We start from the raw sequence: 227,319 nt of genomic DNA on the forward strand, positions 1-227,319 counted from the left end.
GCACTTCCTGCACTTGGGTGGCTATTGCTTCTCCCAAGTTAGGGAAGTTTTCGACTATAATCTCTTCAAAAATTTTCTCGGGTCCTTTCTCTCTCTCTTCTCCTTCTGGGACCCCTATAATGCGAATGTTGTTGCATTTAATATTGTCCCAGAGGTCTCTTAGGCTGTCTTCTTTTCATTTTTTTTTTCTTTATTCTGTTCTGCAGCAGTGAACTCCACCATTCTGTCTTCCGGGTCACTTATCCGTTCTTCCACCTCAGTTATTCTACAATTGATTCCTTCTAGTGTAGGTTTCATTTCAGTTATTGTATTGTTCATCTCTGTTTGTTTGTTCTTTAATTCTTCTAGGTCTTTGTTAAACATTTCTTGCATCTTCTCGATCTTTGCCTCCATTCTTTTTCCGAGGTCCTGGATCATCTTCACTATCATTATTCTGAATTCTTTTTCTGGAAGGTTGCCTATCTCCACTTCATTTAGTTGTTTTTCTGTGGTTTTATCTTGTTCCTTCATCTGGTATATAGCCCTCTGCCTTTTCATCATGTCTATCTTTCTGTGAATGTGTCATGAAATACTTTTTTTCTCCTGCATCTTTTGAGAGGATCATATGGTTTTTCCCTTTTAGTCTACTGATACGGTGAATTACACTGATTAGTGAACATGAATCAACCCTACAGTCCTGGGATAATCCAACTTAGTTATGATGTTTTATCCTTTTCATATATTTCTGGATTTTATTAGCTAATATTTTGCTGAAGATATTTGCATCCACGTTTATGTGATATATTAGTCTTAAATTGTCTTTTCTTGAAATGTCTTTGATCTGGAATCAGAGTGAATGCTAGTCTCATAAAATGAGTTGGGAAGTATTCCTTTCTCTTCTATTTTCCAAAAACATTTGAGTAATATTGGTATATTTCTTCCTTAAATGTTTGGTAGAATTTACCAGTGAAGCCATTTGAGTGTGGAGTTTTCTTTGTAGGGAGGGTTTTAATTACAAATTCAATTCAATCTAACAATGTCTGCCATCCAGTTGGGATGTTTGAAGCATTTATAGTTAATGTACTTATTTATATGATTGAATTTAAACCTACCACCTTGTTATTTTTTCCTTTTTCTCTAGCAGTGGACTGTCATTGTTTGTTACTTGATGAGTAGTTTATGGTGGGATGTAGAGGCTTCTTATTTCTCCTGCCCATCCTCAGCCTTAGGCAGGCCATGTGTACCCAGGTGCTTAGGTGTAGGCTTTCCCAATTTTTCTGCCCTCCCAGCTCTAGGAATCAAACTCTTGGGAGTCTTGGGCTGGAGAAGGTTTTCTGCCTCTCCTCCAGCAGCATACAGCTCTTCTTCCCAGTACAAGACTCGTGGTTGGGCAGAGGAGTTTCCTGTCCTTCTCACTGTGGCATATGGCTTTTGCTTCTGTCCCTTCCTCTGCAGCACTGTACCTATGCCTGGGCCCTGGGAGTAGAATGGTTTCCTGTCCATCCCCCAGAGGTTTACAGCTTTTACTTTGCATGTGAGAAAAGTCTAGAAAGTGGACAGATTTTCACCAAGAAGCATGCTCTCGGATCTCCTGGCCTGTACCCAAGACTGTACTCACAGTCTTTTTTGTGAACACCAAGTAGAGACCAATGGACAAGAATTGACAAATGAATGACTCAAAAGTTGACAAATACCCTAAACTGTCAGTGTAGCCCCCACTCAGCTTTAAGGTTTTGTTAAAACTTTAACCGTTTTCTTTTTCCTGCTTTTATGACAACAACCTCTTCTGTCTATGCTCTGCAAAAGGTGAAACAGGTTGTCTGTGCCATTTCTCCATGGAGAGACTTGTCACCCTTTAGAATTTATCTGGTTGCCTTGCAACCTCAGTTCTCTGATGGGTTTGATAAGTTATTACCTGGCTTTTTACTCATTGTTAGGATGCAAGCGACCTTTTTTTTTTTTTTTTTTTTGGCTGTGGGAGATGTGCAAGGAGATAGATGAAACAAGACTGGCAAAATGAGTGATGGCAGATGGAGATTAATATTCTTTTTTTTTCTAATTCTGTATATGTTTGAAATTTTCCAGAATAAAAAGGTTTTGAATAATTGCCTGAAGATTGAAACACTTTAGGGATTAGGCTTCGTATTCTAGAAACTGCTTTATAATTAATATTTATTCTAAAATACAAGAGTCTTTGATAAACTGTATTTATAAAGTAAAGGATTTCACCTCTGAAAGCAGAAGGGTGTTAGAAAGAGTGGTGAGGAATTTGCCCTAATAATTAACTCAGAAGCTCTGATTATTGCATTTCCGTCCCATGACCTCTGCAATCTTCTTGTTTGCCAATGTTGCTAACGTCACTCAGTGTAAAGAAGTTAATTTTCTTGTCAACTGAACTTTGAGTCTTTTTATTACCAGCTATTAGAGATACTTGTGTAGATTTCAATCCTGGGAGAAAGGACCCCAATGATGAAGAAATTTTATTAAATACTCCAGCCCTTAATAAAAAGGTTCTATTTCTAATTTTATTTTTTATTGAAGTATAGTTGATTTACGATGTTGTATTAATTTCTGCTATACAGCAAAGTGACTCAGTTATACACATATATACATTCTTTATTTTGTATTTTTTTCCATTATGGTTTATCCCAGGAGATTGGATATAGTTCCCTGTGCTATACAGTAGGACCTTGTTGTTTATCCAGTCTAAATGTAATAGTTTGAATCTACTAACCCCAAACTTCCAGTCCATCCTTCTCCCGCCCCCCTCCCCCTTGGCAACCACAAGGCTGTTCTCTATGCCTGTGAATCTGTTTCTGTTTTGTAGATAGGTTCATTGTTGCCATATTTTAGGTTCCACATATAAGTGATATCATGTTATTTGTCTTTCTCTTTCTGACTTACTTCACTTAGTATGATAATCTCTAGTTGCATCCATGTTGCTGCAAATGGTATTATTTCGTTCTTTTTTATGACTGAGTAGTATTCCATTGTATACTTGTACCACATCTTCTTTCCTCATTCATCTGTTGATGGACATTTAGGTTGTTTCCATGTTTTTGCTATTGTGAATAGTGCTGCTATGAACATAGGGGTGCATGTAACTTTTTGAATTATAGTTTTGGGAGGTATATGCCCAGGAGTGGGATAGCTGGATCATATGGTAAATCTAGTTTTAGTTTTCGGAGGAACCTCCATACTGCTTTCCATTGTTGTCTGTACGAACTTACATTCCCACCAACAGTGTAGGAGGGTTCCCTTTTCTCCACATCCTCTCCAGCATTCGTTATTTGCAGACTTTTTAATGATGGCCATTCTGACCAGTGTGAGGTGGTACCTCACTGTAGTTTTGATTTGCACTTTTCTAATAATTAGTGATGTTGAGCATCTTTTCATGTTCCTACTGGTCATCTGTATGTCTTCTTTGGAGAAATGTCTATTAAGGTCTTCTGCCCATTTTTCAATTGGGTTGTTTGTTTTTTTGTTGTTGACTTGTATAAGCTGTTTGTATATTTTGGAGATTAAGTCCTTGTCAGTTGCATCATTTGCAAATATTTTCTCCCGTTCCATAGGTTGCCTCTTTGTTTTTGTTTTTGTTTTAGTTTTTGTCTTTTTATGGTTTCCTTTGCTGTGCAAACGCCTGTAAGTTTGATTAGGTCCCCTTTGTTTACTTTTGTTTTTATTTATATTGCCTTGGGAGACTGACCTAAGAAAACACTGATACAACCTACTTCCGAGAATGTTTTGCCTATGCTATGCTTCCTTCTAGGAGTTTTATGGTATCATGTCTTATGTTCGTCTTTAAGCCATTTTGAGTTTATTTTTGTGCATGGTGTCAGGGTGTGTTCTAACTTCATTGATTTACATGCAGCTGTCCAACTTTCCCAGTACCATTTGCTGAAGAGACTGCCTTTTACCACTGTATAGTCTTGCCTCCTTTGTTGAAGATTAATTGACTGTAGGTGTGTGGGTTTATTTTTTGACTCTTTATTCTGTTCCATTGATCTGTATGTCTGTTTTTGTACCAATACCACACTGCTTTAATTACTGTAGCTTTGTAGTATTGTCTAATATCTGGGCGAGTTATGCCTCCTGCTTTTTTTTCCTCACGATTGTTTTGGCAATTCTGGGTCTTTTATGGTTCCATATAAATTTTTGGATTATTTGTTCTAGTTCTGTGAAAAATGTCATGGGTAATTTGATAGGGATCACATTAAATCTGTAGATTGCTTCGGGTGGTATTGCCATTTTAACAATATTAATTCTCCCATTCCAAGAGCATAGGATATCTTTCCATTTCTCTGAATCCCCTTTAATTTCCTTTATTAATGTTTTATAATTCTCAGTGTATAAGTCTTCCACCTCCTTGGCCAGGTTTATTCCTAGGGTTTTGTTTTGTTTTGTTGCAATTTTAAAAGGTTTTTTTTTAAATTCCCTTTCTGATATTTCATTATTAGTGTAAAGAAATGCAACTAATTTCTGAATGTTAATCTTGTATCCTGCTACTTTGCTGAAGATTCTCCTATTTCTTAAATCATTCCCTCTAGCTTCTTTTTCTTTGCATAACCCCAATGCTCCTTGACTGCCAGTCCACTCTATAGTACAGACCATATATAAGGTGCATAGTATGTGCCAGGCGCTGTGGCAGATACTTTTATACATATTACCTTCACATCACACAGCCTCTCCTCCATTTCCACAGGTTCTCTTGTTGACCTCATCTGTTGCTCTGCCTCAAATCTCAATTCTAGCATCTCTAGGTCTGCCCTTTGTCCACAGGTCTAGGGCCACATTCCCAACAGATGGACTTCTTCATATTGTCCTCTCTCGTCCCTCAAACTTGATATGTCTGACATAGAAATACTTATGCTATTCCAGCTGCCATTTTATACCATGCCAGAAAATATGTGCTAAAAAATTACCACAGAAAATATTAAAACATATTTCAAGTCACACTAAATATTGAAAAATTCTATATACCTCAAACCCTATAAAATTGTATTTTTTAATGATGTGACATTCCTTATCTATGTTATTGACCATGCTAAAAGGGGAATAACTCTTACCTTTTGGCAAAATAGCTGAAGAATTATCACAAAATATATTAAATACTCACTATAAGGTGAAAATATGAAAATGTAATTCCTAAAAAGGATGAACTCCCAAGAATTTGGTGGAAGAGCTTAATAAAAATCATTCTCTGAGTTAACTTTCACAGTGTTAGAGTGTTCCCCCAAATTAAACTGCTCCTTAATTTTATCAAAGGGAATAAATATAAAGATAACTTTGGGTATTTTTTATTGTTGTCTATAATGGTGTCATGCTATGTAACTGAAGAGTAATGATCATTATAGGGTCTAAAATAAGAGAGCCAAAGAGCAATGTTTGTCAATATTTATCAACTTTATTCATAGCAGAAGGTAACTTGATTGACCAATTCAAGCATTTGAGTCAGATTCACTGTCTTTTTTTTTTTAATTTTTATTTATTTTTGGCTGTGTTGGGTCTTCATATCTATGCGAGGGCCTTCTCTAGTTGCGGCAAGCGGGGGCCACTCTTCATCGCGGTGCATGGGCCTCTCACTATCGTGGCCTCTCTTGTTGCGGAACACAGGCTCCAGACGCACAGGCTCAGTAGTTGTGGCTCGCTCATGGGCCCAGTTGTTCCGTGGCATGTGGGATCTTCCCAGACCAGGTCTCGAACCCGTGTCCCCTGCATTGGCAGGCAGATTCTCATCCACTGCACCACCAGGGAAGCCCTCACTTTGTCTTTATATAATAGTAAGAAGCTCTTCTGGTTTGATGACAACTCTCCACAGGTCCACCCAGCTGCTTTTCCTTTTTGCTGTACCAGATAGTCCTTCTTTTTTTTTCTTTTTTTAAAATATTTATTTATTTATTTATTTATTTATGGCTGTGTTGGGTCTTCATTTCTGTGCAAAGGCTTTCTCTAGTTGTGGCAAGTGGGGGCCACTCTTCACTGCAGTGTGCAGGCCTCTCACTATCACGGCCTCTCTTGTTGCAGAGCACAGGCTCCAGACGCGCAGGCTCAGTAATTGTGGCTCATGGGCCCAGTTGCTCCGCGGCATGTGGGATCTTCCCAGACCAGGGCTCAAACCCGTGTCCCCTGCATTGGCAGGCAGATTCTCAACCACTGCACCACCAGGGAAGCCCAGATGGTCCTTCTTTTTGGGAAGAAATGCAATCAAAAACCAACTCCAAGGTAACTGAAAAATTGAATTCCTGTGCCTTAAAGCTAAGACCTGGGCGGGCCTTCAACCACAGGTGACTGATCCATTTATAACACAGCCCCTCCCTAGGACTGAACAAGCAGGATCTAGTTTCCCCTTTCCCTGCCACATCTTAGTCACCTTCCTTTGTGTAAAATTCTGCTTGGTATGACCTAATGAAGTGTTCCAATTTTTATTACAGGCCTAGAATTCTGCTCTTCATTCAAACAGTAAATACATTTGCATTTGCCTGAAATACTTGAATGGATTTTTTATAAAATTTATTTTAAGAAAAATTATCAATGTCTTGTTAAAATACTTGAATTTGTAAAAGGAGAGAAAAGTCCATAACTTCGTTATTTTAATACAGCTGTTATTTTTTTGTGTTCTGTTCTGGTCAAACTGCTTTGCAAAAGAGTGACAACAGTTGACAACTCAGGAATGTATGTATACAGTGGCAATTTTTTTCAGTAAAAGGCCAGACAGTAAATATTTCAGGCTTTGCAGGCCATACAGTCTGATGGAACTATCTGACTCTGCTATTGTGGTACAAAAGCAACCATAAACAATACAGAAACAAGTGTGGCTCTGTTTTAATAAAACTATGAACATTAAAATCTGAATTTCATATAATTTTCATATGTCACAAAATATTACTCTTTCTTAATTTTCTCTCAGCATTTAAAAATGTAAAATACAGTCTTGACTTGTGGGCCATACAAAAGTGAGTAGCAGGTTGGCTCTCCATGGGTCATAGATGGCCAGCCCTGTTTAAGACCTTATGTCTAGTTGTGAAACATGCCCTGAGCTCCACAGCCACAATTTCAGCTTTTTCCTGAACATCCCATCAGCACCTCAAACCAAAACCATTTCAAACCTAACTCAGAACATATGTCTCATCTAAACTGTTTGCTTGTCTTGAATCTCATATTTCTGTTCATGGAACACTGTCTCCCAGTCATCCAGACCTGAAGTTTAAAAATCATTCACTACCCTTGTCAAGTCCTGTCCTGTCTCAAATATGTCTCCAGTTTGCAATTCCCACACCCAGCAACCAAGTTCAGGCTTTCATTGTTTAGCCTGCATTGTTATTGTAGTACTATAATTGGTTTCCATGCTTCTAGCACTCCAATGTATCTAATATATTGTTGTCAGAATACGCCTCCTAAAGGGCTGCTCTAATTATGTCACTATGGAACACTATCTTAAAACTCTGTGTAACTCTATTGCTTGCCAAATTAAATACAAACTTTTCAACTAGCTTTCAAGACCATCCAAAACATCCCAAATATCTTTCTAGTCTTGCTTCACCCTAAACCTTTGTTCATTCATTCAACAAAAGTGAAGGAGCACCTATTAAGTACCAAGGCACTGTGCTGGATACACAAGGGGATACAATGATGAGCAAAAACCACATGACCTCTGCCTTCATAGAGTTTACAGTATAGTTGTGGAAAAAGACATGAGTCAAATAATCACTTAAAAGGTATAAGAAGAACATGAAGCAATATTTTCAAAGTACTGAAAGAAAAGAACTTCAAATCTAGGGCTTTACATAAAACTAAACTATTATCTAAGTGTGTGGCTGAAATAATGATTCTTTCATGCACATAAGCATCAGAACATTCATCACATAAAGACCACCTCTGAAAACATTTCTAGAAGTGCTCCGGCAATAAAAAAACAAAAACAAAAACCTCTGGAGGCTTTGAGATCTATGGGAAGTAGGTCTACTTTAAACTTTGATAGGCCTGATTGTGGTGATATTTTACAGCTGTATACATATGTCAAAGCTTATAAAATTGTACTTTAAATATGTGCAGTGTATGTATGTCAATTATACCTCAATAAAACTGGCAAATATTTGGTAGGAAAAAAATTTTAATGTTAATGTACAGTTTAAAGTAAAAGAATAAAAGGAAAAAGAGAATAAAAGAAACACCTAGGTTATTTTTTAAATCCATAAATAAATGTAAAATTATGACTGTGTCTATAGAGAGAGCATAGATGCTCCACCCCTTTTCCCATATCTTGCCCTATTCATCTCTTCCATCTTAGGAATGGCTGTTCCTAAGTTATAGCCGTTCATAATGAGCCAGTGATCTAGTAAACAAAATGTTTCTCTGAGTTCTGTGGGCCGCTTTGCAAATTAATCAAACCGAAGGAAGAGTTCATGGGAACCTTCAATATACAGCCGGTTGGTCACAAGCACAGGCAACAACCTGGGCTTGCAGTTGGCATCTGGAGTAGGGAGGGATTAGGGAGTACTGTGGAACTGAGCCCTCGACTTGTGGAATCTGATGCTGTCTCTGGGTAGATAAGGTAGAATTGTAGAATACCCAGCTGGTGTCAGAGCATTGCTTGTTAGAGGTATGGGGACAAAATCTCCACCCCCATAACTTAGAATTGGGTGATCAGAACTAAAAAGACCCCCCATTTTACAAATTAGGAAACTGAGGTACAGAAAAGCTAAGTGTCTTGCCTGAGGTCATACCGCCAGTGAGTAGTAGAACTGGGATTACAAACCAAAGTAATCTGGTTCAAGAGTCCATACTCTTAACTATGAAATTAATAGATGAAGAGGGAAGAGAAAGAATTTCAAGCAGATGAAACAATACATGAAAATACCCCATGTGCTTGGGGAGTATGGGGATTCAACGTAGGCCAGTGTGGCTAGGGCAGAGAGGGGAAAGAAACATGATGTCTCTGAGAGGAAGTAGAGGCCTATTATGCAAAACCTTCTAAACCAGGTTTCAGAATGTTGCCTTTATTTTTAGAACAATGGATACCATTTAAGTCTTGTAAGTAGGAACTAATAGGAATTTTGAAGATATTATTTTGGTTTCAATGTGGAAAAGAGATTAGAGAGGGCTAGAGTGGATGTGAATAAACTCATTATTGCAGTTGTACACATGAGATATGTTGGTAGTTGAACTATGATAAAAGTCAGCTTGAAGAAAGAAAGGCAAGCTGGAATTAAACATCTTACTGCATAACTCAGAAGTCTTTTCCTTTGTAATAATTAGAGGCAGATTGATATTGGGAGGGAATGGATCTGCTCCGAAACTCTCAAGGTGATGGTAGACATAAAACTCAAGTTCTGGTACAGTGAAGCCTGGAGGAGACTGCTAGTGTCCTTGCCCACTCTAAGCAGAATTTTTAAAAATAGGCTGTCTTTGGAGAAGAGCAAACAGCCTTCTCCCACAGAGAAAGTATTAGAAGAACACAGAATATAGCCCCTAGTGAATAACTATTGTTCAATGTGTGCCAAGTGAAATTTTATTATGTACTTGGTTTAAATACTTTCCATAAGAACTCATCTCCAATCTTATAATGGAAGTCAAAGGGAAAATAAATTCCTACAACATTTAACTTGGAAGAGATATTAGATATTATGTAGTCACATTCATTTTACAAATGAGGAGCCTCATCTAAACTGTGATGTTAATAATTTAATAAACAGTAAATTAACTTGAAAAGTACATGGCAGAACATGACACATATTAGGCACTTAATAAGTAATATTTATTAGTATTATGCTTAACATCACTATTTTTGATAAATATTATGTTAACAATAAGAATTCAGTAGATGTTTATTCAGTGAGTTCTATGTGTCAGATGTTGGTCAAGGCTTGGAATATAAAAATAACTAAAACACAATCCTTATTTTGAACTTGAGGTGTTCACATCCTACTGATGATTAAATAAAATACGTAAAAGGCTAGATTACAACATGGGGGAATAACTGCAACATAATAAGTATTAAAGCATTATTTTTAAAGTTTTGTGGGAATTCAAGCCTTATTACTCACAGACCCCGTGTTCTTCCCACTCAACCATTTTGTCTATTCATATAACCCAATACACACACACGTATACATACAAACTCAGAGTCAGGTTAAAAATAATACACTCATGTTCCAAATTAGAGAAACACCGAATTGAAAGTGAAATTGGTTTTATCATAGGGATTGTCACAGCATGGACACTGTGAAAATCAGTATTCGAAGCTTAAAGCTTTTGTGGTTCAAAATTCAACAATATGGCATATACCTCACAGGTTTTCCTTTTATTTTAAGAACAATTTGGATCCCATAGAGAAAATGTAACCAGATAATAATAGGCTATCAACCTAAACTTTATTTGGATTTTTATGTTTGACTGGGAGAATCCATGCTTTTAAGGATTATTTTTGTTTAGATTAAGATCCCAGCAACCTCACACTTAGCATAGTGTTAAATATATTAAACTTGAGAAGGTTTTCTGATACATGTGGTAGAGGGCATTTCTTTTCTGCTCAGCATCCTTTCCTTTGGATTAATATGGAATCTCATCCATTCCATATTAATAGTTTCAGTCCATGCAAATCAGGTAAGACTGTCATGACTCAAACAAAACCTATTAAAATATCTCCAGATCATCAGAGATTTCATATCTGGTAACTAGGAGGGAGGGTAATGTTCTATTTTTCTGGACAAATGACTTTTAAAATGAAGTGGATTTGGAGCAACACTAGGCATCTTTCCATTTTGATATTCTCTTTCTGAGAATGAGGTCAGGCAAAGATGGATAATCTGAGTGATGGAAAGAAATAAAGAGTCCTAAGGATATCATTTCAACCCTTGTATCTAGCTGTGCCTTAAAGCTCTAGCTCCTCCCACTGAAATTTCCACATATGTGAACCAAAAGAATATGTTTTCCACTTAAGCTTGCATGAGTTGAGTTTCTGTTGTTTGCAACCAAATGGTCCTGATGCCTACATGCTGGTAGTACATAACATTTATTGCTATTATTATTTCACAATTATTCAGCACCAGCAATACCTCATACAAAGTACTGTACAATATAACAGGTTTAGCATCACAATTCCTATCATCTAGGAACTTATTTAAATTCGGTCATGACATATATATACAATGGAATATTACACAGCCATAAAAAGAAACGAAACTGAGTTATTTGTAGTGAGGTGGATGGACCTAGAGTCTGTCATACAGAGTGAAGTAAGTCAGAAAGAGAAAAACAAATATCGTATATTAACGCATGTATGTGGAACCTAGAAAAATGGTACAGATGAACCGGTTTGCAGGTCAGAAGTTGAGACACAGATGTAGAGAACAAATGTATGGACACCAAGCGGGGGAAGCCCCGGGGTGGGGTGGGGATGGTGGTGTGATGAATTGGGCGATTGGGACTGACATGTATACGCTGATGTGTATAAAACTGATGACTAGTAAGAACCTGCTGTATAAAAAAATAAAATTTAAAAATTAAAAAAAAAACTAATACTAAATTTTCTTTGGGTTATTTGTATGGAAATATGTTAATATAAATGTTTCAGACATTACATGAAATTCCTAGAAATCTTATATGTTCTGGTATAATGTTATAAGTCATAATTCCAGTTATTACTTTAAAATGTATATCTCAGAAACAACTAAATTTCCTTGTCAATTGCATTATTATGAACTTTCATCAAATCTTTAACCATGGTCATTTTTAAGTCTTTTGTCATTTACAGACAGTTCTGGGTGTACTCTGATGCTTTTGCAAAAATGTTCCCATAAAAGGGTTTCATCTTCAAGGAATTCATGCAAAAGACTCTGACAAGTACAGGTTTCTGGTAACTGACTATACTGTTGAACTGAATGAATAAGTATTTAGAACTCTAATGGAAAACTGAGGAATTCATAAAGGTGCTAACCAAAGATCAAGATAAAAAAAAATTAATTACATGGGGCTGTGTGAACTGATCAGGATGATTATAATTTTTGTGACTTTCTGTTTAAATAAAAAAAAATGTGATGTAAATTTATGTAAAAAGAACTTAATGTAAAACAATGCCACTCTTCTCACATATTTTCTCTTGTTTTGGAAAATATATATGTTTTCTGTTAAAAACGTGATTTATGCTGACACATAATAGGTTGATTATTGTTATTATAAATGAATTAATAAATATTTTTAAGTTTAAAAAAAAAAGACGCAGACGTAGAGAATGGACTTGAGGACAGGGGGAGGGGGGAGGGGAAGCTGGGACGAACTGAGAGAGTAACAGTGACATATATACAATACCAAATATAAAATAGATAGTTAGTGGGAAGCAGCCACATAGCACAGGGAGATCAGCTCAGTGCTTTGTGACCACCTAGAGGGGTGGGATAGGGAGGGTGGGAGGGAGACGCAAGAGGGAGGGGATATGGGGGTATATGTATACATATAGCTGATTCGCTTTGTTATAAAGCAGAAACTAACACACCATTGTAAAGCAATTATACTCCAATAAAGATGTAAAAACGATTTAAATAAATAAATAAATAAGGCCATGAAAATGAGAAGGATACAGGAAAGAAGGTGAGGTAAATAGAAAGAAAGATTGTGATACTACACTGATTTCTCTGATGTGCTTTTCCTTAAACGTTGCCCTTACCCATTCAGAGGACAATCTGCAGTCATTTTACTAGATTAAAGCAAGTATGAGAAGGTAGAATAATAACCAACAAGAGGATAACTCAATTGCCATATACTCATAAAACTAGAATACAACAGCAGTAAAATAAATGCACCACAGCTCCACACATCACATTGATGAATCTCAAACACAATGTAGAGTGACAAAGCAACTTCAGAATACTATAAAAACATAAACACTTAATGTACCACTAGAAATATATAAACATAGAGTAAAACTATAATGAAAATTGAGGAAATGATCAAATTAATATTCAGAATAGTAGTTACCCTTGGTAAGAAAGGAGAGGGATGTGACTGGAGAGGAGCAGACAGAGGCTCTCAAAGGCATGGTTAACGTTCTATTGCTTAATCTGCGGTGAGAGCACATAGGTGTACTGGTTCCTATTGTTGCTGTAACAAATTATTGCAAACTTAGTAGCTTAAAACATTAAAATTTATTATCTTTCAGTTTTGAAGTTTAGAAGTCTGAAATGGGTCTTATGGGGCATAAATCAAAGTGTTGGCAGAGCTGAGAGCTTTCTGGAGGATCTAGAAGAGAATACATTTTGGGGCTCTTCCAGTGTTTAGAGGCTGCTACATTTCTTGATTTCTGGCCATACTGCTCCAACCCCTGCTTCTGTCATCACATGTCCTTCTCTGATTCTGACCTTCCTACCTCCCTATAATAAGGATCCTTGTGATTACACTGAGCCCACACAGATAATCCAGGATAATCTCCCCATCTCAAAATCTTTAACATAATCACATCTGCAAAGTCCCTTTTTCCATGTAAGGTATAATATTCATATGCTCCAGGGATTAGTACATGGACATCTTGTGTATATGGTGAGGAGGAGGGCAGGGATTATTCTTTCCAACACAATGAGTGTTTGTTTTATTTCTTATGTCTTATTCATATTTTACATATATTCATAGTGGATGCTGTAGTGTACCACTCAAAATTCTGTTCAGGCCTAAAGCACTCATGCCTTCTGGGGAAATTGGCAGCTGACAGTGCCCTCTCTAGAAACTGCCCTTAACCAAAGAGAGGCACTTCACCCGATGTTTTCACCTTCTCCAGAAGCAGCAGATATAGGCAGATATAGGAGTATAAAGGCCTGGCCTCCAGAGCTGCCCAACAACTCTCTCTGCCCAATCTTACTTCTTTTCCTCCCCTTATAGGCACTGATCTCAAGAACATGTCACAGTAGACTCCCTGAGCATAAATCTCCCTCTCAGAGTGTGTTTCCTGATCTACAATAATATAATTTTGTAAAGATAAAATATTTCATGATCATTTAAAAAAAATTAAGGACTACTTAAGGCACTAGTAGGGAGTAAATAAATTCAGAAACAAAAACAAGATGAATTGGAGTAAAAAGAAACTAGAAGCACTAAGTCCAATTTAAAATCCTATGGAAAAATAAAAAATAAAAAATAAAATCCTATGGAAAAGGACACATGTACCCCAATGTTCATTGCAGCACTATTCACAATAGCCAGGACATGGAAACAACCTAAATGTCCAACGATAGATGAACAGATAAAGAAAATGTGGTACATATATACAATGGAATATTACTCAGCCATAAAAAGGAACAAAATTGGGTCATTTGTAGAGATGTGGATGGACCTAGAGTCTGTCATACAGAGTAAAGTAAGGCAGAAAGAGAAAAACAAATATCGCATATTAACACATATATGTGGAATCTAGAAAAATGGTACAGATGAACCTATTTGTAGGGCAGGAATAGAGATGTAGATGTAGAGAATGGACATGTGGACACAGTGGGGGAAGGGGAGGGTGGGACGAATTGGGAGATTAGGTTTGACATAAATACACTACCATGTGTAAAATAGATAGCTAGTGGGAACCTGCTGTATAGCACAGGGAGCTCAGCTCGGTGCTCTGTGATGACCTAGATGGGGGTGAAGGGGGGGAGGGAAGTCCAAGAAGGAGGCTATATAGGTATATGTATAGTTAATTCACTTCATTGTACAACAGAAACTAACACAACATTGTAAAGCAATTTTACTCCAATTAAAAATAAATTTAAAAAATAAAATAAAATCCTATAGATATCTAGATACCTAGTAAATGCTTTGATTGAGGAATTAGCAGTAGATTTCAAAAGAATTAGATAAATCCAACATTTCAAAATAACTTTCAATATGAATTAGCAACTGAACTATTCAGGGAGGTCAGGGTTAACACTCTTAATTTGGACTTTTGGATTTAGTCCCAACTCTGCTTCTTAACTTCTGTGAGCTGTGGTTTTCTTACTAAGAAATGAGATAATTGGCTGCTAATCTCTAGTCTAAATAGTTCTAAAAATCTTTTAATCCAATCACAAAAATAGTATTTATACCAATTAAAAGATCTGAAAAATGAGAACAGATATAAACCAAACAATTTGCCTTTGAAAAAAATGCTGAATCTTTTGTTCTGCTAGCTATTAGGTGCTCAGCATGGTTCCTGTACTCTAAAAGTATGGAAAAGTCCAACCTCTCACAGAGGGTCAGTGATAATTCAAAATCTACATTTGGAAAATATTTTCCTCCCTACTGACAAAAGTCTGAATAGGTCCTGACTTTCATATTTTACATTGTGTAAATTTCAAATACAACATAACTGAAGAAGATTAACTCAGTTTATCTCCTTATCTACTACTTCACTTGGAATATTAATATTGAATGTGTATATTCATGCCATGACCTGTTTTAGAATAATACCTTTCATGCCTATTATGTCATTAGGAATAGTATATAAAATATTCTATATTGTATATAGCTATAATCTATCCACACACGTGACAATTTATATGGCTAGGGAAGATACATTATATGAACTGGTAAGCATAGACAGATGTTCCCTGCAATTACTGAGCATTTGGTTTGGAGCAAGCCCTAGTAGCATAGATCTAAACCACCATGGGCTCACAGATTGGAGAAAAGTCCATTGTAGAGTAAACACTCATTTATCAGCAAGTGTGTATAGTGCAGGATATGTGACAGACATTTCATCTGGAAACCTAGCCTTGGCCTAAAGCCCCAACACAATTTTAGAACTCACTAGGTACTCTGAACTGAAAATAACAAATCCAAAGCCTAAGAACCAATTAAAAGACAAACCAACCAACCTACCTCCTAAGATTAGGAAAAGTACTGCTTTAGACTTGCTCTTTATTTTTCCAGGTCTAATTTGATATTAGCCTCCTAGAACCACAAAGAAAAAAATGGTTTTGAAATCATATTTGGGCCTAAATCATAACTTTGCCACATTTTGGTTTTTTGAATTTGGATGATACCTAATTATTTTAGCTTCAGCTTTCTCATTTGTAAATCTAACTTCCTCATTGAGAAAGAAAAATGAAATAATTAAACTACTTTAGGATTCTAAAAGGCTATGCAACTGTGTTTCTGTTCTTGATGAAGTTGGTTTTGATGGTGAGGGGTTGACAGTGTTACCACCTTATTCATAATCAATAGAATCAAGACATTAGAAGAAAAGGAAAATGCTACAACAGCAGCATGAAAGAGGAGGCTGGTGGGGCAGGGTTTTTTTTCCATTCAATAAATGACTAACAAAGGCAATTACATTAGAAATAATATTAATATGGGATTTGTATACTAAATCAATCCACCTTCTAGGCAGCCATCCTAGTTAACCAGTGAACCTAGCCCTTCTTCCCAGATGTGTAATTCATAAAACATGTCAATCCCATAGGAAACAGTTAACCAAACCATGTGCCCATTCTTGTATATGTCAAACAACAAAAAACACAAAATCACTAAATTGATGGTCTCAAGATTATGTTTCTAATAACTGCAGAAAAATGCTAGCACAAGTTCAGCTCTTGTCAAGTCATTGGTTTAAAGGCATAACAGATTATAGAGAAGGAGGAGAAAAGAGGCTAACAGAATATTATAAATGACACTAGACTAGCTGTCAGTAACCAGAATTCAAATGCTAGCTCTTCCATGAATGAACTGTTTTACTTCGTATAAGCCACTTTGCTTGGCTGGGCTTCTGCAGTTACAAATGCATTCTTTGGCTTATTTATTCAACAAATATTTCTTGATCACACACTAAGTACCAAGCACTGCTTTAGTTGCTAGTGATTCAATAGTGAGCAAATACAGATATAGTTCCTACCCTCATGGAGTTACTAAAACTTGTTTCACTTTGTAAATCAACTATGCCTCAATTAAAACAAAAACAAAAACCTGTTTCACTGGATTGTTGTGAGAATGAAACAAGTTAATATACTTAAAATATTTTGTTGTAATGTACTACAGGTAAAATCTAAATGCCTCAGTGCCCACCACTCTTTAATTTATTTAGGTTTTGAAGCATTTAGAAAAGTATAGAGAATAACATAAACCTGTATGTACCTATCCTCCAGCTCTAGTCAATCTTGCCATTTTTGCCTCGTTTTGTTTCTTTGTTTGCTTTAGCTCTCCTCTCCCTCTACTTTTTCCCAATCTTATTTCCCTTCCTTCTTCCCTACATGTAGCTACTACCCTGAATGTTGTGTTTAACATTTCTATGTAGTGTTTAAAAAATAGTTACTACATAAATTAGTACCTTACGGTAGCATTGTGTATTTTGGAATTCCATTTAAATTCACCAGTTTGCTTTTTTTCATTAAAAATTTTATTGGAGATTTTAAAAAATACTATCATAGTACTAGTTCATTCATTTTCAGTGCTATAGAGAAAGGACTGGCAAACTTTTTCCATAAAGGGCCAGACAGAAAATATTTTAGGCTTTTTGGGCCATATTGGCTTTGCAGCAACTACTCTGTGTTTTGACACAAAAGTAGACATACATGACACATAATAAATGAGGATGGCCATGTTCCAATAAAACTTTATCTACCAAAATAGGCAGCTGTGGATGGTAGTTTGCCAACCTCAGCTGCTGAGCAGTAGTTCTCAACCTTGACAGTACATTAGTGTTACCTGGAGAGCCTTTTAAAAATACCCATGCTAGGTACTGAGACTAGATTGGTTAAATCAAATCTCTGAAGGTGGCCCCTGGCACTACTGGCTCCCCCGTCCCTTTTTCTCAAGAACTTCCAAGGTGCTATTAAAAATTTTTACAACTGATATGATAATCTAAATTACTATAGAAATCAATATATAGATTCAAATATTAAAAATGTATTTCACTTTTGTCCTCTATACTACAGAATTATGTAAAACTGCTTGTTAGTAATATAAATTATAATGTGTATCATTCATCAAATCATTCTAATTATTTCCAAATCATTTACTGAATTTTACAAATTGCCATTACAATCTTTTATTTTACATAGGTGTCCCTTGCTGAATGATACCCCTCTCTTAGCCATGACTTGACATAGGAAACTATATCAAACTGTTTCAATAAACTCTGCACTAAATTGAGAGTAATCAGGCAACTTTCACTCTCAGTACATAAAGAAGTTCTCTTACTATTGCCACCAAGCAAGGGCTCGCTGCCAGACACGCATAGAAGTCAATACTATTGCATCGGCCTTTGAGAAAAGAAAGAGCTTTACTGCAAGGTCGACCGGCAAGACAGGAGGCAGGGCTCAACTTTTTTGAATTATGGAGGACAGGCTGGTATGCACAACTGCTGGTGGGGCAGGTTTCCATTGGAGAGCTTTACACTTGGCCATAGATGGTAAGGTATGTAATGGTGGGTTTCAGCATCGGATCTTCCTGGACAATGGACCCCTTGTTTCTGAAAGGGTTCCAGTGTTCAGGTTCCAAGGGGAGGAAATGTAGGTTCTGAGTGTTATTTGAGGGGGGCTTTCCTTCTCTGCACATGCCCAGGTTGCATGACTTGCAGTTTTGGCTCTGCTGTATCTGCAGGATAACTAAACATCCTTTTTATCAACAGAGAAGGGCTAGTTGGAGCTGGCCCTGTGGTTATAATATTAATAATTTTAATTGTTAAAATATTGACCTATATTATTTTTTTTTCCAATTCTCATATTACTAAGATTTTTACATAGTTATTAACTCTATTATCTCTTACAGGATTATCATACTTAATTCGGTTAAAACTAATCCTACAATCCAGAAGAAACACAACATTGCAATGATTATGACTGGCTCTGTGTCTAGGCTTCCAGGGTTCAAATACCAACTTTACAACTTAAGTTTTGAATATCTTGTTTATGTTTTAGTATTGCCATTTGTAAAGTGAGAGTGATAGTGATAATTCTATGACCCAAATGTGATTCTATGACCCAAATGTGTTAATATATGTTTATAGTGATGCCTGACACAGAGCAAGCAGTATATAACTTAGTTCTCATTTTTACTATAAAAACAAATGTTGTGTGCCTGTGATGGAGGGTGTAAAAACGGTTTTAACAAAGTTATCCTATTAAATAGAACTGAAAATAAATAGGATAATAAAAAGGGCATCCTCTGGCTCCAAACCACCCATGTAGGTCTGCTTATCCTCTGTGGCCTTGTGTCTGTCATGGAATGTCTCCTAGGCTGGAAGAACTTGCAGCACCTGAGCAGAGACAAAGGTGGCCTCCATTACTGCTATTAACTGATTTCTCTGTTTCTTCATAGCTTTCTCAAAGTCCTAAGGAGGTTACAATTCCCACAAGTGACCATTCAAAGGTGAATCCAAAGGCGAGTCAGCCTGCAGCAGGTGGCCACAGCATTGGGGAGGGAGTCAGACTGGTGCTGAGCATTTGTCCCCAAGAATACAAGGGCTGCTCCAGTGGGACAGAAGCCCATTTTGGCCTGGAGAACATTGTATATTGGGTGCTAGCACATGGGAGCCACAGCAACCTGGCTTATAAACCTGTAGGCTGGCAGGTACCTGCACATACTTCCAGTGGTACCCACGTTGACCTCCACCACAACAAGGACCAGGTGATAGGCTCAAGCAAAGAACAGGCCAGTCCTTTGGGGGTTCTCTGGGACATCCAACGGCAGTGCCTGGGAAGCAGGATTTGGCAGGTGGGCAGGACCCGACTAATCAAAATAGACACCAACCACAGGGCTGGAACAAGGTCCTGGAAGCCTCTCTCTGTGCCAGGAATTAACATTTTAGTTGTTAGATTCTATAGAGATGGGAGGGAGGGTCTCTAAGTCTACTTTTATTGACTATTTTTCTTAATTATAGTCCCACTTTTCTGCTTATTTTCACACCCATTAAAAAAATTTACAGATATTTATGTAAAACAGCAATGAAAACAAAAATGTAATTTGTTTCATTTTGATTATTCCCAGAGAGTGTAAGCCCTTTCCTCAGTTAGGGTGAGGGTGATTATTCAGATTATTCCAAAAGTTATGTTGAACAGAGTCAAGCCACACTTTTTTTTTTTAGCTTTAATTCACCCATAATTAGCCCAACTCCCAACACATTAACTCTATGTCTTTTTTTTTTTAAGTATTTGAGTTGGGAGGAGGTTGGGTACTTTCAGATAATTTTGGCTCATTTTTAGATTCAACTCTGATAAGGCCCAGAACACCAAACATTGTGAGGATGTAGAGGAGTATATTTTTTATATCTATTTTCCAGGCTTTACTCCTTATTGCTGCTTTCTTGGCAACATTTGGGTGTAAGTGGTATGTGGAGAGGGGAGAATTGTCAAGGTGGGTAATTTATTTTCAAATTTGGCACTTATTCCAGTTATCTATTGCTCCATCACACATTACCCCAAATTTCACAGTTTAAACATTTGAAACAAAGACATTTGAACGAAAATAAAACAATAAAATTTGAAATAAGATCATTTTATTATGTTCAGGGACATGTGAATCAGGCTGGAAGTAACCTGCCTCCAGGGAGTAGGAATCTTCTAGAGGTGGCTCCAATCACACACACACTTGCGGGTTGATCCCAACTGTTGGCTGCGAACTCAGCTTGGGATGATCCAGAACACCTCCACATGACCTTTCCTCATACCAGAGCAGCTTTAGACTCCTTACATTGCAGTTGGGGTTGCAAAGTCATGCATCCCGAGAGGTCCAGCTAGAAGCTATAACACCTTCTATGACTTAGCCTCAGAATTCACATATCATTATTTTCACCATTGTCACAAACTTGACCAGATTCAAGGCAGGGACCATGAACACTACCACTCCGTGGAAGGAATGTCATTGTCACATTGTAGGAAAGTTTCTGTAGGATGGAAGATACTGTTGAGGACATTTTTGGAAAACTCAATCTACTATAGTCTTCTTCCAAATTCCTGTGCATCCCACAAGCCCACATTACTGTCAAAATCTTGGTTGGTTTCTTCTCATCTCCATCTTTGACAAGCTAATTCTCCATCTGTCTGTATTTAGACCAGGTGCCTACTCCCAAGTGGGAAACTGCTGAGGCTTTCTGTTCATTTATGAATGCCTCATTTCTCTTTGAAAAGCAGTTCCTCAGGGTTTTCTTTCATTCTTCATTCCTCACTGACCTCTTTGAAAAATATGATTTTAACTTTGTTGAGGTTTTTGTTGTTGTTACCATTTGTCTTTCATGTACTTCTACATCTTAACTGAAAGCAGAAATCTCTCCTTACTGTTTGATTTTAATATCTTCATTTTTCATTTCTATTAGTTGTTTTAATTAACTATTCTCTTGTATTTCCTTGCTTTCTTTTTTATGACATTAACTATTTTAAACATACTTATTTTAGAGTATCTGCTTGCTTTATTACATTTATTCTATAAAATGCATGGGATTTTTTTTCCCTCTGCTATCCCTGTGTCATGCCTATGTCATGGTAGTTTGTAATATGTGATCGCAGGTTCATTTTCAGTGTGGTTTTATATCCACAGGAGTCCTGTGCAACCTAGATGGAAGTTATATCCCTCCCTCAGACCAAATATGTTTTTGCTTTGCAAGAAATCTCAAGGGCATCACTGCATCAAAACCACTTCTATGTTAATTTCTTGGCCTGGCATTTCAAAACTCTGAGGTTACTGTAAATTCCAACTCCTTAAGTAGAAAGAAGACAGACCTTGCGCTTTTTTTTTCCTAACCCAGATCACATCAATATTAAAAAGCTTCCTTTATATCTCCCACCTTTCTTTGCCCTGTTTTTTGATGCTACAACTCAATTGTGCAGACTACCTTTCTCCTTTGCTGGCAGGCTCTATGCTGGGATCTTCCAATAAGGGTGCTAGAGGGACACTGCAAGGCTGGAAGAAGCAATTCGCTCTTTTTCTGCTGTTCTGTTCTCCATATGGTGGCAAGCAGATCAGCAGGAAGGAATCCTGGCAGTGATTACCACAGTGGCCACAGCCCTCTGCTTCAGTGGTGAATGCCCCCTAGCCTACAGAAGTGGGTTCACCGGCAGACAGCTTTCCATCTAGCTTCTCAGTTACCACCATGATAGGCAGCATATTTCTATGGCATCCACACTGTCTTCTCAGAGGTCTGAATGTCTAGTATGTAGGGCCTTCCTCTAAATGTCTAAATTTCTTCCCTCTTTACTTTTCCTCAGTCCCGGGCTGGTGGCAGCTCCCAGCAGTAGCTACATCTGCTAGACCTTCAAGTTTCCTTCTAGCATTAACCACTACTTAACTACCTAAGGATTCCTTGTGTTAAATTTTCCCTGCTCAAATTACTAGTACACAGTTTCTGAACAGGCAAGAGACATCTGGGACAAACTCTACCCAGAGGAAGCACTTCATATTAATCACATAACTGTTCTTATTAATCCCTCTCTTTGTGAAATGTAAATGTTGAATGAGCAAAGAAGGAAGGAAATCACTCAGTGGTACTGACCAACTAATGAAGCTCATCACACACCCAAAAGTCAGAATAAACAGAATAAGATAATGCAAAGGCTGTCTGCATTGTAGTTGTTTCACTTCGACTTTTTTTTTTTTTGCGGAACGCGGGCCTCTCACTCTTGTGGCCTCTCCTGTTGCGGAGCACAGGCTCCGGACGCACAGGCGCAACGGACATGGCTCACAGGCCCAGCCGTTCCGCGGCATGTGGGATCTTCCCGGACCGGGGCACGAACGCGTATCCCCTGCATTGGCAGGCGGACTCTCAACCACTGTGCCACCAGGGAAGCCCTCACTTGGACTTTATTTTTGGAGAAATGTTTGTTTTTTAAGTATGAACTTAAGCTGTGACATGCCTGCAAAATGTAGGACTTATTTTTATGGAAATATGCTCTTTTCAAGCTACTGTTGAGCATTCAGAAGCTGAAACTAGGTTTAGTGCACCTAAATTTTCACATATTTAATGAAGGTAAATATGTACAAAAGAACTAGGCAACGCTGGGTTAAGTTAAACCTGGATTGGACTATTGGTCTTTTACACAGTTAAGAATTAACAAGACTTTAGGAATCATAATGATACTGGATTATTGTGTTATGGTGAGACTGTGGGCTCCGAAGACAAACACTCCTAGCTGGTAGGGGATGAGGTCTCCCTGTAAGTCAGTGGATATTCTAACTTTCAATCATCCTGGAAAGAGGCAGATCATGGGACAGATAAGGTCTGAGAGTTTGAGAACTCATTCCCACGCAGGCCACACTTGCTTAGAGCCTGATCTCAAGTAGTAATGTGGGGTATGCCTGAATGCATGCCTAAGAAGTGCAATTTTGAAAAAGCTAACTTTTTTCATGGGATGCCAAGGATGTAGCTACAAAAGAATAACTTGTTGATGAAAATCTCCTTTGGTCTGTGGATAATAATAACAGCTAATACTTATATTACATTTATGGTATTACAGATAATTACAGCATAATATACAGAGTACACGATTGGAATTATATGTGTAATTATACTATTGTAAGCACTTACTTTTATATTACTAAGCATTTGATTAAATGCTTAATCATTTATACTGACAACTATCCCATAAGGTAAATTTCATTATTATCTCCATGTTGTAGTGGTCATATCTAGTATCCTGTGTAAATTTCGTAATTCAAACAATGCTCCAATGAATTAAAAGGATGCATTTACATCGATAAACTCGGTGGACGAGTGTGGGAATGAGGAGCACAGAATTCTTCCCCAGCAGGGAACCCTTAACCCCCAAAACAGCACGATGGTAGCAACCAATCTCAAAAGAACAAAAAATGATTAATAGTCAATACAGAGGGAGTTCTGAGCAAAGAGAGATTCCAATTTGGAACCACATAATCCAAAAGACAGTTCAAGGTACAGACTGCATCCTGATGGACTGCAGAGCATCTATAAGAAAAACTCTTGCTTTGACTTCAGGATAAACTACGAGAGAGAAAGGAACTTTGAAAGGGATGGGAAAGACGGAGAAAGGTCCTATTGCCTGGAAGGTGGGCACATGGGGTCTCTCTAGAAGGCTGACATTAAGTGCCCATCACTGTAAATAATCTATTTGTGTCTCTTACTGGTTAACTGAATATTCTGCCTGGGCAACAGCCATATAAATGAATTCTTTAGCTGTCATACACTTGTCTATTGTCTTTACTGATTTCATACCCATGCCCAAATGTAGGGTTGAGAAAGTGATACTGTCTCCATTCAGTATAATTTCCTGCAGATTCATTTAAGGTGTGTGTATCAATAATATGTTCCTTTTTGTTGCTGACTAGTATTCCATAGAATGGAAATTCCATTGGAATTGAAATTCCAACTGGAATAGAAACTCCAGTTGCTTTAAACATGTAGAGTTAAATTTTAAAGACTATTTCACAAATATATTTCCTTGATTTCGGGGGCTGAAACGGGAAAAGAAAATACAGTCACTATTCAGGAAGTCATTCAGTCATTCTGCCAACATTCACTGGTGGCAGACTATTGGGCCAAATATATCCCTATACACTTGATTACGAAAAAAGACTAAGACCAAAATAAAATCAAAATTAGTGAAGTAGCAGGGCTAAGGTTGAAACCCATGTCGGAATAGAATTCAGGAAGCAAGAAAATGAGTAGGTCAAAGAATATGTTATCATTAATAACAATTTTCTAAAATGTAAAAATATTCCTAAAAATTGGCATGTCTGGTTAGTTAGTAATTAAAACATCCTATCCCTAGACCAGGCGTTTACTAAGCCATGACTTACACCCGATTTTAAGGCCAACCACAGAAAAAAACCTAGTTTTAAAGGAGCACTTGAGGAGGGTGCCGCAAACCAAGTCGCATCAGAGTAGCTGTCTCTTCCCACCTACTACTGTTCTGGGAAGCACGCTTGGACTGGCAAGGCTGGTGTCCTTGAAAAACCTTAGCCCTCTAACGTATTTCCTATGGACCCCAACTGCTCCTCCGAAATTATTTGACGGTTTGATTCTAAACAGAACAAATAAGGCCAGTAGGGCACTGTTTATAAACTTCCCTACAATGTTGACAGTATGGAGACTGAAACGCAAACTAGAGACCAGAGAGAAAAAATTCTTAGTGCTTCAAAACAACCACAGTCAGTTCCCTGACTCTATTTGCCACTTATGGTGTAATATAAACAAAACCTAAGCACACACCTCACAGAGAAGTGCCCCCTTCACACCTGATGACTCCTGGCCCGGGGCTCTAGGTAAGCCGCTCACAAGGCTTTGGTACAAAGTTCGAAAACTGAGCCTTGATAGTGTGACACCGGAGACGCTCGAGACCCAGAAGCGGGAAACTGCAAGGAAAAAAGATTTCCTAGTCAGGTCAAGGTCCAACAAAACCAACAAAACAAACACCCACACCCACGAATTGAGATGCGTACCCCAGAGCTGGCGGAAGTGACGTAAGGCCAGTCGCCAGAGGAGGCGGGGCAGCCGAGGGAACGGCCTATTGGGGCCCGGGAAAGCCCGGGGGTGTGGCAGAGACGGTGGCCAGGCGCCGGCCTGGGCGCGTCGGCGGGCGGGGCTTGGGCGCGTCGGCGGGCGGGGCCTGGGCGCGCGACTCGCGGGGACTGGCCTCTTTCGGCGCCAGGAGGCGGTTACTGGGTCTGAGCTTGGGGATCTGAGGCGAACAAGGGGCCATGAGGACAACGAGGGAGTCTAGAGCCCGCTGCCCGGCCCTCCTCCCTCGCACAGCGGCGACTCGGCGGCCGCTGGAGTAACCGCTGCCTTTGTTCCGAGCGCCTGTCCCTCCCGTCGCCCTAGCCTCTCACTCCGCCGCGCTCCGGCCGGCCCGCCCTCGGTCCCCAACCCCCATTCGGCTCGTGCCGCGCGGATGCGGCTGACGGGCCTGGGTTTGGGCTTTGAGCTGGAGGAGGAGGAGGAGCGGCGGCACCTGGGCGGCATGCAATGGGGAACTGCTGCTGGACGCAGTGCTTCGGACTCCTCCGCAAGGAAGCTGGGCGGCTGCAGCGAGTAGGCGGAGGCGGAGGGTAAGCCCCCGGGGGGAGGGGCCCGGCGCCCGCTGGCTCCTCCTATTCGGCCCCTGGCGGGGAACCCCTTTCACTTCCCCAATGGCTTAGAGGAGGCTGGGAGCCCTGGTACCCTCACGGCTGAACAGGCGTCGAGCGGGTTGTCGTAGTGGAGGCCCTGGGAAAGAGGTAGAGAAGGGGGCGGGGTGTCGCTCTTGCCGCTTCCGAGCGAGATTCTCGCTGGGCGCGCTATCACGCGGGGAAAGAGTGACGGGAGGCATCATCTCTAGGAAGCACGGGGCACCCTCACACGAATGGTTAGTAGAACAGAATCCACGGCGACCCGAGCACTCCCTGCGTTGAGCTTGGTTTATTGCTAAAGCTGGTAGTAACTATGTGTTTGATTCTCTCTTTGGCTCTGACAGAGCAGGTCGAGAATCTCTTCCAAAAAGTTGATGTCTCTGAAAGATTTTTTAGTAGAAGTCATTTGGATGCTGGAGTGAAATAAGGTTTCAGACATTGAGCAGTTCTTTGATACTTGCGAATTGCTGGGTTTCCACTGGGCATTCGGATTCTTAATGTTAATAACAAGAGGAGCAGTGTGTAGCTTTTTCATATTAATTTTTGGGAATTTCGAGGGGAATGCCATACCCTGATTGCTACCCACAAGCTCTGTAACACTAGGGAAATCACAGTCCTTCTGAAGTTCTCTTGATTAAATCTGGAATATGCCTAGGTTTTTCTACACACACCATCCATAGGATAATAGAATTTTGTAATTATTCCATTTTTGTGTTTTTTATTTCATAAGGTAGTGAAAAACTTAAATTCCTTGGAAATTGGCTTTGTTGTTGTTGTTAAATATGTCCCAGGAATTCAAACTTAGAATTGAAAATCTGAACCACACCACTCTATGTAAGGAATAAGACATTAATTTTGCGCTTTCTGGAACAGATTCCTAAGTTTTCACGATCTGTCCCATTTAACCAACATCATTAGGTAATAAGATGTTCAACATACACATACTGAAAACAAATGATTTATCATTTGTATCTTTTGGCGATGTAGATCTTATATGAGTCACTCATTCGTTCATCAGGCATTGTGTGACCTCTCTGATGCAGAGTAGTTAGGGTTTTACACTAAGTGTCCCTTGAATGGAAAAGTAAGGACTTGAAGACTTTGTGCCTAATTTTAGTATTTTGGTTTTCCTGAATTAAGTGTTATTACTGTTACAGGGGAACATGGCAGCTCTTTTATCTTGTCAGCAAAAGTCATCCAAGTTACTTCTAATTTTTATTCGTGGATACTCATAATAGTCAAGCTGCTTAAATAGGCTTGCCTAAGGACTAGGTGCCCCAGAATCTTTGGCTTTGTTAATATTTTTATTTGTTCATTTGTAGTTGTGTTGTAGGATAACTAAAAATAGGATCTTATACTCAAATTAGGTAAGCAAAAGTCATTTATATTTCACTTTGGAGTACATTGTTTGGTGTCTGGGATTTTGGGGTTTTGTTCTTTCATGGTGATTTTACAAACTGAAAATGCTTTCCTTAGAGTATAGCATTAAAATTACAGGTTTTAGGGCTTCCCTGGTGGCGCAGTGGTTGAGAGTCCGCCTGCCGATGCAGGGGGTGCGGGTTCGTGCCCCGGTCCGGGAGGATCCCACATGCCGTGGAGCGGCTGGGCCCGTGAGCCATGGACGCTGAGCCTGCGCGTCCGGAGCCTGTGCTCCTCCGCAGCGGGAAAGGCCGCAACAGTGAGAGTCCCGCGTAACGCAAAAAAAAAATTACAGGTTTTACTCCCTGAGCACATGAACTTGACAGCATAGGGAAGGGTGAGGGGAAAATCAGTGAATCATTGTGAGTGTTAATTGTCTGTAGATGTGTCATAAAATCATAATAGTTGGATCTGTACTCTTCTGGCTGTGGGCAGAACTTGAACAAACAAGTTCTATTGCGGCAGTGAGAGTCTGTGGGTTGTGGACACTGTCATCTAAAACAATCTAATAATGATATCCATCCTTTTGTTTTAATCCATAAATGTAGGTTTGGAAAGTCTGTTAGTTGAATCTTCTGATTAACTTATTGTTTTATATTCATTTCAACATTTTAGGAGCTTCTAATAAACATGCAGAGGAAGGTGGTTATAGTTAATTGTTGTTTACAGAATAAGGTTAAACTTTACCTCTCATGTTAGTAGTTGCTTTTTTTAAAATCACCTGGTAGTTCTGATTTTCTTTCAGTTATAGGTCTAGGTACTTAACTAGTAGTTCATCTAAGGGCAAAAAAGTTGAGGAGCAATCTCAAAAACTTGATTTATATTTTGTCAATGTAGTAACCATAGGTGGAAAAATCCTGGGCTTTCTTAGGCTGCTTTAAGCTGGGCCTCACAGAGGTACGTTATAATCCAGGGCCTGATTTTTAAATTTATAACATATTAGAGAATTTTGGTATTTTATATTCTAGAATATGTCGACTAGTCAGAATATCAATATCAGTGTTAAGGTATGTCAGAAACCTTGCTACTAATAAAGCTATTTGATGGTTAAAGCAGAGGGAGCTAGATATCTTCAAGGAATAACATTTAGACATCCTAATGAGTCATCCTTTTTCACTCCAGGGAGTTTTGCCTACCACACATTCTAGAGGGCTCCATCTGCTGGTCAGCTCTCCTTTTTTTGGGTAGTACGAGAAATCTTTTGTATAGACACTTATCGTGTTCTTAATTTTTTCTTTCTCAAACTGAAGGTCCAATTAAGTTTTGTTGTGTTGTATTTTAATTCCTATTTTTATCTTACCATATAATTGCACATAGTGGTTCCAGTTAAGATGTACTGTAGTTTTATATGAAAGTATGCTCATGTTTTATATCTCTCTTGATATTTAACATTTGTTGGCCTTTTTGGCTCCAGCAACAAAGTTGCTTTCAGACGATAATTTACAATGATTTGCTGTTTTCTTTACTGGTAAAAATGAGTTTAATAATAGCTGCCAACATATGATTACTTCCTGTGTTCCAGGCACTGTTCTTAAGTATTTTACATTATCTCATTTATTCCTCACCACAATTCTGTGAGGAAGGTGAGTACTATTATATACACTGTAGGTTGAAAATTGAAGCTTAGAAAGTTTAACTTGCCTAAGATAGCAGAGCTGGGATTTTAGCCCAGATCCCTCTGAATTGAGAGCCTTTACCCTTAACCACTAATGTCTCATGGTTTTGTATTAAACATTATAAACATTTTATTAAACAAATATTATAAACATTTAGTTGCTCTGTCTCTCAGTGCATTATCTGGTACTTTGTCACTGGGAGATCTTATGCATATATGTCCAAACTTGGCTCTTTATTCTTTGTGATAAGCTGTCTTCCTTTTCTTGAAACTATGCACTTGACCTCTGCAACATTGCTTTTATGTTTTTATTTTCCTGTTCCTGTCCTGGCTGTATTTACTCTATCTGCCCATTAAATATGGAATTTTTCTCTGTCTTTTCTCTTTATTTAGTTCCCTTAATTTCATCCACTCCTATGGTTTCAACCACCACCACTTCCAAATCTCATGTCTTCTGAACAGACTTCTTTTCAGAGGTTCAGCACTGTATTTTCAGTTGCCTATTGAAGAGATATACTTAGATGTACCAAAGCTCCTCAAATCAACTTATCTAAAGTATCTAATATTTAATATTTGTGTCCCATTAAATATCTGAAATAGTGCATTTCCTTTTCCCCTAGATTTTTTCTTCCTCTGCTTCATGTATTCCCTAATCAGGGATTATGGACTCCCTTAACAGGTCTGTTCACAGTCCCTATACTACGAACTTTATAGTCCTCACTAATTAGCTATTCAATCTTTCCTTAATACATACTGAACCTGTTTCCTTCCTCTGTGCTTCTTCCTTAAACTTTGTCTTTCAAATTGCTCTCCCTGTTGTATCGCTACACTTCATGCCATCGCCCCTTCCTATCAGTAGAGTTAAGCTTTCTAAAAACCACACTGGATCATGCCATTCCCTTGCCTAACAACTTCCATCTGCCAACTATTTCCTACAGCTAAGTTGCTCAACCTTTTTTTCCTTCTGTGACAGATGATGAGTGCATGGCATTCAAACATGCAACATAATGTCCATCTGAATACTCAGGATTATATGCAGTTCTGCATTTGGGTAAAAAGTATGATCTTACTCTTTGTTCTCTCATTCAGAAAATCATGTCAGAATACAAATCAGAATAACATTAAAAGGAAAACAATGACTCTATTCTAATTTCAAAAAACTTAACTCATTCATAAACCTTATAGTATTTTAACTTTTTTGATAAATGATAACCTTCCAATTCAGAGTAGTATGAAGTTCAGACTCCTGACAAGATAACTTAACCTTAATCTATTTTACCAGGCTAATTGCATTTTCTAATTATATTTTCCTTAGAGCATAGCATTAAAATTGTAGATTTTACTCCTTGTGCACATAGTGTGGCAGCACAGGCAGGGGGAATTAGTGAAAGGATTCTCTGCCATTCTTTCACTTGGTACATCCCCAATGGCCTGTATACCAGTTGGACTATACCTGTTTCTGTTTTCCTAACATACAGTGTTCTCTCATCTTGTGCCTTTGTATGTGATATTTTTCTTCTTTTCCTGTTCTTGGTGAACTTTTACTTATCCTTAAATATTACCTTCCCTGCAAAACCTGCTCTAACCCCCCTGAAACAATATTATCTCCCTGAGGCAGTAATATTTTCTACAGGCCTAAATCTGCTGTGTATTAGGGATTGAAAACTTTTTCTGTAAAGGTTTTTAAAAATATTTTTAAAAACCTCTGTAAAGGTTTTTAAAAATATTTACAGAATATTTTTTATTCTGTAAAAAATAATACATATTTTAGGTTTGCAGGCCATAAGGTGTCTGTTGCAGCTATTCACCGTTGCCATTTTAGCACAAAAGCAGCCATAGATAATATGTAAACAAATGAATGTGACTGTGTTCCAATAAAACTTTATTTACAGAAACAGGCATTGGGCCAGATTTGGCCTGTGGACCATAGTCTGCTGCCTCCTGGTATATACCATGGTATGGGTTGAGAGCTTCTCAAGGTCGGAGACTATGTTTTATCTTTATCTTTCTTCATTTTTAGTATCTCATGTTTATTGAATGAATGAGTATTATTTAAGAACTTGTAAAATCTAGGGAACAGTATTTTCTCCTTTTTTTTTTCCTCAGGATAATTCCCTAACTTTGACATCACTCACATAGTTAAATATATATCCTACCAGTTTTATGTTGACTTACTTTTTAAAGAGACCATATAGAGAATGAGAATTTTAAATATTTTATCATAATGTATATTGCCAAAATATACTAATCAATAGTCATTATTGAATGATTCAGTTTGGTTTTCTGCATGTTTGTCAGCTTTGAGAAATATACAAGCATAAGATATTTCTCTTGAAATTTCAGAAGTTAGGAAGGAAAACAGTAGCAGACTTAAATGGATATGAATTTCCTGAACATTCTGTGTTGTACCTTGAAGACTCCCCAGGGCTGTGTTCTTAATCTCACTCTGTTCTTCCTTAATATATTTTCCTTCCTTAATGTACATTCCCTGGGTGATGGCAGGAAAACACATGACCTTACCTACTACCTGCGTACTAATGAGCTCAGTCATCTCAGTCTGAGCCCTGAATATCTTAATTGCCTACTGAGTATTTCCCCTTGGGTATCAAACATAACCTCAAATTCGGTTTGTAAAGTTGAGCTCATCTTTCTTTCCTGCTCACAGTTCTTTACTCCTTTTCTTCAATTTTTTATAGCCCCTACCATTTTTACTACTTTGTGTCCTACTTTGTGAGTAGTAAAATAATATACGGTTACCAAAGCCATGAACCTGCAAATCATAATAAACTTCTCCCTTTCACTCATCCTCCAAATCCACATTGTCAAGTTCTGAATGTCCCCTACCATTTTCTTCAGTGGTTTACCATACTTCTAGGATAAAGACTGAAATCTTTAATGTAGCTTTCAAGACCTCACATTATCTATTCCTTGTCTTTTTTTTTTTTTTTTTTTTGCCTCATTTGTGCCACACTCTTCCTTGAATCAGTTTCTTCCCTTTTTAGTTAGATAACTCCTACTCATCTTTTAGATGCCAGCTCAAGGATTATTTCCCACAGAAGTCTTCCCAATCTGTTTCCTACCCTCAGGGGATGAGTTCTCACACCTTGATAGAACCATCTTCCTTATCCTCTCAGCACTTCCTCAGGTTATAATTATACCTGAAATAGTGTGATTATTTGGTTAATGTCTGTCTTCCGCTCTCAGTGTAAAGGAACAAGTTCATGCCTATTTTGCTTACCATTGAATACACAGCTCCAAGTTATGTGCATAGTATGTAGTAGATGTTTAGTAAATACTTGTTGACAGAATTAATGTATGCAACCTTGATCTTTTCATTCCCCTTTGCCTTTGGTAGCTGCTGCTCCCTGAAACATTCCTTTCCACTACTTGGGGGCCTGACTAATTCCTTCTCCTTCAGCTGATTTTTGATGCTCTTCATCTGAACATACCCCTTTCAGAGCATGGTAGTTGTTAATTTACCTGTGTGTCTACCCCATTAGACTGTAAACCTCCTGGGTACGTGGGTCAATTTTTACTCACTTCTGTACTTTAAATATAAATACATAGCTATGTCTGTCATTCAGTTATCCAGGGAATTAAGAAAAATTAGAACGTTCAAAATCATAGACACATAAGTGGCAACAGTTTCTGAAAGAAGAAGGTGGTCAACAATTGCAGATGCTGCTCACAGACTGCAGATGAACGAGAAAGAACTAAAAGACCTCTAAGATCCCTTCTAGTTGTTGGGCTCCTCTAAATCAGACTCCTCTTAAAGGACAGTGACTCTTTTTTTTGACGTTTTCCATCTTCAACATGTTTAACAGGAAAATTTGTCTCTTCCAAGGAACACAATAAATTTTTTGAACATCCAGTCTTCCTAAATTTGCCTTCATTAGGGAGGGGCTTATTTAACAGTAAATATTATTACTTTATTATTACCACCTATGTTGATGCTGTTCTACCTGGAAAATCTGTTGATAGCTCATTCCTTGAGATTTGAATGCTTAAATCTTCACTAAAGTATTTGATACTAATTGAAAAACAATGTGTCCATCATCTTCAATGTAATAGTTTTTGCCAGGCTTCTATTTGTAACCTTTCCAATTTTTGTCCAGAAAAGAAGAGTCTTGGGAAGCTTTTAATTTTTAATAGACTGTGGAACAGTTTACCATGGTTCTTCATTATTTTTTTATAATGTCAAACAGAAGATATAAGGAAAGACTATTATTTTAACAGATACTATACAGGAGAATATGAAGAAAAGGAACAATAACAATGTAGGATTTATGAGAATTTTTTAGTTATCTTTTACTTAAGTCACTTTGATATGAGTATTTGCCTGCTTTCCATAATAACATGTAGAAGCATAAAAAACTGCATTTTCATTCTATTCTTGATGAGACTGGTTTTATCCTTAATAAAAGATTGTTTTGATATCTGCCTTCACAACATTGACAAATAAATATATATGCAAGAATTGCCACTTTTGTACCTCTTTACTTTCAAGCTTTTCCAAATTCCTTTACATGCCACGATCATTCGGAGTATGATAGCCTATCTTTTCTACCTTTTTAATATCCTTTACATATTTGAGTCTACTTTCACAACATCAGCAATAGTAGAATGGTTATATAGAAACTTACATTACTTAGAGACAGCTCTCAGGGGCATAAGGATTGTGTATAAAGGAATGTCCATGGATGGCTTTGGAGAGCTCTAGACTGTTTTTAAAAAGAGGGAAAATAGATTTCTGTTTTCTTTAAATTATTGTTTTTGGAACCTGTTTCAGCAGCTCAACTTTCACCATAATTAATACACCTGCAAATATATACAGCAGAAACTAACATACAGCAGAAACTAACACACCATTGTAAAGCAATTATACTCCAATAAAGATGTTAAAAAAATTTTAAAAAAGAAAACACAAAATATCAGGACAGTTGTTTGTTTGTTTTTTTTACAGTGGTGTGTTAGTTTCTGCTTTATAACAAAGTGAAGCAGCTATACATATACATATATCCCCATATATTGTCTCTCTTGTGTCTCCCTCCCACACTCCCTATCCCACCCTCTAGGTGGTCACAAAGCACCGAGCTGATCTCCCTGTGCTATGCGGCTGCTTCCCACTAGCTATCAGTTTTACATTTGGTAGTATATGTAAGTCCATGCCACTCTCTCACTTCTTCCCAGCTTCCCCTTCCCCTTCCACGTGTCCTCAAGTCCATTCTCTACATCTGCATCTTTATTCCTGTCAGGACAGTTTATAATGGGAAATACTGAAAAAGTCACATTAGAAATGTGTTAGGCTTTTAAGAATCCAATAATACAGAAAGATTTTAGTTTCAGTTTCTTTCATTTACTGCTTAAGTAATGGAGAGCACTCTGAAATCTGAAAGGATACTTTCAAAAACTGGCTTTCTAATTACTTTTAAAATATGTATCACAACCGCAAAAAAAAATATGTATCACAAAGTTTCTCATCTTCTTTTCAGATAAATTCCAGGATAAAGCTCTTCTAATAAAAATGTTACCCCTGAGTTTGCCAAATTGCGATTACTTTAATCTATCAATATAATCTTAGCATTTATGGTAGTAGGAGTCAGTGTGTGCCCTTTGTGAGTAATAAGGTCTGAATCTAATCTGTCCTAAAAGGAAAGCTTGAGTTTTCTTCCAAACTTATTTTGCTTTTTTGTTTTCTTTCCATTAAAATTTTTTTTGCTACTTTTTAAATTTGCTCTTTTGTCATTCTATCTCTTAGACTCTTGTTTACTTATTAGACAGGACTTTGGTTATGGGGACAGAAACCCAAATCAAACTATCATAGGCAAAAGGTAGAATTTCTTATAAGGATACTAGGTTTGTCAAGTACTAAGGAAACTGGGCAGGGCAGGGATGCAACTGGTCCTTAGGAATGTCTTCAACACTGTCAGAACGCTCTTTCAATTGATTTCATTCCTCTTTGCAGGTTGTCAGAAGTATAACCCCTAGCAGCTCCCTAGAGCTCTCAGGAGGGTATATGTCTGCTCAGTTTCTGCATAACCCTGAACCAATCAAATGAAGTCTGGGGGATGGCTATGATCTAGGTTGGTCAGATAATCAGGGAGTCAGAGTCATGCAAGAGCATGATTGTCCTCACCATAGTTAGATGTGGAGAGAGGGGACAGAAAAGATAGACATTTACAACAGCCAACACCTTGGGCTTCTGCTGAAGTTAGCTATATATCTGTGTAAAATTGGGACAGAACACATCAGTACTCTGCCATCTAATGTAAGTGTAGTGCAACAGTTACTTCCCTTGGTTTGTATTGAGAGAGTCTTAGCTTCAGGCTTTGCTTCAGCAGTGAAGTCACACTGATGGCTTATACTGGGATGCTTGGTATTACTAAACTTTATTTTACTATTCAGTTATATCATTCAGTAAGCCTGGAAGAGGAAATAGATTAATCAGAGACAAACTCTTCATTCAGGGAAGAGAGTGATGGTTGCTGAGGGAGAGCGTATAGCACTTTATGCATGAATCCTAATGCCAGAACACAGTGCTACTGGAAGCCTCAACTCATTTCTGTTTTTATTTGAGAAATAGGGAAAATAAAAGAATGCCTAGAGAATTGGGGTATTTTATTTATATTGGATATGTTCCATGAATTATTAGGTCTATGGGATGACAATACCAAATGTTCCGTTTTTACCAATGATCTCTTAATGGTCAATAAAACTGCTTTGTATCTGTTAGCAAATAAAGATTGTACAGGAAAAATTGCTTTTTTTATTCTTTATGGTAATAAAAACTTAGTCATGATAATATACCATTCTCTTTTACTAAGCCCATCCGCCACCTCTGCACACATACACACATAATACAAAGCATTCTGACCTGTCCTAACCCTAGGATTCTTCCCATCTCTCAAAGGGGTGCTTTTTGTTCAAGAGTCCTGACACATTAGGAATCCACAGTGTGATTTTGGATCCCCATGGGAGGATGAGGGGTCTTCTATGCCATCAATTTAGGCAGCAATAACAGGATCCACGTTATAAGTGAAAGTCTTAAAATTTCCTGGTACTTCCAGTAGTAAAGGAGCTAGAGGGGCTCTGTCCTGTACCAGCTTTCATACTATAATAGTTAGAGGACGTATAGTTAATAGAATGTGATATCTTTGGAGCAGATATAACAAAGGAGATGCTTATTTGACTACGTGTAAGTTTCACTAGTAGGAGCAGAAGATAATAACTAGAATTTTTAAATTTCAGCTTTATTGAGGTATAACTGACAAAATTGTAAGACATTTAAAGTATACATTGTGGTGATTTGATATATGTATACATTGTGAGGAGAAATTAAATTAAAGTCAATATTTCACCCTAGTTGGAAAAATTAATGTAATGGATTATTTGGTGGATGTATATGTGATGTATATTGTTTTTCATTTTCTTTCTTTTATTTATGCAGGCATGGGATGAGAATAAAAAGCACCTAAGCTTTATATAAACATACATGGTCCCACCATCTAGAGATAACTACTCTTAGCATATTGGCATGTATCTTTTTTAGATTTTTGTTGTTTTGCAAATGTTTAACAAAATTGGGAACATGCTCTTATACATTATTTAACACAGCAGTACTTTAACAAGATATTTCTCTTGATACAGTAAAAATAATGAGATAAAATTTTAAATTTAATTGTATTCTGTTCTATGTAGTAAATATAGTAAATTAACTTATTATTACAGGTATAGTAAATATTAGGACCAATAGAAAAATATTGGTTGACTAAACACTTCTAAACCCACAACTAAGTTTAAAAATCTGGAGTGTTTATATTCTTATGTAAGTTTAGTGGTTCCTTTTTGTAAATATAAGATACTCTACATTGGAGAATTTAAAGTTGCTTTTGAGGAAATGTTTTTATGCCACTATATTAACTCAGTTTTAGGATTGATTGTAATTTTTAAAGTTGTTTTCCTGTTTTTCTTCCCAGATCCAAGTATTTTAGAACATGCTCAAGAGGTGAGCACTTAACTATAGAGGTAAGTAGAGTCGTAAATCTGATTGAATAAAACTACCTTCGGAAGGGCAGGAGAGACGCTTTTTTTTAAGTACGGGGAAGGCTCTGTACCTAAATTTAGTATGGACTCTTTATATTTTAATATTACTGATAACTAGTGAATAGGGAGAGAATTGGAGTGGTGGGGGAAGCATGAATAGGGAGAACAAGTTTGCAAAAGATTAAGATCCCATTCTTCTAGTAGAATTGTTATTTCTACTTAAGAAGTGGTGGGGGGACTTCCCTGGTGGCGCAGTGGTTGAGAGTCCGCCTGCCAATGCAGGGGACACGGGTTCGTGCCCCGGTCTGGGAAGATCCCACATGCCACGGAGCGGCTGGGCCCGTGAGCCATGGCCGCTGAGCCTGCGCGTCCAGAGCCTGCGCTCCGCAACGGGAGACGCCACAACAGTGAGAGGCCTGCGTACTGCAAAAAAAAAAAAAAAAAGTGGTGGGGTTTTTTGTTTGTTTTTGTCTTTTTTCTGCCCTACACAACTGAGCGAGAGGGTACACTTCTATCAATTATAGTGGCTTATAGTAGCCAGTGATTCTAGAGACAGATCATTGGTCTCCCCTAGTAGAGGTGTGGCAGAATCAAAACAGCAAGTTGATTTTGAGCAACTCCACCGTATAATTTTTTATGAGATATGCACCTTAGACAAATATTCATCCTAACACTCACTTTCTTGTTGTTTCAGTTTGAGAATCTTGTAGAAAGTGATGAAGTAAGTATTTTCACAGCAGTATAAAATCCATATTTGTTCTCATTAGTTATCTCATAAGTTCTGACAATTATTTTTTTAATTTTTATTATATTATCTCTTATTTTAGAATTTTTACTTCTTAGTTGTTATTTTTACTTTTTAGTCCCTTATCGTTTCCTTCTTTTACTAATTTATATTAACAAATTATTCAGAATTTTCTATTATTTAACATATGTAATACTATATATACTATATATATATTATATATAGTTTCATACATCATTTATATATTATATGTGTGTGTGTATATATATACATATATATAAAACAGGTTTTTAAAGTATTCTGTAGAACTTGAGAAACTTTAAAAAAAGATATTTCTAACATCTTGCCATCTTACCTAAGGTAAAATTCCTCAACAATCCAGAGTAGACCCATTGTTTGACCATAGATTTTATAGATTTCTGAGGGTAGAATTTATACATGTTTGTTCTGCAATCACTTTCTGACTTTAGCCATTATCTTTTTAATAAGTTATTCTTTTTGTTGATTTTTGTATTTCACCTCATCTAAAAATCAATTTTAAGATGCATCCCAAGTACAGAAATGTTAAAATGGGGGAAAAAAAGTACATTTTAGAATTAGTGAAATATGGTATATATTTCTTATGCACTGGTATAGTTAGAAGAGTTTTAGTTTGTGTGTTAATTTCCAACTTTGCTAAACTAATTATATGAGTTTGTGTAAATTATTTAACCTGCCTTGGGCCTACTTTCCACATCTCTAAAGTGAATTTGACTAGAAGAGCATTACAGGTCTTTTTTTTCTTCATAATTTTTGTTTTCTAAGGAAAGAGCAAAATGTATTAAACCAAATTTAAATTATTCTTTAGCCCAGCATTTCCCAGAGTGTGTATAGAATACTAGTCTCAGAGTGTAAATTGGCATATTAAAGGTTCTGGGAAGAACTATTAGAGAAATTGTTAAAGAACTGTTAAAGAAAATTATTTAAACTTGTCCAATTTAGCATTTCCCAAATTAATTTGGGTATAAATCAATTTTTAAAATAGTAATACATATTTATTATTATCTGGTAGAATATATTTGAGGACCTGTCTTAGCCTTTTGTTTCCCAGTAAAATTTCTCCCAAATATTTCAGTGTTTCATAGAATCTCATTTCTTTCCCTTTTCAGAAGTAACATTAATTTTGTGTATTTTTTTAAACAAACACTTAACATGATATTTTTTAAAGTTTCTGACAAGTACTAAATGTAAGATTTCTGTTAACCTTCAATATAGTTCATCCCCCCATCATACAGCTTTTTAAAAGAATGTGTGATTCCAAGTGTTTTTCTAAGGTGCGTTTTGTTTGATTTGAGTTTGTTTGTTTGTTTGTTTTGCTAACCAGTCTTTTCCTCTCTCATGTCATAGTTAGTGTTTGGTTTAGTTGAATGTCACATCCTGCTTTGTAGTGCTTTTTCCTAAGTTAATTTGGACCATTTGAAATTTTATTTCTGCTGTTACTTAGTCATATATTTTAATTGTGAGATGTGAATAGCACAAATATGTAAGAAATGCATAAATCCAAATCAGTCTTGAAAGTAGTTACAGTTTGCTTTGGAGGAAAAAACTATAGGTAATTTCAGAATCCCAGGAAAGAGAACAAAAGCAGTCTCGTTACCTGTGGTAGTTACATTCTATGAAGTTGCCGTGAATACTGAATTAGTGGATACTGGAACATTACTCCTAGGAGAAATACAGAATTAGCTTCCTACAGGCTTCTGATCACAACATTTTCATCAATTGATCAATATATAACCTTGTTTTATGTTTCTGTTTGACACCTTATTTAATGTATATTATTGATTCATTAACTTTGAACTCACTACCAACAGCACTAATAATTCATGCCTGAATGAAGCTTATCTAACACATGTATGTGTAGGCACATGTAGGCATGTCACACCTTCTTATGATTAGGAACAGTAGACAGCACTTCAGCACTACACATGAGGATCATTTTAAACAGCAAAATCAGGAACTAAAAAGCACAAAAATGCAAAAAGTGACACTGCATAGGCTGCAAAGAGGGCACAGTAAGAGTGCTGAAACAGGAAGGCAGAGCATCACCTTCTACTTCAACTGGGAATGTGTATGTCAGGCAACCAGATTTTTTGCTGCTCTGTGCATGCCTGCCCATGAATGACCATAAGAGTGAGGGGAGCATTGGTTTTGATGTTGCAAATAAATTTTAACTCATTGGTGAATTTTCAAATCCGGAATCTGCGAATAATGAAGATCAATTGTAAATGATGAGAACATAGAGAATATGTTGTCTAGTACCATCTTGAACCCAGAAGGTCATTTGGTGTAGAGTAAATATTTGTTATAAAAAATTAGGAAATGTCCAACAGTTGGTTGCTATATAATTAAGATAGATATTAAACTAAATTTTGCCTTTGAGAAATAGTAATATGTTAAAGCTTTTTGTTTAAAACACTTTTAATAATGAAATTTATTACCAAGGTAAAATAGATAAGTAGAAAATATTTTGATTAAAAAAAATTTATTGGCTTGCCTTAAATAGAATTCAGCTAGTGAAATTTGTATAATTGTTTAATTAATTCTTGCACAGGGGGAAAGCCCAGGAAGCAATCATAGGTAAGGCTTTTTTTTTTTTTTTTAATAAAACAAATGACTTCTATGTGAACTATAAGAAGCTCTCTAAAAATCCAGGCTCTGTCATTTACTTGCTTTGAGGCATTGAACAGTTTACATTTCAGGACCTTGGTTTTCTCTTTCTATAGATTGAGGCAAATAATAACATATCTCAAAAGGTTGTTTTGAACATTAAAGAATTTAATCTACATAAGTGCCTAAGTGCTTTCCTACTGAACCTAAGTTGTTATGTATATTTTAGTTTTAAAAAACTATTTAATATATTAATATTGATAAGTACATTTCTTTGAATTTATAAAACTTTATCCCCCTTTTGCTTCCTTATGACATTCTAGAACTTGTTTTACTAATCATGTTTTTTACTTTATATAAGTAATACCTCAAAAAACAAACAAACAAAAAGCCCTAGGCAGAAATTAGGGCTAAAGGAACAAAAGTAGGAGGAGACATTACCTTATACGTGGCTGGTTATAAGCATGATAATTATCAAGACCTGAAGTTGGGGAAGGGGGAGGGAGTGGGGTGATTGGAGCATGGAGGGAGAGCAGTTGGTCTGAAGACTGAATAGGCAGACACTAGAAGAGGATTCAGAAGATAGCCAAGAAGCAGTGGGCAAAAAGAACCAGGAGAGCTTAGAAAGCCAAGGGAGGAGGTAGAGACAGACTGACAGATGGAATGGAGGGAATGGTCAGCATTGCCACATGAAACTGAAGAAATATTATAAGGACTTAAACTGTCTCATATTTGGCAACATAGAGGCCATTGATTACCTTTGTTAGAGCTAGTAGAGCGATGAAAGCAGAGGCAGACTGTCGTGAGTTGATGAGAGAATGGGAAGTAAGGACATAGAAGGGAAGAGAAACAGTTGTTAGGAGCAAGGAGCTAGACTACTTGGGTTCAGATTCTAGCTTTGCCACACACTATATGACTTACTTGGACATAATCTGTCTTCATCTCATTTCCCTCACATGTATGATCTCTGTATCTACCTTACAGGGTTGTTTTGAGAATTAAAATCAGTCAATATATGTAAAGTGCATAGAAAAGAACCTGACACATAGTAAGTGCTAGATGTGCTATCAATAAACTTTTAATTTCAGACATTTTGGCTGAAATGGGAAGGAGAGAGGGAGCAGTAGTTAGAGATAGGTATAGGTCAAATGAAAGTTTTTCCTTCTTCCTTTCTTTCCTTCCTTTCTTCCAATCTTCACAAGGAAGAGAAGTGAAAACAGACAAAAAGAGTAGACTAAAGAAAAGAGGTACTAATTGATGGAGCAATGTCCCACAGAATTCTCTGGAGTGAAGGTGGTGTGGGGTAGCATCCGTGATGAATGAATCAAGTATAAGTGTGACAGGTGACCTTGAACAAATTAAGGAATACCACCTCTTTAGAGGAAGGAGGGAAGAGTAGGGAGAATAGACTTAGGTAAGAGGAGGACTGGCAAGAAATTGAGGGATTTGATGGTTGGAGACATGCTCGTCATGTCTCAGAGTGGGGTGAAATTGACCTCTAAGAGAAAAGAGTTTGAATGAAGAACTTAAGGAGTGTGTGAAGATTTTGAAGTAGTTAGCATAGGATGTGAGAGAGAGTTGGCTATGTATAAGTAAAGGGTTATTGCTAGGGGCAGAGGGCCAAACAGATGTTGGATTTTCTCTCACAGCTCTCAGCAGAAAGAGCTAATCATGGAAATGATCCAAGGTCAGAGAATGAGTAATCTGGGTGAATAAGGCATAATGACAGGTGTGCAGGAAGGCGAGTTATGTGGGTAAAAAAGTACTTCAGATTTGCCACAGAGTCCACACTGGTTGTAAGTGAAGTAAAGCCAGGAGATGATCAGGATCGATAAACTGAGAGAAAAGGGAGGATCAAGGGCCTGGAGTGGTTAGAGGGATTGAGCAGGATAAATAGGGCAGTGGGTATGAGAGTTACGAGTTCCAAAATGATATGAGGGCTGAGATCAGAGTATAGTATACTGAAGTTTGTATTTTATGATGAACATTTTGGGATATAGTCAGATGGCTGAAGAGCCAAAGTAAAGGGAGTCCATATTTCTTTAAAGTTGATTATAGGGCTAAAAAAAGGTATTCTGGGGCTTCCCTTGTGGCGCGGTGGTTGAGAGTCCGCCTGCCGATGCAGGGGACATGGGTTCGTGCCCTGGTCCGGGAAGATCCCACATGCCGCGGAGCGGCTAGGCCCGTGAGCCATGGCCACTGAGCCTGTGCGTCCGGAGCCTGTGCTCCGCAAAGGGAGAGGCCACAACAGTGAGAGGCCCACATACTGCAAAAAAAAAAAAAAAAAAAGTACTCTGATAGTATATCATCTTATTTCAACTTATATACCAAATTATAACAAGTATTAGAATGTATGATTTTTTACTCTAACAATTGAAATCATAGCATCAAATTGCTTTAATACATTTTTGACAGTAAAATTTCATAATTTCACTGATTTTATGAGTATTTTATTTAACTTGGACTCATCAGCACTTTTTTTTTCCTTTCTTTTTCTGCCCTATTTTTCTCTGTAGGCCTCTTACTGAGGAAGAAATTGTTGACCTAAGAGAGAAGCATTATGATTCTATTGTTGAAAAACAGAAAGATCTTGATATGAAAATCCAAAAAGAGGTAAATAGTCTTATGTTGCTTAAGTATATATTATCATAAAGTCTCTGTTTATATGGGAAAGGTGTCATTAAATAATATATTGCATGTGAATGGTCATTGGACCTAAATTTAGATATATAGAGGTGAAAATGATTTAAAAGTTAAAAAATTATTCCAGCCTATAATAATTTGGTTTAGTTTGGTTCAGTTTATCAGAAATCATATGCTACCAATGAGTGAAGAGAATACATTCTTCTGAATATAATTTCTGAATTCACAAGTAGGGACTCTGGCAAGATACATGCACCTTTGTGTTTAAAACTAACTTTAAAAATTACTCTGTTTCACAATAAGTGGTTTATTTTTTTTAATCTTTTTTTTTGTCGTGGCTTTATTTATTCTCAGTAAATGAGCCAAGTACTTCTAACAATCATAAATGTTATATTTACTTTAATATATTTACAGAGGTGGCCTGTAATTACAGTTTTACATTCACCAAACTAAATGGAATTAGTCATATTCCATTATACATTTAAAAATAGTCTGTTTAGTACCAATTAGTGATTTCAACAGCATTAACTTAAGCTACACAATAGATGCTAATATTAGGCTAAAAAAAAATATTGTGTTGAAATTTGATTTTTAAATTTGATTTGACTTGTAGTAGATTATCATTAAAGCAGTTCGTATGCTATTATGAGTGGCAGGAACTTAAATTTGGAAGTAATTTTTTAATAACTTGATGGTAATAAAATACAGGATATGTGTATCAATGCACCATGAACTTTGTGAAAGCTTACTTCGCTTTGGTAGACAGTGATATGATTCACCTTAGTTTTAAAGACCTTGGACTAAGGAGGGCCCAAACCATGAAACTAATCAGGGTGATCGGCATTGGAACGATTGTTGAGAATGAAGATCACTGCATATTCTAAGGAAAGAAACAGTTTTGTATTTATGCAAACTAGATGCTCTACTTTATAATTCAACTTCTAAAGAATTCTGTAACATGTTTGATATCATTTGAATTATTTTGTAAAAAGAGAAATTGAGAAATCACAGCAATTTAATTCTGTTATGCTTTGTAGAGCTCAGTTATTTTTTTAATAATTTATTTTTTATTTTATAAATAGAAACATTTTATTTTTAGAGCAGTTAGACAGGTTCTGATTTTTGTTAATCCTTATTGTTTTGTTCATGTACAGTTAGCCTTACAAGAAGAGAAGTTAAGACTAGAAGAAGAAGCTTTATACGCTGCACAGCGTGAAGCAGCCAGGGCAGCAAAGCAGCGAAAGCTCTTGGAGGTGAGGGGAAAAGACCCCGACATATATTAGGGCTGCTTTTCTCCTGATTTTCTTTGACAAATCTTAGTTGGGACTTTTTCCCCCTAGAATCAAGGGCTTCTTGTTTAACAACAAATGTATTTATTCCTATACTCTTAGGAATTTTAAAGGCAAATTAGTTGGTCTTTAACAGCTAGAAATAACATCAAATTATATGCTTGTTGCTGAATGCTGTTTAGCTTTAAATTACCAGAAGCTAATTTTTGTTTATCCCAAAAATGACCTTTATACTTTTCCAAAATTCAGCATTCTTTTGGAAAAATAAATATACTCTTAGATGAAACATTGCAAAACTAACCTTTAAATATCATTTCTGCAGCATTTTTTAGTTTATTTTTGTGAGTTGTTTTTTTTTTAACAATTTCTTGAACTGCTAGACTTTCTTATACTTCCTAAAATTGGGTAAGCTGAGCGATTTTGCCCCATAGGAATACTCTGTATTTCTCGTCTTTATACTTGTGTCTTTGGGAGATTGGGAGTTTGGGTCTTGGGAAATCTTTGATGTATTATCAGAAAAAGCAACAGATTTATCGTATCTTACCATGCTGTATTCAAACATGGCATTGTCATAATGCCAGACAGCTATTAATAATAGACATTTATGGAGCCCTGGCTAAGTGTCAGTAACTGTTCTGATTAGTTTACATGTTTTACCTTGTTTAATCGTCACAACAATCCTAGGAGAAAGGTAGTGTTTTTAATCCCCATTTTATAAGTGATGAAACCAAGGGACAGAGATGTTAAGTAACTTAAGATCCTACAGCTAATAAATGGCAGAGCCAGAATTCAAGCACTGCTTAGCCACTTTTCTATTTAGTATCTTCCTCCATCTTTTGCCTGTGTGAACTCTACTGCAGTGTTAACTGAAGTGTAGTACAAGGATTATGTCACATAATAATTGTTGTAACTTAGATGAACTAAAAAATCATGTATCATGTTTCTGTGTGATTTCTATGGGACCCGTGCTCTTCATCTCTCTCTCTTTTTTTTTTTTTTTTTTGGTGTTTCAACAGATTAATTAGATTATGTGAGGGAGTATCTTCTTTATTTTTATTTTTATTTTTTAGTAAGTTCTAAGTAATGGGAAAGTTTAAAAATTAACTCACCTTCCACTAAGAAGGGAAAGTATTTTTCTGGTTATAGTTTAGACATCTTTTTTTGCTATAATAAATTCTCTGCTGCTCACCTTTCAAAGACTAAAATGATTCCATATGCAAAATCTGAGTTCCTGAGTTTTTTCTTCCTTGAATAAATATTGATATGGGAACACACAGCAGTCTGTACACATATGCTGACACAAAGATTCACAGATACATGCAAATTCATTTGATTTTAACAGTAGCCCTATGAATTTGCTAGGACAGTATTATAGCCATCTGTAATTTACAGATGAAGAAACAGAAAATAAAGGACATGCCAGGGACATACAGTAATAACTGTCAGAGCCATAACTCTGATAGGTTTTCTGAATCCTCTGTTTTTATTATTTCTGAGTCAAGCCAGCCAGGTCTTTTAGATCTTTTGTTTAATTGCTACTTATTTCACCCAGACTAGAACTTCATATACTGTTTCAACTATTACTTTCTTACCCCTCATCTTTCCATTTATTAGAAGCTCTTAGGTGTAATAAGGAAGTCAGATATACCAATATATATTTTTAAAGTTATTTTTTAATAACAGTATGAATATTCTGACCACTTAAAAATTGAGAGAAATTCTACCCATGAATAAGAGGATATAGAAGTGAACAGTGATTAATTTAAGGGGAAAAAAACTTCAATGGAATAACTTTTAAAGTGTTTTTTCCCCGAAACTAGAAAATAACACGTCTTGGCATTGCATGATTAGTGTTAAAAAACATGATTTTACAACAGTGATTTTGTGTTGCATTATGTTTCCAAAGCAAGAAAGACAGAGAGTTTTGCAGCAATACCATCCTTCAAACAATGGAGAATATCAAAGGTAAATAGTGAAATATACTTCTTCCCTTTGTGGTAGAAAATATTATTTCCAAAGAGAACACAGTACACCTCTGGATGCTTATATACATATTCATGTGTATATGTTGCATAAAAAATGATTGCTTCTTGAAGACACTTGTAAGAATACTGAGAACATTTGCTTTCTTTATGTTGGAAAATGATCATTTATTTTAAATTGACTTTATTGCATTCTTAAGAGTGGTCACATCTTTCATACAGAATATGATGCAATAGCACACTGAATGCCTTTGGATAAATTGTTTATGCCTTGGTTGTTTGTGTTTTCCTTAGCTCCTCTCTTTTCTTATAATAAAGTTTATGTGTGATTTTTTTTTTTTTTTTTGGCTGTGCCATGGGGCATGCAGGACCTTAGTTCCCCAATCAGGGATCAAACCTGTGCCCCCTGCATTGGGAGCAAGGAGTCTTAATCACTGAACCGCCAGGGAGGTCCCTGTGTGATCATTTTTTAGAAGATACATTTCAATGTCACATTTCCAGGAGTATTTCCTACTCACTCAAAGAAAATTGTTCATGCTTCATTATTGTAAATTACAAGTTAGACTTATGGCTAAGCTTTGGATTTTGACTACAAGACTAACCAAAATCTTATTATTTTTCAGTTTATTACTAGCATTAGGAAAAGTAAGACCTGTTTTGACTAGGTTATTCTAATTGTACAGCAATTATGAATTTGTGTGGGATAGATCTTTTCAAACCAAAATGCCATCATTTAACTTAAGCATGAATTATGTTGTATCTACTATGAATATATAAAAAAAATTATTTCACTTTTATTACAGTTCAGAACCAGAAGATGACTTTGAATCTTGTTTGAGAAATATAAAGTCACAGTATGAAGTTTTTCGAAGTAGTAGTAAGTCTTTTAAAATATCTGCGTTCATTTTAAGGTTACTTTATGCCACATTAAACAGATAATTGAAGATCCTGGCTCTGTTTTTCTAGAATAACTTTCTGCCCTTCAATTTGTGTTGCCCAAATAAGTCAATTAACTAGTTCTTAATTATACAATTTTATCTTTCCTTTTTAAAAAGGAGTTGGAGAAACAGGAACAGACTCAGATACAGAGAATAGACTTATGGTTGCCGGTGGAGGAGGGAAGGAGAAGGGATTGATTGGGAGTTTGGGGTTAGCAGATGCAAACTATTATATATAGAATGCATAAACAACAAGGGCCTACTGTATAGCACAGGGAACTATATTCGATGTCTCATAATAAACCATAATGGAAAAGAATATGAAAAAGAATATATATGTATTAACTAAATCACTTTGCTGTACAGCAGAAATTAACACAACATTGTAAATCAACTATACTTCAATAATATAAATTTTAAAAATAAATAAATAAAAGGAGTTGGAGCAAAGAAAAACCTCAGGCTATTTCTGTAGATATGTATAGGGAATCAGGAATTCTTTTTTCCATTTCCACTCTGTTCTCACCTCTCCTCCTCCCAGAAAAGGGAAGTAGGTACACAAAAGTGTATTTATTTTACTTACTACAAATTAATTTACAAGATTAAACTTCTCTCCAAGTTTCAAAAGTCAGAACCTATGCTCCCCAGATATGGAAGCATAGTAGTGGTTCCTTTTGAAAATATAGGCTGCTTTTCATTTATCATTTTTATTTTTTCATTTGTTTTGCCCCCTTTTGTAATTGACTATTAAAAATACTGCCTAGAGTTCATCATATTTGAAAAATTTATAATTCATTTAAATTTGCATGTGTAGTCTGCTATATGGCAAAAAAAAGTAAAAAGAAAGCAGGAAAAGCCCTTTATACTATTTCTAACGGAAACTAACCAATGTAATGATTTCAATAATTGTTTTTTATGATGTTATGATTTGAAGCGAGGTAATTACTGCAAAATAAATGGTTGTAGTAAAAGAGTATAGCTCACCACATCTAATTGTATTTGGTGTATATTATAGGACTCTCATCAGATGCCACAGTTTTGACACCAAATACAGAAAGCAGTTGTGATTTATTGACCAAAACTAAATCAACTAGTGGAAATGATGACAGCACATCTTTAGATCTAGAATGGGAAGATGAAGAAGGTATTTTATATTTACAATTTTACCTGAATATTTTATTTAATTTGTGTTAATTTATAGAAATCTACTTTGTATTTTACTTTATTTAAACTGAAATGAATGCAAGGCCTTGAAAAATCAGTGTAAAAATTTCTTAGACTCTTATATTTTATCATTTGTTGTAAATTGTTTAGAAAGTTTCTGAATTTATTTTTATTTTTATTTTTGGCTGCATTGGTCTTTGTCGCTGCGCATGGGTTTTTCTCTAGTTGCGGCGAGCGGGGGCTACTCTTTGTTGCGGTGCATGGGCTTCTTACTGCGATGGCTTCTCATTGCGGAGTGCGGGCTTCAGTAGCTGTGGCACACGGGCTCTAGAGCACAGGCTCAGTAGTTGTGGTTCACAGGCTTACCTCCTCGGCGGCATGTGGATCTTCCCAGACCAGGGATCAAACCCGTGTCCCCTGTATTGACAGGCAGATTCTCAACCACTGTGCCACCAGGGAAGTCTGAAAGTTGCTTAGTTCTTAGTGTTTCTGGAGATTTAGAAAATAAATGTTGTTTCTCATTTTAAGGTTTTTGTAATCCAGCCCATTTTACTCTGTAGGAATTAACTGCCCGCTTGTGATCAACCTAAAGCCAAAATTTAATTAACTTTTGGTTCATAATAAATAAGCAATTTGTTAGTTCTGTTGGTAGTACAAAAGCCATAATACAGACATGAGTTTGAATTTTACCTGGTATATCTTCCCAGCTATAGTACTTTAGATAGGTTTCTTAATCTCTCTAAACTGCAGTTAGTTCATCATAAAAAGGGCATTATAAACCTACTTTGAAGAATGATAATTCACTCTTATATACTGATGGTCTAAAAAAGCTTGGCACATAATAGACAGTCAATAAATATTTGAACAAATTAAATCATGAATGTTAGGAGGAGTAAATAAAATTTATATAAAACACCCGGTACATAGTGTAGCACATAGCAGGTACTCAAAATTATAGCTAAATGTGGACATTTTTTTTTAATTTTTTTTTTAATATTCAGCTATTTCATTGAATAAGGCCCAAGTCTTTATTTTCATTTTAAGAAATAGGTAATCCCAAAAGGAAGAATCAGTTACAGAATATGGAACTTTAATTTTTTTAATATTCAGTATTAAATATTTCATAGAATTTTGAGATGGAATAGACCTTAGATATCCTCTAGTTGAGCCATTTGTTTTATCAATAAAGAAACTGAATAACTTCAGCAAAGATTGCGTTAATTTACTTAAGTCTTCTCAGCTAAACACTGTTTCCCCAACCCTATACTTTTGTTATTGTGTATTTATATCCCAATCTAGATTTTAAATTTATTTTTATTTTAGCATCTTGTTCAATTTGATCTAAAGCCTTTCAGGTGTTTTAACTCCTGATTTGTCATCCTCGCTGTATGCTAATCAAATTTTTAGATAACATGACTTTCAAGTTTGTTATTCAAATTATTATAACAGAATTATTAGACTAGGTAGAGGACAGAACCCTCTAGAAACCTGATGATGTCTAATCCAGCTTCCTTTAGACATATTATTCTATTAAATACAAATCCACAAACTTATATTAGTCTCCAGCTCATATTTTTATTGTGTCTATAAGGATGATTTAGTTTGCTAGGTTGAGTGTGTGATTTTAGGGGAGTGACAGACAATAGTGATAGATTTATTTATTTATTTTAAATGTATTTATTTGGCTGCACCAGGTCTTAGTTGTGGTATGTGGGATCTTTAGTTGCAACATGTGAGATCTAGTTCCCTGACCAGGGATCAAACTCCAGCCCCCTGCATTGAGAGCGTGGAGTCTTAACCACTGGACCACCAGGGAAGTCCCTAGATTTAAATGTTCTTTTATTATTGTAGGATCTGATTCTTTAAGCTCAGAAAACAAAATTATTGGGTGTGTCTAGAGATATTCTCTTATAATCCCTTTTCCCAGATTTTAATTCTATTAGCAGTGTTGATTCTGCACTCGCAAATTCAAATTTATTTTCTGTCCTCCTTCTCTTCCTTCTGCCAAAATGATGTTTTTCTCTTTGAAGATTTTTGACACTCACTTTACTGATTAGTTTCTTTCTGTTCAGAATTAGATCTAGAACAGTTTCCCCTAGAAATGTCTCTACTTTGTTATACTAGAGTCAGACTAGCAAAAGAGCACAGACTTTGAAGCCGAACTGCATGGAATCTGTTTCTTGCCCCACCACTTCTATTGCTATGTGACCTTGGGCAAATCACTTTCCTCTTTCTGCCCTAGTTTCCTCAACTGCAGAATGGGGGATAATAATAGTACTGTAGGTAACTTCATAGAGTTGTTGAGGATCAAATCAGTTAATATATGTCAAGTGCAAACAACGTTAACTGGAACCTAGTAAGTGCTGGAAATATGTATATTGTTATCATTAGAGTTATTATTATCTCTGAGAAATTGTCATCTAGGTAGGAAAGAAGTTTTGCAGACACACTAATTTGGCCATATAAGACTAATAGCAATTGAAATCCTCCATGCATTCTGCTTTACTTATGGCTCTTCAGAAATTTCATCTTACTAGATTACCAGGGTTGCATCAAAACTGTCCTTTGTTGAGTATTAATGTTCACTGTAGGATTATACCCTAACATTTCCCTTAAGAAAGCCTTCCATATGACTGACTTTTTAAGTTAATTCACAAATCAAGTCTGATAGTTTAAGTCTTTTAATATAGCTCTTTAAATCTTTACTGAGATTTCTAATAACCCTGCCCATATAATAGGAATGAATCGAATGCTTCCAATGAGAGAACGTTCCAAAACAGAGGAAGACATTCTCCAGGCAGCACTTAAGTATAGCAACAAGAAGACTGGAAGTAATCCTACATCTGCCTCTGATGATTCCAACGGGCTGGAGTGGGAGAATGATTTTGTTAGTGCCGAAGTGGATGATAATGGCAATTCTGAGTATTCTGGATTTGTAAATCCTGTGTTAGAACTGTCTGATTCTGGCCTAAAGCAATATGATGTGGATCAACAAAAACGGTAGGGAAAAATTGTGTGATCTTGTTTATCAGTTATGACCAAATGTTTAAAGCCAACTAGAATGTATAAATGGTTGTGCTGAGCCTTTTTGTAAGAGGGGAAGTAAGAAACATGTTATAAATGCTTATTAGAAAGGAATAGGAATGATAGGTTATATCTGAATTGCTTCAGAATTAAGTGCAATTTCATCATCTGCCTTCTGCTTTTCAAAAACAATTTAATGGTTCTGTCATGTTATTAATTAAATTTCTTTAACTCTTTTCTTCATAGCAATCCTGTTTACTGTTTGTAGATTTTCAGCTTCTAAAATAGTTTTATTAATTTCACCTTGAATGCTTTCTTAACTCTGTTTCAGTAGCTAACTGCGAAAGTATTAAGGCATTTTGTGTTAATGCTCAGCAGATGTGAAGGGAGCATGAGGAGGGACTGCCAGATTCAGATTCAGAATAGTGTTCCGTTTTCCAGCATTATTTGTTCCTATGACTTACTTAAATTTTATTATGTGATAGTAAGCACAATTAATTTGAGTAGATGACCCGAAAGAAAGGCCAAAGTATCAGTTTCTTTCTACACTTGTTGCATATCCTACTATAATAATGTTGACTCAATCTGAACAAAGTATGTGATATGTTAAAATAATCTTTCAGAGTTTGGACACTTAAAGTGAGTAATCAAAAGATATTTAAGAAATATATATACTTAGGTTTTTTTGTTTGTTTGTTTGTTTTTTGCGGTACACGGGCCTCTCACTGTTGTGGCCTCTCCGGTTGTGGAGCGAAGGCTCAGCGGCCATGGCTCACGGGCCCAGCCACTCCACGGCATGTGGGATCTTCCCGGACCGGGGCACAAACCCGCGTCCCCTGCATCGGCAGGCGGACTCTCAACCACCGCGCCACCAAGGAAGCCCTATACTTAGGTTTTTCACTTCCTTTTCTGTGCCACTATAAATGAATATTGACTTTAATTGATATAGTAAATTTCTAGCTGTCATTTTTAAAAATTCTGTATTTCCAATGAATGGTCTTGAAAGATTTTACACAGAACATATTCTCTGTGCATGATATATTAAGAAAGGAAAACCTGAAAAAGGTAATACGGGTATTTCAAAGTAAATAAAATCCTTTCTGGTATGAAAGAATCCATTGATTTTATTAAGCTTTCCTTTGCCTTGTAATACAACGTGCTTTAATGGGGTGGAACTAAGTAAATCAATATATATAACTGAATTTTACAATATACAGTTAACTTTTCTTTTCTCTAAAGTTTACATATCAATTTAAAAGGCCAAGGATATAAGACACTCCCTGATTGCTTGTCTTGATTTTGCTGAGGATTGAATGTGACTTTAGTAAGCAAACTGTTTTTTCAATTTTTCCGTAGTGTTTTTTTTTTCTTTTTCTTGCAACAATGACAGTGCATGTTCTCGAAAATATAGGAAGGTCCAGATATAAATAGTAACTTAAAGTTCTTGCTATACTTTAAAAATATCATGTGGCCCTTTCAATATTTGAACTGCTGGGCAATGACATCTATAGTTTTGTCACCTTTTTTTATCTCATAGAAATAAATATGACACTTTAAATATGTAAATATATTAGGTAATGCTGTTATTTATGTCTCAACATAATTTAAGTTGTAGCTATGTCATTGGAAATATTTTAAAGATAATCTATATTCACGTTGCCTGTGTTATGCTTTTTAAAGTTTGTATACATCAGATGTATATTTTTGGTTTGGCATAAGCTACTATTGTAATTTTTCTTGGCATTTTGTTCATAAAGAATTTTTTGAAGGAATGGTAACTTCTCAAAGATTGTGAATAAACACATTTTTACATTTAAGAATAATAAATTATTTGATTATTACTAGTTTTACTCCATAAACATGCAACAGTTTTGACTCCCGGCTTGTAATTATTTTATTAAATCTGCTATGAAGACAAAAAGGAATGAATTGGTAAAGCAGGATGGAACTAAACTTGAAAATGTATTTAAACTGCTAAGAAAAGGATATCAATTTTCTTGCTTTGTATGTTTATGAAAAACACTAGAAATAACATTTATTCAGCAAATATTAGAGAATCTACTGTATCTGGTAGGGTGTTAGGGAGAGTGAATTTTATTTGATGTAGAATAGGAAGCCACTGACTTTTTGTAAGCCAGAGTGTAGTGATCAGATCTGCATTTTTGAAAAATTCCTCTAGCTGCTATGTAGAGAATATGCTGTAGGAGGGCACAAGTGGATATATGTATACTACTCCCAGAGGGACATGGTGTGGCTTGGATTGATAATTGCTATAGGAATGCAGAACAGATTACCTTTAGAGGTAGACCAAAAAGATTTTTTTTCAGTTTTATTGAGATATAACTGACACAGAGCACTGTATAAATTTAAGGTGTACAGCATAATGATTTGACTTACATACATTGTGAAATGATTATCACAATAAATTTAGTAAACATCTATCATCTCATAGATACAAAATTAAAGAAACAGGAAAAAATTTGTTTTTCTTGTGGTGAGAACTCTTGGGATTTATTGTCTTAACTTTCATATATAACATACAGCAGTATTAATTATATTTATCATGTTGTACATTACATCCCTAGTACTTATTTATCTTATAACTGAAAGTTTGTACCTTTTGACTGCCTTCCTCCAAATTCCCTCTCCCCCTACCCTCCACCTCTGGTAACTACACATCTGATCTCTTTTTCTATTTGTTTGTTTGTTTGTCTGTTTTTGAAGTACAATTGACCTACGACACTATGTTCCTGTTACACAACATAGTGATTTGGTATTTCTACACATTTCAAAATGATCACCACGATAAATCTAGTTACCATCTGTCACCATACAAAGATATTATTACATAGTTATTGACTATATTCCCCACACTGTACATTTCATACCCATTACTCATTTATTTTGCAACTGGAAGTTTTTACCACTTAATCTCTCTCACCTATTTCTTTCCTCCCCTTACCCACCTCCCCTTTGGGAACCACTTGTTCTCTGTCTTTAACTCTGTTTCTTTTTTGTTATGTTTGATCATTTGTTTTTTAGATTCCACATATAAGTGAAATCATACAGTGTTTGTCTTTCTCTAACTTATTTCATTTAGCATTATACCCTGTAGGTCCACCCGTGTTGTCACAAATGGCAAGATTTCATTTTTTTTTATGGCTGAGTAATAGTCACACACACACACACACACACACACACACACACACGTTTTCTTTATCCACTTATCTATTGATGGGCACTTTGGGTGCTTTCATATCTCTGCTATTGTAAGTAATGCTGCAATGAGCATTGGGGTGTATATATCTTTTCTAATTAGTGTTTTTGTTTTCTTCAGATAAATATCCAGGAGTGGAATTGCTGAATCATATGGTAGTTGATTTCTAATTTTTTGAGGAATCTCCATACTGTTTTCCATAGTGGCTGCACCAATTTACATTTCTACCAACAGTACACAAGGGTTCCCTTTTCTATACATCTTTGCCAACACTTGTTATTTGTTGTCTTTTCGATAATAGCCATCCTGACAGATGTGAGGTGATACCTCATTGTGGTTTTGATTTGCATTTCCCTAATGATTAATGTTGAGCATCCTTTTATGGCCTGTTAGCCATCTGTATGTCTTCCTTGGAAAAACGTCTTCAGATCCTCTGCCCATTAACTGTAGGGTAATGCATTCAGCATGGTGCCCTGGCGACCTTGCTCACTTTGCATATATGCATAGCCAACACTCAACCATAGCCTGACCCAAGTCTTGACAGAAACCCCTACGATCCTTCCTGGAACATGGCAAGACAGGCAGTCTTAGAGGAGCCACCACAATTCCATTTATCATCTGCCTCCCTGGCTTGCAGAAGGCTGCCGTGAGGCAGTTTCTCATCCTACTCCCTGGTTCCAGCGAGGCAAGGGATGTCAGCCTCACCCGCATTCAGGTACAGATGTAGGCTAACAAGACTGCTTGGTTGGAGTTTAGAGTTAGCTCCTCAGTAACAGAGCTACCCTCCACTGAAGGCATCTGTCATCTGGCCCCCCCGGTTCAGTGTTAGCTCCGGACATCCCTAGCGACCAGGGATGCGGGACACTGACTCACTGGTCCTGCTTTTGCTGTCTGTGTAAGTAATAAGGAGTTCATTGCCTTTCTGTTGGCCAAATCTATGGAAGTATGACAGCCAAACTAGCAGCTACAGCTACTCTTGACGATAACTTCTTGGTTTCTGACTTAATAAATGTAGTGGGAGGAACAGGTTTGGGAAGTTGGAGGAAATTAAGAGCTCTGTTTTGTAAAGTTAAATTTGAGGTACTTATAAAAAAAAAAACCTGAATGAAGATGTCTGCCAAGTAGGTGATGGGATATATGTCTACAGCTCAGAGAAGAATAGGTACAAGTTTAGGAGTCAGTAGTAGGTAAATAGTAATTTAAGTAATTATTCCAGCTGAGGTCCCCCTGAGGAAGCAGACAGGCAGAGAAGCCCAATTAAGTGTTGCCCTTCAGAAGTCGGGGGTAGAGAACAGGCCAAAAGAAGCAGATAGGGGAGGAATTCGAGGAACCAAAGAATGTGGTGTCACCAGAGCCAGAAAGAGAGGAGTCAATGATATCAAATGCTGCTTGGGCACTGAGAGAAAGGGCAGGTGCATCAGCTGGGCTTGGGAACAGGAATATTGCATGTTCCATTTTTTCAAATGAAGGGATGGAAACTGAGAAGTATCTTGTAAGGGGTGAAGAATAAAGAATGGCCAGTGTAGACAATTATTTGAAAAGTTGCGGTCAGAGCAGAGAAATGGGGTAACTGGAGGGTATATGGAGTTGTGTGAGGGTTTTAGGATGCTAGAACTTTTAAAATGGTATAACCAGGAATTATGCCTGCTTTTATTTTTTTTTCCAGTAATTGGAGCACTGTGCGACTTGTGGGGATCTTTGTTCCCAGACCAGGGATTGAACCTGCACCCTTCGGTAGTGGACGCGCGGAGTCCTAACCACGGGACCGCCAGGGAATTCCTATGTTACACCTTATTTTGACTGTCTAACCTCAGAAGTTTCCTGTTTTAAAATATTACTACCTTGATATGGGTTTTTGAGAAATGATTCCACTAACAGTATTAAGAAAGCCGTTGTGTTCCCCTGCATCTCACGATGATCTCTTCTACGAAGATGCTAGTAAGCAATGCCAAACTGGCTCATCTCTAGTCCCTCAGTGGCCTTCCACCAGCAACAAAATGTTGAAACCAGCATCAGCGCTAAAACCGCTGCTTTCCTATTTTTTTTTTTACCAGTGTCCCTGCCCTAAATGCATCGCTTAGAGAGATACCTGGCCAAATAAATATTTTCATGTAGGTTGGATAGTAGAATGATGAGTGATTGGACTTGGGTACAGCTCATACCAACTAGAAGCCCAGTAAATTCTAATCACAATTTTCCAAGTGCTCATCCTCCGTCATCACCTGAAATGGAAGATCCAATTGTTTCAATCAGGCTCCAAAAAGTAAAATAGTAACCTTACCTGTTACTTTAACAGATGATAACAATTACTGTAAGGAATTAAACAAGTGTTAGAGAACTGAAAATGTTAAAAGGGCCATGAGATAACATGGAATCAGCTACCAAATATATACACATGAAATGTGAACAGTTATCTCCTGGTAGTAAAGATTATAGCTAATTTTTCCACAAGGCATATTAAAACTAATACTACACTCATGTTAGAGCCTAATAGTAATGCTTCTTCAAGTCAGTCAATGCAGTAGGTAGTAGAGACAGAATCTTCTAGAATATGGTTATATAATCACATAGCATATGTGATTTCACCATTGGAAAGCACCCCCTTGTCATAAAGTTGCAGGTTCAAGAAGAGACTGCCTATGACTGTAACACTGGCACCAATTAATACACCCCTTTACTTAAAGAGCCCAAGAAAAATCAGTTTCCTGGGACAAGTGAGTCCTTAAGAGGTGAACAGCGAGTCTCACAACTTAGCTGCAGTACCTAGTATCAAACACCAACATTTTTGTTTGCCCTCACCCACACCCCACTGTGGCCATTGTTTGAGAAAATGCTTTTCTTATCCACATGGTCACTGACGAGCAGCCATTATTTATTTATTTATTTATTTATTTTTGCGGTACGCGGGCCTCTCACTGTTGCGGCCTCTCCCACTGCGGAGCACAGGCTCCGGACGCGCAGGCTCAGCAGCCATGGCTCATGGGCTCAGCCACTCTTTAGCATGTGGGATCCTCCCAGACTGGGGCACGAACCCACGTCCCCTGCATCGGCAGGCAGACTCTCAACCACTGCGCCACCAGGGAAGCCCTGGAGCAGCCATTATTTAACGTGACCTGAGGCAAGTTGATTGGTAGATGGGTGGGCACCTGACCCAAGCTGACCCTTCTCTTGGACTGGAATTGGGAGATAAGGTTCTCTTTGGGTGGGTGATCGGTAACATAGAACTTGGGAGCTACTGGTGGCCATGTGCCTCCATGCGGGGTGAGGAACAAATAATGGAGCCAATATGCATTGAGGGGCACAGCTGGATGTGTCTGAATCCCCAGCCACAGCCTCTGCCTGCGGCCTACTGCAGTCCTCCCTTAAGAGCAGTCTAAAAACAGTTCCTCCCTTTCTTCAGAAAGAGTTTCAAAGAAAATGGTTAGAAAATTAAACTTTGACTTTATTATGTACACGGATGCTGTTAAAATTTTGAATTCATGGAATTTAAAACTGTAGTACATAAAAAGCTATTTAAAATTTGGTAAGAAAAATGAAAAATTGGGAATCCCTGGCAGTCCAGTGGTTAGGATCGGCGCTTCCACTGCCATGGGCCAGTGTTCAATCCCTGGTCGGGGAACTAAGATCCCACAAGCCATGTGGTGCAGCCAAAAAAAGGGAAAAAGAATTCTAAACTTAACACAGTGGTTTGTTAAAATGTTTAAAATATTGGTTTTAGATACTGAATACAGACAAGGAAAACGGTATTCTTGGGAATAAACAGTGTAAGTCTATAGAGAAAAAAAAACTGAAAATCAAGGTATTATTGCTCAAATAAGTCTTCCCATATTAAAACCACAATGACACACTAAAAAACATTATGCTCTGTTCCAATACTCTGGTACTACAAGTACCAACAGGATACAACACCCATAATAACTTGTTTGTAGCCCTGACCTTGAAAATAAATGACTACTATGAAATAATATGACCAAACCAAAACTTACAAACCAAAATGAAACAATATAAAACATAGGACCAAAATCAGGCATAAAAAGACAGTAACATAACCATATTTTGAGAACACTATTCCTTCATCACAAAGGATACTATTTGTACATTAATGCTCACAGATATACACTTAACAGTAATTCTTCACATATCCAGCAATGCAACAGGTGACTAAATCAATGACTAACACAAGTTACAGACTTCAAATGATAACACCAGATCTCAAATTTGACAAAGTAATAGATGACAATAATATACTACACTAAGAAACTCTAAATAAGTGGAATGTCTGTGAAGTGTCTACAGAGTTCTTCATCCCTCATGATTCCCTTAGCCCGGTGCATTTACCATTCATTTTCACCCATTTCTACAGGAGAATTGTTTTGGGTGGAACAGGATGAATAACTGCCACACTCACGTATGGGCTTCTGTGGTAGCCAGTTGTTTTCTTGCAAGAGTGGTCTTGTTGACAAAGAAAACTGAATCTCAAAAAATTCTAATGACTCTCCATCTTCCTTCTCCATCAGGAACTGATAGTCCCCAAACCTAACTAGGCATTTGTGTGGCAGGTCCATTTTATTTAGGTAGCCCAGCTCCTTGTTTTCCACAATCAGATTGGTCTTCTTACTCATATTTTTAATTTCAAAAGAGAGAACTGAGCTATCAAACTTTTTAAATAGCTGCAAAGAAAACTGAACTCGGGAAACCTGTTTGTCCCGAAAGGTATAATGACAGGTGTTGGAATTTCGGCCAAATTTCACCACTTCGCTGGAGGGGAGTTTTTCTCGGTTAACAAACCTTATTGATTGGAATATTCCATTTTGCTGGTGGCCAGGATGGTAAACAGTCATCTGGAGACAAGTTACTGTCTCTTCTGTGTCAGCATCTTCGAAACTGGACATGACGTACACCAGAATCTGACCCGCCTGCAACAATCAAGTCAGCACATTAGTTCACTCCCATACATCAGGCATTGAGATCTTTGATTCTAATATTTTGATGAAAATCTTCTGATTTATTTAGACTTTAAGAAAACAATACATAGGCAGGATACTTTCAGTTAATGAGTAGATATGTGAAATCTTATACCAAACCCCATACGAACTGGTGCATTACTCTTTCCTCTCTATTTTTCATTTCTAGTTTGACAGTAAGACCATACATATTAATCTAGATGATAACAAGGAATGACTATTGATAAAGCAATTTGGGGGGAGCATAAAGAAACTTCCGTTCCTTTTTCATTTAAATAGAGTGACTTGGTCCCAGACCAAACATGACAGCTGTACTTTAAACAGAAAATCAGGAATAAAGAAACGAGGATATACACATGAAGAAAACCTACAGTTTATTAACTGAATTAAAACTTAATGTATTAGGAATTTTGTACTGTTTTGGGTGGAACAAGATGAATAACTACCACACTCAGGTATGGGCTTCTGTGACTTTTGAGGTATTATGTATTATCCTGATTAAAGACATGTAAAAGTTATATACAAATAACTGCAACATTTGTCCTTTATATCCTTAGATTTCTAGTAGGTAAAGGGTTAAAAATAGTAAATGCTTTAAAAGTTTACTTTATTCTATAATTTTTTAATTTAGACATTACACACTTTTTATTTTAAAAAAAAAATCTCCATGAGGTAGTTCTAAATATCATAGTCTGTACTTGTACTGGAATTATTTATTTTTGTCAATGGTTCCTAATGACTGGACAAACTGTCATTAGCCACAAGCAGCTCAATCTAACTGCTGTTAACCCATCCCTCTAGAGTGCACGGCCCCGTGGTGCCCTCCACCTCCAACTCACTATATGTACCTTCAATAATCAGTGGAGTAGTTTAAGTAGTAAAACAGACAGAAGAATTAATTATTAAAATCTATGAGAGGTTATTTTGACCCAAAACTGCCATTTTAAAACCAATTCATTTTAAAAGAATTACACGCACATGATTTAAAAATTCAAACACTTAGAAAAGGATTTTTTTAAAGTATCTTCCCTCCACCCTAATCCTTTTTTTATTCTTCTAGAGTCAACCACTATAAATGTTGCTTTTATCCTTACAGAAGTCTTCTTTACACCCCAAGCAAAACTGTGTGCACTCAAAGACACATAACACATTTCTACACAGAGAAAAAAATTTCTTACACAAATAGGAACATACTGTATTTAGTTCTAGACCTTGTATTTTTCAATTAGTAACACAAATGGGTGATTTTTTCCATATCTATACATATAAATATACCTCAATCTTAAACAGCTGCACAGAATTCCTTTAATCTAGTGTGGTAGTAAATTATACCAGTAGGTAGAGTGAAGCTGAGTGCTCCCTGCATTTCTTAAATACTATACAGTATTTACAGTGGGATTTGGGGAGCAATAGCCTTAAGCGAAGTTGATTTGTAGTTTTATTGGTTTTTGTTTGCCATCTATATTAGATACTGGTATCAAAATTATGCTGGTTAAAAAGAAAAAAACAGTTTTCCTTTTCTTTCCATGCTTGCTGCTATTTACTTTTTTTTTTTTTTGGTGTGTGGTATGCGGGCCTCTCACTGTTGTGGCCTCTCCCGTTGCGGAGCACAGGCTCCGGACGCGCAGGCCCAGTGGCCATGGCTCACGGGCCCAGCCGCTCCGCGGCATATGGGATCCTCCCAGACCAGGGCACGAACCCGTATCCCCTGCATCGGCAGGCGGACTCCCAACCACTGCGCCACCAGGGAGGCCCTGCTATTTACTTTTAAAATACAATCTTCTGTTTTGCAAAGTTGTGTTGCAAAAAATCAAACTCAATTTATTCAATTACTTAACAAATAACTAGGCAAAATTTCTTTTTTATTGATTTAGAAACATATTTTAAAATTTACTTTCATAATAGGTTCTTTTTGGACATTATTTTACCGTATTGCCTTACCCAAGCAACAAATGTCCAGCTATAAGCAGAAAAAGAGAAAGGAATGCTCAGAGTCTTGGAGCAAGGGTGATAAAAATTACTATGAAACCAAAGGCAGCAAGAATTAACACACAGTGGGTAGAACTGGTTAATCACCATGATTTGAAAATAATTACAATAATAAAGTCGTTATTCAAGAAACAGACGGCTTAAAAGAATAAATACAATAAATCATGAGATGATGCAATTAGTGGTTGACAAGAAAACAATTAGCTGATAACAAGTAAAGAGCCTAAAAAGAAAGAGCAAGAATCTGTCATGATTTCCACCTTGTCTTGGATACACTGCCATCACTCTAATTCATTCTTGGACTTTGGACAATAACAGTTCCAAAAGGAGACCTGGATTTTAAAACATGGTATATTCTGGATACAGTCTTTTGGTAACACCCAAATTTGTGTTTTTGTGTTTTTTATATAACCTAGTAGCTTAGAATTAATTCAGTCTTTTGACAAAATCCACCATCAAGAAAATTTTGCTCCATACAGGCTCTTATGCCTAGTACCCAGGGGAGATATATTAAAGGAAAAATTTGGCATTCTGGCTTATAAATCAGTGGCTATAAGTGTCCTGGGGTGACTCAATTCTCAGCTTTTGATGAACTTCTGGGTTCACAACTGTAACCCGTGTTACTATCAAGTATTTGCTGCCCCTCACTACCAGGCCTATCTCTACTGGTTCTGCCCCTTTAGAAAGATGATACTTCCCACTCCAGTGATAACCATATCAATGAAATGTGAATGGAAGTAACATGAAGCTTATTTCCAAGCACAGGTTTTAAAAACCACCGTGTAGATAGACCTGCCTCTTCTCTTTCCGTATACCACATCGGTGGTCCACAAAAGTAGCAGTTCAGCGTGGGGTCCCAGACAGAGCCATAGAGACTCATAAGCAAAAGTTAACCCTTCTTGTAAGGTGTTACTGAGCCATAAGGTACCCTGACACATGCACTCACCTATCTTATGAATGTATGAAACGATAACAAAGCCTGACAGTAACAAAGGCTGCTACTTACTGTATGCCTTTCATGTGCCAGGCACAGGGCTAGCCCTTTATACGTACTGTCTTACTTAATTTTCAAAATAACGCTATGAATCACCGCTTCACAGATGAGGGAGCTAAGTCTCAGAGGGTTTATCTAAGTAGCCCAGGTCACAAAGACAGTGTCAAAGGCAGGATTCACACAACGGAAATGCACCCTCTCTCTTGCCCACTACAAACGTTACTCCCAAATACCAGTTACTTCACAAACTATAGCAGCTACCCAGTAGAGAAGAGGGCCACGGAGGTGTCTGTCAGAACGAGCAGGACACCAACCTAAAATCTAATGCTGGGGAGGCAAACACACTGTTACTGGCTCCTCATAAGAGGAAGAGGCTGTGAAGCACCAGGTTACTTCGATTATCAGTTAACCTTAAGCCTGGGTGTATGGATGTTGGCAGGTCACTAATAATTATGGCGGGTTGTTAGGGAGCTCCAAAGTTGAGAAAACCATGGTATCTGACCTCAAGGAACTCAGAAACTAACTTATTCATTAGTTTGCAGAGTTGCAAGTTCCCTCTACAAAGTGACCTGAATCTCTGACATTTCAGAGTGGTCAGTAGAAAAACAGAAAAGACAGAAACTAACAAAAAAACCTAAAATAATAAAATTGTTGGATTTTTTATTTTAAAAGTCACTAGCGTGCAGGTGCTCAAAAGCAGCTTTTTCAAATCTGTTTGGCCTAAGTTATCAAAGAAACATAGTAACAATGAGCTTATATAGTGGTATTATCAGTGGTTACCTCTGGAGAGGGAAACTGGGATTGACGGTGGAAAGGAGACTTGTCACTGCACACACTGTACTTTCGGAATTTTATACCATGTGCATCTAATATCTATTCAAACATTTAACAAATATTTTCTTTACAAAGTCACAAACCATCTGATTTTTATGGAACTAAATGGAGTTGGAGATTATCATCAAAGTGGGTTTAAACCATGATCTCTGACATCAAAAAGCTGTAAAACAGTGTAATGATGTCTAACATACAGTAATATTTGTATTAACAAATTAACTACAATAACTTTGCTGGCACTGAGCTAACAGAAAGGGAAGAGAAACTTGGAAGCACAGCAAAAGACAACTATCCTGACCCCCCTCACTAGGTCATCACCCTGTAGTGTGGCTTTGAAGACATCCGTGAACGCTATTGTTCAGCAGAATCAATACTTACTTAAGCAACAGGTCTTGCTAAAGGAGTCGTGAAAACCAAAATCAACAGGAGGAAAACCTTAGTAAAGCTCAGTTTTTTCCAGAGACGATGTCTTCTTTCTCCCACTGTGCCTGATTGGCCTGTAGCCAGCCAACATTGCAGAGTCCGGTTCTCCGTGGCTGCGGACTTCCGCTGCGAGGCTCAGGGTGTATTCTCGCTCCAGAAAATTTGGGAAATTCCTCCTTTCAATCTGAAAGCTGGAGAAAGTCCCAGGAAACAACGGATTACGTTATTTTCCTAACCAAATAGGCTGAAGCAAGGCAGGTCTACATGCAACCGCTCGGTGAGCTACACTTCATAAATGGAATTCCTTTTTGTTTACTGATTGGGGGGGGAGAACTTTGCAAAGCACAGGAAAGTACAAGGAAAACCCATCTCCAATATTTCCTTTCAGTGCTCCCTCGCTCCATTTATAAATACTCCTATAGTTTGTAAAGCTGGGATCACGCCGTAAATAATCGCTCGAGCGTCTGCCCGCAGCCGCGTCCGCGGGAGGAGCAGATGACTCTACGCAACGCCCCGGAAGACCTCTCGACAAAGCTTCCCTCTCCGGGCGATAAACAGAAAAGACGCAGTCCCCACTTTACACCCCAGACCGCCCCTAGACAGGTACCTTGGGGTCCCAGAGTCCGTGAACTTCCCTTTGCTTTCCGGGCTCGGCACGAGGTTAATGGACGCGACCTGGCGGAGGCCCTGGATCGAGGGGTGGTCACCGCCCGCCGGCCGCGCCGCCGCCACTGCGGTCTGGGGTGCGAGGACGGGGAGCCGGTGTGAGCCGAAGCGGAGGGACAGGGCCGAGCGGGGAGAGAGGGACGCAGACGCAACCCAGCCGGGGCCGCGGGGGGCTGCGGCTTTCAGACGCGGCGGCGCGCACGGCGACTCCTTCAATCGGCCGGCCGAGTGCGCCCCCTCCGCTGAGCCCTTAAAAACGAAAGCGCGGAGGTTCCCAGACTCCGCCCGGGCCTTGCCAGCCCCACCCCGCCCCCTGCCTTCTCCGTGTCCGACACTGCCCTGTCAGACCAGAAAGCCCAGCCTCCAGGTCGGGTGGGATGCGAGGTAAGACGGCGAGGACCCCCACCTCCCAAACGAGGGCCCCTCCGAAGAGGGTGTGGCTTGCGAGCCGGAATTTGAAAAGGGGACTGAATCACTTCAACATTAAGGGCGACTTCCCCCCACACACTGCGAGTGTTGGCCTGGGACCGGCGTGGGGAGAGGCGAGGAGTTGAATTAACCATCAAGCAAGACAGTTGCGGGGCGCACGTTATTCTTATGCAGTCCTCACAGTAGGGAGAGTAGGTCCACTTTACAGATGAGTCAACTGAGGCCCAGAGAGTGATTAAGTTTCTGAGCGAGGAAGAGGCAGAACTTGCTCCAGAGCTCGTGATCAGCCTCCTGGTACCCATGGTGCCCTCACCTTACACCCGAGTGTTCCGGCGCTCCCTCTCTCCCCATCTACCTGAAGGCAGTCCTCAGTCAACACCCAGGGTCTCGGGTTCCAAAAGTAAGGGCTAGTACCTGGTGCAACAGGAAACACTCAACCTCCCAGGAGTCCTTTATAGCTTAGAGTAAATAAGATGATACTATTTTCCTGCCTCAGGGAGAAGATCTGGGATGAACTAAAGGTGGAGAGAGCCTAAAGACAATAGGTGTCTAGAGGGAGACAGGAGACTGTATGAAGAGAAAAAGGGCTGAGAAGAGCAGTGGGGGGACAAAGCTTCTGGTGACCGAGGTCATACTGGCTTACTTACTTCAAGGCTTGGGAAACCACCCACCAACTCTGGTAAATGTCTGATGGAAGCCGCTCATTTGTCTGGGTTCCGTCCTTGACTTCAGGAGAGGGCTTGTTTATGGGTCCGTTTCACTGGCAATAACAATGATGCTTGCTGCTTCACCACTTGATAAAGAGGTTCTGAGGAGGGGTTAAGTATTGAACTCTCAAAGTTACATGTAATCAAGAACCATAAGCATGAGAAAGGACCGGTGCATATACAAGTGAGGCAGATTCCTGTAAGGTTGCAATTTTGTTCGTTAATCATCAACACTTACTATTCCTCCCCTGAAAGATAGTCACAGTATCTTTTTCCAGTCAAAGAACATTAGAGCAGGTGGAAGATAAGACATGCAATTTGACTACACCAATAAACTCACACAATGAAATAGTATTACTGGAATTGGAGTTTCTGATCTCTAACCTTTAAAATTAAATGAGATGTGAAAATGCTTTATAAACTGCAAAGGACTATTTAAGTAGGTGTTATCGATAACACTAATCGAGAAAACGCAACAACTGTTAAAATTCATGATGCTGAACATTATTCCATTTTTCTCTTTCCTTTAAGATGACTTATTTAATTTACTAAATGACCCAAAATGAAATTTGAATAAGCCTTCAATTCCAGATCAGTATCTAATCTCAGTAATGGTTTTCACCCTCTGACAACTGGTTAAAAACAATGGGCCTTGAACCGAAAATGGCTTGTGCAAGTTGAGAAACAGCCAAGAGTGCACATATGAAAAGTTTCTGTTCCTTAAAAGTTTGAAGGGACAGTTAGTGGTGGCTACCTGCTCCTGGTTTCAAACTACATATACTATACTACAAAGCTTTATAATCAAAACCGTATGGTACTGGCACAAAAACAGACACAGATCAATGGAACAGAATAGAGTCCAGAAATAAACCCATGCACCTATGGTCAATTAATCTAGACAAAGGAGGCAAGAATATACAATGGGGGAAAGACAGTTTCTTCAATAAATTGTGTTGGGAAAACTGGATAGCTACATGCAAAAGAATAGAACTAGACCACTTTCTTACACCATAGACAAAAATAAACTCAGGATGGATTAAAGACTTAAATGTAAGACCTGAAACCTAGAAGAAAACATAGGCAGTGTACTCTTTGACATTGGTCTTAGCAATATCTTGGGGGTGTCTGTCTCCTCAGGCAAGGGCAACTATAGCAAAAATAAACAAATGAAGGAAGGTACATCAAACTAAAAAGCTTTCGCTCAGTGAAGGAAACCATCACAAAACAAAAAGGCAACATACTCAATGGGAGAAGATATTTGCAAATGATATATCTGATAAGGAGTTTGTATTCAAAATATACAAAGAACTCATACAACTAACATCAAAAAAACTAACATTAAGGAAAGGGTAGAAGACCTAAATAGACATTCTTCCAAAGAAGACAATACAGATGGCCAACAGGCACGTGAAAAGATGCTCAGCATCACTAATCATCAGGGAAATGCAAATCAAAACTACAATGAGATATCACCTCACATCTGTCAGGATGGCTATTATCAAAAAGACAACAAATAAATATGGGCAAGAATTTGGAGAAAAGGAAACCCTCCTGCACTGTTGGTAGGAATGTAAATTGGTGCAGCCACTATGGAAAACAGTATGGAGAGTCCACAAAAAATTAAAAATAAAACTACCATATGATTTAACAATTCCATTCTGGGGTACTGATCCAAAGGAAACGAAAACACGAATTTGAAATTGTATATGCACCCCAATGTTCACTGCAGCATTATTACAATAACCAAGATATAGAAACAACCTAAGTGTCCACCGATAGATGAATGGATAAAGAAGATATGGTAAATATATACAATGTTATATTAGCCATAAAAAGAATGAAATCTTGCCGTTTATGACAACGGCATGAATGGATTTAGAAGACATTATGCTACGTGGAATAAGTCAGACAAAGATCAATACTGTATGATTTCATTTATATGTGGAATCTAAAAAAAAAGTGAACAAACAAAACAAAACAAACATTCATAGATACAGAAACCATACTGGTAGTTGTCAGGGGGGAGGGGTATGGGAAGGTGGACAAAATAGGGAAAGGGGATAAAGATGTACAAACTTGCAGTTATAAAATAAAGAAGTCACAGAGATATAACATACAAGATAGGGAATACCATCAACAATATTGTAATAACTTTGGTGAGAAATGGTAACTGGACTTATCATGGTGATCATTTCATAAAATATAACAATATCGAATCACTATGTTGTATACCTGAAACTCATATACTAAGTCAACTGTACTTCAATTTAAAAAGATTTTAGGGCTTCCCTGGTGGCGCAGTGGTTGAGAGTCTGCCTGCCGATGCAGGGGACACGGGTTCGTGCCCCAGTCCGGGAAGATCCCACATGCCGCAAAGCGGCTGGGCCCGTGAGCCATGGCCACTGAGCCTGCGTGTCCGGAGCCTGTGCTCCACAACGGGAGAGGCCACAAGAGTGGGAGGCCCGTGTACCACAAAAAAAAATAATAATAAAATAAATAAATAAAAAGATTTTAAATCACTAACATGTAAATTAGTCAAAGTACTCTGTAATAATTGCTTTATTTTGTTACTGTTTCTGTTTGTGTAAAACCACTAGAAACATTTTTAATAGAAGAGATTATTTTACAGTTCTACTACAGATTTTACTTTTTTTTACTGTTATTCAAGATCAAAGTTTAAATAGAGTAACAATAGCATTTACAGAGAAACATGAACATCGTTCTTTGATAATGAAGATGTCTTTGCTGTTAAAGGAACACAATAGGACTTTATGGGATGAAAGCTTACTAGATATTACAGGAAGAGGTTTATAAAATATCCTCATCTCAGCCTGTGATTTCTCTGAAAGCAAGAGAATTACTAAAAGCCCGTGTGAAAATACTTCAGCCAAAGTAACATCAGTCTGAAGAAATGTAAGGATTCCAGCATGTGGTACCATCACACATGTGCTGATGAGAACATACCTACTGAAAAGCACTTTTTAGGGCCTCTTATTTGCAGATTTCCATTTTGGAAAGGAGCAAAACAATTTTTCTTTTGGTTTCGATGCGGTTGTGTCATTTTGACAAACCCATTCTTTGATTTTGAAGTTTCAAGAACTTTCTCTTGCACTCAGAACTGCTCATAAGTTTTCAACATCTTTTAAGTTACACGGAATGTGGATAGACTCCTTTCCTGTGAGTTTAATGAAGGAAGGCTTTGGATGGCTTTAAAGCTTGGTTAACTTCACTTGACACAGCCAAATGCTGTGAGTGTTGCTGGGGATATATGGAGTAAGCTAAATGCCTTCTGGAGGGTTTAAGTATTCCTAAGCTACTAATTAGAGAGATTAAAAGGAACCCTTCAGAGAAACGGTACCTCAAAAGTCAGACCAGAATTGTTTATCAAAGCAAAACAGAAGAAACACTAGGCATCTATATTGTTGATACAAAAAAAAGAGAGGGATTTACTATCTGAATTAGTGATGAATCATTTAATCTGGAAATAACATAAAATGCCTACAATCCAATAAATTTCTATCTAGCTTTGAACAATTTGAAATTTCCAAATTGTATTAATGTTAAACAATAAAGTAAAATTTTGTCTCAGCTCTCATATTCAATTGATGATGTCCCCTTCAGTAACTGTTTCCCCTTCTGTCACTACCACTCACCTCCATGATATGGATTGCAACATAATTTCTAATTCAGTTACTTCCATGTTTGGAATTACAAAAATATTTGTCCATGGAAACAATCTAAAAAACTGTTTTTAGATACTTTCACTAGCCCATAACTAAGCTGATATACCTGAAAGTCTACTATATTTCACTTAAAAATCAAAAATAGAAGAAGCTAATTTGTGGTAATACAATTGCACACTATAGAAAAAAATTAGAAAGTGTTGCTTTTTTGTGTTGCCTGGTGGCAACTGGGTTATATGATACTCGCCTTGTGCTCAGTGCACTCTAAGCACCTTGGATACAGACTCATCTAACTCTCCCCGGCCCAGCTAAGATGTTCAGATTCAGAGTGATTAAGTTCAGGAGTGCCCCATCTCAGGGCTGAAGCTCTCTGCCAACCTGTGAAAACATTCAGAATCAACTGAGATAACTCACTTAGCTCTTTTCCCATTATCCGCTAAATGGGAGACAGGAGTAGGCCCAAAGTATTGAGAATGAAGAAAAACTAGTCTAGACTTCACTTTCTCCCTATTTTGGGGTCAAGCATCTGCAGTTAAAACAACTTAGATCTATGTGGAAAGATCTGATGGATGCATCACTAAAGCAAAAAACCAAAGTGCAGAACAAAAATGCTGTATTTGTGGGGAGGAAATGTCTGTAAATGCATGAACTATCTACAAAGAGATCCAAGAAATGGAACTGTAATACCGGTTAGTCTGAGAAAAAGAATTTGGGAGAGAGAGGGCAGAATGTGGAGGTGGGAGAGATTTTTCATTGTGTACTTTTTCAAACTGTTTGGATTTTGGTCTCATTTGCAAGCAATATGGTTCCATGCACACACAAAAAAGCTTTTTTAAGAAGAACCAAATGAAAGAAGTCTCCTGAGAGAAAGGTCTCAATGCTTTGATGCTCAATATTTTTCACATGAGGAGAACTGCAATAAAATTCAGGCTCTCAAGAGAGTGAGCAGATGGTGAGGAGAAAATTGGAGCCCCCAGAGGTAGGACACCTGGAGGGTGGACGGAGAGAAGGAGTCATGCTGTCTCAGGCCATTTGTCCGGCCCCTCCTTGGGCAGTTATGGGGAAGTTGTGTGGTAGGCAGAATTCTAAGACGGCCCCGAAGATTCCCACCCCCTGGTATACACAGTTTGTAAAATGTCCTCGCCTTGAGTGTGGGCAGAATCCGTGAATATGATAGGATATCTTCCTGTGACCAGGTTTCTAATCAGTTGTCTTTGAATCCAAAGGGAGATTATCCGGTTGGGCCAGACCTAAACATGTGAATCCTTAAAAGGGCTCAGCCCTTCAGGAAGTCAGGGACACGTGCCCCTGCTGGCCTGGACGCAAACATCCATGTCAGGAACTGTCTACAGAGACCACACAGCAAGGAACTGTGGTTGACATCTAGGAGCTGAGAGTGTTCCCCAGCCAACAGCTACCAAGAAAATTGGCAACCTTGGTCCTATATATGGAATTCTGCCAACAACCTGAATGGGCTTTGAAGGAGTCCCCCCAGGCCTCACACGAGAACTGCAGTGTTCTCAGCTGTAATGTGCCCAGATTTCTGACTGACAAGACCTTGAAATAATAAATAGGTACTGGGTTTTTTTGTTTTTGTATACCAAAGGACCTTTATTACTTTTCCTCTAAATTCTTAAATACTTACAAAATGTCCATGCTCTAGTTATAATATCATTTTATAGACATTTAAAATGCATCTTCATTTATAAATATTTTACATTTAGTTCATCGAACAGATCATTTAATGTGTACTGTTTTTTTTTTTTTTTTTTTTTTTTTTTTTTTTTTTGCGGTACGCGGGCCTCTCACTGTTGTGGCCTCTCCCGTTGCGGAGCACAGGCTCCGGACGCGCAGGCTCAGCGGCCATGGCTCACGGGCCCAGCCGCTCCGCAGCATGTGGGATCTTCCCAGACCGGGGCACGAACCCGTGTCCCCTGCATCGGCAGGCAGACTCTCAACCACTGCGCCACCAGGGAAGCCCAATGTGTACTGTTTTAAGCTGCTACATTTGTGGTAATTTTTAGACAACAATAAAACACTAATAAGGTATTTTGATTAGAGGAGCCCAGTGGATTATGAGAGTCTCCAGTGGATCCTGATCCTGGAATCCCCAGTCACTTATTATGAGAGCTATGTAAGCAGGAAAAGAAGGGCCAGTTTTGGGGGGAGGGACGCATTATTTCTACCTGTCACATATCCTCCAAACCAAGTAACTTAATTTTGCCTTGTTAAATCTAAACTTTGTCATATAGTACTCCTTATTAGTGTAATTTTTAGTAAGAAAGAAAATAAAAACCCAAAACCTCCTCCTCTTTAATATTATATTTAAATATTTACATTTCATTTGTTAGTGCTTTTCCATTAATTTTTTTTTTTTTTGGTTGCACTGGGTGTTAGTTGTGGCAGGCGGGCTCCTTAGTTGCGGCCTGCAAACTCTTAGTTATGGAATGCACATGGGATCAAACCCACGCCCCCTGCATTGAGAGCACAGAGTCTTATCCACTGCGCCACCAGGGAAGTCCCAGTGCTTTTTTTTTTTTTTTTTTTTTTTTTTGCGATAGGCGGGCCTCTCACTGTTGTGGCCTCTCCCCTTGCGGAGCACAGGCTCCGGACGCGCAGGCTCAGCAGCCATGGCTCACGGGCCTAGCCGCTCTGCGGCATGTGGGATCTTCCCAGACCGGGGCACGAACCCGTGTCCCCTGCATCGGCAGGCGGACTCTCAACCACTGCGCCACCAGGGAAGCCCAGTCCCAGTGCTTTTCCATTAATTTTTAAAATCTAATGAATTACTAGCATCCTAACAAATAACAACTTTATACTACTAATGAGGGATTAGACAATATACATTATTTAACTTATAATACAATAATTTCATTTTCTCATAAAATAAAACAGAAAGTCTTTCCCCAGAAAAATGCCATACCTGGAATAAGTTCTCTTTTTATTCTCCATCTCTGGTTCTTTCTTTATGCTTATCATCATTGTGCTGACAACTAATTCTGAGAAGAAAGTTCCAGAATGACATTCTGACCATTATGCCCATAGAAATATCACTATTCCCTGCTGTTTGTGGCCTTCATGTTCATTATGTAATTAGTTATACAATAAAAGGGTTAAGTTGGTCTTGAGATCATATTGCTCCATCACTGAAGACCTTTGCAAAGAATGTAACCCCCTCCAAAAATAGGCTCCACCTGGATATTTTATTTAATGTAGGCTTAGATGGAAAGATTCTCTTTCTACTCTATATATCTTACTACGATTTTAAAAATATTTCGTCTCCTTTCTACCACTACTCCACTGAATTTGTTCTTGTTAAAACTATCCTTGACCTACTTGCCAAGCCAATGGACACTTTTCTATCCTCATCCTTCTCACTTCTCTGCATCATTTGGTACTGTTGACCACTCCCACTTTATTGAGATATGACCCAACCGCTCCCACCTACCTGGCTTTTAGGAAGGGCTGGCTTCATGGGGGTGTGACCTGAGCGGTGGCACAGGGCCCCATACTCAGGGCCTCATGCTTGGCTCTGCTGTCACCATCTTGAAATTCTTAATAATTTTTGGACAAGAGATCCCACAGATTATACAGCCAATCCTGTTTTTAGAGCATAATTTTGTTGTGCTTTCTCTGCTGTGATCTATACATTCTTTCCCCATCTCATTTGTGGCCCCTCTCTTCTGGCATGAATACTGATATTACCACACTTGCTCTTTGTGACTTTTCACATCCTCCCTTGGTAATCTCTAACTACAGTTATTGTTTTTGGACAGCCTCTAAGTCATTTACCCATACTTCTATGTTTCTCACACAGGCCTGTGAACCTATCTCTTAAATATTTCTTTCTACTTTTAAAAAAAATTTTATTTACTTTGTTTATTTTGGGCTGTGTTGGGTCTTCATTACTGTGCACGGGCTTTCTCTAGTTGTGGCGAGCAGGGGCTACTCTTCATTGCAGTGCACGGGCTTCTCATTGCGGTGGCTTCTCTTGTTGCAGAGCACAGGCTCTAGGCACGTGGGCTTCAGTAGTTGTGGCACGCAGGTTTCAGTAGTTGTGTCTTGCAGGCTCTAGAGCAGAGGCTCAGTAGTTGTGGCACACGGGCTTAGTTGCTCCGCGGCATGTGGGATCTTCCTGGACCAGGGCTCAAACCTGTGTCCCCGGTGTTGGCAGGCGGATTCTTAACCATTGCCCCACCAGGGAAGCCGGTATTTCTTTCTGCTTTTTATTTCTACTGTTATTCTTATTAATTAAGCCCAGTCATCACCAAGGTATAGACCAGTGCAGCAGTCTTCTAACTCAATTTCCTAACTCCAGTCTTGTCCTCTAATCCATCCACTACCATGATTTTCCCCTAAAATAAACCTTGTCCCATAATCCAACCTTCCTACTACAATGAGCATTCTTTCTAAAATAGTTATATGATTTACTATATTCCTTAAATTTTTCTATGATTCCCCAGTGTTTTCAAGATAAAAGTTCAAACTCCTTAGAATTAAACACAAAGCTCTCATATTATGAGCTAACTCCTATCTTTCCAGGTAATTTTTAGCCATATATCCACCAATCCATCTGTCGCTGTGATTGCATTAAGGGTATTTCTTACGTGGTCAGTCTGAATCCATGGCACCAATGTAACACTAGGCACAATATAAATGCTCTAAACATGTTATTTGAATGAATGATATCAGCTTGTTTTAGCGATTTATAGTCAGGATTAGAAAATAGTCAAACCTAGAAAATAAAAATGAATATGATGGTGCAACCAGTTTTTCAAAGTGTATCATAATGTACTTCTTTTATGAGTGTACATCTCACAATAGTTGAGGCTTGCATTATTAGTTTTCCATCTCAAAGAATTTTTATCTTTGAAATCTTTCTAAAGCTCAACATTGTGATCATAAATGAGACATTCTATCTTTGTGTTTCCATGGCTCCGGAAATTCTACCAGAAATCGCTATTGGAGACAGATTCAACTGTTGTCCAGATAGTAGGGAAGATAAATGCCTCATTGCATCCCTCAAATAAGGATGATAAAAGTATCAGCACCCTTTTCTCTCTTTCCATTCCCAAGTATCCAATGCCCTCTTTTAGGCTCTAGAATACTGAATTTCTAACATTTTTGCTCATTTACTCTCAAACAGAATTTTACAAAAACAACCCTCTCACACATTTTTAAGTTGATATCCATCTTTTATCATCACTTTAAATAGTTGCAAGGGATCTAATTCAGATGTTTAATAACTCTTTTAGATGTACCCAATGGAAATTATATATGCTAGTAATTTGCTGACCCCATCATCCATTTAAAAACACAGGTACAAGTTCTTGTACATGTACAAGTTTAACAACTGGAAAGTTTATATTATTCATCTCCTTTAACTTTTATTTCCATTCCACTTTCTCCATAGAATTTTCTCCTAATATTAGTAGTTTATATGCTTGAAAGTTATTTTAATCATATTTCTTGGGAATTCCCTGGCGGTCCAGTGGTTAGGACTCCGCACTTTCACTGCTGAGGGCCTGGATGGGGGAACTAAGATCCTGCAAGCCAAGCAGCCAAAAAAAAAAAAAAAAAAAATCATATTTCTTTACAATAAAAACGTGCATATTAAAATTAAACATTTTTAAATTTCATTTTTATTTCCTCTGACCATAGACTTTAAGTGTTAATTTTTTAAATACAGAGTTATACATTACAAGGATTATGAATTCATAATAGATTAGAAAGACAAAAATAAATGATATATTCTGGTGAATAACTATTAAACAGAATAAGATTTTATGGAAAATGCATTTCTCAGTGAGATTTATAAGGTTTTTAAAAATTAGTTCATTGGTTATTTGAACTTCTTCTAAGGTCATATATTAAGAATTATATAGTGATCTATCATAAAAAATTTTTTTAAGTTGTCTAAATACTGAGTAGTACTTAAAATACTTAGTAGCTGAATACTTAAGTAGTTTCTTTTTCTGTTTTGTTGAGAAGCAGAGTTGGAAACCATCCAGCTTGCTGAAGGATTTGTCACCCACTTATTCGTCATTCAGTTTCTGAATTTTGGGGAACTATATCAAAAGGCTTTACCAAGACTTATCAAATTACTACTAATGAAATCTCTTACTTCTTCACTGGAGAGGACACTTCTTTAATCCAGCAGGCTCAGAAAGGACTGAGGAAATTAAAATATTGTTGACATCAACAACTTTTCCAATAAAATGTTGTTAAACATTTAAAAATCTTTTCATGTACTTTTGATATTTTTTGTCAAAATTTGGAGCTGCAGATTTAGGTTGAAGGACGATATCCACTATATAACACTAGTTGACAGTCCTCACTGTTAAGCCAATCAGCCCAATGAGATTTTCTATGAGATAAATTCCAACTTCATTTTTTTTTATTTTTAAATTTTATTTAATTTATTTTTTATACAGCACGTTCTTATTAGTCATCAATTTTATACACATCAGTGTATACATGTCAATCCCAATTTCATTTTTCAATTCAAAAAAGTTGGTAATGTAGGTGTCCTTGTGACAATAAGCTCAATTCTGCACACTAATTCTAAAATAGATGGAGCGCCGAATGGTGCTGTAACGTGAATTTCTTTTGATAATAGATCAAAAACAATGTCATGTTCATTGTTTCTTACTAACAGTCTCTTTCCTCGGCTCTCAAGGGGACTGGCTCTCCATTCTGACTTAGTCCAAATAAGGAGTTTTCTTGCACTTTCTTTAGAAGAAGGAACTTTTCTGTAGTAATACAACTCCCAGAATACCTTTCACTAAAGCAATTCCTAAAGGGGCGTGTCTTATGGTGCAGAACTGCTGAAAGTCCCGGAATTGAATTACACAATCAAACTCTGAGACAATACCAGGATATGTTTTCTTTCAAATTCCTACTTCCTGAAACGGAGGCCGTTTATGAGAAACAGTATATTTCAGGGAGGTTGTTCTATAATTAACTTTTTTCAGAGTTAGATTTGCTAGTTTTATAGTGTATTTCCTCTTCTTCGAGATAAACGTGAGTATCACCCTTTTAATGACAAAAACGCAGTAGATGTGGGTATAAAAGATGACATAGTTTTTAAGGAAGTATTTTCGTAAATTGTGGATCCACCTGGTGGCATAACTTTGGAGCTCTAAGAACATTTGCACTTCTGAAAACTGCCCAGAAAGGGAGGGGGAGGGCAGAAGGACCACCTACAGCAGTAAAGTTAGGTTATTAGGAAGAGGAGAAAAGAAACCAGTTTCTTTTTTTTTTTTTTTGAATTTTTAATTTATTTTTCGATGCGTTGAGTCTTCGTTGCTGTGCGCGGGCCTTCTCTAGTTGCGGTGAGCGAGGGCTACTCTTCGTTGCGGTGCTCCGGCTTCTCATTGCAGTGGTTTCTCTTGTTGCAGCGCACAGGCTCTAGGCGCACGGGCTTAGTAGTTGTGGCACGCGGGCTCTAGAATGCAGGCTCAGTAGTTGTGGAGCACGGGTTTAATTGTCCCACGGCACGTGGGATCTTCCCGGATCAAGGCTCAAACCCGTGTCCCCTGCATTGGCAGGTGGATTCTTAATCACTATGCCACCAGGGAAGTCCCAAAAGCAGTTTCTTTTAAAGGCTTAAATAATGGGGACTTCCCTGGTGGTCCAGTGGTTAAGACTCCGGGCTTCCACTGCAGGGGCGCAGGTTCCATCCCTGGTCAGGGAACTAAGATCCCCCACACCCCGCTGGGCTGCCAAAAAAGAAAAAAAAAAAAAAGGTTTCAATAATAAAGTCCTCAAGTCATGAGACTTGCTAGAGCTGCTGCTAGTGAACATCTGGCTTTATTTATCACTGAATTATGATGTTTGATTACAGGAATTGGGATTACTTATTTGAAAAATTAACCTTGGGACGTTTGCCTGGAGTACATAGGTAGTGATAACAGAAACTGTCACTTTTATCATGGCCTCCACTTTTATCATGGCCTCAATAGTTTTGCCAGGAAACAGATAAGGCTGAAAAATTGCTCTTCTCATTTGGGATGAACCCCGAGGGGAATTCAGGATGTGGAGAAGCATTATGTAGAGAGAAAGTATGAAAAATTAAAATCCTTCGTATTTCTTTTCAAAAGAGTCTTTTCATTAACCAATTTTAGCATTTAAAATTAGGGGTCCAGATGACTTTTTAAAGCCACAGATTAAAACCTTTAGAATTGTTTGGAATTTGCAGGTGGGTGAGGGTGCAAAGAGAGAGGCAGGATCAGAAGGGAGGGGACTTTATGTCACAACATAATGGCATCTGTTTGCTTCTATCTCCCTCTGCCTTTTCTTTTTACCTAGTGCAGCTAGTACTCTTATGAGAAACAATATTCGGTTTTGGTTGGCTGATACCTCATTGTTAAGAACATTTTTAATTCTTCACATGTAATCACTGTTGCTGTACAAGTCTATACATGATGCTTCATCATAGTCTCAAGATTCTGTTCTTTCTCCTCTTTCCTCCTTGACCTTGAATTCAAGTGAACCAAAAAGAGTATTAGTAATTGTATCACAGAAGCTGTGCACCCCTAAGTCTGAGTGGTGTGTCAGCAGATTACATGACTGTACGGTGTGCATTATTTTGGGTAAGGGTGGGTGTAGGTTAATTTACCACTTGGATAACACAACAGTTGTAAACAAAAGCCAAGTCAAGTCTTTATATTCCACTGACCAAAATAATTTACTTCTGTCTTCCCACCTCCTTTGTCCAAATCCTGTCAACCTGCAGCCTCAAAAGAAACAAAACACTTTAAATTATTCTAGCAATAATTTACTCTCCACTTCAAATGTCTTTTTGAGTCTGAGATGAATTCTTCAAGTTCTTTCCCCAACAAGACTCCATAATTTTATAGCATCCACTTGCATGAGTAGGGAGACAATAACTACTTTAAACTCTAAAAAAATTATTTTTTGAAGTTATAAAAAGCTATATGTAAATTATGATGGATATTATAAAATCTCACATAAAATAATACTGTGTAATGAGCACTCCTGATTTGTTAAGCTGTAACAATCCCCCCTTAAGTGCTATGTGATCTAAGTTTGGGTTTAGAACCTGGAATTTTCCTTAAGAATAAGTGTGTGCATTTCAAAATATTTCTGAAATTCCATGGCTTCTCCCATTCCAAAATTTCACTGACCGCTTTCCCAGAACACAGCACATGTACTATTTTCTTGTCCCTTAATCTTTTGCAGAGAATGACAGCTTTTCAAAATAAAGTGTTCATTGTAAATGCTTTTATTTCCTAATATTTTAAGTTCTATGGGTTGAAGAATTTTAACAGGAATGGACATTCAAACTTTTGTTGTAAACTCATTCCATATTTATGTGTATTGTATTTGTTGCCTCTCTATATGGGGGACTCTGTTTCTTGTTATTGACAGTGACATCTATTTTTTCAGGATGTTGTGATTTGCTCTGTTTATAGAGTTCAGTGGAGTAGACGAATTTAAAAGTAAGAATATTATCTGATGCTATCATTCTTCTATGTCTGAAGAACAGAAAGAGATGATCATAGCTTAAATATCAGTTACATACTAATATCATTTGCCCAAAGTATGGTATACAAACTACTGATTTTAGGTGTCACATATCCAAACTGAAAATTTGAGTTGTGCTTAGTTTAATGTGCATTAAAAATATAATTAGCTTTTAAAATGTATGATTTCATGGATATTATTGCCCAGAAAGATGTTAAGTAAAAAGAAAGTGAGCCACTTTACCATTGATTTTAAGGAAATGATTAAATCACTACTATTACAGATAATATGCAGATATGGTCAAGACTGTGAAGGTGGCATGTAAATGGCTAAAATTTTGGAAATACTGCTGTAATGTGTTTGAGAAGTGGATATTTTCCGAAACAATGCAATAGCTTTGAACTTCACTTGTCCTTGGTGACAGAGCTCAACTGATAATACAATCTGTTGAAATTCCTAATTATAGATGTACAAAATATAGATAGATAAAGAAATGCTTTATCAAACTTTTATCAGACCTGTGGTCCTCATGAATTGTCATAAAATTGAAGAGATGCAGCATGTAGCTAATATTTTTTGAAATAAGAATCATAGAGAGGGTGAATTATCCCAGAGTAAGCATTATAGCTCCATTTTGCTGGTTTCATTGAGACACCATTATCTCTGAAGTGGGGTTCAGGTTGGGGCTGGAGGGTGGGAGTTGGGGAGAGCATCATCTAGGTCCAGGGCCATTAACATAACATGGTATGTGCCAGTGACCATTAAAATGGTCATATTGGCAGTTTCTTTTTGGGAATTCATTCTAGGGAGAAACTAATTCTAAATTAAATCCCGTGGAGACCATGTAGCTCCTATGCTAGCAGACCAGGCGGACACTGATCTTCAGTTACTTGCTGCTGAATTTTGAGAGGTGGAAATAGCATTACAGAATCGTAGAGTTGGAAAGGACTTTAGAGACCTTAGCAACCCCCCCTAATTTTATTAAATTTTTTTTTCTTTTCTTAGCATTAAAAAAAATTTATTTTGTATTGGAGTATAGTTGATTTACAATATTTTGTTAGTTTCAGGTGTACAGCAAAGTGATTTAGTTATACATATACTTATATCTATTCTTTTTCAGATTCTTTTCCCATGTAGGATATTACAGAGTATTGAGTAGAGTTCCCTGTGCTATATAGTAGGTCCCTGTTGATTATCTATTTTATATATAGTAGTATATATATGTTAATCCCAAACTCCTCATTTATCCCTCCCCCCACCTTTCCCCTTTGGTAATCATAAGTTTGTTTTCTAAGTCTGTGAGTCTGTTTCTGTTTTATAAAAAGTTCATTTGTATAATTTTTTAGATTCCACATATAAGTGATATCATATGATATTTATCTTTCTCTGTCTGACTTACTTCACTTAGTATGATAATCTCTAAAACCCCCCTAATTTTAGAGGTGAGTAAATTGAGGTCTAGCAGGGAAAGGTGACTTGCCTAAATTCATACAACTGGTTTGTGACAGAGCCAGAATTAGAACCCAGGTATCCTAATGTGTGATGAATAGAAAGAGCCTGGGAACAAGAGACTTACTGTGTGGTTGGGATCCAACATGAAGTGAACGGATCACAGAGTTCAGGGAATTCATGAACAGGCAGTATCTAAAAGTCTAAGAAGCCATGGAAGCAGGTCTCTCTCCTACTCACCATAAATGACAATCTGTTCACCAATGCTAAATAAAGATAGTTAATAATAAGTATCCATTATTCGTTAATGCATATTTATTGAGCATATTATGTACAGTAGTCCCCCTTTATCTATGATTTTGCTTTCCATGGTTTTAGTTACTCTCCATCCGTAAATATTAAATGAAAAATTTCAGAGGTAAACAATTCCTAAATTTTAAATTGCCCACCCTTCTGAGTAGCGTGATGAAATCTCGCGCTGTCTGGCTGGGGCGTGAATAGCGTGGATCGTCTGTTTGTGGAGTGTAGCCGCCCATTAGTCACCTAGCGGCCATCTTGGTTATCAGACGGACGGTGGCGATATATGATAGGCAGGCGCTGCCTTCAAGTCACCATGATTTTACTGAACAGTGGCCCTAAAGAGCCAGAGTAGTGATACTGGCAATTCGGATATGCCAAAGAGAAGCTGTAAAGTGCTTCCTCTAAGTGAAAAGGTGAAAGTTCTCGACTTAGTAAGGAAAGGAAAAAAAATCGTACGCTGAATTTGCTAAGATCTACGGTAAGGACGAATCTTCTGTTCGTGAAATTGTAAAGAAAGAAAATGACATTTGTGCTAGTTTTGCTGTCACACCTCAAACTGCAACAATTTTGGCCCTAGTGCATGATTAGTGCGTAGTTAAAAGAGAAAGTCATTAAATTTGTACAGTAAGATATTTTGAGAAAGAGACAGGGAGACCACATTCACATAACTTCTTTTACAGTATATTATTACAGTTCTATTTTATTATTAGTTATTGTTAATCTTTAACTGTGCCTAATTTATAAGTTAAACTTTGTCATAGATAATGTATGTAGGGTATATATAAGGTTTGGTACTGTCAACGAAAATTCACTTACCAAGTTAAGAAGAAAACGTTAGTGTCGAAGAAAGGGGAAAAAAAATGGACGTTTGCGGTTGAGCAGGCATTCCCACCTTTGAGGAGGTCTGGTTAATGTATAATGCAGATGAACACGGCACACTAAAGGGGGAGGGAGGAGGCCCAAACGGACAGAGAGAGAGAGAATTTTATGCTTAAATTTTCTTGTCCTGCTTTAAAATAAAAATTTTAGGGGCTTCCCTGGTGGCACAGTGGTTGAGAGTCCGCCTGCTGATGCAGGGGACACGGGTTCGTGCCCCGGTCCGGGAAGATCCCACATGCCGCAGAGCGGCTGAGCCCGTGAGCCATGGCCACTGAGCCTGCACGTCCGGAGCCTGTGCTCCGCAACGGGAGAGGCCACAGCAGTGAGAGGCCCACATATCACAAAAAAAAAAAAATTTTATTTCATCAGTACTATTCATGGTTTCAGGCATCCACTGGGGTGTCTTAGAACCGATCCCCTGTGGATAAGGGGGGACTACTGTATGTCAGTCTTATTGCTACAAGGCTTATATACATTATCTTACTTAATATGCACTACAGTTTTGAGTCAGGTACTATTATTTGTCGTATTTGTTTAATAAATGGTAATAATTATTTTTTTATTTTTATTTTTTTTACATCTTTATTGGACTATAATTGCTTTACAATGGTGTGTTAGTTTCTGCTTTATAACAAAGTGAATCAGTTATACATATACATGTGTTCCCATATCTCTTCCCTCTTGCGTCTCCCTCCCTCCCACCCTCCCTATCCCACCCCTCTAGGTGGTCACAAAGCACCGAACTGATCTCCCTGTGCTATGTGGCTGCTTCCCACTAGCTATCTATTTTACGTTTGGTAGTGTATATATGTCCATGCCACTCTCTCACTTTGTCACAGCTTACCCTTCCCCCTCCCCGTGTCCTCAAGTCCATTCTCTAGTATGTCTGTGTCTTTATTCCTGCCTTACTCCTAGGTTCTTCATGACATTTTTTTTTCTTAAATTCCATATATATGTGTTAGCATACGGTATTTGTCTTTCTCTTTCTGACTTACTTCACTCTGTATGACAGACTCTGGGTCCATCCACCTCATTACAAATAGCTCAATTTTGTTTCTTTTTATGGCTGAGTAATATTCCATTGTATATATGTGCCACATCTTCTTTATCCATTCATCTGTCAATGGACACTTAGGTTGTTTCCATTTCCGGGCTATTGTAAATAGGGCTGCAGTGAACATTTTGGTACATGACTCTTTTTGAATTATGGTTTTCTCAGGGTATATGCCCAGTAGTGGGATTGCTGGGTCATATGGTAGTTCTATTTGTAGTTTTTTAAAGAACCTCCATACTCTTCTCCATAGTGGCTGTACCAATTCACATTCCCACCAGCAGTGCAAGAGTGTTCCCTTTTCTCCATACCCTCTCCAGCATTTATTGTTTCTAGATTTTTTGATGATGGCCATTCTGACTGGTGTGAGATGATATCTCATTGTAGTTTTGATTTGCATTTCTCTAATGATTAATGATGTTGAGCATTCTTTCATGTGTTTGTTGACAGTCTGTATATCTTCTTTGGAGAAATGTCTATTTAGGTCTTCTGCCCATTTTTGGATTGGGTTGTTTGTTTTTTTGTTATTGAGCTGCATGAGCTGCTTGTAAATTTTGGAGATTAATCCTTTGTCAGTTGCTTCATGTGCAAATATTTTCTCCCATTCTGAGGGTTGTCTTTTGGTCTTGTTTATGGTTTCCTTTGCTGTGCAAAAGCTTTGAAGTTTCATTAGGTCCCATTTGTTTATTTTTGTTTTTATTTCCACCTCTCTAGGAGGTGGGGCAAAAAGGATCTTGCTGTGATTGATGTTATAGAGTGTTCTGCCTATGTTTTCCTCTAAGAGTTTGATAGTTTCTGGCCTTACATTTAGGTCTTTAATCCATTTTGAGCTTATTTTTGTGTATGGTGTTAGGGAGTGATCTAATCTCATACTTTTACATATACCTGTCCAGTTTTCCCAGCACCACTTATTTAAATGGTAACAATTATTATTTCCACCTCTTTGCTGTGCTGTTAGCGTGACTCCATTACTCTACCTCATGCAATACACTTCCTCCACCTCTAATTGCAACCGTTTGCTTTGCTAGAACTCTGCCAGTGTCTCTTCACATGGCTTGCAAGTGAGATGACATACCTGCCAGACCAGACTTTCCCCAGTACCTGCAGCTGTGTTTGTCCTTCAGGTGCCTTCCTGACTTGAACAGATAACTCCAAAGGAGGTTCTGGCCTTACTCCAGGCGCCTGCATCCTGCTATTAAGGGCACTATGCCTGCCCTATACACGATAGGAGAGATCTTTTCTTAGGAAAACTTTGATAAAGGTTAACACTCACTGATGAGGATTGGGATTAGTCATCTGTGATAGGTGGGATGTAGGGGACAGGCAGAGTGGTAAGGATGTCTAGTTGCAAAGTAAGGCTGAAAGAAAAACAGAAGATAACACATGCAGTAACCATCCCTAAGTTAACCATAGGACATAGTAAAAGGAAGTGCCACCAAAATATGTACAGTGTCACCATGTTTTGTTAAATCACTTCTGAATATATGTAGGCAACGTAATTGAGAGGGAAAAATCAGACTGCCTAATTATAGTCAAAGAATACTCAAATTTTGAAAACTTACACTTTTTAAAACTTCATTATAAGTATTATAACCATGCACAGAAACAATGATATCAAAATATTTATAGCGCTTATTTATTAGTGAGACCATAGGTAATTCTTATTTTCATTTTTACCATATTTTTTTCTCCAGATTTTCTACAATAACACTTTTTGCTCTCATAATAATAAACTGTTTCAAAAATCTAAATTCTTAAATAATATATCAGAGATTACTGTGGCACAACCTTCAAGACTTTTATAATTTAAATACTTCTTGATCAAGGCTACTGGGAAGCATCCAGTAGGCTGGTAATACCTCTCACCTGCAAGCTAGTAGCCACTGTGTGTGAAAAAGGAAGTCAGAGTGGAAGAAGAGAAAAGCATTACTTACTATGCAACAGATTTCAGAAGTTCCACAGCATCTCAACACCGTAATTCCCCCAAGTCACAGTTGTCAGAGGAGAAGCTTTTTAGATTGAAAGCTGCACACATACAAAGTGAAAGGCTGAGTGAACATGAGGGAACCAAGGAGTTCCCCTGGCCAAATTTTTCCGAAAATATGTATCCCTTCCAGTCACCCCATCTGCTCCCACTCAGCGTCTTCTGAATGCACAGCTCTTCTAAGAGCTGATCTTTCATTTCACTCTCCTGGAAGGGTGTAGGCATTAGCTGAGGCAGATCAGGAGTTCAATGTGGACATCTTGAAAGTGTGATGCTTATTGGATATCCAAGTGCACATATCAAATAAACAGTTGAAAATATGTTTCTGAAAAGTTCAAGAGAGAAGTTTGAACTGGAGATAGAAATCAGATGACTGTCAACCAATACGTGGTATTTAAAACCATGAACTGAATGAAATCACCAAGGAGTGGATTTAGATTGAGAAAGGAGGAGGGCCACAGACTGAGCCTTTGCACATTCCAATATGATGGGGTCTAGGAGAGGAGAGGGAACCAACTGAAGAGTCTGAGGAGTGATCAGTGAGGTAGGAAAACCAAGAGAGTGTGGTATCCCGGAGGGCAGTAGAGGAGGAAGGGACTGTGTCACATGCTGTTGGTAGGTCAACTAAGATGAGGAGTGAGAACTGACCATTGGATTTAGGTATGTGGAGTTTATCAGTGACTTTGACCAGGGCAGCTTCAGTGGAGTGATGGAACAATAGTCTGATTGGAGCACATTTAAAAGAGAATGGGAAAAGACAGGTTGAAAGCTCAAGTAGGAACAATTCTTTCAAGGAATTTTTGCTGCAAAGAGCAATAGTTACTGATGAAAGTGAAGTCAGGAGACTTTTCTCCTAAGGTGAAAGAAATAATGGCTTGTTTGTAAATTGATAAGAATGAGCCAGTGGAGAGCAAAAACTTGGTGATGTAAGAGGCAGAGAAAGGAGAGGGAAAACGTGCATCAATGTGCTTGAGTAGAGAGAGGGATAGAATTATTGTGTGAATGGAATGATTGGTTTCAGATAAGAGAATGGATTATGGTTTTCTCTGGGTACATGCCCAGTAGTGGGATTGCTGGGTCGTATGGTAGTTCTATTTTTAGTTTTTTAAGGAACCTCCATACTGTTCTCCATAGTGGCTGTATCAATTTACATTCCCACCAACAGTGCAAGAGGGTTCCCTTTTCTCCACACCCTCTCCAGCATTTGTTGTTTGTAGATTTTCTGATGATGCCCATTCTAACTGGTGTGAGGTGATACCTCATTGTAGTTTTGATTTGCATTTCTCTAATAATTAGTGATGTTGAGCAGCTTTTCATGTGCCTCTTGGCCATCTGTATGTCTTCTTTGGAAAGACATCTATTGAGGTGTTCTGCCCATTTTTGGATTGGGTTGTTTGTTTTTTTAATATTGAGCTGCCTGAGCTGTTTATATATTTTGGAGATTAATCCTTTGTCCGTTGATTCATTTGCAAATATTTTCTCCCATTCTGAGGGTTGTCTTTTCATCTTGTTTATGGTTTCCTTTGCTGTGCAAAAGCTTTTAAGTTTCATTAGGTCCCATTTGTTTGGTTTTTTAATTATTATTTCCATTACTCTAGGAGGTGGGTCAAAAAAGATCTTGCTCTGATTTATGTCAGAGTGTTCTTCCTATGTTTTCCTCTAAGAGTTTTATAGTGTCCAGTCTTACATTTAGGTCTTTAATTAATTTTGAGTTTATTTTTGTGTATGATGTTAGGGAGTTTTCTAATTTCATTCTTTTATATGTAGCTGTCTGCTTTTCCCAGCACCACTTATTGAAGAGACTGTCTTTTCTCCACTATATATCCTTGCCTCCTTTGTCATAGATTAGTTGACCATAGATGTGTGGCTTTATCTCTGGGCTTTCTATCCTGTTCCATTGATCTATATTTCTCTTTTTGTGCCAGTACCATATTGTCTTGATTACTGTAGCTTTGTAGTCTGAAGTCAGGGAGTCTGATTCCTTCAGCTCCCTCAAGATTGCTTTGGCTATTCGGGGTCTTTTGTATCTCCATACAGATTTTAAGATTTTTTTGTTCTAGTTCTGTAAAAAATGCCATTGGTAATTTGATAGGGATTGCATTGAATCTGTAGATGGCTTTGGGTAGTATAGTCAATTTCACAATATTGATTCTTCCCCAATGTTCACTGCAGCACTATTTACAATAGCCAGGTCATGGAAGCAACCTAAATGCCCATCGACAGGTAAATGGATAAGGAAGATGTGGTACATATATACAATGGAATATTACTCAGCCATAAAAAGGAATGAAATTGGGTCATCTGTAGAGACGTGGATGGACCTAGAGACTGTCATATAGAGTGAAGTAAGTCAGAAAGAGAAAAACAAGTATCGTATATTAATGCATATATGTGGAATCTAGAAAAATGGTACAGATGAACCAGTTTGCAAGGCAGAAATAGAGACACAGATGTAGAGAACAAGCATATGGACACCAAGGGGGGAAAGTGGCTGCAGGGGTGGTGGTGGGATGAACTGGGATATATGAACTGACATATATATCACTAATATATATAAAATAGATAACTAATAAGAACTTGCTGTATAAAAAATAAATAAAATAAAGTTTAAAAAATAAAATAAAACAGATAACCAACAATGACCTACTGTTAAAAAAAATTAATTAAAAAGAGTTGTTACAATGTACACTCTCACAAAGCAGTATAGGCAAGTGATTTTAGCCCTGTTTCATCCAGTGTGCTTTGTAATTTTGCAATTATCTGTTTTTATTAGTTTCACGTTTCTCAGATTTATCTACCTCCATGTGAATCAGATGGTCCAAACATGTTAGTGAGACCAACACTATCCATTTAATTGCTTCAGGAGGTAAGAGTTTTTTAATCACTAGTTAAGTAAACAAATCAAAGGGAATGTCCTACTGATAGTAAATCAAGACCATCATTTCCGTACACAAAAGACAGCATATTAAAGTTAATATTTTTACTGACATAAACAATTCCGTGATTTTTATCTCAAGCATTTAAAAATCTATTTTGTACTTTATGACATCTCAATAAACATTTGTTGATTTTCTTTTAAACACACACACAAAGAAAAAAAAAGAGAATGGGTGATTCATCTCTGACAGCAGATGGGAAGGCAGGGTGTGGGGTGCAGCTGCTGTTAGATTGGTAGAGGGGGGTGGGAGACTGTGGAAATCCTCTTCTGATTGCTGAGAATGAGGGTAGAGGAGGGAGAGAAAGTGTGAAATAGGCAACTAAGAGATTGGAAGGTGAATGGACCCAAGAAGTGCAGTGTGATTGCAACATGAGTTGCTGAAGTTCTGTTTTGCTGAAAGCCTGCTTTCGGTTTTAAGGTTCCTTGGATTCACTGGCAAAATAACCACTTGTTTCACATAAATAGCTTTAATCAATTCTTTAATGAAAGGTGATTCAACTCAATTTCAATATACAATCATTAGAAGGAAAGAAACAAGAATATTAGGGAAATGTAACAGGGTATACATCACCGAATTGGGCTGACACCTACTTCCATATCCAAATAGCAGCTGCGAAGTCTCAAGTGACAGCAATCTGGATCCCCAATTGGGAAAGGTCCCGGGCCATGCATCCACCCTACAGGTGAGACTTCAGATTGGAGTTCTGGGGGCTTCCACTTATAATTCCAGGCCGCAAATTGATATCATCAGTTTGCGTGCAAAAATGCAGCTCTGGATTCACTTTTTAAAATGCTGTTGATTTCACCATGTGAGTCACAGGATTTTCCAGACCCTGGGGGACTGGCCAGGTCCCCAGGGCTCAAGAAATTCCAAGACCCCCTCCCTTTCTTATGATAAGCACCACTTGACTTGCTAGCAGCAGTTGTTAGGTGTGCAAGCAAGGGCAGCGCAGTCCAGGCAGGGTCACAGGTCTGGCAGAGGCCTGCTTCTGCCTCTGAAGCCTGAATAAGACTACTTCATTAGTTTTCCCAACAGGTTCAGAGTCAGAAATTTAAAGTGAGAACAGGTGGCACAGTTATTTTTTTTCCATCATTGCTCAGCTGTGTAAAAGTTGGATTTAACTAAAGTTGTGATTTTGACATGCAAATGTTAAAAACAAGGGAGTCAAAGGTGTATGTGGATGGTGATTATCATGATTGACCATGGAAATTAAGCTGGTTAAAAAGAAGAGACAGGACCTCAAAGGGGGTGAGGGTCCATGGAAAGGTGATAGGATCAGTGGGTTAGAAGTCCCAGTGGAATGTTAGGATTGTTGGACTTGGGAGTCTCAAAAGGGACAAGATGTGTGGTAGTGGACAGAGAGTGGAATACTCTCTGAAGGTATGGAAGAATAAATTTGGTCATAACAAAGTGTAGGCTGTATGACCTTGGGAACGAATACCTAAAGTTGGGTTAAGGACAAGATCTTTGAAGAAACGATTTCAAGGAACTGAGAACCCCTCATCACTATATAGTTGAATTCTCCAAGAGTAGGGGTGGTTTGGAGAGAATAGTAATGATCCAGGAATTAAATGCCCTGGGAGTTGGCAGTTGACAGCAACAATGAGGGGCAGTGGGTGATGACATGAAATTCAAAGCTGTGGGAAGGAGGGCTGCGCAGCTTAAACAAGGAAGGAAAAAGCAAGGTCCAAAGTGGCAATAAAGCACAGGAGGCTGCTTATCCAGAACTGGTGGTTCTGGGGCGCTAGGTACCTAAGCTGCCCCTTGAGAGATTTTTCAAGGTGACTGAAAAATGTAAAGCGTTATGAAATGTAATGTATTGCCTTTCCCCCCGCCCCCCGCCGCTCTGCTCAGCAGGCATGTGGGATCTTAGCTCCCCAACCAGGGATCTAACCCTTGCCCCCTTCAGTGGAAGTGCAGAGTCTTAACCACTAGACCACCAGGGAAGTCCTGTGTTGCCATTGTTAACATATGAAAAAGTAGTGATTATTATTGCAAACCCTTTTAGCAAAATTTTTGTATAAATAACCAGGGGAATTCCCTCTCTCTGGCAAGCCCCAAAAGTAATAAATAGATTTTTTTTTTAAGTCAGTGAATGAAAGTTAAGAACTTCAGGAGACAGGATATCCAGTAGGGTTTTTTCTGCAAAGGCTCTCTATTTCCTGCATAACAAAATTATCAGATAGTACCACCCCTGACAGTTTAGACCTGCAATAGTGAGGTTTCTCTCCTTTATGGTTGAACTGCTTCAAAAGTCTAAGGAGAGATTTGAAACCTCCTCCTCTATTTAAGGGGATGGGGTAAGGGGGAGACCAAAAGAGATTTGTACCCTGTCAAGCACTCTGGACAGGATCTGGTCTTCCTTGATGTGATATTCCTCCTCCTTGTGTATCTAAAGTGAGGAACAGCGATGACCAGCTGTAACTTCTCCACTCTCGCTGGGGACACAGGAACATGAGTTTCCTTTGTTATCTTACCCAGATGTTTCAGACAGCAAGCATGCAACAATGCCTATGACATAATGCAGGAAATAAAGAGTAGAGATTATTTCCTACTGTGTTTACACTTTTATTATAAGAGAGGCCTCTGAGTTTAACTTTTTTTTTCTTAACTAGGAAGTTCTAAATCAGAAGTGGATTGAAATCTAATAAACACAGATTTTGGGTAAGTTTTCATGTGAAACTTTTGAATTAAATTCTTTTTTCCTAATGATATAGCTCTATGTAGTCATAGAAAATACGAAAAGAAGAGGAAAATAATCAAAAAATATTACTTAGAGGCAAAGACTCAATATTCTGGTGTATTTCCTTCTGATTATTTTAAAATTATTTTCTTAAATTGTGGTAAAATGCACATAAAGTTTAATTTTGTAACTATTTTTACGTGTACACATTTAGTGGTATTAACTTACATTCACGTTGTTGCGCTACCATCACTCCCATCCATCCACAGAATTATTTGCATCTTGCAAAGCTGAAACGCTGTACCATTAAACAAACACTTTTCATTCTCCCCTCTACCCGCCCCTGGCAACCGCCATTCTACTCTCTGTCTCTGAATTTGACAACTCTAGCGACCTCATGTGAGTAGAATCATGCAATATTTGTCCTTTTGTGACTTGCTTATTTCACTTAGTACAATGTCCTCAAAGTTCATCCATGTTTAAGCAGTTGTCAGAATTTCCCTTTTAAGGCTGAATAACATTCCATTGTACGTATATACCACATTCTGCTTATCCATTTATCTGTTAATGGACACGTAGGTTGCTTCCATCTTTTTTTGGCTATTGTGAATAGTGCTGTTATGAATATGCTGTACAGATACCTCTTCAAGCCCCTGCTTTCAATTATTTTGAGTATGTACTCGGAAGTGGAATTGCTGGATCATATGATTATTCTATTTTTAATTTTTTTTTTTTTTTCGGTACGCGGGCCTCTCACTGCTGTGGCCTCTCCCGTTGCGGAGCACAGGCTCTGGATGCGCAGGCTCAGCGGCCATGGCTCACGGGCCCAGCCGCTCCATGGCATGTGGGATCTTCCCGGACCGGGGCACGAACCCGTGGCCCCTGCATCGGCAGGCGGACTCTCAACCACTGCGCCACCAGGGAAGCCCTCTATTTTTAATTTTTTGAGGAACCACCATACTGTTTTCCATAGCAGCTACACCATTTTATATTCCCACCAACAGTGTGCTGGGGTTCCAACTTCTCCACATCATGGCCAAAACTTTTCCTGTTCCTATTTTTTTTTGCATAGTAGCCATCCTAGTGGGTGTAAGGTGGTATCTCACTGTGATTTTGTCATTTCCTTAATGGTTAGTAATGTTGAGCTTCTTTTCATATGCTTATTGGCCATTTGTATATCTTCTTTGGAGAAACGTTCAAGTCCTTTGACTGCTTTTTAGTTGGGTTTTTTGTGTTTTTGTTGTTTGGTGGTAGGAATTCTTTATATATTCTGGATATTAACTCCTTATCAGCTATATGATTTGCAAATATTTTCCCCATTCCATGGGTTTCCTTTTTACTTTCTTCATTATGTCCTTTGATGCACAGAAGTTTTTTAAATTTTGATGTAGTCCAATTTATCTAAAAGTGGGATACCTCCAACTTTATTCTTCTTTTTAAAGATTGTTTTGGTTATTTAGGGTCCCTTGAGATTTTATATGAATTTTAGGGTGGATTTTTGTTGTTTCTGGAAAAAACATCATTGGTCCTCAGTGACTTTTTAAAATATAATTGCTATCATACTGCATGAACTATTTTATATTCTGCTTTTTCTTAACATTATAATATAGTTATCCCATTAAAAAATAAACATTAGTTCTTTTTATTGAAACACTTCATGAACATACTGTACAGTGACTACATAAAGGAGAATATAAAATGGAAGTATAACTGAAAGATTAGAAAACATTTATACCTCAAATTATGTGACATCTGTATACTTTTCAATACTGTAATCATAAAAGTGAGAAAAAATTTGATTTGAGACATGTTCAGAGTATTAGGATGCAATATTTATACTGTGAGTAGGAAGGAATGACAACCAATTGTATTAGTTTAAAAGACTGTTAAAATAGATACTTATATTACTTTTGACCAAATACAACTCTGGAATTCATTTATTTACTCAGCAAACATTACTGAATCTCTGTAGTTTTTGAAGCCCTGGAAACCTAGATATGCATTAGATATGGTCTTCACCCTCAGGGAAAGGCAATAAATACTAAAATTTCCTGAAAGTCTAGTATGTGTCATGAGCCATGTGAGATCTTAGTTCCCCACCCAGGGATGGAACCTGTGCCCCCTGCAGTGAAAGCATGGAGCCTTAACCACTGGACTGCCAGGGAATTCCCTCACTTTCTTTTTTAATCTTTGCATTAAACCTATGGGGAAGCAGTGTTAGCCCCATTTAGAGATGAGGAAAATAATGTTCATTTCATAAAAGCTGACCAAAAAAATAAAATAATTTGGGAATTGCCTGACGGTCCAGTGGTTAGGACTCCATGCTTTCACTGCTGAGGGTGTGGGTTTGATCCCTGGTCAGGGGATAAGATCCCCCACAAGCTGCACGGTGGGGCCAAAAAAAAATAAAATAATTTAACAGCAAGGTCCTACTATATAGCACAGGGAACTAACTGTATTCAATATCCTGTGATAAACCATAACAAAAAGAATATTAAAAAAAGAATGTCTGTATGTGTATAACTGAGTCACTTTGCTGTACAGCAGAGATTGGTACAACATTGTAAATCAACTGTACTACTTCAATAAAAAAAATTAAACATTAAAAAAAAAAAAGAAAAGCTGAGCTACCTGTTGAAGGTGACACAGAGAATGAGTGGCAGAACTAGAATACAAGCTCAGGGCTGTCTGTGTCCACAGCTCATGCCCTTTTCACTCTCCCAGGTTGCCTTTCAGCGATTATGACCTAGCACAGGAGACAGGAGTATATACAGCTAACTGCAACATGAACAAAAAACTGGGATAGCAATTAATTCCGCTAGATAAGAGTCAAGAAAGGCTTTAGAGGGATGGCATTATAATCTAAGACTCGAAAACGGAGGATTTCATTAAAGATGGGGAGAGCAGCATTCATTCATTCATTCATTCATTCATTCACTTATCTGTTCATAAACCTGCACTGAGCTTCTCCTGTGTGTTAGTTACACAGCTAGCTCCAGTTGTGTGCTGGAGATTCAAAAGAGAACCAGTGAGACACTGGCCAGTCTCAGGAGCCACAGTCTTTTGGGAGACAGTTAAGTAACTGATGTATGACAGAGCCTCGGACCAAGCTCTGCCACAGAGTCAAAAACAAAGTGCTGGGGGCTGTTCTTCCAGGATACTAAGGGCAGGTGCTCAATGGCAGAAGCTATGCTGCACTGTATGTATTGCTGAGCATGGCAGATTGGACTCTCCATGCCAAGATCAGAGGCTTGGACTTCATCCTATAGGCAACAACAAGCCAACAGACATTTTTAAGTAGAGAAGTGACACAGTTCTGTTGTTAAGAAGCTGTCTGGCAGTCCGTGAAGAGTAGAATGTGGAAATGGGGGAAGAGACAGGTAGCAGGAAAACCAGTATAGAGGCTAACGGTCTGAACTGGAGAGGACCCAGTACAGGGAGCAACCGGAGAGACAGAGAGCGTGGAGACCACATTTATGAGAAGTTGGCAGACCTCATCGACTGTAGGATGTGTAGTGAGAATAAGGTAGGAGTCAAGAGAATAGTGTGAACAGAGGATTCAGGTGATATGTATGTTCAGAACCACTGCATTATTTGAAAGTGAAGGACCTATGGAGTATTTCATAAATAGATAATACTCTTTTGAATTATCAGTATTTCTTTCATATATTTAGTCATTCTAAAATATTGTTTAATAGATTTTTTTCTCTCAAGCAGTTTAAACATGCCCTGCAGTGCTATTTACACTGTTAATTTGGTTAGAAAACTCTTTCTCCATAGTACAAGTGTAATTTTTATTGTTGTTATATTAAAACATCATAGAGATAAAACAATGAATTAATTTTTTTTCTATAATGAAATTCAAAAAGATTAATGGATTTTTACTGAAATGGAGTTAAAAGAAGATCATTGGTTAGGTAAATATGTCACTATTTTAATGTTTCAAAAAAGTTTTCCATTTTCTCACATCATTACTTAGTCTTGTAATTTATTAGTATCTTTTTTGTTCTGTGGAGTGCCATTATTTGTTTTTATTAAGTAAAAATATGCATCTAGTTAAAAGTTCTCTCATGTGCCTGTGCTGTTATGTGCCACCAGAAGAGGGCGGCAGTGAGGCGTTAGAAAGAATAAATTTACAGGCTCTTCAATTGCTGAAAGACAGTTAAGATCATGATGTGAATGACGAAAACATTTGTTCGGGCAGACATCCTAATTAACTAACTCATTTTCTGAGCTAGAGACTATGACATAACATTGTCACAGAATTTTCAGAAAATCTGATGATGATCTTATAATGCAATACGGTAATAAATTTGTGGAAATTTCTGTTAAGATTGGTGAGGATCGACACTAAGATACTCTGAAAATTTTACATCAGTTTGCAAGGAGGAGATTGGAGGGTGAATTAAAAGTAAGCATGTTGTTTCTTGTCATTTCAACAGTGTAGGCAGAGAATGTAATAGTTTATAGAGACAATAAAAGGCATTATCTTCTTTGAACATTATAGATATTCCTGAAATAAAAAGAAACATTTCGAACTTATCAAACATGCAGTAAGCGATGCATACGACAAATTGACTAAGAGAGGTTGCCCAGACTTATCCGGTATCTTCTTTTATAAATATTTAACAACCACAAATTTTTTTTATTGAAGTATAGTTGACTTACAATGTGTAAATGTTGTGTTCCGATGTACAGCAAAGTGATTCAGTTATACATATATATACCTTCTTCTTTTAATATATTCTTTTCCATTATGGTTTATCACAGGATATTGAATATAGTTCCCTGTGCTATACAGTAGGGCCTTGTTTTCTTTTTTTCTTTGATTGTTCATCTTTTATTATTATATAGCTTAGTAGTGGAAGAAATGATTGTGGTCAGTACATGTATGAAAATTATGAAGGTCATGGTTTAGATAGTAGGACCTTCTTTTCTATCTATTCTATACATAATAGGTTGCATCTGCTAACCCACAAACTCCCACTCCATCCCTCCCCCTTGGCAACCACATGTCAACAACAAATATTTCTGAATACCTCTTATGTGCTAGGAATTATTCCAGGTGTTGAATATTCCAGGATATCGAACAGAACAAAACAGGCACGTTCCCTGCCCAGTTGGAATGTATATTATAGTGGGGAGGATAGACTTTACACAAAGCCTCACAATTAATTCATTAGTTACAGTTGAGAGAAAAAATGGAAAACAGTCTACCACAGGGCCCTAAATAAATTAGTTTAGGCTCAACCCCCAAACTGGAAATTCAGTGAAGTTTTAAAAAGGATTCAAGAACAACCTGTCTGAAGTTCTTAATACCCATTTATATTATTTATGTCTTTCACAATACATTAAATGGATCAGGTAAAATTTACAGATTTGTGAAAATAACATTGTAAAAGAGTATTTGGGTAGTTGATATGCAGCAATAAAACACTTTGCCAATTTGAAGTGTTGTAAAATGCCCTGTGCTTCCTTAGACTTCTGTTTTGTTTCTTTGACCTCCATTGTATGCACTTCCCTGGGTTGGCTCAGCTCTCTAAGCTAGAGCTGAGACGGTTCCCCAGCTGACTCTGATGAGATCCATTAAGGTGAACCATAGCTGGGTTCTCAAAGATGCTTATCGATTCTTTTATTCATCCTTAATTGATTATCTTTCCAATTCTCCACAGCACCTGTTTCAATCCAGGATCTCTCTTTTCAAGCTGAACTCACTCCTGCCAGATTTCCATCTATTTGACTTAGGTTACCGGGTTATCCATGGTGAACTCTCAGATTTTCTCTAAATCATTAGCCATTCATTTCTCCTTCCATTCTGCCTCAGAAAAACAATGTTCTGCCTTGTATCCAAACCTACTCCTTCTATCTTCTTTTTTTTTTTTTTTTTTTTTTGCGGTACGCGGGCCTCTCACTGTTGTGGCTTCTCCCGCTGCGGAGCACAGGCTCCGGATGCGCAGGCTCAGCGGCCATGGCTCACGGGCCCAGCTGCTCCGCGGCACGTGGGATCCTCCCACACCGGGGCACGAACCCATGTCCCCTGCATCGGCAGGCAGACCCCCAACCACTGCGCCACCAGGGAAGCCCTCCTTCTATCTTCTTAAACCAACATCTTTTTACCTATTTTGTGATTTTTCTCATTATTCATAGTCCCTTTCTTTCATCTCTTTAAAAAATTTTGCCTTCTGACATCTTCTCCTTAGCCTATGCACATGTTCAAATCTAATAATTCTTATGAAATATTCATTTCCCTTGAGACTATATTCTTTTTCCTTCCCTTAACAGCAGTGCTTCTCAGAATAGTTCTGTTAAACTTCCTTGTTTAACACTCATCCATCAACTCTTCTGGTCTGTCCTCTTCTGAAATGTCTATTTACAAGATCAATGAGAACATTCCAGGCACCCAATCTAGTTGCCTCTTCCTAGTTGTTATCCTGGGGCTGCCTGTAGAATTTGTTGCACAGTATCATGTCTCTACACTCTCCTGGTTCTCACATTTCCAGCTGCTTCTCTGCAGGCCACTGTTTCACTATTTGACTCCTGGATAGAGGCATTCTCTAGAAGTCCATGTCTTCTTCATATCCAACCTTTGCCTCCTTTAATCTCATGTAATGGCTTCAATTATTGCCCCTGTGTGAATGATTCCCAGATTCATCTCCTGTTCTAATCTCTCTCCTCAGTTTAACTAACATTTCCCACCTCTTGTAGAGAGCGCCATTTCTCTACAAGGTTTCAGGGGCACTTCAAGCAGAAATGGCCTGAACTCATCATCTCTCAGGGTGTCCAGGCACCCTGGACTACCTGCTGGTTCCTGTTATGATCTGCAAGATCCTTCTGCATCTTTGCTCTTGCTGTGTCCCCATCTCATGCCATCTGTCTGCAATGCATCTCTTCACACCATTTCCCTTGTTTCCTATACCCTGCCTCTCGCCCATTTTTCCCACTTGTTGGTGTCTCCGTCCTTCAGAGTTTGGCTCATGTTTGGACTTCTGAATAAACAATAACTGAACTAAATCTCCTCTCCCCCATCCTTTACCCATTCTTTGCTTAGAATTCAACTATATCTGATCACACTCAGTCTTGTATTTGAGATACACATTTGTGTTTGCTGCCTCTATTAAACCCTGAGTCCTAAAAGTACTGGGACTATGTCTCATTCATCCTTATATCCCCTGCAGACCCTGGCACATAACAGAAACCATGGAAATTTTGCTTAGTTTGCATTGTTGGAAGAAAAGTACCACAGATCTTAATTTTTAAGAATTGTTACTTTTGAAAAGCATGGAATTTGTAATATGCAGGCTACAAATTTGGAAGAATGTAGAAAGTATAAAAACAAATTTGTAATGAATAAAGTTGACATTTTTACCTTTGTCCTATTTTAGACAGACTTTTAGGGAATTGTACTCTGCAAGAGGCGTGTTTAAGGGTGATGAAGTTCTTGGAAATTAAGATTGTTTCAGGGTCTGGGATTTTATTTTACTCTCCTTAGAGTTAATAAGTTAGCCTGTTACTGTTCATGGATGCTGGCAGAAGACATGAGACTCTTGGGTCAAAGGCAAAGGACTTTACTACTCAGAGCACAGCAAGCAGCATAAGCATCATGTTGCCATCAGTTCTTCATGTCCTCTTAGTCCAAAGGAGTGACACTGAGCCATCCAGGTGGATGTTAATGGGTTTCTGTTGCAGCCAAGGAACATTGAGCTTGGGGAATCCACTGCTTTAATAGCAAGGCTACTCTTGGCCCAGAGTAAGACATGACCTCATCCCTCAAGGTTGAGGCAAATACAAACCTGATAGATAGCCCAGGCAAGGAGAGATTGGTCTGGCATTCTTAACATCCAGCAAGCACTTGCAGACATGCCCACAGCCCAGGATGGATTGCCCCTCCCCAAATCGTGTGGTGAGAATAAGGATTGTGGTTATCCTGGCACATCAGAGGGGCTCAATAAATACTTGTTGAATCAAATTAACTAATTAATGAGAAGAAGGGGAACCAATAAGGAACTGAAAAAAGGCAAAGAGTCCCCTGTTTAGGATGACCATCCCCTGAGAAAACAGTTCTAGATTTCAGATCTGATTAGGAGAAAAAAAATCAGAGGGCTAATGAGAATAAGATATTGTAGGCTGCCTGGTTTCATAACAAATAAAATTTCTAAACACCTTACCTCATGGCAAGTGAGTCTATGGCTCATATACAAAATAACTGCTAAGTCCAAACAACCTAAGGCAATGTCTGTAACTCGCTAAGTTAGTATTACAATAACTATAGTTCTTTACATCTGCAGCCTTTTGCCATATACTGAATTTCATTGCAAGTTTTAAAGAACTTTAGACACTATACTCATTTGGGAACTTTTACCATACATGATTTTTACTTTCTCAAAATGGTAAATTGAACTACAAATCCAAGTAGAGTCTGCTAGTAAATCTGATCAGAATTAAACACTTCTTTAGAAATTTGCAGTTGAACAAATGACATATCTTACCTTCTCAAGATTCTCTTGAAGGAAAGGAGTTAACCTGAAATATCTTGTCAGTGTATAGAAGTGAGGTACCTGAGACATTCAAGTTGGCAGTCCAGACTTCGGAGGAGAGTTTATTTTTACATTGATAATTATAATTCCTATTTCCAGAGACCACATTAGCCCTAATGCCTGAAAAACTTAGGCAACCATCACAAAAATTTTGTTATTGCATATTTCACCTTTTAGCCACTCCACTCCCCATTTTTTGGGATGCTTTCCAGTCTTCATAAGCTATTGCTGCAGTGTCCCTGTTCTCCATCTGCTGCTCTTAAAATTGGAGATTGACTGCCTCCAGGGTTTACAAATGTTTCTTCTTACCTTAGATAATTTGAACTTCTAAGCAGCCACAAGTTTTTTTCAGACTTTAAAGGAAGGCCTTGTTTTTAAGATCTGTAATTCCCCTGCTCTCTCCTCTCCGCTCGCAAGGAAAGTCACCCAGGTTCCACTTATGCAGGGTTAGAGGGCTTTTGAGTAACCCGTTCTTCATTCAGAGCCTTCCACTCAGACTCAAACTTGTGTCCCCACATAGGCCATATGTCTGGGAACCCTTCCATACCTCATGGTGAGTTTTCAGCCCTTTTGAGGCGCTTTCCTTTTCTCTTCTCAAGTTATGGAAACTTTCATCATTCTTTTATCTTTGAAAATCTTTGCAGTAGAGATGAGATGATCATCATTTCCTTCACGGGTCATATCCTCCTTACCGATATCCCGTTTCCACACAGTTTGCTCTCTTCTTCCTTGACTGCTGAGACTGTCCCATGCGACTCCCCCTCCCTCCCTACCAGAGTCATTGTTGCTGTACCTGATTGGACCAGGGGTGGATAGCTGATACCAGAGGTAACAAGCTGTGTGTTATGCCAAGATTTTGTCTTTGAACTGAGGATGCTGAGACTGAGTCAGTTTCTGTTGAGGGCTTGAATCAGGAGGGCATGTAAAACCAGGGTAAGTGGATCAGATAAGGATGGTCTACAGAGAGGAATAAAGCTGACCTTGTCTGTTCAGTTCACTCTGCGCTCTTACCACCTAGCATGGTGCCTGACATAGTAGGCTTTCATTAAGTCTTGGTGGAATGAATGAAGCAGACTGTGGAGTGAGAGAGACAGAGAGAGATTATTTTTGCCTCCAACAAATTTCTGTGTCCTGATTGTAATCCCTCATGAAGACTATCTTCATTTTCTGTCCTTACATCCATGAGATATCCCTGTGTCCACCCAATAATTTCCCCTTTATGTTAAAGCTAGTTTGGGTATGTTCTGTTCCTTGCAGCTAAATTAACCGAAGAATCTCCTAATTCAGTCTTTAAAGTCTTCTTGTCCCCAGGGAACTATGGTTTCTCACACAAACTAGTTATTTTGGTGGCCTATCCAAGAATTCCTGGATTCCAGAAGTGGGCATGCCTCCACTTTGCCCAAGTGAACCTCACCTTTGGGGACAGAAAAGAATAGAAACTCAAATCCAACTGAAAATAAAGAAAATACTTCCCCAAATAAATCTTCCTGATATTCTAAAAAGGCAAACTCTGAAGAAAACTATGACAGAAACTGCAAATTGAGGATCCCTTAGGAGAGAGGGTTGGACCTTAGGCATTGTTGATTGAACACGACTTTAAATTTAAAGTCAGTGGAGAGGGTCAGATATGATCAGGACACACTTGCCAACCTAAGCTCCAGGAAGAGGGAGAAGAAGAGTGGGTCACAGCTTTACCCCGGACTTCTGGAATGCTTCTGGAATACTACTGGACTAACTTGGTGATGAAAGAGACTGCTTCGCAGTTTCTGGTTGTACTCTTGGCTGTTGTACAGCACATTGAGGAAAAAGGTTGTTCTTTCCTGCTCCCTGCCTGGGAGGACACATATTATATTTATATGTTTACCTCAAAGGCAGGAGAGTCGTTGAAAAATACATAGGCAGTCGTCGTAGGCTTGAAACAGAAAAATGAAATGCTTGGGGGCAGTATGGTGGGTTTTTCAAGAGCATAGAGTTGAAGTGAGATAGATCTCCAACTCACTAACTAGCTCTATGTCCTTGGCTAAGCTGCGTAACCTCTTAGAACCTCAGATTTCTCATCTACAAAATGAGAATAAAAGTACTTCATAAATGTGCTGTAAGTATTAAATTAGATAATGTTTATAAGTTCTTAGGCCAATGGTACCAAGCTAAGGGCTCAGTAAATGGTAGGGATGATTAGGATTATTAGTGCTTTGTAATACAAGCATTAATGAAAGTGTGTTATTTTTATGTTACCCACAAGGAAGGTTGCGTTTTTTTTTTTTTTTTGCGGTAGGCGGGCCTCTCACTGTTGTGGCCTCTCCCCTTGCAGAGCACAGGCTCCGGACGCGCAGGCTCAGCAGCCATGGCTCACGGGCCTAGCCGCTCTGCGGCATGTGGGATCTTCCCAGACCGGGGCACGAACCCGTGTCCCCTGCATCGGCAGGCGGACTCTCAACCACTGCGCCACCAGGGAAGCCCCAAGGTTGCGTTTTTTTAAGTTAAGAAACATGACACTAAAACATATATTTCATAGCTCCTCTTCACTGTTACCTTTTTAACGTAAATCCCTGCGTGTAGACAAATGTAAAAGAAGAGTCCAGGAAATATCTAACAAGACAGTAGTTATGCAGTAAATAGCCATCAGTTGTGGTATCAATCAACAGCAGTATAAACTCCCCCAAAAGGAGGCACATGTGAATCCTCCCATGCAATCTTCTCAAAAGCAATTGTAAATTGTATGACCTGCAGATGGCGAACTTGGATCGGGTGACTATTAAGCAATGACTACCTAGAAAAGAAAGCAGTGGTTTTTGTTTTGTTGAATGGAGGGCCAAGTAAAGTGGATACATTAATAAAGGCTGTACAAGCCAAAAGCATCCTTTGCCGGCACACTGGGTTCCTTCTTCCAAGAGGACCATTAATCTGTCTGTCAAAGTGAGTCCACCCTCAATCATATGTGCTGTGAGAGACAAGTCTGCATTTGCTTCTAGTAGAAATGTTTTATTGAGTATTTATGCTGGTTGCTAGTCACTGATACAAAGAAAAGGAGTATCAAGTAGGGAAGATCAATAGATTTCTTGTAAGTCTCTTGAGGGGTACAGAAATGTTACCTTCTCAGAATATCCATATGTAACACTATTTAATTATCTGAACCCATTGTACATGTCCAAAGAGTCCACATGTTTGGATGTGTATAAGTAATTATATCCTCCCTTGCTTGATTATGCCACTGTTGAGTATTTGTTCTGTACCCTCCCCAAGGCAATCCTTTAGGGACCAATTATCATCCTTTAGTGACATCATTTCACTGGCTGGAGGAAATTTCTAGAGTACCACACTGGGCATTCAGGACTCCTAAGGGAGCTCTGTAGTACTTTGTATAATCTATGTGCCCTACCTTCTGGAGAAACATATTTTTTTTTCCTCAAAATTCTACTTTGGAGTACAGGTTTTACTATCCCAGATCACAACTACATGAGTTTGTGGGAAAATTAGTGTGACTTTCCAAAACCGCGTGTTCCTGCAGTGGCCTGAGATGTTGGTTCTTTCAGTTGTGAAAAAGCTCAGCAACTCACCCAACATGATGGATTGATGACTTTTTGCTGCATTATAAAGCAGGGTCACTGTCCCCAAAGAGCCTCTCAGCTTGTGGGTCAGGTGAAGGGACATCTCTAGGCCTCTATAGTGCCTCTGCCTTGTCACTTATCATGAGGCTGTAATTATTGTCTACATATCAGCCTCCCCACAACTACGTACTTCTAGAGCCCAGAAACAGTACCATATTCATCTCTTTATCCTTAAACATTTTGTGTCTGGCACATAGTAGGTACTTAGAAGAATGTTGAATGAATTAAAGAATAAATATATGTGCTTGGGTAGAACAAGCAGCCAGGAAGGAGGAAAGGTCAATTTAGGGGGAAAAAAAGAGGAAGATAGTCCACCTACCCATGAGGGATTGTACCTATATTAGACAAGTATTATTCCTAAAGAATAGAAAAAGAGGAAAGAGCAGTGGATTGTGTGCAGCCTAATCCTTTTATTTTTACTAACCAAACTCTCAAGAGACTGACTTATACACCAACATCCTGCTTGACTATTGCCAGTGGAGAACACATCTCTCCAGAGGTTGCATTGTGTCCCAATTCCATGTATTTCACATCTTCATTCATTTCACAATGCAGACTACTAACCACTATACGGTCATGGCATCTTCATTCATTTCAAAAGGAAGAAAGTCCCTAGCTCTCAGGATGAGGCAATTCTGGTTTTCAGGTAACTTCTAGAAGCTTCTAAAACGTTGTAGTTAATCTAAGCCATGGTAAATAGAGAAGTTATCAGAAAATTCAGAAATTATAAGATCTTATCTAAGAGTGGATTTGGGTCTAAAGGCACTCACTGGTGAAAGACAGAACCTAGAGGATGGGACTGTCAGAAACAGACTCTGAAAGACAGTCCAAATAAGAGGAGCCACACATCACATAAGTGTTACCCATGGAATTGACAATGGGCATCTGACATGAAATAATAGGGATAGTCGAGGATATGAGGACCGTGCACAGTGATGAGGAGTAGCACTGTTGCATCTGCACATGGTAAGCACTCAACAAATCCTGGTTGAATGCACAGGTCGTTCTGTGGCTCAGCTGCTGCTAAGGGAAGTCATGAACTGCTTTGCTAAAAGGCAGGGTTTATTTATAAATAGGAACCAAAGTGACATGCACCGTTAAAAGTGGGTATAAACCAGTGCAGGAAAAGTTAAAGTGAAAAGCACTGATCAGAAACCATTTAGAAAAAAGGAAGGAAGCAGTGTCTGGAAACCTGAAGTGAATGAATCATTACAATGGAGTTTATAGGAATCTCTGAGCTTCCAGACAACCAGTTTAAAAGAGAAACATGCTAGATTGTACTGTTCTCATGAGTCAGTGAAGTGTGTAAATTCATCTGGAAATGCAGACTCATTCTTAGAACTTAATTCTAGAAAGAATTTATTGTGTAGACAGTTAAATAAGAGAAAGAAGAGGACATTTGATCAGTTTTGTGAAAGCTACATATATATTATTCATGGACTAAACTATGAAGATCATCACCACCGACACAGCCTAGGTAAAATGATAGGTGAAAAGAGATGGGGAAAAAACAAATAGGTTACTGTATGAACATATACACTACCATGAAAGCAAGAAAATATAAATATTGACCACAGCCCCTCTTTTTGCAACTATTATGAGGCTAGATTTATAGCTTCCTTAATGCACTCTCAGTAAGGGGAGGAAGCGTAGTATGAGAAGTTCTACTCCCACTTCTTCCCTATGATCCCTGGATCCATGTGATCTGTCCTTGGGTGAAACACACCATATATTGGTTATTGATTCGGAGCATACACCATTTTCTCTACGCCAGTACCCCAACTTCATAAGATGTCCTCCAGCTGGCTCTGTGAGTCTTTGTAACAGTCTATTGCACTTCTCTACAAGGCCAGCTCCTCCTGGGTTATGGTAAAACCAATGAATCCTGTGGGAATCCCATAGCACTCTTGGCCAGAAATAATAGCATATGGATTACTGTGGGCTGAATAAGCTTTCAGTAAGTTCACAGAAAGTTTTGCTCATAGAAGCATAACAGGGAAGTAAAATCTATATGCATAACATATTCTAGTGAGAAAAATTGCTACCAAGTCCACAGTGAAAGAGCTTCAGTATCATCAGTCAGCAGGAGGCTAGCCACGCCACCCTGTTCCCCACACTTGGAGCCGTATGGAGGGCTCAGCATGGGTTTCTGCTGCTGGCATTTTAAGCGTTCAATTGAGGTGGTAGCTGGATCTGCCTTGGTAACAAGTTCTCGTGGTTGAGCCCATGGATAACCTCCATCTCTGTCACCACAGCCACTTTGCTTTTGAACCTACTGAGGAATAGTCGTGTTTCTGGGGAAAAAGGATAGCTGACATTTGCAGTACTGAGCTTCCTGCCCATCTGATTATTGAGTCTCCTCTGTAGTGAGAGTCCTTTGCTGAGCACTCACATGAGGCACAATATTCTCACAGCATGAACCTATTTTGAGAGGTGTATACATGTACCTCTACCCTAAACCTCCTTGTCATCCAGTCTTGTTCCTTCCAACTTGCTCATCATTGAAACAAACCTTTAGGCTCTATGTATAAATCTTCATTATGATGATCTTTCTTTCTAGGTAAAATATACAATTAGATGTACTTCTCAAAGTTCTGCTTATTGTGAAGATTTATCTTCCTACTTGTCCTTCATGGCCAACAGTGTGGAAAACTCTAATGCTGCATCAATTTATTTATGGCCATTGCCAGTATATTATGCATAACCATTAGTAAATCAGTCTTGAACTGTTCCGTCCCTGTCCATAAGGTAGTCCCCTATATGTGTGGGTCCAGGAAGAGGTGGCATTACAGCAAGATTAGGGGCCACGAGAGTTGGAGCCATTTGCTCATGAAAGTTTCTTGTGCTTCTAGAACGTGGTTGAGGGTGACCTTGTATGTGCCATTTCATCTTGATGATGGAGAGCTGCTCTGCCCATCCAAATTTAACAATAGTTCCGTCAGACAGCATCTAATTTGGGAGAGACAGCACAAGTCTCATTATCAGTTCATTTCCCATGACCAGATATTCAGTCTTTGCCAGAACCCAACAGAAAAAAAACAGGAGAAGTTTCTTGAGGACATTAGTTATTTGTCAAAGAGGTATGGCTTTGCTGTCAATTCTAGGGGCTGTACTATTATTGTGTTATTTGGGAATTCCATGGGCTCAATGATCTGCTACAGAATGTTGTACACATTAGATTTCCTGGGTCACAAGAGCTAAGTGGCAAGAGTGGCTTTTTCTTTAAACTGAACTGGCTGAAGAATATTCATTTGCTTTGAGCCTTCCTTAAATATAGAAGCCTCATGGCTTATTCAATAAGTAGGAAGGAGCAACACCAATGTAATATTATTTTGCCTCTCTTATACTAGAATTCCACCAAATGTGTGTGCCTCTTTCTTTGTGGAACTGGATACAAGGTGCAGCAAATTGTCTTTTAGTTTGGAGGGGATACCTCAGTGTACCCCAAATCTCTAGACTCCCAGAAACATCAGTGAATTAATAGATCTCTGAACTCTCATGGAATTTATCTCTTATCCTCAGTTACATGTATGTCTTACCAAGGCGTCTTACGTATTTTCTACTTTCTAACCAAATTGTGATAACCAATCCCACCTAATGAACAGCACAGTGAATCTAGAATCTCTGGTAAATGTACCCATGTTAATCATTTGTACCCAAGGGAGCTATGATCCCTTTTCCTTCCTTAGTCTAGCATTTTAGAATTTATTTTCACACACATTCCCCTAGTTTCTGTTGATATCAATATAAGTCAGAAAAAAATCATGCAATTTTTTTTTTGGTGTGTAAGCCCACTCCTCCAGGTGTAACTTGGTCAGACTCTTTTTCTGCTATTTAGATACCTCAGTTTTAAAACGTAAGACATTACAGCTTCATGATTTTTTTCCTTTCCCTTTCTTCCTCTCTCTTGCTCTCTCTTTCTTTTTCTGGAAACCAGAATAAATTGGCTTTATTTTTATTTATTTTATTGTTTAACTTAACGTACAGTAAAATTGACCTTTAGTTTGGTCTTTATTTTATAATTTTAACACATATATAGATTTGTGTAACCAACATACAGTGGGGATAGATAGGGAAGTACCCTGCATAATGGAAAGTAGGTTCACTAATAGAGTGGGTAAAATGAGATTCAGATAGATGTCTTTAAGCATTCGATCAGGGGAGGACAGCAGACAGAAATTACAGTTTGAGGTATGAATTCTGATGTGTAAAACAAAAAGCTTTAACAGCAAGCAAGTTACTTAATTTCCTCGAGCCTCATTTGCCTCTTTTGTAAATAGGGATAACCAAAAATTAATGAATGAAACTTATTAGCTAAACACAATTTTTAACATCTTTATTAAGATATAATTTACATACCATAAAAGTTACTCATTTAACAGTACAATTAAATTCTTCTTAGCAAATTTACCGACTTATGCAAATATCACCAAAATCCAGTTTTAGAACATTTTAATCACCCAAATAAGATCCCTCATGCTCATTTACATTTAATCCTTGTTCCTATCCCCAGCCCTTGTTCTACTCCATTAATACTCTTTCTATATCTCTTGACTTGCCTTTTCTTAAAATTTCTTATAAATGGAATCACAAAATATGTGGTCTTTTGTGTCTGGCTTCTTTTACTTAGCATGTTTCTGAGGTTCGTTTATGTTGTAGCAAGTTCCTTTTTACTGCTGAATACTATTCTGTTGTATGGGTATGCTACACTTTGTTGTTTCATCAGCTGATGGACATTGGGGTTGTTTATTAAAAGTATAGATGATTTAGGAGAGGATGACATCTTTAAAATATTAAGGCTTTGAATCCATAAATATTATTTGGTTGGTTGTTCTTTTGTTCACCTCAGTAAAGCTTTCTTTCCTCTTATGGCTCAGATTCACCTCTTATTAAATTTACTTTCGGCAGTTTATATTTTGGAGATATGAGTGGGCAACAACTGTGTCTACTATAGTTATCTTTAGTTATCTTTTTTTTCATTGTCTTGGTCGGATATTAATAGTAGTGTTATGTCAGCCTCATAAAATGAACTGGAAATGTCTTTTACACTTTTCTGTCTTCTGTAATAATCTAAATATCCTGGAAATCACATAAATCTGAAAGATTTGGTGGAAATTGACTCTGATACCATCTGAACCTGACACCTTTCTTGAAAGTAAGAGACTTTTTTCACTTATTATTCATCTTAATTATATTCTAGATTTTTTTTCAGTTTTGATAGTAAATCAAAATTATCCTAGAAAATATACACTTTATGCAAATGTTCACATTTTTAGGTGGATTTTTACGTATAGTCTCTTATACTTCTAACGTTTGTACCACGTTTCTCAATCTGAAAATATTCTCTATTCTTTTCTTCCATTAGATTTTCCTGAAAACCAACTTATTGGCCTTTTCAAATAAATACCATTTTGATTTATTTACTACTTTATAAATAATTATTTTAAAACATTTTATGTTTATTCATCCCTCCTGTTTCCCTAAGACTGTTTGTTGCTCCCTTTCTTTAAGATGGAAGCACAGTTTGTACTTCACTTTTATTATAAAAGATTATCAAGCTATGTATTTTCTTTTGAGTATAGTTTTGGTTGCATCCCTGAAGTTTAAAAATGTATCGGAAAATAAGAGTGAGATGACTTGTGAGTGCTGTTGAAATTTCCAAGTGAGCCAATTATAAATTTAAATGTTTTGTTAATAATTTAGAGCTTTTATGAATTTTGGTCAAATATTTTTTCCTTTTGCTGATTTATGAAGTTTCTTTGGGGCCTACTATATTATCCATTTTTATAAATGTTTAGCAGTAACACACATTTAAATATATATATTTGAATAACAGCTGAAGGGTTTGCATTCTTTAAATCATTTTGATTAACAAATGATTTTATGTCATTTTTTATTAAGTACATTCATACTTAGTGCTTTTTCCTAAGACAACAGTTTTTGAGTAAAATATCATGAACAATTTTAAATATACCCAGTTCTCTACTTCTTTTCCTCCTTTGTTTAAATTAGAAGTGTGGGGAAAAGTGACGCTAAACAGACACTCAGGAAGAAGTGTAAGAGAGAATAGGAAAATCACCCAGAAAGAGGTGCCTTAACAGCTTTAAAGTGGTACAGACACAGAAGGAGGCACGCTACCTAGGAAAGGTATTTGCTAATGTCTGGATGACTGTAATAAAATCTTTCAGAGTATGTTTTACCTTGGAAATTACTGGAATATAAGAATAAGCAGAGAATTATACTAATTATAAATGAGGCTTTAGTCTGAATTTAGGTATTGCCAGGATTAAAGCAAGGGGTACAGCAAGAAAACGTACAGCAAAGTTTTCTTTGGTGTCTGGAAGTGCCAGAGTTGCCTACAGCAACAGAAATAATTGGTTGCCTGCCTCACGGCTCAGTCACCTCAGAAGAGCAGGCAAATAATTCCTGCCACATAGTAGGTGTACAGCAAATCCAGGCCTATTTTACTCCAAGCGCTGAGTTCTTTCCATTGTTCCAAAAAGACTTTCTGGCATATGCTTGTGAAGAAAATGGCGAAAGGAAATAAGGAACACTATTGTGAATTGTATTTTAACTTGCACACACGTTCAAAAATATTTGAAATTACCTATAAAGAGACACATTCGTATGTCTAGAACTACTAAGCCAATGGTAAAGAATGTGGACCAAGTAACAAAGGGTCTGGGTTAGATGGTTTGTACAAGATTATCTAAGTGAAGGACAGCATGGAACTGATCACAAAATCTGAGTTTCCTGGGAGTGAAGGCGAAAAGGGACAATATGATGAGGTTTAGATTCTCATAGTCTCATAGAAAGAAATATTTCCATTTGGTATGAAAATCAAAGTGTCTCCTGTTTTAATCATAGGAGGATTTACCATGTGGCACTTTAAGTAAAATAACATTAAACAGTATAATGGACATCTTCAATAACAATTTTTACCGAATAATTATTTTCAAAATTACAATTTATAAACCATTTTTACAATTTAATTATAATCAAATAAGAAGAAACAAGATCAATTTTATTTATAGTACAATCTAAGCGTTAGTAAGGGAATATCATCAGAAGGATGTACTCACTTTTCTTTGTTTTTAACTAAAAAATTACATTTTCTGCAATGTTGTACAACTTTTAGTTTGTCATATTTTGTTGAAATTGGATACTGGATTATCTGTCTGCTGCATAGATAATGCTAGCTAAGTCATCTTTGTCTTCGGAGAAGTGAGCTACTACAAATTACTACATCTAAATGTTTAATGTTATCCTATAAAAATAGGGTAAAGAAAAGAAGACCTGTGGCATCACTGAGTCTCTTTCCTCTGATTATCCAGGATCAGATTCCCTAGATGAAGGATGTGGTTAGCACTTGATGCTAATCAAAGGACCCCAAATACTTGGATATAGTTCATTTTAATCTTAGTTGAAAACACTGTGCATAGACACTTAGGAAAAAGTGAAATCAGCATAACATCTCTTCAAGTACAATCCAGCTTTCAGAGTGGTAACGTGGATTTCGGCCTCCTCGTAATTCTCCTTGATGAAAACAGAAGGATTTCACAGCACAGAAAGCAGTGGTTTATGAGTCTGGGTACAGGGGACGCACAAGAGAACTCTGTTCATCGTCTTCAAAGTGATGCAACGATGGCACGGCTGCTGCTGTGGCTACATGTAATATAGCCTGTAGCTCTTTAAAGAGGATTAGCTTTAGTGCGCTGGGAGCATTCAATGCTGGATTTCACGTAGAGTAGAATATGCTAATGAAATGTAAATATCTATGGCAAACATGGCATAATATCGAAAACCCTCAAAACTGAGCTTTGTCTCTTGCACAGTGGGAAACCAAACTTTATCATATCAGAAGAAAAACTGAAAGAGAAACAACCTTTAACTCTTCTGCCTATGCATCTGCTGCTATGAAAAGTGAATTTAAATATATACTCATATTTGAACTAAATTAAATTGCCATGTCAGTAGAGAAACCAAAGTTCAGTCATTCAAAAACATCCTACTAGATCTGTGTCCAGAGATGAATGTGAAATAATTCATCTTTGTAGAAAAGGATATACATATAATATGAATTTTAAAAAGCATTTTAACACTATTTTTTAAACACTACTTTAGGATTACAGAGGGCTTGCAGAGTGGGTCTTTTCCCCATTTCACCTTAAAATTTCTCGCTTGCAGTTTTTACTTTTTGCCTGCACAATGTCTTTCTGCTCAATATTGGACAAATGTATCTTTATCATAATTTTCCATATAGTGTTTTTACTACTTTCATAGGAAGCCAATGTGAGATTTGATCGGTTTCTTAAAGCTGCACGTATACTTAGTTAATATGAAAATTGTTTTCACATATTTAGAATTTCAGACCATATCTGGAATTGGGAAGGTGAATTCATTATAAGGTGTGTGCTTTGCAAACCATGTAACTGTGTGTAGCCTCTTGGAATCTATAGACCTGATTCCCAAAGATTGAAAGCCCCCTAAAGATTTCATCTCAATTGCTGGGAAATAAAGATCCTGCAAACACATGGAACCAGGTGCCTGTGGCTCGATTTCCAATGCGTGATCTTTCATTAGTTACTAGCATTTCCCTACACTCAACCGAGTAGCTTAGGTTCTCTTGGTTTTTGTTGGTCGGTGGTGTGTGTGTGTGTGTGTGTGTGTGTGTGTTTTATATCTCCGTTTTGAAGGGTTTGTCTCTGTAGGCTTCGAGGGATGGTAATACATATTCATGAAAGAGCACTCTTTCCAGTCCTTGCCACCACTGACAAAGCCTTAGCTATTTCACACAGCAAGCTGGCTGGGATTGTGTGTGGGGCTGCATGGCCAGATTAGTGCAAACAGCAAGCCCACTCCTCTGCTTGTTAGGCCTTGCCTTCCTGACAGTTTCCCCAATTGTCGTTTGTGACAAGGCTGTCATTAGGTGATGGCTTCTTTTGGCCATTTTCAGATAAAGATAATTCATTAACTTCCATTTTATTTGACAACAAGCCGTTTGGGAGAGAAAGGAAGTGCTTCAGTAGTTTATGGATTAGGGTTTTGTCACTTCAAAGGCATCTTTGATCTAAAAATATGTGCTGTACCAAATTCATTATGTCTTTCCTTAAAGAGCTTTTAAATTTATTGATCTTCTCCTCAATTATTCTCCTTTTACGTCCAGTAATGATGTGTGAGATGGTAGTGTTGGGAAAAGCCCAAGGAGGAGGGTGGGGAAAATGCAGCCAACTGGTCACTTCTGAGGCCATTACGAGAATGAAACAACAGGTGCTTTTGTTTAGTGTCAATTCTCTTCTGAATCTCTATGCAGACAAAGGCCCCTCTGCTGTCTGAAGATCAACATGAAGATATCATACCAATAGGATAAGAGAAAATTATGTTTGGCATTACAGCCTAATGAAGATTTTGAAAACTTCACAATTTGTATAAAAATTGTGCCCACAATTGTCTTCATCCTCACTATTGAGTCCATGGGTTTTGAAAGCCAGCAAATAAGTAATGGAGAAAGAGCAAGCACTTCTTTGTGGACCAATAATTTGGCTTCCCCTAGAAGCAATCCTACATTTTGCTGAGGCTCAGCTTGCTCCAGTTTTTATAACTGGATCATTAGTCATACAGAGCAGAAAATAAGAGACTAAGAGTACATAAGTGAAAATTTACTTTAAAAACACAGGAAGAGGAGCATGTACAGCTAGTGGCTCTCTTGTTTAGAAGGTCTAATTACCCTTTTTGCCCTCCTTTTGTTTTTGTTGTTGTTCTAAACAATTGCTGTGTGGAATTAGTGTTTTAAACAATGCCATGGACAAAGAGATAAATAGTTTATATCCAAACTATCACAGTTAACTATTGTCTTCTAAAACTTCACATATAATAACCTCAATTTACGACAGCACAAGCTACTCACTTCCATTTCTACAACTAGGAAAAGGGGGTTAGAACAAATGGCTTAAATTTGGGGGGGTCTAAATATTTTATTAGCCTCTTGACAGACTATTTTATATTTTAGAGATATTCAGATGCTATTGATAAGTTTATTTTAGCAAATCATAATTTCAAAATCTTACACATTAAAGGAAATATGTGAAGTATGACCTTAAGTTCCTAAAAGCAATACAAATTGTTTCTTTTGAAAATCAGTTTTGTGAATTTCTAAAAACTAGTAGAACATAATGCCTTTCATTTTGAAAAATTAATTTAGAGGTTTGGGCCTCTAAACCAAGCCTAAGGAGGAGGGTGGGGAAAATGGGCCCTCAATGCTCCTCTTCATAAAGTCAGGATAGAAATAGCCCTCAAATAATGTCAGAAACATTTTCCATGTATTAGGTTATTTTATCCTTATTAAGAGGTAGATACGATTATTAGCTTGATTTTACAGATAAGGAAAGTGAGGCACGAAGAAGTTCAGTAACTTGCCCACTGTGTCATATCCAGGAAGTGGTGGAGCCAGATTTGGGTACCTTGGGTCCAAAGCCTCTGTTCTTAATGCTTGGGCCTGGGAGACATGGGACCTAAAATATCTAAATAGTCATCTCCTAATTCCTTCTGGTGCTGAACAAATAAATGTTAGTTCTCATCTCCCCTGCCATGTCTTTAGCTCCCCAATCCTGGTCGTTTGCTCTGTGCAATCCAAAGAAATGAGATGAGAGAGTGCAAGGGGAATCTTATTCTCTGCTTATGTTCATCCAGTTTTCCTTCTGCCTGCACGTTAAACACAGGGGGATTGGCATGCCAGAATCTGATAAATTCAGACAGTAGGGTTCATGGTTCATTTTGCTGTCTTTTCAAGGAATCCTCCATCACTTCATTGAAGTTCTGTGATGTAATCTCTCTTGACTGTTTTAACCAGAAACCCTTGATTTTGACTTCCTTGTGAAATCAGTAAAAGCTACTTTGGAGGAGGAAAGAAATAGATTTTGAGGAAGGTTTTGGGGAGAGATCTCTGTTTTGTCTTAGAGTTCACCTGCTTTGTGACACGTGAACGCACCACATAAACTGGCAGACAGCAGCGCCATCAGCCTGCCTCAGAAGAGACAAAAGTAAACACCCATCTCAAAGAGATTGCGCTGAAATATGATATCAGCTGCAAGAGAAGGCCCTCTCCTCCGGTCAAATGAGAAAAATCATATTATCCTCACTGTGGTATACAAATAGCTTGTAAGCCACATTCTCCGTTTGAAAGATAACAATAAAGTGCTAACCTCGCTGCTTCGGGCCAGCCTGATCCCATCTCCAAACACAAACACTCTGCCTCAGTTTTGGCTGCGGGCTGTGCAGTGGCCTCCCAACCCCACCCTTTCTTTCCCCCTGTTAATTGGCTGAGACCACCAGAATTTGGAGGACACAGATGTCACTGATAGTTTTCCTAGGGAGCACATTCATGCCCATCTGTTGCAGCCTAGAAGGCTGTTCATATATCCACAAGGCCTTCATTTAATTCTTGTCAGAAAGTAATGTAAATCCAGTTTACCTCAGAGGTCGCAGCAGAGATTTATGCCAATGAGCCCCCTGCAATTTACACACACTGTAGTTGTATAGGATGAAAAGAAAGCCTTTCATGTTGGTGCATATTAACAAGAAAGCCTGCCTTCCGAGAGGGGCTTTTTGATTGAGGTTTTTCCTGATTTTAATACAGCCGATGCCAGTTGGTATACTCAGCTTTAGAAAAAGAAAAAAAATCTAATCTTTAAACTGAAGTTTCTTCTTTTATAAGAGGTAAAAGAGAAAGAGAGAAATCCTAGCAAGTGACACTGCCATGTCTTTAATTATCTTTATGAGACAAAACTCCCCCGAACCTGGAGAAGATAGAGTGTGACAGGAGAGCGTGTTCTGGCCTGAGTTATTGCTGCTTGAAGTTTAGAGAGAATTCAGTTGTAAGCAATTGTCTTTCCAATGTGAAAATAGTAGGAGTGACCAGCTGAATTAGTCTCTGACTTTTCAGCTGTCTCTCTCTAGTGTATTTAGAGGAAATTGTGGAATTTGATTAACTTTCTTTGGACCCGGCTGGGTAGAAGTTGATTCATTGGTAAAATGGAAGCATACATATGTGATACACACATATGTATTTATAGAATTATTTTATTGGAAGTCTAATAAGAGTACCTAGAAGGGCTTCTGTTAATCCTATCTTTCTGTATAGTAATGCATTCTGAAATGTTCAGGACTGTCAGTAAGCTGGAAGGCAAATGATTTTAAAAACACCCATGGGGTCAAAATCTTCTGGAAAGTTTGAATATGCCCCTTATTCAGTATGTGACCTTAAGGCAAATTACTTAACATCCATGACCCTCAACTTTCTTATCTCTAAAGTGGGAATAATAAAGCCTACATCATAAGGGATTATGTCTGAGGTACACATTACCTTAAGTATAGAAAGTATTCAACCAATGAAAAATGCCCTCTCCACGCTGCCTTTTGGTGACAGCAAACTATGGATTAAAAATATTAGTTAACTTAGTTCAAATACCCTAAACATTCAAATCATCAGACTACTTTTTCATATTTAAAAAATGTTTAAAGACAGATGAAGTTGGAGATTTTCCTTCCATAGTTTGGAATTTTCATTTTGTTTAACTTTTTAGTTCTGTGAAAAGTAGAAAAATAGGAGGATGTCACATAGTCTTGGTAAAAGCAGCCATGGCCTCTCTACTCATTCACAGTCATAGCCTCTGATTTCCCAAGACAGTGTTAATAGCGGGTGTGCTTCTTGTGTTTTTATAGAGAGAACTCATTTACCCGTGCTAATGGCTTTGAAGTATTTGGTATGATTATTTTTGCACCACATTTAACTTTTTGTTTGTATTTTGCTTAAGATAATATTAAAATTCGGGTGTAATTTCGAAACACAAACTAACAGGGAAATGCAACAGAGTACGCTAGAAATGTTATATGATGGGCGTGTAGGTAGAATGGGGCCATGATAAAAAACACAGCGTGTTGTTGGTAACTCATTAGGCAGACACTCCAAATGTACATCATCACAGTCTGGGCTTAATTATAGAATTGGATGAAGCCATAGCCTCACTTTATAGAGCCTTACTTCACATTAGGGAACTAAAGCCCAATTTTGTTGACTATCGAAAGCAGGGACTAGGCAGAATTAAAATAATTTCAGAAGTGTCTTTTGCTGCTTCTCAGAGTTAATCAAAGCCATTCCTTTTTGCTTACAGTCCTCAAAATAGAGTCTTTTAAATTTTTTTATTATGAAAGGTTTCAAATATGTGCAGAAGTGGTGGGGGCAATACAAGAAATCTGATGTAATTTGATTCAGCCTCAACATTTAACGACCTATAGCCAATCTTGCCTTATTTACATTCTCACTTTCTCCCTGCTTCCATGCCCTACATCTCAGACTTCATCTGTAAATATTTCAGAGTGTTTCCTTAAAAGATATGAACTCCTATTTAACGTAACCACAGTACTATTATCTCACCTTGAAAATTAACACTGATTCCTTAATATTATTTATTGTGACTTAATATTATCAGTCAGAAAATGTCATTTCCCCCCTCCCGCCCCGCTTTTTAAAGGAACTTGATTACTTGGCTCTCATGTTCCAAATTAGTTGTTTTGCTTCCATGACACAATCGTTTCATGAATACTCTTTCATAATGACTTTCATTGTGGATGTATGTAGTTGGTATGTTTTGTGATATGTTGTAGTATCTTCCTAGAATGAAAATTTATCACCTAATTGAAAAATAAAAATTGTATCATTATTCTAGTCCTACCCCACCTTCATTGATTCGTTTGGATAACTGTTCTCCAAACTTATTAGCTTCAAATGAAATTACATGGGAAAGGCCACTGTAGAACATGGATAAAAATGAAACTGCTCTGGGGCTAAGCTGCTGACCACTCATTCAGCTCATTCTTTCCCTGTGTGGGTTCTTGCAGGTTTTGGTATGTGAGTGCTTTTTTAATAAATGTGTACCATTTTCCCATTTTGATTTCAGGGCAGACGAATTGCTGTGCAAAGCAATGTAAAGAATAAGAGAGGATTGCATGCATAGCCAATATGACAAAAAAAGACAGTACAGTGCTTAATTTTTAAGTTTACTACCACTGAAAAGAATATTTCACTTAAAGTAATTAAAAAGTTTATTGTAATCAGAAAAATCCACTGTGCTCATAATGACCCCACTTCTCAGTTGGCTATATTGGGGCCTCCTGGGAGGAGATGTTATTTGTTCCCTGTCAAGATTAATCTGTAAATGCAGTCACCAGTTAGACCTCATCAGTTCTTTCCTTCCTCTTCATTGGTCCCCCTGGAAATATATTACTGCTTGAATAAGGTCAAATTAGTATACTTTTTCCCAAGAAAATACATAGCAGTTGTTATTTCAGTGCTTTAAAATTTGAGAATCAAGCCTGTTTTTTTAAACAGACTGTGTTATACACTTCTGTCACAGAATCAAAAAACTACCAAAATAATACATACTTTTCTTCAGTGTGTGTATTGGTTTCTTCCCCCACAAAAGCCAGGACACAGTGGTCTCATGTAAAACCACAGTGGATTGGATATTTAATAGCTTGTGTCTAACTCCTGCAGATAATCCCAATGAATTGCCACTGAACTTGGACAGATCACTAAACTTCTGACTTTACTTTCAAATTGACACCATATTACTTGCTACCTTCCTCACTGTAATGTTATAAAAGTAAAACTATCAATCCAGTTCTTCTATTTCCTTTTGTCAAGGTGTAATATGAAATGCCTTTTCTTCTATAATAGTTGGAAGTATAGAATAAGTTCTCCAACTTGTCTAAATTTTGGAATTTTTTGTAAGTTGAATTATATACTCATTTTACTTCCCCAATAAGTTTGTCTTTGAGGGTTGGAAATGTTTATTCTGTTTCTTGGTAACCTTTAAAAGTTTGAAGTACAGTATATAATGGATACTCAATAAAGGCTTAACTACCATTAAACAGTTTGCAAATACAGTCAGTATGTATTATTTTATATTTTAAACCTCTAAGTTAGCTATTAAAGCCAAGCATTAAGGAAACACTAGGAAACAAAACTTTTTTGCCAGTAATAGATTGTGTAAAAAGCTAGTGTGTTTCACTTGCCTTTTTTGATTTTCTCATTTTTTAAAAATTTTCTGTATCACTGTTAATTCTGTACTGGCAAATATTCCTTCATTAGCTAAAAGTAAAGAATAGAATTAACACCAAGTCTCAGATCTCTATCCTCTTTATTAAAGAAAAGAGAAAATGAGAGTTCTTCCACTTGAGGAACTACCAAAGAAAGTGAGTGGAGTGGCTCAAAAACAATCAAGTTATCCCCCAAATCAGGTGATTTAACACACTGAGAGCATTTGCTCCGTGACTGAGCGGCATTTTACTGAGTAGCAGAACTTTTATAGAAAGCATAGAATCCTGAAATTCTAAAACTGTACTCATTTTCCAAGTCAGCCTGATGAAGTGAGGGCCTTGGGGTTCTCCGCAGGTACAGAGAGAACAGAGTAGGTCTGATTTTCTACTTGAGCCTTTTTGGCTAAGATGAGCCACGTTGAGGACTCTGTGTGTTTGCATATGCGGTGGGATGCCTACCTCAAGAGATAAATACCCCCCAAATTAAATGTGCTATCTTTCCTTTTTAGACACTTCTTTTTCCTTTACCATCATACAGAATTAGTAAAATTCTGCTGTAAACTCTTTGTCCTACAGAGCCCCTTGCCTCCAGGCTCTACTTGGTTGTCACCATGTTGAAGTAGTTTGGTGTGTAGATGTTTGCCCCACTGAACGATATTTTTGCCTCTGGGCCCTCATACTGTGTGGATATCTGAGTGGTTCTCCATCACAGTCACTTGTCACTGGAGGAAACACAAGTACGTACTTGTTCCCAGGCCAGAAGGAGGCTCCCTGCCAAGACCCATCGGTTGCTGGTGACATGCACACGCTGTGTGAATCACACGGCCCCATGGTGGACTTTTATTATGTCTGCCCAGGAGTGTGGTCTGCCAATCCCCGGTCCAGAGGCCCACCCCCAGGCGCCTTTGACATTTCAAGTATAAAATAAATAAAGAGCTTTGCATGTGTCTCAGAGCAAAGAAGAAGATGAGGGGCTGGGGGTGTTTCTGTCTGATCTGTAATCCAGTGGATGCTTGTTCCCTTAGCCACTTCAGGACTCACTTTTCTGACACTTCAGACAGCTGATTAAACCAAGTTGGCTGGGTTTAAGAGGTTTTTTTTAAAGCAAATAAAACTCACATCTTTCCTCCTGAAGATGTCTGACTGGTCATAATATTTCAATTCTCTAACAGCATGTCTATTCATTAATTGAATGTGGACCTGGAGAATTATTTAGGTGATAATCCCATTTATTACATGGCTTTATACTGGGAAAAATATCAAGAACCTGAAGACTTTGCATAGCCAAGCAATTTTCTTTCTCCAACCCATAAATGCTAATGAAGCCAACAAGGAAACCAAATCCGAAAAAAAAAAAAAAAGGTAAACTAAGGAGAAACTGGGTGACCCTTTAAAAATAAAACTTTATTTCTTGAAAACTTTATTTATAACAGTAACTGATACCTACAAAGCACTTATTACATGCTAGATAATGTTCTTCATATTTTACAAATATTTACTCAATTGATCCTTTTAACACTCTGGGAGATTGGTCCTATTACTACCCCTTTTTTAGAGATGAGGAAACTGAGACATGATTTGCCTAAGTCTGCTCAGCTAGCAAGTAGCAGAACTGAAATTGCAACCCAAGAACTCTGACTGCAAAGAACAAGTGCTTCACTTGGCTGCCTATTGAAGACCTACACAGTGAAACTGCAGTTCTTCATTTCAATACCTTCATTTTTCTGCTGCAACAGTTTCAGAGCCCCCTCATCCCTTTTCTCCAATACAGACTGCTCCTTTGTGGGCTATCTCTAACTTCAAAATCTACATGGTTATTTGCAAAATAACTCTCTTGGCGGTGGGAATTATAGATAACAGATTTGAACATATTTTGTTGCAGAATTAACCTTAATCCTCGCATTTGCTGGCCTCATCAAAAGTATATAATGCTTCATAGCCCTGGCAATTTTATATCACGGTATGCTTCATGCCATTTCCGTATACATACCACACCATCACCTGGACTTTCCTCCTATTCCGTCCCCGGAGACTTCCAGCAGCTTTGCCATTCTGACTCTGTAGGAATAAACAGAGCATTTCAGTTGCTTCATCCCCCACAGCACAGACTACTCCATTTCTTCTTTTAAAGAAATTTCTCTTTTAAAAGAAAACTGTTTCTCTTCTAGCAAATTACACTTGCTGAGTTTATCTCCAGAACTCTAATGTCTGTTTAAAAGGGAGCAGGTGTGTTTTGAGGACAAGTCAGAACCCTGAATTCTTACCTGATCTCTGCTTGGGGCTTTGGGCAATTACTCGACCTCCTTCTGCCTCTTCACCCCCTCTTCATGACTCAAATTCTTTACCTAGAGTTTGGGTAGACAATATCTGCTTCCCAGAGGATATGCCTCAGATTGAAGGCCCTCCAAAGTTTATAAAAATCACTTTTCCGGGACATCCCTGGTGGTGCAGTGGTTAAGAATCCGCCTGCCAGCGTAGGGGACATGGCTTCAAGCCCTGGTCCGGGAAGATCCCACATGCCGGGGAGCAGCTAAGCCCGTGCACCACAACTACTGAGCCTGCGCTCTAGAGCCCGCAAACCACAACTACATAGCCCGCGTGCCACAGCTACTGAAGCCTGCACACCTAGAGCCCCTGCTCCGCAACAAGAGAAGCCACCGCGACGAGAGGCCCACGCACCACAATGAAGAGTAGCCCCTGCTCGCAGCAACTAGAGAAAGCCCGCATGCAGCATTGAAGACACAATGCAGTCAAAAATAAAAATAAATGAATTAGTTAATTAAAAAAATTTTTTCCTACTCTGCAAATGGCTCCCAGTATCATGGCAGCTCTGGATTTGGGGACATGATGGAGTCAGTATATGGGAGTGCTCTTCTCTTCTTTGGGGTGCAGAAATACAAAGAAAACTCTCCTAGCAGGACCATTTGGTAGTCATAAGCACAGGAGCCCTGAGCAGGACCAGATGGCAGGCCTGACTCACCTTGACCTGAGATGTCGCTCTTCTAGCCATGGGGGCTAGGCTAATAGTTCATCAGATGTCACCATGGCTGATGAAGTAGGTAACTGTAGCCGGAGAGTATGAGCAACAGACCCTGCAACTGTGGCTTTTTCTTTTTCCTCTTCTTTCTTCCTGGGGCCGGCAGGTAACCCGTTTGTGACCCGGAACACTCTCATTGCACTTTCCTGTGCAGTCAAGTTTGATAAACACATTCAGCTGCAGGGAACTGGAGAGGGTGGGGCACATTAGCAAGAGAGAAAGAGGGAAGAGGCAGTTTTGGCCTCCAGTCTCCCATTTTAACAAGGTGTGGCCCTCAGGCTGGAAATCTTGATATAAAAAAGCCATAGCAAAGAACTTCATTTTCACTTATAGAATTTTCTAAAATCTATTTCACTTTTTTTTTTTTTAAATCACAGCACACTCCATTTTCTTTATAAATGGAGTGAAAGATAAATTGAATTTCTGGGCAATCTAGTGTTTGTTAAACTAATGGTTCAAGCTGCCTGTCTCATCAGTTACTTCAGTAGCCTATGCATACTCATGACTTCCCAACACAAGAGGAGGATCTCTTCCTTGAAGTCTCTGCTCACTTCATTCCCCAACTAGATTTCTTTCCTTATCTTCTCTTCAACTATTCCAAATCCTACCCTTGAAAAATCCCTGTGCAAGTGCCCCTCCCTGCTCTGAAATCCTATGTCTTTTACTGTCTTTCAGTGGAATCACTGGCTCCATCCCTGTGGGTGGGAACTGACTTATGACCTATGCAATATTCCTAGACTTGGGTTTCCATTTTATTATTTTTAATTTTTTCATTAAATGTCAAATAGATATCAAAAAATTGTAAAATAGGTGTAATATACACAGAACACAGTGAATACCCAGAGATCAAACAACCAATTTAAGTAAAAGAACCTATCACTTTCTTTGAAATCTCCTGTGTCCGTATACCTACCTCCCATCTTCTTCACTCTTCCCTCAGTAAATCCACTATTCTTTTTTTTTTTAAGTCCTTGTTGAATTTGTTACAATATTGCTTCTGTTGTATGTTTTGGTTTTTTGGCCGCGAGATCTTGTGGGATCTTAGCTCCCCGACCAGGGATTGAACCTGTACCCCCACTGGCATTAGAAGGCGAAGTCTCAACCACTGGACCGCCAGGGAAGTCCCCACTATTCTTAATTTTTAGTTTATTGTTCCCTTTTGTTTGTAATTTTACCTTATATATTTGTATCCTATGTATGTTGTTTAGCTGTGAATGTTTATAAATTTTATGCATGTATTCATCTGTGACTTCCTTTTTTATTTCTAAGATTCATCCATGTTGTATGTAACTATAATTCGTTCATTTGCTTATTCTATTCCAGTGTATAACTGTACTTCAGTTTTCTAATTCATTCTCCGATATTGATGGACATTCAGATTGTTTCCTTTGGTTTGTTTACTATTACAAGCTGTCACTGTGGATATTCTTACACATGTCCTCTTGACACAGGTCCAGGAGCTTCCCTAGAGTATATGCCTAAGAGTGACACTGGGTCATAGTGTGTGTGCATCTTTGATTTTACTGGATAATACCAAACAGTCGTGGATGGGAGTAACTAATACTGACTGTTCTTGACAACTGTTATCCAAGTTACAATTTTTTTCCAATCAAGAAGTTGTGAATGTTTTCTCATTGTGGTTTGAATATATATTTCCAAATTACTAATGAGGTTGGACACTTTTCATAAGTTGATTGGCCATTCATGTTTACTTGTGTGAAGTTTCATTCAATTATTTTGCTCATTCTTTTTCTACTATGTAGTTAGTCCTTTTCTCACTGGTTTATAGGAATTCTTTACACATTCTGGATAGAAATCTTTTGTCAGTTACATATTTTACAAATACTTTCTCCCAGTTTGTGACTTCACTTTTCACTTTCTTTTTTGATGACTTTTTACTAATCAGAAACTCATCTTTCCAGTTAATTAAATATATGTCTTTTCCTTTATAATTTGCATTTTTTTGCAAGTGTTTAAGAAATTCTTTCCTAACAAAAACTCATAAAGATACTCTCTTTTAGGTATTCTCTTTTAGAAGTTGCATGGTTTTGTCTTTCACTTTTTGGTCTGTGAATTGTATTGATTTTATTTTATTTTTTCAAAATATTTATTTATTTATTTTTGGCTATGTTGGGTCTTAGTTGCTGCGTGCAGGCTTTCTCTAGTTGCGGTGAGCGGGGGCTACTCTTCGTTGCGGTGCACGGGCCTCTCAGTGCAGTGGCTTCTCTTGCGGCGGAGCACGGGCTCTAAGAATGTGGGCTTCAGTAGTTGTGGTACGCGGGCTCTAGAGCACAGGCTCAGTAGTTGTGATGCACGGGCTTAGTTGCTCTGCGGCATGTGAGATCTTCTTGGACCAGAGCTCGAACCCGTGTCCCCTGCATTGGCAGGCGGATTCTTAACAACTGTGCCACCAGGGAAGTCCCTATATTGATTTTAAAAATAACAATTAGCTCAGTGTCACGTATTGAGCTCTGTAATAAATCAAGTTTTCATATGTACGTGGGCCCTTTGCTGGACTCCTGATGTAATTTAGAAGATCCATTTGGTCTATCCTAGTGCCAGTAATTTTTGTATCATTTAATGTCATTTTGTATTAATTACTGACATCTGGTGTGACACCCCCTCTCCTCCCTTGTTATTTTTCACTAGGAGTATCTTGATTATTCTTGAACTTTGTTCTCCCACATAAATTTTAGAACCATTTTGTGAGGATGCACACAAAGACAAGCACACACAGAGCTGTTTGTTTTGCTTGGAATTGCATTAATAATTTAGATTAACTTGGTGAAATTGATGTCTTGATAATATTGAGTTTTCCATGGCACTAACATGGGGTATCTCCTCACGTATTTAGATTTTCATTAATATCTTTCAATGAAGTAAGTTTTATAATTTCTCTCTAAATGTCTTGCATATTTATTGTTAGAATTATTCTTAGGTACTTTATATATACACATATATTGTTTTTATTATAACTTACATATTTTATGCCATTGTAAATGGTAAATTTTATTAAATTGTGTTTTCTAGCCATTTGTTGCTGATTTTAAAAATATTTTGCATAAGATTGGATTTATTTGCCCAATCAAGTTTACTGGTAATTTGTCAATTTCATTGGTCTTTTGAAAGAATTTTATTTTCTTGATCTTCCTATTGTTTTTTTATTTCATTAATTTCTGCTCTTTATTTTCTTTCCTCTACTTTCTTTTAGTTTACTTTTTCTATTCATTTCCTTAGTTTTGATTATATAAGCTTAACTCATTAATTTTTCATAATTCTTTCTTTCTCTGTTATAAGCATTTGGGCTATAAATGTCCTTCAACATTGCACTTTGACCGAATTCTACACTTTTTGATATGTAGTGCTTATCATTCCATTTTAATATTTTCTAATTTTCATAATGATAACTTCTTTGAACTATGAGTTATTTAGAAGCATATTTCTTAATTTTCATCTATATAAGGGTTTTTATCTAGTCATCTTTTCATTATTGATTACCAACTTAATAGAATTTTGGCCATACACTGTCATCTGTATGATTTTTTTTTCTTAATTTTTTTTTTTTTTTTTTTTTTTTTTTGCAGTACACAGGCCTCTCACTGCTGTGGCCTCTCCCGTTGCGGAGCACAGGCTCCAAACGCTCAGGCTCAGCGGCCATAGCTCACGGGCCTAGCCACTCCGCGGCATGTGGGATTTTCACAGACCGGGGCACCAACCCATGTACCCTGCATTGGCAGGCGGACTCTCAACCACTGCGCCACCAGGGAAGCCCTTTTTTTCTTAATTTTTAAATTTTATTTATTTTTTTATACAGCAGCTTCTTATTAGTCATCAGTTTTATACACATCAGTGTATACATGTCAATCCCAATTGCCGAATTCATCACACCACCACCACCACCACCACCACCACCACCGCCGCCGCGGCTTTCCCCCCTTGGTGTCCATATGTTTGTTCTGTACATCTGCGTCTCAATTCCTGCCCTGCAAACCGGTTCATCTGTACCATTTTTCTAGGTTCCACATATACACGTCAATATACGATATTTGTTTTTCTCTTTCTGACTAACTTCACTCTGTACGGCAGTCTCTAGATCCATCCACATCTCAACAAATGACCCAATTTCGTTCCTTTTTATGGCTGAGTAATATACCATAGTATATATTAACTACATCTTCTTTATCCATTCGTCTGTCGATGGGCATTTAGGTTGCTTCCATTACCTGGCTATTGTAAATAGTGCTGCAATGAACATTGGGGTGCATGTGTCTTTTTGAATTATGGTTTTCTCTGGGTATATGCCCAGTAGTGGGATTGCTGGATCATATGGTAATTCTATTTTTGGTTTTTTAAGGAACCTCCATACTGTTCTCCATAGTGGCTGTATCAATTTACATTCCCACCAGCAGTGCAAGAGGGTTCCCTTTCCTCCACACCCTCTCCAGCATTTGTTGTTTGTAGATTTTCCAATGATGCCCATTCTAACTGGTGTTAGAATGGTGTTAGAATGGTCTAACTGGTGTTAACTGGTTAACTACTCATTGTAGTTTTGATTTGCATTTCTCTAATAATTAGTGATGCTGAGCAGCTTTTCATGTGCCTCTTGGCCATCTGTATATCTTCTTTGGAGAAATGTCTATTTAGGTCTTCTGCCCATTTTTGGACTGGGTGGTTTTTTCTTTTGATATTGAGCTGCATGAGCTGTTTATATATTTTGAAGATTAATCCTTTGTCTGTTGATTCCTTTGCAAATATTTTCTCCCACTCTGAGAGTTGTCTTTTAGTGTTGTTTATGGTTTCCTTTGCTGTTCAAAAGCTTTGAAGTTTCATTAGGTCCCATTTGTTTATTTTTGTATTTATTTCCATTACTCTAGGAGGTGGATCAAAAAAGATCTTGCTGTGATTTATATCGAACAGTGTTCTTCCTATATTTTCCTCTAAGAGTTTTATAGTGTCTGGTCTTACATTTAGGTCTCTTATCCATTTTGAGTTTATTTTTGTGTGTGGTGTTAGGGCGTGTTCTAATTTCATTCTTTTACGTGTAGCTGTCCAGTTTTCCCAGCACCACTTATTGAAGAGACTGTCTTTTCTCCATTGTCTAGCCTTGCCTCCTTTGTTGTAGATTAGTTGACCATAGGTGCGTGGGTTTATCTCTGGGCTTTCTATCTTGTTCCATTGACCTGTGCTTCTGTTTCTCTGCCAGGACCATATTGTCTTGATTACTGTAGCTTTGTAGTATAGTCTGAAATCAGGGGGTCTGATTCCTCCAGCTCCGTTTTACACCTCAAGACTGCTGTGGCTATTCAGGGTCTTTTGTGTCTCCATACAAATTTTAAGATTTTTTTGTTCTAGTTCCATAAAAAATGCCATTGGTAATTTGGTAGGGATTGCATTGAATCTGTAGATTGTTTTGTGTAGTATAGTCATTTTGAAAATATTCATTCTTCCAATCCAGGAACATGGTATATCTCTCCATCTGTTGGTGTCATCTTTAATTTCTTTCATCAGTGTCTTACAGTTTTCTGCCTACAGGTCTTTTGTCTCCCTAGGTAGGTTTATTCCTAGGTATTTAATTCTTTTTGTTGCAGTGGTAAATGGGAGTGTTTCCTTAATTTCTCTTTCTGATCTTTCATTGTTAGTGTATAGGAATGCAAGAGATTTCTGTGCATTAAGTTTGTATCCTGCAACTTTACCAAATTCATTGATTAGCTCTAGTCGTTTTTTGGTGGCATCTTTAGGATTCTCTATGTAGAGTATCATGTCATCTGCAAAGAGTGACAGTTTTACTTCTTCTTTTCCAATGTGTATTCCTTTACTTTCTTTTTCTTCTCTGATTGCCATGGCTAGGACTTCCAAAACTATGTTGAATAATAGGGGTGACAGTGGACATCCTTGTCTTGTTCCTGATCTTAGAGGAAATGCTTTCAGTTTTTCACCAATGAGAATGATGCTTGCTGTGGGTTTGTCTTATATGGCCTTTATTATGTTGAGGTAGTTTCCCTCTATGCCCACTTTCTGGAGAGTTTTTGTCATAAATGGGTATTGAATTTTGTCAAAAGCTTTTTCTGCATCTATTGAGATGGTCATATGGTTTATATTCTTCAATTTGTTAATATGGTGTATCACATTGATTGATTTGCGTATATTGAAGAATCCTTGCATCCCTGGGATAAATCCCACTTGATCATGGTGTATGATCCTTTTAACGTATTGTTGGATTCTGTTTGCTAGTATTTTGTTGAGGATTTTTGCATCTATATTCATCAGTGATATTGGTCTGTCATTTTCTTGTTTTGTAGTATCTTTGTCTGGTTTTGGTATCAGGGTGATGGTGGCCTCGTAGAATGAGTTTGGGAATGTTTCTTCCTCTGCAATTTTTTGGAAGAGTATGAGAAGGATGGGTGTTAGCTCTTCTCTAAATGTTTGATAGAATTGCCCTGTGAAGCTATCTGTTCCTGGACTTTTGTTTGTTGGAAGATTTTTAATCACAGTTTCTATTTCATTCCTTGTGATTGGTCTATTCATATTTTCTATTTCTTCCTGGTTCAGTCTTGGAAGGTTATACCTTTCTAAGAATTTCTCCATTTCTTCCAGGTTGTCCATTTTATTGGCATAGAGCTGCTTGTAGTAGTCTCTTAGGATGCTTTGTATTTCTGCAGTGTCTGTTGTAACTTCTCCTTTTTCATTTCTAATTTTATTGATTTGAGTCCTCCTTCTCTTCTTCTTGATGAGTCTGGCTAATGGTTTATCAATTTTGTTTATCTTCTCAAAGAGCCAGCTTTTAGTTTTATTGATCTTTGCTCTTGTTTTCTTCGTTTCTATTTCATTTATTTCTGCTCTGATCTTTATGATTTCTTTCCTTCTGCTAACTTTGGGTTTTGTTTGTTTTCTTTCTCTAGTTCCTTTAGGTGTAAGATTAGATTGTTTCCTTGAGATTTTTCTTGTTTCTTGAGGTGGGCTTGTATAGCTATAAACTTCCCTCTTAGAACTGCTTTTGCTGCATCCCATAGGTTTTTTGATCGTTGTGTTTTTTTGTTTTTGTTTTTTTTTGCGGTGCACGGGCCTCTCACTGTTGTGGCCTCTCGCGTTGCGGAGCACAGGCTCTGTACGCGCAGGCTCAGCAGCCATGGCTCACAGGCCCAGCTGCTCCGCGGCATGTGGGATCTTCCCGTACCGGGGCACGAACCCGCGTCCCCTGAATCGGCAGGCGGACTCTCAACCACTGCGCCACCAGGGAAGCCCGGATCGTTGTGTTTTCATTGTCATTTGTCTCTAGGTATTTTTTGATTTCCTCTTTGGTTCCTTCAGTGATCTCTTGGTTATTTAGTAACGTATTGTTTAGCCTCCTTGTGTTTGTGTTTTTTACGGTTTTTTTTTTTTGTAATTCATTTCTAATCTCATCGTGTTGTGGTCAGAAAAGATGCTTGATATGATTTCAATTTTCTTAAATCTACTGAGGCTTGATTTGTGACCCAAGATGTGATCTATCCTGGAGAATGTTCTGTGCGCCCTTGAGAAGAAAGTGTAATCTGCTGGTTTTGGATGGAATGTCCTATAAATATCAATTCAATCTACCTGGTCTATTGTGTCATTTAAAGCTTGTGTTTCCTTATTAATTTTCTGTTTGGATGGTCTGTCCACTGGCGTAAGTGAGGTGTTAAAGTCCCCCACTATTACTGTGTTACTGTCGATTTCCTCTTTTATAGCTGTTAGCAGTTTCCTTATGTATTGAGGTGCTCCTATGTTGGGTGCATATGTATTTATAATTGTTATATCTTCTTCTTGGATTGATCCCTTGATCATTATTTAGTGTCCTTCCTTGTCTCTTTTAACATTCTTTATTTTAAAGTCCATTTTTTCTGATATGAGTATTGCCACTCCAGCTTTCTTTTGATTTCCATTTGCATGGAATATCTTTTTCCATCCCCTCAGTTTCAGTCTGTATGTGTCCCTAGGTCTGAAGTGGGCCTCTTGTAGACAGCACATAGATGGGTCTTGTTTTTGTATCCATTCAGCAAGCCTGTGTCTTTTGGTTGGAGCATTTAATCCATTCACGTTTAAGGTAATTATCGATATGTATGTTCCTATGACCATTTTCTTAATTGTTTTGGGTTTGTTTTTGTAGGTCCTTTTCTTCTCTTGTGTTTCCCACTTAGAGAAGTTCCTTTAGCATGTGTTGTAGAGCTGGTTTGGTGGTGCTGAATTCCGTTAGCTTTTGCTTGTCTGTAAAGCTTTTGATTTCTCCATCGAATCTGAATGAAATCCTTGCCAAGTAGAGTAATCTTGGTTGTAGGTTCTTCCCTTTCATCACTTTAAGTGTATCATGCCACTCCCTTCTGTCTTGTAGAGTTTCTCCTGAGAAATCAGCTGTTAACCTTATGGGAGTTCCCTTGTATGTTATTTGTCCTTTTTCCCTTGCTGCTTTCAAGAATTTTTCTTTGTCTTTAATTTTTGCCAGTTTGATTTCTGTGTGTTTCAGTGTGTTTCTCCTTAGGTTTATCCTGTATGGGACTCACTGCACTTCCTGGACTTGGGTGGCTATTTCCTTTCCCAAGTTAGGGGAAGTTTTCAATTATAATCTCTTTCTTTTTTAATTAGTTTCTGCTTTATAACAAAGTGAGTCAGTCATACATATACATCTGTTCCCACATCCCTTCCCTCTTGCATCTCCCTCCCTCCCACCCTCCCTATCCCACCCCTCCAGGCGGTCACAAAGCACTGAGCTGATCTCCCTGTGCTATGCAGCTGCTTCCCACTATCTATCTACCTTACGTCTGGTACTGTATATATGTCCATGCCTCTCTTTCGCTTTGTCACAGCTTACCCTTCCCCCTTCCCATATCCTCAAGTCCATTCTCAAGTAGGCCTGTGTCTTTATTCCTGTTTTACCCCTAGGTTCTTCATGACATTTTTTTTTCTTAAATTCCATATATATGTGTTAGCATATGGTATTTGTCTTTCTCTTTCTGACTTACTTCACTCTGTATGACAGAGTTTTCAATTATAATCTCTTAAAATATTTTCTCGGGTCCTTTCTCTCTCTCTTCTCCTTCTGCGACCCCTGTAATGTGAATATTATTGCATTTAATGTTGTCCCAGAGGTCTCTTAGGCTGTCTTCATTTCTTTTCATTCTTTTTTCTTCTGTTCTGCAGCAGTGAATTCCACCATTCTGTCTTCCAGGTCACTTATCCATTCTTCTGCCTCAGTTATTCTGCTATTGATACCTTCTAGTGTAGTTTTCATTTCAGTTATCGTATTGTGCATCTCTGTTTGTTTGTTCTTTAATTCTTCTAGGTCTTTGTTAAACATTTCTGGCATCTTCTCGATCTTTGCCTCCATTCATTTTCCGAGGTCCTGGATCATCTTCACTATCATTATTCTGAATTCTTTTTCTGGAAGGTTGCCTATCTCCACTTCATTTAGTTGTTTTTCTTGGGTTTTATCTTGTTCGTTCGTCTGGTACATAGCTCTCTGCCTTTTCATCTTGTCCATCTTTCTGTGAATGTGGTTTTTGTTCCACAGGCTGCAGGATTGTAGTTCTTGCTTCTGCTGTTTGCCCTCTGGTGGATGAGGGTAACTAAGAGGCTTGTGCAAGTTTCCGGATGGGAGGCATTGGTGGTGGGTAGAGCTGACTGTCACTCTGGTGGGCAGAGCTCAGTAAAACTTTAATCTGCTTGACTGCTGATGGCTGGAGCTGGGTTCCCTCCCTGTTGGTTGTTTGGCCTGAGGCAACCCAACCCTGGAGCCTATCCGGGCTCTTTGTTGGGGCTAATGGCGGACTCTGGGAGGGCTCACACCAAGGAGTACTTCCCAGAACTTCTGCTGCCAGTGTCCTTGTCCCCACGGTGAGCCACAGCCACTGCCTGCCTCTGCAGGAGACCCTCCAACACTAGCAGGTTGGTCTGGTTCAGTCTCCCCTGGGGTCACTGCTCCTTCCCCTGGGTCCCAATGTACACACTACTTTGTGTGTGCCCTCCAAGATTGGAGTCTCTGTTTCCCCCAGTCCTGTCAAAGTCCTGCAATCAAATCCCACTAGCCTTCAAAGTCTGATTCTCTAGGAATTCCTCCTCCCGTTGCTGGACTCCCAGTTTCGGAAGCCTGACGTGGGGCTCAGAACCTTCACTCCAGTGAGTGGACTTCTGTGGTATAAGTGTTCTCCAGTCTGTGAGTCACCCACCCAGCAGTTATGGGGTTTGATTTTGCTGTGATTGCACCCCTCCTACTGTCTCACTGTGGCTTCTCCTTTGTCTTTGGATGTGGGGTATCTTTTTTGGTGAGTTCCAGTGTCATCCTGTCGTGATTGTCCAGCAGCTAGTTGTGATCCTGGTGTTCTCACAAGAGGGATCCAGAGCACGTCCTTCTACTCCGCCATCTTGGTTCAGGGCCCTCCTCTCTTTTGTTATTTAGTTCATGTCATCTGTTTGATATTAATCCTTTGAAATTTGTTGAGATTTCTTTTATGTCACAGCAGGTGTTAAATTCTTGTAAATGTTTCAGGTATGCTTCAAAATAATATGTATTCTGCTACTGTTGAATGTGCTGTTTCATAAATATCTATTAGATCTGTTTGTTAATTCTGTTGATCAAATCAATTATATCATTTCTGACTTTCATTTGCTTAATATGTTAGTTTCTAAGAGAGGTGTGTTAAATTTTCCCGCTATTATTATGTATTTGCTTATTTTTCTGTATGATTCTTTCAATTTTTGTTTCATATATATTGAAGTTATGCTACTAGATATATGCAAAGTTATCATTGCTATACCTTTCTGGTGAGCTGAACTATGTATCATTGTGAAGTGACCTTTTCATCGGTTCTAATGCTTTTTGTGTTAAAGTCTGTTTTATCTGATATTAATACAGCTACATCAGCTTCCTTTTAGTTAGTATTTTTCTATATCTTTTTTCATCTACTACTTTTAACCTTTCCATATTCTTATGCTTACCTAAATCCATGTAGCTATTTTTTAATCTAGTGTATCATTATCATTTTATTGTAGTATTTAACCCATGTGTATTTATTGGAAGCATTGATATGTTTATGTTCCACTTTGACTGAATTCCATTTCTATATGTAGTATTTATCATTCCATTATAATATTTTCTAATTTCCATAATAGTGACTTCTTTGACCTGTGCCTCATTTAGAAGTATATTTCTTGATTTTCTTTTTTTCTTGCCTTCTTTTAGATTGATTTTTTTCATTTTTTTTCCTTTTACTAGTTTCAAAGTTATATGTTTTATTTTAATTTTTTATGGATTATCTTAGACATTTTATCATAGTCTAAAGTTAATGTCTCCACTCCTCCTGACCAACTCAAGGATCTTAGAAAACTTTAATGTCAGTCACTTTCCTCCTGACATATATGCTGTTGGTGTTTGTATGTGTATTGTTCTATTTTTTTCATCCACAAGACAGACATTGTTTTTGTAGCGTTATACAATCAATGTTTGTTTATACTTAGCCAGTAACTTACCACTTTTATGATTATTACTTCTCCTTGAATCTCAAGCCTTTCATCTGTGACCACTTTCCTTTTATCTAAAGTACATACTATAGAGGTATGTTTGGAACTGTTGATGTTTATTTTTAAATACTTTTATTTTGCATGGCTTCCCCTTCTACCATATTAAAGCTATCTTTTCACTGTCTTCTAGTTTCCACTCTTGCTTTTAGGTAGCTATCTATAAATTCATTGTTATTCCTTTGAAGGTAATCTGTCTTTTCTCTCTGGCCATTTTAAAGATCTTCTCTATGTCTTTTGTGCTACCTAGTTTCACTGTAATATTTCTAGGTATGAATTTTTATTAATTTATCCTGCTTGAGTATTATGGGAATTTTGGTTATTGTCTTTCTCCTGGTCTAAAAGTTGTTAGTCATTATCTCTCCAAATTTCTTCTGCTTCCTCAGCTTCTTTCCATCTAGGACTCTGAATATATGTTAGAGCTTTTCCATCAGTCCTCTGTGTTTCTTAATCTCTCTTGTATTTTTCATGCCTTTGTCTTTTTCTGTTGCATTCTAGGTGATGTGTTCTGATGTATTTTTCATTTCAAAAATTGTCTTTTAGCCAGAGCTAATATTTTATCAAATATATCTAATGCCCTGAATTTAAAATTTTTATTATGTTTTTTGTTTGTAGAAATTGTATTTGATTCTTTTTCAATACGCTTGTCCCTTTTTATAGTTTCTTGCTCTTTACTCATACACTCAACATTACTCTTTCAGTTCTTTAAACATGTATATTTTGTAGTATATATCTGATAATTCCATTATCTATAGTCTTTTGTAGGTCTAATTTTACTATCTATTGTTTCTTCTTTTATTCATTGTTTCTTTTTATCATAGGCATTTTGTGAGCTTTGACCAGGAGCTCATATTTCTTGGTATTTAATAGGTGACAGTCTTTGAAACTTGGATTGGAATCAGATTCCTTTATAGAAGATTATGTTTCATTCCACCAGTTGCCTGAGAAAACCACCAACCTGGGCTCATTTGTAAATAGTTTATTTAAAAATAATTATCAGCTAGATGGGGCTTCCCTGGTGGCACAGTGGTTAAGAATCCGGCTGCCAATGCAGGGGACACGGGTTCACGCCCTGGTCCAGGATGATCCCACATGCTGCAGAGCAACTAAGCCCGTGCACCACAACTACTGAGCCTGCGCTCTAGAGCCCACAAGCCACAACTACTGAGCCCACGTGCCACAACTACTGAAGCCCATGAGCCTAGAGCCCATGCTCCACAGCAAGAGTGGAGAAGACACCACAATGAGAAGCCCGTGCACCACAACAAAGAGTAGCCCCCACTTGCTGCAACTAGAGAAAGCTCACGTGCGGCAATGAACACCCAACACAGCCATAAATAAATAAATAAACAAATAAATAAATAAGCAAATAAAATCTATTAAAAAATAATTATTATCAGACAGAGGTTTTGCAGACCTGTGCCTTCAAATTTGCAAGGGAAAAAATTTTGTTCTCCTCCTTGAAGCAGCATGTTTTGCCACAGAAAATTTTCCTGGCAGGTAGGGGAAGAAGATGAGAATATATTTTTAGCTCACCCCTGCACTAAAAATGCAACCTTTTAGGATCTCAGTTTTATGCAGGGGGGAGTCTCCTCTTTTACTTCCCTCCTGGGTAGGCCTTTGGTTTTATTTCCTATCCTCCCATATTCCAAAATAGTGAAAACCAGTTTCAACTCACAATGTTTGGCAAATACACTCAAGGCAAACGCTAGCCTCTGTGTTAACTTTCTGGGTTCCAGCTTTTACTTGCTTTTTGTCTTCTGAGTAGTCCTTCCTTTTTTGCCATTTCATTGATATATTTGAGATATTTTAACACGCTTTTCCAGCATTTTTAGTTGTTTTCAGAAGGAATGTTGGTCAGAGCATATAGTCTTCCATACTGCTAGAAAGAGAAGTCTACCCTTTAGGTTTTTGGTGGCTTAGAAGTTGCCTTCTTCTTCTCCCTTTTCATGCAGTTTTAAAATGCTAACAAATGGCTGTCACCCAAACGTATCTAACCAAGCTGCACAGTTGTATTACTCTCCAATCAGATTTCTTTTTCTCCTTTTATTTACCCATTTCGACCACCAATCAGTTCAAGAGGTAGTATGGTCAGAGTTGATGTGTGGTGTTGCTCAGAAGAGGGTGAAATGGTGGGAAAGGCTGGATTGTCATTGCTGGGGCCTGATTAGAGAAACTTATTTTTGTTGTTCTCTGTGGGAGACCAGAATATATTTTCTCCTAAAAACAATATGATACATAATTTTGAATGTAGATGAAAAAGTACTTTCAGTATAATTATTCATGTGCATATGAATTAAATGAGCTCTGTAAACTTGCTTATAAGTTTAACCAACCATTAATTAAGTTCCAACAAAGATAATTTAAATAGAGCATTTAGAATACAATCATGTGTGATATGCTTTGAATAGTTCATTTTTAATATATTTATGTCTGATTCCTCTAATTACATTGTAAACTTCTTGACAGTAGGAGTCATCTCTTTTACCTCTTTATGCTTCCCCACATCTTCAAGCCTAAGGATTCTCACTAGTTGGCTGGTCATTTATTACAAAGGTGACAGCCAGTAGACCATGGAATACCTTTGGAGTTCTTTTATTTTCCCTAATTTACCCGCTAATAAGTATACTGATTGTCCAGAGAAAAAAACTTAAACACAAATGCCAAAAGAAACGGGGCTTTGAATAATCCACTGATATGCTTCTTTCTAATGATGGCTGACTTGCCAGTTATTCTATAAATCAGCTACTCAGCTAAATTCTTAGTCATCAATAGAACTAAAGTATTCATATGCCAAAATCAAACACAGAGTGTATGAACAAATAACCATTTGGCTATGTGTGTGCATGTGTGCCTTAGAGTATATGATTCTAACTTATTCTAGAGTTATCTGTTTGCATGTTTGTTTGCTTTTTCTGGTCTCTTTCTATTTGATTTTTAAAGAAAAAATATATGGGGGACGTTAAAATAGAAAACAATAATTCATAAATTATAAAAAATATTGGGAAACATCCATTTTCCAATTTAGAAATAATGTGTAGCTCACAGAGCATCACAGTTCAGGGGGGCAAAAATCAATATGTGTTAAAATTGAAAATGATTCTTTCATAAATGAAGCTGACCAAAATTTCCAGCGGGACTGTTGCCTGAAGGAAAATTTCCTGGGCTCCAGCCTCTGTTATGCCTAACAATGAACCATACAAGTCTAGACAGATGGTTGGATTCCATAGTGTTTCTCATGTTACAATATTTTCTTCCTATTGTCTCTCCTGAATTCTACAGGGAAAGGGGGAAATGCTATAACTTTCAAAAAGTATAAAGAATATCTTTGGTATAGTTTGGGAAGTCACAAGTAATAAACATTCATTGTCTTGGAAATCTCTTCTTCCGTTTTAGACATGCTTTCTTGGTTAAAATTTGATTGCTTATGTTGAACAGTATGATTTAGCTTCCTTACTATCTTTATTGCTAGAAACAGAAGGTGTATTTATGTCTTTTCTCGCCTATGTTCCCTGTCTCAAAGTATGCTAACATCATCTATTCACTTTTGAGCTATGGTGAGTTAGAAATTGGGGACTCATCCTTAAGACCATTCACAGCCATCCAACACCAATAGTGCATATACTCCCTAAACAGTTCTCAAATCTGTCCAATTTTCTATATCTCTGATATCATCACACTGGTCCAAAGTCCTTGTATCTCTCACCTGGATTATTGCAATAAGTACCTAACCGATCTCCCTGCAGTCACCCTCTTCCTCCTGCCCCCTTATACACAAACTACGTTCAAAGCAGAATGATCATTCCCAAATGTAAATCTGGTTGTGTTCCTACTACCAGTAGTTTTCTGTGACTCTTAGGGTAAACACAAAATTCCTTACCTGGCACGCAAGGCACTCCACAGTCCCTGCTTACCTCTCCAGCATCACTTCATGTCAGCTTTCTCCTTTTATGTCTAGTTCAGCCAACCTGACCTTCTTTCATTCCCTCTATATTTCCTTCCACGTTAGGACTGTTCCCTACCATTTTAACTTCATTAAGCCCTGTTCTTCTTTCAGAGGTTAATTCAGGCATCACATCCTCAGAGAAGCCCCCCCTTGACCTGCCCTATCCTTACCCAAATGCTTAGGTCAAGTCCTGTTGTTTGCCCTCACAAAACCATGTATCTTATCTCTCTTTCACAGCACTTAGACAAAAGGAAGAGATTTATGATCCTGTGCATCAGGAATCAGGGTTTCAAGTGAGGAAACAAAAGCAAAGAAGAATATTTTGTAGTCAGCCTCTAAGATTCAAGCCCATACTTCTAACCCACAGAAAAAAGTATGCATAAAAATATTACACTTAAGGGTTCTGAAAAGAGCCAGGAATTTTTCAGTAAATAAATATCAGATATTCTTTAGTCTATCTAGCCTTTAGATAGACAACCTGGTCTATCTAAACTGCTGCTGAGTATGTAATTTAAGACCTGGAAACATTTTAACAATTGTTCCCAACCAATCCCCTCAAAATATAGATGAGAAAAGTGAATCTCAAAAGTGAAACTCAGCAGTCTCACAAATAGTTAATAGTAGAGAATGAAGTGGAATTAGTCGTTGAGCACTATTATGTATATTAGTTTTCCTATTTCTAGGTCTTCTTTTCTTTACTACATACTCTCTCTGCTTAAAATATTAACAGAAACAAAGCAGTTAAAATTTATAATGGAAGACTATTGTCTACCCTAAGAGGATGGTACAGCACTAATAAAACATTAAGCCTTTAGACAAAGGGGTGGTGTGCTATTAAAATTATATTATAGTGCAGTTTTATTTCTTTGTGCATGAGCTCTTCATATTTTCTTTTTATGCCTCTCTTTCTATATGAAGTCCTATAAAAAGGATCCTGGGAAAGTGAACTCCCTTCTTGATTTAATTTAGGACTTGAAGAAAAGTGAGAGTCCTACTCACCCGTAACTCATTCCAAGCAAAGTTTGTTCTTAACTTTCTCATCCACCAACTGCATTTCCCAGTTTCCATAGTAACCTTCCATTATAGCCACCATCTTCCTTTTTCAGGGAATGGTGGGAATGGGCTATCATTGCTTCATGGCCTCTTGCTCACTCTAGTCTACTGATTAACTCTCTGACCAGCCCTTACTGTTTAGTTCTTTTCATAGAAAGGCAAGCTAATGGTCATCTTGTACCACAAAACATTGACATAAACACTTGAGCTAAAAGGGACACTGAAAACCATTTAGTCCAACAACCCAATCCATGCAGGAGTACTCTATGAAACATCTTAAACAGAAAAGAGATTAAATTTATATTTATGTTTAAATGCTTCCAGTAACTAATTTCATGACTTCACTTATGTAAATGCTCTTTCAAGTAACAAGACTGTTGTATGAAAACTCTGCTTGTGTTCTTCATCAACGAGTACATGATTGTCTTCATGAAACAAGTCTGTTGCATCCTAAAACTTTGCTTTGGCACTTTCACCTGTGTGTGTGTGTGTGTGTGTGTGTGTGTGTGTGTGTGTGAATGAAAACCTAAAGCACAGCGAGGATAAAATTTACGTTAGAATGAAAATTACAGAGTTTAGATTTCACAGCTCATCCTTCATTTTCTGTTCCTGTTAAGTCATGGAATAGAAAAAAGATAGAAAAATGCTTTCTTGCTATTTCAGATTCAAAACCAGCTTCTTAAAGTGAGGCCATTGTGTAGCAGAGCACATTTTCCCCAACACCAACACAATAATTCACTGGTTTAATAGTTTTAATGATTACTAAAACAGTAAAATATTGTGTTGCATGGGTCTGCTGGATTACAGAGGGAGTAGATCATCCATATATCTATTGTACTTTCTTCCTTTTCAGATTCTCTTGCTTTGATAATAAGATTCTACATGCCATACAAGAGTGTCGCAACCAGACAGCAGCTCCACTGTCTATTCTGGCAAATTCAGAAAGAGAATAACTTCCTTTGTTTTGTTTACAATGTACATTCTTTAGTAAAAGGAAAACAAACAAAATGATTTGTTAAACCACTACATAGAAAATAGATAGACAACAAGGATCTACTGTATAGCACAGGGAACTTATACCCAATATTTTGTAATAACCTATAAGGGAAAAGAATCTGAACAAGAACATATATTTATGTGTGTGTGTGTGTGTGTGTGTGTGTGTGTATATATATATGTATATATATATATGAAATTGAATCACTTTGCTGTATACCAGAAACTAACACAACATTGTAAATCAACTATACTTCAATTAAAAAAGAGATTTGTTAATCAAGAGACTTTTCAGTATTTGTCAGGCATTTTTGTACAGTCAGTGGGTTATTTTGTTCCTGAAATTACTTTGACTGCAATAGCTCATTACAGTATACTCATATTTATATAAGAAGTCTCTCAGCTGTATATGTGTTAAATGGGATGGATATAAGTAGATCTATCCGTATGATAGATCTAGGTAATTGGGTTTTCTGGGATTACATTTCTTTATTTTATTTGGCAATGTGCCTGGCAGTGAAGAGCTTTAAATTTGGCATCTGTCATTGCCTACTTTGGTCCAAATTATATAATGCTAAATACCATAAAGAATACTGCACAGGGGAAATCAGCAGTGGGTTATGAGAGTGGTAAACTTCTTATTACCATGTGCTTGTGTCTGAATATTAGAACTGTTAGCCAGATGCTTCCTGTGGACTTCCAGAGAGGCAAGAAAGTGTGGTGCCACTGGGATCCAGAGGCACTGATAGGAGGTATTCAGAAGATACATGAATCATAGGGTATATTCATTTCATTTGGCTCCATGTGATTCCACTGACTTCACTGTGGGTAACCAGGTCTGCACCAGGACCCTTTCCCTTCTGCTCTCTGACGACTTCGAGGTGCTGCCCATCTAGACCAGGCCCTGCAGTAATTTCACACACTCCCCTAAGAAAGTCCTCAGGGGCTGTCATGTATTTTCATGTGTTTGCTCTATTATCCCTCCCTGCTTGAGTCTTACAGATAATTGATGATGCTTCAGTTAATCATCTTTCCCCCTCTTTTGTTCACCAGGTACCTCAGGCTTGAAGGGGCTCTTTTATTGAGAATCGATGTCTTCTCCTAGGTAATTGATCACCGTAGACCCAGGGACACTCGACTCATCATCGAGGGAGGGTAATCATCATGAATAATCAAAAAGCTGTAGCTGTGCTACTGCAAGAGTGCAAGCAAGTGCTGGACCAGCTCTTGTTGGAGGCGTCAGATGTGTTAGAGGAGGACAAGAGGGAGGACCAGCGGTGCAGAGGTGAGGTTCTGATGGGAGGTGCTGGGGGGAGTGGGGAGCAGCAGGTTTGCTCTCCTTTCCCCTGTCTGAACAACACATTCTCATCTCTGCCCTATTTTTCTTCTCTTGGCAGATGACCACAGAGAGATGAGTGGATTTCTAGGGCATGAATGGGACATGGGCTGTGGGTGGACGGGCAGGGGAGGAGGCCCACTTTGTTGCAGTGAATTGCTGTCAGTTCTAATTTTAAGCTTCAGTAAACATGAAGCCACAAGAAACAGTTTAGTTCAAGGAGAACAAAGGGTCCAAGTGGGCTGGTGCACGTAAATTTCAATTATTAAAAAATTGAAGCAACTTCTGAATGGTGGCACATACTTTTTTTTCAAACTAGGCTTTTGTGCCTCATCAGTTTCCATAGACTTCTACAGTTTCCACAAATATGTCATCTCATCAGTCCCATCTCTCTTTTTTGATCATCAGTACATTTTCTCATCTTGTATTTACATGCCATTTGTAAAATAAATCCACTCATACTGATAAATACTTATTGCATCATTATCAGGGTTTAAGAATTTGGCTTTTTTGCTCATTCATAGTTTGTGCCATTCATAGTTTTAGATGAGTCATTGTTTGGGAAGTTTCAATCACAAAGTCTAGAAAGTTAAAGCAATTCTGATTTCTTCTTTAGCCAGTTTTGAAGAGGCAGGCTTCTTAGATTCTTTTTAGCATTCAGATAAATTTCCCTTCATTTCTATCAGTGTGTCCCTTTTATGTGCTTTTAATATTTTTCTTTGTATTTTTAGTCATTTGCTATTCCTTACAGAAATAAGATCCCCATATAAAATGCACACTCCCCATCTCTTTTGTTGTTGTTGATTATGTAATGGGAAAATGTTCTAGGAGAGTCTTTTTCCCACATTCTTGTATATAGGCACATATATTTTTATAAGAGAACTTTTAGGTGCCTTTAGAAGTCTAATTTTTTGTAACCTGTCATCCATGCTCTTTTCAAGATAACATGCCCCATGTCCAGTTGTTTCACAGCCTTAGTGTTTCCTTTCTTTACTAGCCAGATACATCAGTGTCTAACTTTGCTTGCTCCAGTGCTGGTCCTAGTTCTCCCCAGGGGCAGTGTGTTGTGTTCTGTTATTTCTCCTGAAGTTTTTCTCTTCTCCTTTTACTACATCATGTCCTTTGTCTCTTCAGCCCAAATTCCTTTAAGCTTTGTGTTCTCCTTAGTGAAGACTCTGAGCCTCCAATCGGGAAGGATTTTCATCTTCTTTTTCTTCTCAAGTGCCACAGAATAGGAGAAATAATCAGTTTAGTTCCAGATAAGGCAAATCACGACTGCAAAATCACTCAATTAGCCATGGCCCTTCAGGTAAGCTGCTTGGGGAAGTAAGTGACCAGAGAGGCAGAGGAGGCTACTGCTGGGTCAGGGGCGGACTGCTGGGGTTTGCTGAATCCAGTAAATCAATGGGGGAGGAACCCTGTGCTGAGCCATTGACAAACTCAGCATTTGCCCGTCGCCACTGCATGTTGCATGGTCCACCCGAGCGCCATCAGTGCAGTTGGACACAGTCTGAACACGGAGCCTGTCCCTCGGCAGGTGGTTTCTGAACAGCTCTAGCTCACGGGTCGGGCTGCCACCGCCACTGATGTCATCACCCGCATGTGCTCCCAGAGAAAGGCATTAGTACAGGGTCACTTAAGGCGACAGGGCCAGCCGGTGGACTCGAACATGAACACTATGGGTTTTATTCTTTTCCCTCTTCCTCTCAACCCCATCCTTTTTCTTCAGAAATTGTCATAGTCAGCATGGGTGACTAGTCCTAGCAACTCTAACCCCCTGAGATAGAGAAGGAACTGAAATCCAAAAAGAGATATATTTTTAAAACATACTTCAGAGGCATCTTTTATTTCAGTATTCCCCAGTGGACTATCCATTTTCTGGCACGATCTGTACGGAAAGGGTGGTATGATGAGGAAAAAAGGATTTGTAACAAATATATCATCATGAAGAAATTTTGAAAATATTTAAAGTTATTCATTGCCAAAATACAGTGAAATTCTGTGAATCCAGAAATCACATTTCTGTTGTCATTTAACTAATCCTTTGACCCCTGAGCTTGACACTCATGGACAGAGTATCCAAATAATTTATCAGAATTGAAGTACTTTTGAGAGTGAAAAAGCACTATTAATAAGTACACTATGATTACATAGGACTGTCCTAAGCAAATAGAACTGAATAGTCATCCTATTCATGACTATTTAGAAATATCATTTAAGAAATTTTCTCTATATGTATATTGGAAACATTTTCAGAGATTAAAATTATGTCAGTGGTGGTAAGAGGAGATTGTGACCACATAGGCTTCCAACCTCGTGGTTTTGCTTTCACTGGGGGAGTGCCATTGCACAGAGGGTGCTCAGTAGTTCTGGGTTACTGAATGGGGCAGGGGGTGGGGGGACAATGGTTTCAGTGTGACACTTGTAAGTTATCCTTAGTAGTCAGTCCAGATCAATCATTCATTGGCATAGCCCATGCATTATCCCCTCAATGCCAAGCAGTCCTTCCCCTCAGGAGAATTCCTTACATTTGCCCAGCTGGTGGCAAGGACTCAAGAAGACATCATGAACCAAGGCAGAGTTAGCTTTTCTTCCTTCTCTTCTTTTTTTTTCACTCTCTTTGTCATATCTCTTTTGTCTTATTTAGCATGTCTCATGTAAACATGAGACTAATCTTTCTTTTAACCATCATGGTGTGATTTACAAAAGTGATAAGATGTGATGCCAGTTTTCAGGGAGCTGACAATCCACAGTTCAATGAAAGGATAGATGTGGCTAGAGAACAGTGGGATGAATGCTGAAAGGAGCATGCACCTGTGGGTTTGGGAGCCCTCATGAGGGACATCTCAATTCCACTGGGAGATCATGGCAGGGCTGATGAGAAGTGGCAGTGTTTGCACTGAATGCTGAATGAAGTCAGTGGGCCTGAGCCTGGTCATGAGGCAATTGAGGGAGGGCAATGCAAACAGTGGGGACAGGATGTGCAAAAGCATCGGAGAATTTTGTGCAGAGCAATGGCCTGGTCCATCTTGTTTTTAGCAAAATGGGAAGCAACAGTCTGGGAGATGAAATGGATGGGAGGAGATAGAAAACAATGACTCAGGCAAAAATTACTGATAATTAAAAGGAAGAAATCGATTTTAGGATCCACAGAATTTGATAACCAATTAGATTCAGGGAGGAAGAGAGAACAAAAAGTCTAGACCAACTTCTGGGTTTCAGGCTTGGGCGAGTCAGTGAATGATAGTAACATTCATCAAAATAGAAAACAGAGAGGGAAATACAATATTTAGAAAAAAGGTGATGAGTTCAGTTTTAGATATGTTGAGTCTGAAATGTCTGCAAGACAAGCACCTGGAGATTTATAGCTGGCAGTCATATACAAGTCCATGATACCTTATTCACAGCCCTGGGGGGAGGTCACATGTGCTGCAGAATTCAGAATTTTTTCAAATGTTAGAAAGGGAAGTATGGTGTATATACCGTCTGTTATACTAACACTCCAGTAGAAACTGGGGCAGCATCTACAGTCAAACATTAAAATTTTCAGAACAAAATGTTGACTAATCTCACTATAACAAGATTATAAATAGCCTTTAGTCAATTCAAGTCTGGTTCGGGTGCCAAACTTAAAAAAAAACCTTCTAGTTTGCAGAGCTTTTCGGGTTTCCCAAGTTTGGATAGGAGATTGTTGACTTATATAATTAACTAGGTTTGATGTCTATTAAGAGATTAACTATATCTCCTAATGTGAAACAAGGCCATTTCATAATAAATTGATATGGGTTTTTTGCATTCATTGTCTATATTCAAATGTAGTCCACAGGGAAAGTCTGAGGTGAGGTGAGGTCTTAGAGGAGAAAAAAGAAGTTGTACAGATTGATTCTCTGCATTACCCAGCTGCCACAAGCCCCAGATGCCATTCCATTCTCAGTCCTGTTCTCATTTTACAGGAAAAATAATATTTCCTTCGTTCCTTTCTCTGATTCTTCATGCAGAGATAGTCACTGAAGTGCTTTACTTCCTGCTAAAACCTTTTTTAATGCCTGACTACCCCAATTTACCCGTAGGGCAAAGTAGACCAGGGCCACCCCTGACAGATAGCTTTTTGCTATTATTCTTTGAGTCAGAACTACCAGGTTAGGCCAGACAGCAAGAGGTAGGAAAAAAATTTTTTTGCCACTGAGGTGCTTCATCATAACATTGGTAACTCAACAGCCTTTTCTTTGACTGCAATTTCCTTACCTGAACTCTGACCTTTTCAGCTTCACTCCCCAGCGAGTTAAGAACCCTGATCCAGGAGGCAAAGGAAATGAAGTGGCCCTTCGTGCCTGAAAAGTGGCAGTACAAACAAGCTGTGAGCCCAGAGGACAAAACAAACCTGCAGGATGTGATTGGCGCTGGGTTGGAGCAGTTACTGGTAGGAAGAGCCACACCACCTGTTCCTCTGACACCCCCAAGTGAGGCATTTAGCCTCTAAGTGGTCTAATAGATTACATTTCTTTGAAGCATAAAACAGCCCCTACCCTTATGGTCATCTCTGCCAGATTGACTAATGTGTGTGGGGGGAAGCTTTTTAAGAGGGTTTGCTTGCCCATAAGACCTTCTGTTGGAAAGGCAAATCAAGTACAAGTGAAGAAGGGTGGTCAGTGGGCCCAATGAGAACCTGTCATGCTGAAATATTTACATGACTTAAAAAAATATATATATTCTTTTCTTTTAAGTCTTTATTGAATTTGTTGCAATATTGCTTCTGTTTTTTATGTTTTGGTTTTTTGGCTGTGAGGCATGTGGGATCTTAGCTCCCTGACCAGGGATTGAATCCTCACCCCCTGCATTGGAAGGCGAAGTCTTAACCACTGGACTGCCAGGGAAGTCCCTATTTGCATATTCTTGGTGGGCCAGAAGCAGTAGTTTTGATTCCGCCATGCCTCATAGCATTTTTATTTTGAAATACTACTTTCTAAAAGTTGGGTAGGTTAAAAAAAATAAATTCACCACTATTTCATCCATGTGACTTGCTGTCTAAGCTACTGAAGTCTGGCATGTCCCTTCCCTGAGCCCTGCCTGGAATCCTGTTCACTCCCTTATCTCCTCATGATGATTCACACTGTTCAGGAAGTATCATGTCAAAGTCATTGGCATGCTTATTCCTCAACTCATTTATTGGAAACTAATCAAATGGGTACCTCTACCCCAGATAGGAGAGAGCCTCAAGAATAACACATGAACTCAGATTTGAGCTCAGGTTTCAGGCTTAGGTTCTGGGGATGCTACTAGGAGTGCCATTTTCCTTTCTGATAGTGTTTTTTTTTTCCTACATTCTCTTAGATGATTATCAAAGAAGAGACTCTATTACCTTTTTTTTTTTTCTCACATAAATATAGATGTTTGTCTGGAGACCAGGCATTACAAGCAATGATAATATTCCCAAAATTTTATTTTATTGGTTTACATGGGAATGTGTTTTGGGGTCATCCCAAAATAAATGTATAGATATAGACATTGTTTTTACCTATTAAAACAAAAATCCAGGGAAGATCCCCTAATCTATGTACACATAACAGCATTGTTGGAGACAATGACTCCAACGGTCATTACTGTTGTCCAGTCATTACTGTTACTGGAGGAACAGTAACTGCCTCCCCCAAAACTTTCCAGCCCTCCAAAAAACAAACACCCGAGGTTAAGCAGGCTGAGGACCGTAGGCAAAGGAAAGTGAATACTTGGAACAAATTCAGTGGTGAACCAGGGGTTTTAAATAAGTGTGCTTGTTGTTAGTGGAGAAGTGGAATGGAACAAAAACTGTAGTGTGTGTATCACTGTAGAGTTTACAAAATGCACATGCATCATCTCATTTAATTCTCAAAGTAGCCCTCCAGTGATTATTACCATTATCAAGCCCATTTTGAAGATGAGGAAATTAAGGTGCAGGGAGATTAACTTGCCTAGGGGAACAGACCAGTGAGTGGCGGAGCTGTGACTTAGCCCCTTCCTCCGTCCTGCTCCAGTTCTCCCTCTGGAAGCCTCAAGGAATGAACTTGAGAGCACAGGTAGAAGTCCTGAAGCTTGTTTACTCTAATGCAAGCTGTAGAGTGGAACTTTCTGCAATGTTGGAAATGTTCTATATCTCTGTTGCCCAATACATTTAGCCCCTGGCCACATGTGGCTCTTGAGCACCTGAAATGTGGCTAGAATGACTGAAGAACTGAATTTTTAGTTTTTTTTTTTTTTTTTTTTTTTTTTTTTTTTTTTTTTTTTGCGGTACGCGGGCCTCTCACTGTTGTGGCCTCTCCCGTTGCGGAGTACAGGCTCCGGATGCGCAGGCTCAGCGGCCATGGCTCACGGGCCCAGCCGCTCCGCGGCACGTGGGATCCTCCCGGACCGGGGCACGAACCCGTATCCCCTGCATCGGCAGGCGGACTCTCAACCACTGCGCCACCAGGGAGGCCCTGAATTTTTAGTTTTATTTAATTTTTAAAATGAACTTCTATGATAGCCACATGTGGCTAGGGCTACTGTTTAATTGGATAGTGCAGCTCTAAAGCAATGGTGCTTTAATTTAGACCTCCCAACAACAGCACTATCATCACGCAGATACTGAGTCAGATTCCTGGGCCCTGCACTAGTCTTACCAAATCAAAAACTTTGGGTGTGAGGGTCTAGCAGTCAACATTAGACAAGCCCTTCAGATGATTCTGTTGCATGTTAGAGTTTAAGAATGACTGTTGCAAAAAATAGGGTGGCGATTAATTGGGCAGCTCTAAGAATCAGTCCATTAGGCTGCTCTAGCCCGTAATGTGTTTAACCTGGGAGCTCTTTGAACTCTGAGCATCATTTTCTTTAGATTACCCAGCAAGCTATAAATTAAAGGCAGAGAGCCTGAACAGGAATGTGAGTGGAGAAGGGCTTGGAAAGCCCTGTGTGATTCGGCTGGTGGCATATAAGAACTTTCTACGGCTTCCCGGAAGGTAAGAGCAGGATAGCTTCACAGAGGGAGTGACCCCTGCTTTGACCTTTGGGGCTTAGAAAGTTCCTCTGAATTTCCAGCATAGGCTGAGAAACTGAGATTCAGCACATCACTATAACCAGGGTTTTATTCCCTTAATTCCATGCATGCTTACCAGATCCCCCTCGCTGTATTCAAACCTGGTGGTGACGTTGGCTGAAAAACTGAAAATGGTGTTTTAAAAACGTCCAGGTCTCACTGCATTTGGGGTTAATGTGAGTTGAGAGACAAACAGCTCATAGTTGTTAGACTATTTCAGGAATCCATTCATTATTCCTTCTACTTTCCCTCTATATATTGCACGGATGTCACAACTGGGGGGAAGTAAAGGCATAGAGAATTTAAGAGGTTTGTGCCCCGCTCACAAGATCACTCAGGCGCAGCTCTAAGAATCAGTCCATTAGGCTACTTTAGCCCGTAATGTGTTTAACCTGGGAGCTTTTTGAACTCTGAGCATCATTTTCTTTCGCTTACCCAGCAAGCTATAAATTAAGCAACCACACCTCCTAAAGACTCTCAGGATGCTTTCTTACTGTGTCAGACCCGAAGTGCACAATTGCTAAACCACTCTGTTTTGTAAATATGAAGAACTATAGCACCCCGTGAACTAGGGCTACTTTTAATATCTTAGTTTGTCAAAAGTATCTCGAGGAAATTCCATGATCCATGATTTGTTTTTGTCCCGTTATCCACTGGTTTCAATATTACACTTTACTGAACTGGACGACCATGTTATAATATAATTGTGAGATTCAGTTCTTACATAAAAAATAGTTAAAGGCTGCTGAGTTTGTCTTTTCAGTTATCTCTTCTTACTGTTTTTTTATAAATCTAAATTTCAGTGATTTTTTTTTACCTTGAAATGAATCCTTCCCATAAAAAGTTTCCCTTCCATTTTAAAAATTAGCACTACACTTGGAGTGTAAACGCTGTCTTTAAGTTAATTCCACGAATAACAGGGCAAAGTTAAGCATAGAATTGTGCTGAGCGCCTGAGTTAGTAAAATTAAGGGTCATCTCTAATGTTCCTCTCTTAGGCTTAACTTAATCAAGAAAAATCGTATGTGTTTTGTGCTCTCCTTTCTGTTCTCCACAGCCTCTCCTGTTTCCTCCCTCTCCTACTTCCCCATCCCCCCAGTCTTTTCTCCTTTGGTGTGTGGCCACAGACAGAAATTTATGGCAGGGGCCAACCTCCTTTACACTCCACACAAAGCTTGCTGACTTGAGAGAGTTTGTCTGCTCTCTCTCAGAAAAAACACCTGCAGCATGCTCCCCAAGAAACCTGGAGAGATGGGAGATTAATGTGGCTGTAATAGCTGGGCAGTGTTTTTGGTATTATGCCCTCTCCCCAGGTAGATGGGTCTTTTCCGAGATGATACCAATTATTTATTGCTGAAACATCTGTTGATAACTGCAGCTGCCCTTGCGAAACAAAGCATATCACGGGGTCACAGGCTATAGGGACCTAAAATCCTACCTCATGCTAGTTTTAGACTATTCAGCAACACCCTCAAGTCCATGGGTTACCGTCATCTTCAGTGTCTTATCGTGCCATAGAAAATACTTTGTAAACACTGCCCTGCCCTGCCCTACAAGCTTTGAAGTATTATTTCATCTTCATCGGTAATTTATATTCCAGTGCCATTGTACTGTGGGAAAAAGAGGGGGAACCTTTTTTGTTTTCCATTTAATTGTATATCGCCTGACACTTTGACCTGTATTATTAGTATTAGTCAGAAAAAGGATTTTCTCCCTCTCTTATTTAAAAATAAAATTTCAAGGGAAAGTAAGCGCTCCTTCAGCTCCTTTCACTCAAAACAATGTTTACACTCTGAGAGGGAAAGATGAAAAGCACAAGCAATTTTTTTCAACTGTCAGAGAAGGGCATTTCAGTTTTTGAAAGAGAACAGTGAGGCCCTTATAAATATCATTCAGCAAAACCTTTGATGGATTTTTCAAAAAGTATTGAAGGCTTTTAGCATTAGCTTCAGTTTAGCTTGGTTTCGGGAGGACACAGCAGAGTTCTAACTAGTAAAACTGTCCTTGCTTGTGAGATGCCGGGACACGAAGGCACTGGCCTCAATGTGATTGCCAACTTTCGTGATTTCTTCAGTGACTTTCACACTCCTGAAAAGGACAATTTCTACATGATTAAGAGAAAATATGAAAAGAAAACTTTTGAAAGGGAGATAAAGGGCCTGTTTAGATTTGTGTGTCAGTGGCGGTTGGGAGCAGACAGGGCTGCAGAGCCAAGAATTGTTTCATAGACCAGGGTTTTGAGCATTCCCTGCAGATTTGGGGGTCCTGATGCAGGGACTGGCCTCTTCCCAACCCTGCTTCAGTGGGGTAGGGAACCTGGATTTAGTGTGGTAGCTCTGTAAAGAGACACACCGTAATCTTTATAGGTTGGCTAACTACATACAGTACAAGGAGATGAAGCAGGCTCACAGTGAGGATATTTTTTCCATTTCCTTTTCAACTTCACAACCATGAGGATGGACAATCTGATAACCGTTACTCAACAGACTTTTAGGAAAATATCTGTGCTACCTTGCAGGGATTTGAAGAGAGACCAAAAAATGTTTTCTTATGCTCATATGGTTGAAAAACATTTGTGAATGAATAGAGTTTGATAAATTTAGCTTTCAGAATATTGTTTCTAATATGTCTCTTTAGATAATCTAGGTGCCTTTAAATTGTTGATATTTGTAATTTTGAACTACTTAAAATAGTAAAGCATCAAGAATTAAAACATAAATAAATATGAATAAATGTAAGAATCACTCATTACAAGACGGCAGGGAAATATTTTTAAATGTCTAGTGTGAGTAACGTGGAAGCAGAGAGGTAAGAAAGAAGGGCCTTTAGCAAAAGATAACTAAAGTATGAATTTATTAGAAAATGAAATGTGAGGTTGAAGAAAGATACGGGTAGGAGGACAAAGTAAGGGGGTGAGATGCTCTCCATGGGAACAATAAAATTTCCTCCATGAATAAGCTCTGGGTTAAAAGATGTTCTTAAAACTAATTTTAAGACCATTTATTTCAGGCACCAGTTTTCATATTAATAATAGAGAACTCAGAACAGTAATAGGTGCTTTTGGGGTTATGATTTGTTCAGCAACTTATTTTCTCAAATGACGTTTTCATCTTTAACTATGTCCTTTGGGGCTTTAATAACTGAAATCTTTTTCATCAGGATGCTAAAAGCAAAGTGAATATGAACTGTATATTTATTCATTCATTCAGGAAAACTTTGAGTATTAACATGTGCCAGGCATTTGATTTAGAGCACTGAGAGCAATGCAAGAGAAATAGAAGACCTAATTCATATTCCAGAAAAACTACCGGAGTGAAGAGATAGGGCAACCCTTTGTCAAAGGCCTGCTTGTTGGAATGGTTCCTCCCATTTATTAACCACCAAATGTGTGGCGGGTAGTCAATACATGTTCTTCTAATTCCTACAGACTTAGCCATATGACCTGTCCTACCAGTGAAAGGTGATTAGAAGTGACAGAAGCTTTATAAGCCATTGTGTAGTTCAGCAACTGGAAGCTTTCCTTTGCCTCATGAGAAAGAGAAGGGCTGCTCCCTCAGCCTGGATCCTGGAAAGGGCAAGATACATGGAGCAGAGTCTCCGAGTTGGAGCCAGACTGCACCCAATGTGAAATATGAACAAACACCAAAAACTTTGTTGTTAAAGGCACTGAAATTTGGGGGTTATCACAGTTTTACCAAGTGTTATGAGTTGATTTGTTCCCCATCAAAATACCCTGATGTCCTAACTCTCAGTGCCTCAGAATGTGACTTTATTTGAAAATACGGCCATTGCAGATGGAATCAGTTAAGATGAGGTCATAGTGGAGTAGGGTGAGCCCTTAATCCAATCTGACTGGTGTCCTTATAGGAAGACAGCCATGTGAAAACACAGAGACACAGAGAGAATGCCGTGTGACGATGGAGGCAGAGGTTGGAGTTATGCAGCTACAGGTCAAGGAATGCCACGGATTTCTGGCAACACCAGAAGCTAAGAGAAAGGCAAGGAACCTTAGAGAGAGCATGACCCTACTGACACTTTGATTTCAGACTTGTGGCCTCCAGAACTTTGAAACAACACATCTTTATGTTTTAAGCCACCTCGTTTGTGGTACTTTGTTATGTCAGCCACAGGAAACTAGCACACCAAGTGAAAGCTGGCTTATGCACATGTAGAATATAATGAAACAAGAAAGCTCTCAAATGACTTCAAGATTCTTAGCATGTGGTCCTCTGCCCCCATAGGGAGGAAGGCAAAATAAACCACAGGCCAGTCAAGAACAGAATTTGTTCCAGAGAACATTTCAACAAAAGTAGTGTCTACAAGGGAAAAAAAGTAGGTTCTAGTATAGTAGGTTATAGTATCTGTATTATTTCATCCCTAAACATGACTGGAGAAAGTAGACTGGAGAAAACATATCACTCTTCCTACTTCATGCCGATTTGAGTTGTAATACAGCAGCCCACTAAACATCTCCATTTGGATGTCCCAGATGGCTCAAGTCCAATAGGTCGAAACCTGAACTCCTCATCTCCCAGCTTCTTCTCCCTCCGCCAACCACGTTTTATCCTCCTCCAGTGGTCACGTACCATTAAATGGTACAATGAACCACCCAGTCACCCCAGTCAAGCCCTAGGAATCTCCTGTAACTCTATCTCCCCCCCCAACCCTCATTTCTTATTGGTTATCAAATCCTAATTTTCCTCTAAATATCTCCCAAATGCATCTTCTTCAACCCTAGTGCAGCTATACTAGTTCAGCCCCTATTATCTCTTTAGACCATATCCAGCCCTCTCCCTATCTCTAGTCATGTCCCATGTGTCATAAGGATAGTAATGTTATACTGCAGGAAAAAACCCAAACAACTCCAAAATCTTAGGGGTTTAAAGCAATAAAGATTTGTTCCTTCCTCTTGCTACATGTCCATCTGAGGGAATGTTGGTGGGAGTTCAGCCTTATGTCACTCCCCTTCAGAGACAGCTTGATGGGATACCTGTCATTTAGAATATTGCTGGTTGCCATGGCAGGGGGAAGGGGAAATTGTGACTTGCACAGTGGCTCTTAAATACTTCCATACAGAAGTGACCATTGGTCAAGATAAGCCACATAGTCACACCTCATTTCAAGGAGCCAGGGAAGCACAATTCTACCATGTGCTCAGAAGGAGGAGACCCAGAAATACATGGGCAGATAGTAACCTTTATTGCCATGGCTCCCCAGCTTTTCTCCACACTGTAACCAAAGCCATCTTTCTAAAAGAGCAATCTGACATTTTTTCTTCCTTAAATTTTTTAGGGTGAGGGTGGGGGAATCTCAGTTAATTTAGAAATAATAAATAAATAACATGTATATTTTACAAAAGCATCTAATACTAATCCTGAACAATAAAATCGAAAAAACTTTGAATGAACATTTTTATTGAAGTGGTGGGATTACAAGTTACTTTTATTCTTTATATTTCTTTGATTCCATAATAGACATCTCTTACCGTTATAAACAAAAAAATGGAAGGGGATTGAGAGAAAGAGAAGAGCATCTGTTGTTCAGTTGCCCTTAAATCTAAATAGGATCAAATGTTCAAAAACCTAAGTGAGGATAGTAAAGTTATGCTGCATCCCTTCTCTAAGAGCATATAAAGTCAAATACTGAACTGCTCAGATTCTAATGGAGAAGCTAACGTCATTAATTAAATGACATCGACCATGCATCTTTTCACTGATAAAGTGAAGATTCAAAATGCAGTGCTCTTGTTTCTGATTCTTTTCTTTTCCCATTTGATGGCCTGCTGTAAGCTAAGTATCATTATTCTCCTGTTAAGTTTTTGGAGACCATTTTAGCACACATGTGTGAACACACATACACATACTTATGTAATATACACATTATTATATATATCTACATAATTGATACATGAATACAAGTTATTTCTTTATCAAATGATAGAATACCAAAACTGGAGGGTAATTTGGAGGTCATCTATTTCAAGCCCATCATTTGATACATGAGCAAACTGAAACCCAGAGAGAGTAAGAAGTGGCTTGCCATAAGTTGCACAGCCCATCAGTGGGAGCAGCAGGACCACAGCACCCAGGTTTCCTAGCCTGAGCCTGGCGTGTCCTCCCTCAGCTTACACAATTCCATCCTTCACACAGGGCTGTTGCACTGCTGGGGCAGCCTGTCCCTGCTGCATTCCTGTCGTCTCTGCTGCCCTGTAACCTGCCCTCTGCCTTCTCTGTTAATGCGATTTGACTTCTTTACCGAGAGCAGAATTAATTGAGACAAATTTTATAATTTCCAATTATCAACATTTAAAACTTTAGTTTCCTCTGCTGAACATTATAGTTCTTCTTTTGAAAAGAAGCCAGACAAAAGGTTCAGATCCATCAAAAATGAATTTCATTTAATAAGTAAAAATCAGGCACCAAGAGAATGGAGCCTTCGGAGGATAAATACTAGCCCCAAGGCCTCTGTGTGTTCAGACTTCGAGATAGAGTATGATTAAAATCACCAAGTATTTAAAGCCTGCTCTACAACTGTGCCAAAAAACTGCCCCTTTTTATACGGTACTTTCAAGCTTCAATGGAAGATAAATGAAAATGGTGACTTGTCCTTAAAATTCAACCAGTGAAACTTTGGTTGCCACAGAATCAGGCATGCGAGTTATCCCTTTGATGAGGACTAACCCTATGGCATGGATTTCATGTATCTCCATAATGAGGCCCAAAAGTTGAGCCAAGTCTTGGAGGAGTTGATCAAACTAAGACAAGTGGGCAGAGCAACCCAGCTCAAAATGCAGAAAATGAACAGACTGAAGTGTTGGGCAGAAAAAAGAAAGTGATAACCTCCAGAAAATGATCAGTCCTAGGGATGTGCTTATTCAGTCCTGTCAGCAAGTAAGAATAACATCACCTCCATAACATATCTGTTTATATTAATTGAACCACAGTGTTGTATTGTATGTCAACAAACACCAAATACTGGCAATTTCATGTGATTCGATATGATACTCTCTTCACAACATATAATATTGATAAAACCCTGCAAAATATTTAGAATTGATTATGTCCATTTTGCAGATGAGATGATTAGCTCAGAGAGCTTGAGAGATGTTCCCCATCCATACTACGAAGTGTGGTGGAGCTGGGATATGACTTCAGACCTCCCCTCTGTGCCACCCCCATCTGCTTGCCACCATCCTTTGATGATATAGAATCACCTGCCCTGCTTATTAAACCAACTTTCTTCAGAGGGCAGAAGCCAAAAATGTTCAAGCTCAACAAATTCATAGATAAGTGGAATTACTTCTTTCTTTTTTCGGATGTGTTTGTATGGAACAAAAGAGGCTATCCCATTGATTAATTCGTTCTGAATTAATTTCACTATCCCATTGATTAATTCGTTCTGAATCTGTTGTTTTTAGGTTTTTTTTTTTTTTTTTTTTGCTCATCAGTAAAAACTTTTGAGAAGGCACTCTGATACACATTTATTTATTTGTTTAATAAATTATATGCATGTGCTATGCATACTATGTTATACATATTTCTTTAGGATAGAAATTTAAGAAGAATGAAACAAAGATTAAATGAATATTTTAAAATAATTTTTTAAACTGCATTATTGGCACAAGAACCATTTTCTTTGTGTTAAAATTGTAATTGAGTATGCTTAATTATTTTTTAAATTCGGCTTAGCACTTTCTTTTGAAGATATGGCTAGTACAGTTTATTTCAATACTTAGTTCTGACTGTAATAGTTGAAAAATTGTCTCAAAGATATGTAGATCCAAATAAAAGAGAAAGGCTGTGATTGCTAATCCATGCTGCTCATATCTCAATCCATCCACCAATTACGAAAAATCATTTGATAAAATTCAGCTGGCAAATTTCCACTCTCTTCAGTGTCAGTTGTGTGTTTCTGCAAGGTAATCAGAAGACATGTTTTAACAAACGATGTCAAAACTCATTCAGATTCTTCATTTGGGAGATTTTTAAACAGGTGGAAAGTTTCCCATTTGTGTGAGTGTTTTTTATATGTGACACTTTCTTTTTAGTATGAAAATCACAATGATGAAAACACTTCCAGCCTCATTATCTGAAAAATATTTTCAGAATACCTGTTGGATAACATACTCTTGTCAGCTACTTGTCATCACAGAAAAGGTTGGCAAATTTGGAGTGCTTGTCTGTTTCAATTAGCAATAATCGCACCTCGGATAAAATTTATTGGCTATGATACTGCCAAAGCACAAAGCTAGCACTTGTCTTCCTTTTATAGAAAGACTTCCAAACTCTTTACATTTGACTATTCTTTAAAGTACTTTGCCTTGAGATTTTTTGCAGTCTTTCTCCCTCTCATTATGAATTAACGTATCTATGATTTGTGATAATATAACCTGTAAATCTACTTAACCAGGTATAAATAAACTGCAATACAATAAGCTGAAAACAGTCCAGTGGGTGAGTCCTCATCATCAGCCCCTCCAAGATGAGGAATTCCTTGTGTACCATCTGTGATGAGTCACCATCTGACATACAGGCAAAGTAAGGGGCTGGGGTCTACCCAGTTTTTAAAATGTTAGTAAAGCTTACTTACTTTCTCATTGGTAAACTTTGGAGGAAACTTTTTGTATTTTCTTTATATTTTGAGATCTCAGTTACTGATTCCACAGATCTACCCTCAACCCACTCAAAATAATGTTATTATTTATGGAGACTCTACTAAGTGCAAGGCACTTTACATATATATTTTTTTAATTTTCTCAGTAATCTCTGTGGTATTATTATCTTTTTTTATAAAGTATCTCCCTCTAGTAACTGATTTGACTTGCTTCCTCCTGAGATTAGTCTCAAACAAATTGATTTCTTTTCCATACATATGTATAATCTGTCACATTTTGAAAGTATTACCAACTCAATTCTGGAACTTTTTATATTTCTTCACCATGTAAAGACTGGAAGCAAAATATGTTTCTTTCATGGTTACTGAAAACCTTCTATCACGTTAGGCGTGAATTATTCCCACTGGCATTGTATACGAAGTTAAAAATCTCTGGGCCTCTGGAGTCATTGTCAGGTAGAGTGTTAAAGGGGCATTAGGGGTTGGACTCCTAACATTCTCTCAGTAACTCACATTTTATTACTTTGAACACAAGACTATGACAGCTTCTCTTCACTGTTTGTGTAAGGCCAAATCTTTGCCTAATATGCTTAAAATGCACATGATTTAGACTTACTTATGACTTTAATGATTTATGGTTGAGTTCTAAATGCTGCTCAAGGGGGTGACTGAATCAAGATTACCTGGTGTCTGTGTGCTTGTGTGTCTCTGTGCGTGTCTGTGTGTGCACGTGCATTAGTTGGGGAGGGAGAGGAAGAATGGGGAAAAGTATGGCTTTTTAAAATATATATATTCCCAAGTCCTACTACCCAGAGATTCTGATTTAGTGAATAATCATTCCTTAAGTTGACACTTCCTAGTTTAGTAGTCTGAGATTTTTTTAATGAGGTTTTATTAAAGCAAAGCTAACCCTTACTGTTAAAACATTGATTTCTGCTTTGCTTATGTAAATGTGATTCTCTTGGATAATAAGATTCTAAAGTGACAGATCAGTCTGTTTCTCTAATCATGCGTAGCTCCTAAAACTGCAAAAGGCACAATAAAGTTCTCAGTCCTTTCAGTGATAATTATTACTTTAAGAACAAGTGAAAAGCCCTAGGGACAATGAAGTTCAAACAGTTCTCTTTGTACTATATATCTGCCACTATTCTAGTATATGGTTTTGGTAACAATGACAATGACAGTCTTGATAAAATTAAGGTCATATAGGCAGAGATTAAGGACGCTAACTTGGGAGCTAGACTGCCTGAGTTTGAATCCAAGTGCTGCCCCTTATTAGCTTTGTCATCTTGGGTACCTTACCTAAACAGTTGGTTTCCATTTTTCTACCTCTACGATGGTAGTAATAACAGTCCCTACTTCATAGATTGTTTGGAGTATTAAGTGAGTGGATAACATAGAATGCTTAGAACAGTGCCTGGCACTCAGTGAATGATAGCCCTTATTATTGTATAAGCTAATTGACAAAAGGACATGGCTTAGGACCAGGTGGGATTATTATAGTTATGAGGCAAGACAGATAAGATCTGTCTAAGATCAAATAGCATAATCAAGCCTCTAACTCAGTTTTGCTATCAGGACATCAAAAAGTGACTGTGATATATTTTCAGAATAATCCATTAACATGTATAGGCAACCTTTCAAACAATGCAAACAACTTAACATTCCAAATAGTATATTAGTGAATCTGACAGTTTGAACTTCTCCATAAGAGTCCCTCCCCAAATACCACCAGATACGCACTGCCACTATTTTTTTTTTTTTTAAAGGAGGGAAGAGGTGATCAATAATGAAGTTGTGGGAGGACCTAGACAGCAAGACTCAGGTTGTCATGCTAGCCACTTCCTCTTCAACTTCATTATTGATCACCTCTTCACTGAGTAAAGATAGAAGCTTCTTCTATCTCAGTGACAGCCACTGAGATAGAAGAAGCTTCAGGTCGTGGTGACTCGGTATTATGGATTGCTCCCTGCAGTGCCTTTGGGGCAAAGCCTGAGACTTGTTAGCCTTAACCCTCGATGGAACACACTGGTCGTTAAAAGGGGTAATATCCACATGGGGTAGACTTAGTTCCCAGGAAACAAAGGAACACCCCACCATAAGTTCCAAGGGTCTTCCAAATCCATATCAGTTAAAAAAAGACTTTTACCTTTGACCTGACTTCGTACTCTTCGGGGAGGAGGGGCATGTTCCCATAAGCCCGAATGGTTGGGATATGGGAGAAGAATGCATCCTCTTCTTCATCAGATAACTCTTCCTCTCAGGACCCTTTTTTGGGGGACTTGCAGTTAATGCATTGACTCAAATTAGAATCCTAATTTGCAGTTTAAATATTAAGTTTTAATCTCCAACTCTGATACTCATCTGTGCTATAGTTTCTATAAGCCCCCCCACCCAACCCATTTAGGTGGGAATTTTCATCTTCAGAATGTTTACAGATCAGATAACACCAGGTCTGTCTTTCACTGTTGTCTTTCCAGTGAATATCAGATGCATCTAGGAGATGCTTAATAAATATTTTGTTGAATAAATGAATAAATTGCCACTAAACCGTGTGCCAAGAATCGTCTGCTACATTATAAAGCTTCAGGTGCAAAATTTTCCCTTATTAATGTAGTGTATTACAATGATGAGTTCCCTCTCATTTTTTGAGATTAAGCTCATGGGCCCCAAATCTATTAGTTCTGTCCACAGCAAAGTGTTATTTTGATTTTCATTTTTATTTTATGGTTATTTCTAGTGGAAAGGTCCTTTAAGAGAATATGGTTTTACTGTGGTTTTATAGGCATTTTCATAGTTAGAAAAGAAAAAGGATCCCAATTTCTCAGGCTTCTCCAACATTTCTTTGTCACTGCACATAATCATGACATCGGTTTCACTAATAAATGTTTTCATAAAAATATGGACTTTTTACCCAATGATAAAAGTCTATATTTTTAAAGCACACTAGCTTGGAAACTAAAATCCCTCTGTAATCCTTTTGTCTGCTTTGATCTTCTTTAATTATTTGGTGTTTTACTCCCTGAAAAAACTTTGATCTATCAATATTTTCACTTATGCCTCATATAACAAATAATCATGATCTAAAATCTGAAGTAGCACTAAGGCAGCTATGCATGCATATGTGAAAACAAATGAATCGGGGAAACAATTAGAGAGCCATGAACTAATTCATTTATTCAACAACTACTTATTGAGCCACTTTTCAAGGCACTGAGGCTACAGCAGTAAACAAAACAAAGTGCCTGGGCACTGACATTCAGTGTAAACGAAAAGCTTATATTTTGGTGGGAAGAAAGGAAATAAACAGGTAAACATTAAAAAATATACAGTTTAATGTTGGAGGTTAACTGCTATGAAGACAAATAAAGCAGAGTCAAGGAAAGGATAGCAAGTGGATACAGATACTATAATTTTAGAGAAATGCTCAGAGAAGGCTTCTTTGAAAGGGTAACTGGGGCCCAGATCTGAATGGGGGAGCCTTGCAGATAGCTGAGGGAAGAGCATTCCAGACAGAGGGAACAGTAAGTGTAAAGGCCCAAAGCACAAACTTGACTTGGAGGGTGAGCAGGAAGGCTGCAGAACAGTGAGAAATAATGAGAATGAGAGGAAATAGTGAAGTAGTCAGAGGCACAATCATATAGGGCCTTGTTGGCCAAGACAACAGATTTAAATTTTATTTTAATTGTGATGGGAAGTCGTGTTGAAGTTGAGAGCAGAGAATCAACGTTATCATTTGATTTACATTTTAAAGGGATCACTTCGGTTGCTGTGTGAGAAATATGGGGAGAAGGGGGAGAGGACTTAGGTGGCAAAGGGAGGGATTCAAGTTAGAAAGCTGTTGCTTGTATCCAAGAAAGTTTATAATAATGGCTTGAACTAAAGTGGTTGCTCTAGAGGAGGTGAAAAGTGGTCAGATCTTGTGCATGTTTTTTTTTCAACATCTCTATTGAAGTATAATTGCTTAACAATGGTGTGTTAATTTCTGCTTTATAACAAAGTGAGTCAGTTATACATATTACATATGTCCCCATATGTCTTCCCTCTTGCATCTCCCTCCCTCCCACCCTCCCTATCCCACCCCTCTACGTGGTCACAAAGCACCGAGGTGATCTCCCTGTGCTATGCGGCTGCTTCCCACTAGCTATCTGTTTTACATTTGGTAGTGTATATATGTCCATGCCACTCTCTCACTTTGTCCCAGCTTACCCTTCCCCCTCCCCATATCCTCAAGTCCATTCTCTAGTAGGTCTGCATCTTTATTCCCATCTTACCCCTAGGCTCTTCATGACCATTTTTTTTTTTTTTAGATTCCATATATATGTGTTAGCATACAGTATTTGTTTTTTTCTTTCTGACTTACTTCATGCTGAATGACAGTCCCTAGGTCCATCCACCTCATTACAAATAACTCAGTTTTGTTCTTTTTTATGGCTGAGTGATATTCCATTGTATATATGTGCCACATCTTCTTTATCCACTCATCTGTTGATGGACACTTAGGTTGCTTCCCTGTCCTGGCTATTGTAAATAGAGCTGCAATGAACATTTTGGTACATGACTCTTTTTGAATTATGGTTTTCTCAGGGTATATGCCCAGTAGTGGGATTGCTGGGTCATATGGTAGTTCTATTTGTAGTTTTTTAAGGAACCTCCATACTGTTCTCTATAGTGGCTCTATCAACTTACATTCCCACTAACAGTGCAAGAGGGATCCCTTTTCTCCACACCCTCTCCAACATTTATTGTTTGTAGATTTTTTGATGATGGCCATTCTGACCGGTGTGAGATGATAACTCATTGTAGTTTTGATTTGCATTTCTCTAATGATTAATGATATTGAGCATTTTGATGTTTGAGCATGTGTTTGTTGGCAATCTGTATATCTTCTTTGGAGAAATGTCTATTTAGGTCTTCTGCCCATTTTTGGAGTGGGTTTTTTTTTTTTTTTGATATTGAGCTGCATGAGCTGCTTGTAAATTTTGGAGATTAATCCTTTGTCAGTTGCTTCATGTGCAAATATTTTTTCCCATCCTGAGGGTTGTCTTTTCGTCTCCTTTATGGTTTCCTTTGCTGTGCAAAAGCTTTGAAGTTTCATTAGGTCCCATTTTTTATTTTTGTTTTTATTTCCATTTCTCTAGGAGGTGGGTCAAAAAGGATCTTGCTGTGATTTATGTCATAGAGTGTTCTGCCTATGTTTTCCTCTAAGAGTTTTATGGTGTCTGGCCTTACATTTAGGTCTTTAATCTATTTGAGTTTATTTTTGTGTATGGTGTTGGGGAGCGTTCTAATTTCATTCTTTTACATGTAGCTGTCCAGTTTTCCGAGCACCACTTACTGAAGAAGCTGTCTTTTCTCCACTGTATATTTTTGCCTCCTTTATCAAAGATAAGGTGACCGTATGTGCATGGGTTTATCTCTGGGCTTTCTATCTTCTTCCATTGATCTATATTTCCGTTTCTGTGCCAGTACCATACTGTCTTGATTACTGTAGCTTTGTAGCCTGATTCCTCCAGCTCCATTTTTCTTTTTCAAGATTGCTTTGGCTATTCGGGGTCTTTTGTGTTTCCATACAAATTGTGAAATTTTTTGCTCTAGTTCTGTGAAAAATGCCAGTGGTAGTTTGATAGGGATTGCATTGAATCTGTAGATTGCTTTGGGTAGTAGAGTCATTTTCACAATGTTGATTCTTCCAATCCAAGAACATGATATATCTCTCCATCTATTTATATCATCTTTAATTTCTTTCATCAGTGTCTTATAATTTTCTGCATACAGGTCTTTTGTCTGCTTAGGTAGGTTTATTCCTAGATATTTTATTCTTTCTGTTGCAATGGTAAATGGGAGTGTTTTCTTAAATTCACTTTCAGATTTTTCATCATTAGTGTATAGGAATGCAAGAGATTTCTGTGCATTAATTTTGTATCCTGCTACTTTACCAAATTCATGGATTAGCTCTAGTAGTTTTCTGGTGGCATCTTTAGGATTCTCTACATATAGTATCACGTAATCTTCAGTGACGTGACAGTTTTACTTCTTCTTTTCCAATTTGTATTACTTTTATTTCTTTTTCTTCTCTGATTGCTGTGGCTAAAACTTCCAAAACTATGTTGAATAATAGTGGTGAGAGTGGGCAACCTTGTCTTCTTGCTGTTCTTTGTGGAAATGATTTCAGTTTTTCACCATTGAGAATGATGTTGGCTGTGGGTTTGTCTTATATGGCCTTTATTATGTTGAGGAAAGTTCCCTCTATGCCTACTTTCTGCAGGGTTTTTATCATAAATCGGTGTTGAGTTTTGTCAAAAGCTTTCTCTGCATAGATTGAGATGATCATATGGTTTTTCTCCTTCAGTTTGTTAATATGGTGTATCACAGTGATTGATTTGCATATATTGAAGAATCTTTGCATTCCTGGAATAAACCCCACTTGATCATGGTGTATGATCCTTTTAATGTGCTGTTGGATTCTGTTTGCTAGTATTTTGTGGAGGAATTTTATATCTATGTTCATCAGTGATATTGGCCTGTAGTTTTCTTTCTTTGTGACATCCTTGCCTGGTTTTGGTATCAGGGTGATGATGGCATCGTAGAATGAGTTTGGGAGTGTTCCTCCCTCTGCTATATTTTGGAAGAGTTTGAGAAGGATAGGTGTTAGCTCTTCTCTAAATGTTTGATAGAATTTGTCTGTGAAGCCATCTGGTCCTGGGCTTTTGTTTGTAGGAAGATTTTTAATCACAGTTTGAATTTCAGTGCTTGTTATTGGTCTATTCATATTTTCTATTTCTTCCTGGTTCAGTCTTGGCAGGTTGTGCATTTCTAAGAATTTGTCCATTTCTTCCAGGTTGTTCATTTTATTGGCATAGAGTTGCTTGTAGTAATCTCTCATAATCCTTTGTATTTCTGCAGTGTCAGTTGTTACTTCTCCTTTTTCATTTCTAATTATATTGATTTGAGTCTTCTCCCTTTTTTTCTTGATGAGTCTGGCTAATGGTTTATCAATTTTGTTTATCTTCTCAAAGAACCAGCTTTTAGTTTTATTGTTGTTTGCTATCATTTCCTTCATTTCTTTTTCATTTATTTCTGATCTGATCTTTATGATTTCTTTCCTTCTGCTAACTTTGGGGTTTGTTTGTTCTTCTTTCTCTAATTGCTTTAGGTGCAAGGTTAGGTTGTTTGAGATGTTTCTTGTTTCTTAAGGTAGGATTGTATTGCTATAAACTTCCCTCTTAAAACTGCTTTTGCTTCATCCCATAGGTTTTGAGTCGTCGTGTTTTCATTGTCATTTGTTTCTAGGTATTTTTTGATTTCCTCTTTGATTTCTTCAGTGATCTCTTGGTCATTAAGTAGTGTGTTGTTTAGCCTCCATGTGTTTGTATTTCTTACAGATTTTTTCCTGTAATTGATATCTAGTCTCATAGCATTGTGGTCAGAAAAGATACTTGATACGATTTCAGTTTTCTTAAATTTACCAAGGCTTGATCTGTGACCCAAGATGTGATCTATCCTGGAGAATATTCCATGAGCACTTGAGAAGAATGTGTATTCTGTTGTTTTGGGATAGAATATCCTATAAATATCAATTAAGTCCATCTTGTTTAATGTATCATTTAAAGCTTGTGTTTCCTTATTTATTTTCATTTTGGATGATCTATCCATTGGTGAAAGTGGGGTGTTAAAGTCCCCTACTATGATTGTGTTACTGTTGATTTCACCTTTTATGGCTGTTAGTATTTGCCTTATGTATTGAGGTGCTCCTGTGTTGGGTGCATAAATATTTACAATTGTTATATATCTTCTTCTTGGATTGATCCCTTGATCATTATGTAGTGTCCTTCTTTGTCTCTTCTAATAGTCTTTGTTTTAAAGTCTATTTTGTCTGATATGAGAATTGCTACTCCAGCTTTCTTTTGATTTCCATTTGCATGGAATATCTTTTTCCATCCCCTCACTTTCAGTCTGTATGTATCCGTAGGTCTGAAGTGGGTCTCTTGTAGACAGCATATATATGGGTCTTGTTTTTGTATCCATTCAGCCAGTCTATGTCTTTTGGATGCAGCGTTTAATCCATTTACATTTAAGGTAACTATCAATATGTATGTTCCTATTACCATTTTCTTAATTGTTTTGGGTTTATTATTGTAGGTCTTTTCCTTCTCTTGTGTTTCCTGTCCAGAGAAGTTCCTTTAGCATTTGTTGTAAAGCTGGTTTGGTGGTGCTGAATTCTCTTAGCTTTTGCTTGTCTGTAAAGGTTTTAATTTCTCCATCAAATCTGAATGAGATCCTTGCTGAGTAATCTTGGTTGTAGGTTTTTCTCCTTCATCACTTTAAATATGTCCTGCCACTCCCTTCTGGCTTCCAGAGTTTCTGCTGAAACATCAGCTGTTAACCTTATGGGGATTCCCTTATGTGTTATTTGTTGTTTTTCCCTTGCTGCTTTTAATATTTGTTCTTTGTATTTAATTTTTGATAGTTTGATTAATATGTGTCTTGGTTTGTTTCTCCTTGGATTTATCCTGTATGGGACTCTGTGCTTCCTGGACTTGATTAAGTATTTCCTTTCCCATATTAGGGAAGTTTTCAACTATAATCTCTTCAAATATTTTCTCAGTCCCTTTCTTTTTCTCTTCTTCTTCTGGGACCCCTATAATTCAAATGTTGGTGTGTTTAATGTTGTCCCAGAGGTCTTTGAGACTGTCCTCAATTCTTTTCATTCTTTTTTCTTTATTCTGCTCTGTGGTAGTTATTTCCACTATTTTATCTTCCAGGTCACTTATCCATTCTTCTGCCTCTGTTATTCTGCTATTGATCCCTTTTAGAAAATTTTTTATTTCATTTATTGTGTTGTTCATCACTGTTTGTTTGCTCTTTAGTTCTTCTAGGTCCTTGTTAAACATTTCTTGTATTTTCTCCATTCTATTTCCAACATCTTGGATCATCTTTACTATCATTATTCTGAATTCTTTTTCAGGTAGACTGCCTATTTCCTCTTCATTTGTTAGGTCTGGTGGGTTTTTGCCTTGCTCCTTCATCTGCTGTGTGTTTCTCTGTCTTCTCATTTTGCTTAACTTACTGTGTTTGGGGTCTCCTTTTCGCAGGCTGCAGGTTCGTAGTTTCCGTTGTTTTTGGTGTCTGTCCCCAGTGGCTAAGGTTGGTTCAGTGGGTTGTGTAGGCTTCCTGGTGGAGGGAACTAGTGCCTGTGTTCTGGTGGATGAGGCTGGATCTTGTATTTCTGGTGGGCAGGTCCACATCTGGTGGTGTGTTTTGGGGTGTCTATGACCTTAATATGATTTTAGGCAGCCTCTGTGCTAATGGATGGGGTTGTGTTCCTGTCTTGCTAGTTGTTTGGCATAGGGTGTCCTGCACTGTAGCTTGCTGGTCGTTGAGTGGAGCTGGGTCTTGGCACTGAGATGGAGATCTCTGGGAGATTTTCACCGTTTGATATTACGTGGAGCTGGGAGGTCTCTTGTGGACCAGTGTCCTGAAGTTGGTTCTCCCACCTCAGTGGCACAGCCCTGACGCCTGGCTGGAGCACCAAGAGCCTGTCCTCCAAACGGCTCAGAATAAAAGGGAGGAAAAAAAAGAAAGAAGAAGATAAAATAAAATAAAGTAAAATAAAATAAAGTTATTAAAAAATAAGTATTAAGAAAAAAATTTTTAAATAAAAAAAACAAAAACAAAATGGACAGTCAGAACCCTAGGACAAATGGTAAAAGCAAAGGTATACAGACAAAATCACACACAGAAGCATACACATACACACTCACAAAAAGAGAAAAAGGTAAAAATATGTGTATATTGTTGCTCCCAAAGCCCACCTCCTCAATTTGGGATGATTCGTTGTCTATTCAGGTATTCCACAGATGCAGGGTACATCAAGTTGATTGTGGAGATTTAATCCGCTGCTACTGAGGTTGCTGGGAGAGATTTCCTTTCTCTTTGTTCACACAGCTCCCGGGGTTCAGCTTTGGATTTGCCCCCGCCTCTGCCTGTAGGTCGCCTGAGGGCGTCTGTTCTTCTCTCAGACAGGACGGGGTTAAAGGAGCAGCTGATTCGGGGGCTCTGGCTCACTCAGGCCTCGGGGAGGGAGGGGTACGGAGTGCGGGGCGAGCCTGCGGCTGCAGAGGCCAGCGTGACGTTGCTCCAGCCTGAGGCGCGCCGTGCGTTCTCCCGGGGAAGTAGTCCCTGTATCACGGGACCCTGGCAGTGGCGGGCTGCACAGGCTCCCAGGAGGGGAGGTGTGGATAGTGACTTGTGCTCGTACACAGGCTTCTTGGTGGTGGCAGCAGCAGCCTTAGCGTCTCATGCCCGTCTCTGGGGTCCGCACTGATAGTCGCGGCTCACGCCCGTCTCTGAAGCTCCTTTAAGCGGCACTCTTAATCCCCTCTCCTCGCGCACCAGGAAACAAAGAGGGAAGAAAAAGTCTCTTGCCTCTTCGGCAGTTCCACACCTTTTCCCGGACTCCCTCCCGGCTAGCTGTGGCGCACTAGCCCCCTTCAGGCTGTGTTCACGCAGCCAACCCCAGTCTTCTCTCTGGGATCCGACCTCCAAAACCCGAGCCTCAGCCCGCAGCCCCGCCCGCCCCGGCGGGTGAGCAGACAAACCTCTCGGCTGGTGAGTGCTGGTCAGCGCCGATCCCCTGGGCAGGAATCTCTCCGTACCCCCGTTGCTGCACTCTCCTCCGTGGCGCCGAAGCACCCCCCTCCGCCACCCGCAGTCTCCGCCCGCGAAGGGGCTTCTAGTGTGTGGAAACTTTTCCTCCTTCACAACTCCCTCCCACTGGTGCAGGTCCCGTCCCTATTCTTTTGTCTCTGTTTTTTCTTGTTTCTTTTGCCCTACCCAGGTACGTGGGGAGTTTCTTGCCTTTTGGGAGGTCTGAGGTCTTCTGTCAGCGTTCAGTAGGTGTTCTGTAGGAGTTGTTCCACATATAGATGTATTTCTGATGTATTTGTGGGGAGGAAGGTGATCTCCGCGTCTTACTCTTCCGCCATCTTGAAGCTCCTCCAGATATTGTGCATGTTTTAAAGGTAGAGCCAATAGCATTTTCTGATGGATTATATGTAGAGTATGAGAGAAGGAGAAGAGCCACAAACTTAGAATGGAACCTCTGAAGTTTTGTCCCTCAGCAAATGAATGGATGAGTTGTCATTACTGTGATGGAAAAGCAAGTATGGAAGAAAAAATAAAGAGTTTTGTTTTAAACATGTTAAGTTTGAGATACCTAACTGACATCCACATCGGGCTATTTATTGTCTAGGCAATTTCATACACTAGGCAGCGTTGCAGGAAAGAGACTCAGGATGGTATTTAAATTTGGGATTGTCAACAGAAGTGATATTTGAGGCCATGGGACAGTCTAAGTGAGTGTAGCTAGAGAAGGGGAGCAGTCTTAGGACTGAATCCTAGGGCTTTAACATTCAGAGGCTGGAAAAGAAGGACGCTCCAGCAAAGTAGAGTGAGCAGCCAATGAGGTAGGAAGAAAAGCAGGAGAGTATGAAATGCCAGAAGTCACATGAATAAAAAAAGAGGGATTGATTGTCACAGCCAGATGGTTCTAGGAGTTTGAATAAGATGAGGATTAATAAATGGTCATTGGGGGCTTCCCTGGTGGCGCAGTGGTTGAGAGTCCGCCTGCTGATGCAGGGGACACGGGTTCGTGCCCCGGTCCGGGAAGATACCACATGCCGCGGAGCGGCTGGGCCCGTGAGCCATGGCTGCTGAGCCTGTGCGTCCGGAGCCTGTGCTCCGCAACGGGAGAGGCCACAACAGTGAGAGGCCCGCGTAACGCAAAAAAAAAAGGAAAAAAAAAATGGTCATTGGGTTTGGAGGTTGTTGACAACCTAGAAAAGAATGGGTTCAGTGGAGTGCTGAGGATGAAAGCTATAGACTTAAGAAAGAGTGGGAGGTGAGGAAGCAAAGACTGAGTTTAGACAACTCTTGAGATTGGCTGTAAAGAGGGACAGAGAAATGGGACAGGTGCTGGAGGCAGAATGCTGTGGACTGAATATTTGTATCCTTACCTCCCAAATTCATAGGTTGAAATTCTAACCCTCAAGGTGATGGTTTTGGAGGAGGTGCTTTGGGAGATGATTAGGCCTTGAGGACAGAGCCCTCATGAATGGGATTAGTACCCTTATAAAAGAGGTCCCAGAGAGACATGGAAAAAAGATGCCATCTGTGAACCAGGAAGCAGGCCCTCACCAGGCATGGAGTCTGCCAGTTCCTTGATCTTGGACTTCCCAATCCCCAGAACTGTGAGAAATAAATTTCTGTTGTTTATAAACCACTCAGTTTATGGCATTTTTGTTATGGCAGCCTGAAAGGACTAAGACAGAGATATATGGTTATGGGAGGACTTTTTAAGATGGAAGATATTGTAATGTTCGTATGCTGATGAGAATGATCCAGTAGAGATGAGGCAATTAGTGATGCAGAAGTGAAAGAAAGTATTTACAAGCATAATGTCGTAGAGTAAAGAAGGCAGGATAGAATTGAGTATTTAAGTGGGGGGTTGGCCATAAACATGCCAATAGGAAAGTAGGGAGGACACATGGGTTACAGTACAAGAGGGATGGCAGATTTGGGTAAGAGGATAAGGAAGATGTCATCTCACTGACTATTTCCTTAGTGAGATAAGAAGCCAGGTCATCAGCTGAGTGTGAGGAGGTTAAAGGGGCTGTGGCAGCTGGAGAGGAGAGCGAAAGTATAATAGTAGCTGGGTTGTTAGGCCATGCTAAGGGCCAGCCTCAGGTCATGGTCATAAATTTAAAGTGTTATGGTTGTATTTTTCTCCAGCCACATTCACTTGCTTGGGTAGAAGCTCAGATTAGGCAGAGAATTACATATAATTTGAAAATATTAAGTGACAATAAATAATATTCATCTTCCCCTCCTGTGTTCAGAACCAACTGAAAGATAGATGCAAAAGAGCAACCTTTATTATTCTAAAACAGATAGGAGAATGTAGCTTTAGGTTTTCAGACAAATGGGTTGGAAAATTCTTCACTCCAGACACATCTTGTTGCTGGCAGGCCCCTTCCCTTACTGTAGAACAGGGAGGAAGACTTGAGGAGAGGAAAGAGGAAGGTCTGAGCCAGGTATGCTACTCCCATCAGATAACTCACTCCACCCCCAGTAGGGAGGAGGAGTGAGGGGTGGGCTAAGAGGCTAAAGGTCAGGCTAGCTCCCCGGTTCTCAACTCTAGAATCATGGGAATCACCTGGGGATCATCGGTATCACCTGGGCATCGTTTAGAGAAACATGCCTGGGTACACTTCCAGAGATTCTGATTTAACAGGCCTGGGGTGCCATCTGGGCATCTGGATTTTTAAAAGCTTACCTAGGGGATTCTAATATGAGGCCAACATTTTCCCTTAACAATAAACATGGTCAGAATTGCCAGACAAATATGATAGAAGTTGAAAGCAGCAAAGGAGCGAAGAATGCTTATTAAAAAGTTGCTATGTTGATGCACCATGGAATTTAAAGAGGCAAGTGAGGACATGAGGGATTGATGGCGTAGCACACACACACACACACACAAAACCCCAGTAGGGTCAGCAGGTAGTGTGGATGTCCCCAAAGTGTTGCAGGATTACTGGAGTTGGGCTATCCAGGAAGGGAGTTGGGAGAATAAGAGATAAAGATTAAAGAATCAAATGCTGGAATTGAGATTCTGATTGTGATGCCACCAAAGTAGCAAGTTCTAAAGTGACTGACGGTGAGAGTGACTAAGCTTAAGTGTAGAACAAGATCCTTGGAGATAAGGAGGCCATGGCAAGAGAGACCAGTGTGCTGGGTGAGTCATCAGTGTGGATGCTGAAATCACCATGGTGGCTGTAGCAACCTGGAGTCCAGAAGAAAGGTAAGACACACAGGTCCACAGTACCGGGGGCTGTGAGGCTCGCCATGATCCTGGGTAGGTGGTCTCTGTTTTGATGTTGCTTTCTTATTCTTTTAACAGACAGCCCAACTCCATTCACAGTAGATTTGAGAGGGGGAGGGTCAGAAAGCAGGGATAGGTGATCCAAAATATTATCTTTACGTACTGAGATTGAGAAAAAGGTTATAACTATTTCTGGGAAGTGCTTTAATCTGCATGCCCCACTGGTAAAATGAAGGAAAGATTGGTGAAATGTTAACAGGCCCTGAACATAAACTGTAAGAAAGTTCAGGGTTTTTCCTCTCCTCCTCCTCACGTTTCGGTGGGTGGACAAACGTGGTGCATGCTGTGCTTGGTCTTCCCTTGACCTTGAGTAGTCCAGTTTGATCAGTTGACTCTTACTATGCTTTATTGTTGGTATATAACTATGCAGGCATCAGTCACTTTTCATTTGTTTATTCTGCTAATTCCTCACCTCAGGACACTTCCCCCCTCCCTTTCCCCTGCCTTTTTCCTATCTCCCAATTTGCTATGCAGCAATAATTTCCCCTTACACTGCGCCTGCCAATTGCAATGCCAGATGGCTTCTGTTTTGAGTCCCCTCACCCAGCCCCCCTTGAGAACAGCTGCCATTGTCATTGCTGTGAACACATCGTGGCTTTGAACCCATAGCTGGGACCCAAACTTGATGCTCAGCGTTGGGAGGGGCTAGCACTAATGCCAGGAGCCCTGAAAACAGCACACACTTTTCCTGCTGCTGTTCAGTAAAAGCCCTTAGAAAAGGCTCTTTCGCATTTTTTCAATCATCTGCGTATTGAAATCTCATTGTGGAGTTTAATTCCTTTACCACCTGACTCAGCTTCCTCGCCATGAAGTTCCCTTTGTGCCATAAACTCAATTAGGACCCCATCCTAAAAACAGATGTGAAAAAACTGTGGTGTGTGTGTGTGCACATTTGTGAGTCTGTCTCTTTAGAGCTCCAGCATACACACTCCCTTATCTGTATCCATATATTTTTATTTAAACAGGTTCATTCAGGAAGAAAAGCCACAATTTAGTGGCTATTGGGACAGGCTTCCTAAGTCAGCCTCTGAGGAAAGATAATAAAATAGAATTCCTTTTTTTTTTAATTTTTATCTTGAGTTATCCTATGTTGGTTCCATCACTAAAATTCTGTTCCTGTGACACCATCTTAAAAGATTATATTTTTGAGCCCTCTGTGATGGCAGGTCAGTCGTGGGTCTAAAAACCCAAACAAAAAGAATCCTGAATCAAATACCATGTAGACCAATATGCATTTCAAAGGCACTGCCACGTAGTCAGTGGGTTAGGGTTTTTGTGTTGTTTTCTTTCTTTTGGGGGGAGTGGGGGAGGGAAAGGGACTCTCTTTCATGTTAATCTAATTGTGCATAACCCAGGCACATTTTACCAAGTAGAGAAACGTCCTCTTTAGCGTCCTTCCCTACCACACACTCGGGCCTCCTTTCATTCCTCCCTTTCTGAAGTCAGAGTGCTCCCCCGGTGTACATTTGGGGGAGATTCCCAGGATGGTGATGTATTCTGCTTTGCTGCTGAGGAATTTACTATCCCCCCACTTGGCAACAAATGAAAGTGGGTATTAATTTCTCAGAGTGCTGGTAGAAACACGAGAGAGGGGCTGCACGAATGATACCCACCTAAATCTGTATGTAGTGCACAGCAGGCCACCGTTTCAAAAGAGGGAGAGAAAAGACAATGACAAGAAAGAAAAGATTCCCCTGAGTTGACTTCTCTGCATTTTGCGTCGTTAGGTTTTGGAGAGAGATGCGAGAGGTTCAGGCCCTGAACAGAGTCAAATTATGCAGCTGCGGGGATGCCAGGTCCTCCAGAATAGGATGCTTCGTTTAGATTTTCCACAATGCTATTGAAGTGCTTATTTTCCTCCTGAAGAGACACAAACAGATGCAAACTTCTGTAAACACTTTAGAAATGAATTCAGTGAGTTTGGCCTCTCAGCAGTGCTCAATAGCTGACAGAAAAATGTCTAATTAGTGCAAGTGGAAATAATAGGGCCACTTGGATTCCTTCCATCCTCCTCCAACTCTACTTTTCCAAGGAACTCAAAGGGCCTTTGTCTGGCAGGTCACCCTCTCTCAGGCTTTGTGCTCCAAACTATTAAGAGTAGAAGGGGGAAAAATAGATGGGGGAATGTTCTCTGCTCAAATATATGGCGTGTTCACGCAGGATGCAGAATGGGGTGTTTGTGGCATCCTTTACAGGTGCTCGGGAGGTATTCCTCCATTGGCAACAGCCAAAAGCAACTCACACGTGCATGCTAAGAAGCCTCCCTTTCAAGAACCAGCTTTCCTTCACCAATTGCCATAGAGCCTGCTCCTTTTCCTTTTTTTTTTTTTTTCTCAGCTTCCAGTAACATCAGTCCTTAGACTTAGTGAAGTGAAGAAATTAAATGAGAGGTTTCACCATTTTCTGAGATAAACCTTAGAGATGTTATATGCATGATCTGTTATTTCCTTTTTACTCTGTTGAAAATTCCACTGACATTTCTTTTAGGAACCTGTCTTTGCTTGTTGTTATTTTGTCATACAGGAGAATGGGAGCACGTGAACCGAATTATTTTTTCCTATTTTTTTTCGTAGTGTTCCTCTTCATTTATTAAGCACCCACAATGTGCCAGGCTCTGTGCTGAACACTTGACCCACATTTCCTCTAATCCTAAAACAGCACTGAAAATAGGTACCATCTACATTTCACAGATGAGGAAATTGAGACTAGGAGAGATTTAGTAACTGGCCATGGCAAGCAAATGAGGACCTTGGACACAATCCAGATACCTGTGGTTTCATCTCAGACATTATTTTATCTCTAGAAGTTTGACTTGGATCATTTTTTATATCTCCCATGTCCCTAATCCCACCTAATTTTTTACCCTACCTTCTTGAACTTATAAAATACAGTTAAAACTGTCATTTGGGGTTCAATTTCTATTGATTCCTTTTTCTTTTTAGTGTAGGCTTCTTTCATGCCTGGTAATTTTTAACTGGATGCCAAACATTATAAATTTTACCTTATAATATGGCAGATAATTTGGGTGTCTATAAATATTCTTGAACCTTTTTCTGGAATTCAGTCAAGTTAGGAAATAGTTTGATCCATGCCGTGCTTGCTTCTAAACTTTCAGAGTGGGCCAAGAGCCATCTTCCTCTAAGGTTAATTTTGTCTCACTACTGAAGCAATACCCTTCTGAATATTCTACCCCCTGCCCTGTGAATGACATGATTTCCTACTATGGCTGGTAGAAACACAAACTACATGAGGCTTGGGGATTGTTTCCTCTGCTCCTTTCAGGTGGTTCTTTCCCCAGCCTTGGGTGGTGTCTTTTCATACATGAGCTGATTAGTAGTGTTCTGCTGGAGACTCAGAGGGGACCCTCTGCAGATCTCTGGACTTCTTGCTTTGTGCAGCTCTCTCCTTCTGGTTCTCTGCTCTGTGAACTCTGGCCACCTTAGCCTCTACAGACTCCTAGAAGGTCCATCTCCTCAACTTGGGAAGACCACCTCACTAGACTTGTAAAGCGTCCTTTCAGCTCTGTGTAAGAAATTCCCAGTTGGAGTAATCCCCAGCTAATCACCAAATTACCATTTGGTCTTCTGGTACCAACTTTCACTAGAGAATTTCAAAATGCTGAAATTAAAGGCCATCTCCTGGAAGGTTTTCTTTTCTTTCTCTTATTTTTAAACACATAACAAGAACACTCTTTTCAATTGGGATTTGTTTTTATTTGTCCCCCCTTTTTTTTTTTCTTAGAATTTTTTTTTATCATAACAAGGGATACAGGTTCCTTAGAACCACTGTTTGGACTCAGTGAGTGGTGAGTTCAGCCCTAGCTACAAAGACCCAGATTCCTGTGCCCAGATTAGGCCCTGCTCAAAATCACCTTCATCAGACACAGGTGGAAAGCAGAAGAAAAACTGACCCTTGAGAGACTTGGGTTCCTCAAGTATTAGCTGAGGATGTAAAGAAATTGAAACTCTGTACACTATTGGTGGTATTGTAAAATGGTGTAAACTCTATGGAAAACAGTATGGTTGTTCCTCAAAAAATTAAAAATATAACTACCATTTAATCCAGCAATCCTATTTCTAGGTATATATCTCAAAGAATTGAAAGCATGGCCTCAAAGAGATATTTGCACACCCATGTTCATAGCAGCACTATTCACAATAGCTAAGCGGTGGAAGCAACCCAAATGTCCATTGACAGATGAATGGGTATAGATTCATCCATACAAAAATTGGTATATACATACAATGGAATATTATTCATCATTTAAAAGGAAGGAAATTTTGTCACATGCTACAACACAGGTGAACCTTAAGGACTTTATACTAAGTCAAGTAAGCCAGTCACAGAAAGACAAAAACTATATGATTCCACTTATATGAGGTACCTAGAATAGTCAAATTCATAGAAACAGAAAGTAAAATTGTGGTTACCAGGAGCTAGGGAGAAAGGAGAAAGGGTTGTTGTATCAAGTTTCATACTTGCAAAATAAAAAAGTTCTGAAGATCTAATTCACAATAATGTGACTATACCTAACACTACTGAACGCCATTCTTAAAAAAAGCTGAGATGGCAAATTTTACGTTCTGTGCTTTTTACCACAATAGAAAAGAAAAAAAAAAAAAAAAAAGAGACGAGTTCCTTCCTGCCTCACCCTGACCCTTTTGACTTTGTAACTTTGGAAAGTCAACTTCTCAGCCACGGTTTCCTTATCTTACTTAGATTTTGTAGTTACTATAGATTTAAATGAGTTCATTTGTGTGAACGTTTTTCATAAACTAGATGGTACTACGAAGATGGAAACCATTATTATCAGGGAGGAAAGGGTGAAGAATTAGCCCTAGAGAATAGTCCAGCCTCTAAACATTGCATCCCTTGTAGGTACTCAGTTACCCCAAAACTGAAGTGAGGCACCTGTGAGAATGGAGAGCAGAACTGAACATGAAGCATGCACCTCAAAGAGAGGGGACTCACTGTGGCTTGCTGAGTACCCTCCACAGGGTACATAGTCATGAGCAGGGTGACAGGGATAGAGATGCTGTTTCAAAGAAAGGTTTAAGGGAGCCTGGCAGTGGCAGAAGCTGCAAGTTCTACAGATGGCAGCTGAGGTTGCAAACCAAAGGGCTATATTTATGTGTAGCTAGCATAGAAAGGACTCTTGATCAGAGACTGTCCTTATTAAACAGAGCTGGGCATACATAAAATCATCAATTTCCTATTCCATCTTTAAGTTTACATTTCATGAATGTCAAATGACTGACATGTTCTCATTTTAAAACTTGTGTTTTTTCAGATTGATAGTTTATTTGACAAACCTCAATTGCAGTTTTGAGCATTTCAGTTTTAGTTAGGCTTTTTTTGGTTGGGTGAAACAGAGGCTCACACAAGCAAACTCATAAAATGAGTGTACATTGTTATGAAGATCCACATGGAGCAATAAAGGAAACCTGTAACTCTAAGAACAGCGCTTGCGAAAAGGTGGCTTTGGAGTCACATTCTTGGATCTTCACTCTGGTGTCAAACGTAGCTTAGCTACACTCTACTCTCTGCTTCTTCCCATCCTGCAACAACTGGAAAATTCTTTCTATCCTTCTTAGTTCAGATCAAGAAGTTCATTTTTCAAGCCAGGCCACAGAGTCATGGGCAAAGAGTCAGGTGGGTACTCTTAGGTTAGCCTTGAGCTGGTGGTAAGATGGGTAGAGGGAATCAAGGTCAAGTAGCAAAATACATTGCCGCTTCAAAGGCAGTGGCTGTGGGCAGAGCAGGTTCCCTTAGAAAGGGTTATGTTGTGTCAGGCAGTGATTAATGTTGGGGAAACTAACACCTCTCTTCCCCTCCTGGAACAAACTAAGATATAAAACAAAAGAGGCAGACAAGAGATTGAATATTACCTTTAATTCTGACCAAGGCTAAATTGAAAGATATAGCTTGGTATTAGAACAAGGGGGTCTGCTAGATGAACCCCAGAATTATGTTGACTTCCCCATTCAGTCACAGAAATTACTGGGCCAAGCAGAACACCCCATATAGTGTGGCTTTCTGATATAGAAGAGCAGAGAAGAATCCCTGTTTCCTTTAGATAACTCATTCCCAAAAGAAAAAAGAGAGGAGCTAAGCCATGCATGCCCAGTTTCTTCTTCCCAAATTTTCTTTTTTTTTTTTTTTTTTTTGCGGTACGCGGGCCTCTCACTGTTGTGGCCTCTCCCGTTGTGGAGCACAGGCTCCAGATGCACAGGCTCAGCAGCCATGGCTCACGGGCCTAGCCGCTCAGCAGCATGTGGGATCTTCCCGGACCGGGGCATGAACCCGTGTCCCCTGCATCGGCAGGCGGACTGTCAACCACTGCGCCACCAGGGAAGCCTTTCCCAAGTTTTCTTATCAGTGTAGTCCACCTCTCCTGGGACAGAGTGGGTAAAGGAGTAGAGAGAGGCCAGGAGTGCTACAGTACTTGAGCTCCCTTCATGTGGAAGGAAACATCAAAAGGAGAGAAGAGGTATTCCCCTAACAATTGGCATCACTATCACAGTTTCAGTAGTGATCAACTAAGAACAAAAGGATAAATACAAGAGCACATTATCACTTTTCAAACTTAAAAAACACAGCGATAGGTTAAAACCCTTAACAAGTTAAGAAAGCATCAGTTTGAAAAGAGAAGGATTATTGTGCTGATTCTCGGTAGGCAAGGTATAAATGAAAAGAAATAGGATTCTAGGAGTAAGAATGGGAGGAGTGATTCAATTGGATGATTAAAATATTGGCTTTGACCTTTAAATAAATAGAACCTGCCTCTTAGGATTGTTGTGAGGATCGAATAAACTAATACATATAAAGCTCTTAGCACTGTGCCTGGCACCTGGTTTTGCCCAATAAGTGTTAGTTCTTATGTGGTGAAGAAAGCAATGCTTGTATTATAACATTGTGGTAGGAGAATGGGCAATGCTTACAATGCTTTTCTAGGCTTCATACGTGAGCTAACATGCCCAGAAAAAAAATCTGCTTGATATAGTTTAGCAAATGGAGAAAGTACTAGTGGGTGGTAAACTCATTTATGCTAACAGCTGCATGACTTTCAATGTCTTTTGTATAATACCTTAAGAGGCCAAAAGATTATTTTTTCCATAAAAGTTTGCCTCATTTATCTCTACTTCTCACTCTTTATGTTATACTTTCATTTCATGTCTGTTTCTTTTCTTATTTTATTCATTAACTAAACATAGTCATATAAAATAAATATAAAATATTGCTTAGAAGTCTATATTTCTTCTTAATTAAAATAGAGGCAATAAATGAAGCAGAATATTATGAACTGACATGGAAACTTCTAGATGTTATGATGACCAAAAAAATCAAGTAGCAAAACAATATGTCTAGTGTAATGTCATTTAGGAAGGGAGGGAGGGAAGGAGGGAGGAAGGAAGGAAAGAAGGGAGGAAGGGAGGGAGGGAGGAAAGAAAGGAAAAGAAAGAGAAAAAAGAAAAGAAAAATAGAGGGAGAAAATTAGAAAGGAGAGAGAGAGAAGGCCAGGTAGGACAAAGAATCAATTAATGTCTAAATAAACAGAAGAGGGTAGAGGAAGTTCTGGAAGGATCTCTGGGAAACCATTAACAGGAAGAATGAGAATGAAATTTGTGGGAGGAAGGGAAAAATAAGGTAAGGAGTCAGAAAAAAACAAAGGGGCACTTTTAATTTTTACTTGGTGTTTGAATTTTTTCATAACAAGAAATATGCATTTATTACGTGTATAATATTAGAAATGTAATAGGGAAATGGAATGAAAGAAATATTATTTTATCCCACAAATGAATTGGGCTTTTCATTATCATTATTATTATCATTATTATTATCTTTTTGTTCAGTAGCACACTGTTTCCTCTCCTAGCTCTAGGTTTTGTTGTTGTTTTGATAATAATACCTAGAAGACTACTGGTCCCAAGACTGCCTTCTTTTCTTCCCGACTTTATTTCTTTTCATTCAGGCGTCCCTGAAAGCCTCCATCCTCGCCCGGGAGTGTGCCACCGCCGCTGCCATTGTGTTCCTGAGCGACCGGTTCCTGTATGGGCTCGACGTCTCGGGCGAACTCCTGCAGGTCGCCCAAGGGCTGCACAAGCTGCAGCCAGCAACGCCGATTGCCCCGCAGGTGGTTATTCGCCAAGCCCGAATCTCGATGCACTCAGGTAGGCTCCCTCCTGCTGGCCCTCCTCGTCCCGGAGTCGTCCCGTCTGGGGCTCACCTTCCTCCGGGCTCCTTGACTTCCGCGGGGACGGCGGGCACCGGGGCCCTCGGGCCTTCTTTTGTAGCCGCTGGCGCTCCCGCCAGCCTGCCGCCTTGCCCTTCCCCCTGCCTCTAGCCAGCACAAAGGCCCTGGCATAAAGGATTTCAGAGCCAAAAGCAATAGAGAAAATTGTGAAAGGGGGTGGAAAATACTAATTGGAGCTTTTGTCGTCTAACAAATCTGTCCTGCTGCTTTCAAACAGGGGTATCTGAATTGCTATACTTCTGACCAGCAGCCTTTAAAAATCAGATTAGAATTCTACTATTTTCTCTTAGCTCTCCAGTCTCCTTTCTGTAGGGCCACTTGACTATGCTAACAATAGACCTGACAAACCCACTGAAGTAATTTGAGATATTTTTCCATCACACGGAACACCGGTACAGTACCTGATTAGGCCTTAAAGTATCTTTTTTTTTCCTTCTGTCACTTTGAATAAAATGAAAAATGAGGCTGACATTCTAACTTAGGCTGTAATGTAGAGGGGGACTGGAGGAGAGAGGGGCCTGCTATGTGTTACAGCAAAGTTCACTTTCATAGAATTCCTGAATTATTTAAATTACTGATAACCATGAGGTTTAGAAACCTGTAGCCTGCTGTTCTCTTTTCCAAGAGTGAAAGGATAAAGGATGAAAATTGAATGCAAGTTGCCTCTCCCAGAAACAGGACTGGCTCATTTTTTAAATTAGGTTTAGCTATTGCTATTGTTTTAATAACTCTGGCCTTGAAGAAGTTAAAATACCTTTTAACCACTTCATTTCCTTTGAAAAGGAACTGTACTGACTATACTGAATGGGACAGTTGCTGAGTACAGAGAGGGACAGAGATAAAAGGACGTGAGAGACATGGGCTTGTGGAGGTTAACTTTTCACAAGCCCAAGTTCATTCACTCTCAAGTTCTTGCAGCTGGGCATAAATTGTACCCATATCTTATTATTTACTTTTCTAAAGTACTTGCATCAACAGAGTTGAACTTAGGAAAAAATTCTTACTTCAAATGTCCATGATTTGGGGGGCTTCCCTGGTGGCGCAGTGGTTGAGAGTCCGCCTGCCGATGCAGGGGACACGGGTTCGTGCCCCGATCCCGGAAGATCCCACATGCCGCGGAGCGGCTGGGCCCGCGAGCCATGGCCGCGGAGCCTGTGCATCCCAAGCCTGTGCTCCGCAACGGGAGAGGCCACAGCAGTGAGAGGCCCGCGTACAGCAAAAAAAAAAAAAAAAAAAAAAAAATGTCCATGATTTGGGACATTTTATAATGTTTGGGGTTTATCATGTTGAGGGTATGAGAAAAACCTAACCACTAATATGCCTTCTGATGGCATCAGATGGAATAATGTGTGAGCAGAGCATTCTTTAGGGGAACCGAAAGTTGACGGCCGGGCGTGCATGGGCAAACTAATGTTGGTTCTCATCAAATAGAACTTGGAACAGTTACTGAGGCATGTTTCATGATACACAGATTTACAGATTTGCTATAGTGTGACATGGAAATCAAGGTCAAGTGGTAAGTAGTCATGTTGATAGCTTTGCTTTACACAACCAAATAATCTTTTCACTTACTTGTTTGGTTGATTGTTCCTCTCATGCCTCTAACTAAGGTGGTATAGACTTTTTCTTGTGATGACAATTAAGCCTTGATACCATCATGAGCAGCACGCTCCTCTGCCCACACATCACATGTCTAAGGTAAAAGTCCTAGATCTTATTCTGCAACAGTTGGGGTTTTCTTTTCCTCAAAGATACTACCAGAAATGCCACAAGAAAACAGACACAGCCTCAGAGTTAAAGTGCTTATCTGTAAACTTCTGCCCCCAAACATCTCTTGAGGCTCTACCTACACTGGGTTCCTCAGACAGAAAGGGGGGACTTAAGGCAGGGGTGGTGTCCTGGAAAGAGAACAAGGTACAGTGAAAAGGGGTCTCAGTCCCCAGCATTTGGGAGTCCTGGGATAGAGAAAGGAGAGGTGTGTACGATGTTATAAGGGGTAAGGAAGAGGAATAAAGATAATATGAAGGGACAACACAGTCTTCCCGTTTTCCCCTTTGACCAAGCCCATCCTGCTATCCACTCAAAACCCATTCCAAAGGTCTAAGCATTCAATGTTGTGGGATTTCAGAGGCAAGAGAGGATGCCCTGGGCCTGCCCAGCTCACTCCTGCCTGAAATTAGGAGACAAAACCTTTCAAGCCACAGTTAAAAGCAAAGAGTCAGACTTGAGTTCCATCAACGTGGAGGATTGAGCAAGTACAGAATCTTCTCCCATTACATAAATATCGTGAATTAAATACTTTTTAAGTGCCTGAAACATAGAAGACATTCAAAATCAAAATAGTGGACTACTGCTCCTGACACTATAGCCAAAGAGATTTACACTTGGATGTAGTCCTTGGGGAAGGGATTGCCACTTTAATTCCTGTGCAGGAACAAGAGACAGGGCCTTGGGCCTACGTGGAGTGAAATATTTGCCTAAAGCTGGAAACCTTAAAGGTTTGCACAGCTATGAAATGGGACTGGACTGCTATACCAGCCCACCCAGAGAGGTGATGAGGAAGCTTATTCTCTGCCCAAGCTCTGAGGTGGAGGCCAAAAAATATGTCTAAAGAAATAAAAACCCCAAGTCTGTGCCAAATGTCTGTGTGGAGTCTGAATTTACCCACAAGAAAGGGAATCACCCACCAAGTAATTAAGAAAAAACTAATTCAGGACTGAAATTTCTGGGACCTAGCAGATCAAGTACAAAATTATGCTGTAGAGAAACATCCACACTCCAGAGGCATCTCTTAATGTCCCGACCAGAAAGGTACACAGTGTCACTTCTGCCACATCGATTGGTTACAACAGGTCACAGGGCCAGTTCAGGCTCAGGGAGAAGGAAAATAGATTCCACTTCTTGGAGGAATGGCAAGGTCACGTTGCAGAAGAGCATGTGGGATAGAAGATATTGTTGTGACCTCCTTTGGATCACAATCTACCACAGTCAGGTATATGTCTGTATCTGCACTTTGAAATAGGGTGGTCAGGGAAGGCCTTATGAGACAGTGAAGTGACATTTGAGCAAAGACCTGAAGGAGAAGGGAGCAAGCCTTGGAGATACCTGGAATAAACGCATTCTAGACTAAAATAAGTACAAAAACCCTGACATGGGAACAAGCCTGTCAGATTCAAGGAGCAGTCAGGAGGCCACTGTAACCAAAGTAGAAGGAGTGAGGATGAGGGAAAGAATACTAAGAGAAGAGGTCAAAGAAGTCCCAGGGGCCAGGTCATATGGGGCTTAGAGGCACCTGGGAGCAGAAATGGATAAAAGGATGAATGATTGAGTTTCCTCCTTACAGAAAAACAGCCATCCATAGTGTAGGCCCCTCCTACGTGGTGTTAATGAAATAAATGAAAAGTTTACAAAGAAACTCTCTACCCACCCCCTAAAAAAATTCCTTCCTGATAATTCTGTAAATAGACCTATTCACGGGCAACTCTCCTCCACTTCTGGAGGCATAGTTTTCACAAAAAGGAGACACAGCCTTTGACAAAGGTTTGCCTTTACTTCTCAAGCCTTACTCTATATGAATGGATTATTCATTCATATGAATGAATATGTGTGTGTATATGTATGTACATGTATATGAATCTAATTGCAATTTCAGATACTGTACAACTTCCCACCTTACCAGTTCCTGAAAACTTGATCTTCTTTTTCACTTTTGTGTATGATGTAGTTACTGATTTTAAATTTTAAAATAGAATGTTACCCCGTTATAATGTGTTAACCTTAGAGTATGAACAGCAGTATTTAAAGCACGTGTTCAGAACTAATTATGTGTTGCTTCTTTTCAGGGAAACTTTTAAAAGCAGAGTATATCCTGAGCAGTCTAATAAGCAACAATGGAGCAACAGGTAAGGTGCTCTCATATCTTCACAATGACCTTCACCCTCCATCCCTACCAGAGTTCCAGTTTAAAAACAACTAATGGGGACTTCCCTGGTGGTCCAGTGGTTATGACTCCACACTCCCAACGCAGTGGGCCAGGGTTCGATCCTTGGTCAGGGGACTAAGATCCCACATACTGCAACTGAGCCTGCACACCGCAACTAGAGAAACCCGCACATCGCAACTAGAGAAGCCCGTGCGCCTCCATGAAGACCCAGCACAGCCTAAATAAATTTTTTTAAATAAATAAATAAATAAATAAAACGTAATGACCTGGTAGTTACTATAGACGTTCCCAGAACTACCTAGGACTGGCTCTGCTACTGAAGAATGAAATGGCTTTGGTCAAGCATGTTACTTCTCTATGTTTCCATTTTCTCTATTTAAAAACAAAAACAAAACAAAACAACCCAACTAAGTCTTATAATATCGCCCTACTTTATTGTGGAGTGTGTTATCTAATCAACATTTGCTGTGAAGGTAGGTAACTCCCTGGACCTCAGAAAGGGCTCAGCTACAGCTTTGAAAAGAATTGTGAATGGAAATTGAGCCTGTAAATTCAGGAGAGTACACTTACAGTTTTATGTATTTAAAGGGTCTGGAAAATAAATTTTATTTTGCTACAGAGGAGGTATAATAAAAACTTACTTTGAAATAGATTTCTTTTGATATTTAATCATACATGAAAGGAAGCAAGTCCTAATAGTTGGGTAACAATTTAAGCCTCAAGTACCTTGTCTGAATTTCTGGGCACTTAAGTCAACAAGTTTCCCATTACGTTGAACACAATTCCTAGTCGACTTTTAAGCTCAATATGCTTGGATATAAGGTCCTGAGCTCCTTGAAACTTGTAGACATTTCCAGTGGGGAGGCAGTTTGAAATACAGATATTGACCACATACCCCCATTTGTGGCCACCATCACTAACCTACAATATGCATACTTCCCATCTTCTACACCACACATACACACACACACGCACGTACGCACACACACAGATTAAAAGCTAGGGAGAAAATGAGGGTGATGTGACACAGAATAATAAAAGCATGTAATAATGAGTCTGACTTTATTTTTGATGTTTGGCAACTGGCAGCTGTCAGGCCCCAGCTTCTTCCCTCTTTGCCCCACATCTGGACAGGCTGATTTTTTTAAAGCTCATTTATCAGTAAACCCTGGCCTAGCTGTGGGAACCTTTACCCCAGACCCACACCCTAATCACAATAAAAACAAAAGCCACTCACCACTCCCTTCACTTAAGTCAAACGGGCCAGCTTGGGTGCTTCCCTGCTCTCCTCAGAAAGGCTCATTATGTGAGCACTAAATCTTTTCATATACTCTTAGTGTGTGTGTAGAGTCATCAGTTTCAACATTCAAACCAATTTTGGGTGGATGGGATGGATCCCGCCCTCCATGAGGCAACCACAAGACAGTGGGGGTGACACTGTAGTTAGTTAACCTGGGGAAGCCTCGGAGGCAATAGCATTGTGGATGAGCCCTGAAGTAGGAGCTAGAGGGGGCGGAATCCCTCCCTCTAGGTAGAGGGAATGGCAAGTACAGATACCATGAAGCAGGAGACGGCTGCTATTATAAGGAACACAGTGAAGCTGCATGGCAGAGCCCAGTTGGTAACGGGGAGAGGTGGAGACCAGGCAGGATTCAGTTCCTGTGAAGCCTCATAGGTTGCAGCAAGAAGTATGGACCTTATTCTAAATACAAAGAAGAGATTGTCTCCCGAATTTATATCACGTGTTCATTAAGGCTTCTATGAAAATCATTTTATTTCACCAGGCTATTTCTTTAATAATTCAAGGCCAGGGACTTCCCTGGAGGTCCAGTGATTAAGACTCCATGCTCCCACTGCAGGGGGCACAGGTTCGATCCCTGGTCAGGGAACTAAGATCCCACATGCTTAGCGGTGTAGCCAAAATAAGTAAATAAATAAACATTAATTTTTTTTAAATCTAAAAAAATAATTCAAGGCCAAAAATGCTTTTGTTTTTTTCCTCTTTATTGTAGGTACCTGGCTGTATAGAAATGAAAACGACAAGGTCCTGGTGCAGTCGGTCTGCATACAGATCAGAGGGCAAATTCTGCAAAAGTTAGGTACAGTCATCCTCTCAAAGCTCATTTACCAAGTCTGGCTACAAGATTTTACTATGGACTTTTCTCATTGTATCTGGTTGATACAGTTCATCCCCACTTCCCTTAGTTTCCTTATGGAAAAGAGAATGACACTTAAGATGCCAGGAATGTTATGAACATTAACAAAAGAAAATATTTTTCTGTTGAGTTTTGTTAAAGAAATTTACAGTTGTATATTATGACTGTTAACCACAGGATTCTCGGTATTATTTCTGGCATCTGGCTCTCAGCTCATTAGGACTCCGTTTGATATAGTGACACCTTATTCTAAACTCACCCTGACAGCTTACCCATTCGTTCCTGGGACGGTATTCCGGAGTTTTACAACCAAAGTTTATAGGACCCTAATTATACTTTAAAATGCAAACTAATGTATTTGAAGTTTAACAGAGGATGGTAACTGTTATCTTGTAAATAATGGAGAAAATTATTTCTATATTAATATATCTTATAGGTACACATGTAATATATAATATTTCTTACTGTTTCTCTGTGAAAGGGAAAAATTATCTGTATTAAACCAACTGGAAAAACAGATTGCTGTTTTTCCAGCAGATTGCTATCTGCTGATTGCTGTCAATCTAATCTAGTCATATATTTTCTTAACAAAATCCAATGAATCTTCTTTCTGTATTAGTTTTTAAAGGTATTTTCTGACACAAGAGCACAGATACTCACAGATACTAGCAGTTTGTCTCATCTCCTCCTTTTTTGCAGGGATGTGGTACGAAGCAGCAGAGTTAATATGGGCCTCAATCATAGGATATCTGACACTTCCTCAGCCAGATAAAAAGGTTGTTTGTCTAGTGCTTATTTTCTCGTTTCCTGTACTTGTCTTTGAAAGATTAGCTCCTTATGGCACAATTCAGTTTATCATTTATCAATTTTATTGGTCCTATTTTTATTGATTCTACACAGGCATTGGACCAGGAACATTTGGTAACTTCCTTCTAGTGTCTTGCTCGTCCTCATTCACAGCTAGACGCCTGGCATATATTTAGTATTTCTATATATATTTGTAACTATTTATGCATTTATTTCTACCAATCCATTTATTTTTATTGATAACTATTTTATTATATATTTAGCCTTTACCTAATTCCATTAGCAAAGTTGAGGTGGTCAAGTTGCTTATATGTAAAATCATTTTTCTTGAGTTGAGTGGGAAAAGACTTTCATTAACTGTTTACGCAGCATCTTTATTCAAGAAACTGAGAAGCAACATTTGCTTTCCTACTTGATGTTTTCATTCTCTGTGACTCTGTGAGAATATTCTCCTTGTTAATTGAAGCTTTGGGTTATACATCTTCCCAAGCTGTGTCAGCAGCACTGCTGCCTACAGTCCTTTTAACAGCACAAGTGGAATGGGGTGTGGGGACTCTTGCTTGGGCCAATTCATTATGCCTAGCAGTATGGACAAGTTAGTGTTGACAATCCAGTGAAGCCCAACTAAGAAATAGCTGAGTTAGCATTACTCCCATGTCCTCAGGATGTGATGATCTTTCAAGCCTGGTGACATCCATTTGAGAAGTATCCGCAATGTCATAATAACAATAGCAATAATAATAAGCAATGGTTTATTTAGAAGGCTAATCATTGACTTTAGGCCTTGGGATGAGAACAACAATTGACTGTGAATTCCTAATCTGTGTTTTGTTTGTATTTCCTTACAGGGCATTTCCACATCACTAGGTATACTGGCAGATATCTTTGTTTCCATGAGCAGGAAAGACTATGAAAAGTTTAAAAGCAATCCTGAAATTAACTTGGTAACTATCACTTGTCAAAACCACAGTGCAGAGTGGCATCACCTGCAAAACCGTCAACATTGTTCTTGGCGCTTGGTTAGTTCTCTCTCCAGGAGTCAGGGGGCACGGTGTCTCCCCTCTTCAAGTAATGTGAGCAGTCCTGGAGACAGTTCCTGTGGTGTCCTGTTTGGCTTTATTATCCCAGCACCTAGCACAGTACCAGACCTACAGAGGGTGCTGGGGAAAAAAAGGCTGATGGATGAATGAATGAATGAAATCAAAGTGATAAATGCTTTGAACCCCATGATTTCCTTTCAAATTATTACAAAATTCAGTTTCCACACTTGGGCTATCTCAATGACAAAGTAAAGGGGTAATAACTTTAAGACTTTAATTACCATCTGTTCAAATCAGAGCATCAGTCACTTGCTCAGACTCTTATCTGTGATAATAATGATTACAAATATTTGTATATTGCTTTATAATTCAAAAAGTGTGTGTATATATGTATATGTTCCACATACACCACATCTACCTATGAGGTAGGTAGAGCAAAATGTGTCAGTCCCATTTTAGAGAAAAATAAACTAAGGTCCAGAGAAACTAAGTGACCTCTGAAACTTGTACAATCAGTAAGAAAGAGAACTGGGAGCAGAAGCCAGGTCTCTAACCAGTTGGGAGCATCGCACAGACATTGACTTCTCTCCTGCACTGCACTGAAATTGAGATTTTTAACGGTATCATCAATTATTGCCTTTTTAAAAATACCAAAGCGGGACTTCCCTGGTGGCCAGTAGTTAAGAATCTGCCTGCCAGTGCAGGGGACACGGGTTCGAGCCCTGGTCCGGGAAGATCCCACATGCCGCGGAGCAACTAAGCCTGTGAGCCACAACTACTGAGCCTGCACTCTAGACCCCACGAGCCACAACTACTGAAGCCCATGTGCCTAGAGCCCGCGCACCGCAACGAAGAGTAGCCCCTGCTCACCGCAGCTAGAGAAAGCCTGCGCGCAGCAACGAAGACCCAACGCAGCCAAAAATAAATAAAATAAATACATTTATTAAAAAAATACCAAAGCAGCAACAGTAACTGTACTCAGTACTAATTAGTGTAGCATAAGAACACATACAGCTTGCTGCTAGCAATCTGAATCTTAGCAAAATGTTGCTTTTGCTGTCAGACAGACCAAAACACAGGAAAAGGGTTATGCCCCTTGTTCAGTGAAGTTGTCTCTGAGGACTGTTTAACATTGCAAACTGCCCTTCTGCCTTGGACCTCCTCGACCTCTTCTCACTTTATTTTCATTTGGAACACTTGCTGCCATCTCAAATACTATGCATTTTACTTTTTTTGTGTATTGACTGATCTCCTCCCCTTAACAGGAAATAAGCTTATTGCAGGCTCACTGTCTGCTCTGTCCTTCATGGCTAGAACAGTGCCTGGCACATGGAGGTACTCAATACATATTTCTGGAATAAATGATTCAATCTTAATTGCTGTGAAATCGTACATTAAAGGGCTCTTTGCCAAGAACAATGCAGAAATCATCAGTGAATCTGACTGCAAAATGTGCAGAGTTCTGTGAACAAAGAGCTACACGATCCTCCAAAGAAACTTGTCTGAATTACTTTGCACAGGCAGGCAGTGTGAATGTTTGCGCACGTGAGGCCTTCTCTGTGGTACGAGTTGGGGATGGATGATGTATGGGTGTGGGTGAAAGGACAGTCCTGTCCTGGGGTCTTTTGACCCACTTACTCTTTCTTGGCCCTGTTCTGAAATGGTTGTGATGAGGCGCAGGGCATGCCTCAGAATCTTGAAAGAAAAGCAAAGGAATTTTATAGCCTGTCTTTTGCTAATGGATCAATAATTGTCAACAGTACACTCGGCCTCCTGTTTTCTCACAGGGCTTGCTGAAAGAGTTTGACCACCATTTGCTGTCAGCCGCTGAAGCCTGCAAGCTGGCAGCTGCCTTCAGTCCCTACACGCCTCTCTTCGTGCTCACGGCTATGGTAAACAGTGCAGCCCTCACTGCTCCTCTCTCCAGTGACACATGTAACTGGTGGGAGAGAAGGGTCTAACCTTAAAATAGGCTTTGTGTGTATCATTAGGTAATTGTGATCAGACCTCACATATGTAAAGCTTTTATCAGTCAGAGTAGTGACATCCTCGTGGGAGCTAAGTTAATACAGCTGGAGGATTGGATGTTATCTGCTCTAGAACAATGGTTCCCAAGCATGTCAGAATCACCTAAAAGCCCTTTCAAAATACATATTCTTGGGCTCTACCCTAAATCCACTAAATGTAAATCCCTGGGGTTTGTACCCAGAAACCTTTCCTTATGAAATACTGCCCGGGTGATTCAAATGCACTGAGGGGTTTGGAAGCCACTAATCTATTGTTTCGACTATTATTAAACAAATGATGTGTTTGTGTATAGCAAAATTATTATGTCCACATTCCACGTATAGACTCTGTTTGCTAAAACTAACAATAGCAACAATAACAAATTTATCGTCTTTGATCAAGAAGTATCAGGGCTACAGTAGGATGGTACCTGGTAGTTTCTGTATTTTTCCATGGCACATGTTTATTTTTTTATAATATTTCTAATGACTGTGCTCCAGGGATGAAAAGTTTTCCTTGATTCACCTCCACTTTCCAATTCAGTGTCTGATTTTGTATTTGGTATTCTCCTCAGAATATTCGCGGCACATGCCTGTTGTCATATAGTAGTTCCAGTGACTGTCCTCCAGGAATGAAAAGTTCATATCTGTGTGAAGCCAAAGAGGCCTTTGAAATTGGCCTCCTTACCAAGAAATGTGATGAACCAGTTACTGGAAAACAGGAGCTCCATAGTTTTCTCAAAGCTGCTTTCAGTCTCACCACGGTGCACCAGAGGCTCTATGGGGAGATGGACACGGTCCACACAGCAAGTCAGCTCTGTAGTGAAGCTATGGGAAAGCTGTATACTTTCAGTACTTCCTCCAGAAGTCAGGAGAGAGAAGCTGTCTCTCAGGAAATCATGTCTTGTATCACCAGGGTGAAGGAACAGTTACAAGTTCAAAGCTTCTCAAATTTAGATGACAAGTCTTATGTTCCAGAGGGTTTCAAGTGTGGGTTGGAGAAACCCATCTTGCATGGGCAAGTGGATTTCCAAAAAATTCTTGAAACCTATTCACAGCACCACACTTCAGTGTGTGAAATATTTGAAAGCACTTGTGGAAACAACAAAAATAAACAGAAAGGTACAAAAACAGGAGTCTGTATCACTGATCTAAAAACAGAAACAAAAAACATAGATACTGTGAGTACTACTGAGGACAAGCCACGTTTTGAAAAAGGCATGGTAATATCTTCCTGCCAAATGGCTAAGAATGGTTGGGAGAAACTCAGGAGGGTTGGAAGGAGAAACTGGGCCAGTTCTGATGCATTTCGAGTCTCCGTGGATGAAGATGTGGAGACTGAGGCTGAGTCAACAGACCATGGCAGTGGTGGGGGAGCTGTTTTGAACAAGTCTCTGAGCGACAGCCAGAGCTCCAGTTCTTGGAGCAAGTTATCAGGGTGTAGTTCTTCTACAAGCTGGGAGGAAGTGAATTACCATGTTGGTGATATGTCAGCCAGAAGAGAGCCTAGCAAGGAAGAACATCATGTGGACACTCAGTGTTCCACTGCCCTTGCAGAAGAACTGGAGATGGATGTGGGAAGCAGAGCTGTACATCCACTGTCTTCAGAGCTTCATGGTCTCTCTCTCCAGGTGTCCAGGGATGACAGTTTAGAGTCTTCTCAAAGTCAACTACACAAGCCCATGCCCTTGACAACTTTTCCTGCTTATAACACAACAGGCACTTTGTTGGCCTCAGGTGCAGGACTGTTAAAAGGAGCTCCAGAAGGTATGTGGGAAGCCGGAAATGTGGGGTCCAGAAATACTTCTGCTCATTCCAGACCCTCATTTGGTTCTGCTTCTTGGCCTTCTGATTCTAGTTGGCCCAAGAACATGGCCACATATCCTTCGATCCAAGAAGAAGAAACCTTTGAAATAATTGATAAGTTTCCAGAAATCAACTGTAACGCCAAAGACAGGCATGAAGAAGAGAAGAGAGAAGAAATCAAAGGAGACACAGGTCCCACATTTAAAGATAGCCCCTGCTGGGTTGACCCAGAAGAAGAAACAGCAGAGAGAGCAGAAGATATGCCCGTAGACTTCCACAGAGTTGTGGATGAGCCTCTGGGCAAAAGTTCCATGATAGCATGTAGCACTTTCACTCCTCATTGGCTTGTTCAAAATCCTGACTCAGGGAAAAGTGGTGGCTCAGTCAAAGAGCAGGGTGTTGACCCTGATGCCTCCACAGTGGATGAGGAGAGCCAGCTGCTGGACAGCACAGATGTTCACGCCACAAGCACACATGGCTCTCACAGACCATGTGCTCTGAGGCAACTGCGTGGTCAGAGAGCCCAGATCCCCAATTCCTCAGTAAGTGGTAACACTTCCATCCCTGTCCTCAGCGAGGACTGCACTACCACAGAGGAAGCAAATGAACCTGGAAACCTGCTAAACTGCAGCCAGAGCTCCAGCTCGTCCTTGGCATGGTGGTTGGAATCACCCACAATTTCCAGTGGTTCTTCTGAGGGAGAAAACCCATGGTCCTTTCTGAATTCCAGTGGAAGTTCTTTTGTTTCATTGCCAGGAATGACAACGCAAAAGATCCTTAAGGCTCGCACCCTGCAGCCTGATGACTTTGAAAAACTCTTGGCAGGGGTGAGGCATGATTGGCTGTTCCAGAGACTGGAGAATACAGGAGTTTTTAAGTCCAGGCAACTCCATGGAGCACATAGTAAGTACAGCCTTTCAGGAAGCATCTCTGCATGTTCAGGGCCCTCTGGAGCTCTTGTTATGTAGATCACTTAAAGCTCATGAAAGATATCGGCCCCTGTTATGCTTTGTGAATACATAGAAACATGTGTAGTTCAGGGACCACCTTCCCTGCTATAAAGACACACAAGGCAGTAAGGGAGAATCTTACAGGACTCGGGAGCAGTCATCAGTCAGGGCTTAAAACAGCTCTGGATGCCATATACACTCTGCATTTGTCTCCACTGATTCTCATTACCAACCAGCTGATTTTTCTCTATTTTTCCCATTCAAATCCTAGGGAGATGGGGTTTGACCTAGTTACACATCATCCTTCTAGTGGGCAGAGATTTTCACACCTGTCCTAAGTGGTTTCTTGCCAGTCAATGGATTGATCAGGTACAATTAGCAACTGCTTCCTGCTTAAGGAACAGCGCAAGTTCTCTTCCCCTAGCAGGAAACCTCGGCTGGGGCCACCCAGCCATCAGCATGTCCAAAACAGCTTAGAAGTGGTAGAGAAGCTGGGACGAAGACAAAAGAAGGTTCTTCTCTTAGCCCAGAGGATCACATTGTAATGCCCTTCAAGGTACTGAAGAATTATTTGAATGAGAAAAAAAAAAAAAAACTATTGTAAAATGCATTTCAGAGGAAACAAACTACGTAGATTTCTGAGCACTGGATACTAAAGTAGTAGTTCTCAACACTGGTATGCAGGAGAATCTCCCAAGAGGCTTTTTTTTTTTTTTTTTTTTTAAGGCTGCCTTGGGTCTTCATTGCTGCACGCGGGCTTTCTCTAGTTGCGGCGAGCGAGGGCTACTCTTCATTGTGGTGCACAGGCTTCTCATTGTGGTGGCTTCTCTTGTTGTGGAGCACGGGCTGTAGAGGTGCAGACTTCAGTAGTTGTCGTGGGCTTAGTTGCTCTGCAGCATGTGGGATCTTCCCAGACCACGGCTCGAACCCGTGTCCCCTGCATTGGCAGCCGGATTCTTAACCACTGTGCCACCAGGGAAGTCCTGAGAATCTCCCAAGAGGCTTTTTAGCTTTTTTAAACTTCCAGTGCCTCACCCCAAAGATTCCAGTCTAATGGGTCTGTGACATGATCCAGGCATCCTTATTTTTTAAGAGCTCCCAGTGACTTTGTGTAAAGCCAATGTAAAGAACTTCTGTTTCAAAGTATTTCAGTGTTTTGCCTGCCACCTTGAAGTCAGACTAAAAGATCAGGTGGTTGCCAAAAGAAGCAAAATTTTCTAATAATAGGGTTTCCCTGCTTACTGTGAGATTCTGCAATTTCAGAATCACATTTCTGAGAGTTAGGTAGCTGCCTGCCTTATTGTTTTGTCTGCGTGCCAATTTATGGGTGAAAAAACACATTGGAGGACGCAAGGCCCAAAGTTGAAGAAACGGAACAAGTTATGCATTCTCTCCTTGCTTCTTCCCTCAGTTCACTGCCCTTTCTATGTGTGTGTGCAAGCAGCTCACCTTCCATTTCCTTCCCCAGCTTCTCTGATTGAGTCACCCAACCGCGATCACCATCTCCCCCAATCCTGTCATCTCCCTTCCCGATCCCAGACCTGTGAGTTTATCTCACTTTAAGTATTTTCTCTCCCGAGTCTCCTGATCATTTACCCTTTATCACAACCTAGACACTGGAAGTCTTTGTTCACTTCACTTTAACTTGGATCCCAAAATGTTGCATTTCTTCCTTAGGGTTCATGTTGGTCTTCCCCCTTAAAGAGATGTTTTCTTGCTAGCATTGGTCTTCCTTCCTTTAAGGTGGAAACAACCCTTACTTTTTCCTCTTATCTTTTCCTTTTTCAGTTGAGTTTGCATCTTTGTACAGTAGCTATATTTTCTCAGTAGTGCCTGGACTTTCCCAACTTAAACAAAATATGTAAGAGAAAACTAGCATGCACTTTCATATGCAATCTAGGATTCCTGGAGTTGCCAGGAGCCTTTGGGGTAGAATTATTCAATTTATTTCTATCTGCATGATCTGGCATAGGTAGCAGCTTCTATTATTTGAGGTCCCCAGATAATTAGAAGAAGATGCACACACGTATCACTTGTTCCAAGATGGTCTCTGGGATTTTGCTGTTTAAAAAGCCCTTTTGGGCGTCCCTGGTGGTGCAGTGGTTGAGGGTCCACCTGCCAATGCAGGGGACGCGGGTTCGTGCCCTGGTCCGGGAGGATCCCACATGCCACTGAGCGGCTGGGCCCGTGAGCCATGGCCGCTGGGCCTGCGCATCCGGAGCCTGTGCTCCGCAACAGGAGAGGCCACAACAGTGAGAGGCCTGCGTACCGCAAAAAAAAAAAAAAAAGCCCTTTTATTTTCCATTACTTTCATACAGAAGCTTTGACCTTAATATGTTGCTATCACAAACAAGATTTTGTGAACCAAAGGCTATTCTTCATTGTAATTTCTCAGGCTTTACCTTTTTATCGTACTTCACTAACTTTTTAGTAATAGTCATAGAAGAGGATAAAGTTTGAGAAAATATATTAAAAAGTTGGATATTTCAAATGAGCTGAACTGGGACCTGTGTTACCTCAATTTTATCCATGAATTGTAAGATCTTTTTGAAAAATATTCATCTTTTTTTCAAGGTGCTCTTTTGTTAAAATATTCCAAGAAATCTGAACTGTGGACAGCCCAGGAAACTGTTGTGTATTTGGGGGACTACCTGAATGTGAAGAAGAAAGGCAGACAAAGGAATGCATTTTGGGTACATCATCTTCATCAAGAAGAAACTCTGGGGAGGTATTGCTTAAAAGCACCTATATCATTAATGTAAAAAGAGCCAATTTTTCCCTTCTGTTAAGTAATTGTTTATGAGACTTTGAAAGGGCTGAAAAACTGGCTAAAATGTATGTTTTCAGAATTCAACTCCTTTTTCCTCCTCCTCATTAGTTAGCTAATAACAGTTATCATATATGGAGGACCCACATTATGTCAGCCATTGGGCTGGATGTTTTATATACATGATTTCAAACACATTAGGGAACATTAAACCCCATTGTACAGATAAGAAAAATAGTGTTCCTGGCTATATGACAGGCCACAGAGTCTTAAACACTGTCACTAAAAATGCTGGCAAGAAAGGCTAAACTATGCAAGCCATACTTCTAAGTAAATGGGTGAGCCTGCAAAAAAAGTCAGAAAAATCCTCTAAGACCAGGGTTGAAGCATATCCAGGGATATAAGTGAATACTGAATCCTTAAGACACCCTCCACAGAAGTTTTGGGCAGGGGAGGGATGAGAGAGCAGCTAGTGACAGAAGTTACACATGGAAGGGGATGAGTTTAGAGGCCACGGATATATATATATATATATATATATATATATATATATATATATATATATATATTCCCCCCCCGCAGTTGGAGTATAGTTCCTTTACAATATTGTGTTAGTTTCTACTGTACAGCAAAGTGAATCAGCTATACGTATACATATATCCCCTCTTTTTTGGATTTCCTTCTCACTTAGGTCACTACAGGGCACTGAGTAGAGTTCCCTATGCTGTACTGTAGGTTCTCATTAGTTGTCTATTTTATACATAGTATCAATAGTGTATATATGTCAATCCCAATCTCCCAATTCATCCCACCACCCCCCCTTGCTATCCGTTTGTTTGTTCGCTGCATCTGTGTCTCTATTTCTGCTTTGTAAATAAGATCGTCTATACCAATTTTTTCAGATTCCGCATATATGCATTAATATACGATATTTGTTTTTCTCTTTCTGACTTCCTTCATTCCGTATGACAGTCTCTAGGTCCATCCATAGAGACCACCGATATAAAGCAGGGACGCAGGAATGGCTACATGCTCAAAAATAGGTTATTTAAAGAAATGCTACCCCCACTGAGGCAAATAACCTGGAAAGTTTTTTGTTTGGCCTTAGTTCTTGATGACAACTTTAAGCAAAAACTCACCTGAAAATTAGTGATGACAGGTGGTACTCATTGGGTTTAAGGCCTAATTTTATACCATGTGTGTATTTTAAAGGACCTATAGGCAAGACTTTTAATTTAATGTAGACCTTGATCTTTAGCCAAATCCAAAAAATGTAAGAAATAAATAGGAAGAGAAAAAAAGAGAGAAATTGGGTGACTCTTAAATAGTAGAAATACATTTCTTGAAAAGGTTGTTGATGATAGTGATAATAATAGTAAACATGTACATTTCTTACTACTTCCCAAGCCCTGTTTTAAGTCATTGATATACTAATTTAATTAATCTTCAAAAAACCCTATTATTATCCCCATCTTACAGATGAGGGAACTGAGACACAGAGATGTTAAGAAACCTGCACCAATTCACACGTCAAAGTGATGAAGCCAGGTGTTACGGGTATAATTGTGTCCCTCCAACCCCAGATTCAAGTTGACGTTATAACCCCAAGTACCTCAGACTGTGATCTTATTTGGAAATGGAGTCATTGCAGATGTAATTAGTTAAGATGAGTTCATACTGGAGTAGGATAGGCCCATCATCCACTATGACTGGTATCCTTATAAAAAGAGGAAATTTGGAGATAGACACACACAGGGAGAATGCATGTGAAAATTGTAGTTACACTGCCACCAAGCAGGAACTATCAGAAGCCAGGAGAGAGGCCTGGAAAAGATCCTTCCCTAATGCCTTCAGAGGGAGCATGGCTCTGTTGACACCTTGATCTTAGACTTACAGACTCTAGAACTGTGAGAAAAATCAGTTTCTGTTGTTTAAGCCACCCACGTTGTGGCACTTTGTTACAGCAGTCCTAAGCAACTAATATACCAGGATACATGATAGGAGGATCTGAGATGGGAAATAAAAGAGAGAAGAAGAGACAGGGAAGATGGAGTGAAAGGGTCTAACATACATCTGACCAGAAAAAGATAACAGAGCAAATAGAAAAGAATTACTATTTTAATAGATGATTTCTGACAATTTTCCAGAACTGCCAAAATATACTAACCTTCAAATACAGCAATCACAATGAATCCCAAGTAGGATAAAAAGTGTTGTGCACATAATGGAAAACAAGTATTTGTACAGATGAAGTAATTATAAAAGGAAAGGGTAGAGGAAATCTTCAGATTGATTAGTTGACCTAATATAAGGTCATGCTGCAGGGAGTGAAAGATCTGCTTCCAGAGTCCATGCACTTTCCAGTACCCATGCTGGCTCCCTTGACTTACCAAAGAAGTCTGGTGAACTGCTACACTAAGTGGACACTTTCTCTTTAAAATCAGTATCATCTGGGGTCAATGTATTAGGATTCTCCAGAAACACAAAACCAGTGAGGTATATGAGTGTGCATGTGTGTGTGTGTGTGTGTGTGTATACATATATATATATATATATATATATATATACACACACATATATATACATATATATATACATATATATATAAAGATTTATTTTTAGGAATTGACTCCCATAATTATGGAGGCTAGCAAGTCTCAGCATCTATAATTGGCAAGCTGGAGATCCAAGAGAGCTGATGATATTTAGTTCCAGTCCAAAGGCCAGCAGGCTTGAGACCCAAGAGGAGATGATGTTTCAGTTCAAGTCCCAGAGCAGGAAAAGATCAGTGTCCCAGCTCAGAAGCAGTCAGGCAAGAATTCTCTCTGTTACTTGAAAGAAGGTCAGCCTTTTGTTCCATTTGTCCCTTCAACTGGATGAGGCCCACTCACATTAGGGAGGGCAACCTACTTTACTCAGTCTATTGATTTAAATGTTAAACTCATCCAAAAACACCCTCACAGAAACACCCAGAATAATGTTTGACCAAATATTTGGGCACCCTGTGGACAAATCAAGTTGACACATAGACTTAACCATCAGTCAGCTAGTATGAATTATGTTCCACTGTTCAGGTGGCTCTTACAAAATTATTTGAGTCATGAGATAAGATAACATTAACAATCTAAGGTGGAGAAAGAGTAACATCTTTCAAGCATTTTTGAATATCTCTCTTGATCTCTTCTTTCTTACTGTATAGTAGGATCACTTTGCATTTCTTTGTGTGGTTTTTTCCATTCACAGATATGTTGGGAAAGAATATAAGGAGCAGAAGGGGCTCTGGCACCACTTCATTGATGTGGAGAGGCAGATGACTGCACAGCACTATGTGACAGAATTTAACAAGAGACTTTATGAACAAAATATCCATACACAGATATTCTACATACCATCCTCAATATTACTGGTAAGATTAAAGAAATCAAGAGTTTGATTAAGCAGGACTGTAAATATATATTAGTTTAGATTTCTGTTGCCAACCTACCATTCATCTACCACCACGATCGTTCTGGTAAAATTCAATAAACTCAGTTACCAGCTTCCTTCATCTATTTCATCTGCTTCAACTACTTGTAAGATATGTAAGAAATATGACCCTCTGTACCCTGATGCATCATTTGGATCCTTCAAGTCACATTTGAAGATCTGTTGATCCTGGTACCTGGTCCCTCATGGTCGAGTTAGCATTTTTAGTATACTTTTCCTTTGTGTTGTCTTTGTACTTTTAGAGAGAGAGAGGGGACCCTAAAGATCATATCTAATACAAATTATTCCCTCAACATGATGCATAAATCCTGTTCATATTCATTGACCCCCACCCCTTGCAATCAAGTGATAACTAAGCCATAGCTTAAACACCTTCAGTAAGAAAAAAATAATTATTGTTTTTTTTACTTTAAATAATTCCAGTTGTTAGGAAGTTGGCCCAGATCTGTCATCTTCTAATTTCTACCAGGATTGTAGCTCTTCCCTCTGGGACCATTGAGACCAATCCCTCTTCACTATGATATCTGTTTAAACATGCAAAGGCACCCATCCCCACTGACATTTCTCTTCTTTGGATTAAGAATACCCTGCTTCCCCAAAGATGCTGGATCTTAGCACATTTACACCCTAAAGAATTTTTTTTTTTACTTTGGCCAGAGATATTTTTAGACCCATATTTTATTACTTATTTAATAATAGCTATTATCTATTTTGCAATTTCTTTATGTGAAGCACTATGCTGGGCATTTAACAAACATTAACCTTTGAAACAAAATAGATCTACAGTCTACAAAATAGATCACATTGCACAAAAATGTTTGAGCTGATATTCCAACCCAGAGTCACAGTGCATGATCTAGCTACATGCCCTGGCAAGCCAGCCCCCTAGGATAGGTCACTTCATGGACTAATTTTTACTTGCACTTTTTAATAAAAGAATAATAAAAATTCTGGGTTCCATTATATGCCACATACATGTTAAGCACTTTACATGCATGGTCTCATATAATCCTTTTAATGGACTTATAGCTATTATTACACCCACTTTACAAATAAGGAAACCAAAATCTAGAGAAGTAATAGTGCTCCTAAGTGGCAAAGCCTGGGTTCAAATTGAGATCTGACCTCAAAGACCATGGCCTTCACCATTGTTATACTGTCTCCCATTTCTACTTTTCAGATTTTAGAGGGCAAGACAATAAAAGGATGTGTCAGTGTGGAACCTTACATACTGGGAGAATTTGTAAAATTGTCAAATAACACGAAAGTGGTGAAAACAGAATACAAAGCCACAGAATATGGCTTGGCTTACGGCCACTTTTCTTATGAGTTTTCCAATCATAGAGATGTTGTGGTCGATTTACAAGGTATGTGAAACTGGGAATTATTTTTTTATTTTTAGTATTATTTATATGTAAATGTGAGGTTTTGTAACTAGCTCTACTAATCATTATTTAATAAATAGATTGTTCAGTGCATAGGCTACTCTTTGGAATTAAATTAATCAATTTTGCTGTATATAGCAAATGATGCCTAGAAAAAATGTTTAAAGCTTTCTACAAGTGTCTAAGGTGTCAAATAATCAGTGAGAAGATCTGGCTCACATTCTCTTGGGCTTCATTGTAAAGCAAATCCGTAACAGCTTTTTAAAAAATTTCACTCAAGTGGATTTGAGTGAGGTAGGTTTCTTATGACTGCATGTTTTAATGTGTCAAAGTCTTTCCACACTTTCTTTCCTCTAGCTCTTTACCTTTATTACAGGTGTGATACTGGGTTTCATAATTGGAATCATTATGGAACAGAAAGCTGTGTGTACTTGAATCTAACTTCCTTTAAAATCCACATTAACATTTAAATTTTGTTTCAGTTTGGTATTTTATTTATCAGAATTATTAGCCATTATTCTATACTTCATTTAAATGATAAATGAGTTTTATTATAATTATTTCTAGTAAAGATTCTATGACCATCCTTCAAGATCTTTTCTATCCCCCTTCCATAGCATTTATCATCACTCAGTTATATTACATATTTTACTTATATTGTTTATTAATCTGTCCCCCTTCACAAGAATGTTACACAAATGAGTACAGAGATTTTTTACTAACTTGTTCACTGTTGTATCTCCGGCACCCAAAACAGAGTTTTATACAGTGTGTACACTCAATAAATATTTGTTAAATGAACAGAGGAATGTATAAATTAATGAGTGAAGCATTAAAGAAACTTCTGAATCATGAAAATATTGTGATTTAATAATTATACTAAGTGCATGTTATTGCTCTCTAATTCCTGGGTCTGGTATGTCATATTTGACAAATTTAATTACCCAATATTTAATTATTCTTCTTAAAGCAATAATTGGAATATGTAACACCAAATCCCTTAACAGAAATTTATTTGTCATAAACCAGAGGATGACCAGGTTTTTAAAGTGTCTTGTATATATTATACATATATATTTTTTTCAGAAACACTTTACTGACATTTACAGAGGATTTAATTCTCAGACATATGTATTTCTCTTTTAGGTTGGGTGACTGGTAATGGAAAAGGGCTCATCTACCTCACAGACCCCCAGATTCACTCTGTTGATCAGAAAGATGTCACTACCAATTTTGGAAAGAGAGGAATTTTTTACTTCTTTAATAACCAGCATGTGGAATGTAATGAAATATGCCATCGTCTTTCTTTGACAAGACCTTCAATTGAGAAACCAAATAACTCATAGACTATCTAGAGTGATAATGACTGCTTAGTGCTGCTCACCAATGCCAGGCTCTCCCCTCCTTCCAGGGACACCAATTATGGCACAGCCTGGTCCCTTGGGTTTAGGTGGGAACATGGGACTGGTTCCAGCCAATGATTTGTGAGAGGAGTTGATGAGTATCACTTTCAGGCCCATATTAAATTGCCAGGGCAACACCAGGGCAGAGTCTCTTTCCCTCTGCGCAATTACCAAGAGTACACCAGGAGATAGCTGCTCATCAGCATAAGTCCTGCAATGAGGAAATCACAGGAAAAAGCCCCACTGACCCACGATGGACAGAAAACACATATGAGAAATAAACTTTTCTGGCTTAAGCCATGGAAATTTTGGAGCTTTTGTCACTGTCCATCAAGACTGATACTATTGGTGTTTTTCTTATTGATTTTGGAGTTCTTTATTTATATATTAAAGAATTCAGGCCTTTGTGATATGCGTTCCAATTTTTTTGTTTGTCTTTTGACTTTGTATGAACCTTTTTTCCATGCAGAATTTGTTTTATACACTTGAATTCATCAGTCTTTTATCTTACGGCTTCTAGGTTATATGTCTTCCGTAGATCTTCCCTACTCTGGGTTTTGTTATTTTTAACCCTCCCATATTTTCTTCTAGTGCATTTACACTTGTGAGAGGTCTGAGGGAAGACGGTGCGTTTTGATGGCCACCACAGTCTGCCCTTGCACCACACAGATCTGGTGCTTCACACAGGTTTGGGGATCAGCGCCTCCATGATCTCACCGAAAGAAGTTTACAGAAAGAAGATTGGTGAGCTATTCCCTTACTGCAGTTAGTCTTTGGGGCTGCAACTGGTACACACTCCCTCCTCCACTATTCACTCTATAAATTTCCCTTAACTATTACCTCAGCAAATCTGAGTGCCTTACCTAGTGATGTGACTCAGGCCTACATACGTGCAGATTCTGAATTCTAAATAGTTACACCTTTCTCAGTTTGAGTTTATTGCACACATCTTTTCATAATTGCAAATGGAGCAGGTGAGAACCATTCAGATCTCCTGATATGGGGAGTATAGTTGACTGACACCCCCAGCTTGCACCCATCTCGATCCACCACTGTGTTCCCAGTTGAAGTCATGCTCCCCCAGTGTACTCTCAGCCAGTGACTAAGTAAAGCAAGGATGCCAGGCTCAAAATACTTCTAACGGGTGACTATGCACAAGATCTTCCCATTGGCCTGACCAGAACCTTCTTAGAACTCTGCTGTGGTCTCTGTTGAGACTTTTCCTGCCCAGTCCTCCTCTGTTTGCCCTCTCCTTTCACAGTGCCAGACCTCCATCATGGTCTCCCTGCATACTCCTGTTCCCTCCCATCGATCCTTTACAGTCATTTTTCCCAATCAATACCTTATATGTCTAATCCCTTCTTGGCATTGGCTTCTTGAAAAACCCAAACTAACAAAAGTTTATTAAAGAAAACTTTTTAATTTATCTTATGAACAAAATAAAGGAGGAAAATCATAATCTCGAAGATGCAGACAAATCAGTTTGTGGTTAAAAAAAGCTCTTTGCAAACTAGGCATAAAGGAAAAGGTTCTGAATCAGATAAAGGGTATTTTAACTTTTTTTTAAAGGAATATCATAATTAATAGTGAAGCACTTAAAGTTTTCCATTTGAGAAAGGGAATATGCAAATTAGCTCACTATACCAACCCTATCCACCATTTGGAAAAATCAGAAGACATATATATTGTCTCTGTCCCTGGTTCCTGGCACAGAGCTCCTAAATCCCTTGGAATTTCCTGGTGATAGAAGTGTCTCGTTATAATGAGGTGACTCTACACCTCAATCAATCAACACTGAAAGTGGGACAGTAAATCAATAATAAAATAACATTTTGGGGACAATTAGGGATTTTTAATGTGTATTGAGTGTTAGATAAAATTAATGTAGTGACGTCTTTTAAAAATACTAAAGCCAAAAAAAAAAAGTGAAAGATGCTTGGCTTTTTCTTGATAGTCTTGAAGCAAGGAGAAGGGTACATAAGAATTCATTACACTAGTCTTTCTCCTTTTGTATATATTTTTAAATCTCCAAAAATGTTCTTTAAATGTAAGATCGTATAAAGGAAAAAATACCAAGAAAACTCCAAAGGACTGGATAGATAGAGATGATGAAAACCAATATTTACATCAAACAAACTAATCAGAAATGAATATAAGGAGTGTTCGACAATGTAAAATCCTGCAGAAAAATCTAGAAGAAATAGAATTATGTATTGGGTGAGAGACTGAGGACAGTGAAAAGAGATTGCTAGCAGCAAAAAGAAGCCATTAACTGACAGAGTGACCTTCTGGATGTTGTAGAACAGGGATCAGCAAACTGGCCCATGGGTCAAATCCTGCCGCCGTCTGTTTTTGTAAATAAAGTTTTACTGCAGCACAGTCACACTCATCCAGTTATGTATTGTCTCCGGCTGATTCTGTGTTACAGTGGCAGAGTGGAACAGTTGTGTCAGAGACTATTAGTCCTGCAAAGTCAAAAATATTTACTGTCTGGCCCTTTACCAAAAAACTTTGTCAACCCTTGTTGTAGAAGATGAAAGCAGAAAAAAAAAAGGTCGGGATGTTTACACACTTTGTTACACATGGTTTGTTGGTAACATATTACAGAGAAATATTGATATCTCTACTAACAAAAGATAAAGGGGTAATAATGGGTGGAGAAACTGGAAATTGAAGGTAATAGAGAAAGAAGTTATTAGAAAGCATATGTCAGAACACATTTTTCTTTGTGAAGTGAAAAAGATAGGATACCTGCTAAGTGAGATGAGACTAGCAAAGTCAGGAATTTGAAAGGAATAAAGATTTTGAAACAATACATATCTCTCTATTTCAAAAGGCAGAAATAGAACTGTTGAGAGGAATTTGCAGAAAATTACATTTTTAAAATCTCTTTAAATTGTTATTTATTTACACCAACACCCATATATCTGGCTTAAGAAATAAATGTAATACTACTGTTGAATCCTTGAGTAGATCCATCCCTGATCTCTACCTCCTCCTCCCCACAAGAAGCAATTGCTGCCCAGAAACTGTTGATTCTCATTCCCCTTAATGTTGTTACTCATTTATTTAATGTGATACACTTATATTTTGTATAAAAGTAACAATAAATATCCAGTATTAGTTTTCTGAAATACTTTTAAGCTTTGTATAAAAACAGGAAAAGACCAGCTGGGTTTAAAATAGCCACAGACTTTCTCAAAAGTGAAAAATACAGTCACTGATATTTATAATTTAATAGAAAGGTTAAATAGCTGACTAGGCATAGTTCAAGTAAGCATTATTAAAATGGAAGGGAAATGTGAAGAAATTAACCAAAGTGCAGCAGAAAGATAAAGGGATAGAAAATATAAAAGAGAGACTAAGAGATTTGGAGGAAAGAAGGAGAAGGCCTAACATCACTAGCTGGAGTTCTAAAAGGAGAAAAAGAGAATGAGGGAGAGGAAATCTTCTCAATCAGGTGAAGAAAATGAATCAAGGAGGGCATGATCAATAGTGTCAGATGCTGCTAATAGGTAAGATGAGGATTATGAACTACATTGTTGAAGTTAGTGATGTGGAGTTCCCTGCTGACCTTGATATGGGCAGTATAGTTTCATACTGGGGTTGAAAACTTGCCTGGAAAGGTGTGTTAGTTTTCTATTGCTGCCTAATTAATTACCACACACTTAGCAGCTCAAAGCAACACTCATTTATCATGTCACAGTCACCATGGGTCAGAAGTCTGGGCACAGCTTAGCTGGTCCTCTGCTCGGTGTCTCCCTGGGCTGCGATCAAGGTGTCGGCCAACTGTGTTCTCATCTGGAGGCTTAACAAGGGGAGAATGCACTGCCAAGCTCACCAGGTTGTTGCAGAATCATCTCCTCACAGTTGCAGGGCTGAGGCCCACATTTCTTTGTAGGCTGTTGGCAGAGGGCCACGCTCACCTCCCAGTGGCCACCTGCAGCTTCCTGCCAAGGGGCCCTTTCACAGTGCCTCTCACCATCTAAGCTTCTTCAAGACCAGCAGGAGAGCATCTCTTTCCTTTCCAGTAGGTTAAGAGGGAGTTTTATGTAACATAACCTAATTAAGAGTCTCTTCTGATGGATAGAAGCCACTCACAACTTACACCCACATTCAAGGGGAAGGAGTTATACAAGGGTGTGATTCGCTGGGGTTTACCTTAGAGTGTATCCACACAAAAGGGTTTAAGAGAGAAGAGAGGAAAAGAATTGGAGGAAGAACAAATAGAACCCTCTGTGTGTTTTGCTGTGATAGGGAACAAAGGAATGGTGTGGTAGGTAGTGGGGAAAGTGGAATCAGGAGAGATACAGATTCTTTTTTGTAAATGGGAGAAATTACAGCATATGGATGGGAGAGTTACAGAAAAGATTGAAGAAATGATACAGGAGAAACAGAATAAAGAATTGTTGGTGCAGTGCCATTGAGTAGGTGAGAGGGATGGAATCATTATACAAATGGAGGGAATGGCTTTAGACCAAAGCATGCATAGTTTACCCATGGTGACAGGTGAGAAGGCAGAGCCCTGAGTGCAATGCACACGGGCGTGAATAGGGATGTAGGTAATAATGTGAGGAAACTCTCTGTGAGTCCTTCTCTAGCTCTTCTTGAATTCATTTCTTTCTCTGTCCCTATGACCAGAACCTTAATTGAGGTCTGCGTGATCTGTGACTCCAGTTTTGCCCCACATTATCCTCCGAGACACTGGCGATCTCTCTTAAATACAAACCTTATCATGTCATTAACTTGCTTTAAATTCTATCATAAAACACTAACAAACAGGGAGGAAAAAATAGACAAAGAGTATAAATAGTGAATTCACAAAAAAAGGAAACACTATTTTCAGTCATCAAATCGCAAATGTGTTAAAAGGTAATAATTCTGGAAAGGTTGGAAGAAACTCTCTTATAACTGATGAAGGGAATGTAAACTATGACAGCCTTTACGGAAAGAACTTTGACAATCTATAATGTCCATTCTTTTTTTTTTTTTTTTTTTCGGTACACGGGCCTCTCACTGTTGTGGCCTCTCCCATTGCGGAGCACAGGCTCCTGACGTGCAGGCTCAGTGGCCATGGCTCACGGGCCCAGCCGCTCCACGGCATGTGGGATCTTCCCGGACCGGGGCACGAACCCGTGTCCCCTGCATCGGCAGGCAGACTCTCAACCACTGCGCCACCAGGGAAGCCCTATAATGTCCATTCCTGGACCCAATCATTGTACTTCTACAAATCTCTAATGAGGAAATAATCAGAAATGTGAACAAATGTTTATATACAAGCATGTCTGTTATAACTTTACTTATAATAGTAAAAAAATAATTTTTCAAGAGCAGGGAAATAGTTATAATTTATCCATATGCCTAAATATTATTCATCCATTGAAATTGTATATTTCCAGAAATACTTAATGATATACAAACTTCAAAGTAAAAAAAAGTTATCTCTGAACTAGCATTTATAGTATTGATCACAATCTCAGTATATATATGTAAATAGAAAAAATAATATATAGACAATATATGGAAATGTGCATTGTGTTTTTCCCTGGCTAGTGTATTGGTGGTAGGGAATTTTATTTTCTTCTTTATTATCTATATTTTCCAAGTTTTCTGCAATAAGCATGTATTACTTATACCAAAAAGTAGTATTTAATAAGAAATTCAAACGGTTCTCTTTTTCAGTAGAAATTCCACATTATTGGACGATCATATAGTGCTTTCTCCTTTAGCCCATTGCTACTCCCAGTCTTGTAATATACTCTCTAGGAACACCGAACTGCTTATGGTGTCAGTTTGTAGTCCACCCTGCCTCCTTCCACCCCGGTACAAAGATGCTTTGTCACTTGGTGAGTGTTTTCATGCTTATACCTACAGGGATAATTACCCCCTATATCTTCTCATCCTTGAAGACTCACTTCAACCAACACCACCTTCAGAAAATCCTCCCTGATACCCTTCGTTCTCATTCCCTCCCTTCCCACAACCTAGGTAAGTTACCCCTCCTTTGATCTCCCTAAATAACTATGCAACGATCACTGCACAATTATCATGGAAGCTAATATACCCTTGTGTCGTATTATTTACACTATAGGTGAATTATAATTACCTGTCGTATTATTTATGTATTGCTTCATGACAAATTACCCCAAAATTTTAGAGGCTGAGAATAACAATTATCTACCATCTCAAAGTTACTACAGATCAGTAATTGGGGATTGGCTTTGCTGTGTAGTGCTGACTCAGAATCTCTCTTAAGGTTGCTGTCAAAATGTCAGTGGGACTGCAGTCATCTGAAAGCTTGACTGGGACTAAAGGTTCTGCTTCCAAGCTTTCTCATGTGACTGTTGGCAGGAGGCATCTTCCTTGATGACTGTTGGTCAGAGGCCTCACTTCTTCACCACGTGGGCCTGTCCATATGACAACATGGCTGCTGGCCTCAACCAGAGCAAAAAATCTAAGGGCAAGAGAGACAGAAGTCACGTCTTTTATAACCTAGCTTCAGAAGTGACATACCATCACTTTTATATTCTGTTAGCCGCACAGACCAACCCTGGTACCGTGTGGGAGGAGATCAAAAGGGCATGAATAGCAAGAGGCAGGGATCACTCGGAGGCCAACTCGAAGGTGACTGTCTATCTCACTAGCCTAAACTGAGCCTTGGGCCCCTTTGTATCCTCCATCCCACACTTGCATTTTTTTTTTTTTTTTTTTTTTTTTTTTTTGCTGTATGCGGGCCTCTCACTGTTGTGGCCTCTCCCGTTGCGGAGCACAGGCTCCGGACGCGCAGGCCCAACGGCCATGGCTCGCGGGCCCAGCCGCTCCGCGGCATGTGGGATCTTCCCGGACCGGGGCACGAACCCGTGTCCCCTGCATCGGCAGGCGGACTCTCAACCACTGCGCCACCAGGGAAGCCCACACACTTGCATTTTATAGTGTCTGCTTAACAGTTGGTAATTCGTTCATTTTTGTTTAAGTAAGTGAGTAAATGAATGACACATCAGTGGTAATTCTATGTATTTTATATGCTCAGTAAGTGCTTATTAGCTAACTACCTCTTGCTACAATAAGGCAAGAGGCAATGACAATTTATGTCTTAATTATAGAAGTAGAGAATGTCTGAGCTCTCCAGCCTTCAGAAAACCATTCTGCAATAAGGTGGGTTGTGGGTAGATAAGTGGATGGACAGAAGGATGGAGAAAGTTGGAAGGAAAGAAAAGCAAAATTCCCCTCAGCCCCACCTCTGTTTTCATAAGGAAAACTATTTTACTTCATTGTGTTTACTTTTTTCTAACTTCTTCCCCCTATTCTTTAATTTCTCATAGCAAAATTGATATTAGGAAATTTTCAAGTAATTTTTAGAAAAATTCCATTATCATTTTTCTAAACTGAACTGAATAATTAATTTATATTATAATCTTTTGTGTGTAGAGTTGTGAAATGACAATATTTTAAAAGCTAAGTTTGAGGAGTTGAGTTCAACGTAAGGAGACAATTTCTGTCCCTTCAAACATCAAAAATGTCAGGCTTTTGTTACTGTCTTTCAGCACTGCTATTGTTTTGAGGATGATGCTTGTTCTGTGCAGTTTGGTTATACAGATGTCCTCTGCCTGAACAGTTCAGTAGAAACTAGGTGTAAAGTGTAAGAAGCAAGAGAGAGTGAGAGAAAAAAAAATAAATCTCTTTATTATGGTGCATAAACCTTCAGTGTGAGGGAGCTTTGCAGCTGCACAAGGAGAAAAATGCATTCAAAACTATAATGCCAGTGTGAATAATCCTTTCTCAAATGCTGCTTGCAGACTGCTCCAGCTTTGTCAGGTGAACTTGAACCGGGCCATCAGATTGGCCCCCATTCCCATTGCACACTCTGTCTATCACCCCAGGGCATTCACCATCTTGACTGTTGTTTAAAGGGAACAAGCAATCCATCATTGAACCAGGGAGTCACTTTTTCATAGAAAAGTAAAATCAGCATGTGACACTACTCAGCCCTAGTGTTTTGCAGATTAAAATGATACATGGCGACTCACGTGTTACTAGGAAGATTAAGTCAGTTATCTTGTTCTGCTGCCCAGACAAAAGAATTCCCCTCAAGCAGTAAGTGGGAGCTTTACAGAAACTGAAAAAGTTGGACTCAACTATACGGTGGTAAATCAGAGAATTTAACAAGAAGGCAGAAAAAGAATGTTACTTTACATCTAGGCACCTTCCCTGAAAAAATGGTACAAAGAAGAATCCATCCCGAAAGGAGGAGCTATTAAATCTTTGTACAAGCCTCTGCTGTTTGAGATGCCAGTTTTATTACCAGAGATGGGCACGCAATTTATTGTCTGACTGCCTTAGCAATTGATTTAAATATGGTGAAATAAATGAGCAGCCGCTGGCCCTGGGGCAGTTAGCTTCATGAGAGTAGGTTGCAAATCCTGCAGCTACAGTATCTAGTTATTAACCCTGTTATTCCATTGTGTGATCTACACAGTCATAAAATTTTTAATGAATCTCATACAGAAATGAGTTCACAATGGAAGGCTGGGATTACAGCCTTTAGTTTAGCAAGCTGAGGTAAACATTTATCATATTACAGAAAATAGTATCTTTAAATAATTGAATCTGTAACTGTTATATTTGTTTTCAAAAGTAATTTTCAAAAGGAAGAAGACCCAAGTAAGTATCAAACTGTTTAAGATTAAATAAGTGCATAATTAAAGTTAACATGAGAAAAATTCATTTCTCTCTAATTAAATTTTTTAACTTAAAATGATATTCAAGTTCAATTTGTGTTTTGCCATTTAAGCCATACACTGAAAATGACACAGGTTAAAGAGAAGGAATTCTGTTTTCTTTTAGGTTCTCATGAATTTTAGGCAACACTGTTGTTAGAAATGTCTTCACTATGTACATTTTGCCCATACTTTGCCAAGCCAAATTCTTCCTTAAAATACAGACCATTTTTCTAGTCAATGGGGTTTCAAATCAAAGAATGCCCTATTTTGTTACTTTTAACTAAATTTTCAAACATTGCTTATCTGTATCCACCTATATATTCTATACATGTTCTATAAGAATAAATGATAGTGCTGGAATATGTAAGTTTTCTCTGCCAAGGACAGACACCAGATTTAACCCTCTTTTCCTACACAAATCATGAAAAGGGAGAGGGACTATTTAAACACTTTTGTTAGACATTTGACATGGTCTTTTCCAAATAACAGAAGGACCCACAGAGACTGGCTTTGAAGGGCCGTGTTCCCAACGTGGTTTCAATAGGGAACATTCTCTCTGGGCTGAGCACCTGGATCGTGTGCAGCGTTCCCTTGGGCTGGACAGCAGTCACTGAGCCACCTGCATCGGAGAGGATGGTATATGAGGGACGGGAGCCTCTGGCCAGCTGTATCCTTCCCCAGCCTCCGGGGCATGTTAGTGCAGGAACCAGGCCAGGCCCGACCAGCACACAGGCATCATCTGAGTGGCTGGCCTCTTTGCCCTACCATGGACATGTTAGCAAGGTCCTTCAGTGGGTGTAGATAAAGGTTAAGTGCAGTGGAGCCTGGGGCCGTTGAAACATGCCTTGTGCAAAGACTCAAAGCCATAAATTGTACTGACAAAGGCAATTTAAAATATCGAAGTCCTAGGTCTTTCAGATGAGCACCAAGGAAGACGATGTGAGATTGAGCTGGATGTTAGTGAGAGCTCTGCAATTCAGCGTGACCTCGACAACTACTGCAAAGAGACCCGAGCTCATCCCCTCCCGCCTGCTCTCCTCACTCCATCCTGGCAGCACGGCCCCTGCCCTGTCTGAGCTGAGCAAGGACACAGTCAACAAACAAAAAATTATTCCTAAGCATCTTGAGACAACATGATCACATATAAAGGCTAATTAAACTTGGCATCTCTAAAACTCTGCATTGCTAAGTATCAGCTTTTATTACATTTCACTCTTGGTTACCAGAGGGAAGGGAAAAAATGCAAACAATCAAAAAGAAGCCTTTTGTTTAAGATCCGTTCTACATAGGCCAGTAACACATTGTTGTTGTTCAGTGGCTAACACAGTAGCTGATGATTGGGAGATAGAAAGCTCCAAATTGCCCTGGATGTGAAGAGATGCCAGATTTTGTCAGTAACTTAAAAATTAAAAGACAGATCAAGATGAATTAAGTGCTTTGGTCACTTGGTATATGTCAACTATTTTAGTTCCTTGGTGATTTTTGAAGATGTGCCCAAAATGCCTTGCTCAGAACATTTACCAACCAGAGTGTATCTCAGATGCTAAAATGGTGAATTGAAAAAGGTGAATTGAAAAAGAAAAGTCAGTATTTTATAAATTTTAAAAATCAGTCCAGTCATCAAGAAAATACTGTTTTCAGGAAGCATTTTATAGTTCAGTACAGCTAGCTCATGCAATTGCTAGAAGAGAGAAGAGACCCTGCCAAGTGATTTGTTTATTTATTGTCGTGTTTCCACTGGAAAGACTAAATATATATTCCACCCTGCTGACAATCGCTTCCCTTTTGCCCCTGCAAAATAACCCTAGAGTTATTTTCTCTTTCAAACACTAACAACATCATGTTTCTTGTGAAAATAACTAAGACTCAGAGAGCCACAGTCACCTAAGTCTAAATTCAGAAGTATGACTTTTCAGGAAATACACCCACTTTTTTTTTTTTTTTTTTTTTGGAGAAAACTGTTTAAAAATCCAGACTGAATAGCTGCTTCTCGGTTGGAAAGGTCACTTTAAGTGCACTGTCCACAACATTAACTAGAAATGACCCTTGTCATCACTCTCAGCATGTGGGACAGAAGAAACAAGTGAAAAGGCACACCCAAAAGATGGTTTCTAGAATAGGCCACTTGGATAATAAATGAGACGCTGTGCTCGTGGACCACATGGGCTCCTGAGGCATTGTTCCCACTGTGAGAGCATGCTGGGTGGCTTCAAGATTACAAGGCTGCAGAGAACTGCAGCATCTCCACTGGACCATCATCCCAAAGTGATGAAAACACTGTCTAAAGTTTCCCAGCTGAGAGCACTCCTTCAGTAATGTATTTCAGATTGTGATGTTGTATTTTGGTGATTGTATATTCCTTCCTATGCACATTTTTAGGAGAATAAATCAAGGAAAATGTTTTAATTATATGATGTGCACACAGTTTTTTCCCCCTGGTATTTAGCTGTTGTCGGGAAGGACTTCGCTAAGCAGAATGTTCTTTGTCCTTGCTACAGTAAACAGTTAAATTATAGAGCCAGCTGGTTGCTTGCCAGGGAGGTTGGAGAGGAAAGAGCATCCTGTCTTCACTTTTCTTCCCATGTTACCAAACTGCTTCTTATAAACCCTCATCCTCATCTCTTGCACCCTCTTCTCTTTCTCCCTCCCTACCTCTCTAAAGCCAAAAACATTAAAATTAAAAATCGAGAACTTCTGGCACTGAACTGATGAGTGGTGCTACACCCATTTTCTGGTCTTTCCTCTTCTGGGAAATAACTTTTAAACAGCAGCAGGTGGTGAGGTCACTTCTAGTTCTACCTGCAGTCACTCTCATTAGGCCTCCTTGAAGGGAAGAGTCTGGTGAAATCACAGGTATGTGCCCTGGCTCTGCCACTTATTAGAAGAGTGGTACCTAGCCTCTCAGAGCCTTAGAGTTCTCATATGTAAAATGGGTGTAAAAAGATGCACCTTGTGATGTTGTGAGGATGGAGATAATGCATGTGAAGGACCTAGCTCAGTGGCTGGCACATTTTGGTGTTCAGTAAATGATAGAAGTTTTATTATTATCTAAACTCTTTCTTCTTTGCAGTCCTGCTGAATTCATTTACCCAGCCCCACTCTCACTAACTTCAGTGGACAAGGCCACTTAACTGCAGGTAACCTCATACTCTCCCCCCAGATGCAGGGAATAGTCTTGCTTTTAAGAAGTCATATCTTTTTTTTGAAAATTTTTATTGAAGTATAGTTGATTTACGATGTTGTGTTAGTTTCTGGTGTACAGCAAAGTGATTCAGTTTATATATATATATATATATATGTATATACATTCTTTTTCATATTCTTTTCCATTATGGTTTATTACAGGCTATTGAATATAGTTCCCTGTTCTGTATAGTAGGACCTTGTTGTTTATCTAGTTTATGTATAGTAGTGCCTATCTGTTAATCCCAAACTCCTAATTTATCCTCCCCCGACCCTTTCCCCTTTGGTAACCTTAAGTTTGTTTTCTATGTCTGTGAGTCTGTTTCCGTTTTGTTTTGTATATAAGTTCATTTGTATCTTCTTTTTAGATTCCACATATAAATGATATCATATGATATTGGTCTTTCTCTTTCTGACTTAGTTCATTTAGTATGATAATCTCTAGGTCCATCCATGTTGCTACAAATGGCATTATTTCATTCTTTTTTATGGCTGAGTAATATTCCATTGTATATATGTACCACATCTTCTTTATCCATTCATCTGTCAATGGACATTTAGGTTGCTTCCATGTCTTGGCTATTGTAAATAATGTTGCTCTGAACATTGGGGTGCATGTATCTTTTCAAATTAGAGTTTTCTCTGGATAAATGCCTAGGAGTGATATTGCTGGATCATATGGTAATTCTATTTTTAGTTTTTTAAGGAACCTCCATACTGTTCTCCATAGTGGTTGTACCAATTTACATTCCCACCAACAGTGTAGGAGGGTTCCATTTTCTCCATACCCTCTCCAGCATTTGTTATTTGTAGACTTTTTTTAATGTTAGCCATCTGACTGGTGTGATACTTCATTGGAGTTTTGATTGCATTTCTCTGATAGTGATGTTGAGCATCTTTTCATGTGCCTGTTGGCCATCTGTATGTCTTCTTTGGAGGAATGTCTATTTAGGTCTTCTGCCCATTTTTTGATTGGGTTATTTGGTTTTTTGTTATTGAGTTGTATGAGCTGTTTGTATATTTTGGAAATTAAGCCCTGTCGGTCACATCATTTGCAAATATTTTGGAGAAGTCAGTTCTAATCAGGGTGTGAAGAAGTGGGAAATGCAAATAACAAAAACAGCAACAGTAGTAGGTTCCATTCATGTAGTTATTTACTAATGCTTATTCATCCTTATCATGTCATTTAAACTGTATCAAATTACTGTTTTTTAAGTCAAAATAGTCTAATATTGACAAGTTCATTATGGCTCAGCCTAAATAACACTCAACATGATCCTCTTGTTCCATCTCTCTTCAGCCTCATCACCAGGTAGTCCCACATCCACCCATCCTCATCTGACTGCAGTTCCCCAGGGATGCCTGCCCTCCTACAACTGTTTCCCGAGGCTCTTACCTTTGCCTGCAATATCCTCCCCTACCTCTCCTGGGAAGCTCTTATTTGTCCTTCAAGACTCAGCTCAAGTTTCACCTCCTCAGGGAAACCTTCTCTGAGTCTTCTCCTCCTACTTCCCTCTAGTTATACACGCACACAAACACACACTTGCACGCACACACACACACACACACACACAGGCTCCATTACACCATTACAAACCTTTATGGTGGGACCTCAGCTGAGCAGTAATTGCTTGTTTATGTATCTGCCTCCCCCATTAGATTATGAGTATGTGAAAGCAGAGATTGTGAGTTCATTTTGTCAGCACCAGTGCCTAGCCTAGCACTTGGTCGTTAATAAGGCCCTGTTGAATGAGAGAATTAAATCATTAAAAATCACAAGATTAATTAAGAATGTAGTTTTATGATTGACCCATTGTGGCATAACTCCTGGTGTAATACGCTATTTAACATTATGCCACGCACATTGCACGTGTTCCATAAATGTTTGTGAACTGAATGAATGAATGATGGCAGGTGAAAATCTCTTAATTAGATCCAGAGGGTCCTCTTTATTTGTACAATCCAAACAAGAAAGGCGTTCTCAGACACTGAAAAAAACTATGCCGCCATCTTTGTCTTACAAAAGACTCATCTAAATGATAATGAGTGTGGAAAATGGATTAGCTCCTGGGTGGACAGGTTTTTTCTGTTTGTTTGTTTGTTTGTTTTTGTTTTTCGGTGGGGTAAAAAAGTAAAAGAGTGATGAGTGCTCCATCACTTAGGGAGATTTAGTCCCCTCTTATTTTCCATTATTTTAATTTTAGTGCTTATTTAATTAAGAAAATTAAACTATTTTGGGTACATGAATTAAAATTGATAAAAAATAATGGTTCCCAGGGTTGTATTAATGTTGATTTTTATCATTATTTTATATCTCTGCCAATCATATAACTCTGGAGAAATTGGTTATCATCTGTTCTTGGATTCTAGTGATAAGGCATCATTATCACCAGGAGTATTCTACTATTATGTGGCCAAAATGTGTTAGTAATCTAATTTTTAAAATGATCAATAAATGTTGCTAACCCTCATTGTATGTATTATTACATAATATGTGTCAAATAAAGTACTGAATTATTTTTAAAATAAGCAATAAAGAAGACCTAATTAATTGGTCTTGGCTCAGAAACCAAGTGTTTTAAAGTGCATTAAGAAGGCTGTTTTTCAAGTTTTGTGAATTAAAGACTGTGGTTCATCCTTTAGCCAGGGCAGACAAGCATCACTGAGATTAAGGATACATCATAAAGCTAAAATCAAGCAAAACAGACTTCAGAAAAAAAAATTATCAGGGATAAAGAGGGTTTTTAATTGGGTAGTATGAAGTCTATGGATCAAATTGGGAATCTAACAAAGTGTCTGACTCCATTTTTGATGTTTGATGATTGACAGCTATGAAGCCCCTCCACTGTCCCTTACCTCTCTTCCCCACATCTGGATGAGCTGACCAGAAAGCCTAGGTGCTTTTTTCTTTGGTACCAGCAGGAAGTTAAAAGCATGAAACCCCAGCCCGTGGAAAGAACTCTCACACCAGCCCCACCCTCTAAACTCCATAAAACCCTAAGCCCATTCTTTCGAGCCATTTTACACTCGTTTGGGAGGCTGCCTTGTTCTCCCCAGGAAGCCGTGTTATGTGAATAATAATCTCACACCCTTTTGGTGCATGTGTGGCATCATCAGTTTTGACATCCAAATTTTGGATGGGGCAGGGGATCCATTGTGCATCTGCAGGCTGACCACAGTAGGGGAAAATTGATATTTTTAACAATGTGGAATCTTCTGATCCATGAGTACCATACATCTCTCCATTTATTTAAGTCTTCTTTAATGTTTCCATAAATACTTTCTAGTTTTCAGCATGCACATTTTGCCCATATTTTGTTAAATTTTTCCTAAGTAGTTTATATTTTGATGCTGTACATAGTCTTATTTTCTTGTTTCGATTTCCAATTGTTCTTTACTGGTACATAGAAATATAATTGAAGTGACATCAGCAAGATGGCAGAATAGGAGTTCTCTGCCTTCATCCCCCCACAGTACATCAACTTTTATAGTCACTCATCCACGGATAAGAGCACCCTTGTGGGAGTCCAGGAGTCCAGCAGAGAAACCCCAGCATGCCACTGAAGCAGAAGAATCCAGGAATAGATTCATTGAAGATGGTAAGAGGAGCAGATTCACTTTGCCCACATCACTCTTCTCCTCAGGCTCGGTGCCAGGAAAGACCCCCACAGCCATGACTTCTTTCACAGGGAAGACAGAGCATGTGAGTGAGTGCCCGGGTCCCCCAGCCGGGCAGGATGCTACCCAAGAGACCTGCTTCTTTCTCACTTCACCCAGATTACTGAGGGGATCTGCAACCTTGAGTGTTGGGAGAAGTTGAGAGTACAGCAGCCAGGGCTCGGAATTCAGCAAAGGGATTCTACTAACTGCTTCATGGTTCCGCCTACTTACTGCTTCACAGACTCTTGTCAGAAAGTTCCTTCACGAGAAATGATGGATGCCTCACATGCACCCCCAACGCCTAACTGCCCCCCTCCTCGCATAGCCGTCTTCTGTGGACAGTGAGAACAAGTACTTGCAGGTGACTAGCAAGCAAGCACAGAAAGCCAGTCTAATTCTGCAAGATTAGATGAAGACTCACAGGCTTGAGCGTTTCAGAACACTTCGTCAGGGAAAACAAATGGGACACTTTCAACACCTAGCCAGGCTTTGCAGGACTGAGAGAAGGTGTACACTCTTAGGAACTTCCCCAAGAAGGAACAAAAAGTGTGGAGCAGGCACACCCATAGAAAAGGTCTGAAAAAGCCTCAGAATCTCTGGCTGGGCTATCAAGTGAAGGTATCTCTCTGCTAAAGCCAGTCACTAAAGCCTAGAGGTGACTGCTTCTTCAAAAGTGAAAACAGCAATGTAAGACTTCAAGCAAAGAGCATGAAAAATCAAGGGAACATGATATCATCAAAGAATCACAATAATTTTCTAGTAACTGACCCCAAAGAAATAGAAATCTATGAATTGCCTGACAAAGAATTCAAAATATAATAATTGTTTTAAGGACGCTCAGTGATTACAATTTATTCCTTGCTTCTCAAAGTCAGATTAATTCAATCAGTTTCAGCTCCATCCTTGGGAAATTTCTTCCTTTTCCATCGAAGTGAATCTGGACTTTCCAGTAGGATTTGCCCTCAAGCTGGCATTTGCTTCAAAGTCACCTTAAAGCCCCTCATGGGGCAAATAGGATTGGCAATGAGAACCTCCAATCCCAGCCTCATTACCTCATTTTAAGTTAGCCTGAATGGGAAGTTAGCTCTCTCCTCTTTGGCTACAGCATTAAATAAACAGAAAGCTGGTATAAGCTGTTTTGTGTGTGTGTGTGTGTGTGTGTGTGTTCCTGTGGTTTTTGTTGTTGTTGTTTTCTAGATTCCACATATAAGTGAGACCATATGCTATTTGTATTTCTCTGTCTGATGTATTATCAAATGATGAAGCATTTTATTTCATTCTCCAAAGAAATACATTAATTATAGTTATTAACTATAAATAATGTCATTCTAAAGTCAGTGGTAGTTACGATTATTCTAGATTTTTACTAATCTGGATTTTTCTTTGATACTTCAATAGTACTCATGTTGTTTTTTACCTTTCTCAATTATCACTTTATTTTTTTATTGAAGTAAGTTGCTGTACAATATTATATAAGTTACAGATGTACAACATAGTGATTCACAATTTTTAAAGGTTACACTTTGGGCTTCCGTGGTGGCACAGTGGTTGAGAGTCCACCTGCCGATGCAGAGGACGTGGGTTCGTGCCCCTCTCTGGGAGGATCCCACATGCCGTGGAGTGGCTGGGCCTGTGAGCCATGGCTGCTAGAGCCTGCGCGTCCAGAGCCTGTGCGTCCAGAGCCTGTGCTCCGCAACGGGAGAGGTCACAACAGTGAGAGGCCCGCGTACCGCAAAAAAAAAAAAAAAAGTAACACTCCATTTATAGCTATTATAAAATATTGACTATATTCCCCATGTTGTACAATATATCCTTGTAACTTAATTTATACCTAATAGTTTGTACCTCTTACTCCCCTGCCCCTATATTGCCCCGCCTCCCCCTTCCCCTCCCTTCTCCCCACTGGTAACCACTAGTTTGTTCTCTATGTTATTTTTGAAATAACTAAAAATCCGAAGTTTGTATAATTTTTATACTTAAAATACCATGTTCATTTGTTACTGAACTTTGTCCCAAAGTCCAGCAAGCCAAATGCTGAGACGTGGAGGTTTGCATCAGACAAAAGGTTTATTCAGGAGGCAGCCAAGTGAGGACAAAGAAGAACAAGTCTCAAGTCAGCCTCCCCCAAGGCGAGGGGCTCGGAATATTTATGGGATAAAGCTGAGGCATGAGGAGCGTGGGGAAAGGTGACTGAAGATAAGGAAAAGGTGAGGTAATTGTCCTGCCCTGTAGATGCCACAGGTGCAACTCAATAACAAGCCTCTTCGTGGAGGAAAACGGTGGTTAGCATGCTGTAAGGGTGGAGGTTTTGGCCCTCTGACATCACAGGGTCACCAGTGGACACTTGCACATACCCAGTTGGAAGGTCAGTCGCCTCAAACCCACTCGAACTAGACACAGCTTACTCCAACTTCCTGATAGAACTTGGGCAAACATTGTTTAGGCTACCTGACACTTGGAGGATGTGCAAATTTTTGCAAAAATAATCAAAGTGGAGATTTATCAGGGAAGGTACGTTATAGTGCATTATTTATTAAACAATTTAAAGGCTCTAACTGGTGACTACCCTTGGTTTCACATTTGATACACATGTATTTCCAAAGAATAACCAAATAGCAACCATTTGTTGGGACTTACTATGTGCCAACCACATTACATGCACTAGCTCATTTAACTCTGTTTAGAAATAGGGAACTAAAGCCAAAATTAAGTTGACCACACAGCAAATAAATATTAGAAATGAGATTTGAACCCAAGCTGACTGATCCCCAAGCCCAGGCATGTGATACTCAGGATTCAAATTTAACTTTTCTATTTTACTGTGATAGAGCAATGTGAATGGAAGCTCAAGTATATTACAACGCACACAGGAAGGTGCTACTTACTCAGCCATAAAAAGGAACGAAACTGAGTTATTTGTAGTGAGGTGGATGGACCTAGAGTCTGTCATACAGAGTGACGTAAGTCAGAAAGAGAAAAACAAATACCGTCTGCTAACACATATATATGGAATCTAAAAAAGATCATGAAGAACCTAGGAGCAAGACGGGAATAAAGACACAGACCTACTAGAGAATGGACTTGAGGATATGGGGAGGGGGAAGGGTAAGCTGTGACAAAGCGAGAGAGAGGCATGGACATATATACACTACCAAACGTAAAATAGATAGCTAGTGGGAAGCAGCCGCATAGCCCAGGGAGATCAGCTCGGTGCTTTGTGACCACCTAGAGGGGTGGGATAGAGAGAGTGGGAGGGAGGAAGACACAAGAGGGAAAAGATAATGGGATATATGTATACGTATAGCTGATTCACTTTGTTGTAAAGCAGAAACTGACACACCATTGTAAGGCAATGTGTATAAATGTAATAAAGATGTTAAAAAAAATAGAAGAGATGGGGTATGATGCACGGAGGGGAGAAGGGTGGGAAGGTCACACAGCTTTCTGCAGCAGCATTTCTCAGAAGGCATTTGCTGATTCTGGGTGCAGGGCTGGAAACTACACATCCAAGAAGAACTGCTGGGGATCAGGAAACCAGCAGAGCTATTGTGATCATAAAGGACTGGAGAGACACAGCTGGAAAGTGGAGGGGTCTTGAGCATTCAGTCCCCTACCCCAACATGGTTATATATAAGCTCTGAAGCTTCACAGACTTGAAAAAAAAAAAAAGAAAACTACTGAGAAAAACTAAAATCTATCAATATGTTAGAAGCTAGGATTGCAGTTACCTTTGGACGTTAAGGAGTTTTAAGGGGGCTTGTGCATCGCTGGTAGGGTTCTGTTTCTTGATCTGGGTGCTTTTTGTAAGCTATATTCACTTTGTGAAAATTTATCAAGCTACATGCCTATTATTTGTGCAAGTTTCTGTAGTATGTTTCATATATATATATATATATATATACACACACACCTAAAGGTACATATACAAGAAGCATGTTTCATACAAAGAGACACATAAACACAAATATCCATACATAAATGTTTTAGATAAATATTTGTATGTATCCACATATACACAACATATATTTTTTCCATTATTCTTTCATGCAGGTAAAAGGGTTTCTTCTTCTTAATGTTTAAAATTGTTAAAATAGGGCTTCCCTGGTGGCGCAGTGGTTGAGAGTCCGCCTGCCCATGCAGGGGACACGGGTTCGTGCCCCGGTCTGGGAAGATCCCACATGCTGCGGAGCGGCTAGGCCCGTGAGCCATGGCCGCTGAGCCTGTGCGTCCGGAGCCTGTGCTCTGCAACGGGAGAGGCCACAACAGTGAGAGGCCCGCGTACCGCAAAAAAAAAAAAAAAAAAAAAAAAAAAATTGTTAAAATAGTATGGAAATTTTAAGACTTTTACGATCTAAGACGTTAAGGGGAAAGATATCCACTCTATACCTTGGCTTAATAAAATTGCCTAAATTTTAATGCACGTCATTGTTATCAACAGTTCAAAGTCACACATAAGTTCATGTATTAAACTTTGTTACTGGGCAATATGTCATCACATAAAAATGAATATGAGTCAGAGGATCATTACGAAATAAAATGTGTAATGACAAAAAAAAGGCGCTACTGTCACCTCTTAACCTGTTCAAACAATTATGTTTATGTAGCATATACCCTGAACTGCTAACTCCCACCTTGTCCACTACCTCACCTCTCAGGTCTTCTGTCTACTCTTCTTAGCTTTGGAAGATTCTGGGTGCAGCCAGAAATGATGAACTGTTGCATTAAAAAAAAGAATTGCTCAGGCAGACCCGTTTATGGCCACATCCATCTATGACAGGGGTTGGGGGAAGGGTTAACATTTTAACACCCTACTTTCTTCTTATCAAAGAAGCGGGGGAGAGGGACTTCCCTGGTGGTCCAGTGGTTAAGACTTCACCTTCCAACTCAGGGGGTGCAGGTTCCATCCCTGGTGGGGCAGCTAAGATCCCACATGCCTCACAGCCAAAAAACCAAAACATAAAACAGAAGCAATATTGTGACAAATTCAAAAAAGACTTTAAAAGATGGTCCAGGGCTTCCCTGGTGGCGCAGTGGTTGAGAGTCCGCCTGCCGATGCAGAGGACACGGGTTCGTGCCCCGGTCCGGGAGGATCCCATATGCTGCAGAGCGGCTGGGCCTGTGAGCCATGGCCGCTGAGCCTGCGCGTCCGGAGCCTGTGCTCCGCAACGGGAGAGGCCGCAACAGTGAGAGGCCCGCGTACCAAAAAAACCCCACAAAAACAAACAAACAAAAAGATGGTCCACATCAAAAAGAAAAAAAATTATTTAAGAAAAGTTTTGGGACTTCCCTGGTGGCCCAGTGGTTGAGAATCCGCCTTCCAATGCAGGGGATGTGAGTTCGATCCCTGGTAGGGGAACTAAGATCCCACATGCCACGGGGCAGCTAAGCTCACGCTCCACAGCTACCCAGCCCAAGCACTCTGGAGTGGGAGCACCAATACCAGAGAGAAGCCGGCGCTGCAAGAAGAGCCCACATGCTGCACCTAAGACCCGACGCAGCCAAATAAATAAATAAAAACGGGGGAGAGCTTTGAGATGTTTCTTAATTGAGTATGCATATAAATAGGAATTTGGGACTGATTGTTCTTTGTCTAGTAAAAAATTCCTCATTCGTCAGCGTTAACTCCACAAATACTTGCTGAGCTCCTACTGTATGGGAGGCCCTGTTACAGATGCTGGAGAACGAGAACGGGCGTGTGTGCACCTGCGCGCACACTTCCTCCTGGAGCTTACTGTAACAAGATAACTTAGTAGGATCTTATACCTGTGGGTGATAAGTGTGAGGAAAATAAAGATGGTTTGACCTTTCCAAAGCGATGTACACAACTGGACAAGAATAAACAAATCATACATGTATTCAATACAGTCTCCAACTGAATTAATATCTAAAAATAAGGTATAAACTTTAAAAGGAAAAAGACCATTTGTTGACTTGGATCTCTCAAAGTCTCTGCATCATAAGGTGAAGAGCAAACCTCCTTACTAAAAGATCCATACTTTTATTGCTTTTCATGAAGTTCAGTGACAGAGTAGTATACTTCATCCAGCCTTTGGAAAACAAGTATTGACATTAATCTAAGGTGAAGCTAGGAGAACACTAGTTCATAAGGAATGAAGTAAAAATCCAAACTGCCATGCTTGGGGCTGGTGCCTTCAGCTTTCACTACCTCTCCTCTGCTCTACAGCTCTCTGCTCTGAGGCCCACCGTCTCCCCTCTTCAGCAAACCAGACCATCATGTTAATAAGAGTTGATTTGTAAATAGCGTCTCCCTCACGCCATCTCCATCCCCCTTTGGCCAGGCTCCTACTTTTCTGCTCGATGGCACAGATGCGGCTTTGAGCTGACTGGGACCAGGCAGCTATTAGCAGCAAATCCAGTGAGGGAAATTAATGAAGGGGACAACTAATAAAAGACAGCTCAGGACAGCCAGACTAACTTGCTCCGAGCAGTAATTAACTTTTTTCTTTTTCTTTTCTTTTTTTTTTTTTTTTTTTTTTAGCTCATGAAGGTAAATATGCCATCGGCACTGGTCCAGTCTAACTCTTCTTTATTAAAAAGGAGAGAGCGGAGCTATTCATGGGGAGCTGAGACTTAATCTGTTTTCCCCCCAAGAAGAACAATTTTAAATTACTTGTGTGATGTGTTTGTAGATCCTTGATGCCCAAATCAAGATATACCTTTAAAGATGAGGGAGAAAGGAGGTAGATAAAGAAATATGTCTCTGAATAAAAGAAATAGTCATCCTCTGCTCAGAGGCAGCTTGAAAGAGAGAATCTTTTTTAAAGGTTTGCTCTTCTTCCATACCTAAAATGATTGACTTTTTCTATTCAATGCAAGCACTGAATAAAAAACAAGATTGGATTCAAAGTGCACGGCAAGTCTTAGATGTCGGTGTTAAATATTAGCCTAGCTTGAGGGACGTTTCAGTTGCCTTTCTCCATCCTCCAGTTTCCATTTTTAAAGACACAGTTATAAAAGGCAACTTAAAATTTTGTGTCTTCATCTATTTTTGAAAATCAACACAGCTCTTCTTCTGAAAATATGTCTTCTGAAAATACACGTACCAACATAAAACAGTTAGGGTTTGTCCAAAAGTGTTTCTAAAAACAAATCTATAGTATTTTATAAAAACTTTGAAAATCAGAACTAGAAAAGACTTTGGAAATATCTAGTTTTATCAGGCTTATCAGGCTGAGAGACTTACTCATGGTCACACAGCCAGTCAGTAACAAAAAGGACCCTCACCACAAATTCAGCCTCTTGACTCAACCCAGTGCTCTGGCTTCCCCAAAATGAAAAGCTTCATCACATACTCTAAGTTAATAAGCTGGTTATAGTACTTCAGCCAAATGTGTAATTTATCTTTACTGTCCCCTTACAGGCTTGGGTACAACAGGATCAAATAACATTATCACAGTGAGTTTTATCCATAGCACCTCAGGAGTCAATCTACTCTTCAAACTAACCTCCAGAACCTATGGAAGCACCTCGGTCGCTTTCTGGATAGTATGGGGCAAACATATAATTACGTGCAGGGCTCTCTCAAGAATAGATAGCTTCAGATAATGGGTGCCCTCCTGCAAAACTGCCTTCAGTCAATCAGTAACACTATACAAAGGTGAGTACAGCTGCATATTATTATTTCCCACAAGATAGCAGAAAGGTTATATGAATGACAGAATGACAGAACTTGAATGACAGAACTTCATACATGCTTCTACATCAGCAGTAGGGAGAAAGAAAGTTTATTACAATAGAGAAAATGAGGGCAGTGACACAATATGCTTTAAAAATAAAAATAGCTTTTATTACATAAGGTATGTAAAGTAGTCAAATTCATAGGAACAGAAAGAAGAAGATTGGTTTCCAGAGGTTGGAAGGGAGGAGAAATGGGAGCTGTTGTTTGATGGGTGTAGAGTTACAGTTTTGCAAGATGAAAACATTCTGGAGATTGGTTGCACAACACTGCAAATATACTTAAAACTACTAAACTGTACAGTTAAAAGTGGTTAAGATGATTTTTAAAAATCACTCTAAGAATGGCTGTAGACTTTGAGACATAAAGCTTTCTTGCATGGCCAAAAATAAAAATAAAATTGTCTTTTATAACACAATCTTCAAACTATTCAGAGGTGAGCCACCAAGTTTTACAGACTTTTTTTTTTGCTACAAATAGGTTATATAGTCTTCAAATAAATATACTTCCATATTAATCAAAGTGGGTTTTTATGATGCAGCAACAACCTTCAAATCTTCCTGGCTTTCAACTCACAAGTTTTTTTCTCCCTCATGTAACATCCACTGTGAGTTGAGGTGACTCACAAGAACCACTACTCTTTATATGATCACTCAGAAGCCCAACGAGCTTTGATATGTTGGCCTCACCCTCTCAAGAGAAGAGGAAGATAGAGACCAGAGATGGAGCCCCACCCTACTGTAAGGGGCCTGAGCATGCCCAATAGGGTTAGAACATCAGATATTCATGGAGACTAGAAATGTCCTCCACAGTATCCAGCAGCAGGATTTTGTCCAGATGGAATGAAATGAAGTCACAGGCCTTGAATAAGAGTTCCAGAGTAGGATAAAGATAGTACCAATGAAATTCTGTTTCCTGAAACATGCAGGAATATTGCCTAGTGTATATGGGAGGCGCTATCAGGACAAGAAATAGTAATACTCAAACAGTGATACAATGATGAAGGGCAGTGGCTGACGGTTGTGACTGTTACAGATTCTGTGAGACAGTGAAGCTACTGTGTGGTGTAATCATAGCTACCTTGTTTAATGTTATTTGGAGACTCCCAATCCCTTCAAATATGCTATCAAAATTCTAAAGTGTGTCATGAATACCAAAAAGTTGAGAAGCCTAACATTTATGAATACTCTCCTTTTAGTCCCTTACGAAAGATCTTGTAACATCACTTGTTTTGCTGGGGTAGGAAAAGGGAACCATTGAACTTTGGTGTCTTTTTGGTGGAAAGAGATAGAACTAGCAATTATCTGGACAGCTATGACCAGTAGCTGCCACCATAGGGATTTGCTCCAGCCTGCTTTGTAATGTGTTATCACCATTACCACCTTATACATGTTGTTATCGAAGACATGAGTATCTGAGAAATTCAGAGTAATGTGAAGGTGAGGGAAGCACTCTGGCCAGTGCCTTCATCAGTTCAGTTTCATCTTATGTAGTTTAGAACCATTTTGCTCTGAAAAAAACTCTAGGAAGTCTAGACAAGTCTCCCCAATGTAGGAGAGCAGAATGGTCTTAAGATTCCAGAATAGCTTTACTCAAGTAGAACTGAAACCCCTTTTAAATTATTTGCTCACAGAAAAATAAAACTCAGTTTTCACTACACTCTTTCTGATTCTTCCCAGACTAAAGCTGTCATATAGACTCTCCTAGGTCTACTGAAAATGATAGGAACTTCTTTTGCAAAGCCATCAAGAGCTCTATTGGCAAGGCTTGCCTGTGCAGTGCCCATGTCATGCAGATATGGTGAAATCATTTTCTTCTAATTCAAGAGAAACACTGGATTTGAACTCAAAACTTTTGAGTTGCTTTAGTGCTCCACCAGCAAAATCATGTTTTCTTCTTTGTCTATTTCGAGCTGCTGCCACGGCAATTTTGAGTTAAGGAAGATATTAGGTCAGATAGGTTTGATTCAGAAAAAAAAAACATTTTTGATCATGTTCTAGGCACTGTGAAATGAAAGAAGTATTAATGCATTAATACAATAGTTATCTAAAGTTTATGGTTAGACTTTTCTCCGTACAGTTTCAAAGGTTTTACCTCATTTGATTTCTCTTCCAAAATTATCTGGAAAGTAAGGCAAAAAAAAAAAATTGATCATATCCTCACAATGAATCAATCTTCTTGTACATGTTTGCATGTAGTGTTTCAATATATGTGAAAGGTATGAAGAAAAACCACAAAATCAAATTAAAGTTATCCCAGAATCTCTCATTTTTTAATTATTTCAATGCATAGCAAAATTTATGTTACAGAAAGAAAGCAATGGCAAGCCCATGGGGTTGTCTTTTGTCACACTGGCACTAGTTTGGCTTCTTTCTGCTATTCTTATACCAAAGAGGCAATAAACCCCCTTGAGAGTCATAGAGCTGCCTGTGGAGGCCTGACAGAGCATAGAAGCTTTTATGCCAAAATACAATGCACAAAGGGATCATAAACACATGTGAAAAGGAAGATGACCTCTTTGTCACAAGGAATTAGGCTTTATTGCAAGCTGCTACCCTGGAAACCAGCCCCCAGCTTTCTCTGCTTATTTTGAAGGTTCCTGTTCCCATATAACATGGACTTCAGCACTTTTACTTGTTTCTAGATCAAATAAGATAGGTGAAAGATTTTGGTTCTTTGCTTCGTTGTTTAATGTCTCCAGGTATGCCTCCAGGTCCTGGAGTGAAGAGAATCAAGGAGAAGGTGGTAATGGAATCATTAGAAGGGAAGAATGAATGAAGAAAAATACTGGTGGCACAGTCTGTTCTACAATTCAACAAGATCAGGGAAGATATACACTTGTTTTTGAATCTTTGAAAGACCAGCTACAGTCCAAACAGCCTCTCTGGGAGATGTGTCCTTTGAAATAACTCTAACTTTTTGCATCTTGATTTCTTACGTCTCTGGGATTCAGTATACCCTACAGTGTCTACCAGGTAACATGACTCTACAGGGCTATTGTCAAAGTCCAAACAAAATTAAAATTATGCTTCCATTGGGAAAAATCTTGAATCCCAAGTCCTTCTATTTCGTAAGAAGTATGACTTTTGTGAGAAACTTGATATGAAGGAAAACGATTGCTTATACAATTACAGCCTTGAAAAGTAAAAAGGAAAGATAAGTAAAAAGAGAATTTACAATGAGCTAAACAACTGTTGAAAGCTCTGAGTCCAAAAGCTGGTGGGACACTTGAAGAATGCCCCGGGGTCCAGCTTGGTGAGATGCGGGGGCTCGGATGAGGAATGGGACCCCGGTCGCGCAGGTGCTTCGCGGATCCCCCTTCGTTCCCGCCTGCGTCTCCCCGCCCCCGCCTTCCCGGAATCCTGGGCTTAGGGCCCGAGGAGGCTGAGCGTTTCTCCCACAGGTGAGACCTACCCAGACTGCAGCGCAGAGCTGGCGGCTGTCCGGTTGCTCAGGAAGCCCCAGCCTTTCACGTAGCGTTCCTAGTCAGTAATCCAAGTTGACTTTTCCCCCTTCGCGCTTGAGGTTTTGGAGAAGCTGGGTGAGAGAGAAAGCAGAGATGAAAGCAGAGAACTCCCACCGCCTTCCCTCCTCCTGCGACCCCGGCACCGAGAGGAAAGGGGAAAAAAAAAAAGTCATTTATTGTAGCGCACACAGCATCAGGACTCTTTCCCACTCCATCTTCCGACTCCCGCCACCGTGCAGGGATATAATAGCTCCGGCCACACTGGCTTTCTCGATCCGCTTTCCGGATGACTGAATTTCTTTGCTCCTCTCTCCTGTCGGGGACCATCTGAAACTGCCCCCATCTTGCGTTCCCAGGGGCCCTCCCCACCCGCCTCGTTTCCACTCGGGGACCAAAGAGCAGCTCACTTCGGCGTCCTCCATAAGACGAACCCCACCCAGGCTGGGTAAACCAAACCGGGAAAGGAAAAACGGCTGGGGGGCGAGGAGGGCCGCTCCTGCAGACCTCGGCCCTGGCGGACCCCGGCGGGTGCCCACTGCGAGCCACGTGGGGAGGCCCCAAGCGAGGCGCACGCCCGCAAGGGCTTTGGAAAAGAGACTGCCGAGAACAATGAACCCTGGAGGACAGAGGGAGGTGGAGGGGGCTGAGAACTCTCGTCCTTCACCGCCTTCCCCCTTTGGGGACATTCCTTAGGTTTAATCATTAAAGTGGATCCTTTTTTAAAAGGAGGCAGGAGCTTAACGCAGCCGTTTCTGACAATCAGCCCCACACGCTGTCAGCGAAGTGAAAGATCTGGATCGAGCTTTGTTGCTTCGCTACCAATAGCAGACTTGGGGAGACCAAGCCTCCGATTTCTGCCCACATCAAAGCAGTGATTATGCAAATACCCATTTTTTTAAAGAATAAAATGGAGGGGGAATTATTTATCAAACAATGAACCCCCTGCCAGGGCGGGAAACAATAGATCAGACCAGATAGCCCTTCTAGCCCCAGGCTGGGGGAGCGGGAAGGGGGGTGCTGGAGCCCTCACGTTTTATTGGTCTAACCTAATTTCACTAATTCTCTTTTCACACATTTTTCTTTTGCGGATTCGGAGGCCAGGACTTTCACGCTCCCGAGAGCGCCCTGCGTTGGCGCGATTCAAGGGCTGCCTGCTTTATTTAATTAATACATTCAAAGCTCGCCTGGGACCCGAGAGCCTGGGGGTGGGGGAAGAGACCGAGGCCGGGCGTGAGGAGGAGGCGCTTTTAACGGGTTCCAGGTGTCGAGGCCCAGAAGTCACAACCTGCCCAAGGCTGTGCGATGCAGGGGGTGCACGCGGCGGGCGGCGGCGGCTCGCAACTCCCTGCCTCTGCCTCAGACTCGGCCCTGCCGCAGCCGGGCGCCCAGGCGACCCGGGCCGGAGGGTGGGCGCCGCAGAAGCGGGCCCTGGGCCTAGATGCGCTCCGCGGGTAACAGGACCCTCGCTCCCTCCCGGCCAAGGCCGCCCGGGGAAGCCTGCGCCTCCGCCGGGCCCGCAGGGCTCTGCCCGGGTGGGAGCCTACCCGGCTGCTGCCCAGGTGCTGGGGGCTCCGGGAGCCCCAGTACTCCTCTAGTCCTCGCCTCGTCTGGCGGCCCACCTCTCCGCTTCTCCTTGTTCACCCTCAGATGGATTTGTCTTAGATCTGGTGA

General features: G+C 39.0%; 3 protein-coding genes and 1 long non-coding RNA gene across 20 annotated transcripts; 2 read left to right on the forward strand and 2 right to left on the reverse strand.

The window, feature by feature from the left end:
* Positions 1 to 20,434: 20,434 nt before the first annotated feature.
* Positions 20,435 to 25,914, reverse strand: LOC308622732. Its single transcript, XR_014016680.1, has 3 exons — positions 25,842 to 25,914; positions 25,100 to 25,242; positions 20,435 to 20,806 (listed from the first exon to the last, which is right to left on the reverse strand). It is a non-coding gene; the product is annotated as an uncharacterized lncRNA (long non-coding RNA).
* Positions 25,477 to 56,354, forward strand: AP1AR (adaptor related protein complex 1 associated regulatory protein). 5 transcript variants are annotated; one of them, XM_081244277.1, is made up of 11 exons: positions 26,118 to 26,234; positions 37,009 to 37,057; positions 37,770 to 37,796; positions 39,075 to 39,133; positions 40,411 to 40,436; positions 42,983 to 43,079; positions 44,264 to 44,362; positions 46,305 to 46,363; positions 47,184 to 47,257; positions 48,334 to 48,462; positions 51,221 to 56,354. In XM_081244277.1, exons 4-11 carry the CDS (start codon positions 39,107 to 39,109, stop codon positions 51,484 to 51,486), a joined length of 777 nt encoding a protein of 258 aa, XP_081100403.1. In that variant the 5' UTR covers positions 26,118 to 26,234; positions 37,009 to 37,057; positions 37,770 to 37,796; positions 39,075 to 39,106; the 3' UTR covers positions 51,487 to 56,354. The 5 variants fall into 5 exon arrangements, with proteins under 5 accessions (XP_081100400.1, XP_081100401.1, XP_081100403.1 ...); XM_081244276.1 differs by lacking the exon at positions 26,118 to 26,234 and adding an exon at positions 31,327 to 36,564; XM_081244274.1 differs by lacking the exons at positions 26,118 to 26,234; positions 39,075 to 39,133 and adding an exon at positions 25,477 to 25,938.
* A 1,790-nt stretch (positions 56,355 to 58,144) lies between these two features.
* TIFA (TRAF interacting protein with forkhead associated domain) lies at positions 58,145 to 65,894 on the reverse strand. 3 transcript variants are annotated; one of them, XM_081244329.1, is made up of 3 exons: positions 65,670 to 65,894; positions 63,883 to 64,118; positions 58,145 to 59,639 (listed from the first exon to the last, which is right to left on the reverse strand). In XM_081244329.1, the coding sequence occupies exon 3, from the start codon at positions 59,613 to 59,615 to the stop codon at positions 59,058 to 59,060; it is 558 nt and encodes a 185-aa protein (XP_081100455.1). In that variant the 5' UTR covers positions 59,616 to 59,639; positions 63,883 to 64,118; positions 65,670 to 65,894; the 3' UTR covers positions 58,145 to 59,057. The 3 variants fall into 3 exon arrangements, with proteins under 3 accessions (XP_081100455.1, XP_081100453.1, XP_081100454.1); XM_081244327.1 differs by lacking the exon at positions 65,670 to 65,894 and adding an exon at positions 64,535 to 64,830; XM_081244328.1 differs by lacking the exon at positions 65,670 to 65,894 and having other exon boundaries at positions 63,883 to 64,484.
* On the forward strand, positions 64,906 to 199,333 carry ALPK1 (alpha kinase 1). 11 transcript variants are annotated; one of them, XM_081244191.1, is made up of 16 exons: positions 76,271 to 76,435; positions 88,110 to 88,185; positions 90,119 to 90,167; positions 139,036 to 139,267; positions 143,584 to 143,738; positions 176,893 to 177,091; positions 181,017 to 181,076; positions 183,130 to 183,216; positions 183,973 to 184,049; positions 184,929 to 185,024; positions 186,908 to 187,012; positions 187,702 to 189,835; positions 192,457 to 192,610; positions 195,893 to 196,055; positions 197,316 to 197,502; positions 198,667 to 199,333. In XM_081244191.1, exons 4-16 carry the CDS (start codon positions 139,147 to 139,149, stop codon positions 198,864 to 198,866), a joined length of 3,738 nt encoding a protein of 1,245 aa, XP_081100317.1. In that variant the 5' UTR covers positions 76,271 to 76,435; positions 88,110 to 88,185; positions 90,119 to 90,167; positions 139,036 to 139,146; the 3' UTR covers positions 198,867 to 199,333. The 11 variants fall into 11 exon arrangements, with proteins under 11 accessions (XP_081100323.1, XP_081100317.1, XP_081100321.1 ...); XM_081244195.1 differs by having other exon boundaries at positions 139,088 to 139,267; XM_081244187.1 differs by lacking the exon at positions 88,110 to 88,185.
* The last annotated feature ends 27,986 nt before the right edge of the window (positions 199,334 to 227,319 follow it).

This window comes from Mesoplodon bidens (assembly GCF_964165515.1).
Source record: "Mesoplodon bidens genome assembly, chromosome: 1".
In the NCBI taxonomy this organism is placed as follows: Eukaryota; Metazoa; Chordata; class Mammalia; order Artiodactyla; family Ziphiidae; genus Mesoplodon; species Mesoplodon bidens.

Coding starts and splice junctions, on each gene's coding strand:
- AP1AR (XM_081244274.1), top strand. CDS start 25,856: ATGGGGAACTGCTGCTGGACGCAGTGCTTCGGACTCCTCCGCAAGGAA. Junction 25,939..37,008: donor CGAGTAGGCGGAGGCGGAGG/GTAAGCCCCCGG, acceptor TTTTCTTCCCAG/ATCCAAGTATTTTAGAACAT. Junction 48,463..51,220: donor AGAATGGGAAGATGAAGAAG/GTATTTTATATT, acceptor CCCATATAATAG/GAATGAATCGAATGCTTCCA.
- TIFA (XM_081244329.1), bottom strand. CDS start 59,615: ATGTCCAGTTTCGAAGATGCTGACACAGAAGAGACAGTAACTTGTCTC.
- ALPK1 (XM_081244197.1), top strand. CDS start 139,147: ATGAATAATCAAAAAGCTGTAGCTGTGCTACTGCAAGAGTGCAAGCAA. Junction 143,739..176,892: donor CTGGGTTGGAGCAGTTACTG/GTAGGAAGAGCC, acceptor CTTTTCATTCAG/GCGTCCCTGAAAGCCTCCAT. Junction 196,056..197,315: donor TACCATCCTCAATATTACTG/GTAAGATTAAAG, acceptor TCTACTTTTCAG/ATTTTAGAGGGCAAGACAAT.